We start from the raw sequence: 288,358 nt of genomic DNA, 5'->3' as shown, positions 1-288,358 counted from the left end.
AGAGGAATGTGCCCAATGCAAGAGCTTCCTTCTGAGAGCCGGTTTGACAAGACTTTTCCCGGGTGGAGGCATAGAGTCGATTCTTACTGCAGAGAATGCCACTGGATCAAAAATATAATGCTTTTTAGTAGACTCAGACTCATTTTCTTGCTCCCAGGAGTGGGAAAGGGCATCAGCCTTGTGATTCTGTGACCCAGGACAAAACTGAAGTTTAAAGTCGAACCTAGAGAAGAAAAGTGCCCACCTGGCTTGGCGAGGATTGAGACATTGTGCACCTTTTAGATACAGGAGATTCTTGTGGTCCGTCAGAATGGTGATGGTATGAGAAGCTCCCTCTAACAAATATCTCCATTCTTCCAGAGCGAGTTTGATAGCCAAGAGTTCTTGATCGCCAATGGCATAATTGCACTCGGCAGGAGAGAACTTCCGTGAGAAGAAGCCACAAGGATGTAGATGAAAGTCATCGGCTCGTTGAGCCAGGACTGCACCCACTCCAACGGAAGAGGCATCCACCTCGAGGGTGAAAGGCGAGCTGGTATCTGGCTGTTTCAAAACCGGAGCAGAGACGAACCTTTGTTTTAGCAGATGGAAAGCTTGGGTAGCTTCTTTTGACCACTTGGAAGGATTGGCACCCTTTTTGGTAAGGGCAGTAACAGGTGCCACAATAGTAGAAAAGTCTTGAATAAATTTCCTGTAGTAATTGGCGAATCCTAGGAATCTCTGGATACCCTTGAGGGTTGTAGGTATCGGCCAATCTCGGATAGCTTGCAGTTTCTCAGGGTCCATCTCTAGTCCGGAACCGGACACAATTTAGCCTAGAAACAGAATGGACTTGACTTCAAAAACGCATTTTTCCAACTTACAATAAAGATGGTTGGCACTGAGATGGGACAGAACCTCTTTTACCCAGAAACGATGTTCCTCCAGAACGTTAGCAAAGATGAGGATATCATCGAGGTAGACCATGACGTGTCAATAGAGGATGTCTCTGAAGATCTCATTCACGAAGTGTTGAAAAACGTCTGGAGCGTTACTGAGTCCGAAAGGCATGACGAGGTACTCGTAATGTCTGTCACGGGTGTTAAATGCAGTCTTCCACTCGCAACCGTTCCGGATCCGAATGAGGTTGTAGGCACCCCTCAAATCTAACTTTGTGAACAACTAACACGGTCGAAAAGCTCGGTAATCAGAGGCAGAGGGTACCGATTTTTCACAGTGATGTCATTCAAACCTTTGTAATCAATACAAGGGCCGCAGTCCGCCGTCTTTCTTCTTTACGAAGAAGAAGCCTGCGCCAGCTGGAGAAGAAGGAGGCCAGATAAACCCTTTAGCCAGGTTTTCTTTAATATATTCCTCAATGGAATGAGTCTCTGGTAATGACAATGGATACGTTCGGCCTCGAGGTGGAACCTTCCCCGGAATTAGGTCGATAGGGCGATCCCATTCCCTATGAGGGGAAAGAATATCTGCAGAGGATTTGCTGAATACGTCTGTGTAGTCTTGGTATGGAGGAGGCGGAACATCAGAGGACTTTGAGGAGGCTGAACAGACTGGAAGCACTTTGGAAAGACAGGTCTCAGAACAGGAGGAACCCCATGCCAGGATGTGAGTAGTTCTCCAGTCAATTTGGGGATTATGTAAACGAAGCCATGGAAGGCCTAGAACCACGGAATGAGTGGCCTTTGGAATCACCAGAAAGGAAATCAGTTCTGAATGAAGAGCTCCTACCTTCAGACAGATAGGCAGGGTCTTGGGGGAAATTACTGCATCGGAAATCCTACTGCCGTCCACGGCAGTCAAGGATATGGAAGACGAAAGTCTCTTGGTGGGTAGGGACCACCGCTTGACATATTCCTCAGTCATAAAGTTCCCAGCTGCTCCAGAGTCTTAACAGGGCAATAAGGTTCCTAGTGCGCTGAGCCACTTGAAGCGAGACTGGGAGGATACAATCACTTGAAGATGGAGAGGAGTGCATTACTCCTAGCCGACCCTCTCCTTGGCGGGCTAGGACTTGGAGTTTCCCGGACGCTTAGGGCAAGCGTTGATAACGTGAGAAGATGCAGCACAATACAGACAGAGACGCTCGGATAGCCGTCTTCTACGCTCTGCCGGAGATAGACGAGACTGACCTATCTGCATGGGTTCGTCCTTGGGCGGAGATGGTTGACGAGGAGGAGGAGCAGTAGAAGACTTAGGAAACGTTGACCTTCCTCGCTCAATTGCCCTTTCACGGAACCGCAGGTCGACTTTAGTACAGAGATATGAGTTCGTTTAACTTTGGAGGCAAGTCTCTGGTAGCGAGCTCGTCCTTGATACGTTCGGATAGGGCATGCCAAAAGGCTACATAAAGAGCGTCATCATTCCAAGAAAGTTCAGATGCCAGAATCTGGAACTGTATCAAATATTGCCCGACAGTTCGTGTCCCCTGATGTAACCGGAGAATTTCTGAAGAGGCTGAGGTTACACGACCTGGCTCGTCGAAGATGCGCCTGAATGTTGCCACAAAGTCTGTATAGGCGGACAACAGAGTATCCGATCTCTCCCATAGGAGTGATGCCCAGTCAAGGGCGGAGCCACTGAGGAGGGAGATGATGTAGGCAACCTTGGTGCGGTCATTTGGGAAGCTGCCAGGTTGTAACTCGAAATGAATCTCGCACTGGTTGAGGAATCCCCTACAGGCTTTTGGGGACCCGTCAAATTTAGCAGGAGTCGGCAAGTGGAGACGTGTAACAGAAAGGGGTATGGTGGGTGGGGTTACCACCGTAGGTACTGCAGTCGGCACACTGGACGCCCCTGAACCACGGAGGGTCGTTTGAATTCCATCCAGCCGAGAGGAGAGGTCCTGGAGGCAGCGGATATCATGGCCTTGTGCAGCCTCCTGATCGGCCTGGTCGCTTGGACCTGGTCTCCGGCTGGATCCATTAGGTCAGTGCTTACTGTCACAACTGAGGGCTGGTGATGACTGGAGGAAGCCTCAGTTGTAGGGGCTGAGGTTTAATTTAACCTGGGAGGTAGTATGGGACTTTTAGACATGCAGTACCCAAGCCTGAAGGCGTGACCACGACAACTGGAATATGTTTTACGGGTTTTATTCAAGCACAGTTCAGATGGTACATCGGCAGCAGTATCAGATATGGTAAATGAAATAGTTCCTGTTAAATACAGCAGTGATGGAGATGCCTCCGGGTGCGGTAGTATTGGAAACGGTCTTGGCAGACCAGGAGATGGTATGTCCTTAACCAGCACCCATCCGCTGATTAATTAAATAGAGACAAGAACTGACCAGCAGGTGTTCACTGGAAGCTGGTTGTATTGGTTTGGATACAAGTGCTGCTGGGTAGGCCGGATGGAACCGGACCAAACGGTGAACTGTGTGGAGAGCTTGATGCACCAATGTAGCTGGAGAATAGCAAGTGACACTGGTGATGCTGGAGATCGCTGGTGTTAGAAGGTCGATGGCGGAGCACCGATGATATCTGGTATTCGATGGCGGAGCACCGATGGTATGTGGAAACAGAACACCGCTGGAAGCCGGTGTTAGACACTGCCAGTTGCAGGGAGCAATGTGAGAACACTGCAGAGTCAGGCTGCACCGCTGGGTAGTAAACTGGTGCGGGTCTCTAGTGGAGTTGAAGACAGGAGCTGGAATACCTGAGTAAGCAAACAACCGAAAAGCAGGGAGACTGGTATCACTGGGTTTAACAACCAAAGCACTGACGATTTCCTGGTTTAGGATATTTATACCTGCAGAGGAGCAGGCATTGGCTAATCAATTAAGCAGAGTCCAGCAGCACAGCGGATTGGTGGATGTAATGTCATGTGACTGAAACCAACATGGCTGCGCCCATACTAGCATTTGGAGGGAAAGTCAGTGTTGTGAAACTATGTGAGGAATCACAGTAATGCTGGCGGAGGGCAGGAGACACCATGCAGAATAATTGTACATTGGAAGCGCAGGAATGGCGGCAGAGGCCGCGGGGGCTGGAGACACCATTCTTAATTTTATGAGACCACTGTAACAGTGCCTGCGGAATGACAGGGAGGAGATGTGGAGTGCGGACATCAGCAACACGACTGAGACCCGGCCCTGGAATGCTGATCCAGCCTCAGGAGACACCTGAAAGGTAGATAATGGCATCCAGTTACCCGGATCGTGACAGCACCCCCCCCCCCCCCCCTCCCCTTTAGGAGTGGCCCCAGGAGATCCCGGACTAACTTAGGAGCATGGACATCTGAGGCATTGGTCCAGGAGCGTTCCTCAGGGCCATAGCCCTTCCAATCAATCAATCAATCAATCAATCAATCAATCAATCAGGTACTGAAGATGACTCAGAAGACACCTGAAAGGTAGATAATGGCGTCCAGTTACCCGAATCGTGACCTTTAGTTACGAAAAGTGTTACAAAGATTATTAAGAATACTTAAAAAAATACACACAGAGTATGGTACAATCTCAAACAAAAATAAAAGGAGATAATAATTCAGAAGCCTAGACTTACACACAGGTTTAGGATTGCTGTGGGGATGACACAGATGAGTTGATCAGTCCACTTCTAGCAATAGCTACATCCCGTGAAGAATGAACTGCATATATCTATATATATATATATTATATGCAGCACAGCGGTAAGTGTGCTGGGGTACCCGCTTATATGCAGCACAGTGGTAAGTGTGCTGGGGGTACCCGCTTATATGCAGCACAGTGGTTAGTGTGCCAGGGTACCCGCTTATATGCAGCACAGTGGTTAGTGTGTCGGGGTTCCCGCTTATATGCAGCACAGTGGTTAGTGTGTCGGGTTACCCGCTTATATGCAGCACAGTGGTAAGTGTGATGGGGTACTCGCTTATATGCTGCACAGTGGTAAGTGTGCTGGGGTACTCGCTTACATGCAGCATCGCGGTAAGTGTGCTGGGATATGCGCTTATATGCAGCATAGCGGTAAGTGTGCTGGGTACCCGCTTATATGCAGTATAGCGGTAAGTGTGCTGGGGTACCCGCTTATATGCAGCACAGTGGTAAGTGTGCTGGGGGTACCCGCTTATATGCAGCACAGCGGTAAGTGTGCTGGGGTACCCGCTTATATGCAGCACAGTGGTAAGTGTGCTGGGGTACCCGCTTATATGCAGCACAGCGGTAAGTGTGCTGGGGCACCCGCTTATATGCAGCAAAGCGGTAAGTGTGCTGGGTACCCGCTTATATGCAGCATAGCAGTAAGTGTGCTGGGGTACGTGCTTATATGCAGCACAGTGGTAAGTGTACTGGGGGTACCCGCTTATATGCAACACAGCGGTAAGTGTGCTGGGGTACGTGCTTATATGCAGCACAGTGGTAAGTGTGCTGGGGTATGCGCTTATATGCAGCATAGCGGTAAGTGTGCTGGGGGTACCCACTTATATGCAGCATAGCGGTAAGTGTGCTGGGGTACCCGCTTATATATAGTGCAGCGGTAATTGTGCTGGGGGTACCCGCTTATATGCAGCACAGTGGTAGGTGTGTTGGGCTACCCACTTATATGCAGCACAGTGGTAAGTGTGCTGGGGGCACCCGCTTATATGCAGCACAGCGGTGAGTGTGCTGGGGGCACCCGCTTATATGTAGCATAGCGGTAAGTGTGCTGGGATATGCGCTTATATGCAGCACAGCGGTAAGTGTGCTAGGGGCACCCGCTTATATGGAGCACAGCGGTAAGTGAGCTGGGGGCATCGGCTTATATGCAGCATAGCGGTAAGTGTGCTGGGGTACCTGCTTATATGCAGCATAGCGGTAAGTGTGCTGGGGTACCTGCTTATATGCAGCATAGCGGTAAGTGTGCTGGGGGCACCCGCTTATATGCAGCACAGCGGTAAGTGTGCTGGGGGCACCCGCTTATATGCAGCATAGTGGTAAGTGTGCTGGGGGTACCTGCTTATATGCAGCACAGCAATAAGTGTGCTGGGGTACCCGCTTATATGTAGCATAGCGGTAAGTGTGCTGGGATATGCGCTTATATGCAGCACAGCGGTAAGTGTGCTAGGGGCTCCCGCTTATATGCAGCACAGCGGTAAGTGAGCTGGGGGCATTGGCTTAAATGCAGCATAGCGGTAAGTGTGCTGGGGTACCTGCTTATATGCAGCATAGCGGTAAGTGTGCTGGGGGCACCCGCTTATATGCAGCACAGCGGTAAGTGTGCTAGGGGCTCCCGCTTATATGCAGCACAGCGGTAAGTGAGCTGGGGGCATTGGCTTAAATGCAGCATAGCGGTAAGTGTGCTGGGGGTACCCGCTTATATGCAGCACAGTGGTAAGTGTGCTGGGGTACGTGCTTATATGCAGCACAGTGGTAAGTGTGCTGGGGGTACCCGCTTATATGCAGCACAGCGGTAAGTGTGCTGGGGTATGCGCTTATATGCAGCATAGCGGTAAGTGTGCTGGCGGTACCCACTTAAATACAGCATAGCAGTAAGTGTGCTGGGGGCACCCGCTTATATGTAGCATAGCGGTAAGTGTGCTGGGATATGCGCTTATATGCAGCACAGCGGTAAGTGTGCTAGGGGCTCCCGCTTATATGCAGCATAGCGGTAAGTGTGCTGGGGTACCCGCTTATATACAGTGCAGCGGTAATTGTGCTGGGGGTACCCGCTTATATGCAGCACAGTGGTAGGTGTGCTGAGGTACCCGCTTATATGCAGCACAGTGGTAAGTGTGCTGGGGCACCCGCTTATATGCAGCACAGCGGTGAGTGTGCTGGGGACACCCGCTTATATGCAGCACAGCGGTGAGTGTGCTGGGATATGCGCTTATATGCAGCATAGCGGTAAGTGTGCTGGGTACCCGCTTATATGCAGTATAGCGGTAAGTGTGCTGGGGTACCCGCTTATATGCAGCACAGTGGTAAGTGTGCTGGGGGTACCCGCTTATATGCAGCACAGCGGTAAGTGTGCTGGGGTACCCGCTTATATGCAGCACAGTGGTAAGTGTGCTGGGGTACCCGCTTATATGCAGCACAGCGGTAAGTGTGCTGGGGCACCCGCTTATATGCAGCAAAGCGGTAAGTGTGCTGGGTACCCGCTTATATGCATCATAGCAGTAAGTGTGCTGGGGTACGTGCTTATATGCAGCACAGTGGTAAGTGTACTGGGGGTGTACCCGCTTATATGCAACACAGCGGTAAGTGTGCTGGGGTACGTGCTTATATGCAGCACAGTGGTAAGTGTGCTGGGGTACCCGCTTATATGCAGCACAGCGGTGAGTGTGCTGGGGGCACCCGCTTATATGTAGCATAGCGGTAAGTGTGCTGGGATATGCGCTTATATGCAGCACAGCGGTAAGTGTGCTAGGGGCACCCGCTTATATGGAGCACAGCGGTAAGTGAGCTGGGGGAATCGGCTTATATGCAGCATAGCGGTAAGTGTGCTGGGGTACCTGCTTATATGCAGCATAGCGGTAAGTGTGCTGGGGTACCTGCTTATATGCAGCATAGCGGTAAGTGTGCTGGGGGCACCCGCTTATATGCAGCACAGCGGTAAGTGTGCTGGGGGCACCCGCTTATATGCAGCATAGTGGTAAGTGTGCTGGGGGTACCTGCTTATATGCAGCACAGCAATAAGTGTGCTGGGGTACCCGCTTATATGTAGCATAGCGGTAAGTGTGCTGGGATATGCGCTTATATGCAGCACAGCGGTAAGTGTGCTAGGGGCTCCCGCTTATATGCAGCACAGCGGTAAGTGAGCTGGGGGTATTGGCTTAAATGCAGCATAGCGGTAAGTGTGCTGGGGTACCTGCTTATATGCAGCATAGCGGTAAGTGTGCTGGGGGCACCCGCTTATATGCAGCACAGCGGTAAGTGTGCTAGGGGCTCCCGCTTATATGCAGCACAGCGGTAAGTGAGCTGGGGGCATTGGCTTAAATGCAGCATAGCGGTAAGTGTGCTGGGGGTACCCGCTTATATGCAGCACAGTGGTAAGTGTGCTGGGGTACGTGCTTATATGCAGCACAGTGGTAAGTGTGCTGGGGGTACCCGCTTATATGCAGCACAGCGGTAAGTGTGCTGGGGTATGCGCTTATATGCAGCATAGCGGTAAGTGTGCTGGCGGTACCTACTTAAATACAGCATAGCAGTAAGTGTGCTGGGGGCACCCGCTTATATGTAGCATAGCGGTAAGTGTGCTGGGATATGCGCTTATATGCAGCACAGCGGTAAGTGTGCTAGGGGCTCCCGCTTATATGCAGCATAGCGGTAAGTGTGCTGGGGTACCCGCTTATATACAGTGCAGCGGTAATTGTGCTGGGGGTACCCGCTTATATGCAGCACAGTGGTAGGTGTGCTGAGGTACCCGCTTATATGCAGCACAGTGGTAAGTGTGCTGGGGCACCCGCTTATATGCAGCACAGCGGTGAGTGTGCTGGGGGCACCCGCTTATATGCAGCACAGCGGTGAGTGTGCTGGGGTACGTGCTTATATGCAGCACAGTGGTTTGTGTGCTGGGGGTACCCGCTTATATGCAGCACAGCGGTAAGTGAGCTGGGGTATGCGCTTATATGCAGCACAGCGGTAAGTGAGCTGGGGTACCTGCTTATATGCAGCACACTGGTAAGTGTGCTGGGGTATGCGCTTATATGCAGCATAGCGATAAGTGTGCTGGGGGTACCCACTTATATGCAGCATAGCGGTAAGTGTGCTGGGGTACCCGCTTATATACAGCGCAGCGGTAAGTGTTCTGGGGGTACCCACTTATATGCAGCATAGCGGTAAGTGTGCTGGGGTACCCGCTTATATACAGTGCAGCGGTAATTGTGCTGGGGGTACCCGCTTATATGCAGCACAGTGGTAGGTGTGCTGGGGTACCCGCTTATATACAGCACAATGGTAAGTGTGCTGGGGGCACCCGCTTATATGCAGCACAGCGGTGAGTGTGCTGGGGGCACCCGCTTATATGCAGCACAGTGGTAAGTGTGCTGGGGTACCCGCTTATATGCAGCACAGTGGTAAGTGTGCTGGGGCACCCGCTTATATGCAGCACAGTGGTAAGTGTGCTGGGGACACCCGCTTATATGCAGCACAGCGGTGAGTGTGCTGGGGGCACCCGCTTATATGTAGCATAGCTGTAAGTGTGCTGGGATATGCGCTTATATGCAGCACAGCGGTAAGTGTGCTAGGGGCACCCGCTTATATGCAGCACATCGGTAAGTGAGCTGGGGGCATCGGCTTATATGCAGCATAGCGGTAAGTGTGCTGGGGTACCTGCTTATATGCAGCATAGCGGTAAGTGTGCTGGGGGCACCCGCTTATATGCAGCACAGCGGTAAGTGTGCTGGGGGCACCCGCTTATATGCAGCATAGCGGTAAGTGTGCTGGGGTACCTGCTTATATGCAGCATAGCGATAAGTGTGCTGGGGGCACCCGCTTATATGCAGCACAGCGGTAAGTGAGCTGGGGGCATCGGCTTATATGCAGCATAGCGGTAAGTGTGCTGGGGTACCTGCTTATATGCAGCATAGCGGTAAGTGTGCTGGGGGCACCCGCTTATATGCAGCACAGCGGTAAGTGTGCTGGGGGTACCTGCTTATATGCAGCACAGCAATAAGTGTTCTGGGGTTGCCGCTTATATGCAGCACCAGAGGCGGAGCTACCGCCAGTGCAACCAGTGCGTTGCACTGCGGCCCGCCACTGACTAGGGGCCCAAAGCAGCGCGGCATGTAATGAGTCAAACTGACTCATTACATGCCGCTGTGTGCTGCAGGCAACCGTCGCCCGCAGCACACAGCCGCCGCCGAGGACAGGAGAGGAGCAGCGGTTACGGGGGAGAAGGAGGAGGAGGGAGGTGGAGGAGGGAGCCGCAGCAGCGCACTGTAATTGGTAGAGGCGCTGCTGCTGGCCCTTTCCTTCCCCATAGGCTGTCCTCCGCCGCTGTGAATGCTGGGAAGCGCATCCCAGCATTCACAGCGGCGGAGGACAGCCAATGGGGAAGGAAAGGGACAGCAGTAGCTGCGCCTCCACCAATAAGAGCGCTGCTGCGGCTTCCTCCTCCACCTCCCTCCTCCTCCTTCTCTCCTGCCTGGGATCATCATCTGCCAGAAGCTGCACGAGGAGCCAGAGCCAGCGGAGACTGTAAGTATAATTCTTTCTTTCTTTCTTTCTTTCTTTCTTTCTTTCTTTCTTTCTTTCTTTCTTTCTTTCTTTCTTTCTTTCTTTCTTTCTTTCTTTCTTTCTTTCTTTCTTTCTTTCTTGTCTGCCTCAATGTGTTAAAAGGGGGTCACTGTCTGCCGTAATGTGTAAAAAGGGGGTCACTGTCTGCCGTAATGTGTAAAACGAGGGTCACTGTCTGCCGTAATGTGTTAAAAGGGGGTCACTGTCTGCCGTAATGTGTAAAAAGGGGGTCACTGTCTGCCGTAATGTGTTAAAAGGGGGTCACTGTCTGCCGTAATGTGTAAAAAGGGGGTCACTGTCTGCCGTAATGTGTAAAACGAGGGTCACTGTCTGCCGTAATGTGTAAAAAAGGGGACGCTGTCTGCCGTAATGTGTAAAAAGGGGACGCTGTCTGCCGTAATGTGTAAAAAGGGGGTCACTGTCTGCCGTAATGTGTAAAACGAGGGTCACTGTCTGCCGTAATGTGTAAAAAGGGGGTCACTGTCTGCCGTAATGTGTAAAACGGGGGTCACTGTCTGCCGTAATGTGTAAAAAGGGGGTCACTGTCTGCCGTAATGTGTAAAACGGGGGTCACTGTCTGCCGTAATGTGTAAAAAGGGGTCACTGTTTGCCTCAATGTGTAAAAAGAGGGTCACTGTCTGCCGTAATGTGTAAAACGGGGGTCACTGACGTTATGTGTAAAAAGGGCGACGCTTTCTGCCGTATTGTGTAAAAAGGGGGTCGCTGTCTGCCGTACTGTGTAAAAAGGGGGTCGCTGTCTGCCGTAATGTGTAAAACGAGGGTCACTGTCTTCCGTAATGTGTAAAACGAGGGTCACTGTCTGCCGTAATGTGTAAAAAGGGGGTCACTGTCTGCCGTATTGTGTAAAAAGGGGGTCACTGTCTGCCGTAATGTGTAAAACGGGGGTCACTGTCTGCCGTAATGTGTAAAAAGGGGGTCACTGTCTGCCGTAATGTGTAAAAAGGGGGTCACTGTCTGCCGTAATGTGTAAAACGAGGGTCACTGTCTGCCGTAATGTGTAAAAAGGGGGTCACTGTCTGCCGTAATGTGTAAAAAGGGGGACGCTTTCTGCCGTAATGTGTAAAAAGGGGGACGCTTTCTGCCATAATGTGTAAAAAAGGGGACGCTGTCTGCCGTAATGTGTAAAAAGGGACGCTGTCTGCCGTAATGTGTAAAAAGGGGGTCACTGTCTGCCGTAATGTGTAAAACGAGGGTCACTGTCTGCCGTAATGTGTAAAACGAGGGTCACTGTCTGCCGTAATGTGTAAAAAGGGGGTCACTGTCTGCCGTAATGTGTAAAACGGGGGTCACTGTCTGCCGTAATGTGTAAAAAGGGGGTCACTGTCTGCCGTAATGTGTAAAACGGGGGTCACTGTCTGCCGTAATGTGTAAAAAGAGGTCACTGTTTGCCTCAATGTGTAAAAAGGGGGTCACTGTCTGCCGTAATGTGTAAAACGGGGGTCACTGACGTTATGTGTAAAAAGGGCGACGCTTTCTGCCGTATTGTGTAAAAAGGGGGTCACTGTCTGCCGTACTGTGTAAAAAGGGGGTCGCTGTCTGCCGTAATGTGTAAAACGAGGGTCACTGTCTGCCGTAATGTGTAAAACGAGGGTCACTGTCTGCCGTAATGTGTAAAAAGGGGGTCACTGTCTGCCGTATTGTGTAAAAAGGGGGTCACTGTCTGCCGTAATGTGTAAAACGGGGGTCACTGTCTGCCGTAATGTGTAAAAGGGGGGTCACTGTCTGCCGTAATGTGTAAAAAGGGGGTCACTGTCTGCCGTAATGTGTAAAACGAGGGTCACTGTCTGCCGTAATGTGTAAAAAGGGGGTCACTGTCTGTGGTACTATTTTGTGGCCACACCCCTTCCCCACAAAGCCATGCCTCTAAATTTTTGGACGCGCCTACGGCGCGCACTGCTCGTTTTACATAGAGGAGGGGGCTCCGATGCTGTTTCTTGCACACAGTGCTAAAATGTCTAGTTACGTCACTGTCTGCTATAATGTGTAAAAAGGGGGTCACTGTCTGCCGTAATGTGTAAAAAGGGGGTCACTGTCTGCCGTAATGTGTAAAACGAGGGTCACTGTCTGCCGTAATGTGTAAAAAGGGGGTCACTGTCTGCCGTATTGTGTAAAAAGGGTGTCACTGTCTGCCGTAATGTGTAAAAAGGAGGTCACTGTCTGCCGTAATGTGTAAAAAGGGGTCACTGTCTGCCGTAATGTGTAAAAAGGGGTCACTGTCTGCCGTAATGTGTAAAAAGGGGGTCACTGTCTGCCGTAATGTGTAAAACGAGGGTCACTGTCTGCCGTAATGTGTAAAAAGGGGGTCACTGTCTGCCGTAATGTGTAAAAAGGGGGTCACTGTCTGCCGTAATGTGTAAAAAGGGGGACGCTTTCTGCCGTTATGTGTAAAAAGGGGACGCTGTCTGCCGTAATGTGTAAAAAAGGGGACGCTGTCTGCCGTAATGTGTAAAAAGGGGACGCTGTCTGCCGTAATGTGTAAAAAGGGGGTCGCTGTCTGCCATAATGTGTAAAACGAGGGTCGCTGTCTGCCGTAATGTGTAAAAAGGGGTCACTGTCTGCCGTAATGTGTAAAAAGGGGGTCACTGTCTGCCGTAATGTGTAAAAAGGGGGACGCTTTCTGCCGTTATGTGTAAAAAGGGGACGCTGTCTGCCGTAATGTGTAAAAAAGGGGACGCTGTCTGCCGTAATGTGTAAAAAGGGGACGCTGTCTGCCGTAATGTGTAAAACGAGGGTCGCTGTCTGCCGTAATGTGTAAAAAGGGGGTCACTGTCTGCCGTAATGTGTAAAAAGGGGGTCACTGTCTGCCGTAATGTGTAAAAAGGGGGACGCTTTCTGCCGTAATGTGTAAAAAAGGGGACGCTATCTGCCTTAATGTGTAAAAAGGGGACGCTGTCTGCTGTAATGTGTAAAAAGGGGACACTGTGGTACTATTTTGTGGCCACACCCCTTCCCCACAAAGCCATGCCTCTAAATTTTTTGGCACGCCTACGGCGCGCACTGCTCGTTTTACATAGTTGAGGGGGCTCCGATGCTGTTTCTTGCACACAGTGCTAAAATGTCTAGTTACGTCACTGTCTGCTATAATGTGTAAAAAGGGGGTCACTGTCTGCCGTAATGTGTAAAAAGGGGGTCACTGTCTGCCGTAATGTGTAAAAAGGGGGTCACTGTCTGCCGTAATGTGTAAAACGAGGGTCACTGTCTGCCGTAATGTGTAAAAAGGGGGTCACTGTCTGCCGTAATGCGTAAAAAGGGGGACGCTTTCTGCCGTTATGTGTAAAAAGGGGACGCTGTCTGCCGTAATGTGTAAAAAAGGGACGCTGTCTGCCGTAATGTGTAAAAAGAGGGTCACTGTCTGCCGTAATGTGTAAAAAGGGGGTCACTGTCTGCCGTAATGTGTAAAAAGGGGACGCTTTCTGCCGTTATGTGTAAAAAGGGGACGCTGTCTGCCGTAATGTGTAAAAAAGGGGACGCTGTCTGCCGTAATGTGTAAAAAGGGGACGCTGTCTGCCGTAATGTGTAAAAAGGGGGTCACTGTCTGCCGTAATGTGTAAAACGAGGGTCACTGTCTGCCGTAATGTGTAAAAAGGGGGTCACTGTCTGCCGTAATGTGTAAAACGGGGGTCACTGTCTGCCGTAATGTGTAAAAAGGGGGTCACTGTCTGCCGTAATGTGTAAAAAAGGGGACGCTTTCTGCCGTAATGTGTAAAAAAGGGGACGCTGTCTGCCTTAATGTGTAAAAAGGGGACGCTGTCTGCTGTAATGTGTAAAAAGGGGACACTGTGGTACTATTTTGTGGCCACACCCCTTCCCCACAAAGCCATGCCTCTAAATTTTTTGGCACGCCTACGGCGCGCACTGCTCATTTTACATAGTGGAGGGGGCTCCGATGCTGTTTCTTGCACACAGTGCTAAAATGTCTAGTTACGTCACTGTCTGCTATAATGTGTAAAAAGGGGGTCACTGTCTGCCGTAATGTGTAAAAAGGGGGTCACTGTCTGCCGTAATGTGTAAAAAGGGGGTCACTGTCTGCCGTAATGTGTAAAACGAGGGTCACTGTCTGCCGTAATGTGTAAAAAGGGGGTCACTGTCTGCCGTAATGTGTAAAAAGGGGGACGCTTTCTGCCGTTGTGTAAAAAGGGGACGCTGTCTGCCGTAATGTGTAAAAAAGGGGACGCTGTCTGCCGTAATGTGTAAAAAAGGGGACGCTGTCTACCGTAATGTGTAAAAAGGGGACACTGTGGTACTATTTTGTGGCCACACCCCTTCCCCACAAAGCCATACCTCTAAATTTTTTGGCGCGCCTACGGCGCGCACTGCTCGTTTTTCATAGAGGAGGGGGCTCCGATGCCGTTTCTTGCACACAGTGCTAAAATGTCTAGTTACGGCACTGTTGCTAGGTATCCATTTCTCTGGCCCTGAGCAGGATCCCCTCACCAGATCATCTCCAGGGGTGAGGGGGTGGACTTGGATGGGATGTGTGGGGGGCCCAAAGCATTTTGTCGCACCTGGGCCCACCGCTCGCTAGTTCCGCCACTGTGCAGCACAGCGGTAAGTGTGCTAGGGGCACCCGCTTATATGCAGCACAGCGGTAAGTGGGCTGGGGGCATCGGCTTATATGCAGCATAGCGGTAAGTGTGCTGGGGTTCCTGCTTATATGCAGCATAGCGGTAAGTGTGCTGGGGTTCATGCTTATATGCAGCATAGAGGTAAGTGTGCTGGGGGCACCCGCTTATATGCAGCACAGTGGTAAGTGTGCTGGGGTACCCGCTTATATGCAGCACAGCGGTAAGTGGGCTGGGGGCATCGGCTTATATGCAGCATAGCGGTAAGTGTGCTGGGGTTCCTGCTTATATGCAGCATAGCGGTAAGTGTGCTGGGGTTCATGCTTATATGCAGCATAGCGGTAAGTGTGCTGGGGGCACCCGCTTATATGCAGCACAGCGGTAAGTGTGCTGGGGGTACCCGCTTATATGCAGCACAGCGGTAAGTGTGCTGGGGGCACCCGCTTATATGCAGCATAGCGGTAAGTGTGCTGGGGGCCCCCGCTTATATGCAGCATAGCGGTAAGTGTGCTGGGGGCACCCGCTTATATGCAGCATAGCGGTAAGTGTGCTGGGGGTACCCACTTATATGCAGCACAGCGGTAAGTGTGCTGGGGTTCCCGCATTTATGCAGCCTTGTGCAGGGAAATATGCTGGTGCTATATAAGTGAACGTAATACATTTTCAAATGACTTTTGATGTCTCATTGGGATCATGACTCAGTGGTTCCTGTGGAACATGAAGGAACCGATGTCTCTTATAAACAGGACGTAAGAAGTTCTGTTCTCGGTTGTAGTGAAACTGGAGTCCGCTGCTTTCAGTTATCAGTACGTTGTATATAGCTGCAGTTTTCCATTTATAAGAAGTTCCTGTTCCAATGCAGAACGCACCCGTCTAATCCACCTCCCGCCACCGCTCTCGTCTTTCTGTTGTGCTGCGACTCTGTGCTGGGGACTAAATGAGCTCAAACAAATTGGATAAAAACAAGTTTTCTGGTAATTGATGCTATCACGTTGCAGTGTTATTAATATGGCGGCTCTGCTGTGATCATAATACGATAACGCAGCGAAGCCTCGTTCCTGGCAGAGACAATTGCACGCTTAGCTTGCTCCCCGGCCCCTGGGGACATTCTATTTGAAAGCGGCAATTATGAGGCGGCATTTCTCACATATATTGAATTGTGCAATATGCAATTGCAATAATTTCTGTAATTGGAATTGTTGCCAAAGTAAAGACAGTCTGCACAGCACTCAGAGGATGAACGGTCTCCTGCGCCAGCTTATCAGGCTAGAGGAGCTGCAGGCGGCTGGTAATCCAGGCGTGCAGGGTGTTTGGGGGGGTGTCCTGGGGGAGAGATGATTGGGGTAAATGTGTGGTTCTAGGTCAGGCCAGTCACACCTGACACACAGTGTCGCACGCCTGCTGTCACGGGGCACTACTGCTGGTGCATTGTGTACAGTACATTTATATTACAGCGCTCACTAATCACAGCGCCTGACTGAGAGGACAGGTCTATAGCAATAACAATCCCGCACTTAGAGGTAATTCAGAGCCCTTCAGTGGGTAAACTAATATCCCGGCACCATGCAGAGAATGGTAATTAGTCTGGGTACTAACGCTCCTTTATAGGCCCATTTGTTAGGTACCAATGTTCTTCATCATATATTAAATAGCATTTCTGCAGAGCGGCCCCAGCCGCCTTCGTTCCAGACACCATCAATTTCCTAATTGGATGAAGAGCAGCAGCCATTAGTGGTACAGTCAGGGAAGGGTTAATATCTGGTTTACACAGCAGACCCTCACAGCGCTGTTTAATGAAACGGGGGAAGATTGCATAGGACGGGCATACTCATTCAGGGGAGTACCACAGCTTCCTAATACCCCCCTAACACAGGACACTGTCATTCAGGGGAGTACCACAGCTTCCTAATACCCCCCCTAACACAGGACACTGTCATTCAGGGGAGTACCACAGATTCCCTAATACCCCCCCTAACACAGGACTCTCTCATTCAGGGGAGTACCACAGATTCTCCAATACCCCCCTAACACAGGACTCTCTCATTCAGGGGAGTACCACAGATTCCCTAATACTTCCCCTAACACAGTATACTCTCGTTCAGGGGAGTACCACAGATTCCCTAATACCCCCCCTAACTCGGGATACTCTCATTCAGGGGAGTAACACAGATTCCCTAATAACCCCCCCTAACACAGTATACTCTCATTCAGGGGAGCACCACAGATTCCCGAATACCCCCCTAACACAGGATAATCTCATTCAGGGGAGTACCACAGATTCCCCAATACCCCCCTTCCCCCCCCCCGAAACAGGATACTCTCATTCAGGGGAGTTCCACATATTCCCTAATATCCCCTCTAACACAGGATACTCTCATTCAGGGGAGTACCACATATTCCCTAATACCCCCTCTAACACAGGATACTCTCATTCAGGGGAGTACCACAGATTCCCCAATACCCCCCTTACACAGGATACTCTCATTCAGGGTAGTACTACAGATTCCTTAATACCCCTCTTTCCCCTAACACAGGACACTCTCATTCAGGGGAGAACCACAAATTCCCTAATACCCCCCTAACACAGGATACTCTCATTCAGGGGAGTACCACAGTTTCCTAATATTCCCCTAACACAGGGGACACTCATTCAGGGGAGTACCACAGATTCCCTAATACCCCCCTAACACAGGACTCTCTCATTCAGGGGATTACCACAGCTTCCTAATACCCCCCTAACACAGGGGACAATCTTTCAGGGGAGTACCACAGATTCCCTAATACCCCCCCTAACACAGGACTCTCTCATTCAGGGGAGTACCACAGCTTCCTAATACCCCCCTAACACAGGGGACACTCATTCAGGGGAGTACCACAGATTCCCTAATACCCCCCTAACACAGGATACTCTCATTCAGGGGAGTACCACAGATTCCCTAATACCCCCCCCCCCCCCCCCCCTAACACAGGATACTCCCTTTCAGGGGAGTACCACAGATTCCCTAATACCCCCCCCCCCCCCCAACATAGGATACTCTCATTCAGGGGAGTACCACAGAGTCCCTAATATCCCCCCCCCCTTAACACGGGATACTCTCATTCAGGGGAGTACCACATAATTCCTAATACCCCCCCCAACACAGGATACTCTCATTCAGGGGAGTACCACAGATTCCCCAATACCCCCCCTAACACAGGATACTCTCATTCAGGGGAGTACCACAGATTCCCTAATACTTCCCCTAACAGAGGATACTCTCATTCAGGGGAGTACCACAGATAGTCCCTAATAACCCCCCCCTAACACAGTATACTCTCATTCAAGGGAGTACCACAGATTCCCTAATACCCCCCTAACACAGGATACTCTCATTCAGGGGAGTACCACAGATTCTCCAATACCCCCCTTTCCCCTAACACAGGACACTCTCATTCAGGGGCGAACCACAAATTCCTAATACCCCCCCTAACACAGGAAACTCTCATACAGGGAAATACCGCAGCTTTCCTAATACCCCCCCTAACACAGGATACTCTCATTCAGGGGAGTACCACAGATTCCCTAATATCCCCCCTAACACAGGACACTCTCATTCAGGGAAGTACCGAATCTTCCCTAATACTCCCCCAAACACAGGACGCTCTCATTCAGGGGAGTATCGCAGCTTCCCTAATACTCTTCCTAACACAGGACACTCTCATTCAGGGGTGTACCGAATCTTCCCTAATACTCCCCCTAACACAGGACACTCTCATTCAGGGGTGCACCGAATCTTCCCTAATACTCCCCCTAACACAGGACGCTCTCATTCAGGGGAGTACCGAATCTTCCCTAATACTCCCCCAAACACAGGACGCTCTCATTCAGGGGAGTATCGCAGCTTCCCTTATACTCTTCCTAACACAGGACACTCTCATTCAGGGGTGTACCGAATCTTCCCTAATACTCCCCCTAACACAGGACACTCTCATTCAGGGGTGTACCGAATCTTCCCTAATACTCCCCCTAACACAGGACACACTCATTCAGGGGAGTACCGAATCTTTCCTAATACTCCCCCTAACACAGGACGCTCTCATTCAGGGGAGTACCAAATCTTCCCTAATACTCCCCCTAACACAGGACACTCTCATTCAGGGTGTACCGAATCTTCCCTAATACTCCCCCTAACACAGGACACACTCATTCAGGGGAGTACCGAATCTTTCCTAATACTCCCCCTAAAACAGGACGCTCTCATTCAGGGGAGTATCGCAGCTTCCCTAATACTCCCCCCTAACACAGGACACTCTCATTCAGGGGAGTACCGAATCTTCCCTAATACTCCCCCAAACACAGGACGCTCTCATTCAGGGGAGTATCGCAGCTTCCCTAATACTCTTCCTAACACAGGACACTCTCATTCAGGGGTGTACCGAATCTTCCCTAATACTCCCCCTAACACAGGACACTCTCATTCAGGGGTGTACCGAATCTTCCCTAATACTCACCCTAACACAGGACGCTCTCATTCAGGGGAGTACCGAATCTTTCCTAATACTCCCCCTAACACAGGACGCTCTCATTCAGGGGAGTACCGAATCTTCCCTAATACTCCCCCAAACACAGGACGCTCTCATTCAGGGGAGTATCGCAGCTTCCCTAATACTCTTCCTAACACAGGACACTCTCATTCAGGGGTGTACCGAATCTTCCCTAATACTCCCCCTAACACATGACACTCTCATTCAGGGGTGTACCGAATCTTCCCTAATACTCCCCCAAACACAGGACACTCTCATTCAGGGGAGTACCGAATCTTTCCTAATACTCCCCCTAACACAGGACGCTCTCATTCAGGGGAGTACCGAATCTTCCCTAATACTCCCCCTAACACAGGACGCTCTCATTCAGGGGAGTATCGCAGTTTCCCTAATACTCTTCCTAACACAGGACACTCTCATTCAGGGGTGTACCGAATCTTCCCTAATACTCCCCCAAACACAGGACACTCTCATTCAGGGGAGTATCGCAGCTTCCCTAATACTCTTCCTAACACAGGACACTCTCATTCAGGGGTGTACCGAATCTTCCCTAATACTCCCCCTAACACAGGACACTCTCATTCAGGGGTGTACCGAATCTTCCCTAATACTCCCCCTAACACAGGACACACTCATTCAGGGGAGTACCGAATCTTTCCTAATACTCCCCCTAACACAAGACGCTCTCATTCAGGGGAGTACCGAATCTTTCCTAATACTCCTCCTAACACAGGACGCTCTCATTCAGGGGAGTATCGCAGCTTCCCTAATACTCTTCCTAACACAGGACACTCTCATTCAGGGGTGTACCGAATCTTCCCTAATACTCCCCCTAACACAGGACACACTCATTCAGGGGAGTACCGAATCTTTCCTAATACTCCCCCTAACACAGGATGCTCTCATTCAGGGGAGTACCGAATCTTCCCTAATACTCCCCCTAACACAGGACACTCTCATTCAGGGGAGTACCGAATCTTTCCTAATACTCCTCCTAACACAGGACGCTCTCATTCAGGGGAGTATCGCAGCTTCCCTAATACTCCTCCTAACACAGGACACTCTCATTCAGGAGAGTACCAAATCTTTCCTAATACTCCCCCTAACACAGGACACTCTCATTCAAGGGAGTACCGAATCTTTCCTAATACTCCCCCTAACACAGGACACTCTCATTCAGGGGAGTATCGCAGCTTCCCTAATACTCTTCCTAACACAGGACACTCTCATTCAGGGGTGTACCGAATCTTCCCTAATACTCCCCCTAACACAGGACACACTCATTCAGGGGAGTACAGAATCTTTCCTAATACTCCCCCTAACACAGGATGCTCTCATTCAGGGGAGTACCGAATCTTCCCTAATACTCCCCCTAACACAGGACACTCTCATTCAGGGGAGTACCGAATCTTTCCTAATACTCCTCCTAACACAGGACGCTCTCATTCAGGGGAGTATCGCAGCTTCCCTAATACTCCTCCTAACACAGGACACTCTCATTCAGGGGAGTACCAAATCTTTCCTAATACTCCCCCTAACACAGGACACTCTCATTCAAGGGAGTACTGAATCTTTCCTAATACTCCCCCTAACACAGGACACTCTCATTCAGGGGAGTACCGCAGCTTCCCTAATACTCCTCCTAACACAGGACACTCTCATTCAGGGGAGTACCGAATCTTCCCTAATACTCCCCATAACACAGGACACTCTCATTCAGGGGAGTATCGAATCTTCCCTAATACTCCCCCTAACACAGGACACTCTCATTCAGGGGAGTACCGAATCTTTCCTAATACTCCCCCTAACACAGGACACTCTCATTCAGGGGAGTATCGTAGCTTCCCTAATACTCCTCCTAACACAGGACACACTCATTCAGGGGAGTACCGATTCTTTCCTAATACTCCCCCTAACACAGGACACACTCATTCAAGGGAGTACCGAATCTTCCCTAATACTCTTCCTAACACACGACGCTCTTATTCAGGGGAGTACCGAATCTTTCCTAATACTCCCCCAAACACAGGACACACTCATTCAAGGGAGTACCACAGATTACCTAATACTTCCCCTAACACAGGACACTCTCATTCAGGGGAGTATCGTAGCTTCCCTAATACTCCCCCTAACACAGGACACTCTCATTCAGGGAAGTACCGCAGCTTCCCTAATACTCCTCCTAACACAGTATACTCTCATTCAGGGGAGTATCGTAGCTTCCCTAATACTCCCCCTAACACATGACACTCTCATTCAGGGGAGTATCGCAGCTTCCCTAATACTCCCCCTAACACAGTATACTCTCATTCAGGGGAGTATCGTAGCTTCCCTAATACTCCCCCTAACACAGGACACTCTCATTCAGGGGAGTACCAAATCTTTCCTAATACTCCCCCTAACACAGGACACTCTCATTCAAGGGAGTACCGAATCTTTCCTAATACTCCCCCTAACACAGGACACTCTCATTCAGGGGAGTACCGCAGCTTCCCTAATACTCCTCCTAACACAGGACACTCTCATTCAGGGGAGTACCGAATCTTCCCTAATACTCCCCATAACACAGGACACTCTCATTCAGGGGAGTATCGTAGCTTCCCTAATACTCCTCCTAACACAGGACACACATTCAGGGGAGTACCGAATCTTTCCTAATACTCCCCCTAGCACAGGACGCTCTCATTCAGGGGAGTACCGAATCTTCCCTAATACTCCCCCTAACACAGGACACTCTCATTCAGGGGAGTACCGAATCTTTCCTAATACTCCCCCTAACACAGGACACTCTCATTCAGGGGAGTACCGAATCTTTCCTAATACTCCCCCTAACACAGGACACACTCATTCAAGGGAGTACCAAATCTTCCCTAATACTCTTCCTAACACAGGACGCTCTCATTCAGGGGAGTACCAAATCTTCCCTAATACTCCCCCTAACACAGGACGCTCTCATTCAGGGGAGTACCGATTCTTTCCTAATACTCCCCCTAACACAGGACACACTCATTCAAGGGAGTACCACAGATTCCCTAATACTTCCCCTAACACAGGACACTCTCATTCAGGGGAGTATCGTAGCTTCCCTAATACTCCCCCTAACACAGGACACTCTCATTCAGGGGAGTACCGCAGCTTCCCTAATACTCCTCCTAACACATGACACTCTCATTCAGGGAAGTACTGCAGCTTCCCTAATACTCCTCCTAACACAGTATACTCTCATTCAGGGGAGTATCGTAGCTTCCCTAATACTCCCCCTAACACAGGACACTCTCATTCAGGGGAGTACCGATTCTTTCCTAATACTCCCCCTAACACAGGACACACTCATTCAAGGGAGTACCGAATCTTCCCTAATACTCTTCCTAACACAGGACGCTCTCATTCAGGGGAGTACCAAATCTTCCCTAATACTCCCCCTAACACAGGACGCTCTCATTCAGGGGAGTACCGATTCTTTCCTAATACTCCCCCTAACACAGGACACACTCATTCAAGGGAGTACCACAGATTCCCTAATACTTCCCCTAACACAGGACACTCTCATTCAGGGGAGTATCGTAGCTTCCCTAATACTCCCCCTAACACAGGACACTCTCATTCAGGGGAGTACCGCAGCTTCCCTAATACTCCTCCTAACACATGACACTCTCATTCAGGGAAGTACCGCAGCTTCCCTAATACTCCTCCTAACACAGTATACTCTCATTCAGGGGAGTATCGTAGCTTCCCTAATACTCCCCCTAATACAGGACACACTCATTCAGGGGAGTACCGCAGCATCCCTAATACTCCTCCTAACACAGGACACTCTCATTCAGGGAAGTACCGCAGCTTCCCTAATACTTCCCCTAACACAGGACGCTCTCATTTAGGGGAGTACAGAATCTTTCCTAATACTCCCCCTAACACAGGATGCTCTCATTCAGGGGAGTACCGCAGCTTCCCTAATACTCAGAGGCGTAACAAGGGTATTTGGGGCAAGATCATGAATGGTGCCCCTCCCCCCCCCCCCCCCAAAAAATAAAAAAAAAATAAAAAATAAAATAACAAATAAAATAAGCAAATAAATAAAAAGATTGATAAACTAAACAATACGCCGGGAAAAATGGGCGTGGTCACGCTCCAGAGGGGGCGTGGCCACTGAAAATGGTGCGTGCTGACATGACACGCCACCTGTTTCGCGTCACAAATGGAAACATTCTTTTCAATTCAATTGCACCTTACCTGTATGATGGTTTCTCACAATGTGGAACCTCTGAAGAAATGTATCCTCTGAGGCAGACGGCGTCTTCAGTCGGTATTCACTATTCATGTAGGAGATCCCATCGTCCAGAAGATGCCTGTTTGTGTAGGAATATTAACAAGGTCACCATCATACAACAACGGTTCAACAAGACTCACATCCTCACCCTGCATCTCTTAGCCACACCATCATCTCCCCCAGTGTCGTCACTCAGCACACCATCACCAATACCCTGTGTCATCATTCAGCACATCATCACCTACCCCCTGTGTCGTCAGTCAGCACACCATCACCTACCCCCTGTGTCGTCACTCAGCACACCATCACCTATCCCGTGTCGTCACTCAGCACACCATCACCTATCCCGTGTCGTCACTCAGCACAACATCACCTCCCCCTGTTTTGTCACTCAGCACACCATCCCCTTACCCCATTGTCGTCACTCAGCACACCATCACCTATCCCGTGTCGTCACTCAGCACAACATCACCTCCCCCTGCGTCGTCACTCAGCACACCATCCCCTTACCCCATTGTCGTCACTCAGCACACCATCACCTATCCCGTGTCGTCACTCAGCACAACATCACCTCCCCCTGCGTCGTCACTCAGCACACCGGATTTAAACGGGACAATAAAGATATATATATATATATAATATAAAAATAAACAAATAAAAATAAATAAATAAAATACAGTGCATATGGTGGGGGTTGGGGGCGGCACAGTAAATAACTTATTGAAGGACGCTGGAGCACACTCGGGAACATACAAGATGGGGGCCCCCCACACTGCCCCAAACATTGGCCCCCGGTGTTTTATCACGACTGCTTCTGGGAGGAGGATCAGCATTGCGGACGTGATGTTCTACGCTGCAACGCTTCTGGTAAGGGGTGTGGTAGCAGGGTGCTGGTGGCAGCAGGTATGTGGTTGGTGGGTCATTTTTAATGGTTTAAGGAAAATACAGATTTGGGGAACATTAAAAAGCATATAAAAAAGGATTAGCACAATATAGAAGATGGGAGGGGAGACAGCACAATAAAGGAAATATAGATGAGGGAGCACTATACAGGACATTGGTGGAGTACATACAGTTATAGAAACATATAGACATAGAGGGGCGCAAACAGACATAACGTGCTACATACGGACATACAGGAGCACAAACAAACAGACACATACGGACATACAGGAGCGCATACAGACATAAGCACATAGAGACATAGAGGAGCACATACAGACATAGCGTGCCATATACAGACATAGAACAGCACAAACATAGACACATACGGACATACAGGAGCACATACAGACATAGCGTTCCATATACAGACATAGAGGAGCACATACAGACATAGAGGAGCACATACAGACATAGCGTTCCATATACAGACATAGAGGAGCACATACAGACATAGCGTTCCATATACAGACATAGAGGAGCACATACAGACATAGCGTTCCACATACAGACATAGAGGAGCACATACAGACATAGCGTTCCATATACAGACATAGAGGAGCACATACAGACATAGCGTTCCACATACAGACATAGAGGAGCACATACAGACATAGCGTTCCATATACAGACATAGAGGAGCACATACAGACATAGCGTTCCACATACAGACATAGAGGAGCACATACAGACATAGCGTTCCACATACAGACATAGAGGAGCACATACAGACATAGCGTTCCATATACAGACATAGAGGAGCACATACAGACATAGCGTTCCATATACAGACATAGAGGAGCACATACAGACATAGCGTTCCATATACAGACATAGAGGAGCACATACAGACATAGAGGAGCACATACAGACATAGAGGAGCACATACAGACATAGCGTTCCATATACAGACATAGAGGAGCACATACAGACATAGAGGAGCACATACAGACATAGAGGAGCACATACAGACAGCGTTCCATATACAGACATAGAGGAGCACATACAGACATAGAGGAGCACATACAGACATAGCGTTCCACATACGGACATACAGGAGCGCATACAGACATAGCGTTCCATATACGGACATAGAGGAGCACATACAGACATAGCGTTCCATATACGGACATAGAGGAGCACATACAGACATAGCGTTCCACATACAGACATAGAGGAGCACATACAGACATAGCGTTCCATGGCCCTCATTCCGAGTTGTTCGCTCGGTATTTTTCATCGCATCGCAATGAAAATCCGCTTAGTACGCATGCGCAATGTTCGCACTGCGACTGCGCCAAGTAACTTTGCTATGTAGAAAGTAATTTTACTCACGGCTTTTTCATCGCTCCGGCGATCGTAATGTGATTGACAGGAAATGGGTGTTACTGGGCGGAAACACGGCGTTTCAGGGGCGTGTGGCTGAAAACGCTACCGTTTCCGGAAAAAACGCAGGAGTGGCCGGAGAAACGGTGGGAGTGCCTGGGCGAACGCTGGGTGTGTTTGTGACGTCAACCAGGAACGACAAGCACTGAACTGATCGCACAGGCAGAGTAAGTCTGAAGCTACTCTGAAACTGCTAAGTAGTTAGTAATCGCAATATTGCGAATACATCGGTCGCAATTTTAAGAAGCTAAGATTCACTCCCAGTAGGCGGCGGCTTAGCGTGTGTAACTCTGCTAAATTCGCCTTGCGACCGATCAACTCGGAATGAGGGCCCATATACGGACATAGAGGAGCACATACAGACATAGCGTGCCACATATGGACATAGAGGAGCACATACAGACATAGCGTTCCACATACGGACATAGAGGAGCACATACAGACATAGCGTGCCACATACGGACATAGACACATATGGGCATAGGCACATATAGACATAGTGTGTCACATACGAACATAGAAGAGCACAAACAGACACATACGGACATAGAGGAGCACATACAGACATAGTGTGCCACATAAGGACTTAAAGGAGCACAAACATAGACACATACGGACATACAGGAGCACATATGGATATAGGCACATACGGACATACAGGAGCGCATACAGACATAGCGTTCCACATACGGACATAGAGGAGCACATACAGACATAGCGTGCCACATACGGACATAGAGGAGCACATACAGACATAGCGTGCCACATACGGACATAGAGGAGCACAAACAGACACATACGGACATAGAGGAGCACATACAGACATAGTGTGCCACATAAGGACTTAAAGGAGCACAAACATAGACACATACGGACATACAGGAGCACATATGGATATAGGCACATACGGACATACAGGAGCACATACAGACAGCGTGCCACATATGGACATAGAGGAGCACATACAGACATATCATTCCACATAGGGACATAGAGGAGCACATACAGACATATCATTCCACATACAGACATATCATTCCACACAGGGACATAGAGGAGCACATACAGACATAGGCACATACAGACATATCATTCCACATACGGACATACAGGAGCACATACGGACATAGGCATATACGGACATACAGGAGCACATATGGATATAGGCATATATGGACATACAGGAGCACATATGGATATAGGCACATACGGACATACAGGAGCACATATGGATATAGGCACATACAAACATAGCATGCCACCCTCTCCCTGGCGTCACGCTCTTCCTGCCACCCTCTCCCTGGCGTCACGCTCTTCCTGTCACCCTCTCCCTGGCGTCACGCTCTTCCTGTCACCCTCTCCCTGGCGTCACGCTCTTCCTGTTACCCTCTCCCTGGCGTCACGCTCTTTCTGTTACCCTCTCCCTGGCGTCACCCACTCCCTGTCACCCACTGCTGTCACCCTCTCTCTGGCATCACGCTCTCCCTGTCACCCACTGCTGGCTATTTTGTTGTCCAGAACTTCCATTAACTTAATAGTGCCACACCCACGGTGCTATTAAGTTAGTGGAAACCCTGGACAACAAAATTGCATTCATGTTCTCCTCCCACTCTCTCCCCAGTCCCAAACACTATTTTTTTCTTCTATAAAAATGTACAATATATTAGCCGCCTGCTCATCACATGTTTGATAAGCAGGCAGGCTGCGGGCATTGGTGGCGGCATCGGACTGAGATGCGAATTAGTGGTGGAGGGTCGGGGCAGATGATGGTTGGTGAGTTTGTAAGCCATTGGCGGTGGTAGGGGTAGCGGGCATCGGCTCAGGGGCAGTAGCGGGCTTTGGCTCAGCAGCGGTAGGGGTCATCGGCGGGATTCGGCGGACATTATGGCTGCAGTGCCTCACCAGCCACTGACCTCACCGCACGCCACTGCTGTATTGTATGGCAGTCACTAGGATGCTTTCTGTCCTTATGTCAGTCACTAGGGCATTAGTGTTTTGTGGCGGTCAGTGTGCCGTAATGAAAGTGTGAAATGTATGGGACAGAAAGGGAAATGATAAATCAGAGCGTTGTGAGAGGGTTTTCTCTTACACAATGCAGGAGGAATGAGGAGCTGGAAGCTGCATTTATATCTATAGAGCGGTGACATTTATTCATGTATTCTGGTCTCCTTACCATCCTCATGGCCGACCTGACCCTCCAGAACAGAGCCAGATATAGACCTCATGGGGCTCTAGGCAAGATACTGGTTTGGGGCCCCCATTATGCCACACACAGTAATGCCCATTATGCCACCCACGGGTGTGATTCATAGGGTCGACCACACTTAGGTCAACAGTGTCTAAGTCGACCACTATTGGTCGACAGTGACTAAGTCGACACACAAAATAGGTCAACACAAGCATTAGGTCGACAAGACAAAAGGATGACATAAGTTTTTTATTTATTTTTTGGGCGTAGTTTTCTTCGTAAAGTGACGGGGAACCCCAATTAGTGCACCGTGTCTCCTCGCATGGCTCGCGTTCGGGCAAGGTGCCTCGCTCCGCTACCGCTGCGCTCGACACAGGTTACCGTTCCCAATTGTAGTCCACGTGGATTGTAAAGTATGAAAAAGTTCAAAAAATGTAAAAAATTGTGAAAAACTCATGTTGACCTTTTGTCATGTCGACCTAGAACATGTCGACCTACTGACCATACGACCTAGAAACCCTGTCGACCTAAGTGTATTCAACCTAGAGGCCGTATACCGACAGACATCACTATGCCCATTATGCCACACACAGTAATGCCCATGTCTTTCAGAAACCCTGCCCGCCGCTCTACGACCAGACAAGACTGGCCCATCTGGCCATCAGCCCTTTTGGCATTTGCCAGATGGCCAGTATGGCCTTACATTGGAATGTTCAATAAAAGAAATATAAGAAATGCATGACATCCGTGACACAGAGGTCTGTTCCAGGCTCCTCACTGTGCTGCTGGGCGGTGCTGCAGTAGTGGCACGCTGGCACTGGCGGCTGCAATGCTGGGGGCTCGGGCTGTCTGGGACTGTCTGTGGCTAGCTGGGCGGCGCTGGCCAATGCTCAGCGTGGAGATGCAGCTTGGGAGTGTGGGCGGGTCTGACGCGTGACATCATGGCACAACGTGACATTCACCGCACCAGTGCTCCTCTGGGAATGCTGCACACTATGGGGAGGGGCTCCCTGAAAAGCTGAGGCTCTGGTGGCCATATGAGCAGAGGGAAGAGAAGGCCATGGGTGAACTTACAGCCGTGGCGATTGGGAGCGGGATTGGATTTCATGGGGCCTGTGACCCATCTATTGGACGGGAGTCGGGCCTCAGGCACTAGGAGCCAGTGACATGATTAAGAGTGCAGCCTACCCAGTCACTAGGAACCAGTGACATCACTGAGAGCGCAGCCTATCCAGTCACTAGGAGCAAGTGACATCACTGAGAGTGCAGCCTATCCAGTCACTAGGAGCCAGTGACATCACTGAGAGTGCAGGCTATCCAGTCACTAGGAACCAGTAACATCACTGAGAGTGCAGGCTATCCAGTCACTATGAACCAGTAACATCACTGAGAGTGCAGGCTATCCAGTCACTATGAACCAGTAACATCACTGAGAGTGCAGCCAATCCAGTCACTAGGAGCCAGTGACATCACCGAGCACTGCCTACTCAGTCACTATGAGCCAGTGACATCACTGAGAGTGCAGCCTATCCAGTCACTAGGAACCAGTAACATCACTGAGAGTGCAGCCTATCCAGTCACTAGGAGCCAGTGACATCACTGAGAGTGCAGGCTATCCAGTCACTAGGAACCAGTAACATCACTGAGAGTGCAGCCTATCCAGTCACTAGGAATCAGTGACATCACTGAGAGTGCAGGCTATCCAGTCACTAGGAACCAGTAACATCACTGAGAGTGCAGCCGATCCAGTCACTAGGAATCAGTGACATCACTGAGAGTGCAGACAATCCAGTCACTAGGAGCCAGTGACATCACCGAGAGTGCAGCCTATCCATTCACTAGGAACCAGTGACATCACTGCGAGCACTGCCTACTCAGTCACTGGGAACCAGTGACATCACTGAGAGTGCAGCCTCTCCAGTCACTAGGAACCAGTAACATCACTGAGAATGCAGCCGATCCAGTCACTAGGAACCAGTGACATCACTGCGAGCACTGCCTACTCAGTCACTAGGAACCAGTGACATCACTGAGAGTGCAGCCTATACAGTCACTAGGAACCAGTAACATCACTGAGAGCGCAGCCTATCCAGTCACTAGGAGCAAGTGACATCACTGAGAGTGCAGCCTATCCAGTCACTAGGAGCCAGTGACGTCACTGAGAGTGCAGGCTATCCAGTCACTAGGAACCAGTAACATCACTGAGAGTGCAGCCAATCCAGTCACTAGGAGCCAGTGACATCACCGAGCACTGCCTACTCAGTCACTATGAGCCAGTGACATCACTGAGAGTGCAGCCTATCCAATCACTAGGAACCAGTAACATCACTGAGAGTGCAGCCGATCCAGTCTCTAGGAACCAGTGACATCACTGAGAATGCAGCCTATCCAGTCACTAGGAGCCAGTGACATCACTGAGAGTGCAGCCTATCCAGTCACTAGGAGCCAGTAACATCACTGAGAATGCAGCCTATCCAGTCACTAGGAGCCAGTGACATCACTGAGAGTGCAGCCTATCTTGTCACTAGGAGCCAGTAACATCACTGAGAATGCAGCCTATCCAGTCACTAGGAGCCAGTGTCATCACTGAGAGTGCAGCCTATCCAGTCCCTAGGAACCAGTGACATCACAGAGACTGTAGCCTATCCAGTCACTAGGATCCAGTGACATCACCGAGACTGTAGCCTATTCAGTCACTATGAGCCAGTGACATCACTGAGGATGCGGCCTATCCAGTCACTCGGAACTAGTGACATCACTGAGAGGGCAGCCTATCCAGTCACTAGGAACCAGTGACATCACTGAGAGTGCAGGCTATCCAGTCACTAGGAACCAGTAACATCACTGAGAGTGCAGCCAATCCAGTCACTAGGAGCCAGTGACATCACCGAGCACTGCCTACTCAGTCACTATGAGCCAGTGACATCACTGAGAGTGCAGCCTATACAGTCACTAGGAACCAGTAACATCACTGAGAGTGCAACCGATCCAGTCACTAAGAACCAGTAACATCACTGAGAGTGCAGCCGATCCAGTCTCTAGGAACCAGTGACATCACTGAGAGTGCAGCCTATCCAGTCACTAGGAACCAGTGACATCACTGAAACTGCAGCCTATCCATTCACTAGGAACCAGTGACATCACTGAGAGTGCAGCCTATCCAGTCACTGGGAACCAGTGACATTACTGAGAATGCAGCCTATCCAGTCACTAGGAGCCAGTGACATCACCGAGAGCGCAGCCTATCCATTCACTAGGAGCCAGTGACATCACTGAGAATGCAGCCTATCCAGTCACTAGGAGCCAGTGGTGTTTTGTTCATATGTTTGTAAATCCAGTCATCAGGATACAGAGACATGTGAGTTCACTGCTGTGCTGTTTATTCCCTCACCAACTCCAGGCACACTGCACACTGGACCACCCACTTCCCAGCATCCCCCTGGTCCCAGGGACCATCACTGAAGATTCAGGCTTACACAGATTAGTAAGGGAGTGTCTACAAATATTAAGCATTCTAATACACTAACATCACATCCTCTTTTCTTTAAAGATAAGCCCTGTCTGCTTCAATGCAACAATTAACAACGTCATATTAAGAACATCATCTAACACGTTTCAATTAGTCTCTCAGGTCTGCGTATTTCCCTTTTGGGTCTTTCATACACAGTCTGTGTTTCATCGACCATGTTGGACCTTTCTAGAATCGTGGTTTGTTCACCATTATCAGGATCATCATACATGTCAGATGAAGGGTATTCTTCAGTCATGTTGTCTTCATTATGGTTAGGTTGAGATCTTAAATCCACCCGATTTCTTCTTCCGTTCCACGCTATGTACATATAGTATAAGATCTTGGTGCTACTTGTGCTTGCACAATACCTTTCTGCACCCAAATGCCTTTCTCGTGATCTCTGAGACGGACTTGGTCACCCGATTTTAGATCAGATAGGCTTTTTGCTCGCCTGTCATGGAACCGTTTCTGTTTCGCCTGTTGACGTTCCTTACTCAGTCTGACCATTGCTGAGTTATGTGTATTAAGCAGTTCACCATGTATAGGGAGATTTGCTCTAATCCTCCTTCCCATCAGCATTTGTGCAGGAGAAAGTCCATTCTGTAAAGGTGTACTGCGGTAGATTAAAAGACTTTTGTAGAAATCTTCTTTACCTTCTTGAGCTTTTTTCATGAGACTCTTTACAGTTTTCACTGAACTTTCCACCAACCCATTTGAGCGTGGATAGTGGGGACTTGACGTAGTATGGACAAATTCCCACTCATCAGCAAATTGTCTAAATTCAGCACTGGAAAACTGAGGACCATTGTCAGTGAACACTTCCATAGGAACACCATGCCTTGCAAAGATTGACTTCATGCAATTGATTACGGCTTTACTAGTAGTTGTATGTAGTGTCTTCACCTCAGGGTAGTTAGAGTAATAATCAGTCACGACAATGTATGTTTTCCCATTACAATCAAACAAATCTGCGCCAACTTTCTGGTACGGTCTCCCTGGCACTGCGTGAGGACTCAGTGGCTCGACATGTTGTTTCGGTCTATACGTAAGACATAATTCACATGTAGCTGTAGTCTGTGCTATGTCTTGGTTCATTCTTGGCCAGTACATAACTTCACGCGCTCTCCGCTTACATTTTTCTTCTCCTAAGTGGCCTTCATGTATCTTGCACAGCATAGTTTTTCTTAGTCGTGCAGGTATGACAAACCTATAGCCTTTGTAAATAATACCATCGACAACTGTAAGGTCACTGCGGTACATCCAATAATCATGGATAGACAGCGGGCACGCATGTTTTTCTGCTGGCCAACCTTTCAGAATGATATCTTTCTCTGGCTGGGTCCACAGGATTATCCACAGGATAACATTGGGATATTGTCGAGCGACAGCGAAAATGGCACCAACGCGGTCGCAAGCTTTCTGGCCTCCCAGGATGCATTGGGGCCTCCACTATATAGTCCCGCCCACTGACTCAGTCAGATCAGTTTTTTGCTTGGTGCGGCAGGAAGCCGCATGGTCAGTTACCAAGAGCGGCAGTGTACACCAGTAGCGTCTGAATCCACTCAGCGTCTTACGAGCGTATTTGCTTGGAAGAAAGGATAAGCACATGAGGGAAGAGGGCCCTGCTCGTGAGAGCTTACATTCTAAAGGGGAGGGGTAGACAGACAGGGGTGACACAGATGGGGTACATAGAGAGCGTAGAACAGAGGGTTAGGATGAGATTTGGCTGGGTTTGGTGAAGAAGTGGGTCTTGTGAGATCGTTTGAAGTTTTGTAGAGAGGTGGAGAGTCTGAGGGGGAGAGGTAGGGAATTCCAAAGAAGTGGTGCAGCACGTGAAAAATCTTGGAGGTAGGAGTGGGAGGAAGTAATCCGTAGGCAGGAGAGTCGGCGTGCATTAGCAGAGCGAAGAGGACGGGTGGGAGTGTAAAGGGAGATAAGGTCAGAGATGTAGATGGGAGAGGAGTGGGTGAGGGCTTTGTAAGCGAGTGTGAGAAGCTTGAAATGGATTCTGAAAGGGAAGGGGAGCCAGTGAAGGTCTAGTAAGAGAGGAGAGGTGGACGTAGTGCGTTTGGTGAGGAAGATGAGCCGGGCAGCAGCATTGAGGATAGATTGGAGTGGAGAGAGGTATTTGTCAGGAATGCCAGTCAGGAGCAGATTACAGTAGTCCAGTCTGGAGATGACCAGTGAGTGGATAAGAGTCTTAGTAGCATCCTGGGTCAGAAAGGGTCTGATCCTGGAAATATTTTTTAGATGAAAATGGCAGGTTTGTGAGAGGTGCTGAATGTGTGGTTTGAAGGAGAGGGAGGAGTCAAGGATTACTCCAAGACAGCGCACTTGGAGGCTAGAGGAGATAGTAGTGCCATCAATAGATAATGAGATTGTAGGAGGTGAGGTTATGCGGGAGGGAGGAAAGATGATCAGCTCTGTCTTAGACATGTTAAGTTTAAGAAAGCGCTGGGACATCCAGGAAGAGGTAGCAGAGAGACAGTTGGAGATACGAGTGAGGAGAGCAGGGGAGAGGTCTGGAGAGGAAAGATAGATTTGGGTGTCATCAGCATAGAGATGATATTGGAAACCAAAAGAACTAATGAGCTTACCTAGTGAGGACGTATAGAGAGAGAAGAGAAGAGGACCAAGGACAGAACCTTGGGGTACCCCTACAGTTAGTGGAAGTGAGGGGGAGGTAGAGTCATAAGAGGAGACAGAGAATGAACGGTCAGAAAGGTAGGAGGACAGCCAAGAAAGGGCAGTGTCACGCAGACCAATGGAGTGAAGAATTTGCAGTAGGAGAGGATGGTCCACAGTGTCAAAAGCAGCAGAGAGATCAAGTAGAATAAGTATAGAGTAGTGTCCCTTAGATTTAGCAGCATGGAGGTCATTGCATACTTTTGTAAGGGTAGTTTCAGTGGAGTGGAGAGGACGGAAGCCAGACTGGAATGGGTCAAGCAGTGAGTGTGAGGAAAGAAAGGAAGTAAGGCGGTTGTAGACAATACGCTCAAGGAGTTTGGAGGCAAAAGGGAGGAGAGCGATGGGTCGGTAGTTGGAGAGAGTGTTTGGATCAAGTGTAGGTTTTTTAAGAATAGGAGAGATGAGTGCATGCTTGAAGGCAGAGGGGACAGTGCCTGATGAGAGGGACAGATTGAGAAGGTGGGAAAGATGGGAACAAGCAGAAGGAGAGAGGTAGCGGTGGAGGCGGGAGGGGATAGGGTCAAGTGGGGAGGTGGTGAGAGGACAGGAACGAATGAGGGCCATGACTTCCTCTCCAGATGCATGGGAGAAAGATGTCAAAGTAGGTGCGAGGGATGGGGAGGGTTGGTAAGGGATGGGAGAAAGCTGGTTACTGATGGTCTGGTGTGATGTGATGTCCTGACGTATGGAGTCAATTTTGGATGTGAAGTAAGTGGCAAAGTCAAGAGCAAAGAGTGAGGAAGGGAGACGAGGTGGAGGTGGGCAGAGGAGTGAGTTGAGAGTGGCAAAGAGGCGCCGGGGGTTGGAAGACTGGGAGGAGATGAGGTTCTTGAAGTATGACTGTTTAGCAAGAGAAAGGGTAGCACTGAAGGATGAGAGCATAAGTTTGAAATGGAGGAAGTCTGCCTTAGAGCGTGATTTCCTCCAGTGTCGCTCAGCAGTACGTGAGCATTTTTGCAGATATCTGGTGCATCTGGTGTGCCAGGTTTGAGGTGTTAATTTGCGAGGGTGAATAGTGGTTGGTGGAGCAACAGAGTCAAGAGCAGAAGTAAGGGATGCATTGTATGTGGAAGTGGCTTGTTCAGGGCATGAGAGAGAATAGGAGAGAGAAGTGAATCAAACAGGGAGGAAAGGAATGTGGTATCAATAGCTTCAATGTTACGCTTAGTGATGGTAGTCTTAGGAGGTAGAGATGGGGAAGTCGAGAGAGATAGGTTAAAGGAGAGCAGGTGGTGGTCAGAGAGGGGAAATGGGGAGTTGGAAAAATCAGAAATATCACAGCGGTGAGTGAAGACCAGATCCAGTGAGCTCCCATTCACATGGGAGGGTGAGGAGGTCCACTGGGAGAGACCAAGTGAAGAGGTGAGGGTAAGGAGTTTAGAGGCAGGGGATTGTGTGGGGATGTCAATAGGGATGTTGAAATCGCCTAGGATAATGGAGGGAATGTCAGAAGAGAGGAAGTCAGGAAGCAAAGTTGTCGATGAATTTGGAGGCATTGCCAGGGGGGCGGTAAATGACAGCTACTCTAAGATGGACTGGTTGGAAGAGGCGTATGGCATGGACCTCAAATGTAGAGAATGTAAGGGATGGTTCTGGTGGTAGGAGTTTGTAGGAGTAACTAGAAGGTAAAAGGACCCCAACACCACCCCCATGGCGACCCCCAGGTCGGGGTGTGTGTGTGAATGTGAGGCCCCCAGCAGAGAGAGCAGCAGGAGAAGTAGTGTCAGAGGGCGTAATCCAAGTTTCAGTAATGGCTAGTAGGTGTAGGGAGTTGGAAATGAAAAGGTCATGAGTGGGGACTAGTTTGTTACAAACAGATCTGGCATTCCAGAGGGCACAGGATAGGGGGTATGAGTTTGTGGGAGAGATGTGAATGAGATTATCAGGGTTGCTGTAGCGATGAGGTGAGATTAACTTTGAGGGCAGGGATGATGAGAGAGTAGTGATGGTGCGGGTGCCTGAGCTGGGAGGGGAAACTGCAGGAGTTGGGCAGGGAGGGAGGTCAGTGTGATGTGGATGGGGGTATGGGGAGGTGACAGGGAATGGAGAAAGGGAGCAGGGCTGAGTTGTTGGGTAGCAGGACCATGGGGCAGAGGTAAATGAAAGTGGGGTAACAGGAAAGGAGGGGGAAGGAAACAGAGGGATGGAGGGGAGACAGAGGAGGAGGTGTAGGAGACTAGGGTGGAAGGATAAAGATACATTATTAGGTAGACACTGAGTGATGTGGGGAGTATAAGAAAGCCTTGACATAGTGTTAAGTAGGTAAATAGGTTGAGGGAAAGTGGAAGTAGGAGAGGAGACTGTAAGGGAATCAGAGCAGAAGAAATGCAGGTGAGAAAAGCAGTGTAGGCTCAATGGGTGTAGATTTAGTATGAAATGAGTCAAAAGCGTAGATAAAGTGGGTGCAGAAATGTATTTGGGCTGTAAGAAATGAAAGGATTGTGAGAGAGGGTTAAGAAGCAATGGTAACAATGTCTGTGAGCGGCAAAAGTGATGAGGAGAATTTATCAAGCACTCCTATAGCCCTAACATGCTTATCTTGTAAGTCAGGGGTAATTGATATGAATCAATTGGTCACTTATGAGGGTTTGTGTGCAAACTGTTTCGCTTTTCAGCGAAGTAAAATACAGGAGTTGGTTCAACCACCAACAGAGCCACCATGGAATATGTTCGCAAAGACTCTATCTTCTATAGCGGACAAGTTAACTACAGTAGCACCACCTCAGGGGTTAGGTTACACTATGAACCCATACATGCAGCTCCCTTCCTACGGCTTGGTTCCAGTAGCCTCTACAAGCAACCAAGAGACAGTTAAGACTAAGACAGATACGTCTAAGTGGCAGACTACACAAGATGATACATCGGACGATGAGACAATAGATTCGACTCCGTATGATGATCAGTCGCAGAGTTTTAGTTCAGATGATGTAGCTGAACTTATTAATGCTGTGAAAGCTGTTCTCTCATTGGAAGAGCCAGCCAAGACAGTGTTAAAATCTAAAGCACCTGTATTTAAATGAACAAAATCAGTGAAAGCTGAATTCCCAGCGTCAGATGAGCTGACGGAAATGATGGATGAGTCTTGGGCAGCGCCCAGTAAAAAGTATAAGATTTCTAAGAGATGGGATTCTTATTATCTATTTCCAGCTGTGGATTGTTCGAAAAGAGAAGTTCCTCCAAAAGTAGATGCACATGTTCTGCGACTCGTGCATAAATCTGCTTTACCACTGTCATCTAACTCACTAAATGATGTCACAGACAGAAGGGTAGATAGCCTTTTGAAAAATATTTTTTCTCTAGTAGGAGCAGTGGTAAGACCTGCTATGGCTTCGGCCTGGGTAGCAAAGGCAATGGGCGAATGGATAGAGGAACTAGAGAATAGCATCCCTTCTCCTACTAGGGAGCAAGAGGATCATTTTTGCCGTTTAAGACAATCTGCCCAGTATGTGGAAGAAGCAGCAATTGATATAGGTACAGTTGCTTCTAAAGCTTCAGCCTTGACAGTAGTCGCTCGTCGAGCAATTTGGCTACGTACCTGGAAGGCAGATGCGGAATCCAAGAAAGAATTGGAAGCATTGCCTTTTGTGGGTAATATATTATTTGGAAAACCTTTATCGGTTATCCTAGAATCAGAGGCTGAATCGAAAAAGGTCAGATTTCCGGCTACCTACAACCCTAAGTCCAAGGGTTTAAAATTTCGCTCATTTCGCTGGCAAAGCAAAGCAAAAGCTAAAGAGGAGCCTAAACAACCCCAGTTTAAATCCAGGGGTAGGAAGCAGTGGGCTAGCAAAAAGCCAGCTTCCAAACCTGAACAGAAACCCTCAGCCTGAAGAGACGGGCCTCCGCCTGGAGGATTCCAGGGTTGGGGGCCGACTCCTTCAATTTGCACACATATAGCAACAGTCAACAGCAGATACAAAAAAAGAGAAGGAAGGCTGCGCTGTTTTGATGAACTGGACAATATAATCTCTGTATGTAGTTAATACAATTTATTATAAAATATATAGTATCACTGTACTTTTGTGATCATTAGATCATAAAATGCATGCAACATAAAACAAAATATATAAAACCATACAATATGGATATTATTATTGAAAAAGGGTTACCCAATGGTCAGAGCTGTAAATATGATTAGTGGAAGTGTCCGTTCCAAATTGTTCCCCCAAATGGTTCTGTATCCGGTGTGGATATTTAGTAGGAGATAAGCAGTGTCCCGTAGGTGGAAATGTCCGCTAGAGGGATTGGTGCTCCTAGATCTTAAATGGCGAGCTCCTCATGCGATGCGGATGATCAGATCAATCGGTCCAATCTGCTATTTGTATCCTCCGACTTTATATAGTATTCCGGATTTTAGGTGGGGGATGGTTCGGTCTTCCAGTAGATAGTCTTCAGCTCTGGGTCCCTTGTAAACCTGACGCGTTTCGCTGCGTTCAACCAGCAGCTTTTTCAAAGGTGTCAGTTGTTTGGGTATGTGGGGTTTATATACCCCTTCCAATATGGTGGCTGATTAGCACCTGGTAACATTGTTGCATGGTAATCAAAGAAGAAATCAAACAAAATATCGTAATATAAGTAGAAGACGAACCTACTTCTTATGATATATAAATTATGAAGTTGTATTTACATTTTTATTAATATTCCCATTTCAGGGTGGAATCAATTTTGTTTATTCTGTAGTTGGAGGGAGGAGGCAGGAAGTGTGTATGTGATGACTAGCCAATCATTTTATTTGTTTTTTCTGTGTTGTTACTATAGTTATTCGATTGTAGGATGGTTATTGGGAGGGAGCAGATATAGAGGTAGCACACTGACCGCCCCCCAAGGCTGTCAGTCATATAATTCTTACGTAGCCAAAGTAGTAAAAGTAAGGAGGAAGAGGGAGGAGGCCTTGCTGGTCCGATCACGTGACTGTCTTGCGTCACGTGATCGGAGCTCTATTCGGCGCTGATGAGGGCAGAACGTATGTGGCAGGAGTATCGTCACGGTCGCATGGTCATGTGATAAAACCATGTGACCGCTGACGATACACTCACTCAAGCAGAGGTTTTTTCTGAACGGAAGCGCCGGCAATAGAGCTTCCGCCAACCAATGGTTTATTATAAGTAGTATAGTCCCAGCACTTCCGCCAACCACTGGAAACCTTAAATACAATATCTAGACTCGGAATCTTCTCATTTATCCTGCGTCTTTCTTTAAATAAGAAGTCTAGTATACACTTAATTAGATAGTCAGAAGTGAAATGTGGATATTGGAAGTTTTCTGTTATTTTAAAAAATTAATATGGGATAACATCAATAATATTAAATATAAATCCTAACTTAGAGTATAGAGAGAGAGGTACCAAATAATATTAATAGTGATAAATTAAACAGATCTATATAATCCATGAATATAGATCGATATACATATATGGAAAGTTGGTGTATTCCTTAGGTGAGATCATGTAATAATGTAACAATATAGCTAGAATTCTTTAGTGATATTAATAGATTATAGCGCTTAGTATCTATTTTTAGCATATCCACAGCAATTTAGAAAGCGTTGGTATTTCAGTCATTCTTTTGACTGTTAGTTGACTCTTGATGTATAGTCTAAAAGAGGGAAAATTATGTTATAAATATGCAGTCTAGCGCAATATATACCATCTCCATCTTTATCATTGTTTTTTATTATTTTTTATTTTTTATTATTTATTTTTTATTTTTTATTTTTTATTATTTTTTATTTTTTATTTTTTATTTTTTATTATTTTTTGTTATTTTTTATTATTATTATTATTATTATTTTCTGTTGTATTGTATGCAAATCGAGTTGAATAATCATGTCTATAAATTTAGCTCATGATATAATAAGGAAAAAAATGTGTATATATTACGCTAGATTATAGTATTAAGTTCTATGGCTTCGTTTAGACCACTCGGATAGATTGTTCCCATCCGGAACATCCAATAGGCTTCTTGTTGGCATAATCTTTTATATCTATCCCCTCCTCTATTGGTCAGGGGGATGTGTTCCACGCCAATTAGTCTAATATTTTTGGGGTTTCCATTGTGGACCATATGGAAATGCTGGGAGACACTGTGGGACTCCAACTTCTTAATGATGTTTCTGCGGTGTTCAAGGAATCTGACTTTTAGTCTCCTAGTTGTTCGTCCCACATATTTGAGACCACACTCGCATATTAAGATGTATATGACATACGTGGAGTTGCAATTAATAAGATGTTTAATTTCATATGATTCATCATTATTCTCTGTTTTGATGTATTTGGTTTTGTCTACATAGTTGCACGTAATACATCTACTAGCTCCACATTTAAAAAACCCCTTGGTTTCCATTTTGAGCCAAGAATTGGTATGATTCTGTTCCTTTGGTTCTGATTTCAAAAAACTTGGTGCAAGTGTATTTTTAAGGGATCTATTTTTCTAAAAATAAAAATGGGATCGGGGGGTAATATTGGTGCTAGTAAATAATCCTGTTTAAGTATATTATAATTCTTCTTTATGATTTGTTTAATTTGGGGACAATGGTTATTGTACGTAGAGATGAAAGCTATCTGTTTGTTATTGGAAATATCTGACTCTTCTTTGTTTTCTTTTATCCTTTTGGATAGTAGTGTTTTTCTTTCCATCTTTTTGGTGTCTTCGAATGCCTTCTCCAGGAGGGCTTCTGGATAGCCCCTCTGTTTAAGAGACTCAATCATCCCTTGTGCTTGTAGCTCAAAGGACTCTAGATCGGAACAATTCCGTCTTAGGCGTATAAGTTGTCCCCGGGGGATGCTTTTCTTCCAGGGGGGGTAGTGTGCACTGGAATAGTGTAGATATGCACTAGTATCAACTTCCTTGGTATAATTCATGGTATATATTTTGTTGTTTTTAACCTGTAAGGTTATATCTAAGAAGTTGATACAGTGAGGGTGATGTTGGTGAGTGAAGGTTAAATCATATGTGTTAGAATTAAGGCTATCAACAAATCTTTGTGCAGAGAGTGAATCCCCATCCCAAACAATAAATAGGTCATCAATGTACCTGCCATAGAGGACCAGGCTCGCGCCCCAGCCGCCCCCCCAAATAAGATGGTCCTCCAACTCCCCCATATATAGGTTGGCATAACTGGGCGCGAACCTGGTCCCCATGGCAGTCCCATTGATTTGTAGGTAATAGTCATCCAAAAATAAAAAGTAGTTGTGTCGTAGGATATAGGTGATAGAGTTTATAAGGAATTTTCTGTGTGCCACACTCAGGTCTCCATCCAGGTCTAGTCTATTTGATATAGTTTGTATACCCTTTTTGTGGGGTATATTGGAGTACAAACTTTGTACATCTAGAGTGAGGAATATATGGGAATCCCTCCATTCTAGATCCTTAATGAGAGACAAAAAATGGGTAGTATCCCTGATGTGGGACCTGAGTGTGGATACCCGTGGTTGTAAGTGAGAGTCTACATAAAATGATAAATTAGATGTGAGGGAGTGAATATCTGAAATTATAGGGCGTCCAGGGGGTGAAGTGAGGGATTTGTGTATTTTAGGTAAGTGATAATATACAGGTGTGACGGGGTGTGGTGAATATAGAAATGAATATTCCTCCTTAGAAATGACACCTGTGTCTATCCCTTCTCCTAGTAGAATCGCAAGTTCCCCCAGGAATTTTTGTGTGGGATCACCTGATAGTTTAGTGTAAAATTTAGAGTTGCCCAGCTGTCTCATAGCCTCAGAAATATACTCATTTTTATCTTGTATCACTAATCCCCCTCCCTTATCTGCCTCCTTGATTATAATGGAGGTATCCTTTGTTAAGTTCTTTATAGCTCTTTTCTCATATTTGGAAAGATTAGATTTTTTGTTCTGTGAAATAATATCAATGTTTAAACACATTCTTTTAAGATCTTCTAGGGTTACCTTATAGAATGTCTCTATACTGGCACCCTTAGACTTAATGGGGAAAAATTCAGATTTTTGTTTAAACTTTTTTCTAGAAACATCATATATTTTTTCAGTCTGTGTATTGGATGGATTGTCTTTACTCAATTCCTCCAATATATTGAGGGCCAGTTGGTCACTCTGATCGAGTACTATTGGAATTGCTTCCTCATCATTATGTTTAATGCTCTGTTTAGCAAAAAATCTCTTGCGACAGAGTGTTCTAATGTATCTATTGAGCTCAACAAATAATGTAAAAATATTGGGGGGTGCGGAGGGTGAAAATTTGAGACCCTTATTTAAGATTGTGACCTCTGCATCTGTCAAAACTTTAGAGGACAGATTGAATATGGCCATATTGTTTTTTCTTGATCTAGTTCTATTTCTGCTTAATTTCTTAAGTTTTTCCTTCTTGCCCCCTCTTCCCCCTCTGAATCTGTACTTCTTCTCCCTCTTTTTGATGTCCCCTGATGGTCGTTTGGATTGTGAAATGGCTCTTGGTGGGATTTGTTTATGCGTTTGTCTAAAAAAACCTCTGAGGTGTTCTCTTGTTTCTGGTTTCTTATATCTCTCTCTTTTGGTCTTGCTCCCCTGTGCTGGTTTTCCTGGGGGCTAGTTGCTGTATTTCTTTCCTGTATCTTAGATCTTGGTGATTGATGTTGGTTCAAGTAGAACCGAGTGTTATCCCCATCATCTTTGGATTTTCTAGATGGGGGTGGACTGGTACGCTGATCATGTCTAGTAGTAGACCTCCCTCCATTCCTAGTGGTGGTATAATCCTTCTGGGGGGAGAACTGAGTTGTTCTATATGAGGTGTTTCTGCGTCTTTGAGAGATTGATTGGGTCTTAGAAAATAAACGACCTCTGTTTCTATCATGGGGTCTACCTCTTGGGTCTCTAGATTCTTCTTTGTTTTTTATACGATATGTTCTTACAGTCCCTCTTCTATAGTCTTCAAAGTCACGTTTGAATTTTTTACATTTCATATCTAAAATTGTCTGTTCAAATTTATCTACTTTTTCAGTGGTTATTCTGTCTCTCTCCTTAAACTCCAATGTATTTGTAAATGATTCTAGTCTTTTTTTGATTCCCTCAATTTCTACCTCTAATTCTTTGGCTTTTTCTATTCGATATGAAATTACCAACTCCATAAGGGAGAAGGAACATTTATCCAATGTATTCTCCCACTGCTCTTGGAAAATTTTATTTTCCTGGAAGATAGAGGGTTTGAATAGTCTGAGACCTCTCGGGATCATTTTTTTATCAATATATTTTTGTAGGTTTACACCATCTAACCATTGTTTCATTTCAGATTTTAACAAATTCTCTAGTTTAAAGAATTCTTCTGTCAATCTACAATCAGGTTCAGACTTTTCACCCCTATCTTCATTGCCTGTATCCCATCTAGAGAAGTAGGTTTGTCTTCTATTGATTCGTTCATCAAATTTGGTGAAACAACTCATATCCCAGCAGCCCAAAAGAGACTATGTGTAAATGTGAAGAATGGTTACCCAAGGGTATTCGGGCGCTTAGGGGACAAGGTGTTTCACCAAGCTGCTGCCTTAAATACGGGGAGTCACCCCCACAAGAAAATACAAAAAAAGAGAAGGAAGGCTGCGCTGTTTTGATGAACTGGACAATATAATCTCTGTATGTAGTTAATACAATTTATTATAAAATATATAGTATCACTGTACTTTTGTGATCATTAGATCATAAAATGCATGCAACATAAAACAAAATATATAAAACCATACAATATGGATATTATTATTGAAAAAGGGTTACCCAATGGTCAGAGCTGTAAATATGATTAGTGGAAGTGTCCGTTCCAAATTGTTCCCCCAAATGGTTCTGTATCCGGTGTGGATATTTAGTAGGAGATAAGCAGTGTCCCGTAGGTGGAAATGTCCGCTAGAGGGATTGGTGCTCCTAGATCTTAAATGGCGAGCTCCTCATGCGATGCGGATGATCAGATCAATCGGTCCAATCTGCTATTTGTATCCTCCGACTTTATATAGTATTCCGGATTTTAGGTGGGGGATGGTTCGGTCTTCCAGTAGATAGTCTTCAGCTCTGGGTCCCTTGTAAACCTGACGCGTTTCGCTGCGTTCAACCAGCAGCTTTTTCAAAGGTGTCAGTTGTTTGGGTATGTGGGGTTTATATACCCCTTCCAATATGGTGGCTGATTAGCACCTGGTAACATTGTTGCATGGTAATCAAAGAAGAAATCAAACAAAATATCGTAATATAAGTAGAAGACGAACCTACTTCTTATGATATATAAATTATGAAGTTGTATTTACATTTTTATTAATATTCCCATTTCAGGGTGGAATCAATTTTGTTTATTCTGTAGTTGGAGGGAGGAGGCAGGAAGTGTGTATGTGATGACTAGCCAATTGATTACCTATTTATTGTTTGGGATGGGGATTCACTCTCTGCACAAAGATTTGTTGATAGCCTTAATTCTAACACATATGATTTAACCTTCACTCACCAACATCACCCTCACTGTATCAACTTCTTAGATATAACCTTACAGGTTAAAAACAACAAAATATATACCATGAATTATACCAAGGAAGTTGATACTAGTGCATATCTACACTATTCCAGTGCACACTACCCCCCCTGGAAGAAAAGCATCCCCCGGGGACAACTTATACGCCTAAGACGGAATTGTTCCGATCTAGAGTCCTTTGAGCTACAAGCACAAGGGATGATTGAGTCTCTTAAACAGAGGGGCTATCCAGAAGCCCTCCTGGAGAAGGCATTCGAAGACACCAAAAAGATGGAAAGAAAAACACTACTATCCAAAAGGATAAAAGAAAACAAAGAAGAGTCAGATATTTCCAATAACAAACAGATAGCTTTCATCTCTACGTACAATAACCATTGTCCCCAAATTAAACAAATCATAAAGAAGAATTATAATATACTTAAACAGGATTATTTACTAGCACCAATATTACCCCCCGATCCCATTTTTATTTTTAGAAAAAATAGATCCCTTAAAAATACACTTGCACCAAGTTTTTTGAAATCAGAACCAAAGGAACAGAATCATACCAATTCTTGGCTCAAAATGGAAACCAAGGGGTTTTTTAAATGTGGAGCTAGTAGATGTATTACGTGCAACTATGTAGACAAAACCAAATACATCAAAACAGAGAATAATGATGAATCATATGAAATTAAACATCTTATTAATTGCAACTCCACGTATGTCATATACATCTTAATATGCGAGTGTGGTCTCAAATATGTGGGACGAACAACTAGGAGACTAAAAGTCAGATTCCTTGAACACCGCAGAAACATCATTAAGAAGTTGGAGTCCCACAGTGTCTCCCAGCATTTCCATATGGTCCACAATGGAAACCCCAAAAATATTAGACTAATTGGCGTGGAACACATCCCCCTGACCAATAGAGGAGGGGATAGATATAAAAGATTATGCCAACAAGAAGCCTATTGGATGTTCCGGATGGGAACAATCTATCCGAGTGGTCTAAACGAAGCCATAGAACTTAATACTATAATCTAGCGTAATATATACACATTTTTTTCCTTATTATATCATGAGCTAAATTTATAGACATGATTATTCAACTCAATTTGCATACAATACAACAGAAAATAATAATAATAAGAATAAAAAATAACAAAAAATAATAAAAAATAAAAAATAAAAAATAAAAAATAAAAAATAATAAAAAATAAAAAATAAATAATAAAAAATAATAAAAAACAATGATAAAGATGGAGATGGTATATATTGCGCTAGACTGCATATTTATAACATAATTTTCCCTCTTTTAGACTATACATCAAGAGTCAACTAACAGTCAAAAGAATGACTGAAATACCAACGCTTTCTAAATTGCTGTGGATATGCTAAAAATAGATACTAAGCGCTATAATCTATTAATATCACTAAAGAATTCTAGCTATATTGTTACATTATTACATGATCTCACCTAAGGAATACACCAACTTTCCATATATGTATATCGATCTATATTCATGGATTATATAGATCTGTTTAATTTATCACTATTAATATTATTTGGTACCTCTCTCTCTATACTCTAAGTTAGGATTTATATTTAATATTATTGATGTTATCCCATATTAATTTTTTAAAATAACAGAAAACTTCCAATATCCACATTTCACTTCTGACTATCTAATTAAGTGTATACTAGACTTCTTATTTAAAGAAAGACGCAGGATAAATGAGAAGATTCCGAGTCTAGATATTGTATTTAAGGTTTCCAGTGGTTGGCGGAAGTGCTGGGACTATACTACTTATAATAAACCATTGGTTGGCGGAAGCTCTATTGCCGGCGCTTCCGTTCAGAAAAAACCTCTGCTTGAGTGAGTGTATCGTCAGCGGTCACATGGTTTTATCACATGACCATGCGACCGTGACGATACTCCTGCCACATACGTTCTGCCCTCATCAGCGCCGAATAGAGCTCCGATCACGTGACGCAAGACAGTCACGTGATCGGACCAGCAAGGCCTCCTCCCTCTTCCTCCTTACTTTTACTACTTTGGCTACGTAAGAATTATATGACTGACAGCCTTGGGGGGCGGTCAGTGTGCTACCTCTATATCTGCTCCCTCCCAATAACCATCCTACAATCGAATAACTATAGTAACAACACAGAAAAAACAAATAAAATGATTGGCTAGTCATCACATACACACTTCCTGCCTCCTCCCTCCAACTACAGAATAAACAAAATTGATTCCACCCTGAAATGGGAATATTAATAAAAATGTAAATACAACTTCATAATTTATATATCATAAGAAGTAGGTTCGTCTTCTACTTATATTACGATATTTTGTTTGATTTCTTCTTTGATTACCATGCAACAATGTTACCAGGTGCTAATCAGCCACCATATTGGAAGGGGTATATAAACCCCACATACCCAAACAACTGACACCTTTGAAAAAGCTGCTGGTTGAACGCAGCGAAACGCGTCAGGTTTACAAGGGTCCCAGAGCTGAAGACTATCTACTGGAAGACCGAACCATCCCCCACCTAAAATCCGGAATACTATATAAAGTCGGAGGATACAAATAGCAGATTGGACCGATTGATCTGATCATCCGCATCGCATGAGGAGCTCGCCATTTAAGATCTAGGAGCACCAATCCCTCTAGCGGACATTTCCACCTACGGGACACTGCTTATCTCCTACTAAATATCCACACCGGATACAGAACCATTTGGGGGAACAATTTGGAACGGACACTTCCACTAATCATATTTACAGCTCTGACCATTGGGTAACCCTTTTTCAATAATAATATCCATATTGTATGGTTTTATATATTTTGTTTTATGTTGCATGCATTTTATGATCTAATGATCACAAAAGTACAGTGATACTATATATTTTATAATAAATTGTATTAACTACATACAGAGATTATATTGTCCAGTTCATCAAAACAGCGCAGCCTTCCTTCTCTTTTTTTGTATTTTCTTGTGGGGGTGACTCCCCGTATTTAAGGCAGCAGCTTGGTGAAACACCTTGTCCCCTAAGCGCCCGAATACCCTTGGGTAACCATTCTTCACAGTCAACAGCAGATGCCTGGGTGCAGAAGGTAGTATCTCAGGGGTATGGGTTCCCATTCAGGAGGCAGCCTCCTCAAAGATTTTTTTGCACCAGCCCGTCTTGTATAGAGTCGAAGGCCAATGCCCTGCAAGAAGCAGTCCAAAAATGACTGCAGTCAGGTGTGATTGTCCCAGTACCTCCATCACAAAAGGGACGGGTATTACTCCAATCTATTTCTAATCCAGAAACCAAATGGGTCATATCGACCAAATCTAAATCTGAAATCTGTTGGAGATAAGGGCCGTTTACTTGGCTCTAGTTCAGGCAAAGGACAATCTACAAGGAAGACCAGTCCAGAACTGCTCAGACAATGCGACGGCAGCAGCATACATCAATCATCAAGGAGGAACTCACAGCAAGAGTCTGATGGAGGAAGTAACTCCCATTCTAAAATGGGCGGAACTCCATCTCCCGGCATTGTCAGCAGTATTTGTCCTGGGTGTACTAAATTGGGAAGCGGATTCTCTCAGTCGGCACACCATTCAGGAAACCGAATGGGCACTACACCCAGAAGTGTTTCAGACACTGGTGAACAGATGGGGTCTACCGGAGATGGACCTTATGGCGTCTCATCTAAACAACAAAGTTCCGAGGTACGGATCAAGAACAAGGGACCCTGGAGCGGTCCTGGTAGACGCACTGTCAGTAGAATGGAGGTTTCAGCTGGCATATCTGTTCCCTCCAATATCTCTGTTACCCAGAGTAGTGAGAAAGATAAAACCGGCAAAAGGAGCAATTATTCTAATAGGTCCAGCTTGGCCAAGAAGGCATTGGTACACAGATCTGTTGAGAATGTCAGTGGAAGCACGGATACTGCTCCCTCAACGTCCAGATCTGTTAATGCAGGGTCCTTGTTTTCACAGTCATCTGGATCGCCTATCTTTGACGGCGTGGCTGTTGAAACCTCTATCTTAGAGGCTAAAGGATTTTCGAAACAAGTAATCCAAACCATGCTTAGAGCAAGAAAGCCTTCTTCAGCCCGTGTGTATCATAGAATATATATTCACTGGTGTACTGGAAAAAATTACAATCCGAGATCTTTTAAAGTAGCTAGGATTTTGGATTTCCTTCAGGCAGGATTGGATAAAGGGTTGAAAGTTGTTTCCTTGAGGGTGCAAGTCTTGGCGTTGACTGTATGGTTTCAGCAGAAGATTGCTGATTTACAGGATGTACGTACATTTTTCCAAGGAGTAGTACATATTCAACGTCCTTTTGTTCCTCCTGCAGCTCCCTGGGATTTGAATTTAGTTCTTAACTTTCTCCAGGGTCCTTTGTTTGAACCACTTGAGTGAGCAGATCTTAAGTGGTTAACGGTTAAAGTTCTTTTTTTACTGGCAATGGCGTCAGCCATAGGACTGTCAGATTTGGGAGCATTATCATGTAAGTCTCCTTTCCTATGTTTTTTTCCAGACAGAGCAGTTCTCAGAACGAGATCTAGCTATCTTCCAAAGGTGGTATCAAAGTTTCACCTGAATGAAGAGATTGTAGTCCCAGCTTTTCAGATATCGGGACTATCTGCGGGAGAAGCGTCGCTGGACGTAGTCCGGGCTTTAAGAATCTACATACAAAACAGATTCTCTCTTCATCCTCTACGGATTCTATAGAAGAGGATGGCCTGCTAGTAAACAGATGGCTCCGAATGGTAATATCAGAAGCTTATTCTCATGCAGATCTCCTTATTCCGGCTAATGTCTCTGCACACTCTATACGTAAGGTAGGTCCTTCTTGGGCAGCACAACAGGGTGCTTCAGCAGAACAGATATGTAGGGCAGCCACATGGTCTTCCATAAACACATTCATCAGACATTATGCCTTGGATACTTTTGCCTCTCATGACGCAGACTTCGGGCGAAAGGTCCTCCTGTGCAATCAGGAGCGTCCCCACCACTAAAATTGCTTTGGGAATCCCAATGTTATCCTGTGGATAATCCTGTGGACCCACCTAGAGAAATATACATTATGGTAAGAATTTATCGTTGATAACGTGATTTCTCTTATGTCCACAGGTATCCACAGGGATCCCACCCTGACGCATCTGATTTGAGGATCTAGACAATCACTAAACTTCTTCCTTCTTGTATGGTTCTTCTTACTGGTTGCCATGGATTCTCATGTTCTTGTAACAGCACTGAGCCTAGGCCAAATTGTGAAGCATCTGCTGAAATTCTTATTCTTTTCGCAGGATCAAAGAATTTTAGCACTGGTTGCTCTGTAATGATCTGTTTCAAGTTTTGCCAACTTTCTTCTTGTTCATATGACCACATCCACTCGTTATCTATGACCAACAACCATCTAAGAGAGGCTGTTCGTTCAGAGAGTTGAGAAATAAACTTTCCTAAGTAAGTAATCATTCCTAGGAATCTTCTGACGTCGTCTTTGTTAGGACGTTCCATGTTCACTATGGCTGATATTTTCCTTGGGTCTGGTTTTACGCCTTGATCCATAAAGGTAAGTGTATTCACGCCAAATTCACATTTGTCCTTGTTTAGCTTTAGATTCACTTTCTTGACAAGTTCCATTACTTGTCTCAATCTAGAATCATGTTCTTCCTTTGTAGATCTCCAGACAATGTCATCCATCATTGTTTCAACACCTGGAATATGTTCAAAAACCATGTGTATCTTTTTGTGATATACTTCTGGAGCAGACAATATTCCATATGGTAGTCGAATAAATCTGTATCGACCTTCTGGTGTATTAAATGTACAAAGCTTTGAGCAAGCCTCATCTAGCTTCATTTGCCAGAATCCTGAAGATGCGTCCAATTTACTGAACCATTTTGCTCCCGCAAATTGCGACATGATTTCATCTCTGGTTGGTAGTTTGAAATGTTCTCGTTTTATAGCTTTGTTTAAATCTCTGGGGTCTAGACATATTCGGAGTTGTCCATTTTTCTTTTCAACAATTACTAAGGAGCTTACCCATTCAGTAGGCTCATCAACTTTCTGTATCACACCCAAGGCTTCCATGCGATTTAACTCTTGTTTCAGTTTTTCTCTCAGCGCAAACGGCACTTTTCTACAGGGGTGTATCACTGAAGAAACTTGCGTATCTATATTTATTTTATGCTCTCCAGGCAAACAACCTAGACCTTCAAACAAGTCTCTGTATTCTGTAAACATCGATTTGCAGTCATCTTCTACTTGTGATGTCACCATAAAAACTTTCTTTAGCAAGCTTAGTTTCTCACAGGAACTTAATCCTAGAATCGGTTGCACATTTTTATCCACAATCAGTAGAGATGTTTTAAACTGTTGTCCCTTATATTTCAGTGTCACTAAGCATGTACCTTTCACAGGAATTTCCTCCCCAGTGTACCCTGTAACTTTCACTTTGGCTGGGTGAATTTTAGGTTTTACTCTACAAGTCTTATAGTCTTGAAATTATATTAAATTCACCTGCGCACCAGTATCAAGCTTAAAGGGAATGACAATCTTGTTCACAGTTAAAGGGACAATCCATTCTTTCTTATCTGCACAGCAAAGTTCAATGCAATCCACAAAGAATTCATCTGTTTGTTTAACAGCATGCACTTTGGTTGTGTCAAAGTCAGAAAAATGTCTCAATGCACGTTGCCATATTTGCACCGCACACTGGTCCGCGCTGCGCGTGCATGCGCTCTCCCGTGGATTCGCATACCCGCAATAACGTGCACTCGCAGGCGCGGTATGCGTGTTTACGGTAGAGTTTATGTAGTCGTAGCGTGCGACTCATTCGTTACAAATGTTCACAATTAATGTAGTTTATAGATCATGGTCCCTTTGATAGATTCTGAAAGTTTGGTTAAAATACAATGTCCCAGAGCTGAGGAATCCCTCTTTATATCGTACAAAGGGTCTAACAGGAATCATACAGCAGTGTTTGGTACCCATCGGAAGAGTATTTAATTAGCAATATTCCGGTGTTGGTTTGGAGCGTATTAATCGCTCGTGCGAATAGTTATGGACATAAGAAGTTTATGTCCATTTCTATTATTTACACATACTCAGGTATGCGGCGGGAAACCCAGTTTCCCACCCACCTGAGCTGTTGGAAATCGTCACAGCCCACCTGTATGAATCACCCTATGACCTTTTGTTATGATGCAGGGCCGAATTCCTTCGGCCAATGGACAATGGGATTGTAGGACCAGGAGATTGCATTGTGTGTGGGGCATAAATAGGCAGGCCGACCACATCCAGCTCTCACTCTCTCATCAACGGTTATCTGCTGATAGCCGGGAGCTGGATATCGAGGCGCAGGCGATCATACCCTTTGTGCGTAAGTTTCTCTCCGTAATCATTGTCTTTCTGTGAGCCAATTTCTCTCATCTCTCTATCTCTCTCTCTCTCTCTCTCTGTTCTGTTCTCTCATATCTCCCCTAGACTAGGCTAGTATTGTATTGTATTAGATAGTATTGTATTGTATTGCATTTAGGTCAGTGTAGTATTGTCTTTTTGTATTCATTGTTTAGTTCTGTGGTTAGGAAGTCTCTGTTATATTGTAGTGTATCATTTGTACTGTTATCCCCTTTTACAAGTATATTAGATATAATACAGTTAATAGGCCTTGGAACCTAAACCAGTATCTGTGTATTTTCTATAGTGTTAAGTGTTCACTTGAGCGTCGGTGACGCTCAAGCAGCTTTGTAGTTAGTCAGGTTACACAAGGTTGAACTTACACCCTGTACTCACATTAAGGTATTCAGTGTATTACATTGGTATAAGGTTTTATCATAAAGGTATAGTGTTGTGAGCGTCTGCATCGCTGGTGACCTCCTCGTGGTCTCGAGCGTAAGCTACGCCATAGCGAATCATTCCCCTAGACATAACCAATAACGTGTCCTGTGATCACTGGGCCGTGAGCGAACGTGACGCTTGAGCGTCTCGCCTACGGCTGAGCGATCGCTACGCAGATAGCGTACCATTACGGTACTTCTTAAGTAAACAGCGTACAGTGTTCTTAGCTTCATAAAGGGTTGTTTATACGACAAAGGAATTTAGCATTGTCAATTGCGGGCTCGTCCTATACTTCTCACATCTGCACTAGGTAGATCAGCAGACATTATCCCTCCAGCAAAGGGTGGGAGGTTGTCTCACAAGTGCTGACGGGATAAGCGTCTGCTTCGCTTAGATAAAGAGTGCTGAAGGAATCCGGGAACCGGAAGTAAGAACAAAACGCTTGTGTCTTTTTAAAACTGTTTATTTTTCTTTTGTCTTGCGTACGCATACATACCTGCATTTCTTTTCACTTGTGTATTTCATTTTTCGTATATCACTATTCCTGTTTGCCAAATTTTATAGTTGATAGAAAGTGCTAAAAATAGATTTGCTGTTATTTAATAGTAGAGGTGATAGTTAAAGTATAGAACAAACACACGGTTTGTCTGAGATACAAGGCAGTCAGTGTGGATTGCGGTAGATGATCAGGGATCATTTACATTGATAAAAATATATTGTGTTACGGTGGATCCTTTGCATTGCGTACACGTGTCGCTAACAAAGACTAGCGTACGCAATCCAAAAGGCAGACGCACGCAGCGTACATTACGCAACGTAGCGTCCGGTTACGCTCACGTAGCTCAAGTCACGAAAAAGTTGAATTAGCGCAAAGCGATAATTAACGCAAAGGCGATAATTAACGCACAGCGGTAGATAACGCAAAGGCGATAAATAACGCGAAGCGGTAAATAACGCAAATCTATTTTTGGAAAATCTGAAATTTAGTTTAACAGATCCTGCTCCTAATTGGTAACACTTTTGGCCTAAAGACAATTTCTGCGCAGAAATAGACATAGAAACAAAGTGTACATGTGTTGAGTGAGTGTGTTTTGTATACAAAAGTTTATATAACTTTAAGGTGGAACCAAAAGGAAAGCCGGGTACTCGTCAAGGGACATACGTGTAAGTGACATATACGGTGGCTAGGGAGGCATCCCTGGTTAAATAATATTTGAGCATTAGAGTATAGCGGACCATAAGGTAACAAGACCAGGAGGTCATAAGGTAACAAGACCAGGAGGTCATAAGGTAACAAGACCAGGAGGTCGTAAGGTAAAAGGTCCGCTATAAAAGTCCAGTGGCACAACGCCTGGGGTGTTGGTGCAGAACCCATATAGGCCATACAAGCTCTGGCTGAAGGAATCGCAGCCGGAAACATAGATTCCATTGATCTTTCAGTACATGACAAGTAGTGCTCGTATACTGAACGATTGGACCGCACGTTATTGTGTGCAGTAGTTAGTAATCTGACCTAATACCATTAGAGTAAAGTGGTCACAAACGCTATCTGTACATTCTGACGTGATTTGTGTAATTTTTTATTTTTGGAAGGGAAGTTCGCTGGTCACTCAGGAACTATCTAACAACCCCAACTTTACTGGAAAGAGTAAGTGTCCTGCGGGTAACCCTCATATGTTCCAGTAAACTAAAGGTTCACAGGGGCCCTAGGTTGGGTCCAGCAGCTCTGGCTACAGTGATTGCAGCACAGGCCAACGTGGGCGAGAAGTAAGTGGGGTACTTGATAAACCACCACCGCCGGCCTGCCCAAGGACATCTTGGTTTGTTTGTAAGGGTTCGCTGAAAGCCTTGATATTCAAGGAGGAATAAGCAACGCCTGCAGATTATGGGGGCCATTTGTTCAGGTAGGGGGCGATCAACCCTGGTTCAGGTTGATTCTGTGAACCGACCAGTTGGGTCGGCACGATATGTAATGTGTGAAAAATATGGAATTCACACCGAATCTTTATGTGATGAATGGGAGAGAATGACTGTACAAGACAGGGACAAGTTCCCAAGAATAGGTAGCTTTAGTCCAGAAGTGTTACAAAATTTAAGGAGGAGGATATGTCTCGTAAAATCAACAAAGAGACGAATTCAACATCATGATTGTTTACAGTTATGGCACCAGGAAGGTGAGATACAGAGAGGTTTGGCTCTGGCGGCAGGATCTGGGGCAGTCAGGAAGTTGATTGCCACAGCTCCTCCTCCACCATACATTGCAGGAGAGAAGTTGATTGCGGAGAGAAACGCACTGGGTTGTAAAACACAAACTCTTAGTAACCCTGTAAATGTTAATGATGTTAACCAAATAACTCATGCAAGTATTAACCCGTGCAAGATGTACCCTGTTTTGAACCTTCCTCAGGAGTGTGATCAAGAAGACGATTCAGCAACAATTTCAGCTCTCTCTCTTGCAGCCACCATAGCAGAGACCACAGTAGGCACAGCGACACCCACGAGATTAGTGAAAGCCCCTAGCGGAGGGATAGGTGAGGTCGTGTCAACGGGTAAGTACGGCACCATGCACTACACTGAAACAATTGTACCACAACAAGCTGTAGAATCTACACAGGAAGAGGCTGTTAGAATTGCTCCTGTAAGGGTAATAGCAGTTCCCAATGGAAAAACAGATGTGTCTGGAGCCACTCCCATAAGGAACATTGCCATGTACACTCCATTTTCCAGAATGGAATTAAGAACAATAGTGTCCGAATTTCCTGACCCCAGGAAGGATTTAGTTGCTAGCCAAAAATACATCAGGGATCTAGGTAACACTGTAGAACCCAACAACAAGGATTGGCAGATACTGCTAAGAGCTTGTTTACCTTCCAATGTTGATGCAACTCAGTTTTTAGCTGATTGTGCATTTGATAAAGATGTACAGCTTACAGACGTGTACAACAAGGATAATGTAAAGAGGATAAATTTACAGCTAAAAGAGTATTTCCCAGCCGTTGTTAAATGGAATAAAATATTTTCCATTAAGCAAAAGGAGTCCGAAACGGCAACAGAATATTTTCACCGGGCACTATTAGAAATGGCAAAGTACACTGGTATAGAAGACATTAAGACCAACCCAAACCATCGGGAAGTAGCAGTATCTGTACTGATGGATGGTTTAAAGGAAACATTAAAGACTAGGGTTCAGACCACGCAACCGTGCTGGCGAGGTCTGTCAGTGTCCGGCTTGAGAGAGGCTGCTATTGATCACGACAGAAACATCACTAGGCACAGGGAATCGCAAAGTGATAAGTTGATGTCCGTAAGTATACAGGCGCTGACCACAAGGCAGCCTGCGTATGTACCACCGAATCCTGTGGGTAAGGCAAGTATAATAACATGTTTTTCTTGTAACAGACCGGGACACTTTGCACGAGAATGTAGAACAAAGAATGTACAAAGATCTTTTCAACCCCCTAGACAACAACACAACACACGACATTGGGAGCAGGGTCCACAGAGGCGGAGTTTTGAGCCACATACAGGGGAAACAAAAAGATATCCCCCAAACAGAGACTGGCATGCCTCTGGTAGTTCCCAGCTAACTCCCTCACAAGTAGTTGCTGCCAGCGGGATTCAGGGAGGTCAGCATACCCAATAGGGGTGTGGCCATACCTGTAATCTGCACCCAGTTAAGTTGATTGCTAGTCTTGGAAACGAACCAGAAATTGCAATCAATGTGGCTGGTAAAACTTTAAACTTTCTTGTAGACACAGGGGCGGCCAAGTCAGTGATAAATTCGACAGTGGGCATGAGAACCACTGGTAGGACAATTCCAGCCATGGGAGTAACAGGAGTAGTCCAGCACTACCCTGTTAGCAAACCAGCCGAGATTACAATAGGGCCTTTGCATACCAAGCATTCCTTTTTGCTGGCTGCATCGGCACCAACCAATCTCCTGGGAAGAGACTTACTATGTAAAATGGGTTGCGTCATTTATTGTACTCCTGAAGGTGTATTCTTGGACATTCCTGAGAATCACGCTCAGGAAGTACGAGACATGTTAGACTCCCCATCAAAATTAATGTCACATTCCATTATGACAAATAGGAATCCATCCCAAGTAGAAGAGATGATATCTCAGATACCAGAGTCACTTTGGACAAAAGATGGACAGGACACTGGATTAATGGCAAACGTAGCTCCAGTAGTTGTACAAGTAAAAGATGGTAGGATAGCTCCAAAAATCCCACAGTATCCTCTGAAGCCAGAGGTGGAGTTAGGAGTTTTTCCCGTAATAGAGCGCTTGCTACAACAGGGCATTCTAGTAAGAACGTCCAGCACCGCAAATAGTCCCATCTTCCCTGTTAAAAAGAGTGGGGGGAGGGGTTACAGGCTAGTGCAGGATCTAAGGGGGATTAACAAAATAGTTGAGAGTCAGTTCCCCGTAGTGCCTAATCCAGCTGTCATCCTAATGCAAATTCCTCCCACTGCCAAATTTTTCACTGTTATTGACCTCTGCTCCGCTTTCTTTTCGGTACCTCTGCACCCTGACAGCCAATATTTGTTTGCATTCACATACAGAGGAGTCCAATACACGTGGACTCGGTTACCCCAAGGTTTCATAGATAGTCCAAGTATATTTTCTCAGGCTTTGCATGATTGTTTACAGTCTTTCCAACCAGACAGTGGATCAGTATTGATACAGTATGTGGACGATTTATTACTGTGTTCAGATTCACTGGAAGCATCTCTGAAGGATACGAAACAGCTCCTGTTTCATCTTTCAGACACAGGTCACAAGGTTTCCAAAGACAAGTTACAATTATGCCAAACTAAGGTAAAATATTTGGGACACTGTCTAACACAAGGACTGAGACACCTGACCGCTGATAGAATCCAAGCCATTAGAGACATGACACTGCCACAAACCCAGCAACAGATCAGGACGTTTTTAGGAATGTGTGGGTATTGCCGTAATTGGATCCCAGGGTTTTCCATATTGGCGCTACCTTTGCAGGAAATGGTCTCTTCAAACAAACCTGATCGGATTTCGCATACAGACGAATCTGAAACAGCATTTGAGAGACTCAAACAGTGCCTAACGCAGGCACCAGCACTAGGTATGCCAGACTATGGGAAACCCTTTGAACTATACGGAACAGAAAGTGCTGGGTGCGCAGCAGGTGTACTAACACAAAAACACGGTGATGCCAGCAGGCCAATTGCATACTACAGCGCCCAGCTAGATACGGTAGCGCGATCCCTCCCCACATGCTTGCGTAGCGTTGCGGCGATAGCATTGCTAGTAACGAAAAGCGAAGATGTTGTGCTAGGCCACAACCTCACAATCCATACACCGCATGCGGTATCTGCCTTATTGAATTCTGCCCAAACCAGACACGTCTCATCTGCAAGGTTTACAAGATGGGAATTGGCATTAATGGCCCCCGTAAACATCACCATAAGGAGATGCAGTGCATTAAACCCTGCAACATTTCTCCCAGGTGTGCCTGGTCAGACACAAAGGGTGGAAGGTGAGAGTGATGGGGAAGGAGGATTTAATGCAAAGGAAGATACACATGATTGTATGGAATATTTGACCCAAAATTTTACCGCAAGGCCTGACATCAGTGACAATCCACTGGAAGATGCAGAACTCACGTTCTACACGGACGGTAGTTGTCACAGACAGTCAGACTCGGGAGACTTGTGTACTGGATACGCAGTCGTAGATGACCAAGACACCATAGAAGCGGAACCGCTAGGCCCACCTCACTCAGCCCAGGTTGCTGAACTGGTCGCCCTAACCAGAGCATGTGAATTGGCTAAGGGTAAGTCAGCCAATATCTACACCGATTCCAGATACGCGTTCGGGGTAGTCCATGATTTCGGAGCCCTATGGCGGCTCAGAAATTTCATGACGGCAGCTGGTACACCGATAGCGCATGCAGCTCACATAAAAAGGCTTCTAACAGCGATACAGGAACCCGACAGAGTGGCTGTTATCAAATGTAAAGCACATACATATAGCCAAGACCCAGTATCCCTTGGTAACAGCCGAGCAGACGAAGCCGCAAAGCTTGCAGCTGCTACCCCCACACGGACAGACACCACACAGTTGATGGTATTTAATACCATCAACACACAGAAGTTGTGTGAGATGCAGAATCTGTGTTCCACACAGGAAAGAGCAGTCTGGAAGGCAAAGGGATATGGCCAGGAGTCCTCAGGGCTCTGGACGGATAGACATGGTAAACCAGTGGCCCCCAGGGCATACCTTCCATGTCTGGCTGAAGCAGCTCACGGGCTGACTCATCTAGGCAAGGAGGGGATGTGCAAATTGGTAAGAGCATACTGGTGCGCCCCAGGATTCTCCTCTCATGCGAGTAAAAGAGCAATGTCATGCCTTACCTGTCTGAGAAAGAATATTGGAAAAGCAATACCTACAGAACCATCCCATATCCCACCTGCCGGCGGCCCTTTCCAGGTAATACAAATTGACTTCATTCAATTACCCCCATGTCGAAATTTGAAATATGTACTTGTCTGTATAGATGTTTTCTCGAATTGGGTCGAGGCTTTTCCAGCAGCTACAAATACCGCTATGTTTACAGCTAAGAAAATTGTGCAGGAATTTGTATGTAGATATGGTATCCCTAGAATCATTGAAAGTGATAGGGGTACCCATTTTACAGGTGATGTCTTTCAAGGAATGTGTAAGTTGATGGGAATTGATAGTAAGCTGCACACTCCGTACCGTCCACAGGCGAGTGCGAAGGTCGAAAGAGTGAACAGCACTATTAAAAATAAATTGAGTAAAGTAATGGCAGAGACAGGATTGACGTGGCCAGAAGCTTTACCCATTGTTTTGTATAGCATCAGAACCACTCCCAGGTCCCCTCTTAATCTGTCTCCTTTTGAAATCTTGTTTGGTCGACAACCGCATGTCATGATTAACCCTCAGGATGATTTGAAATGTAACAATGAAGTAACTGTAAAGTACTTGATTAACATGAGTAAACAGTTGAGGAATCAAAATGATAATCTGAAGTTGGTGATTCCTGATTTACCAGATAGTAATTGTCATGACATTGAACCTGGGGATTATGTAATGATACGAAATTTTCTACGCTCAGGTTGTCTTATTGATAGATGGGAAGGACCATACCAGGTCTTATTGACTAGCACCACAGCATTGAAGGTTGCTGAGAGAGAGACTTGGGTCCATTCATCCCACTGCAAAAAGGTTGCTGATCCAGAGAAGTCCCGCGATAAGGAACAGACGGTAGAGGTTGTATCACTGGAGTGTCTGTTCCAGGAGGATTGAGGCGGCACCTGAGCCTTGAAAATCGAAAGCAGCTGTCGACTCCCTTCTCCCTTTTATTGTTTTTCTCCACTTCCCAGCCCCTCTCCCTTAAAATTTCTTTTTCCCCCTCCTCATTCTTCTCTATTTCCTCCTCAAAGATGGACTTGCCCCAAGAGACTGTGATCCGGATTTTGATGTTAACCATGATGTTGACCAGAGCAGTCTGTTCCGGCGAGAGTACCATAGAGGTCGAAAGAGGTTCTGGAATGGGTTCCGATTATGATGATGGAGGCGTAGTTTTCCAAGATCAACCAAACCAACAAGCAAAGGCGAGTATCAGAAAACGATCCGATAGAAGAAATTGTGATGGATTGTTAGCTGAAGAAAATTGTATCTGTAGGCTCTGTGATAATCTGGTTGAAGATGGATGCATAAAGAAATGCCAATCTAGTTTTAATATCCATATAGACCGGCATCCATTGAGTGACTATCACTCCTTAGTGGGTAACGTGTTAAACCAAACAGATTGTTGGGTATGCTCTCAAGTACCTCAGGGTCACAGCAAATCAGGGCTAGTACCATTTCCTTTAACGTTAGGGGAGGTACTTGAGCTAAGTGGTGGGAGACCGGTGGACCGGAGGTTTAACACCTCCAGCCCTCCTAGTTTGAAGCTCCACCAATACCATGTGGATAGGTCCCTCTTATGTTTTAACATCTCCAATCCTAGAAAACCGGGAAATTGGGAAGTGTCATGGAGCAACCTTACCATGACCTTTTCACACAGAGCAGATAGAATGCCTACAGATACAGAGCTCGTACGCCATATAGCCAGTAGAGGAAAATCTTTCCGGTATCGATATACCTTAGGAAATAGGATTACTAGAGTTGGAGAGGTATCACCAGGATACTGTGCACATATCGTACAAACCGATACGTGCATTAAGCAGTTGGAAGAATTAGGGTCAGGAGATTTCACCTGGAAGGTTTGTAACATGGTCATGTCCTTCTCCGTCCCTTATGTTCTCCCCGATGATGCATATTTCATATGCGGGAGAAAGGCGTACAAATGGCTTGCCCCAAACTCTGAAGGATTGTGTTATATTGGAAAGGTATTGCCTGAAGTGATGACTGTTACACATGACAAAATGAAGGACATACACCGTGGTGCCCAAGCTCCTTATACTCACACTCACTACGAGCACCGGGTTAAAAGACAACTGTCAGAAAGGTTAGAGCATCCGGCCTCTGATCTTATCCATGAATCCACCGGGATTCAGGTTCTGGTAGCGTTAGATTTCACTCGTACCGCTCGGGGAGTGATGAATTATAGATACATTTCCGCACTCGCCAATTTGTTAGATAATATCACTGAAATGTATGATGACACGTTTAGATACACTGGAAGAGAACTTCAAGCTTATAAAACAGAACTAGTTCAGCATAGGATGGTTCTTAATTATCTTACAGCAGTAACAGGCGGATATTGTGTTACATTGGCAACACAGTACGGCATAAAGTGTTGCACGTATATCACAAATAGCACCGAGGATCCGGTAGAGGTCATAGACCAAAAGATGGACGATATTCTCCAATTGAAGTGGGAATTCCGTCGAAAACACAATCTCACCCTTGCTGCTGTAGGTAATGAGCTGACTGGTTGGGTGTCATGGTTGAACCCGCGAAATTGGTTCTCCGGTTTAGGAGATTGGGCTCAAGGAGTCATAATGGATGTTGGAAAGTTTCTACTATGTATCTTGGGTGTCGTTATATCGATTGGATTGATATTTAGATGCGGGCAGGCTTTAATGAGGTGCAAACAAAGTACAAAAGTGATGAGCTTGAGGAGTGAGGAAACTGTAATTAACCTGGATTTGATTTATGACCCAATGATAGAAACCAGAATGTGATGAAAATGCGATTATACGGTCCGTTTCTTTCACCTGTTTTTCTGCTTTTCTCCAAGATACAAAGACCCCCTTGGACGAGGAAGCTGACGAGACGAGATGTATACAGACAACAGACAAGCACCGAAGAAGAAGATTTGACAACTTTAAATATGGACACTTGATGAACTTTGCCATGGATCCCCAGTTTCCCTAGTATCTTTAAACTCACGCTAGCCCAACATTTTTTTTGTAAATCTGATGGCACTGACAAAGCTTGTTGCTCATGCCTAAGGAGCAAAACAGCGCAAAGAAGACGACTCTCAACAGATACCGAACACAACTTCGACGACAGATGTACATTTCCCTGACATAGAATATCATTGCATTTTTCGTAAGTGTTCTTTATCTTCATCTCTACAACCCTCAGGTAACGACACACATAGACGATAGGGAATACAGGCACCGATATCAGCAACCACATACCTCCCCCATTCATGTATCATCAACTAAAATGTGCATCCCCATTTTGTTACAACCACAGCCGAAAAGAGCTCGGTAAAGTTTGACAGCCCATCCACAGACCTGTACCTCAGGATAAGAAGGAATTCAAATGTATACTTCGCAATACCTCGAAGCTTGATTTACAACACGTACGGCACGATGATACATGACCCCCCCAAACATGGATTCATACACACATGCTTCTGCTATCTCACTAGGTCATACCCTCTTCACACCTTCTCCTCTCTCCTCCCCTACCCAACCATGGAAATCAATTAACCCCTGACTTACATTTTTCTCCTTAAATGTTTTGTGGCAGTTATTATTGACTGCCAAAGGGTGGACTGTCAAAGTCAGAAAAATGTCTCAATGCACGTTGCCATATTTGCACCGCACACTGGTCCGCGCTGCGCGTGCATGCGCTCTCCCGTGGATTCGCATACCCGCAATAACGTGCACTCGCAGGCGCGGTATGCGTGTTTACGGTAGAGTTTATGTAGTCGTAGCGTGCGACTCATTCGTTACAAATGTTCACAATTAATGTAGTTTATAGATCATGGTCCCTTTGATAGATTCTGAAAGTTTGGTTAAAATACAATGTCCCAGAGCTGAGGAATCCCTCTTTATATCGTACAAAGGGTCTAACAGGAATCATACAGCAGTGTTTGGTACCCATCGGAAGAGTATTTAATTAGCAATATTCCGGTGTTGGTTTGGAGCGTATTAATCGCTCGTGCGAATAGTTATGGACATAAGAAGTTTATGTCCATTTCTATTATTTACACATACTCAGGTATGCGGCGGGAAACCCAGTTTCCCACCCACCTGAGCTGTTGGAAATCGTCACAGCCCACCTGTATGAATCACCCTATGACCTTTTGTTATGATGCAGGGCCGAATTCCTTCGGCCAATGGACAATGGGATTGTAGGACCAGGAGATTGCATTGTGTGTGGGGCATAAATAGGCAGGCCGACCACATCCAGCTCTCACTCTCTCATCAACGGTTATCTGCTGATAGCCGGGAGCTGGATATCGAGGCGCAGGCGATCATACCCTTTGTGCGTAAGTTTCTCTCCGTAATCATTGTCTTTCTGTGAGCCAATTTCTCTCATCTCTCTATCTCTCTCTCTCTCTCTCTCTGTTCTGTTCTCTCATATCTCCCCTAGACTAGGCTAGTATTGTATTGTATTAGATAGTATTGTATTGTATTGCATTTAGGTCAGTGTAGTATTGTCTTTTTGTATTCATTGTTTAGTTCTGTGGTTAGGAAGTCTCTGTTATATTGTAGTGTATCATTTGTACTGTTATCCCCTTTTACAAGTATATTAGATATAATACAGTTAATAGGCCTTGGAACCTAAACCAGTATCTGTGTATTTTCTATAGTGTTAAGTGTTCACTTGAGCGTCGGTGACGCTCAAGCAGCTTTGTAGTTAGTCAGGTTACACAAGGTTGAACTTACACCCTGTACTCACATTAAGGTATTCAGTGTATTACATTGGTATAAGGTTTTATCATAAAGGTATAGTGTTGTGAGCGTCTGCATCGCTGGTGACCTCCTCGTGGTCTCGAGCGTAAGCTACGCCATAGCGAATCATTCCCCTAGACATAACCAATAACGTGTCCTGTGATCACTGGGCCGTGAGCGAACGTGACGCTTGAGCGTCTCGCCTACGGCTGAGCGATCGCTACGCAGATAGCGTACCATTACGGTACTTCTTAAGTAAACAGCGTACAGTGTTCTTAGCTTCATAAAGGGTTGTTTATACGACAAAGGAATTTAGCATTGTCAGTTGTTTTACTTTTAATTTTACAGCATTTGGCAAAGTGATTAAGTCTACCACATTTCATGCAGGTTTTACCATAAGCAGGGCACATTTTAGGATTGTGAGCATTTCCACATCTACTACACATTTCCTTATTAGACTGTGGCTTAGACTGCTTCATTCTTGAGAATGGAGGTTAGCATTGCTCTGTTTTCTGCACTACATGCACATCAGCTTCCTTGTGTAACTTTTTGGCTTGAAATCTAGTTATTTCTGCAGATCTACACATAGTCACTGCCTTTTCTAGTGTTAGGTCTTGCTCTCTCAGCAATCTCTCTCTGAGTCCATTCTCAGGTATTCCACAGACAATACGATCTCTAATCAGTGAATCATTTAAATCACCAAACTCCGGTTTTACTGAGTGATTGCAGCTCTGTAACATACTGATCAAATCCATCTACAGACTTCTGATCAAATGTGAAAAACTTGTATCTTTCATAGGTCACATTTTTCCTTGGCACAAAGTAATCTTCAAACTTTTGCATTATAGAAGATAGCACCATATTCTGCCCCTCATCAAACTGAAAACTATTATAAATGTCCAGCACATCCTCTCCTATCACATGGAGGAAAATGGATGCCTTCGTTTTGTCAGCCTCTGAATCAGCTCCACATGCAGCAAGATATATATTAAACCTTTGCTTAAATCTTTTCCAGTTTTCAGACAAGTTACCAGACATCAGCATGCCGGTTGGAGGAGCTAGTTTATCCATGGATACTCACTGTTTGAAGATAGGAGCACACGGCAGGCTTTGCAGACACAGAGTATCACAGCCTTACAGACTGCTGCAGGATTCTGTCACACTCTGAGAGCACTAGCAGTCCAAGTTAAACTTCTTCTGACACCATGTTTTGTTCATATGTTTGTAAATCCAGTCATCAGGATACAGAGACATGTGAGTTAACTGCTGTGCTGTTTATTCCCTCACCAACTCCAGGCACACTGCACACTGGACCAACCACTTCCCAGCATCCCCCTGGTCCCAGGGACCATCACTGAAGATTCAGGTTTACACAGATTAGTAAGGGAGTGTCTACAAATATTAAGCATTCTAATACACTAACATCACAAGTAGCATCACTGAGAGTGCAGCCTATCCAGTCACTAGGAGCGAGTGACATCACTGAGAGTGCAGCCTATCCAGTCACTAGGAACCAGTGGCATCACTGAGAGCGCAGCCTATCCAGTCACTAGGAGCGAGTGACCTCTCTGAGATTGCAGCCTATCGAGTCACTAGGAACCAGTGACATCACTGAGAGTGCAGCCTATCCAGTCATAGTGTAATACAGGGGTGGCCTACCAGTCAGTGGCAAAGAGCCAGAAAATATCCGTAGTCAAGGGATAAGAGCCACTAGTCATGTTGTACTGTGCCACATACATATAATTCCCCAGTACAGTGCCACATACATATAAAAATGCCCAAAAATGGATGCCTCCACAGTGCCAGATATGCCCCCACAGTGCCAGATACGCACATGTCCCTACAGTACCAGATACATATATGTCCCACAGTGCCAGATACATATATGCCCCACAGTGCCAGATACACATGTCCCCACAGTGCCAGATACATATATGCCCCACAGTGCCAAATACATGTATGCCGCCACAGTGCCAAATACATATATGCCACCAGTGCCAGATACACATGCCCCCACAGTGCTAGATATGCCCCCAGTGCCAGATACACATGCCCCCCACAGTGCCAGATATGCCCCCAGTGCAGATACACATGCCCTCACAGTGTGCCAGATATGCCCCAGTACAGATACACATGCCCCCACAGTGTGCCAGATATGCCCCCCGTGCAGATACACATGCCCCCACAGTGTGCCAGATATGCCCCCCGTGCAGATACACATGCCCCCACAGTGTGCCAGATATGCCCCCAGTGCAGATACACATGCCCCCACAGTGTGCCAGATATGCCCCCAGTGCAGATACACATGCCCCCATACAGTGTGCCAGATATGCCCCTAGGGCAGATACACATTCCCCCACACAGTGTGCCAGATATTCCCCCATGCAGATACACATGTCCCCATAGTGTGCCAGATATGCCCCCAGTGCAGATACACATGCCCACACATTGTGCACCCCCTCCCCCCAAGTGCTGCTCACCTGCTGCTGTGATGGGAAGAGAGCGCAGCGTGCACCACTTCTACCTCTCCATCTCTGGTGGCGGTGTCTATCTTCAATTCGGCGCCGGCCCGCGAGCCAATCAGAGCCCGTGGTCCGGCAGCCAATCAGGAGCCTCAGATGCCAGTCCGCAAGCTCTGATTGGCTCACGGCCGGCGCTGAATTTGAGATAGACACCGCCACCGGAGACCTTAGAAGTCTGTGCTCCCTGGCCCGGCTGTGTGAGTGTGTGTGCACTGTGTCGGGCAGCTGTGGCCAGGAGCGGATCGACTCGAGCCGCATGCAGTGGGTGAAAGAGCCGCATGCGGCTCGAGAGCCGCGGGTTGGCCACCGCTGGTGTAATACTACCCTGCACTGTGCTACAGGCGCCATCTGCATAGTGTCATAGTACCCTGTACTATGTTACAGGTGCCATCTGCACAGCAGAGGCGTATCTAGGGTAGGGCACAGTGGGGCATGTATCTGGCACCAAGTGGGGCCTGGCACTGTGGGGCATGTAACTGGCACTGTGGGGCAATGTATCTGGCACTGTGGGGCAATGTATCTGGCACTGTGGGGCAATGTAACTGGCACTGTGGGGCAATGTAACTGGCACTGTGGGGCATGTAACTGGCACTGTGGGGCATGTAACTGGCACTGTGGGGCAATGTATCTGGCACTGTGGGGCATGTAACTGGCACTGTGGGGCATGTAACTGGCACTGTGGGGCATTGTATCCGGCACTGTGGGGCAATGTAACTGGCACTGTGGGGCAATGTAACTGGCACTGTGGGGCAATGTATCTGGCACTGTGGGGCAATGTATCTGGCACTGTGGGGCAATGTAACTGGCACTGTGGGGCAATGTAACTGGCACTGTGGGGCATGCATCTGGCACTGAGTGGGGCATGTATCTGGCACTGTGGGGCAATGTATCTGGCACTGTGGGGCAATGTAACTGGCACTGTGGGGCAATGTAACTGGCACTGTGGGGCAATGTAACTGGCACTGTGGGGCAATGTATCTGGCACTGTGGGGCAATGTAACTGGCACTGTGGGGCAATGTAACTGGCACTGTGGGGCATGTAACTGGCACTGTGGGGCATGTAACTGGCACTGTGGGGCAATGTATCTGGCACTGTGGGGCATGTAACTGGCACTGTGGGGCATGTAACTGGCACTGTGGGGCATTGTATCCGGCACTGTGGGGCATTGTATCCGGCACTGTGGGGCAATGTAACTGGCACTGTGGGGCAATGTAACTGGCACTGTGGGGCAATGTATCTGGTACTGTGGGGCAATGTAACTGGCACTGTGGGGCAATGTAACTGGCACTGTGGGGCATGCATCTGGCACTGAGTGGGGCATGTATCTGGCACTGTGGGGCAATGTATCTGGCACTGTGGGGCAATGTATCTGGCACTGTGGGGCAATGTAACTGGCACTGTGGGGCAATGTAACTGGCACTGTGGGGCAATGTAACTGGCACTGTGGGGCAATGTAACTGGCACTGAGTGGGGCAATGTATCTGGCACTGTGGGGCAATGTATCTGGCACTGTGGGGCAATGTAACTGGCACTGTGGGCCATTTTCAGTGGCCACACCCCTTCTGGAGCGTGGCCACACCCCTTCTGGAACGTGGCCACACCCCTTCTGGAGCGTGGCCACACCCCTTCTGGAGTGTGGCCAATCCCATTTTTAAGCGCACATGCTTCTTTTTGTACGTTTTTTTGTTTTTTTTGGGGGGCGGGAGGGGCGCCATTTTCCATCATGCCCCGGGCTCCAAAAACCCTAGTTATGCCTCTGCTGCACAGTGTAATACTACCCTGTACTGTGCTACAGGCACCATCTGCGCAGTGTAATACTACCATGTACTGTGCTACAGGCGCCATCTGCACAGTGTAATACTACCCTGTACTGTGCTACAGGCGCCATCTGCGCAGTGTAATACTACCCTGTGCTGTGCTACAGGCACCATCCACGCGCTCCAGGGAAAGTGGGTGTGACCTTGCAACTTTATATTATCAAACTATAAATATATTTTCACCCCCCCTCTACACATACACAATTAACAGCCTTACACATAATGCCCACAGTAGTGTTCCTTACATATAATGTCCCCAGTATAGTGTCAGATACACATAACGTTCCAGTATAGTGTCAGATACACATGACCCCAGTATAGTGTCAGATACACATGACCCCAGTATAGTGTCAGATACACATGACTCCAGTATAGTGCCAGATACACATATGACCCCAGTAGAGTCAGATACATATTTGCCCCAGTAGAGCCAGATACACATTATTTGCCCCAGTAGTGCAGTGCTAGATACACATTATTTGCCCCAGTAGAGCCAGATACACATTATTTGCCCCAGTAGTGCAGTGCCAGATACACATTATTTGCCCCCCCACAGTGCCAGATACACATTATATGCCCCCCACAGTGCCAGATGCACATTATATGCCCCCCACAGTGCCAGATACACATTATATGCCCCCCCACAGTACCAGATACACATTATATGTCCCCCACAGTGCCAGATACACATTATATGCCCCCCACAGTACCAGATACACATTATATGTCCCCCACAGTGCCAGATACACATTATATGTCCCCACAGTACCAGATACACATTATATGTCCCCCACAGTGCCAGATACACATTATATGTCCCCACAGTACCAGATACACATTATATGTCCCCCACAGTGCCAGATGCACATTATATGCCCCCCACAGTACCAGATACACATTATATGCCCCCCACAGTACCAGATACACATTATATGTCCCCCACAGTGCAAGATACACATTATATGCCCCCCACAGTGACAGATACACATTATATGCCCCCCACAGTGACAGATACACATATGCCCCAGAAATGCTGCTGACTTTGATGTGCCGCGGCCACGGACCTCTCCAGCAGCCACGGCGATGAATATTACCCACCGGTGCTGCTCTGAGGGAGAGGGGATGTGAGGAGCCTCTGCAGGCGGGAGAACCATCCCAGTGCTGACCGCTGGGGTTCAGAAGCTCTGGTCCTGGTGCCCCAGCAGCACAAGACAGCGGCAGTGATGTTAACCCTAGGTGCACCGGGGGAGGAGGAAACCGCTACTCATCTGATCTCCAAGCGCCGCCCCCCCGCACGTGTTACCGCTGACGTCACCAACCTGGCAGTATGCCGGGCTGGAGACGCCAGTGTAAAGGGGCCTGAGGCGGGTCGCACCTGGGAAGCACCGTGCACGGCTCCCGGTGCGACCTGTCTATTGTGGTGTGAAAGGGGTATAAGTCTTAATTAGTAAATACAGTTCCATTTAGTCACTCTCCCGAGGTCCTCCTACAGTCTATCAGGAACAGGTGACGTGACCCCAGCCCTTCCTCTGTCTCACACTGCATTTAGATAAACGGAGCAGGTCTCTGGGTAGAAGCGGTTCTCTAGTTTTGTAGGCTACACCGTCTCAGGACGCACTGTCTATTACTGCTGGTGTAAGGGGGTGCAGCAGACTCATGTGGTAAAGGCTGTGAACGGAGGGGCTGAGGAATAGGTGATGCTGCCCCCTCCTATGATGTCCCCTCATCTACAGACTGGTTACTGACTAACACCCGACACTGGTGCAGGCACTTAATTAGTGAATAGTAGAGTGACCAGACCACGCTTTTCCCCGGGTTCCGTACATGTATCAGCTCTCTATGGGGCCCGTCCCACCGCCACTCTCTCCCTCCTGCCGCCAGCGGCTGCGAGTTTTCACGGCTCCGGCAGGGAATCGGCTCCTCGATCTCTGTGACTCCCTCAGGGGATCCGCTCCTCTTTCCCGGTGGTCTTCCTGGCAAGTGCGCACCACTCCCTTACACCATCCGTGCTGGGGAATCTAAAGTGTCTTTCTCATACGTCCTAGAGGATGCTGGGGACGACATCAAGACCATGGGGTATAGACGGGATCCGCAGGAGACATGGGCACTCTAAAGACTTTTCATTTCATTTTAGAAATGTGCCCAGGTCGACTGGATGCACTCTGAGGAGCTCTACTGAGTTTCTCTGGAAAGACTTATGTTAGGTTTTTTATTTTCAGGGAGATCTGCTGGCATGAGACTCCCTGCTTCGTGGGACAGAAGCAGAACCAACTTCCTCAGAGTTTCATGGCTCTGCTTCTGGCTGACAGGACACCATTAGCTCCTGAAGGGAACTGAACGCTAGCCGTGTCTAGATGCTCACTCCCACAGCACGCCGTCACCCCCCTCACAGAGCCAGAAGTCAGAAGACAGGTGAGTATAAGAAGAATGTTCTTCTATCAAGTAAGTGACGGCTAAGGTGCGGTGCGGCTGGCGGGAGCGCAGCGCGCCATTACTGCCCACACACACAGGCACTACAGGGTGCAGGGCGCGGGGGGGAGGCGCCCTGGGCAGCAAGAAAAATACCTCAAAACTGGCTAAAAGGGGGCATAAGTTGCCGCTGGCACAGCCCTACCCCCGCCAGTATAAATATTACAGTGTTTATATGAGTGTAAGGACGCGTTATTGCGGGGGCGGAGCTTCTTCCTCAGGCAGCCAGCACACTACTCAGCACCATTTTCTATCCTCAGGCTGCAGAGAACACGGTGGTCCTCTCCTCCACTTCTGACAAGTACAAGGGTGCTATTAAGGGGGGGCACAAAGCGATTGTGGTGCATTTAATAGTGTGAATTACTGTTTAAAGGCGCTATTTGGCTGTGGACATTCTGTGTTCACAGGGAATACTGGCGCTGGGGTTGTGAACTGGCTGCTCCTATCCTGTGTCCCTCTGACAAATTTTACTGTGGGTCTGTCCCCAAAATAAGTCCCAGTTTGGCTGTTGGTGTGCTGTACACGTGTGAGGCATGTCTGAAGCAGGGAGTTCCTCCCCGGAGGAAGCCATTTTAGGGACACAGAGTTGTAATGTGGTGGCGCTACCGGCACACCAAGAGCCTGCATGGGAGAAAGAGATACGTGACAGGATGCATCTGATTAACCGTAGATTAGATAAGTCTGAATCTAAAGCTGCATGCTGGAGAAAATCTGTGGAAGATGTGATTTTTCAGGATGCTGTTATTCCTTATGCGGCGGCCCCTCTGGGTCACATAAGAGACCATTTGCAAATGTTGAAAACACTGATACCGACACGGATTCTGACTCTTGTGTTGACGATCGTGAATCCAGAGAGATAGATCATAAATTGGCAAAAAATTTACAATATATGATTGTGGCTATAAGGGACGTGTTGGAGGTTACAGAAAGCACTCCTGTACCTCAGGAGAAGGCGTATTTATGTAAGGAAAAGAAGTCCAAAGTCACGTTCCCGCCTTCACACGAACTAAATGCTCTGTTTGAAGGGATGTGGGTGAATCCTGATAAAAGATTTCGTATTCCCAAAAGGATTCATATAGCTTACCCTTTCCCGGCTGAGGACAGGAAAAAGTGGGAGTCACCCCCTGTGTTAGACAGTGCACTTTCCAGGTTGACAAAGAAGGTAATTCTCCCTGCACCTGGCACGGCTTCTCTTAAAGAGCCGGCAGACCGCAAAATGGAAATGACATTGAAATCCATTTATGTTACCAATGGTACACTGCTCAGGCCCACTATTGCCTGCGCATGGGTGAGTCGCGCTATTGAAAAGTGGTCAGAAAGCGTGTCATCAGAAATTTACACGATTGATAAAGATGAGATACTACTTAAGTTAGGGAATATCAAGGACGCTGCCGCCTGCATGCTGGAAGCAATGAAGGATATTGGACTCTTGAGTTCACAGGCCGCTACCATGGCAGTATTGGCTAGGCGGGCGTTGTGGATTCGCCAGTGGAACGCGGATGCAGATTCCAAAAGAAACATGAAGGCTCTCCCATATAAAGGTGAGGCCTTATTTGGCGATGGCCTGGATGCGTTAGTCTCGGCGGCTACCGCAGGTAAGTAGGCATTTTTGCCCTCTGCGCCTGCACCGGCAAAAAAGACCTATCACCCGCAAATGCAATCCTTTCGGCCCAATAAATACAAAAAGATGAGAGGTTCCCCCTTCTTTGCAGGTAGGGGAAGGGGAAAGAAGCCCACAGCGGCTCCAGGTTCCCAAGAGCAGAAGTCTACCCCTACTTCTGCCAAATCCTCAGCATGATGCTGGAGCTCCCTTGCGGGAGGCCGCTCGGGTGGGGGCACGTCTCAGACTCTTCAGCCAGGATTTGATTCTGTCTGGCCTGGATCCCTGGGTGTTGCAAATAGTATCCCAGGGGTACAAGCTGGAGTTTCAAGACGTTCCCCCATGCCGATTTTTCAAATCGACCTTACCAGTTTCTCTTCCAGAAAGAGAAGCAGCAACAGCGACGATCCAAAAATGATGTCAAGACCAGGTCATAGTCCTGGTACCGTTGTCACAACAAGGGCGGGGTTTTTATTTAAGCCTCTTTGTAGTTCCAAAGCCGGACGGCTTGGTCAGACTGGTCCTAAATCTAAAGGATCTGAATTGTTACCTAAAAAGGTTCAGGTTCAAGATGGAATCACTTGGGGCAGTGATTGCCAGTCTGGAGGAGGTGGACTACTTGGTGTCGGTGGACATAATGGATGCTTACCTGCATGTTCCCATTTATCCTCCTCACCAGGCTTATCTAAGATTCGCGGTTCAGGATTGCCATTACCAATTTCAGACGTTACCTTTCGGTCTCTCCACGCCGCCGAGAGTATTCACCAAGGTGATGGCGGAGATGATGGTCCTCCTTCGTCAGAAAGGAGTGAATATAATCCCTTATCTGGACGACCTCCTGATAAAGGCGAGATCCAGGGAGCAGTTGTTACAAAACATATCACTCTCTCTGTTAATACTCCAACAACACGGGTGGATCATAAATTACCCAAAGTCACAGTTAGAACCGACGACAAGGTTGTCTTTCCTCGGGATGATTCTGGACACAGAAGTTCAGAGAGTATTTCTTCCGCTGGAAAAGGCTCTGCAAATCCAGAAAATGGTAAAACAGATATTGAAACCATCAAGTGTGTCGATCCATCAGTGCATTCGGTTGTTGGGGAAGATGGTGGCGGCCTACGAGGCCATACAGTTTGGCAGTTCCATGCCAGAGTATTCCAGTGGGACCTGTTGGACAAGAGGTTGGGGTCACACCTACACATGCACAGAAAGATAATCCTGTCGTCAAAAACCAGGATTTCGCTCCTGTGGTGGTTACACGGCTCTCACCTACTAGAGGGACGCAGGTTCAGGATTCAGGACTGGGTCCTGGTAACCACGGATGCAAGTCTCCGAGGCTGGGGAGCTGTCTCTCAGGGAGAAAACTTCCAGGGACGTGGGTCACAACAGGAATCCTGCCTTCACATAAACGTTCTGGAGCTAAGAGCCATTTATAACGGCCTTCAACAAGCGGTACATCTTCTTCAAGACCGTACCGTGCAGATCCAGGCGGACAATGTAACAGCAGTCGCATACATAAACAGGTAGGGCGGAACGAAAAGCAGAGCAGCACTGGCAGAGGCGACAAAAATCCTCCGCTGGGCAGAAAAACATCTACAAGCTCTGCTGGCAATATTCATTCCGGGAGTAGACAACTGGGAAGCAGACTTCCTCAGCAGACATGATCTCCATCCAGGAGAGTGGGACCTCCACCAAGAAGTCTTTGCAGAGGTGACAAGTCTTTGGAGAGTTCCTCAAATAAACATGATGGGGTCTCGTCTCAGTAAGAAGCTTCGGAGATACTGTTCCAGGTTGAGAGACCCTCAAGCAGTAGCAGTGGATGCACTGGTGACCCAATGGGTGTTTCCGTCAGTGTATGTCTTCCCTCCACTTCCGCTGATCCCAGAAGTACTCAGGATCATAAGAAAAACAAGTGTTCGAGCAATCTTCATTGCCCCAGACTGGCCAAGAAGGGCTTGGTACCCAGATCTTCAGCAGTTACTGATAGTGGATCCACTGCCTCTTCCTCCTCGAGAGGACCTGCTGCAGCAGGGGCCGTGTGTGTACCAAGACTTACCGCGACTACGTTTGTCGGCATGGCTGTTGAGCGCCGTATTCTAGCCAGGAAGGGTATTCCCGAGGAGGTCATCCCCACCCTTATTCAGGCCAGAAAGGGAGTAACGTCGAAACATTACCACCGTATTTGGAGAAAATATGTATCTTGGTGTGAATCCAAGAAAGCTCCTACGGAAGAGTTTCACTTAGGACGTTTTCTCAATTTTTTTCAGGATGGTGTGGAGGCGGTCCTCCGATTGGCATCAATCAAGGTCCAGATTTCGGCCTTGTCAGTGTTCTTCCAGAAACAATTGGCCTCTCTTCCAGAGGTTCAGACCTTTGTGAAAGGGGTTCTGCACATCCAGCCTCCATTCGTGCCTCTAGTGGCACCATGGGACCTTAACGTGGTATTGCGGTTCCTTCAATCGGATTGGTTTGAGCCTCTACAAAAGATAGAGCTGAAATTTCTCACTTGGAAAGTGGTAATGCTCTTGGCTTTGGCATCCGCAAGGCGGGTGTCTGAATTGGGGGCCTTGTCTCACAAGAGCCCTTACCTGATCTTCCATGAAGATAGGGCAGAGTTGAGGGCTCGTCAACATTTTCTTCCGAATGTGGTTTCATCTTTCCACATAAACCAACCTATTGTAGTGCCAGTAGTTACTGACACATTTACTGATTCAAAATCTCTAGATGTGGTTAGAGCTTTGAAAATCTATGTTGCTAGAACGGCTCGTATACGGAAAACAGAGGCTCTATTTGTCCTGTATGATCACAACAAGATTGGCTGTCCTGCTTCCAAGCAGACTATTGCACGTTGGATTAGAAATACGATTCAGCAAGCTCATTCTATGGCTGGATTGCCGTTACCGACGTCAGTAAAGGCCCACTCCACTAGGAAGGTGGGCTCATCCTGGACGGCTGCCCGGGGGGCCTCGGCATTACAACTTTGACGAGCAGATACTTGGTCAGGGTCAAACACATTTGCTAAGTTCTACAAGTTTGACACCTTGGCCGATGAGGACCTCAAGTTCTGTCAATCGGTGCTGCAGGGTCATCCGCACTCTCCCGCCCGTACTGGAGCTTTGGTATAGACCCCATGGTCTTGATGTCGTCCCCAGCATCCTCTAGGACGTATGAGAAAATCGGATTTTGATAACCTACCGGTAAATCCTTTTCTCCTAGTCCGTAGAGGATGCTGGGCGCCCGTCCCAGTGCGTACTTTACCTGCAGTTTAGTTATTAGAATTACACAAGTTGTGTTATCTTGGTTTCAGCATGTTGCTGCATTTGGTTCATGCCTGTTGGCGTGTGTTATGTTGAATGCCATGTGTGCGGCATGGTTGAGGGTGTGAGTTGGTAGATATCTCACCACTAGTTAAGTAATTCCTTTCCTCGAAATGTCAGTCTCCCTGGGCACAGTTCCTACAACTAAAGTCTGGAGGAGGGGCATAGAGGGAGGAGCCAGTTCACACCCAATGAAAAGTCTTTAGAGTGCCCATGTCTCCTGCAGATCCCGTCTATACCCCACGGTCTTGATGTCGCCCCCAGCATCCTCTACGGACTAGGAGAAAATGATTTACCTGTAGGTTATCAAAATCCTACTGTCTGATGATCTCCCGTGTGTCTCCAGCGCTGGGCATCTCAAATTTGGCGCTGGTCCATTAGCCAATCAAAGCTCGCGGCTCTGCGACTCCTGATGGACTGCCGAACCGCAAGCTTTGATTGGTTGATGGCCGCCACCACATTAGAAATGGCCGGCCGCCCTTACAGACCCAGCGCCCTGCGCGGCCGCTCCAGTCAAATGTGCCTGGAGCCGGCCCCGTGTGAGAGAGACTAGAGGAGAGTCTTATTGTGCATGGGAGGACATTCCACAGAGTGGATGCAGCCTGAAGAAAGTCCTGTAATTTTGAGTGTGAACAAGTAATGCGTGTGGATTAGAGATGCAGAGCGGAGAGGTCGGGTTGGGAGATATTATGAGATCAGTGAAGAGATGTACGTTGGTGTAGTTTGGTTAATGGCCTTGTGTGTAAGTAAAAGTATTTTATATTGAATACGGTAGAATACAGGTAACCAATGGAGGGACTGACAGAGCGGATCTGCAGACGATGAACGTCTAGCGAGGAAGATTACCCTTGCTGCTGCATTCAGAATGGATTGTAGTGGTGAGAGCCTATGTTTGGGAAGACCGGTCAGGAGACTATTACAATAATCAATGCGGGAGATGATGAGAGCATGGATTAGAGGGGGTCATTCAAATCTGATCATAGATGTGCTATATGCATATGAGGACAAACAGAAGTGCATAATATAGGATTCAAGTAAACTTCTATATACAGGATTTTGAACACGTTTTGCAAAAGTTATGTAAATTTGAGAGTTATTCACTTATCTATGTGCCCCCTATATTGTCCTCCTCCATATTTCTTCTGCACCCTACCAAAATATCTTGGACACAAAATCAATGAAAACTTAGTTTGAAAATGACATCTAATACGTGTATAGGGCCTGATTCAGCGTTGTAATGCAGAGCTGCAGGGAAGCGGCTGTACAATACCGTACAGATCATATGCTAATGCGGTGGGATGCGTCTGGTATGAATAGACGCCTCCTGCCAGCTCCCGTGATCCGCTGTTCCATTGGATCACTCTGCAGGACCGTCGGTCATCTGGGTAAACCTGGTTACTTAGACTTCCATCTCAGGTCCGCAGCCGAGGACCGTAAATCTGCGTCACCAGGCAAAGACACTGACCTTGGCGCTCTCACAAAACGGATGCGACACGCCTCTGCTTTGAGGAATGGACCCAGTCTCTGCCTCATCCCCTCCCCCAAACAACCCTCAGCCTGAACGCGCCACTATAAACAAACCGCGCATGCGTCGCAGGATGTATGCACATCTTTAAGTACTTATGAGCAACTCTGACCTGCGCACATCTCTGCGTCCACATCAGAATACAGGCGTACAGTAGCCTCAGCATTCTCGTCTCAGTCCGGTCGCCAAACAGCAGCCATTTTGAATGATTTCAGAATGAAGGGAAAACCACAGTTTAGTCAATATTACGCACACAGAGTCTGCATATGGCAGTACAGGTGGCGTTTGTTATACAGAGTTATAAATGTGTACAATGACAGATACATGGACATGAAATAATTAAGTAGGAGAGGAAACAACATTGATATAAAAAAAAAACAAATAGACAAAAAAAAAGTAGACAAGTACCATAAGTAAAACAATCTATATTTTAGTAAAGAGTAAATAAATCATCAAACGGTGATGGGGAAGGGGTCTGGTTTTTTTATAGATATCATTCCAACGCGTTTCGTCACTAGTTTGTGACCTCCTCAGTGGGATCTTTTGCAAGAAATTAATTTTGATGGCATTTCAGTGGTAAAACGTGTCTGGACACATCCCTGCAGCAATGAGCACTGGTTATGAATCATTTTTTATGCAAATCAATCGTATTTTCCACTTAACGTTTTCCCTTACACCACATTGTGTTTCCCAGATTAGCAAAAGCACCACGTTATATAGGTATACATACAATATCCCATAAGAAGGGATGCCGATTGTGTCACTGTACTGGGTGCCACTATACCGACAGTGCATCCCGTCTGCCAGATCCCCAGCAGCAAGGCAACGCGTTCCCTCGTATCGGGCCTGGGGGCCCATAGTCTGCTCGCACCGTAGACCAAGGATAGGTGGACTTTGTGGAGGAGTTACAGTGTGAACAGAAGGAGGACATTGCAGCTTCTGCCTCTGCTACAGACATTTCAGATGAGAAAACAAAAACGTTCCCTCTGTAGGTTATAAAAAAAGGTCTAAAGTAATACATTTAGTAATGGGGGGTTTGTTAGTGCTTTCAGCAATGTGGAATTTCTCTGTATAGTTAGTTACTCATCTGCAGTTTTCTGCAAACCACCATAAACCTGCCACAACACCACACCAGGTATGAAGGCAATCATTATGTATTGATAAAGAAGGAAAATTACATTATTAATATTCTTATGGGGACAAGAAAGCAATATAAAGTCATTGTTAATTGGTGTTAAACAAAATGTATTTATGAGGGGGGCACAATTTGTCATTGTATGATGCGGGCACCATACATAGAGCCATAAAATAAGAAATGTTGCCCCCTATATAAATGTATATGTATGTTTGTAACATAAATTAACGATTCATTAATATTGCCCCTTTAATATTTATAAATTAATATTAATAGCAGAAGGATGACTTTTTTGAGTGACGTATTTCTATGATGCGGTTGTCTTAGCTGGGCACATCATATACCAAATTAAAGGTCTTGGTCTGTAGCTTCTGGCGTTGTAATTGGCTTTGTGGCAAAACGTCCGCCTGACATTTGCAATGCATCACCATTGTGCTCTGGAAAATGTGACAGTTGGTGAACTCTCCCTGTGCTCCTGTCAGGTGACCTGGATTTTGAGACCTGCTGGGTGGTCTTGAAACTGTGACCGTTATTTGCAGCCACCCACTAAGCAGGGATTTTCAAATATCACTTCTAGTGGGTGAGAAGGGGTAAAATGTTCCGCCCAGCAAACCTTTGCCGCGTTGAAACCAGGAACATCAGCTAGTAATTATTAATGCTCTCAATCAGTGTATCAGTATTTATGCATGCATCCAGTTATATAAATTTAATTATATTGCCCTCAAAAGAGGATTATTCATGTTATTTTCCTCCATCAATACTAAGACTTGGAGAGAGATAAAGTATCAACTAATCAGCTCCCAACTGTCAGTTTTATTTTTCAAACACGGAATGTCTCATGGCAGGTAGAGGCTGATTGGTACTTTATCTCTCTCCCAGGCTTACTATATAGACCCCTTTATCTCCCTCCATGTTTTGATACATATGCCCCCAAACGTGTACTGGGATTCCTCACCTTCTGATTGGCCACACAGCTCAAACAGCATATTGCCTACGTTACAGTATATCGCTAGTCACAACCACTTCTACTGTTTGTCCGGTTATTCCGCTGTTTTATCTGCGTATTTAAAAACCACCGCTTGATAAATCAGAAAGTTCCTAATCTATACTAATGAAAAATCGGGATGGCGATGTATGTGCCTGACGGCGTGTCTAACAAGTTTCTGTTGGTTTTACCTTTAGTAAATACAGCGGTTTCAAAACCGTCCATTTTATAAAACCGCCCTTTAGTAAATTTCCCCCAATGTGTATCACCTGCAAACAGTGAGGCATCAATTTTAGATGATGAATCCAATATTCAGTTTATCAGTTCTCTATTGAGCAGTGCCTCATGCCACCAGCTGCTGGTGAGCTGATAGCAGAGCTGCCAACAGGGGGGGGGGGGACTGCTGGGACTCCAGTCCTGGGCCCCGACAGAGAGGGGGCCGGCAAATTTCTCTGCACTACGGAGATTGTTAATTTAATTGTAACTGGCCACCAACCTCCTCAGGTTCCTCTCCTGCTCTTTATTACTAATAAATCTAAGCCTTCTTATAAGCCACTTTATATCATAAGCCTGTTTATAATACTTACTATATGCTAGTCTTTATTCATTAAATACTGTATGGCAGCTATGTAGGTAAAATATAATGACACCATTTACTATCATAATGGGTAAAAGGCACAATAATTGGCCCTTAGGAGGCCATGCCTATTCCATCAGTCCTGGGCCCCGCAATGTTTGGTGGCAGCCCTGGTTGATAGGATATGTTGTTATGGATATTGGTTTCACGTCGGGGAAATAACTTCCACCTGTGACTCATTAGGAGACTTCGGAGAGAATATCATCAGGGCTGACCACAGAGGAAGTATAACCGGGCACCTGGAGCACTAATGGGATCTATTTGTGTTCTGTTTCCTGTAGAGATAGTGGTAGAGGTTAGTGGCTGATGACCGTAATATGCAACTTCCAGAGCCTGTGTTCTGTGCAATGATACCTAGAATATGTGGTGGTATGCGGGTGGGGTGGGGGGAATGATGGATGGATGGTTTATTTAGTGAATATTACTATCTCAGAACTTTAAATGGAGTAGTGCTCCATTTAAGATGTGCAGACTCCACATTATAAGATGTGCAGGCACTGGATGCACCGCCGCTAGTGCCGCCTCTGTCGACAGCAGGTTTCTATGGGGGACGTGAAGTTATCAGATTTACCAAGCTCTGGAATGCGAAGCGTTCACCATGCGTTACTACGTTAAGTAACACCATCTCCAGGAGGCGGAAGCCTATTGGCTACTTTTCAACAAATTCTTCTGGAGAGGGATCTGAAGGATTCCTCTCTGTCAGCCCCAAGAGAAACATGCTCCGGTTGATGGCCGCACATGCGCACTGGCTGTGGGGAACCGAACCAGGAAGCGGTGTGATTGCATTATGCCAAGATGGGCTCTTATTGGACCAATGCTGGCACGTATCACGCACTATGCGTCAGCTGCCCCAGGCTGCCGGAGCTGTGATAACACATAGGATGGGGGACTTATCCCCGATCCCTTGTGTTTTAGTGCATTCGAGGGTCCATTTTCGTCCTGTAATAGGATACCGCAATAATGACCATCGGTCATTAATCGTGGTATCTGCTGTTTCCATCGGCCGAAAATTGATCGACTCTAATTGGATACCTCCCAAAGACAGCTATACCTAACTACAATTGGCTAGGCAATATTTTTAATTGCAGAGCTCTCCATCGGCACCATATACCAAATAATACTGATGTTCTTCAAATCACCCAAACAGACTTTGGCGATATGCAATATATATTATACATTATATATATGTAGTGTGTGAATTAGGGGGTGCACTTGATGCCTCTAATTGCAGAGCAGGAGCATTAGACAGTTTGCAGCGGACCAACTCCCTTGGTTCCTGATGGTCTCCTGGTGCACTGAGCAGTAAAGAGGATGCCCGGGTCCACTTCATGGAATTCAGCTGAGTAGGCTGTGTTGCTCTCCGTCTCTGTGGGCAGCGTGCCTTTTCCTTTGCGCAACCAGGTGACGTCGCCCGGGGAGGAGGCGCCGAGACCCTATGCACTGCGCAGTGAGGGGTTGGGAAGCTTTCTGCTCTGCATCCTCCTCCACCATCTGGCTGGACCACAGCAGCAGCTGAGCTCATCTCATAAGCTCATTCTGCTACCGGGACTGGCTACCGGGACTGGCGGCTTACAGCATGCAGGCGGGCGGCATGTAATGAGTCAGTGTGCCCTTCAGTACGGCGGGTCCCTGGTGCATTTCACCGGCTGCACAGGCACTAGTTCCGCCACTGTGGTAGAGGCGAAGACAGTAGAGCAATATAAACATGCATGGGATAGACATGAGGATCTCCTTGCAAAGAAATAAGGATCAAATAAGGTTTGAGGTAACAATATGGTTTAAAAGAGGCAAACTAGAAGTGGTTCTTATCTGCCGTCACAGTCAGAATAGAGGATTGGAGATATCCCTCTGTGCCGTGTCCTGTAAGTAGTGTTATGGACAGGTGTCTGTCTCTAGTCTGTGGCGTGAGCGCGGTTACCGCGTTCTCCACCCTTTGCCTCAGATTTGCAGCATCTTTTGTCACTTGTGTCACCTACAGAAAAACAGTCTCTGCTTTTATCAGCTAACAGGCGGTACAGAAATTCAGGTTGTGGTGTTACGTGTTCTACTTCTCCCCCACCGCCTTGTGCTTGAGGTTAGTAGTTTCCTTTACTCTGTGCACTGGACAGAACATCAGTTAATTCCCCTTTCACAGTCGCTACTGCTTCTGAGCTGTAACTTGTAGGATGCAGTAGCTGAGGACCCCTCGTGTGATGCCCCCCCACAGTGCGTCGCTATGTCTGTACACGGTCCTGACCTTAGCCTGCTGCTGTTCTGCTACGTCCTCCACATAACCGGTAAGACAAGTTCCATTGTGTGTGTGTGTGTGTGTGTGTGTGTGTGTGTGTGTGTGTGTGTGTATCTATCTATATATACACACATACACACAAAACATAATAGAGCGTCTCTATATTTCTGCTGCTAGGAAATTCTTAGCTCATACAGTAGTCAACTACAGCAGCACTCATCAGTGAATAAACTCTAGTGCAGGGGCGCCATAACTTTTTTAGGTTGGGGGGAGGAGATATAATGTAACCTTGTTACCCCTAAATCACTGGACTTACCCAGCACACCACCTTTCTGAGGACAGATGATACAGTGTGTATATATATATATATATACGTCTGTCTATCTATCTATATAGATATCACTATATATATATATATATATATATATATATATATGCTAAAAACAAATAAGGAGAGCGCACTGGTAAACGTAAAATCATTCACTTTATATAGAAAAAGTAATATCCACATACATTGCAGTAAAAACTTCCAAACTCCGTAAAGTCCACACGACCAACAGGATTGTGCTCAACCGAGCTGGAACTGTCTCGTCGGCTCCGGACCCGGCGGGTGACGTCACAACGTCCTCAGCAAGTAGCCACGCCCAACGCGTTTCGACCTATCACAGTCTTCGTCAGGGGATGTGGTTAATGTGCATAGGCACGATGTTATATACCCATTCCGATTCATAACAGCTGTTACTAATTAATTGTACTTCATAGTAATGCACTCACATTTCACGATTGGATCAAAACGGCCGATTATCCATACAGGCTTTTCAGCAAAAATTGTCTATCCCATTTATTGCATATCCTTTGACTTAAATTTTATTAAATTGCAAATCTCCAGAGTAGTTTAATTATATCTATAAATAATTCAAAACCTTTTGGAGCAGTATTAGGGGCAAAGGATAAACCCTTTGACAACAGGGAAATTTCATTTTTACTTAACACATGATCAGATAAATTAAAGACATCTGTTTTTACTGGGAGTTCTGTTTCCTCATTTTTACCCCTCTGTCCTCCTCTCTTCCCTCTCTTTGTTCGTCTTTCTTTCTTTTTGTCCCAAATGTTGGACTGGGGTTTGGTTCCCTGTTGTGTAAATTTCTCCGTTCCCTCCAATTGCGATCTCTCTGAAAAAAAATGTGTATTCTGTTTTCTATAATCAGGTGTTTTTAATGTTTCAAATCTGTTTGTCAATGGAATCCTATCACCTTCTCTCTCATTACCTTTAGGAAACCTCTTATTTGTATACTGAGTCTTATGCTGATAATTTGTTTTCACATTTGTATTCCAATCCCTCCTTTGTTTAGGCCAGTTTCTAATTGTTCCCTCTCTATAATCAATCGTATCCCGTTTGAACTTACTAACCTTCGTTTCTAAAATCTCGCTCTCTAATTTTTTAATACGTATATCCCCCTCACTTTTGAGATCATTTAGCTCTTTTAGATCTTTAATGGGATCTAGTTGTTTCTCTAGTTCACTCATTTCTTTATCTATCTCAACCAATTCCTTTTTTCTTTCTAAAATGATAAGCCTCATTAAATCCATTGAACTATTTTCTAATATCTGGTTCCATTCCTGCATAAAAATCTGCCTCTCATTACCAAAGGTAGGTTTTTTAAAAACTGTTAATGTGAAAGTCAGGACCCTTCTGATGATCCAAACGTGGCAGCGGCTAAATCCCGACGAGTGGATCTATGGGGGGGTTCATGACTGACACATTTTTTGTTACAGCCTAATAATAAGAAATAATTCCTCCTTTTCAGCTAGCAATCTAAGATTCGAGTTACGAGTTGATTCATCTTTTAAAAATCCCTTCTAAAAATCCATGCTAGTAGGGTATTTTGGAAACAGACAAATAAACAGCAGTAGCGTGATTTATCAAAATATAGTTTACAATATGATTAGATATATAAGCCTCTGTAACCATTGTGATATCTTTGGTAATATTTTTAAATTATGGTTCATGTGTATATGCTAGTAGTGTTTTTAAAATATATGTAGTATTAAAATGAATTGTTAGTGGTAGCGACTATTCTAAACTTTGTGAAGTGAGAAGTGTCAATCCCATTTTCTGCTTTATAATGAACAGCTGGGACTAATTGTGATTGCTAGCAGACAGCTAGACTACGGGATAACTGCCTTTAGCAATTAAACTACTCTGGAGATTTGCAATTTAATAAAATTTAAGTCAAAGGATATGCAATAAATGGGATAGACAATTTTTGCTGAAAAGCCTGTATGGATAATCGGCCGTTTTGATCCAATCGTGAAATGTGAGTGCATTACTATGAAGTACAATTAATTAGTAACAGCTGTTATGAATCGGAATGGGTATATAACATCGTGCCTATGCACATTAACCACATCCCCTGACGAAGACTGTGGTAGGTCGAAATGCGTTGGGCGTGGCTACTTGCTGAGGACGTTGTGACGTCACCCGCCGGGTCCGGAGCCGACGAGACAGTTCCAGCTCGGTTGAGCACAATCCTGTTGGTCGTGTGGACTTTACGGAGTTTGGAAGTTTTTACTGCAATGTATGTGGATATTACTTTTTCTATATAAAGTGAATGATTTTACGTTTACCAGTGCGCTCTCCTTATTTGTTTTTAGCACCAATACCATTTACTCCCTGGCTGGGAGTTGGATTGAGCAGCACTGGAATAACAATCTCTAAGAGACTCTGGAAACACGGACATGCAGCGCAGGGATTGAATCTTGTCGTTTTAGATATATATATATATATATATATATATATATATGTGTGTGTGTGTGTGTGTGTGTGTGTGTGTGTGTGTATATATATAAATACACACACATATATATATATATATATATATATATATATAGTGATATGTGTGTATATATATATATATATATATATATATATATATATACACACACATACATACATACATACATACATACATACATACCACACATACGCACACATGTATGTTAAAAACAGCATATAGGACACTATGGGGAATGCAGATCATACTGTATTAGAATAAAAATACAACATTTATTTATTGAGTTATTAGCCATGATCACCCAGATGTATTAAAAATTACATCTAGGGACAGATGCTCTGAAAGGCGTGGTGGGGGGTGTTTGAGTCCAAGGGGGATGGGGTAGAGAAAAGACAAAGTGGGAGCTGAGGCGGACGAGGGGAGAAACATATGGAGCGGCAGGTGAGCGGGGCGCAGGGCTGGTTCCAGAGGAGGTGCCAGCCCACAGTAATTAGCCACATACTGTAAGGCTGGAGATGGGTGCAGGGGGGAGGCGTGTCCTAGGGGCGGGTGGCAAAGGGCTGTGAGGAGGGAGAAGGTGGAGCACCCGCAATAGGGTATTATCTCCACCCTGACACTGCCCATGGTAACTCTAGATGGCGCCCCACTGTGGCCCATGACCCCATGGGGGTGGTGTTGGGGTCTTCCTACCCTCTAGCTACTCCTACCAACTCATACTCTCTTTGCTTCTCCATCTCTACCGCCTAAGGCTACCATCACTAAGCGTAACATTGAGGCTATTGACACCTCTTCCCTATCCTCCCTGCTCGACTCGTTTCTCTCCTATCCTCTCTCTCTCCTGCCCTGAACAAGACACATCGCTATACAATGCTTCCCTTACTTCTGCTCTTGACTCTGTTGTTCCACCAACCACAATTCACCCTCAGAAATGGACACCTCAACCCTGGCACACCAAATGCACCAGATACTGTATCTGCAAAAATGCTCACGTACTGCTGAGCGACACTGGAGGAAATCACGCTCTAAGGCAGACTTCCTCCATTTTAAACTTATGCTCTCATCAGACAGAGGTATCCTGGCCGCCAGGATGCTGGAAGTGGGTCAAGTGCAAAGTGTCCCCTTGCGGGCTCGCTGGGCGTTCGGTGGCTCGCTGCGCTTGCCGCAGGTTCTATTCCCACTCTATGGGTGTTGCGTACGCCCATGAGTGGGAATAGCCCTGTGGTGTCGGTGTTCCATCTGCCAGCATTGCCAGCTGTCGGGATTCCAGCGTCGGTATCCTGAACGCCGGGATCCCGACAGCTGCCAAATTGAACATATACACTTCAGTGCTGCCCTTTCCATCTTTAAACAATCATACTTCATGAACCTCATCTCCTCCCAGTCCTCAAACACCCTGGCGCCTCTTTGCCACTGTCAACTCGCACCTCTGCCCACCCCCGACTAATCTCCCCTCCTCATTCTCTGCTCTTGACTTTGCCACCTACCTCACATCCAAAAATGACTCCATATGACAGGACATCACTTCCTACCAGACCCTGAGCAACCCCCTTCCTCCATTCCCTGACACCCCCCCCCCCTCCTTCCCTCCTACCAACTCTGACATCTTTCTTCCCTGTATCTGGTGAAGAAGTTATGGTCATCATCCGTTTCTTTGACACTATGGACCACCCTCTCCTCCTGAAAATCCTTTACTCCCTTGATCTGCATGATACTACCCTATCCTGGCTGTCCTCCTATCTTTCTGACCATTCCTTCTCGTGACTCCGCCCCCCCCCCCCCCCCACACTTCCTCTACCAGAAGGTGTTCCCCAAGACTCTGTTCTTGGGCCTCTCCTTTTCTCTCTCTACACATTCTCTTCAGGTAAGCTCATTAGCTATTTTGACTTACAATATCATCTCTATGCTGAAGATACTCAAATCTACCTTTCCTCCCCAGACCTCTCCAACACTCTCCCCACTCGTATCTCCAACTGTCTCTCTGCTATCTCTTCTTGGATGCCCCAGTGCTCTCTTAAAGTTAACATGTTTAAGACCGAGCTGATCATCTTCCCTCCCTCCCAATTAACCTCACCTCCCACAATTTCATTATCTATTGATGGCACTACTATCTCCTCTAGCTCCCAAGTGTGATGTCTTGGAGTAATCCTTGACTCCTCCCTCTCCTTCACACCAAACATTCAGCACCTTTCACAAACCTACCGCTTCCATCTCAAAAACATTTCCAGGATGAGACCCTTTCTCACCCAGAATCCTATTAAGACCCTCATCCACTCGTCATCTCCAGATTGAATTACTTTAATTTCCTCCTTTCTGGCCTCCCTGACATACGCCTCTCTCCACTCTAATGTATCCTCAATGCTGCTGCCCGTCTCATCTTCCTCACCAAGCGTACTACATCCACCTCCCCTCTCATACAAGCCCTTCACTGGCTCCCAGGGCCGGCGCGACCATTAGGCAGCTTTAGGCAGCTGCCTATGGGCGCTGGCCACTGGAGGGCGGTGCCGCACGCTGCCGATGAATGTTTCCTTCATTACTTTACCAGTGCTCCTCTTCCTTAATAGACGAGGAGCAAGAATACTGCAGCCGCCCATCACTTATTTCACTACCCCCCCGCGTCTCCCCCCCCCCCCACGTCACCCACCGATCCCCCTCCCGCCGCGAATGCACCCTGCAAATCACATACCCCGCACCCACCCCCACTACCATTCATGATGGCACATCTGAGTGTGCCACCCGCGACCCGCCACAGGTCGGATCTGATCTCTATTACTGATCAGATCCGCGGTACGGAGCTCCTGGCTCCCCACTGATAACGGCCGAACACGGACAGCTGCCGGCATTGCAGAGCAGCGATAGGCTCCTGCTGCCTAGCTATGTCCCAGCTGTCCAATAGGGAGTTACTCTGTCTGCAGCCTGCGGGTTCGTGACTGGCTGGGCGCGCAGGCTGCAGGGAAGGAGGCGGGATCCCTGTCAGTGTTCAGAGGCAGTCAGACTCAGAGAGGAAAGTGCAGTCTCTCTCCTGCTGTGTTTAATTGTCATCACAGCCTATCTTTGCAGTCAACAAAGCAAAAGTAAGAAAGGCTGTATTATTATTATTATTATTATTATTTTTTTTTTTTCTGTTACCAATTAAATTTGAATTGTACACTCTGGGTTTTATGTAGTTATATATATATATATAGATATATATATAGATATATATTATATAATATATATATATATATATATATATATATGTGTGTGTGTGTGTGTGTGTGTATATATATATATATATGCAGTGTATATGTGTGTATATATATATATATATATATATATATATATATATACACACGTGTTTATGTGTGTATATATATATATATATATATATATATGTGTGTGTGTGTGTGATATCATAACATCTCAGCCCCCAAGAAGCAACAGGATTCTGAATCAGCCTGACGGTGCTGGGACCCGCAAGTCAACTCTGAGGTCAGTGAGGGGGAGAAAAATGTATGTATATATATATATATATATATACACACACACACACACACACACACGAGTATGGAGGCGGCACTCACCGGGCTTTTTATAGAAAATGAAAGACACTGTACTGACCACCATACAGTACTAACCTTTCGTATCTTTAATCCTTCATCAGAGTACTGTTTATTCAATTTCTTGCGGAAGGCACTGTGGCCACTGTATACAGTATTGTGAGTGACGTCAGTGTTCGCAAATACGTGCTATAGGGATCATGACTTGGGAAGATGCCAGCGGTAGGTGGCGGGACAGCAGGTGGCTGGGGTCACTGGCGCACGCAGGGGAAGTGGGGTGTGTGTGCTCTGAGTACCTACCCCCCGCCAGGCCGATCTATGCTGCTGCTGCGCCGATGGTTTATTTCTTCAGATGCAGCCGCAGTGCTGCACTCGGGGCTTCAGTCAGGGATCGCGGCATGGGGTAGCCATGGAGGTTTCATGAAGCTGCTGCAGTGAAAACTGTAGCTCCTTACAGCGCAGCAGCTGACTGACTGCACTCCTCTCCTCAGCTCTGCTCCGGACACATGGTGAGAGTGCGGGGCCAGTGAGTGAAGTTGGTGGTGGCTATGCCTGCTGTGGGTGGTTACCGCGGCATCTGCGGAGGGGTGGCGACTGGGGGTCTGAGGTGGTGGCTGCAATGTGTAAGTGCTCTACCTGACGCAAATTGTATAACGTGCTCTACCTAGTGCAATCTGTATAATGTGCTCTACCTGGTGCAATCTGTATAATGTGCTCTACCTGGTGCAATCTGTATAATGTGCTCTACCTGGTGCAATCTGTATAATGTGCTCTACCTAGTGCAATCTGTATAATGTGCTCTACCTGGTGCAATCTGTATAATGTGCTCTACCTGACGCAAATTGTATAACGTGCTCTACCTAGTGCAATCTGTATAATGTGCTCTACCTGGTGCAATCTGTATAATGTGCTCTACCTGGTGCAATCTGTATAATGTGCTCTACCTGGTGCAATCTGTATAATGTGCTCTACCTAGTGCAATCTGTATAATGTGCTCTACCTAGTGCAATCTGTATAATGTGCTCTACCTGGTGCAATCTGTATAATGTGCTCTACCTGACGCAAATTGTATAACGTGCTCTACCTAGTGCAATCTGTATAATGTGCTCTACCTGGTGCAATCTGTATAATGTGCTCTACCTGGTGCAATCTGTATAATGTGCTCTACCTGGTGCAATCTGTATAATGTGCTCTACCTGGTGCAATCTGTATAATGTGCTCTACCTAGTGCAATCTGTATAATGTGCTCTACCTGGTGCAATCTGTATAATGTGCTCTACCTGGTGCAATCTGTATAATGTGCTCTACCTGGTGCAATCTGTATAATGTGCTCTACCTGGTGCAATCTGTATAATGTGCTCTACCTAGTGCAATCTGTATAATGTGCTCTACCTGGTGCAATCTGTATAATGTGCTCTACCTGGTGCAATCTGTATAATGTGCTCTACCTGGTGCAATCTGTATAATGTGCTCTACCTGGTGCAATCTGTATAATGTGCTCTACCTGGTGCAATCTGTATAATGTGCTCTACCTGGTGCAATCTGTATAATGTGCTCTACCTGGTGCAATCTGTATAATGTGCTCTACCTGGTGCAATCTGTATAATGTGCTCTACCTGGTGCAATCTGTATAATGTGCTCTACCTAGTGCAATCTGTATAATGTGCTCTACCTGGTGCAATCTGTATAATGTGCTCTACCTGGTGCAATCTGTATAATGTGCTCTACCTGGTGCAATCTGTATAATGTGCTCTACCTGGTGCAATCTGTATAATGTGCTTTACCTGGTGCAATCTGTATAATGTGCTCTACCTGGTGCAATCTGTATAATGTGCTCTACCTGGTGCAATCTGTATAATGTGCTCTACCTGGTGCAATCTGTATAATGTGCTCTACCTGGTGCAATCTGTATAATGTGCTCTACCTGGTGCAATCTGTATAATGTGCTCTACCTAGTGCAATCTGTATAATGTGCTCTACCTGGTGCAATCTGTATAATGTGCTCTACCTGGTGCAATCTGTATAATGTGCTCTACCTGGTGCAATCTGTATAATGTGCTCTACCTGGTGCAATCTGTATAATGTGCTTTACCTGGTGCAATCTGTATAATGTGCTCTACCTGGTGCAATCTGTATAATGTGCTCTACCTGGTGCAATCTGTATAATGTGCTCTACCTGGTGCAATCTGTATAATGTGCTCTACCTGGTGCAATCTGTATAATGTGCTCTACCTGGTGCAATCTGTATAATGTGCTCTACCTGGTGCAATCTGTATAATGTGCTCTACCTGGTGCAATCTGTATAATGTGCTCTACCTGGTGCAATCTGTATAATGTGCTTTACCTGGTGCAATCTGTATAATGTGCTCTACCTGGTGCAATCTGTATAATGTGCTCTACCTGGTGCAATCTGTATAATGTGCTTTACCTGGTGCAATCTGTATAATGTGCTCTACCTGGTGCAATCTGTATAATGTGCTTTACCTGGTGCGGTGTATATAATGTGCTTTACCTGGTGCGGTGTATATAATGTGCTTTACCTGGTGCGGTGTATATAATGTGCTTTACCTGGTGCGGTGTATATAATGTGCTTTACCTGGTGCGGTGTATATAATGTGCTTTACCTGGTGCGGTGTATATAATGTGCTTTACCTGGTGCAGTGTATATAATGTGCTTTACCTGGTGCAATGTGTATAACGTGCTCTGCCTGGCGCAATGTGTATAACGTGCTCTGCCTGGCGCAATGTGTATAACGTGCTTTACCTGGTGCAATGTGTATAACGTGCTCTACCTGGTGCAGTGTGTATAACGTGCTTTACCTGGTGCAATGTGTATAACGTGCTCTGCCTGGCGCAATGTGTATAACGTGCTTTACCTGGTGCAATGTGTATAACGTGCTCTGCCTGGCGCAATGTGTATAACGTGCTTTACCTGGTGCAATGTGTATAACGTGCTCTGCCTGGCGCAATGTGTATAACGTGCTCTGCCTGGCGCAATGTGTATAACGTGCTTTACCTGGTGCAATGTGTATAACGTGCTCTGCCTGGCGCAATGTGTATAACGTGCTCTACCTGGTGCAATGTGTATAATGTACTCTGCCTGGTGCAATGTGTATAAGTGTTCTACTTGGCGCAATGTGTATAACGTGCTCTACCTGGTGCAATGTGTATAACGTGCTCTACCTGGTGTAATGTGTATAACGTGCTCTACCTGGCGCAATGTGTATAACGTGCTCTGCCTAGCGCACTGTGTATAATGTGCTCTGCCTGGCGCAGTGTGTATAATGTGCTCTGCCTGGCGCAATGTGTATAACGTGCTCTACCTGGTGCAATGTATATAATGTACTCTGCCTGGTGCAATGTGTATAACGTGCTCTGCCTAGCGCACTGTGTATAATGTGCTCTGCCTGGCGCAGTGTGTATAATGTGCTCTGCCTGGCGCAGTGTGTATAATGTGCTCTGCCTGGCGCAATGTGTATAACGTGCTCTACCTGGTGCAATGTGTATAATGTACTCTGCCTGGTGCAATGTGTATAACGTGCTCTGCCTAGCGCACTGTGTATAATGTGCTCTGCCTGGCGCAGTGTGTATAATGTGCTCTGCCTGGCGCAGTGTGTATAATGTGCTCTGCCTGGCGCAATGTGTATAACGTGCTCTACCTGGTGCAATGTGTATAATGTACTCTGCCTGGTGCAATGTGTATAAGTGTTCTACCTGGCGCAGTGTGTATAACGTGCTCTATCTGGTGCAATGTGTATAATGTACTCTGCCTGGCGCAATGTGTATAAGTGTTCTACCTGGCGCAAAGTGTAGAACGTGCTCTATCTGGCACAATATGTATAACGTGCTCTACCTGGCGCAGTGTGTATAAGAGGTTCTACCTGGTACAATGTGTATAAGCGGCACTACTGTGTGGTGTAATGTGAATTGGCAATATTATGTGGCCACGCCCGTTCCCCATGAAGCCATGCCCCAAATTTTTGGCTGCGCGCCTTCGCCGCGCACTGAGGGGGAGCACCGATTCACTTTGTGCCGAAGGGCGCCAAAATGTCTAGTTACAGCTCTGGTGCAGAGTGTCCTGTTTGGTACACAGCCCAGCAGCGTTTCCAGCCCCCTCCTCCCCCTTGCAACACTTTTGTAGTGTCCAAATCAAGTCTGTGTTTGCATATTTGAATAATTAATAAGATTATTAAGAACCTTCATTACGATGGGACCCAGAAAAGGACAGGTTGGACCCCAATTTTTAAAAGTGAGGGGACTCTGGGACCCACTTCTTTTTCGGCTCAGCGTGATCACTGGACTTGCTTTATTGCGCACACACACACACACACACACACACACACACACACACACACACACATATATATTTTTTTATATATATATATATATATATATATATATATACACCTACACAGGGGGTTGGAGACACAGCAGCCACAGCCAGCGATGTGGTGCTGACATGAGGGAGAGGGTCCACCCATCTTAAGTGCCCAAGCCCCCCCAAAGTCCAGCTCTGGCCTAGCGGTTCTTGTGTACCCCAGGTAGCGCGCACTATCTTTTGTGAGATTAATTATTGCAAGCGAGATTAGTGTTCATGAGGCCAAAGCAGTAGTAACCAGTGGCCAACTAATCCATGTCATCACCATGTTATATATTTAGGATCACTAATGGCATATAGGGCATTACCCCTACTGTCACAATCCAGGGATGTTTTATTGATTGCACCTCACTCTGAGAATTCTGTCCATTTTCGTATATATTCAGTATTGTGGGGCAGTCACTAAAATGATATCAATATTGTATGGCGGTCACAGTAATGCTCTCAGTTTTGTCTGGTGTTTACTTAACAGCTTTCTTTATTGTCTGGCAGTCACTAAAATGCTCTCCGTATTGTCTAGCGGTCACTAATTGTTCTCCGTATTGTCTGGCGGTCACTAAAATGCTTTCCGTATAGTTTGGAGGTTACTAAAATGCTCTCCATATTGTCTGGCGGTCACTAAAATGCGAGTGGCTGTGTGGAGGGTATTGGGGGGAGCGGGGGCGGTATTGTTTAGATTTGCCTAGGGTGTCTAAGAACCTTGCACCGGCCCTGCTGGCTCCCCTTCCCATTCAGAATCCATTTCAAGTTTCTCACACTCACCTACAAAGCCCTCACCCACTCCTCTCCCAGTTACATCTCTGACCTCATCTCTCTCTACACTCCCACCCGTCCTCTTTGCTCTGCTAATGCACGCCGACTCTCCTGACGACTGACTACCTCCTCCCACTCCTACCTACAAGATCATGCTGCTCCTTATCTCTGGAATTCTCTACCTCTCCCCATCCAACTCTCCACCTCTCTACTAAACTTCAAACGGGCTCTCAAGACCCACTTCTTCACCAAGCCCCGGTCTGTTAGTCCTTCACCTTTTAGATTGTAAACTAGCAAGAGCAGGGACTTCTTTCCTCATGTGCCTTTCCTTCTCTTACTTACACTATCTTATACGCCATACTCCGGTTGATGGCACCTACCCCTAGTTTTCTGTATATACCTTGTACTTTTCTTACATTTTCTCAAACTGTAAGTGCTTTATTTCTTGTTTTGCTCATTTGTTTATGTACTCTGTAATGGGCGCTGCAGATCCATTGTGGCACCATATAAATGAAAGATAATAATAATGACCCAGTACATTGACTGGTTCCCACTTGATCTATATATCTGTAAAGGGCATTGATCCACTGCACTCGCTATTCCCAGATTTGGAGTGCATGTGGTTTGCTCTAAACATTTAAGCTTGCAGACCTCATCAAGGGAGACCATTTTTCTGCAAGTCCTTCTGTATTACTCAATTGCTATCACATTAGAAATAAACTTATGATATGCTTACCGGTTTGGAATATTCAGTACTGTGCAAAAGTTGGGTCTGGGACTCAGGGTCGACAGCACAAAGGTCGACACACCTTAGGTCGACACGCCTTAGGTCGACATGGACAAAAGGTTGACATGGACAAAAGGTCGACAGGAACATGGTCGACATGGAAAAAGGTCGACATGAGTTTTTTATGTTTTTTTTGTGTCGTTTTCTTCGTAGAGTGACCGGGAACCCCAATTAGTGCACCGCGTCCCCTCGCATGGCTCGCTTCGCTCGCCATGCTTCGGGCATGGTGCCTTCGCTTCGCTCGGCACACTTTACCGTTCCAATCGTAGTCCACGTGGATCGTTAAGTATGAAAAGGTTAAAAAAAAGAAAAAAAATCGTGAAAAACTCATGTCGACCTTTTTCCATGTCGACCTTGTTCCTGTCGACCTTTTGTCCATGTCGACCTTTTGTCCATGTCGACCTAAGGTGTGTCGACCAATTGACGTCGACATAAGGTGTGTCGACCTTTGTGCTGTCGACTTGGAGTCCGGATACCGCAAAAGTTTTAGGCAGGTGTGGAAAAACGTATTTAAAAAATGGAAGTGGTATTAGTTTATTATTATCAAGTAAGAAAATGCAAAGTGATTGAACAGAAGAGAAATCTAAATCAAATCAATATTTGGTGTAATCACCCTTTGCCTTCAAAACATAATCAATTCTTCTAGGTACACTTGCACACAGTTTTTGAGGGAACTCAACAGGAAGGTTGTTCCAAACATCTTAGAGAACTAACCACAGATCTTCTGTAGGCTTGCTCAAATCCTTCTGTCTCTTCATGTAATCCCAGACAGACTCGATGAGGTTCAGATCAGAGCTCTGTGGGGGCCATTACCATATCATCACTTTCAGGACTCCTTGTTCTTTTTTACACTGAAGATAGTTCTAAATGACATTGGCTGTATGTTTGGAGTGGTTGTCCTGCTGCAGAATAAATTTGGCGCCAATAAGATGCCTCCCTGATGGTATTGCATGATGGATAAGTACCTGCCTTGATTTCTCTGCATTGAAGCACAAAGAAAGGGGCAACGTTGAGGACAGTAGACGCAGTGGTTGGACAAAGAAACTTAGTGCATCAGATGAATGACACATCATGCTTACCTCCCTTCAAAATAGGAAGATGTCTGGCAGTGCCATCAGCTCAGTACTGGCAGAACCAGTGGGACCCAGGAACACCCATCTACTGTTCGGAGAAGTCTGGCCAGAAGTGGTCTCCATGGAAGAATTGTGGCCGAAAAGCCATACCTTCCACCCAGTGGCGTAACTAGAAATTTTTCTCCCCCAAGCCAAAAAATTCTTCGACCCCATCCCCCATAATTGGCACTATTAAAGGCACAAACATGCGCGTCACAAAAAAGGGGCGTGGCTTCATTGGAATGGGCGTGGCATTGCAGGAAAGGACTACCTTATACCCCAGTTTTGCAACCTGCACGCCCAGACGTTGGCCACCACAGGAAAGAAAAATAATCCTGATTCATGCCCTTTACATTATTTGTCATTTTTCCTCCTTATAGTAATGCCCAGTATACATTATGCCACATACTGCAATGGCCCTTAGACATTATTCCACACACAATAATGCACATGACACAATATGCACACTCCATAATGCCCCTGACACATTATGCCACACACCGTAATGCCCCCGACACATTATGACAGGAATCGCAATGCCCATTATACATTATGCTACACACTGCAATGCCCCTGATACATTATAGCACATACAATGTCTGTGACACATTATGACACACACCGCAATGTCCGTGATACATTATGCTACACACTGCAATGCCCCTGATACATTATAGCACATACAATGCCTGTGACACATTATGACACACACTGCAATGACCCTGAGACATTATACCACAATGCCCGTGATATAGTATACAACACACCGTAATGCCTGACACATTATGACACATACCGCAATGTCCGTGATACATTATGCCACACACTGCAATGACCCTGAGACATTATACCACATATCACAATGCCCGTGATATAGTATACCATACACCGTAATGCCTGTGACACATACCGCAATGCCCGTTATACCCCATGCCACACACCGTAATGCCCGTTATACATTATGCCACACTGCAATGCCCCTGAGACATTATACCACATACCACAATGCCCGTGATATAGTATGCCACACACCGTAATGCCTGTGACACATTATGACACACACCGAAATGTCCGTGATACATTATGCCACACACCGTAATGCCCATTATACATTAAGTCCTACAGTAAGGCTTCTAATTACTTTTAAATTAGCTGCTCGTTGCCAGGGGTTTCATGCTCTTGGTTCCATGCACGGTGCCAGGGGTTTTCATGCTCAGGGTGTCATGCTCGTTGCCAGGGGTTTCATGCTCAGGGTGGCATGCTCATTGCCAGGGGTTTCATGCTCAGGGTGTCATGCTCGTTGCCAGGGGTTTCATGCACTGGGTGTCATGCTCGTTGCCAGGGGTTTCATGCACTGGGTGTACCCCCCCCCCCAGTGCCACATATGACCCCAGTGCCAGATATTCCCCCACAGTGCCAGGTACTCACGTGCCCCCAATGCAAATATACCCCCCCAGTGCCACATATGCCCCCTCAGTGCCACATTATATGCCCCCCTCCCCCTGTGCCGCATCTGCTCCACCAGTGCCCCCCCCCCCTGTTTTGTGTTGGAGGGACACGGAGGGCACAGTGCGCGCCTCTCCTATGTCCCTCCTGGGTCTCCGGCGGGTCTGTTAAAGGAAGTGCCGGTTTGTGAGCCAATCAGAGCTCACGAACGGCACTTCCTTTATTAAACCCGCCGGAGACCCAGGAGGGACACAGGAGAAGCGCGCGCTGTGCCCTCCGTGTCCCTCCAACACAGCAGGCAGCAGCAGAGGGAAGGAGGGAGAGGAGACCGCAGATTGACATGCGGACGCTCGTCCGCATGTCAATCTGCGCTAAATCAGTGGCGCCCCCACAGCCCTTCGCCCCCAAGCCACCGCGAGGGCGGTGGGGGCGGTAGTTACGCCACTGCTTCCACCTGGCTACAAGGCCAAGTGGCTCAACTATGCACGAAACATAGGAACTGGGTGCAGAAAAATGGCAGCAGGTGCTTTGGACTGATGAGTCAAAATTTTAAATAAAAGCAGTTTGTTCGCCGAAGGGCAGGAGAGTGGTACAATAATGAGTGTCTGCAGGTGACAGTGACGCATGGTGAAGGTTCCTTGCAAGTTTGGGGCTGAATTTCAGCAAATGCAGCTGGGGATTTGCCCAGGATTATTGGTGTCCTCAATGCTGAGAGATACAGGCAGGTAATAATCCATCATGCAGTACCATCAGGGAGGCGCCAAATTTATTCTGCAGCAGGACAACATACACTCCAAACATACAGCCAATGTAATTTAGATTTATCTTCAGCATAAAGAAGAACAAGGAGTCCTGGAAGTGATGAGATGGTCCCACAGAGCCCTGATCTCAGCATCATCGAGTCTGTCTGGGATCACATGAAGAGACAGAAGGATTTGAGCAGAGCCTACATCCACAGAAGATCTGTGGTTAGTTCTGCAAGATGTTTGGAACAACCTCCCTGCCGAGTTCCTTCAAAAACTGTGTGCAAGTGTACCTAGACGAATTGATACTGTTTTGAAGGCAAAGGGTGGTCACATCGAATATTCATTTGATTTACATTTCTCTTCTGTTCATTCACTTTGAATTTTAATTGATAAAAATAAACTTTTAACGCCTCTGTTTTTGAAAGCATTCTTATGTGCAGCATTTTTTCCACACCTACCTAAAACGTTTGCACAATACTATATATATATATATAGATAGATAGATAGATAGATAGATAGATAGATGCACGCTGATTTTTGCTGATGGTGCCCCATGGAATAGTTATTAATGCTGAACTAGTTTCAGAAGCAGGCAGAAATCTGTGTGTGCCAAGTATGGAAGTTACTATAAATCTTGTAACACTTGGTTTTTTACATACAGTTGTGTTTGAAAGTTTGTGAACCCTTCAGAATATTCAATATTTATGCTGAAACTAAAACTACCTCAGATTTTTACACAAATCCTAAAAGTAGATAAAGAGACCAAATCACGCAAATGAGACAAAAAAAAAACAACCAAATCAGACGTGCTCATGCTTTTTATTGAGGAAAATGATCCAATATCACTTATCTCATACCTCCCAACTTTGTCCTCATTGGAAGAGGGACACACGCGCGGCTTCACAAAAAGGGGGTGTGACCTATGAAAAGGGGGCATGGCTTCACGGAGGACCCACGATCGCGAGCCACGCCCCATTTTCGTCACTGAGGGGGCATGCCCAGCGCTCTGTGAGTCGCTGGCATGCCCCCTCTGAATCCAGTGAATAAACGCTGTGCGCATGCGCACAGCGTCTATTCACCGCTGCTTTGGTAAGCAGGGCAGCGAGAGACAGAGCCTCCCAACTGCCTCCCCCCCCACCCCCACCGTGGGACACTACTGCCCGCGAGTGGGACAGCGGGACAGTCCCAAAAAAATGGGACTGTCCCGTGAAAATCGGGAGAGTTGGGAGGTATGCTTACCTGTCAGTAGGAAAAGTATGTGATCCTTTGCTTGTAGTACCTGGGAGTGGAGTCACAACAGAGGGGGAGAGGGTGGCGGCCCGCAGCCAGGTTTAATATTCTGGTATAATTCAGAATTCATTGTCCCATCAATGGTGGCAAGTCATCCTCAGCCAGATTTAGCAAAGCAGGTCCAAACCATGATACCACCATCATCACCACCACCGTGTATCACAGATGATATGAGTTTTTTACCATCTACTATGTGGAATGCAGTGTTCTCCTTTCTCCAAATATAACACTTCTCATTTAAACCAAAAAGATCTATTTTGGGCTCATCTGTCCACAAAACATTGTTCCAGTAGCCAGTGCCGTAACTAGACATTTTAGCGATGTGTGCAAGATACAGCACCGGCGCCCCCCTTCCTAAAACCTAATATGGGGCCAGTGCGCGCTAACCGCGTGTACTAAAAATATAGGGTCGTGGCTTCATGGGGAAGGGGCGTGACCATAAAATAATACCAATTCATATTACGCTGTACAGTAGTCTCCTTTATTCAAATTAGGCTGCACAGTAGCACCACTTACACACATTACACCAGGTAGAGCCCCTGTCACACATTACACCAGGTAGAGCCCCTGTCACACATTACACCAGGTAGAGCTCCTGTCACACATTACACCAGGTAGAGCCCCTGTCACACATTACACCAGGTAGAGCTCCTGTCACACATTACGCCAGGTAGAGCCCCTGTCACACATTACACCAGGTAGAGCCCCTGTCACACATTACGCCATGTAGAGCCCCTGTCACACATTACGCCAGGTAAAGCCCCTGTCACACATTACGCCATGTAGAGCCCCTGTCACACATTACACCAGGTAGAGCCCCTGTCACACATTACGCCAGGTAGAGCCCCTGTCACACATTACGCCAGGTAGAGCCCCATTTTACACATTATGCCAGGTAGAGCCCCTATCACACATTACGCCAGGTAGAGTCCCCTTTTACACATTACGCTAGGTAGAGCCCCCATGTACACATTACAGCGGGCAGAGCTCCCTTTTACACATTACGGCATATAGAGTCCCCTGTTACACAGTATCCCAGGCAGAGCTCCCTTTTACACATTACAGCAGGCAGAGCACTACACACACACACACACACACACACACACACACACACACACACTTTGGGGTGTAGTGTACTGTAGTATTTTATAGTGTAATATAGTGTAGAGCAGTGTAGTGGCCTTGTCTGTATTTTCTTACCATGCGTGCCCCTGTCTGGAACGGTATTTTGTACAGTGCCGCATCTGTTTTATTTTTATAGAGCCTTATGTTTGTTTGTTTTTTCAAAGTGGTGCTCCTCCTCTGTATTTTTTTTTATAGTGCTTTACACAGCTCTTCAATCCACCCACCCCCTGTATGTTTTATTTTATTTATGTGTACTTTATGCTACACACTTCTGTATTTGCCTGCTATAATGTGTTTTTCTCCTCCATCTGTATTATTATTATTATTATTATTATTATCCTTTATTTATATGGCGCCACAAGGGATCCGTAGCGCCCAATTACAGAGTACATAAACAAACAATCAAACAGGAAAACAGCGACTTACAGTTGACGACAATATAGGACAAGTACAGGGTAAATAAACATAGTTACATCAGCAGATGACACTGGAATAAGTATCAGGTGGCAGAAGACTGATGGATTTGGTGCAGTTGAAGATTATTAAAGTAAGAAAGGATAAGCACATGAGGGAAGAGGGCCCTGCTTGTGAGAGCTTACATTCTAAAGGGGAGGGGTAGACAGACAGGGGTGACACAGATGGGGTACATAGAGAGCGTAGAACAGAGGGTTAGGATGAGATTTGGCTGGGTTTGGTGAAGAAGTGGGTCTTGAGAGCCCGTTTGAAGTTTTGTAGAGAGGTGGAGAGTCTGAGGGGGAGAGGTAGGGAATTCCAGAGAAGTGGTGCAACACGTGAAAAATCTTGGAGGTAGGAGTGGGAGGAAGTAATCAGTAGGCAGGAGAGTCAGCTTGCATTAGCAGAGCGAAGAGGACGGGTGGGAGTGTAAAAGGAGATAAGATCAGAGATGTAGATGGGAGAGGAGTGGGTGAGGGCTTTGTAAGCAAGTGTGAGAAGCTTGAAATGGATTCTGAAAGGGAAGGGGAGCCAGTGAAGGTCTAGTAAGAGAGGAGAGGTGGACGTAGTACGTTTGGTGAGGAAGATGAGCAGCAGCATTGAGGATATGTACTGTATGTTCCTGAGAGTGATTTGATGTTCTTACCCCACCCATGCTCCCCAAATACTGTACTTCTTCTGTCTGCATTACATTAAGAGCGCCACACTGTTGCTGCTTGCTGGGACTCTGCATCTGCTAACTGGTCACTGCAGAGAGGTCATCGGTGCAGCCCTTTCTCCACAGGATCGGTGTGAAGCTGCCCGGAGTAAACATGAGCTGCTGCTTCGGCTGCCTGTTATCTCTCAGCAGTCCCAGGCTGAGACGATGTGTCCCTGGCTCCGTGCACTTAAGAAGGTCTGCGCTTGCAGAGGAGCACTGCCGCTCCCACTGCACACCAACGGACGGAAGAGGTGGGCAGGCAGGGTGACAGGTTGGCCAGCGCTGTCGCTGACTACAGCAGCGACCAGCGGTATGGAGCTTGCGGTGCGGGTGCCTGGCACAGGGGAGCGGGAGGAGCGGCCGTTAGGGGGGGAATATGCGGCCACTCAGGGTGTATGTAGAAGGTGCGCCCACAGTGTAAATGCGCTGTGGGCAATGTACCTTCTGCACACACCTAGTTACGGCTCTGCCAATAGCCTTCTGGCATGTCCAGGGGATCTATAGCAAACTGCAGATAGGCAGCAATGTTCTCTTTGGAGAGCAGCAGCTTTCTCTTTGCAATCCTGAAATGCACACCATTGTTGTTCAGTGTCCTCCTGATGGTGGACTCATGAACATTAACATTAGCTGATGTGAGAAAGGCCTTCAATTGCTTAGAGGTTACCTTGGGAAATGGATCCTTTGTGACCTTGCAAACTATTAGACGCTTTGCTCCTGGTGTGATCTTTGTTGGTCGACCACTCCTAGGGAGGGTAATAATGGTCTGTAATTTCCTCCATTTGTACACAATCTGTCTGACTGTAGATTGGTGGAGTCCAAACTCTTTAGAGATGGTTTTGTAACTTTTTCCAGCCTGATGAGCATCAACAACTCTTCTTCTGAGGTCCTCAGAAATCCCTTATGTATGTGGCATGATACACTTCCACAAACATGTGTTGTGAACATCAGACTTTGATAGATCCCCTGATTGTCATCCAATAGATTGAAAATACTTGACCCTAATTCACCGTCAAAACATCTGCGAAGTCTAAGGCTCACATACTGTACTTCTACCACTCACAGATATGTGATATTGGATCATTTTCCTCAATAAAAAAATGAGCACATCTAATTTATTTGTCTCATTGGTCTGATTTGGTATTTTTATCTACTTTGAGGACTTGTGTGAAAATCTGAGGTAGTTTTAGGCCAAATTTTAGCAGAAATATAGAAAATTCTGAAGGATTCACAAACTTTCAAGCATCACTGTATGATCCTATGTCACTGTATATTATTTATTACCAGTTATTTATATAGCGCACACATATTCTGCAGCGCTTTACAGAGAGTGTGTGGCCGGTATGCCCTGTATCTGGTAGAAGGCACAAAGTGCTTCTCATGCTGGTGGTTATGAGTGTTCACTGTTGTGCCACGCAGGAACCACGGCTGGTGCCTCCGTTAGGTCTGACAATATTACCGCCACGGCCGGAAGCGATGTTACCCTGAGATGTGAGCTCCTCCTGGGGGACACCAAAGTCACGCAGGTGAACTGGAACTTCTGCAACGACGTCCACATTGCGTTTCATGTGAATAACTATAAAGTTGAAGGTAAAGTGCTCGAGGAATTCTCAGACCGGATGTCCCTGGCAAAGGATTATGGGATTACAATATCTAACGTGAATGGCAACGACACTAGACTGTACTGCTGCATCTACAACACCTTCCCACGTGGCAAGTTCACTGGGAAGATTTATCTTCAGGTTCTAGGTAAGTACAGAGATATATCTCAGTGTAATATGTAGTTCTTCATCTACAACCTAAGGAGAGGCTGCATTTCCATGTATACTCCAAGAGGGAGAGTGCATACTGATTTACATGCAGTATCCCAGGGATGTGAAGAAATGTTCTCATTACTGTCATCATAATGCACAGTTCCACTACCAGGTGCAAACGCAGGATTTCTAGAAGGGGATTTCCAAATGCAGTTCACAATCTCCCACTCTGCAGAACATTGGAAGACGTGCAGGAGTCTGGGGGAGCCCTAGAACCTGGGCATATATATGTACATATTGGTCTTTTTAGGCACTGAATAGAGCATGGAGTACTGTTTAATAATAACAATATAAATAGTGTATAGTTTAGGCTGTATCAAACATATTAAACTAATATAAATAACTTAAGAAACTAATATAAATAACATAAGTGGTCAGCAAAACGTTAAACATCCCATAAATAAATACACATACATAATAGAACCAGTAGGGGACAGAACTGCATTTTCTAAGCATACATCCTCCCACCTCATGGTAAGGCTCCTGTCTCTTCTACCTGGAAGCTACTCTTTGGTCCAGTGCACTGATTGAGGACTCAGATCTACCAAGCACACTTGGTAGAAGAGGCTGCTACACTGGGCATGTGCATCAGCTCTGCTCTGTCCCTATACTGCATGTTGTTGCAGCTCTAGTAATTGTCTTATATATTATTGCTGTTGTGGTCATAATTTGAGCTTCTGGCCAAGAAGAGGGCGGTTTCCGGGCAACCTATGAGGTTTTTTTCTTGTCCTGGATGTGATTCTCAGTATCTGTAGTCTGAAGGTCTGTGGTCGTCATCCAATAGCATCCATTGCCACTGAGGGTTCTTAATTTTCCCACAGTGCTCGCACACAGAGTGCTGCCCGCTGGCATAGAGGGGCATCAGCTGGCAACAGACCTGTGAAGCGGCCTCTTGATGCTACTCTGTGTTCATGATTAGGTTGGGAGTGTAGAACTGGGTTATGGCATCACTGGCCAGCAGTGGTAGTGGTGGTGGTGGGGGGTTGTTTAAAGCCTGATGGAGGAAGTGTCAGTTCTGGCAGGGTACAGCGCAGAGGGTGCCAACCGAGCTTCGGCTGGCCCTCAGAACAGCCCTACTACCACTCTACTTAAAAGTAAAGTTTTTCCTGCCCTTATATCCCAACTCTACAGTTGTTCAGTATGTCCGACAATATTTGGCTTCCAGTGCCAGTGGAACTGCGTCTTCTGACACGAGCCACCCCGTCTGTCACCAGCCAGAAACCCCTGCCTGAACTATAGGGATCTCGTGCAGTTCCTATATGCGTCTCCCAGCAGTAAGCATCAGCACATGTGCACAGTGCATCTCGGATGCATACGCACAAGTGAAACATCAGACGCTCCCGATCTTTTAATTGCATCCTCTTATAAATCAGGCCTCTACTCCGGCAAATTGTGCCTGTGACCAGGTGCGGATCCAGAACAAAATGACAGGGGAGGCACCATGATAGGGGAAGGCGGGTGGGGGGGGGGGCTTTTGCGCACACTCCTGGGAAGGTGAGTGTGGTCTCATAACAAGGGTTGTGGCGTCACAGTGCCATACCAACGAGCCACAACCTCATTTTTATCACGCTGTGGGCATGGAGTACAGGTCTGGTAGGTGACAGGGTGAGTATACAAGGACAGGTCTGGTAGGGGACAGGCTGAGTGTACAGGACAGGACTGGTAGGGGACAGGGTGAGTGTGTGGGGACAGGTCTGGTAGGGGACAGGGTGAGTGTGCAGGGACAGGACTGGTAGGGGACAGGGTGAGTGTGCGGAGACAGGTCTGGTAGGGGACAGGGTGAGTGTGAAGGGAAAAGTCTGGTAGGGGACAGGGTGTGTGTGCGGGGACAGGTCTGGTAGGGGACAGGGTGAGTGTGAGGGGACAGGTCTGGTAGGGGACAGGATGAGTGTGCGGGGACAGGTCTGGTAGGGGACAGGGCGAGTGTGCGGGGACAGACCAGGTAGGGGACAGGGTGAGTGTGCGGGGACAGGTCTGGTAGGGGACAGGGTGTGTGTGTGGGGACAGGTCTGGTACGGGACAGGGTGTGTGTGCGGGGACAGGTCTGGTAGGGGACAGGGTGAGTGTGCGGGGACAGGTCTGGTAGGGGACAGGGTGAGTGTGCGGAGACAGGTCTGGTAGGGGACAGGGTGTGTGTGCGAGGACAGATCTGGTAGGGGACAGGGTGAGTGTGCGGGGACAGGTCTGGTAGGGGACAGGGTGTGTGTGCGGAGACAGGTCTGGTAGGGGACAGGGTGAGTGTGCGGAGACAGGTCTGGTAGGGGACAGGATGAGTGTGAGGGGACAGGTCTGGTAGGGGACAGGGTGAGTGTGCGGGGACAGGTCTGGTAGGGGACAGGGTGAGTGTGCGGGGACAGGTCTGGTAGGGGACAGGGTGTGTGTGCGGGGACAGGTCTGGTAGGGGACAGGATGAGTGTGCGGGGACAGGTCTGGTAGGGGACAGGGCGAGTGTGCGGGGACAGACCTGGTAGGGGACAGGGTGAGTGTGCGGGGACAGGTCTGGTAGGGGACAGGGTGTGTGTGCGGGGACAGGTCTGGTAGGGGACAGGGTGTGTGTGCGGGGACAGGTCTGGTAGGGGACAGGGTGAGTGTGCGGGGACAGGTCTGGTAGGGGACAGGGTGAGTGTGCGGGGACAGGTCTGGTAGAGGACAGGGTGAGTGTGCGGAGACAGGTCTGGTAGGGGACAGGGTGTGTGTGCGGGGACAGGTCTGGTAGGGGACAGGGTGAGTGTGCGGGGACAGGTCTGGTAGGGGACAGGGTGAGTGTGCGGGGACAGGTCTGGTAGGGGACAGGGTGAGTGTGCGGGGACAGGTCTGGTAGGGGACAGGGTGTGTGTGCGGGGACAGGTCTGGTAGGGGACAGGGTGAGTGTGCGGGGACAGGTCTGGTAGGGGATGGAGTGAGTGTGTACATAGGGGGCATCACCTCATACAGGGCACCTCATACAGGGCACACGATATATAGGAATAGTATGGACAGGTATACAGGGGGAGTGACCTCAGTACACATGGCACAGTTTATAGGCTATAGGGGGTATGACATACAGCACATATGGGCAATGACACTATAGGTATATAAGGGGAGTCTTACCCTGGCATTGGAGTTGGTCATATCATCCTCTTGGTCGTCATGACCCGTTGCGGTGGACACTGGCGCCTTGGATGCCAGAGTGGGGCTGGTGTGGAGCTTCTGTACACGGGGAGAGAGTAGGAGCCGGGCGGCCCCGGAGAGGCGCAGCGCCCGCACACACAAAGGCATCACCATGATCAGGTTGCCCTGACTGACAGCAACCACAGCGGGAACAGGTAGCGTCGGGACCCGGCCACAGTAGCCCGGGCTGAGGGGAAGTAGAAGCAGTGCCCCCAAATCACGGCCGCTGCCACGCTACTCTGCTCCGGCCAGCCCTGCTTCATGGTGACACGTATAGTGAAATAAATTATATTATACCCACACAAAAGCTTAAGAGCATGAAGTGAAATATAAATAAAACTAAACTGGTACATGCTTTATTAAAGAGGGCACCATATTGTATAATATTAATGTTAAACGTATCTCCACTGGCTGGCTTATAATACAGTGGGCACAGTATTAAATAATATTAATTTTAAATGTATCCCTGCTGGCTGGTTTAAAAATCCAAGAAATGACTCCTGAGTCCTGACTGTCTGCCAGGCCCAGGCAACAGAAATAAATACCTAAATAAGAACAAACTCATGAATAACTAACTGAAAAGAACGTTTCTCTTCTGGGAGCTTGAGCGTGGCAGCTGAAAGGCGGGCTGAGGGTCACCCGCTCAAACATTTCTCCCCCGCTTGAGGCTCCACGCGAAAGTAGCGGTCATCCTGCCCCAGCCCAGTTTGTGCATATGTAATGAGCGGCGTGACATCATGCCGCTCCGCCGCTCATTACATATGCATGATGAGGCACTACACGGAGGGGGAAAGCAGCGTCTGCAGCAGCTCAGTGAATACGTGAGACAGGCTGCCAGCTCTCTATAGCAGTTCAGGGCCGTGTAGTTTGCCTATCTATACGGCCGGCACTGCAGTCAGGGCAGCCTGATCATGACGACAGGGGGGGCACGTGCCTGTGTGCCCCCCCCCCCCTGAATCCGCCACTGGGCTGAGGGAAGGGAAGGTTAGGGAATAGGCTGAGGGGAGGGTTAGGGAGTAGGCTGTGGAAGGGGGGGGTAGGGAATAGGCTGAGGGGAGGGAGGGTTAGGGAGTAGGCTGTGGGGGGGGTTAGGGAATAGGCAGAGGGGAGGGAGGGTTAGGGAATAGGCTGTGGGGGGGGGGGGGGTTAGGGAATAGGCTGAGGGGAGGGATGGTTAGGGAATAGGCTGAGGGGAGGGATGGTTAGGGAATAGGCTGAGGGGAGGATTAGGAAATAGGCTGAGGAGAGGGAGGGTTAGGGAATATGCTGAGGGGAGGGTTAGGCTGAGGGGAGGGTTAGGGAATAGGCTGAGGAGAGGGAGGGTTAGGGAATAGGCTGAGGGGAGGGAGGGTTAGGGAATAGGCTGAGGGGAGGGAGGGTTAGGGTTAGGCTGAGGGGAGGGCGGGTTAGGGAATAGGCTGAGGGGAGGGAGGGTTAGGGAATAGACTGAGGGGTTAGGGAATAGACTGAGGGGTGGGTTAGTGTTAGGGAATAGGCTGAGGGGAGGGAGGGTTAGGGAATAGATTGAGGGGTGGGTTAGGGTTAGGGAATAGGCTGAGGGGAGGGAGGGTTAGGGAATAGACTGAGGGGAGGGTTAGGGTTAGGGAATAGGCTGAGGGGAGGGTTAGGGAATAGGTTGAGGGGAGGGAGGGTTAGGGAATAGGCTTAGGGGAGGGAGGGTTAGGGAATAGGCTGAGGGGAGGGTTGGGTTAGGGAATAGGCTGAGGGAAGAGAGGGTTATGGTTAGGAAATAGGCTGAGGGGAGGGTTGGGTTAGGGAATAGGCTGAGGGAAGGGAGGGTTAGGGAATAGGCTTAGGGGAGGGAGGGTTAGGGCTAGGCTGAGGGGAGGGCGGGTAAGGGAATAGGCTGAGGGGAGGGCTAGGGAATAGGCTGAGGGGAGCCCTTAGGGTTTGGGAATAGGCTGAGGGGAGGGAGGGTTAGGGAATAGGTTGAGGGGAGGGAGGGTTAGGGAATAGGCTGAGGGGAGGGAGGGTTAGGGGTAGGGAACAGGTGAGGGGAGGGAGGGTTAGGGAATAAGCTGAGGGGAGGGGTTAGGGTTTGGGAATAAACTGAGGGGAGGGAGGGTTAGGGAATAGACTGAGGGGTTGGTTAGGGTTAGGGAATAGGCTGAGGGGAGGGAGAGTTAAGGAATAGGCTGAGGGGAGCTTTAGGGTTAGGGAATAGGATGAGGGGAGGGAGGGTTAGGGAGTAGGCTGAGGGGAGGGAGGGTTAGGGTTAGGGAATAGGCTGAGGGGAGGGAGGGTTAGGGAATAGGCTGTTGGGAGGGAGGGTTAGGGAATAGGCTGAGGGGAGGGAGGGTTAGGGTTAGGGAATAGGCTGAGGGGAGGGAGGGTTAGGGAATAGGCTGAGAGGAGGGTTGGGTTAAGGAATAGGCTGAGGGGAGGGAGGGTTAGGGAGTAGGCTGTGGGGAGGGAGGGTTAGGGAATAGGCTGAGGGGAGGGAGGGTTAGGGTTAGGGAATAGGCTGAGGGGAGGGAGGGTTAGGGAATAGATCTGAGTGGAGGGAGGGTTAGGGAATAGGCTGAGGGGAGGGTTAGGAAATAGGCTGAGGGGAGGGAGGGTTAGGGAATAGGCTGAGGGGAGGGAGGGTTAGGGAATAGGCTGAGGGGAGGGTTAGGGTTAGGGAATAGGCAGAGGGGAGGGAAGGGTAGGGTTAGGGATTAGGCTGAGGGGAGGGTTAGGGTTAGGGAATAGGCTGAGGGGAGGGAGGGTTAGGGAATAGGCTGAGGGGAGGGAGGGTTAGGGAATATGCTGAGGGGAGGGAGGGTTAGGCTGAGGGGAGGGTTAGGGAATAGGCTGAGGGGAGGGAGGGTTAGGGAATAGGCTGAGGGGAGGGAGGGTTAGGGAATAGGCTGAGGGGAGGGAGGGTTAGGGAATAGGCTGAGGGAAGGGTTAGGGAATAGGCTGAGGGGAGGGAAGGTTAGGGTTAAGGATTAGGCTGAAGGGAGGGAAGGTTAGGGTTAGGGAATAGGCTGAGGGGAGGGAGGGTTAGGGAATAGACTGAGGGGTGGGTTAGGGTATAGGCTGAGGGGAGGGAGGGTTAGGGAATAGGCTGAGGGGAGCTTTAGGGTTAGGGAATAGGCTGAGGGGAGGGAGGGTTAGGGTTAGGGAGTAGGCTGAGGGGAGGGAGGGTTAGGGAATAGTTTAATGGGAAGGGAGGGAGGGTTAGGGAATAGGCTGAGGGGAGGGAGGGTTAGGGTATAGACTGAGGGGAGGGTTAGGGTTAGGGAATAGGCTGAGGGGAGGGTTAGGGAATAGGCTGAGGGGAGGGAGGGTTATGGTTAGGGCATAGGCTGAGGGGAGGGTTGGGTTAGGGAATAGGCTGAGGGGAGGGAGGGTTAGGCTGAGGGGAGGGCGGGTTAGGGAATAGGCTGAGGGGAGGTTTAGGGTTAGGGAATAGGCTGAGGGGAGGGAGGGTTAGGGAATAGGTTGAGGGGAGGGAGGGTTATGGAATAGGCTGAGGGGAGGGAGGGTTAGAGAGTAGGCTGAGGGGAGGGAGGGTTAGGGAACAGGGTGAGGGGAGGGTTAGGGTTAGGCTGGGGGGAGGGAGGGTTAGGCTGAGGGGAGGGAGGGTTAGGAGATAAACTGAGGGGAGGGGTTAGGGAATAAACTGAGGGGAGGAAGGGTTAGGGAATAGGCTGAAGGGAGGGAAGGTTAGGGATAGGGATTAGGCTGAGAGGAGGGAGGGTTAGAGAATAGGCTGAGGAGAGGGATGGTTAGGGTTAGGCTGCGGGGTGGGAGGGTTAGGGAATAGACTGAGGGGTGGGTTAGGGTTAGGGAATAGGCTGAGGGGAGGGAGAGTTAGGGAATAGGCTGAGGGGAGGGAGGGTTAGGGTTAGGCTGCGGGGAGGGAGGGTTAGGGAATAGGCTGAGGGGAGGGAGGGTTAGGGAATAGGCTGAGGGGAGGTTTAGGGATAGGGAATAGGCTGAGGGGAGGGAGGGTTAGGGAGTAGGCTGAGGGGAGGGAGGGTTAGGGAGTAGGCTGAGGGGAGGGAGGGTTAGGGAATAGGCTATGGGGAGGGAGGGTTAGGGAATAGGCTGAGGGGAGGGAGGGTTAGGTTTAGGGAATAGGCTGAGGGGAGGGAGGGTTAGGGAATAGGCTGAGGGGAGCTTTAGGGATAGGGAATAGGCTGAGGGGAGGGAGGGTTAGGGTTAGGGAGTAGGCTGAGGGGAGGGAGGGTTAGGGAATAGGCTGAGGGGAGGGAGGGTTAGGGAATCGGCTGTGGGGAGGGAGGGTTAGGGAATAGGCTGAGGGGAGGGAGGGTTAGGGAATAGGCTGAGGGGAGGGAGGGTTAGGGAATAGGCTGAGGGGAGGGAGGGTTAGGGAATAGGCTGAGGGGAGGGAGGGTTAGGGTTAGGGAATAGGCTGAGGGGAGGGAGGGTTAGGGAATAGGCTGAGGGGAGGGAAGTTAGGGTTAGGGAATAGGCTGAGGGGAGGGAGGGTTAGGGAATAGGCTGAGTGGAGGGAGGGTTAGGGAATAGGTTGAGGGGAGGGAGGGTTTGGGAATAGGCTGAGGGGAGGGAGGGTTAGGGAATAGGCTGAGGGGAGGGAGGGTTAGGGAATAGGCTGAGGGGAGGGAAGTTAGGGTTAGGGAATAGGCCGAGGGGAGGGAGGGTTAGGGAATAGGCTGAGGGGAGGGAGGGTTAGGGAATAGGCTGAGGGGAGGGAGGGTTAGGGAATAGGCTGAGGGGAGCTTTAGGGTTAGGGAATAGGCTGAGGGGAGGGAAGGTTAGGGTTAGGGATTAGGCTGAAGGGAGGGAAGGTTAGGGAATAGGCTGAGGGGAGGGAGGGTTAGGGAATAGGCTGTGGGGAGGAAGGGTTAGGGAATAGGCTGTGGGGAGGAAGGGTTAGGGAATAGGCTGAGGGGAGGGAGGGTTAGGCTGCGGGGAGGGAGGGTTAGGGAATAGACTGAGGGGTGGGTTAGGGTTAGGGGATAGGCTGAGGGGAGGGAGAGTTAGGGAATAGGCTGAGGGGAGGGAGGGTTAGGGAATAGGCTGAGGGGAGGGAGGGTTAGGGAATAGGCTGAGGGGAGGGAGGGTTAGGGAATAGGCTGAGGGGAGGGTTAGGGTTAGGGAATAGGCTGAGGGGAGGGAAGGTTAGGGTTAAGGATTAGGCTGAAGGGAGGGAAGGTTAGGGTTAGGGAATAGGCTGAGGGGAGGGAGGGTTAGGGAATAGACTGAGGGGTGGGTTAGGGTAAGGGAATAGGCTGAGGGGAGGGAGGGTTAGGGAATAGGCTGAGGGGAGCTTTAGGGTTAGGGAATAGGCTGAGGGGAGGGAGGGTTAGGGTTAGGGAGTAGGCTGAGGGGAGGGAGGGTTAGGGAATAGTTTGAGGGGAGGGAGGGAGGGTTAGGGAATAGGCTGAGGGGAGGGAGGGTTAGGGCATAGACTGAGGCGAAGGTTAGGGTTAGGGAATAGGCTGAGGGGAGGGAGGGTTATGGTTAGGGCATAGGCTGAGGGGAGGGTTGGTTTAGGGAATAGGCTGAGGGGAGGGAGGGTTAGGCTGAGGGGAGGGCGGGTTAGGGAATAGGCTGAGGGGAGGGTTAGGGTTAGGGAATAGGCTGAGGGGAGGGAGGGTTAGGGAATAGGTTGAGGGGAGGGAGGGTTATGGAATAGGCTGAGGGGAGGGAGGGTTAGAGAATAGGCTGAGGGGAGGGAGGGTTAGGGTTAGGGAGTAGGCTGAGGGGAGGGAGGGTTAGGGAATAGGCTGAGGGGAGGGAGGGTTAGGGAATAGACTGTGGGGAGGGAGGGTTAGGGAATAGGCTGAGGGGAGGGAGGGTTAGGGAATAGGCTGAGGGGAGGAAGGGTTAGGGAATAGGCTGAGGGGAGGGAGGGTTTGGGAATAGGCTGAGGGGAGGGAGGGTTAGGGAATAGGCTGAGGGGAGGGAGGGTTAGGGAATAGGCTGAGGGGAGGGAAGTTAGGGTTAGGTAATAAGCTGAGGGGAGGGAGGGTTAGGGAATAGGCTGAGTGGAGGGAGGGTTAGGGAATAGGCTGAGTGGAGGGAGGGTTAGGGAATAGGCTGAGGGGAGGGAGGGTTTGGGAATAGGCTGAGGGGAGGGAGGGTTAGGGAATAGGCTGAGGGGAGGGAGGGTTAGGGAATAGGCTGAGGGGAGGGAGGGTTAGGGAATAGATCTGAGTGGAGGGAGGGTTAGGGAATAGGCTGAGGGGAGGGTTAGGAAATAGGCTGAGGGGAGGGAGGGTTAGGGAATAGGCTGAGGGGAGCTTTAGGGTTAGGGAATAGGCTGAGGGGAGGGAAGGTTAGGGTTAGGGATTAGACTGAAGGGAGGGAAGGTTAGGGAATAGGCTGAGGGGAGGGAGGGTTAGGGAATAGGCTGTGGGGAGGAAGGGTTAGGGAATAGGCTGCGGGGAGGAAGGGTTAGGGAATAGGCTGAGGGGAGGGAGGGTTAGGCTGCGGGGAGGGAGGGTTAGGGAATAGACTGAGGGGTGGGTTAGGGTTAGGGGATAGGCTGAGGGGAGGGAGAGTTAGGGAATAGGCTGAGGGGAGGGAGGGTTAGGGAATAGGCTGAGGGGAGGGAGGGTTAGGGAATAGGCTGAGGGGAGCTTTAGCGTTAGGGAATAGTCTGAGGGGAGAGAGGGTTAGGGTTAGGGAGTAGGCTGAGGGGAGGGAGGGTTAGGGAATAGGCTGAGGGGAGGGAGGGTTAGGGAATAGGCTGTGGGGAGGAAGGGTTAGGGAATAGGCTGAGGGGAGGGAGGGTTAGGGAATAGGCTGAGGGGAGGGAGGGTTAGGGAATAGGCTGAGGGGAGGGAGGGTTAGGGAATAGGCTGAGGGGAGGGAGGGTTAGGGTTAGGGAATAGGCTGAGGGGAGGGAGGGTTAGGGAATAGGCTGAGGGGTGGGAAGTTAGGGTTAGGGAATAGGCCGAGGGGAGGGAGGGTTAGGGAATAGGCTGAGGGGAGGGAGGGTTAGGGAATAGGCTGAGGGGAGGGAGGGTTAGGGAATAGGCTGAGGGGAGGGAGGGTTAGTGAATAGGCTGAGGGGGAGGGAAGTTATGGTTAGGGAATAGACTGAGGGGTGGGTTAGGGTTAGGGAATAGGCTGAGGGGAGGGTTAGGGAATAGACTGAGGGGTGGGTTAGACTGAGGGGTGGGTTAGGATTAGGGAATAGGGTGAGGGGAGGGAGGGTTAGGGAATAGACTGAGGGGAGGGTTAGGGAATAGGCTGAGGGAAGGGAGGGTTAGGGAATATACAAATAGAAGGGGATGGTGGTACTGCGCTAAAAGTAAGGCAGGTTAACCCTGGAAATGCTGCTTGAGGAGTCACTACCTAGCCCCACTAAATGAAAAATACAAATAACAAACAAGATTTCCCCCAGCGCAAAGCACAGGATAATGAATTCCATAAACTGCAAATATCAGGACATACGTATGTTCTTTATTATGAAGTGTAATAGTAATTAATATATCATAACATAAAATATTCAGTCTAAAACACCTAAATGGTATGCAGGTGAAGACAACCTATTACCGGTAAACGTGGACAAAAGACAGACTACATGTAACATACAGTATATAGTAAAATAAGTGTATTACCACCAACTCGCACTGCTCAGTCCTTTCAAATTTATATACAGTCTCTGTGGTATTTGCTAAGCAGAGGATGCGCTTATTACGACTTACTACTTCTACCTATAGATAATCAGTCACAGATAGTGTTAATTAGAATGTTTTACATCTGGCAATCTTAATAGGCACTGGAAAGTGCAGTCTGAGCCGCGCTGCTGACGTATTGTACTATGTTAGCCCGGTCTCAGATGGTATGTAGTATGAGCTCATATGGCTGTAGAGTACTGTACCTCGTGACAGCTTCCCAAAAGTTCTTTCAGTATGTGGGATCCGAGGGATCCAGACTGCACATTCCAGTGATGTTTATAATTGTCCAAAAAATCAACAATTTTTTTTTTCATTGAATGCAAATTAGCTGGATTATCTCATAGTTTAGATACTTTCCTCATAACCCCACATTGTTGGTCCCTCTAGGTAACTGATGTGGGGACACGGTCTATGTATTAAGCGGAGCCATTGTCCTATGATGTACTCCCAATCTTTATAGTTCAATAGTCCTAAAACGGCAAGTATTCTTCAGCATGTTATCTATGTGCTTTTACAGGGGTTAATATGAAAATTGTTATTATGTTGGTTGTTGGTGCTGTGTATTAAGTTACATCGCGTTAACCCGATTACCTGATGTCATGCATATTTGTATTTTAGGACCCATATGAAATTATGCGAAGATCGTACTGTGATTTCATGGATGGGATTATAGTAGGATTATAGTGATTGGGTTTTGTGATGATGAATTCAGTGAATGATTATGTTATTTTGGAGTATGGCAATTGGGTTTTATCTGTAAAGGATAGTGTTAATATGTTTTATTAGTGTTATTTTATTAATCTAGAATGCAGAATTAGATCTTTTTATCTTAGTCCCCATATAGCTGTATTTTTAATGTGCTGAAAGGTAAGTGACCTGTATGGTGTAAGAAGCATACTGTGAAATTGTTACGTTATATTGGGTTATTTATATGGCTACAATATATGATGGAAATATAGTTGTGGTATTGTTGTGAGTCTTGTGAGACGTGATTGTTATTTTTTGTGCATGATTATTTTAAAGTTGATGTTATGCAAATTAAGTGAAACATTTAATCAGAACTAGTGAACAAAACTATAATTAAACAATTTTATCTTAATGAGGGTATTTGTGATGGAATGCAGGTGATTAAAATTATATATTGGGGCATTATTTGTTCTTATACTGCAGTGTAGTGGTCTATTTTGATGGTTAAGCTGATTACTTGAAGAATAAACATTTTCCTATCTATGACCAACTGTTCCATTGGGATAATGTTAATGTGTAATGAGTTTAATTTTTGATGGAAGTTTTAGTTGTCCGGGATCAAATATACAATGTTGTATTGAGTGGATAGGAGGAAAGTGCTATCATTGCTATTTTCATTAAGGCCTTTAGGTGTAATGGCTCCTAATTTAAATATCATGTCTTACAAGCAAAAACACCTGTTTTCAGAGGTTTATTGTTTTGGTGGTGTGCTATAATGGCTTTGCACTAATTAATCTTTTAGGTTGGGGGACCTTCTCCAACTCATTGATACTGTCTTCTTGAGTTTTTCAGAAACGTCTGTGTTTAATAACAGAATATGCCAGTGTCCTTGTATAATCTCCTTTATTTTACTCCACTCATTTTATCTCTTGGGGTGCTTTGTCCTTGTTCTTCTCTCTAAAGATTAGGGTTTCACCTTATCTTATTACATTAATTTCTGTCACGCTTGATGGATCTGCCACTATTTCAGGCGTTGTGTGAGTTCTTTGCTTCTCTCTTTGTATACTTTATCTTCTGAACAATTTCTTCTTAACTTGAGAAATTCTTAATTTGGTATGTTGTAATTTGTTGGGGAAAATGTGAATGGTGTAATAGGTTGTTTGTAGATGTTGCCTTCCTATATAATTCAGTAGCAATCATATTGGAATAATCTCTGTAAATGGAATTGTCAAGGAATGATAATCTTTCTTTACTGGCCTCATAGGTGAATTTCAAGTTTAAGGGGTATATTCAATTAGCAGCGATAACGGACTTTTCGCGCGAAAAACCGGACTTTTCCTGCGAAACGCAATTACAGCCTATTAAATTTTCTGGGAAAATTTATCGGTGATCATTTTTTCACTCATTTCACTTCACCTACTCTGAAGCAGGTGAAAAGTTGGGAAAAGTCACTATTTTTTTTTTTTGTGTAAAACTGTTTTTATTTTCTCATTTTTATCATATCAAATTTTACATACAGTGGTGAGTCAAAATGAAAAAAGATAGGAATGGCCAAGATACATACATACATTTCAGCATTAAACGTACTGTGAGTGTCCCTGTGCCTTGCAACTCGTACCACTTAATTTCGCATATCCTATACTTATACACTGTAAACTGTCATCACCCACTTATAAACATCATAAAATAATAAGTGAGAACACAAGAAGGGAAAAGGGAAGGGGAGGGGGGGGGAGACAAGACAAGACAAGACAGTTCACTCCTTAGTCGCGTGGCATACATACATACATTACCCCATTCCATGTGCCCATCAACCTCAATATAGCAAGGTATTAACTCATATCAATTAGCATCTACATGTTTGTGAAGAGCCCAGGAGGTATTTTCAAAGAGCTATTCAATGTGGCCCTGTGTATCAATGTCTAGACTGTCAATGTAAGGCTCCCATTTTGAGTAAAAGCGAGCGACTCCCCTCTCAATGTCTGGCAAGGTGGCTTGGCGCTCGAAATAGAGAACCCGTAAAAGAACATTTTTTAATTCCCCCAAAGAGGGAGATGACTTCTTCGTCCAATGGTTCAAAATAACCTTATTAGCCACCGTGAGGATGACCGTGAGAATGGGCGTAACTCGCTTCCTATCCGGGCCAAGAGGCCAACCCTCAAAATAGTTGCATAAACAAGCTATGGGGTCTCTGGCGACCCTCAATGAGAGAGTTCTATTAATAAATACAATAACTTTGTTCCAAAACGTGGCAATCTTCCTACATGTCCAAAATCAATGAAAAAAGGAGGCCCTTGACATGTGGCACTTTAAACATTCACTATTCCCATCCGGGATCATATGCACTCTTTGGGCCGGGGCTATGTAAGCCCTGTGTAATAACTTAAAGTACGCTTCCTGAAGCTGAGCCGAGTGTAGATATTTAAATGTATACTGACAGGATTTCAGTAGAATTGGTTGCACCGGGAAGTCCGGTACATCCCCCTCCCAATTACAAACCGTACGTTTCCATAGCTTTTCCGTCTGTATCACCCGTAAATGGTCATAATAATAAGATAAACGATAAGCCGAGGCATTCGTGAGAGTGAGGAGAGTGGCTATCGGATCCTGTTTGTCTGGCGAGGTCATAGGGACAGCCATAGTAATGACAAAATGTCGGGCTTGCAGGTACATATAAAAATTTGAGTTTGCTATACCATACTTGGACTTTAATTCCTCAAAGGAGAGCATATGCCTTCCCCCAGGGTCAAATACATCTCTAATAGACGAAATTCCCCGCTCCCGCCACTGCGTAAAGTTAGCATTTTCCAGCCCAGGACTGAAGCAGGGGTTCCCCCAGAAAGTTGTGTAACGGGAGTAGGCCGGGTGTCTATTTAATTTAGAATTGGAATAGTGCTAGGCTCCATGAGTATCAGAAAGGATAATATTCGTCTTAAGTGATGCCGGCAGCTTGTTCCTTGGGGGGTGTGAAGGAGGGCGCTGGGAGAGAAGGGGGCAAACAGTTCCTCCTCCAAAGTATAATTGGTAAAACAAGAACGCTGCCATAACCAGTCTGTGACATAAGGGAACATCACTGCTCTGCTAAACACTTCCAAGTCTGGAATCTCCAGCCCCCCCTCCGCCCTTGGCATCTGAAGTTTAGCATAAGAAATCCTTGGTTTCCTCCCCCCCCATAAGAATTTAGAGAACATGGAATTTACAGACCTACAGTCTTTTTTTGTAAGGCGTTATGGCAGCATCTGCAAAATATATGAGAGTTTCGGGAACACTACACTTTTAAGGACCGTGGCCCTTCCCAGCAAGGACAAGGGCAAATTAACCCACCCGTCTAGGAGAGCCCGGACAGCCGTCAGGACCGGGGCAATGTTAACTGTATACAACATTTCCAGTGATGTGGGTATCATTATCCCCAAATACTTAAGAGCCCTCTGGGTCCTAGGGAACTGGGACAATATCGGGTGCCTATTAAAGAAGGACGCATCTCCCGATAGAGGCATGAGTTCTGATTTGGAAAGATTAACCTTGTAACCCGCAAAGGATCCAAAGCTATCAATGATGGAGACTATAGGTTCTATCGACCTGCTGGGGTCAGCAATAAATAGCAACATATCGTCAGCAAACAACGCTATCTTAACCTCCAGCCTGCCCACCAAAATGCCTCTAAAGGAAGTCGCGCCACGGAGGGATATCGTCAGTGGCTCCAGGGCCAGGGCGAATAGTAGAGGGGATAGAGGACAGCCCTGACGGGTGCCTCTCTGGATGTAGAAGGGGGAAGAAATATAGCCATTGCCTAATACTTGCGTGGCCGGGTCTGTGTATAGGCGGACCAACATTTCTACAAAGGCTGACGGGGCCCCGAACCTATGTAGGGTATCAAATAAATGGTCCCAAGTCACCATATCAAATGCCTTTTCGGCATCAAGTGATAAAATTACATTGGTGCCCGTATCTGAGGAAGACTGTAACCTCTGCATTACTGTTAAGACTTTTCTTATATTAACCACCGCCTGGTGGCCCCAAATGAATCCCGACTAATCTGGGTGGACAATGGAGGGCAATACGAGTTTTAACCTGTCAGCTAATATCTTGGTAAACAACTTATAGTCCGTATTAAGCAGGGAAATAGGCCTATAAGATTCCGGGAGTTCCAAATCCCTGCCAGGATTCGGCAACACCCTGAGGAACGCTGAGTTAAAGAAACCAGGCAGGGCCCGACCGGAGAGTAATTCATTAAAAGATACCTGTAATGTGTCCCGGATATGGGGCATTAGGATTTTATAATAATCATTGGAGAGGCCGTCCGGTCCCGGTGCCTTTCCAGTCTTCAGTGCCTTAATCACCCTCTCCACCTCCTCCCCCGAGATGGGTGTCATAAGGGATGAGGCCTGGCTGTCAGACATCTGAGGTAAACTCATATTAGCCCAAAAGGCCTCTTTATTGGGCAGATTACTAGGAGGCTGAGAATACAGTTGGGCATAAAAAGAACTCAGCACCTCCGTTATTTTGGCATTAGACCTGACCCTAGTACCGTCACTAGTGCGGAGGGATTTAATTACTGAGGAAGAATGGCGCCCTTTCAATAAGAAGGACATTAATTTCCCCGGTTTATTACCATATCTGTGAAAAGAAGCAGACCTATAGAAAGTGTGCTTGGCTTCTAAGTGATTCAGAATCTTATCAAAAACGGCCTTTTTGTTATTATAATCAGCCCTATTAGTTGGAGTAGGTGAATGCTTAAACCTCTGAAAGGAAGTTGTTAAGTTTGCCTGGGCTTCCAAGTATGAGCCGTCTAATTGCCTATCCCTGTGTGCGCAGTAAGACATAATTACCCCTCTCATGACGGGTTTAGATGCCTGCCAGAATGTCAGAGGCTTCTCGGACTCATAACTTGCGTTATTACTCTTATAATCTAGCCACGCCGCCTCCAACATGTTACGAAATTTCAATGAATTAGCCAGATGTGCCGGGAACCGCCACTGCCGCACCGGACCCTTATCCACCTGCACCGCCAGCTTAATCCAACATAAGGCACGATCCGAGATACTTATAGCTTCGATCCCAGCATCCATAACCTTAGGGAACATATGTTCTGACAACAGCAAGTAATCAATGCGGGAAAGCGTACCATATGCAGCTGACAGGCAAGTATAATCCCGTTCTAGCGGATAGCACGCCCTCCACACATCCACCACCCGCAGCCGGCGGGTTATATTGTAAACACCCACTTTAGGGTCACTAAGCCCTCGACTGTAAGCCACATTCCTATCCATAACATGAGACGAAACCACATTGAAATCCCCCTCCTAACACAATGTTGGAATCTATAGGACCATACAGTTTGTTCAGCATTTATAGAAAAAACCCTTTGGGGCGATTATTCGGAGCATATATGATACATAGCAATAGGCGTGTGCAGTCTACTGTGACGTCTGCAATAATATACCGACCCTGTGGGTCCACCTTTACTGAATGAACAGTATAAGAAAGAGACTGTCTAATCAATATGGCTACCCCCCCATGCCTTAGAGGAGTATGGGGCCGAGGCCAACACTGACCACCGAAGTGTGTTAAGTTTGGCCATCTCTAGAGGAAGGAGATGCGTTTCCTGCAGGAAAGCTATATCCATACGGAGTTTGTTCATATACATAAGAATTTTTTTCCTCTTAGCCGGGGAGTTAATACCCCCCACGTTCCATGTGCTAATCGTTAAAGACGACATACAGCTAATCTAAATAGACCCAGTGAAGTAATGACGAGCACATAAAGGCAATGGCGGTCCAGCCACCGCTGTTCCACCCACCACGCTACTTGAGCAAACATACAGGGGGGACTAGACAAGACACAGAGAGGGTAACAACATATAGAAACAAAAAGCAGAACAGGACAGGAGGCTGCAACTCGCCTCCATAATCCAAAAAATAAGGACTTCCAGCCATTTAGAAGTCCGTAATGTTTACTTCAAACATGGCGTGCTTACCCCTAGCACACCCCGGTCAATAGCAACCTTCAATGAAAAAATGAAACTCCCAGCTTCCCCCCAGCCCAACTGAGCAAACTAAACTGAGATTAAGGAAAAGAGGGTGTTTAGTACTTGTAAACTGGATGAGTATCACTTAAGCAATTTTTCCCCCGCATATGGATACCATACAAATAGCAGGCATGCAAGCAGTCCCATCCGGAACCTCCAGGCCTTTCATCAAGTGACGCGTGAATCTCTCAGCACAGGGCCTATGATGCGGAACGTGGAGAAGCAGGAGAGGATGAGTGTCCCGACTTTCTTCCTTCAGACAGATAACCAGCTGCATCAGCCGCATTAGAAAAGTCACAAAATGATTCCCCTTCAAAGAGCCGTAATTATGCAGGGTACAGCAGTGCAAATTTCTTGCCCTCCTGGACCAGGCGGGAACAAATCTGAGAGAAATCCTTGCGGGCTCGGGAGACTACTGCGGAGTAATCCTGAAAAAGACGAATGTCCCTACCATCCCATGCCAGAGCTCTGTGTCTCCTGGAAGCATACCAAATAGCTTCTTTATGCAGAAAGTTTAAACAACGAAAAATTACCACACGTGGCCTCGCGTTCTGACCCGTCCTGGGCGGTCCGAGACGATGGGCCCTCTCCACTACCATGTCTGCACATGTATCCTTAATGTCCAGCAACTCCGGAAGAGACTCCTGTAGAAACCGGTATAGGTCTGGCCCTTTAAGAGATTCTACTAGGCCCATGACCCTGAGGTTATTTCTCCTCGATCTGTTCTCCAGGTCGTCTAATTTATTCATAACTTGGTAATAAGATTTCTGCGTAGTGTCAGCGTTCGTTTTCAATTCTGCTACATCTTGGAACACTTCCCCCCAATCTCTGCTCTGTGACTAATACCCTCTGGGACAGCTGTTTCATCTGAGACTTAATGTCCTGTGCCACCTGCGTTAAGTTAGCAGCGTGTGTGTCCATGAGGGGCCCCATCGTTACCTTGATAGCTTTCACGACATCCTCATATGAGACTGGGGCTGCAGGGTCAGGAGAGGCAGGCCGAGACTCATCATCCAGCTGCGGACCATCCTGTGTGTCCGGTGCGGCGTCCATATTGGATTCTGCCCGGCGCCGCTCAGAGCGGGATCTTTGCTGCTTTGCCGGCATGGAAGAGGTGAGAAACTTCTCCATATGGTGGAGGAGACCTTCCCCTCACTGAGGCTGCGGGAACCGCCAGGTTTGTGTCCGCGAGCGCGGCTCTGCTTGCTGTGCTGGCCGGGGTAGCAACGGAGCTCTCACGCCAGGCTCCCGATCACATGGGAGCCGGAACCGGAAGTCCAAAAAGTCACTATTTTAAGGTAAAAATGTTTGGATATGGTACAGAACTCCTGGGACAACCCCCTTAATGACTAATTAGGCACGTTGAGGTTTTTAATTATTTTTAATTGGCCAATAATGACATGTCATTTTTGGGGTGAAAAAGTACAAAGTGATGGAAATTGGGGTTCAAGGTCTGGCATAGGTATATTGGGGTGTTTTATGAGTGGGACAGGTGTTTTTAGGCTTGCAGATGGGAGTAATCGGTCTGTTTCCACTTTTTTTAAAAGTACCCTAAAATGACCCAAATATATACTTATACCAATTTTCATGTACCCCAAATTTAATGAGAGCATTTATTTTGCTCAAACAAACTTGATTACTATCATTTTTTTGCATTTATTAAAAATGCATATAACAGCCATTTCACACAATTTAAGTCCCCAAAAACTCTCTAATGTGATCTCTAATACACTTCTCTTCTGTTTTCCTATGTTAGTTTAGCATTTTTTGGGGTACAGGCTGATTTGCCCATTTTCGCCTGCACTTTTCACTGCAAGAATTTTCAGGTGAAACCCGTTTGGAATTAAATAAGTCGAAAAACTGAGCATTTCTGCGGCAACTTTCGCCCGATTGGCGCGAAAAATTTTCGGGCTAAAAATTGCAGCGAAATTGCGGATAATTGAATATTCTAGTAAGTCGTTCTAATGGAGTTCTTCAATGAACGGATGAGTACCAGTTGGCTGCGACTGAACCCGGATAAAACAGAGGTCCTTATGATACGACCGCAACATCAAAGGACAAGATCGCAGCATAGCCAACTGACTGGACTTACACTCGGGGATTCAGAATTACAGACCAGTGATCGTGTGCGGAATCTTGGTGTTGTCCTGGATGGTGGCTTGACACTTAAACATCAGATATCAGCCACAATCAAATCCTCATTCTTTCACCTGAGGAACATAGCCAGAATTAAGCACTTAATTCCCTCAGATGATATGCCAAAAGTCATACATGCATTTGTATCATCTCGATTAGACTACTGTAATGCCCTCTACCTTGGCATCCCAACAAAAGAATTGCATCGCTTACAGTTGGTGCAAAACACAGCTGCCAGGCTGTTAACCAACCAGCCCCGTTCTAGCCACATAACACCCATCCTCTACTCCCTTCACTGGCTGTCTGTAAGATGGCGAAACATCTTCAAAATTGGCTTACTGAGTTTCAAAGCACTACATGACCAGGGCCCAAGGTACCTGAAGCAGCTTCTGACCCCATACTGCCCCACCCGATTACTGCGATCGGTAGATGAAGGACTTTTAGCTGTACCTAGAATCTCCCGTAATTCATCTGGCGGTCGAGCTTTTAGTCATGCGGCTCCGACTCTATGGAACTCACTTCCCCGCACAGTGCGAGAGGCCCCAACTATAGAATCCTTCAAAAGTAGACTCAAGACTTTCCTGTTTACTCAGCATTTCCATAGTGTCCCTTTTAGTATCTTCATGCTTCTGTATTTTATGAAAATGTACTTCATTATTTTTTGTACTATATTATGCTATGTATCTGTTAAGCGCCTTGGGTCCTATTGGAGAAAGAGCGCTATATAAATAAAATTATTATTATTATTATTTGATAAAGCTGATTATTTATCAATTAACATTCACTATATATTGGTAAGCGACTCAGTACGCAATGGGCGTACTGGGTACCGTAAGGGTACGCACTTAGCGTAGCAGACGCTAGGCCGTGGTCGAGACGCACGAGCGGCACGTTCGCTCACGGCTTGCGCTGGGTATCGAGCACGCTATAGGCGGTCCAAGTACCGTAATGCTACGCTACTAGCGTAGCGGACGCTGTGCCCACAAGAGGAACACAAGCGGCGCAGACGCTCACAGGATGACACACAGTAAACCTTGTATGCAACACAATGAAGGGATATGCTTATACTGTAAACCTTAATACTGAAATACTGTAATGATATAACGCTTCTTAACCTTGTTAATATAAAAGCTGCTTGAGCGATTGAGACGCTCCGAATACCCTCAGCAATGTAATAAACACACAATACCTTACTAAGGTTCCAAAACCTTTACTAACAAGATTTAGTTATGCAAAAAGAGAAAATACAGTGATAATGCCGATTTATTACCTTATAACATTCACTATATGTGGGTAAGAGACTCAGTACGCAATTGGCGTATGGGGTACCGTAAGGGTACGCACTTGGCGTAGCAGGCGCTTAGCCTTGGTCGAGACGCACATGCGGCACGCTCGCTCACAGCTTAACGCTTGGTGTCGAGCACGCTATAGGCGGCCGACTACCGTAATGCTACGCAACCAGCGTAGCGGACGCTCGTGATCACGAGGGGAACACGAGCGGCGCAGTCGCTCACGGGATGACACTCAGTAAACCTTGTATGCAACACACTGAAAGATTGAGTTTGTACTGTAAACCTTACTACTGAAATACTGTAGCGATATAACGCTGCTTAACCTTGTTAATATAAAAGCTGCTTGAGCGATTGAGACGCTCCGATTACCCTCAGCAATGTAATAAACACACAATACCTTGCTAAGGTTCCAACACCTTTACTAACAATATTTAGCTATGTAAAAAAGGGGAAAACAGTTAACAGTTCATACACTACAGGCTAACATAAATATCTAACAGAATAACTACACGTGAATATACAATAGCGGCACAATCGCAAACACAAATACATAGACTAAGAATGAACGGCTAACATTACACGGGTAACAAAGTGGCCACAGAGAAACATACCATACGGGGAACACTCGCTAGCGCAACCGGATCCAGTCCTCCAATTATCAGAGATAAATGTTGATGAGAGAGAGTACTGGCCGGTCTGGGGACAGTGACCCTTATATACACAATATACAGTGCACTACAAAGGGTCCTATAATCTCATTGTTCATTGGACACAGGAATGTCTCCCCGCATTATAACAAAAGGTCATAGGTTGGTTTGAACAGGTGGGCTGTGACTATATCGAACTGCTCAGGTGGGAGGGAATCTCAAGATTCCCGCCGCATGGATAATGAACCGCAAATATAGTAAATGTCCAGAAACTACTAATAGACATAACTATACGCAGGAGCGATTAATCTTTACCTAACCAGCACCGGATTGTTCCTAATAAAATGTTCTTTAGTTAGGTACCAAACACCACTGCTCAAACCCTGTCTGACCCTTCGTATCATGCAAAGAGGAATTCCTCTGTCCAGCGATCAGTTACAATAAACAAACTTACAGTTATTATTAAGGGGAACATTATCTATAAAACAAACTATTTGGATTTACTATGTAACGATTGAGTCGCCCGCTAGATGCACACAAACTCTACCGTAAATGCACATACCACGCGCTCAAGCGCATGGCCGTGGAGGCACCGTCACGCAACTGCGAATATGTGCACGCACGGGAGAGAATGTGCACGTGCAGCGGGTAAGCGCATGGGGTGAATATATGGCAACGTGTAGCATGATATTTTTCCGACTTTGACAGTCCACCCTTTGGCAGTCATCAATAACTGCCACTTCCTAAAACAGTTCAAAAAAAGAAAAATATATGTCATCATGTAAATACCTTTTTATGATTGGGTAAAGGGAGGAGAGGAGAAGGTGGGAAAAAGGTATGACCTAGTGAGATAGTAGAAGCATGTGTGTATGAATCCATGTTTGAGGGGTCATGTATCATCGTGCCGTACGTGTTTTAAATCAAGCTTCGAGGTATTGCGAAGTATACATTTGAATCCTTCTTATCCCGTATTAAGGGTCTGTGGATGGGCTGTCAAACTTTACCGAGCTCTTTTCGGCTTTTGGTTGCAACAAATGGGGGAGCACATTTAGTTGATGATACATGAATGGGGGGATATGTGAGTGCTGATATCTGTGTCTATATTCCCTATCGACTATGTGTGTCATTACCTGAAGGTTGTAGAGGTGAAGATAAGAAGCAATTATTATAAATGCAGTCATAAACTATGTGAGTTTAAATAAACAGTCGCCGGTTGAGGTCTTGTCTGATGTCTTGTCTTAATGTACATGTTGTCTGATGTCTCTCGATGCTTTTGCTATAAATGGCGACAAAAGCTTTTCCATTGTCCAGAAAATTACAGTCACTAAAATATTGGGCTATCGTAAAAGTTAAAGTCACTAGGGATATTGGGGGTCTGTGGTATTAGTCCATCAATGGTCTGTGTAAAAGAGGTTGTCAAATTCTTCTTCCAAGCGGATGTCTTTGTACCTTGGAGGAAAACAAAGGAGAAACGGGTGAAAGAAACGGACCGTGGAATCACATTTTCATCACAACATTGTCTCTATCGTTGGGTCATAAATCAAATTTGTTGTTGTTATTACAGTGTCCTCCCTCCTCAGACTCATCACTCTAGTACTACCTTTACACTTCGTTAAAGCCCGAACGCATCTAAATATCAGGCCAACAAATATGACGACTCCCAGAATACACAAAAGAAATTTCCCTACATCCATAATAATACCTTGGGCCCATTCTCCTAAGCCCGAGAACCAATTTAGTGGGTTCAACCATGATACCCAACCGGTCAGCTCATTGCCCACAGCGGCGAGAGTGAGATTATGTCTCCTTCGGAACTCCCACTTTAATTGTAGAATGTCATCCATCTTTTGGTCTATGACCTCGGCCGGGTCCTCAGTGCTGTTTGTAATGTACGTGCAGCACTTTATTCCATATTGAGCTGCTAGGGTAACACAATACCCGCCTGTCACAGTTGTGAGGTAATTGAGAATCCTATGCTGAACCAGTTCTGTTTTGTAGGCTTGTAACTCTTTCCCAGTGTACCTGAACGTGTCGTCATACATTTCGGTGATATTGTCTAACAAATTTGCTAGCGCAGATATATATCTATAATTTATCACTCCTCTGGCGGTACGAGTGATATCTAACGCGAGTAGGAATTGAATCCCGGTGGATTCATGGATCAGATCAGAGGCCAGATGCTCTGTCCTCTCTATCAGGTGCCGTTTAACGATGTGCTCATAATGAGTGTGAGTATAAGGAGCTTGGGCACTGCGGTGAATGTCTTTCATTTTGTTATGGGTTACAGTCATTACTTCAGGCAGTACTTTTCCAATATAACACAATCCCTCTGAGTTTGGGGCAAGCCACTTATACGCCTTCCTCCCGCATATGAAATATGCATCATCGGGGAGAACATATGGGACTGAGTATGACATTACCATGTTACAAATTTTCCATGTGAAACCTCCTAACCCTAATTCTCCCATCTGTTTAGTACACGTATCTGTTTGTACGATATGTGCACAGTATCCTGGTGATACTTCTCCAACTCGCATGGTCCTACTTCCTAAAGTGTACCTATACCGGAAAAATCTTCCATGGTCGGCTATCTGGCGTATAAGTTCTGTGTCTATGGGCATTCTGTCAGCTCTGTATGAAAAGGTCATGGTTTGATTACTCCATCACACTTCCCAATTTCCCGGCTTTCGGGGATTGGAAATGTTAAAGCATACTAAGGACCTATCCACATGATATTGGTGGAGCTTCAAACTAGGAGGACTAGAGATATTAAACCTCTTGTCCACCGGCATCCCACCACTTAGCTCAAGTACCTCTCCTACAGTTAAAGGGAATGGTACTAGTCCTGATTTGCTATGGCCTTGAGGTACTTGAGAGCATACCCAACAGTCTGTCTGATTTAACACTTTACCCACTAAGGAGTGATAGTCACTCAATGGATGCCGGTCCATGTGGATATTAAAACTGGACTGACATTTCTTGATGCACCCATCCTCAACTATGCTGTCACAATGCCTACAGATGCAGTTCTCTTCAGCTAACAATCCTTCACAATTCCTTCTATTGTCAATGCTACCAGATCGTTTTCTGATACTCGCCTTTACTCGGTGATTGTGCTGCTCTTGGAAATCTACACCTCCATCCTGGTCATCAGAACCCATTCCAGATCCTTCTTCGACCTCCATGGTACTCTCACCGAAACAGACTGCTCTGGTCAACATCATGGTCAACAGGAAAATCCAGATCACAGTCTCTTGGGGCAAGTCCATCTTAGAGGAGTAAAAAAAGGAGAAAAATAAGAAGGGGGAAGGGAAATAGGAGGGATGTGGGAACTGGAGAAAATAACATAAGGGAAACAGAAATCCGGCTCGACAAACGCCTCTGGACTTATTATTCTCAGCGCTCAGGTGTCGTCTCAATCCTCCCTGAACAGACACTCTAGTGATACAACCTCTACCGTCTGTTCTTTATCACGGGACCTCTCTGGGTCAGCAACCTTTTTACAATGAGACGAATGGACCCAAGTCTCCCTCTCGGCAACCTTCAATGCAGTTGTGCTGGTCAATAAGACTTGATATGGTCCTTCCCATCTGTCAATAAGGCAACCTGAGCGTAGAAAATTCTGTATCATTACATAATCCCCAGGTTCAATGTCATGACAATTACTGTCTGGCAAATCAGGAATCACCAACTTTAGATTATCATTCTGATTCCTCAATTGCTTACTCATTTTAACCAAGTACTTTACGGTTACTTCATTGTTACATTTCAAATCATCCTGGGGGTTAATCATAACATGGGGTTGTCGACCAAACAGAATTTCAAAAGGAGACAGATTAAGAGGGGACCTGGGAGTGGTTCTGTTGCTGTATAATACAATTGGCAAAGCTTCAGGCCATAACAGTCCTGTTTCAGTCATTACCTTGCTCAATTTATTTTTAATAGTGCTGTTTACTCTTTCCACCTTCGCACTCGCCTGGGGGCGGTACGGAGTGTGCAGCTTACTATTAATTCCCATCAACTTACACATTGTTTGAAAGACTTCACCTGTAAAATGGGTACCCCTATCACTCTCAATGATTCTAGGGATACCATACCTGCACACAAATTCCTGCACAATTTTCTTTGCAGTAAACACAGCGGTATTTGTGGCCACGGGAAATGCTTCAACCCAATTTGAGAACACGTCAATACAGACCAATACATACTTTAAATTTCTACAAGGTGGCAATTGTATGAAATCAATTTGTATTACCTGAAAAGGGCCATCTGTCGGAGGGATATGGGATGGCTCTGTCGGTATTGCCTTTCCGATATTCTTCCTCAACAGGTGAGACATGTCATTGCTCTTTTACCCGCATGGGAAGAAAATCCTGGGGCACACCAATAAGCTCTTACCAACTTACACATTCCTTCTTTGCCTAGATGAGTCAGCCCATGTGCCGCTTCCGCTAGACTTGGAAGGTATGCTCTGGGTGCCACTGGCTTACCCTGTCCATCTGTCCAGAGTCCTGATGACTCCTGGCCATATCCTTTTGACCTCCAAACTGCCTTTTCCTGTGGGGAACACAAGTTTTGCATTTCACACAATTTCTGTGTGTTTACAGTATTAAATACCATTAGTTGTGTGATGTCTGTTTGTATGGGGGTACTGGCTGCTGATTTAGCAGCTTCGTCTGCTCGGCTGTTACCAAGTGATACCGGGTCTTGGCTATATGTGTGAGCTTTACACTTGATAACAGCCACTCTGTCGGGTTCCTGTATCGCTGTTAGAAGTCTTTTGATGTGGGCTGCATGCGCTACGGGTGTGCCAGCTGCCGTCATGAAATTTCTGAGGCGCCATAGGGCCCCGAAATCATGGACTACTCCGAAGGCGTACCTAGAATCTGTGTAAATATTGGCTGACTTGCCCTTAGCCAATTCGCATGCTCTGGTTAGGGCAACCAATTCAGCAATTTGTGCTGAGTGTGGTGGGCCTAGCAGTTCTGCTTCTATGGTACTTTGGTCATCTACGACTGCGTATCCAGTACACAAGTCTCCCGAGTCCGTCTGTCTGTGACAACTACCGTCAGTGTAGAAAGTAAAATCTACATCTTCCAGTGGGTTGTCACTGATGTCAGGCCTTGCCGTGAAATTTTGGGTCAAATATTCCATACAATCATGTGTGTTGCTGTCCTTACTAAATCCTCCTTCACCATCACTCTCATCCTCCACCCTTTGTGGCTGTCCAGGCACACCTGGGAGATATGTTGCAGGATTTAGTGCACTGCATCTCTTTATAGTAATGTTTACCGGGGCCATCAATGCCAATTCCCATCTTGTAAACCGTGCTGATGAGACGTGCCTGGTTTGGGCAGAATTCAGTAAAGCTGACACTGCATGTGGTGTATGAATTGTGAGGTTGTGTCCTAGCACTACATCTTCGCTTTTACTTACTAGCAATGCTATCGCTGCAACACTTCGCAAGCATGTGGGGAGGGATCGCGCTACCATATCTAGCTGAGCGCTATAGTAGGCTACCGGCCTGCTGGCATCACCATGCTTCTGGGTTAAGACACCTGCTGCGCACCCAGCACTCTCTGTTCCGTACAGCTCAAAGGGTTTCCCATAGTCTGGCATACCTAATGCCGGTGCCTGCGTTAGGCACTGTTTAAGTCTCTCAAATGCCATCTCAGATTCGTCTGTGTGCGAAATCCGATCAGGTTTGCTTGATGAGACCATCTCCTGCAAAGGTAGGGCCAGTATGGAAAAACTTGGGATCCAGTTACGGCAATACCCACACATTCCTAAAAACGTTCTAATCTGTTGCTGGGTTTGTGGCAGGGTCATGTCACGAATTGCTTGAATTCTATCAGCGGTGAGGTGTCTCAGTCCTTGTGTCAGACAGTGTCCCAAATACTTCACCCTGGTCTGGCATAATTGTAACTTATCTTTGGAAACCTTGTGTCCAGTGTCTGAAAGATGAAACAGGAGTTGTTTCGTATCTCTCAGGCAGAGCCGGCCTTAGGCATAGGCAAACTAGGCAAATGCCTAAGGCATTTGGTATGCTTGGGGGCACCAGCAGCTTCTGCTGATTAAAATGATATGCAGCATGCCTATATTCTGTGTGTGACTGCGGCTGTATCTGCATACGAAATGCTACGTTGCAGTGTATTCCTGGAAATCACTGTAATGTAGCATTTTGTATGCAGATACAGCCGCAGTTGCACACAGAATATAGGCATGCTGCATATCATTTTAATCAGCAGAAGCTGCTTGTGCATCCTAGCCACATAGTAATGCAAATAATGTGATGCATTTTCATAAACAAAAGGCAGCTGACATTAGCAGAGCTGCCAGCTGACTCATGCCAGGCATCTCCTGCAGAACTAGCGGCGGTGCTAGGGGGCACCAGCCAAAATCTTGCCTAGGGCATCATATTGGTTAGGGACGGCTCTGCTCTCAGGGACGCTTCTAGTGAATCAGAACACAGCAGTAAATCATCCACGTACTGTATTAATACTGATCCACTCTCAGGTTGGAAAGACTGTAAACAATCATGCAAGGCCTGAGAGAAAATACTTGGGCTGTCAATGAAACCTTGTGGTAAGCGAGTCCAGGTGTACTGAACTCCTCTGTATGTAAATGCGAATAAGTATTGACTGTCAGGGTGCAGAGGTACCGAGAAGAAGGCGGAGCAGAGGTCAATCACAGTGAAAAATTTGGCAGTGGGAGGGATTTGCATAAGGATGACAGCTGGATTTGGCACTACGGGGAATTGACTCTCAACTATTTTGTTGATCCCCCTTAGATCCTGCACTAATCTGTAACCCCTCCCCCCACTCTTTTTAACAGAGAAGATGGGACTATTGGCAGTGCTGGACGTCCTTACCAGAATGCCCTGTTGTAGCAAGCGCTCTATTACAGGGTAAACTCCTAACTCCACCTCTGGCTTCAGAGGGTATTGTGGGATTTTTGGAGCTATCCTACCATCTTTTACTTGCACAACTACTGGGGCTACGTTTGCCATTAATCCAGTGTCTTGTCCATCCTTGGTCCAAAGTGACTCCGGTATCTGGGAAGTCATTTCTTCTACCTTGGACGGACACCTATTTACAATAACAGAGTGTGACATTAATCTTGTTGGGGAGTCTAGCATATCCTGCGCTTCCTGAGCGTGGTTTTCGGGTATATCCAAGAACACACCTTCAGGAGTACAATATATGACGCATCCCATTTTGCACAGTAAATCTCTCCCTAGGAGATTAGTCGGAGCCGATGCAGCCAGCAGAAAAGAATGCTTGGTATGCAAAGGCCCTATCGTAATCTCTGCTGGTTTGCTTAAAGGATATTGTCGCACTACTCCTGTTACTCCCATGGCTGGAATTGTTTTACCAGTGGTTCTCATGCCCACGGTCGAATTTATCACTGACTTGGCCGCCCCCGTATCTACAAGGAAATTTAGAGATTTACCAGCTACATCAATTGTGACCTCGGGTTCACTTCCAAGGCTCGCAATTAATTTCACTGGCTGCAGATTACAGGTGTGGCCACACCCCTATGGTGCGTGGTGACCTCCCTGCATCGCACTGGCAGCTATTACCTGTGAAGGGGGTAAATGGGAACTATCAGAGACTTGCCAGTCTCTTCTTGGGGGATACCTTCTTGTTTCCCCTGCGTGTGGCTCATAACTCCGTCTCTGCGGTCCTTGATCCCAATCTCGTATGTCATGTCGTTGTCTAGGGTTTTTATATGCATTGTGTGGGTTACTGGTGCAGTTACGTGCAAAATGTCCTTCCCTGTTACAATTGTAACATTTTACCATATACGGCTTACCACCAGGGGTCTGAGATTTAGACTGAAGCGGCCTTGTTGTAAGGGCTTGGATACTTATAGCCATCAGTTTATCACCCTATGACTCCCTGCATCTTGTGATGTTCTTGTCGTGCCCAACAGCAGTCTCTCTTAAGGCGGCCACCGACATACCTCTCCAGTTAGGGTGAGTTGTTTGTACCCTATTTCTTAATACCTCCTTTAAACCGTCCATCAAGACGGACACCGCTACCTCTCTATGGTGTATATTTGCCTCAATGTCCACGATCCCAGTATATTTAGCCATTTCCTCCAGTGCCCGGTGGAAATAGTCAGAGGCAGTTCCTCCTTCCATTTGTTTGATGGAGAAAATTTTGTTCCATTTTACCACAGCTGGGAAGTATATTCCCAGCTGCAGATTGATTCTGGTTACATTATCTTGATTATACTCATCCGTAAGGGGTACTTCTTCGTCTAATTTACAGTCAGCTATAAATTTCACAGGGTCAATACTAGAGGGCAGGCATGCCCTCAGTAGTGTCCTCCAATCTTTGTTATTAGGTTCAGTGGAGTTACCCAGGTCCTTAATGAACCTCTGACATGCAGCTAAATCTTTTCTGGGATCAGGGAATTCAGACAAAATTGTTCTTAATTCTGCTCGGGACCAGGGACAGTGCATTGCAATATTCCTGATGGGTGTGACCCCATTTGTGTCGGTCTTCCCATTGGGGACCACTATCACTCTAACAGGATTAAGATTAATTACTTCATTCTGGGTTGATTCTACAGTGTGTGGTGCAACAGTTTCAGCATATTGTACAGTGCCGTACTTACCTTTAGACACAACCTCACATGTCCCTGAACTATGGGCCCTTGATACCACTCTTACTGGTTGGGCGGTGCCCACTGGAGTATCGTTTATGGTGGCCGCTAGAGAGAGAGCTGAAATCGTAGTGGGCTCATCTTCCTGGCCGTATTCCTGGGGGAAGTTTAAAATGGGATACAACTTGCATGGGTTAGCGTTAGTATCAACATTTGCATTAACTTTCATTTTATTCTTATCACTACTACATTGATTAAGTGCACCCTTATCGAACACCCGCATGCCATTCTCTGCAGCCACTTTTTGCCCTACTATATATGGTGGTGGTGCCGTTGCTATCAGACTTCTATCAGGATTTGAATTTGCTTTCTGAGCTAATTCCTGTTGTATTTCACTTTCCTGTTGCCATACCTGTAAACAATCGTAATGTCTAATCCTCTGCTTTGCAGATTTTATTAGACATATCCTTCTTCTTAGATTTTGCAATACCTCAGGGTTCAAACTGCCCACCCTGGGGAACTGTTCACCATCATCCTCTGTCATTCGTTCCCATTCTTTGCATAATACCTGTGTGTGTGATCCGTATTTTTCACACATTATATACCGTGCTGACCCTTTGGGCCAACAAATACCAACGTGAACCCTTGTTGGACGTCCCTTCTTTGAGCAATTGGCCCCCATTGTTTGCAGATATTGCTGTATCAGCGAATTCTTACAAAACAAACCAAGTTGCCCGCGGTAAGGCGACGGTGAAAGTTCAATGAGTGCCTTCACTCACTTTACGCCCCAATTGGCCAATACGAGTTCCAGCAATGTGCCCACCACTGGTCGCACCCAATTCGCGGGATCTTTTTGTAACCTCTATTTACTGGGGCGTGTGGGAGTATGCTACCCTCCCCAGTAAGTATTGGTTGTTGGAGATTTCCTGAGTGAACAGCGAAACTCCCTTAAAATAACAAAAACCTACACAAATCACGTTAGAATGTACAAATAGCGTTTATGATCCCACAGTAAATTTTAATGGGTATCAAGGTAACAAACTAATGCACACAATTACGTGCGGTCCAGTCGCACTGCGCATAAGTAACTTAATATTTATACGCTGTACGACCAACGGAATCGGTTGTTTAGGCTGCGAAACCTGCAGCCGGAGCTCACCTTGTCTATATGGGTACTACGCAAAACCCCCCGGGCTGCACTTAAACCTTCGCAGTCCTTTTGTCTGCGGATACTACTTGCTCCTTTTACCTTGTATAATGTTAACGTGGGCAAGCCAGTCCCATGCCACCAAGTGTCCACTCACCTGATGTGGTCTCCGACGGGATCCCGATTTCTGGGTTCACAAAATAATACCTTTATTTCCACACTCACTCCTATTCACTCATATGCACACTGATCTTTCTGTACAGAAATTCCTTTCGTACAGGCAGTAGTCCAATCCCTGAGTATTGCAAATAGAAAAAGGTTCTCTTTTAACTAAGCTTTTTGGAAACTGAACAAACCTGTGCTATTATCAGGTAACTATACTATACCGCCCACACCAAAACAATGCTATTGTGTAATTTGAGTTTCGGTGGGCGTATCCGTACGCTCCGTTGCGTAATATACGCTCCGTGCGTCGACCCTCGCGTCACGTACGCTAGTCCCACCCTTTGTTAGGGACACGTGTACGCAGGCCAGATATGTCCACAGAAACACAACTAACACGTTTCTATAAATGTAAACGATGTTCAACTGTAATCGATTACCGTACACCACACAGTATCTGCTATGCTGTGTGTGTGTCCTTTACAATTATTCCCTTAAAAATTATCCTTTATAATCTCAACTAAATAGCACCAGATTTCCTCAGCACGTGTCTAATAATCGATTCTAATGGCAACAAGAGAGTGAGATGTAACAATGTACAAATGAAAAGAAATGCAGGTATGTGCGTGCGTGCGTGTGTATGCAAAACAGAAATAAACAGTTTTAAAAGATAATAGCGTATTGTTCTTACCTTCCTACCTTCCGGTTCCGGATTCCACCCCAGCACTCCTACAGCGTAGCGTAACAGACGCTTATCTAGTCAGCACCACTGTATCCCTCACCACCAATACGGATACGAAAGGATACTGCTTTCCCGCCCTTTGCTGACAGATAAAGTCTGTGTGCCCTAGTGTGGATATGTGGAGGACGGACGAGGCCCCAATTGATAATGCCGATTTATTACCTTATAACATTCACTATATGTGGGTAAGAGACTCAGTACGCAATTGACGTATGGGGTACCGTAAGGGTACGCACTTGGCGTAGCAGATGCTTAGCCTTGGTCGAGACGCACATGCGGCACGCTCGCTCACAGCTTAACGCTTGGTGTCGAGCACGCTATAGGCGGCCGACTACCGTAATGCTACGCAACCAGCGTAGCGGACGCTCGTGACCACGAGGGGAACACGAGCGGCGCAGACGCTCACGGGATGACACTCAGTAAACCTTGTATGCAACACACTGAAAGATTGAGTTTGTACTGTAAACCTTACTACTGAAATACTGTAGCGATATAACGCTGCTTAACCTTGTTAATGTAAAAGCTGCTTGAGCGATTGAGACGCTCCGAGTACCTCAGCAATGTAATAAACACACAATACCTTGCTAAGGTTCCAACACCTTTACTAACAATATTTAGCTATGTAAAAAAGGGGAAAACAGTTAACAGTTCATACACTACAGGCTAACATAAATATCTAACAGAATAACTACACGTGAATATACAATAGCGGCACAATCGCAAACACAAATACATAGACTAAGAATGAACGGCTAACATTACACGGGTAACAAAGTGGCCACAGAGAAACATACCATACGGGGAACACTCGCTAGCGCAACCGGATCCAGTCCTCCAATTATCAGAGATAAATGTTGATGAGAGAGAGTACTGGCCGGTCTGGGGACAGTGACCCTTATATACACAATATACAGTGCACTACAAAGGATCCTATAATCTCATTGTTCATTGGACACAGGAATGTCTCCCCGCATTATAACAAAAGGTCATAGGTTGGTTTGAACAGGTGGGCTGTGACTATATCGAACTGTAATGGGTTGGGGTTTTGGAATCCGCACTGGTTCAGATTGTAATTAAGTGATAGCAGTTTATAAGCAAATTTTTATCTGCCGTAGGAGGCAGAGATCATACTAGTAACCAACATAAAACTACCAGTTCGCCTGACTGGCTTTTGTGGGTAGTATAGGGTTGGCGGTGCTCCCGGACATAAGTTCAGAACAAACTTTGTAGGGGTTTTTTTTGCAAAGAAGCAAAAAAGGGGACTGTTTAGATGTCTTTCTGGGGCACACTTTTGATAAATTAGTTTGTAATGAAGATGGAATGATGTGAAATGTAATTATAAAGATAAAACATAACTTTTATTTCATATCAGACGATAAAAAAGGGGGGAGAGACAAACAAATTAGATAAATGATGCTGTATATATCAGCAAGGTGAATAAAAAAAGTATTAAATCACAATGTGACGATATGTGACTCTCTTAATGTAAAGTAGGTGGCAGAAGGTTTGTCCGCACACCCACTGAAAATAAGCGAGTATTGATGTTTGAATTGAATCAGAGCGAAAATTTTAGGTAAATCCTGTATTCTCTATGGATTTATGAATTTTTATACTTGAGTATATTCATATGAGAGAAACAGGAAGAACCGGCTTTAACGACTCCGTACTCCTTTCTGTTAGGTAACACAGATATTAGTGCTGCAAAGACCAACAGCAGTAGGAATACTGGTGAATGAAAAATATATACACGGAAGGTGTGTTCCTTGATACTACAGTACCCAGTATTCCCAGAGGGTCACCCTTTCTGGTACTGACCAGGCCCAATGCTGCTTAGCTTCCAAGATCAGACGAGATCGGGCATATCCAGCATGGTATGACTGTAGATAGTCAAGTATATACCTATCTGCGTATGGAGAAACCAATTGCTTAATAGGTTTGGGCTGGTCTGGAAAGGTATAAAGAAAATTGAACCCAGTTACTAAAAAGTATCTAGGCACTGTGTCCCAATAATTTGGGTGAAAGAAGATGTGACCGAGTGCAAGTGGAATATTCACATATGTATAGTATCAAAATGAAGCATAGGGCAGCCGGTATCCTGATGTTGACACTGGTGCCGAGTGTATTAATGTTGTCAGATATCAAATTATTTGCCCAAAATGTAGCATTCAAAATACAACCATATTGGTAGTGGGATTTTGTAAGAAACCATGAAAAAAACACACACATGAAGCAAGAGTCCTCAAGGAGGGCAAAACAAATTCTGCATGCTCACTGTTTCCCACAATTTAGTTATGGTGATATCTGTTGAATATGTGAATGTTTCCCTACTAATAGAGCAAAAAGGTATACATATAAATATATGCACATACAAATATATCAGTCTAAAAATAACAAGGTAGATATAAATATCTGCATAATCCAAATAGAAATGCTAGGTAAATTGTTGTTCTAGTAATTGAAAAGATCCTTCAGTCTGAATTTAGACAGATTCAAAATAAATCAATTGCTAAATGCTTCGCAGAAATACTATGTGTTACCACATGAAAAACATAATGATACCCATAAAGTCCAGCACACAAGCACAAAACCACAGTATAATCATTAATCAATTTGCAAGGAAAAATTATTTTACATACATAAGACCATATTTGTCATAATTTATACAGTGCAGATTATGTGTATAGACCTTCTGTGGATTTGTTCAGATTCTCCAAAGCACTGTCCTGACTTGGCTATTTGAAGAGAGGGTTAAAAGGATGATACACGCATTACCATCTGATTGATGGTCTCTCTAAATGGTTAAATACCTGGTCTGTATAGGGGAAATCTGGAGAGACAGCCAACAATTGCTGTTTAGGTCAGGGCTTGTTGCTATGGCAACCTATCCTGTCCGTGCCATGTGCACGGAGCGGAGAATGCTCATCCCCTGTGAGTTAGAAAAACATAGAGGGATGAGGTGCCTGTAGGAGAGCCTGCCACAAACTAATGGGGGTGGTGTGTGGTACTTGCGGTGTGCTGTGGAGGAGTCCGCCCGCGCGGAGCTCCGTGACGGAGATCCCGGAAGTCGAGCGCCGGACCGGAAGTGACGCGCATTTCGCTTGGAGGAGCTTGTTCACCTGAACAAGCTCCTCCCAGCGAAACACGCGTCACTTCCGGTCCGGCGCTCCACTTCCGGGATCTCCGTCACGGAGCTCCGGCGGGCGGACTCCTCCACAGCACACCGCAAGTACCACACACCACCCCCATTAGTTTGTGGCAGGCTCTCCTACAGGCACCTCATCCCTCTATGTTTTTCTAACTCACAGGGGATGAGCATTCTCCGCTCCGTGCACATGGCACGGACAGGATAGGTTGCCATAGCAACAAGCCCTGACCTAAACAGCAATTGTTGGCTGTCTCTCCAGATTTCCCCTATACAGACCAGGTATTTAACCATTTAGAGAGACCATCAATCAGATGGTAATGCGTGTATCATCCTTTTAACCCTCTCTTCAAATAGCCAAGTCAGGACAGTGCTTTGGAGAATCTGAACAAATCCACAGAAGGTCTATACACATAATCTGCACTGTATAAATTATGACAAATATGGTCTTATGTATGTAAAATAATTTTTCCTTGCAAATTGATTAATGATTATACTGTGGTTTTGTGCTTGTGTGCTGGACTTTATGGGTATCATTATGTTTTTCATGTGGTAACACATAGTATTTCTGCGAAGCATTTAGCAATTGATTTATTTTGAATCTGTCTAAATTCAGACTGACGGATCTTTTAATTACTAGAACAACAATTTACCTAGCATTTCTATTTGGATTATGCAGATATTTATATCTACCTTGTTATTTTTAGACTGATATATTTGGATGTGCATGTATTTATATGTATACCTTTTTGCTCTATTAGTAGGGAAACATTCACATATTCAACAGATATCACCATAACTAAATTGTGGGAAACAGTGAGCATGCAGAATTTGTTTTGCCCTCCTTGAGGACTCTTGCTTCATGTGTGTTTTTTTCATGGTTTCTTACAAAATCCCACTACCAATATGGTTGTATTTTGAATGCTACATTTTGGGCAAATAATTTGATATCTGACAACATTAATACACTCGGCACCAGTGTCAACATCAGGATACCAGCTGCCCTATGCTTCATTTTGATACTATACATATGTGAATATTCCCCTTGCACTCGGTCACATCTTCTTTCACCCAAATTATTGGGACACAGTGCCTAGATACTTTTTAGTAACTGGGTTCAATTTTCTTTATACCTTTCCAGACCAGCCCAAACCTATTAAGCAATTGGTTTCTCCATACGCAGATAGGTATATACTTGACTATCTACAGTCATACCATGCTGGATATGCCCGATCTCGTCTGATCTTGGAAGCTAAGCAGCATTGGGCCTGGTCAGTACCAGAAAGGGTGACCCTCTGGGAATACTGGGTACTGTAGTATCAAGGAACACACCTTCCGTGTATATATTTTTCTTTCACCAGTATTCCTACTGCTGTTGGTCTTTGCAGCACTAATATCTGTGTTACCTACTAGAAGGAGTCCGGAGTCGTTAAAGCCGGTTCTTCCTGTTTCTCTCATATGAATATACTCAAGTATAAAAATTCATAAATCCATAGAGAATACAGGATTTACCTAAAATTTTCGCTCTGATTCAATTGAAACATCAATACTCGCTTATTTTCAGTGGGTGTGCGGACAAACCTTCTGCCACCTACTTTACATTAAGAGAGTCACATATCGTCACATTGTGATTTAATACTTTTTTTTATTCACCTTGCTGATATATACAGCATCATTTATCTAATTTGTTTGTCTCTCCCCCCTTTTTTTATCGTCTGATATGAAATAAAAGTTATGTTTTATCTTTATAATTACATTTCACATCATTCCATCTTCATTACAAACTAATTTATCAAAAGTGTGCCCCAGAAAGACATCTAAACAGTCCCCTTTTTTGCTTCTTTGCAAAAAAAAACCCTACAAACTATATCGAACTGCTCAGGTGGGAGGGAATCTCAAGATTCCCGCCGCATGGATAATGAGCCGCAAATATAGTAAATGTCCAGAAACTACTAATAGACATAACTATACGCAGGAGCGATTAATCTTTACCCAACCAGCACCGGATTGTTCCTAATAAAATGTTCTTTAGTTAGGTACCAAACACCACTGCTCAAACCCTGTCTGACCCTTCGTATCATGCAAAGAGGAATTCCTCTGTCCAGCGACCAGTTACAATAAACAAACTTACAGTTATTATTAAGGGGAACATTATCTATAAAATATACTATTTGGATTTACTATGTAACGATTGAGTCGCCCGCTAGATGCACACAAACTCTACCGTAAATGCACATACCACGCGCTCAAGCGCATGGCCGTGGAGGCGCCGTCACGCAACTGCGAATATGTGCACGCACGGGAGAGAATGTGCACGTGCAGCGGGCAAGCGCATGTGGTGAATATATGGCAACGTGTAGCATGATATTTTTCCGACTTTGACAACAGTTAACATCTTATACACTACAGGCTAACATCAATATCTACACAGAATAACTGAAATTATACAATATACAACAGTTTCTTAATCCTAAACAATAACAGAGAGAGAGAGAGTATGGCAAATACAAACAGAGAATAAGTTGGTTACAGAGAAACTTACACACGTGGAAATGACTTCGCCGGCGCAACCTGGACCAGGGCTCTAGCCTTCAGTGTGAAAACCTTGCAGAGTCTTGTGTCACCAAGCCTATTGCAAGCTATATTTATTTACTAACTCAAGACATACTACAATAGATACTGTGTGCTCTCTTTCCATTGGTTAGGGGGTGGGACATGTACTGCACCTGGGATCATTGGTTAGTTCAAGAAGTGGGTGATGGCAAGGACTTGTTAGTATTCTAAATTCCTCTTTGTCTGATTATATTGAGGAAAGCTATTGTTTTGGATCTTCCAAACAAACTCTGTCTCTGGGCTTTGTTTACCCCACCTTCAGTTGAGACAATTGACTACTCAGCACTCATTATTCTGGAGAGAAACCTGGTTCTATTCATAAACAAAGGTGTAAGCCCTCTTCATAGAATCTCAAAGCTTAGTGTAAATAAGGCTATTGTATTCAGTCTGTGGGAAATAAATGACTGAATTCTATTCACCTACCCTGCACTTGTGTAATTTATTCGGAATGCAATTAATCTTATTTTCTACTTCTGTGCATAACCATGAGCAGGAACTATGCGAATCCCTCCCAATTATCATAGGCACAACACCCCTTCAATACCCCACAGCTGGACACCATTCACTACCCTCCAACCTTTGTCTGAGCCCTCCCAGCATGCAAAGAGGAATCTCTCTGTCCCTGAACCAGTTACACTAATCATACTTACAGATATTATTAAAGGGAATATTACCTACAAAATACATTATTTGGATTAACTATGTAACGATCGAGTCGCCCGCCAGACGCACACAAACTCTACCGTAAATGCACATACCACGCGCCTGAGCGCACGACCGTGGAGGCGCCGTCACGCAACTGCGACTATGCGCACGCACGGGAGAGAATGTGCACGTGCAGCGGGCAAGTGCATGGGGTTAGTACAAGGCATCATAGGTCGCTATATTTTTCGACTTTGACAGTCCACCCTTTGGCAGTCACCAATAACTGCCACTTCCTAAACAAAACAGAAACATATATGTCATCATGTAAACACCTTTTTATGATTGGGTAAGGGAGGAGAGGAGAAGGTTGGAAAGATATGACCTAGTGAGATAGTAAAAGCGTGTGTGTATGAATCCATGTCTGAGGGGTCATGTATCATCGTGCCGTACGTGTTCTAAATCAAGCTTCGAGGTATTGCGAAGTATACATTTGAATCCTTCTTATCCCATATCAAGGGTCTGTGGATGGGCTGTCAAACTCTACCGAGCTCTTTTCGGCTTTTGGTTGCAACAAATGGCGGAGCACATTTAGTTGATGATACATGAAGGGGGGAACATGTGAGTGCTAATATGTGAGAATCACCTGTCGACTATGTGAGATACTAACTGGAGGTTGTAGAGATGAAGGTAAGAGACACTCGTTATAAATGCAGTCGTAAACTATGTGAGTTTAAATAAACAGTCGCCGATTGAGGTCTTGTCTGATGTCTTGTCTTGATGTACATGTTGTCTGATGTCTCTCTGTGCTTTTGTTGTAAATAGCGAGCAAAAGCTGTTCCATTGTCCATAAAATTACAGTCTCTAAAGTATTGGGCTTTCGGAAAAGTTAAAGTCACTAGGGATATTGGGGGTCTGTGGCATAGTTCATCAATGGTCTGTATAAAAGAGGTTGTCAAATTCTTCTTCCAAGCGGATGTCTTTGTACCTTGGAGGAAAACAAAGGAGAAACGGGTGAAAGAAACGGACTGTGGAATCACATTTTCATCACAACATTGTCTCTATCGTTGGGTCATAAATTAAACCAATTGGGATTACAGTGTCCTCGCTCCTCAGACTCATCACTCTAGTACTCAGTTTACACTTAATTAAAGTCCGAACGCATCTAAATATCAAACTGACCAATATGACGACTCCCAGAATACACAAGAGAAATTTCCCTACATCCATAATAATTCCTTGGGCCCATTCTCCTAAACCAGAGAACCAATTTCGTGGGTTCAACCATGACACCCAACTGGTCAGCTCATTACCCACAGCAGCGAGTGTGAGATTGTGTTTCCTTCGAAACTCCCACTTCAATTGCAAAATGTCATCCATCTTTTGGTCTATGACCTCGGCTGGGTCCTCCGTGCTGTTTGTAATGTACGTGCAGCACTTGATTCCATATTGAGTTGCTAGGGTAACACAATACCCGCCTGTCACTGCTGTGAGGTAATTGAGAATCATCCTATGCTGAACCAGCTCTGTTTTGTAGGCTTGTAACTCTTTCCTAGTGTACCTGAACGTGTCGTCATACATTTCGGTGATATTGTCTAACAAGTTCGCTAGCGCAGATATATATCTATAGTTTATCACTCCTCTGGCGGTACGAGTGATATCTAACGCGAGTAGGAATTGAATCCCGGTGGATTCATGGATCAGATCAGAGACCGAATGCTCTGTCCTCTCTATCAGGTGCCTTTTAACGACGTGCTCGTAATGAGTGTGAGTATAAGGAGCTTGGGCACCGCGGTGAATGTCTTTCATTTTGATATGGGATACAGTCATTACTTCAGGCAGTACCTTTCCAATGTAACACAATCCCTATGAGTTTGGGGCAAGCCACTTATACGCCTTTCTCCCGCATATGAAATATGCATCATCGGGGAGAACATATGGGACGGAGTATGACATAACCATGTTACAAATTTTCCAAGTGAAATCTCCTAACCCTAACTCTCCCATCTGTCTAGTACACGTATCAGGTTGTACGATATGTGCACAGTATCCTGGTGATACTTCTCCAACTCGCATGGTCCTACTTCCTAGAGTGTACCTATACCGGAAATATTTTCCACTGTTGGCTATCTGGCGTATAAGTTCTGTGTCTATGGGCATTCTATCGGCTCTATATGAAAATGTCATGGTTTGATTACTCCATGACACTTCCCAATTTCCCGGCTTTCGGGGATTGGAAATGTTAAAGCATACTAAGGACCTATCCACATGATACTGGTGGAGCTTCAAACTAGGAGGACTAGAGATATTAAACCTCTTGTCCACCGTCCTCCCACCACTTAGCTCAAGTACCTCTTCTACAGTTAAAGGGAATGGTACTAGTCCTGATTTGCTATGACCTTGAGGTACTTGAGAGCATACCCAACAGTCTGTCTGGTTTAACACTTTACCCACTAAGGAGTGATAGTCACTCAATGGATGCCGGTCCATGTGGACATTAAAACTGGACTGACATTTCTTGATACACCCATCCTCAACTATATTGTCACAATGCCTACAGATGCAGTTCTCTTCAGCTAACAATCCTTCACAATTCCTTCTATTGTCAATGCTACCAGATCGTTTTCTGATACTCGCCTTTACTCAGTGATTATGTTGCTCTTGGAAAACTACGCCTCCATCCTGGTCATCAGAACCCATTCCAGATCCTTTCTCGACCTCCATGGTACTCTCGCCGAAACAGACTGCTCTGGTCAACATCATGGTCAACAGGAAAATCCGGATCACAGTCTCTTGAGGCAAGTCCATCTTATAGGAGGGAAAGGAGAAATTTGTAATGGGGGTACAAAAAATAATTTGAGGGGAAAGAAAAATGTTACGATGCTTTTGTCCTCTAGTCTTGTTGTTCTTCTTGCTCTGTTGTCATCTTAAAGGTGCTGTCTCTCAATCTTCCAAACGAACATTCCGGTGATGCAATATTCCTTCCAAATCAGTGATCTCTCTGTAAGGAGCAAAATCTTGCATTACCATTTGTCTAACTGATGTGTGACATACCATCTGTAAAGCATGAGAACATGAGAGAGAAGAGGAAAAAAAACAAACGAGAGAGAGAACAATTCATATATATGTTACATAAAACAACAAACACAAAAAAAAAAAAACATTGTCAGATCTTCCGTTCACCATCAGGCTGTCACACCATCACATCCATTGCTATCTTTGCGCAGTCTCCCCCACCAGTATTTCCACACTCCACCCTTTTGTGCCTGGCCAGGACACACCGATGTTGGTAGGTCACACTGGGGTTAGGTAGACTTCTGCAAAGACCAAGTAGCTATGTGATGTTTGAGTTCTGTCGATGAACGTCAGAGATGGGGAAAAGAAACATTTACAGATAAATTACAAAGTTTTACCCGGCCGTTCCTGTGTCTACAAGGAACTGACCTCCCAATATCATTAGCGTAACCTCAGGCTTACTATCAAGGCTACTGATTTACTGGCTGCAAATTACAGGTGCGGCCCAAAATTCCTCTTATATGATCCCTGATTACAATTTTGTGTGTCATAACTCTGCTCGTGTTTTTGTCTAGGGGGTTGATATACCTTCTGTGGATCTTTAAACCTACAACTACGTGCAAAATGACCTTCCTTCTGGCAATTATAACACCTTATCACCTTTGACTTACCCACAGGGATCTGAGGCTTCTTACCTCCCTGTGCTTCCCTGTGCTTGCTGATGTTTTGCTCATGCCCAACAGCGGACTTTCTTAATGCAGCCACCGAGATATTTCTCCAGTTCGGGTTGGTGGTCTGTACCCTTGCTCTCAATACTACCTTTAAACCATTCATTAATACTTTAACTGCTACTTCTCTATGATTTACATTTGTTTTGATGTTTTCTATCCCTGTATACTTAGCCATTTCCTGCAGCGCCCGATGAAAATAATTAGAAGTACTTTCCCCTTCTTTTTGTCTTATGGAGAAGATTTGGATCCACTCGACAACGGCTGGGAAATATACTCCTAACTGTCGGTTGATCTGCTTAATACATTCCTGATTGTGTTCCTCCGTGTGAGGTACTTCTGTGTCTAATTTACAATCAGCAATAAATTTCGCAGGGTCAACACTGGAAGGCAAACATGCCCTCAGCACTGTCCGCCAACCTTTGTTGGTGGGTTCTGTGGAGTTTCCTAGTTCTTTAATAAACTTCTGACATGCAACTAGATCTTTCCTAGGATCAGGGAATTCAGACATAATTGTCCTCAATTCTGTCCGGGACCAGGGATGGCGCATTGCACTGTCCCTGGCGGGAATGATTCCCTGAGCGTCAGTCTTCCCATTGGGACTGCGATCACCCCGACAGGGTTAAGTTCAACTACATCATCTTGTGTTGGCTCTACAATATGAGGTACATTTGTTTGTGCGTGATATATAACACCGTACGTACCTGTGGACACGACCTCACCTGACCCTCCGTTAGGGGGTTCGACTACTGCCTTTACCGATTGGGTCGCGTCCACCTGGATGTCTTGTATGATGGCTGCTGGAAAAGGTGCCGACCTCGTGCTGGGCTCACTTTCTTGCTTGTAATCCTGAGGGAAGTTTAACATGGGGTGCAACTTGCACAGGTTAACAGTTGTACATTTAACAGTTTTACTTTTATCATTGTTACATTTACTACTACCATAATTATTAATACAGTTGCTAAGTGCATTTTTATCATACACCAGTGTGCCATTCTCTGTAACCACTTTCTCTCCCGTTGCCATATTTTTCTTACCAAAGTGAGAGTCAGCTGTATAAGCTAATTCTCCTTGTATTTCACTTTCCTGTTGCCATAACTGTAAACAATCATAATATTTGATCCGTCTCTTTGCAGATTTAATGAGACATATCCTTCTCCTTAGATTTTGTAACACCTTGGGGCTAAAACTGCCTACCCGTGGGAACTTTTCCCCGTCATGTCCAGTCATTCTTTCCCATTCATTGAATAATACCTCTGTGTGTGATCCATCTCGGACCTCCTGGTCTGTATCACACGTTATAGACCTTGCCGACCTTATGGGCCGGTTTACTAAATCAACCTGAACCAGGGTTGATTGCCCCCTACCTGAACAACTGGCCCCCATCTTTGCAGGTGTTGCTTTCACTACCTCTGACCTTCAAATCAGGGTCTTCAGCGAACCCTAACAAAAACCAAGATGTCCGGGGTAGGCCGACGGTGAAAGTTTACAGAGTACCTTCACTCATTCGCCCACGTCGACCAATACGCCCACACACTGCCTTAGCGCTGGCGTACTCAACCTAGGGCCCCTGCGACCTGAACCTCTATTTACTGGAACATGTGGGTGTGATCCGAAGAGCACTTACCCTTCCCAGTAACTATTGGTTGTTAGAGAATTCCCGAGTGACCAGCGAACCTCCCTTAAAATAAAAAAATTACACAAATCACGTTAAAATGTACAAATAGCGTTGATGACCCCTCTAGCGTACGCAAACGGTACTGGGTCAAATTACAAACTAATGCACACAATTACATGCGGTACAATCGTTCTGCACATAAGCAACTAATCTTATGTGCGGAACGACCAACGGAATCGAAAATTGTGGCTGCGAATTCCTTCAGCCAGAGCTTAATGGCCTATATGGGTATTGCACCAACCCTCCTGGTGTTGTGCTTCTTGACTCTATCTATAGCGGACTTCCTAGTCCGCTGTACCTAGACCTCCTGGTCTGTCTCTGGACCTCCTGGTCCGTGACCTCCTGGTCTGCTATACTCTAATGCTCTTATTTTAATATGTTTAACAAGGGATGCCTCCCAAGCCACCGCGCTGTCACTTTCACGAATGTACCTCACGAGAACTCGATTTCCTGTGGTTCCACCCAAAAATGAGAAACTTATATATCTGTATACACACTCTTTCACCTCATATACTCTTTACTTTCGTTTCTGTACAGAAATCCCTTTCATTCAGTATCGCAGTCTAGTCCCGAAAGGAGTTACAACTAGAGAAGGATATTTACGCTAAAATTTAGGACACTGAGATTGACTTGCGCTATTATCGCGTTGCTTCCGTATCGCCTACTAAAACAATACTATCGTGTGATTTGTATCATGTGGGCGTACTCATACGCTCCGTTGCGTAATATACGCTACGTGTATAAGCCCTTGCGTCGCGTACGCTTGTCCCGCCCTTTGTTAGGGACACGTGTACACAGGCCAGACACGTCCACAGTAACACAAGTAACACGTTTCTATCAATGCAAATGATATTTAACTGTAATCATTTACTGAACACCACACAGATTTCCCTTGTATCTTAGGCAAAGCCGTGTGCTTGTTTTACAAATTATTTCCTTACGTATTAATTTTACTTTTAACTACCAATAGCAACAAATCTTTCTCAGCACGTTATCAATGGTAAATGGCAAACAGGAAGGCGAGATGTGAAATTACACAAATGAAAAATGCAGGTGTATGCGTGTGTTGCATACGCAATGTGTATCAAACAGAAATAAAACAGTTTTAAAAGACAATAGCGTACTGTTCGGACCTTCCGGTTCCGGATTCCACCAGCACTCCTACAGCGTAGCGATGCAGACGCTTATCTAGCCAGCACTACCGTATCCCTCACCACCAACACGGATACGAAGGGATACGCCTTCCCGCCCTTTGCTGACAGATAAAGTCTGCTTGTGTTCGCTAGAGCGGATATGTGGAGGACAGATGAGCTGCCAATTGATAAAGCTGATTATTTATCAATTAACATTCACTATATATTGGTAAGAGACTCAGTACGCAATGGGCGTACTGGGTACCGTAAGGGTACGCACTTAGCGTAGCAGACGCTAGGCCGTGGTCGAGACGCACGAGCGGCACGTTCGCTCACGGCTTATGCTGGGTATCGAGCACGCTATAGGCGGTCCGAGTACCGTAATGCTACGCTACTAGCGTAGCGGACGCTGTGCCCACAAGAGGAACACAAGCGGCGCAGACGCTCACAGGATGACACACAGTAAACCTTGTATGCAACACAATGAAGGGATATGCTTATACTGTAAACCTTAATACTGAAATACTGTAATGATATAACGCTTCTTAACCTTGTTAATATAAAAGCTGCTTGAGCGATTGAGACGCTCCGAATACCCTCAGCAATGTAATAAACACCCAATACCTTGCTAAGGTTCCAAAACCTTTACTAACGAGATTTAGTTATGCAAAAAGGGAAAATACAGTTAACATCTTATACACTACAGGCTAACATCAATATCTACACAGAATAACTGAAATTATACAATATACAACAGTTTCTTAATCCTAAACAATAACAGAGAGAGAGAGAGAGAGAGAGTATGGCAAATACAAACAGAGAATAAGTTGGTCACAGAGAAACTTACACACGTGGGAATAACTTCGCCGGCGCAACCTGGACCAGGGCTCTAGCCTTCAGTGTGAAAACCTTGCAGAGTCTTGTGTCACCAAGCCTATTGCAAGCTATATTTATTTACTAACTCAAGACATATTACAATAGATACTGTGTGCTCTCTTTCCATTGGTTAGGGGGTGGGACATGTACTGCACCTGGGATCATTGGTTAGTTCAAGAAGTGGGTGATGGCAAGGACTTGTTAGTATTCTAAATTCCTCTTTGTCTGATTATATTGAGGAAAGCTATTGTTTTGGATCTTCCAAACAAACTCTGTCTCTGGGCTTTGTTTACCCCACCTTCAGTTGAGACAATTGACTACTCAGCACTCATTATTCTGGAGAGAAACCTGGTTCTATTCATAAACAAAGGTGTAAGCCCTCTTCATAGAATCTCAAAGCTTAGTGTAAATAAGGCTATTGTATTCAGTCTGTGGGAAATAAATGACTGAATTCTATTCACCTACCCTGCACTTGTGTAATTTATTCGGAATGCAATTAATCTTATTTTCTACTTCTGTGCATAACCATGAGCAGGAACTATGCAAATCCCTCCCAATTATCATAGGCACAACACCCCTTCAATACCCCACAGCTGGACACCATTCACTACCCTCCAACCTTTGTCTGAGCCCTCCCAGCATGCAAAGAGGAATCTCTCTGTCCCTGAACCAGTTACACTAATCATACTTACAGATATTATTAAAGGGAATATTACCTACAAAATACATTATTTGGATTAACTATGTAACGATCGAGTCGCCCGCCAGACGCACACAAACTCTACCGTAAATGCACATACCACGCGCCTGAGCGCATGACCGTGGAGGTGCCGTCATGCAACTGCGAATATGCGCACGCACGGGAGAGAATGTGCACGTGCAGCGGGCAAGCGCATGGGGTTAGTACAAGGCATCATAGGTCGCTATATTTTTCAACTTTGACATATTATTATTATTATATACCCTTTTCCACCATCCCAGAAAAAGATTCACACATGTGGGTGTGCAAGCTGCACCCATTACTGTCCCCCGATTTGGGTATAATATTTACTGTTGAAAAGGAAATAGCTACTGTGGAGTACATACTGTAATAATTCCAAGAGAAAATCATGAAAATCTTATTGTCCTTCTATCCTAATGAAGTATTGAAATGCTTTGATACCTAGCAGATGGTCAATCGAGGTATGCAGTGCTGTTTGTTCTCCAACTTCACTTATGTAATTTTCTAAGAACATTTGCTGTATCCTGGGTGTAAGATGTAAGAATTACTACATGATGTCTAAGATTTATATCTATGAAGGTCCTGGCTTTTTCTAGTAACCCATCATTCCCAGATACAGTCAGCCTTCATGGAGGTTCTGAATGATTTTTGTGTACTTTCGGTAGAAGATAAAAAGTCGGTACTTTTGGACTAGTTACAGTAAGATGTTTTTTTCTTCTTTATTAATAATGCCGTTTCTGAAAGCTCTTTCTATGATGGCCATGTATTATGTTTTGAAATTTTCTGTGGGGGCACATAGAGATTTCTTATAACAATCTCTATTGTTAAATTGTTTATAGGCTTCTTTGTCTTATAACTCCTGTGGCCACAGGACTATGTTCCCTCTTTAATCGGATTGTTTAATGATTACATCTCCCCATGTTATGATCTTTGGAATTGCTTCCCTTTCTTTGAACTCAAATTTTTGTTCAGACGTTTTCTATCCCTCTAGACACGAGTTTCATGAAGATTCCAACTTCGGGACAGATATTCTCTTGGGGGCTAAAGGTTGATCTTTTTTTACATTGTGACCTATTTTCTCAGTGATAATGTAGCTTTCATTCTGTAATTCTTCTGTTGTTAAAATTTACAGCCTTTCTTCCTATGTGATATTGGTGGACATACAGTATTTGGGATCATTTTGCTTGTAAATTCTAGGGCCTGTTTCATTTTTTTTCTTCTTATTAGCATGGAATTTAGCAAATAGTAATTCCCTTGATTACTGATAATTCATTAATATTTGTTAATTCATCATTAATTTTATTTTCAAGTATACCTTATGCATTTTTTTTACGTAATGGCTGCAAAAATTACTAACACCATGGTATACTAACAGACCGTTAAATAAGGAATTACCTGACAGCCCTCTCAAATGTGTAATGAATGAATGGAGAATTACACAAATGCACTTAAATTACTGTCTCTATCAGGTGCTAGAAAATAGCGTGTGATCAACGTCTTAAAGATTAGCCAGCACTCACGTCCATCAAAAGGATCACACATGATGATTGGATGATTGATGTCTTAACTATACTAGCCTAGTATATTCAGAGTAGGCTATGTGCCATTATCGGGTGAAACGTCCGTTGCGTCACTTCCAAGATCTATGCTACACATACAGAACCGCTGTAGAGGCGGTTCAGAGAGACTGGTAGAATTTCCCTATTTTCAAGTATCACTATAATCTGTCTCAACATTCTCTCATCACATAGCACCAGAATAACTTCTACCCGCAATGCCCTTGTGTGTCCGTTTACCAAGGCATGTGAAGGCAGATGCGCTCTTCTCTTTCTTCATATCGGACCAGCTAGCATGCACTCTCACTAGGCTATCCAATACTTGGAGAAGCAAATAGCTCAGAAGCAGAAGCTGCCAGAGCACTGTGTCCGATTCTCCTTATTTTCCTCCTTGTACCAACTGGTCTTTTATCTCACATGGCAATATGAGATAAATGCCTTTATATAATATGCTATTTGTTCCTCAGTTCCTGGGGGTTATTTTGTTTCCTTTACAGTATGAAGAACAAAACACTATCACTGTACTGGGAAATGGGTTGTTAATCCCTATATTTTGGAGCATACAGGTCGAAGCCTGCAGTTATTCAGATTAAGAGATGGTAATTATTTTCCACATAAAGGGTAATACTCATCTGGGACCATTGTTAGAAATATTTACTGAGAAAGCTAATATACAGTAACTGACAACTTGCCAAATATTGTTTATTTCTGAATTTTGTTAATGCTCAGCCAACTATTTGTGCTTCTATAACAATTTATTTCTCAGTGGTGTTTATTGATGAATATATAATTGATGGTTAAATAGCTATTTTTGCGGAAAAGAGCAATATTACAGTATAATTTCCAGTAACCACATTGGTTTTCACATCTACCCACTCTAACTTTTCATATAGGTTGATAAACTGTAATCTTAACAGAGATGTTAATATTAAAGGTTAACCTTTTATGATTTTGCATGAATTGTTATTCACTGGGCTGTGTATTTCCATTCAGACTGAGAAACTGCTACACCAGTGGAGGGATAATGTTATAGTGTAACTTTACTGATTGTCTTTACACGAATTGTTGCTTGTGTCAATTTTATGATAACTAATTCTGTAACGCCTGCCAAAAGCACCTAGATCTGATTAACTTGGGTCTGAAAAACCACATAAGATAATAGAAGATTTTAGGACTTGAATATGCTTATTTTCATCTTGTAAATACAAATACTTGCAGGACTAATGGTACAATAATCCACAGACTAGACTGAATGGTACCAAATAAACTTCTATAAATTATTTAGGCAGTGTAAAATAATAAGGGCTAACTATATAAAAGAATATCAAACATCGCCTGTCTGAAAATATAATATACAAATTGTGGTAGTCAGGTTTTAAGACTCTGTGATAGTGTAGGACCTGTATGAAGGTGGGGTACCTTGAACCGGTATACAGGCTTCCGTGCATTGGCCAATCCACCAACTAAACCCCCATCATTTATTTATTGAATTGTTGAGGATAAGTTAGTTTACTTTGGTGAGTGCTGGGTTCTCTGTTTATATATATATATATATATATATATATATATAGCTACAAATTAATACCAGTGAAACATATTAGCTAGAATCTAAGGGATTGAAGCTTTAGAGCAGACATTTTCTTCTGCCTGCTATATTTTTATTATAATCACCTTACTGATAATTATAATTGCAACATACAGTACTAAAAGTTACATAAGTGCCCTCAAACAGAGGTTCTACTTTTTTACTTTTGTCTCCAAGTTCTCTTACAAGGAGACACAACTGTTAATTTAATAATAAATAAACAACAATGGGATCATATCCTATTATATAATTTATATTGTTGGTCTAATATAAATTATCTGAATTTTTTATAGAACCCAGTGTGTTCTCACAACCCCATTCCCCACCTCACCAATAAATAGTCTACAGATAAATGTGTGGTGGAACCAGTAAGATCAGTTATATATAAACAGGAAATGTCCAACAAGGTTAAAAATGGGCAGATGGGCAAAGTGGTTCTTCTCTGCAGTCAAATTCTATGTTTCTCTTTCCCTATAGCAATTTATGTTTAATAATAAATGAATATTTGTAATACAGTGCATTTAGAAAGATATATAATCATGATGTCATGGGGGACAGATTATAAGGACTAAAACTTTTCTATTATTGACATGGAAATGCATATAAAATATGATAAAAAAATAATATGGTAGTGTTAGAAGAACTGAGTATATCTGAAAAATATGACTTGCTGTTCGCCTTTTACCTATACCATAATGTGCTCAGCAATGTTTCATATATAGAGAAGTACAAACCATGGAAAAAGAGGGTCAGTCAGAATATGTTTATGCTTCTAATGGTTGATGATAATATTAGCAGTTTAGAGGGCCAGATTTGACCCCATTGCGCTGCCCTGTAACTGCAAATAAAATGTAATAGTAAAATAAATAAAACAATTCTTATATAGAATAACATCAATTTACAAAAGCAAATAGTCAGCAGGTGGACCACAATGGCATGCAATGGAGATAACTGTCCAAATGCATCAGTACCATCTGTATTGCCAGTGTACACCAGGAAGCAACAAAATCTATACACTGAGACAAAGCTTGACAAAAAGATCAATGGGCACATATGATTGGTCTGTTAACAGTCACTTCCTGTATCTGACACATTGATGAAATCTATGTGAATAATAATAGCAATCTCTTTCTTTATAATGTTTGTAGGCTCAAACCTAGGGGGATAACTCAAAAAGCTTTCTCTTAATATAAATGAAATAATCCAGAGCAGCTAAATTCTTTGTGTCTTTCATATGAGTTACAACATGAGAAATTATTTTTAATGGTCATTAAATAATCATTTTCACATGGTGTAAGGCTATTAAAAGAAATAAACTTTATTAATAATATATTTTATTTACATGGCACCACCAAGTATTCATAGCGGTATTCAGGAATATTATAAAAATACACATAATTGATACAATACAACAGGTTTCAAACAGACAGTAAAAGAGGAAATATCAAACAGAGTATAACATCAGCAATGAATGATTTAGTGCCCTGGGAGAGATGGACGTAGGGATCAGTCACTGGCTGTGAGTGGGAGCATACTGGAGAATACTGTAGTGTCCTGCTTTATCAATCTAATACAAGTATCACTAAATGAATTCTGAGGTGTGTCAGAAGTCCTGCAAAAGGGATGAGATTTGAGCATAGTGCCTCTGTATAATAACAAATCTCTCAACCTATGAAAATGATCTCCCAATCAAAAACACTCTTCCAATAGGTTTGCACAAAAGAACCCTTTACTTATCTCAGTGTGTGGGAGTAAGGCTCAATAACTTGTAGATAACTATTTTCTTTTCAGTATCTGCACAGCGTTTTGTAGACTGGTAGAACCCACCCTCCCCCCATCCTTCAAGATAGTGTTATTTTCATTCTTTTAGTTTTGCTTGATATGAGTCACAACCTATAATATATGGGATAGTGCACTACCTAATGTACATTTTTAGTCAGCCCCTTTGTCTCCTGCATGTTATTAGTGTAGTGTTGTAACTTGGGGTTGATGAATCTCCTAATAGCTTTAATGAGGCATTGAAGCTTGCTTTGTTGAGTATTCCCAATTACAACTAAACTGACTAGTTAGTCCATATAATTTATTCATTTCAAACATCCATAGTTATGTGCAAACCTGGTCCCCATGGCTGTCCCCAGGATCTGTAAAATAATGAATCATACTTTTGTATTAACCTGTATCATATCCATTAAAGATAAAGCAGGAAGCAACACAAGCTAGAGAGTGAATAATAGAAGTTTATAGCAATGGCACAAATCAGTCCTAGAATTGCACCATTATCAGATAAACTTTCAAACTTTCGTCACTTGTGTAGGCTCTTTAAAGTAGTTAGCCTGTATTCTGAGAGAAATAATCAACATTACTTAGAAGTTCTGTGTTAAAGAATTGATCGCCAAGATAATAGGTTTCCCTTGAAAATGAAAACAATTTGAACAAGAAAAAAAAAGTATCCTTATATGAGATACAGAACTGACACAAGATTTCACACTGAAAAAAAATGCTCATGATTAGTACATTATTGTGTATATGACATTTCTTTACCCTGTGTTATCAATGAGGGTAATGCAATAGCAACAGTATGTACTATAAGTTTTACAGTAGCTCTATTCGCGCTATCATCATAATCTCCCACCATGACAATTGCAACTTCCTCATTGATTTAAATATTGACTCTTCATCAGAATTTGTAAGTTTATTGCACATATGAAACAGCGATATTATGTTACCATTTGGCAGTTATGTACCGTTCATGTCCTTCTGAATATCAAAACTTTTTGGAATAGGACTGTTTTGTGCCTAAACATTTTTTTATGTGTATTTTAGTGTTCAATGTTACTGGAGTGTTTTTTTTCCCAAAAGTTTTTATTGACAGGAGGAAACAGTAACATACAGTTCATGTATACAGTACAGATAAACATGAGGAAAAGAGAAAGTACCAACATTACATTACATAAATCAAGAAAGAGATAGAAACCACAAAATATCAAAATATACACAGAATGTCACGTCAAAGAAAGGCTGATCTAGATATACAGGTGCAATACAGTGGTATATCCCTGATTATAAATCATTCAGAAGGGAGCACCTGAGTCGAGAACTTCTAAATTATACCATCTAGTACCCTGAAAGCACTTTCACAAAGCTTCCTTAATCAATGGTGAGAGAGTGTAAACATCATATATTAAAATGCTTCTCCGTTCATTTTTCTTTTTGTAACGTGGTGTTAGTCCAGTCTAAGTGAAAAAGATATGAAATCCTAGGGCGAAGTAATAAAATAGAGATTGGGTCAGTAGAAATAATTGGGAGAGAATTGTTTTTTTTAGCGGCGGCCAGTTTTATTAGTAAGATATGGTTCCCTTTAGATAAGTTAGTGGGGGGAGATGGAGGGTAAATACCCCAAAAGGCCCAGGTTTTATCAATGAGAAATGGTATTCTCAAATCATTTGTGATATATGATTGAAGTGCACTCCACAGGATTTGCACTTTGGGGCAGGACCACAAACAATGAACAAGGTCGGCATCCCGGAAATTACATTTAAAACATTTAAGACGTAGGGGCAGCCCCAATGAGGAATCTCAGTTTAGGTGTAACATATGCTCTGTGCAGTATTTTCTGATGCATTCTCTGTGTATGTGGTGGAACCTAATGTCTTGTCCAAAAATACAGTAGCGTCGAGAATGGTTTTCAATGTGAGATCTGGAAACTCCAGTTCCATCGTAACAAACCCACAGTGCCAGAGTCTAGATTAAGTAAAGACCGTGAGTGAGTATGTATAAAAGCGGTAGAGAAGTGACCATTCGGGTTATGGCGTAATGTTCCATCTAATGTGTTAGTTTTATCAGTCATATTTAAAGTCGACAAAATCTTTTGTACATAGCTACTCGCCTGTAGAAAGGGGAATAAGGGGATCAATAAAGACGGGAAGTACTCCATGATTTGAGAGTGAGTGAGCAGGACCAAGTTCTCTTTATTCAAAAATTGGTAAATATACTTTAGGCCCTCTTCATACCATGTATGAAAAATTTGTGATGTGAGGTAAGAATAAAGATGCCCGTTGTGATAACTTCAGGTTAAAGCGTATCGTCCTCCATGCTATACACATGGAGGACAATAAAGCATTGTCTTTTATAAAGTCAGGCATTGAGTGCGGAGATGCATGTAATACAGATACCAGTTTCCAGGTAGGGACAAAGGTTTGTTCCAAGTATGAATCAGCATATACATTGGGTCCGGTGATCCAATCCAAAGCAACCCTGTAGTTAGCTGTCATTGCATAGGTACGTATGCATGGTAGATTAAGGCCACCAAGAGATCTTGGTTGGCGCAGTTTGAATAATGAAAATCGTGGACGTTTACCCGTCCAGATAAATTTGGACAGTGCCCTGTCCATTTGGGCAAATGTACTCTTGGGTGGGATCCGCGGAAGCATTTGCAATACATATAGAAAACATGGGAAGCTGATCATTTTAAATAAATGACAGCGTCCTGTGTATGTCAAAGGAAGATGAGCCCATCTAGAGAAGTCCGTGTAAGTCCTAGCAAATAGTGGGGAGAAATTGAGGGAGTATAAGTTGGAAGCGTGGCTGGGAATTTTGATAACTAAATAGGTGATACAGTCATCAGTAGCCCAGTGAAATGGAAAGGTGGCGCCCCATCCCGTTTTGGCAGAGGAAAAGAAGGCTATAGCTTCCGTCTTAGAATAATTAATTTTGAAACCAGACACTAATTCAAAAGAATTCAAAATGGTGAGTAAATGTGGTAATGCCGCGTGAGCATTACTAAAATAGAGCAGAATATCATCAGCGAATGCTGAAAATTTAAGCTCCAAGTGGGACAACTTAATACCATGCCATCTATCTTCCTTTAGAAAATGTCAAAAAAGAGGGTCCAAAGCTAGGTTAAATAAAAGTGGGGATAAGGGACAGCCCTGCCTAATACTGTACCTCTATGCAGTGTAAAGTAGCGAGAGTTTTGGGCATTAATCATTAAGAAGGCCAGTGAGTTCTGATAAAGAGAGTGGAAGACATGTAAAAATTCAGAGCCAAATTGCTTGTGTTGAAGGATCCTACCAAGATGAGCCCATGAGACCCTATCAAAGGCCTTATCGGCATCACAACTTAAAACTATGTTTCTCGTCTCCAGTGAGTTGTGAGTTTTGATCATGGCCGCCAATAAGGAGCGGACGTTATGAACTGAATGTTTGTGGCATAAGAAACCTGTCTGAGCAGGATGCAACAATGTGGGTAGAACCAACTGGTGACGGGATGCAATAAGCTTTGTAAAAATCTTAAAATCCTGGTTCAAAAGAGAAATAGGCCTGTAGGAGGAAACTAAAGTGGGGTCCTTATTCGGTTTGGGTAAGACTATAACCCTGGCCATATTAAAGTCAGGTGGTGCCGATTGGCCTGTAAGGATAAAAATATAAAGTTTGCATAAGTGTTCTCGTAAATGTGGGGACAGAAGTTTATAATATGCGGCAGATAGGCCATCCGGACCCGGGGATTTCCCGTTGGGGAGGGATTTAATTATAGTCTACAACTCCACATCAGTAATAGGAGCAGTGAGTTCTCTATTGTTGACTAGGAAGGTCCGCCTGAAGTAAAAAGTCCATGCCTTTAGTGGGTTGGTCAGGGGGTGCAGTGTATAGGTTCTCAAAAAATTCAAGAAAAGTATCATTAATTCTATCTTGGGTTAGGGATAGAGTACCCTGAGTATTTCGGACTGAGGAGACGTATTTAGGGGCAGTGGAGGCTTTCACTAGGTTTACCAACAATTTCCCGGGGCGATTACCCCAACGAAAGTACTGAAACAACAGAAATAACTTAGCCTGCTCGTCACAAAGAGTATCATGGACCGACTTAGCATCTCTATATAACAATCTGTTAGATTCAGAAGGGTCAGCCAATAGTTGAGAGTAGGAGGAAGCAACTGTGTGGGTCGCATGAGTCAATCTCTCCTGAAATCGTCTTTTCCAAGAGGCGACATATGAGATTATGTGACCTCGGAGAACTGGTTTCGAAGCCTGCCAAAAAAGAATTATGTCATCTAAATGTACGTCATTGTCATGGACATAGGTAGAGAAAGAATGTGCCAAATAAAGTTTAAAATCCTCAGAGGTAGCTAGGTAGTCTGGAAAGCGCCAGTTATGGGAGTATGTTCGAGACGTTGTCAGGGTGAGTGTCAGGGTGATAGTAGCATGATCAGATAAAAGAATGTTAGCTATATATAGCAGAGTCTTCGACTCGATGGATTAATGAGTCAGATATTAACCAATAGTCTAAGCTGGAAAATATCTTATGTGGGTGAGAGAAAAAGGAATATTCTCTAGAATCAGGATATAAGAATCGCCAGGGATCCAAAAATCGTTAAGAATCTAGCAGTAGCGATAATGTGGATGGAATAGATCTACTTAAACCCAACTGTCTGGGGCCACCCGATACATCTAGCAAAGGGTCAAAAACAACATTTAAGTCACCTCCCAATATTAAGGAGTCCTCTAGCCAGCCTTGCAGATTAACAAAAATATCTGAAAAGAAAGAAACATTTGGCCCTGTGGGGGTATAAATGCATGCTAAGGTGAACGTCTCCCCCCTCAATATCCACCTTAAAAAACAAAAACCTCCCCTCCGGATCAACCCATTCATCCTTGATCTCATAGTGTAGTGATTTACTAAATAAAAGCAGGACTCCCCTGGTCTTTGTGGTGTAAGAGGCACTTCGGAAGTCACTAATCCAAGCATATATATTTCCCTTTCTACAGGTACTATAAACACATACGAACAGGTAAAATTTCTTTTTATATTAAAAATAATTTTTATCTATGTCCGCTTGTGCATATACTCTCAGGCGGAATAGTAAGACTAATTAGTCTGATACAACTTCAAAAAGTATTTCTTAAAAATAACTGGTCACTCTAAAAAGTTATAAACATATAAGCTGCTCCCACCTAGTATTCTGAAGTTATACTAAAATGAATTAAACTAAATCTTTTTTGAGCATATATACATATATATCTCTCAGAGAGCGCATTAGTTTTATAACATTTATTAAACAATAAAATACAAAGAACTCTGCTTTGATTAATTTAACACACACTTGTATAAAACACCAAAGGGTTACTTTGAAACACTGCAGTAAAGATTGTAATCATATAGCTACAAATAGTATCCTTTTATATGCACTTAGCAGTCTTTAATTTCCATCTATGGCCAGCTGATACCTAGATGGAAAAGATGTTTTGACTCCTTTTTATTATTTCCACTGTTGTAACTTAAATGGTTGTAATCCAAACGGGAACAAATCAGAAGTCTCTTGTGTATATTACTTAGGTAGATGTAGTTAAAGCATATATTGAGAGATCTGTTCGTTGTTATTAAGCTCCGTTTTTTATATATAAGTGCAGATTATAGATCAATATTTGTACTTGACTATATCAATTTGTAACACCTGGAATATTGTTCCTTAGTAGGCACAATTGTTGAAATTATTGCTGCCAAACAACAGGTGATTGGTATATGTAAGATCTCACCTCCCCACAGTCACTTGCAGGTGTACGGTTCCGAGTAAAGAAGCAGTGCCCGGCTGCGGCAGCAAGCCGCTGGATGTACCTTTCACTGGAGTCGCTTGATTACCAGAACCTGTCACCTTATCCCCGGCCGGGGTCAGCGTTGTGTTTGTATAGGTCGCGGTATCCGGCTGCAGCTGCACGCTACCTTGCCTCTCCTCATCAAATGCCGCTCGACCTTCTTCCTCGCTGGACATAGTATTCAGTGATTAGGCTGTGGTTAGGAGGTAGAAACAATACCCCAGGTGCATATATGTTTCAAAGTCCAGGTGATGGATTGTCCTTAACGCGTTTCTCCGTTATATCCTTTTAACGGTTTCCTCAGAAGGTATCCAGCATTGCTTAACCCCCTCCTATTTAAACCAATCTCCACCAATTGGTTTCATTCATTAATTAGAGGGAACAGGTGTATTTCTGGTGTCTTTATACATTACTTAGTGACCAGCTAAATATTCTTTACATCAGTAAATCAAAAGAAACAAACCTCTCATAGTAATGATCGCTTATACATATAAATGTTTCCTCTGACATCATATATACCTTTTATAGAGTTTAATATCACAAATTAAAAACATCATTAAAAGTGCATATATATATATACACATAAATAATTATATACAATGGCAACACATGAGTAGAAATAGTATCATTAGAACAGGGAGATAAGTAGGTGTAATCGGCCATCTATCCTGTTACAACGAGCATAGCCCAGTGAACAACATCACCGGCTACCATCTCACCAGCCTGGGTTCAAATCACACTCAATAATATTTTTATATCAGTACCTTATATTATTATATTATTAATTAATCTCCCAATCATTCATAGCAGGATATATTCCTTAACCAACCGACGAGACTTTCTTTTACTTAGTTTCTACTATATAGCCCGTTTATAGTTATTGGCTATTTTTAGTATTAGATATCAATCCTATTACAGCGAGCATAGCCCAGTGGACAGCATCGCCGGCTGCCATCCCGCCAACCCCGGTTCAAATCCCACTCAATAACACTTTTTTTTTTTAAATATATCAGTGCATTATATAATTATATCATTAATGTATATTAATCTCCCAATCACACATAGCAGGATATATTCCCCAACCAACCATCGAACCTCTCTTTTCCTTAGTTTTTACTATATATCCAGATTATAATTTTGGCTATTATTATTACCAGGACACAGATCCTACATAGCCTCTATGCTATTCATATGGGACCTTTACAAGGAGAACAAAAATCAGGATAAAGCAAACTACTTTCAAAAAGCTCTTTTTAGACGTTTATCAGATGTATCACGTTTTTTCCTATATATTTAAGTCTCATATATTATTGATTTCTATAGTATCATTAAGTCCCAAAGGTGATAATGAACCAAGAGAAAAGATCCAAAAAGCCTCCCTTTTACAGAGACGATTGAACCTGTCTCCACCTCTTGCGGTGACTGGTATAAACTCAATACCCTGCACCACAAGACCGTCCATATTTCCCTGATGTTTACATTTAATATGTGTAGACAAACTATGTGTTCTTATACCTTTCATAATGTTTTGTCTATGTTCTAGAAACCTTACGTTTAGTTTTCGTGTGGTTCGACCTACATATTGGATGCCACACATACATGTTATCAAATAGATCACATAGGTGGCATTACAATCAATATGTCCCTTGATTTCAAAATCTGTGCCATAGGTGGTAGAGTGAAAATGTGTACTCCTGTGTTCTATAAATTTACATGTTATACATCCTAAACGGCCACATTTAAAACATCCATTTTTTAAAAGGAATAGAACTGAGCTAAGTTTTACTTGCTTTCGTAGCTGGATCTGAACCTATATAATGACTAGGTGTTAGAAAGCTCTGCAGATTCCTAGCTTTCTTAAAAACTATCTGGGGGTCTATTTCCAAAAGAGGTGCTAATATTTTATCAGCCCTTAGAATCGCTATATTGTTTTTAAACAATTGTTTTATTTCCCTAGAACTAGAGTTTTATATTTAGTTATGAACCTAAGTTCAGTATTTTGTTTGGGATTAGTCAAACTATTAGATTTGCTTTTACTCGTCAGTAGCAAGGCCTCTCTATCTATTATTCTCACTTGCTCTTCTGCTTTTGTCAAAATATCATCTGAATAATCTTGTTCTAGAAGTGCAATTGTGAGATTATGAGCTTGTTGGTTATAGTCCATAATTTCTGAACAATTTCGTCTGTGTCTCATATACTGGCGTCTAGGTATATTCCTGAGCCATGGTAGATAGTGACAACTTGAGTAATTTAAGAACTTATTGCAATCCACTTCCTTCTTATATGTGGATGTAATTATATTACTATTTTTTACATCTAGAGCAATGTCCAGAAAGGAAATCCTAGATTCGTGAATTGTGCTGGTAAATTTAAGACCAAATGAATTCTGGTTCAGACGTTCCACATAGCTCCTGGCCGAATTCATATCACCCTCCCATATAAAAACATGTCATCTATGTATCTGCCATAGAGCACCAAGCCCGGCCATATAAGTGTGTCTTAAAACAGGCCCATATATAAATTAGCAAAACTAGGGGTAAACTTGGTGCCCATGGCGGTACCCTGAATCTGCAAATAAAAGTGTGCATTAAAAGTAAAATAATTGTGAGTTAAAGTAAATGTGATGGCATCTAAAACAAATCGTTTTCTGGCCTCGCTCAGATCACCATCTATAGATAGAAAGTACTCAACCGCTTTTACTCCAGCTGAGTGTGGGATATTGTGTATAGTGACTCTATGTCTCACGTGATAAAGATATAATTATCTTGCCATATTACAGTGGACAATAAATTCAAAAAATGTGTAGAGTCTCTGATGTATGATCTAAGCGAGACCACATGTGGTTGCAAAAAAGAATCAATAAAGGATGATAAATTAGTCATGAGGGATCCAATACCAGATATAATGGGATGCCCGGGAGGTGAGGTGAGGGATTTGTGAATTTTGGGCAAATGATAATACGTGGGTGTTACAGGGTATGGGTTAAATAAAAAATTATATTCCTGTCTGGATATTGCTCCATCTCTATACGCTCTCTCCAGAAACATCTTGAATTCACAAACAAAACCAGATGTTGGGTTATGAAGTAGTTTTGAGTAAAATCTAGTGTTATTCAGCTGTCTATATGCTTCCTCTTCATAAGCTGTTTTGTCCTGAACTACTGTACCGCCCCCTTTATCTGCATTTTTAATAATAATGGACTCATCCTTCATTAGATTCCTCAATGCTTTCCTTTCTTCTTTGTGTAAATTATCCCTATGTTTTCTTTTTTCCCACATATACCTCTCAAGCCATCTAAGGTTAAAGTATAGAACGTCTCAATCATTCCACTTTTGTATTGCAACCATTTAAGTTACAACAGTGGAAATAATAAAAAGGAGTCAAAACATCTTTTCCATCTAGGTATCAGCTGGCCATAGATGGAAATTAAAGACTGCTAAGTGCATATAAAAGGATACTATTTGTAGCTATATGATTACAATCTTTACTGCAGTGTTTCAAAGTAACCCTTTGGTGTTTTATACAAGTGTGTGTTAAATTAATCAAAGCAGAGTTCTTTGTATTTTATTGTTTAATAAATGTTATAAAACTAATGCGCTCTCTGAGAGATATATATGTATATATGCTCAAAAAAGATTTAGACTAATCCAAGCATCCCTAACCGTGTTAGGGTCAGAAATTCGCCAGTGTGTCTCCTGTAAGTATACAATATCTGGCCGAAACTTTTTAAGATGACTCAAAATTTTCTTCCTCTTAATCGGTGAATTCAAACCTTCGACCTTCCAAGAGACCAGCTTAAGAGACGTCTTTGACCCATCTATGGGGACGTTATTAGCAACAGATCCCGACATCATCCATTACCTAGTCTGACGGAACATGGAAGGAGAAGCCACAATAAAGCGTCCAGCCACCTGTCCCAGCAAGCAGGGGGAGGACTAAAGGTATGTATCAAAGGAAGGTACCGTTTATAATGAAGAAAAAGAAATTGTACCATAACACATATAAAAACCACAACAAAATAAAACATTTGCCACCTGTCAAAGGATTTTGAAAATTTCTGAACCCAGTGGGACGGTCTCAAAGACCATTGAAATATAACAGAAACATTAATACGATTAGAAAAGGAGGAAACATAAAGAACAGGCAGAGAAAATGGAAAAACAACATCACACTATCCCTGTGTTCTCAAGAGGGAAGGAAAATCCCTCGCAATAGTAACAACAGTACAGTCAAAGAATATAAATCAAACAGTATGTCACTCATTAGAGAATGAAAAATGGAGACATGTTAGAATGATACTTAACAGACTACTGACAGTCAATTCTCATCATCCATGCGTGAGTCAGACGAAAGTGAGGATAACGATTTGAGAAAGTTCTGAGCAACATCAGGGGTGTAGAAATAATGCGGTTTTCCAGCATGGAAGAGTCTCAGTTTTGCAGGGTATAGGAGTGCAAATTGGATGTATTTAGAGAAGAGTTCCTTGCAGACCGGTGAGAATTCCCGTTGTCGTGAAGAAACTTGAAATGAGAAGTCCTGAAAAAGGAGGAGTTTGGAGTCCTCATAACTGAAGTTGGAGGTTTTACGATAAGCCTCCATAATTTTCACGTTGTCCAGGTAATTCAGTCATTTGAAGATCACTGGTCGAGGGCGATTTTGGGAGGTCTGTCTGTTGGGACCAATACGGTGGGCCCTTTCCACCATATAAGTTGTGGGCGAGGAAGGGAGACCCAAAGTGGTAGGGAGCCAGTGAGAGACCAAGTCCAATAGATCTTTGGGTCAAACCGATTCCGGAAGGCCAATGAGGCATAAATTATTGAACCGATTACGATTTTCCAAATCTTCAATTTTATCGGTTAAGGCTGCAATAGTGGTGTCATGTGTTTGCAATTGAGACTTGACCTCCAGCTGGTCATCCTCCAGAGTGGAAAGATGGTCCCCAGCTTCCACTAAACGTTGGGTATGTTGTTATTTGAGCAGTAGCCGAGTTAATGGCCTTCAACAATGGTGCTAGTTTCGCGTCTAATAAGGGCGAGATGATGTCCGAGATTTCTTTGGCCCTCTGAATGGAAGACGGACTGAATTGGTCTGTTGTGGACGACGAATCTACAGAGCCTCCCCTACCAGGTGAGGTGGGAGACAGTGAATGAGCAGGACTAAGATCTTTATCCTTAGATGTCGTTTTATTTTTATTCTGGGAGCCTTTGGTAGTCCGTGGCGTTTTAGCCACATACTTCTCAATGGCAGGTGTTGTAATTTAAATATAGCTCAATAAGAAAGAAAGGAGGAGCTGGCCTGGTAGGAATGTGGAGATGTTATATAGACAGTTGGTAAGTAGCGGACCCAAGGAGGGGAAAGTCTTCCACCTCCAAATAGTATGTTTGGAGTGAGTCAGGGAAGTACAGACAGAATGCAGCACGGCTTCTCTACGTAGTGGTGGCAACAAACCAGTGAGGGATGGAGGGGAAAAGAGTCCAGTGCCCCCAGATGCAGCTTTCAGTGTGACTCTGTCCCCTGATGCAGCCTTCTGTGTAACACTGCCAGTGTCAGTGCAGGAGCAGGAACAAGGGGGCTTAGGAGCTGGGGAGGCCGGTATATAGCAAAAAGGGAAGGGGGGAGAGCCCTCCACCCCCAGTCACAGCCCTTAGTGTGGCATGCAGCATCCAGCGCAGTACCTGAGAGGACTGTGGATCCCTGTCACGGAGCTCCGGATACGGCCGGAAGCGGGGGTGTTAGCTGCCATGCGCTGCACTAAGCGCGGATCACCGCCGGACAGTCACTGGAGCTGGGTCTGCGGGAGGAGTGGGAGGGAGGTGATGAAGCCGCCAGAGAGCCTGCAGTCACAGCGGTGGGCAGGAGACGGCCAGTGCTCCTTCAGGCAGCCGAAGCCCAGACACGGCCAGGATCCAAAATGGCAGCCATCATGCGGCGCACACAGCGTTTGCAGGCTCCGGTGGTAAACACAGGGTAGGGGTGAGCCGGGAAATGGGGCCACTTTGCCCCTCATTATCTCCGGGTCCCGTAGGTGTAGAATCGGGGCCCCAGTCCAGGTGCAGCCGGTGGTATAAGGCAACAAAGGCAGCCTGGATGGAGGGCTCTAAATAAGATGCGGCCATTCAGTTCAGCCCGCCCACCGGAAGTGTTACTGGAGTGTTTGTGGTGAATGAGTGGGAGGTCTGGGTGCTGCTGGGGTGTTAGTAACCTAACACTGCCCATTCCTCAGCAAACAAAAAAAATAGGTGAATGTTCTACAATGGCCATAGCAAAGTCTAGATCTGAGGCCCTCATTCCGAGTTGTTCGCTCGCTAGCCGCTTTTCGCAGCAGTACACACGCTAAGCCGCCGCCCTCTGGGAGTGTATCTTAGCTTAGCAGAATTGCGAACGAAGTATTCGCAATATTGTGAAAAGATTTTTCTGTGCAGTTTCTGAGTAGCTCGAGACTTACTCTTCCAGTGTGATCAGTTCAGTGCTTGTCGTTCCTGGTTTGACGTCACAAACACACCCAGCGTTCGCCCAGACACTCCCCCGTTTCTTCAGCCACTCCCGCGTTTTTCCCAGAAACAGCAGCGTTTTTTCACACACTCCCATAAAACGGCCAGTTTCCGCCCAGAAACACCCACTTCCTGTCAATCACACTCCAATCACCAGAACGAAGAAAAAACCTCATAATGCCGTGAGTAAAATACCAAACTTCTTAGCAAATTTACTTGGCGCAGTCGCAGTGCGAACATTGCGCATGTGCAATTAGCGGAAAATCGCTGCGATGCGAAGAAAATTACCGAGCGAACAACTCGGAATGAGGGCCTGAGTCAGAGAGAATCTGGGACACTATTTGACAACTGCAGCAAACAAGCATCAGCAATCAACCTGAGCAACCTGGTGCAGATCTGCAAGGAAGAATGGGCAAAACTCTCTTCTACGCAGTGTGCAAACCTTGTTGGAACTTACCCAAAAAGACACACATCTATTATTACAACAAAAATGGTTCTACTGTGTAGTAGTCTGCAGGGTTTGAATACATATGCAAGCAGCATTTGAATTTTATTATAAAAAAAAATAATCTGCAGACAATAGTAAATAGTTTTTGAAAATTTACTTTATAGCCTACTGGTTTACATTAAATACTGTATACTGGGGGGCGTGGCCTGACTGGAGAGACGGTTGGAAGCAGGAAATCAGAGCTCCTGCTAAAAATCCACAAAACTCCAGCTGCCGTTGGATTTACTGGCCCCTTCATACCCCTACAGTTCCCCCTGTGGCTCTGGTTGCCTGAGTGCCTGGTCGCGGAGCCGAGAGACCGTTTTTACGGTCTTTGCAGGTTGGGGCCTGCGCCGGGTACCGGAGCCGCGGGCTAAATTTCCATCTATGGCTCGACGGGAGGCTCCGTGAACAGTGTGAGAACCGGAACTACCCGCGACCGCCGGAGCACCTGGACTCACCTCACCATCTGCTGAGAAGCCTCTGAGACCCCCCTGCAACAAGGTTGGTGCCCCGTGAAGCGTCTACTGACACCCGGCGCTCGCGGACGGAGAGACTCGCGGGACGGCACTGTCCCTACCCGACGCGGACTCCCTACGAGGCGGCTGTGCCCTCCCTGCATCCCTCTCCCCCTGAAAATATAAGCTGCTGGCGCTGAGTGAGGCGGAGGGGGGCCTTGGAATTGAGGAGGCCTATAAGCTCCACAGTTAAATAAGAAGACTGGGGGAGACCACCTGACACTCTGGGTCTATTACATTACATTAATTACAGAGGCACCACAGACCTACCAAGCCTTGCTTCCCTTCATCCTCAGTTGATCAAATCTTTCCTCTAAGCTGGTTATCTCCTAGATCACATTATAGTGGGACGGAATTACCCCTATACCATCACTGTTGATTCTCAGAAGCAGTGCTGTTTCTCCAGTCTGTTGCCACAAAGTGAATTACAACTTCTACCCCCTCCTCTTGTCGCCACGTGTGTGGGAGGTGAGTGCGATTATCTCATTACTTACTCATTAATCTTCAGTTGGCGTGCTCATACGGTGATGCCGCTGGCCGGATTGCCGTTGTAATTGAAATATTACACCATTGAATATATTTACCACGCTCTCTAAACCTAGCTGCTCATCCTCCCACATAAACTGGCGATATCACATTTATACCCGGTTAACACAATTGCATTCCGCTGACAACTTGGTGGACTACGCCCGCCCTCAGTTTCCCCTAAGTTGACACATTTCGCAACGATATATGAACTCACCCCACCCGCAGCTGTGATGTAAAATTCTTCATGCTTCCATAGCCAAAGGCATACCATTCCATCTATCCGACCCTCATGAGCTCATAATTATTATTATGGACAAATTCTTAAGTTCTTCTGCACCAAAACCACAAACATATAGGAGTGGAGGCAAACGCGGGGAACCGAGCCCCACCTCTCCGCCACTGTCCTCTAATCCTGTCGGCTTAGACAGCGAAGTTGAATCATCGCCTACCATGGCCCCAAAAAAACCCCCCCCCCGCTCCTCCTTCCTATTCGGAAATAGTGAAAGCAATTAAGGAAACCGTGGAACCTTTATTACAAACACAGGCGGATAAATTTATGACCGCAGTATCAGACCTGAAATCAGAGCTTGGGTCTATGACTCGCAGAATCTCGGTGAATGAGAATAGGATTGGAGTTAACTTCAAGGAAATAGAAGATCTTAAGGAACAGGTCGTATCTTTAACATCTTCACGCCAACATATGGACGACCTAGAAAATCGTTCAAGACGTAACAACCTGAGAATTGTAGGCCTTAAAGAATCACTGAAAGGCCCTGATCTTCTAAAATTTCTCCTCTCCGACCTGCCAGACCTCCTAGGTATCCCGGAAGAACTCTTTTCGATGGAAATTGAACGAGCTCATAGACTGGGTCCGCCACGTGACTCTAACCAATCTAGACCCCGCCCGGTTATCTTTAAATGCTTAAACTTCAGGCATAAAGAACTGATGTGGTCTGCGGCGTGGAGCAAAGGCCCACTTCACTGGGATGGCCAATGGCTGTTTCTCTTCCAGGATTATTCCGCAGAAGTCTCTAGAGCCAGAAGGGAAATGTCTCCAATATGCTCTCAGCTGGTGAAAAGTGGTATCCGATTTGCCCTCCTTTATCCTGCGCGACTGCGCATTTTCACTCCACAAGGTCCGAAAGATTTCACTTCAGTGGACTCAGCTAAGGACTTTGTAACGGAGCTCGGAGGACCCATGCGGTCGCCCTCGGCCTCACACCCATCTTCTCCGAGCAGAACAGACGATAACGATTGAAACCTGATTTCAGGACTTAGTCCATATTATTATGCTGGTTGATATAGTTGATGTTTCTCATCTATTGCGGGGTGGATTTGGTATAACTCCTACCGTGTTAATTTAGTAGTCACTCCATTCTCTTTATATAAGGGTCATAGTGATGTTTCTTGAAGTTCATTATCTTGGTATTGCCTGTTGGTTATGTTGTTATTCCTTTACTTTTTTGTTCTACATTGCAGCGAGCCCATGCAGACAGTCTATACTGATGTATGCTGGTGTGGACGCTCCCATATATTGTTTTTGTCTTAACCTTTATCTTTACTTTTCTTTCAACTTTCTGACTTTTTCTGTCTTCTTCTCTATTCCTTCTTACCTGAAGATGCCTAGCCGGTGGGGGTGGGGATTGTCTATGTTCACGATACTCTGGATTGTTTATATAAGGAGGCTTCTCGTCTCAAGACCTGGTACGGTCCTTCTGTATTCTCCTACCGATGGTATAAATGTCACAACTTAATATAATATCGTGGAATGTTAGGGGTATTAATTCTCCTATCAAACGGAGATGTATCCTTACCTACTTAAATAAGATAAAAGCGGATGTCTCTATGCTCCAGGAGACACATCTGACCCCTGCTGAACATGCTAAACTTACCATGCTTAGACAAGAAGTTGTAGCTTTTCTTCATTCTCCTCTAAGGCGAGGGGGGTTGCGATCCTTATCCGTAAGGGGGTGGTGTTTGACATCCATCATCAGATTATTGACCCCCTAGGTAGATACATTGTCCTAGATATAACTTTGGAGGGCACCAGATTGACCTTATGCAACGTCTATGCCCCGGCTGTCTATGATAAATAATTTTATCTAGAAATAACGAATATTCTCCGCCCATATTCGCATACCTCTCTTATTGTTGGAGGGGATATGAATATGGTATCCTCTTTGGTCTTGGACAGGAAGGGTGCCTTGTCTCAGAGGACCCGACTTCCCGGGATCAATCTGGATTACATGTCTGCACAGCTGGGACTGATTGATGTATGGCGTCTTCATAACCCTGTGGAATTGGAATATACTTACTACTCTTCAACCCATAATTCCTTCTCACGTATTGATTATTTTTTTGTTTCCACTGATCTGTCCCCCAGGATCATTGAGGCAGCTATTAAGCCCATAACCATTTCAGACCATGCCCCTATATCGATTGTGCTACAGGGTAGAATCACTTTCGGTACCAATTCACATTGGAGATTTCCCTGCCAAGATGGCGGCTTCTCCAGACTTTAAAACTATGTTGATGACTTCCTGGGACTCTTACGCTCTTAATAACTCTGCCCACACGTCTGACCCTGCCTTGTTTTGGCAGACGGCTAAAGCCGTTTTACGAGGGGATATAATTGCATACATGGCGAAATATAGACGAGACCAGGACGCCGCATATAGGGCGGCACAATCTATACTCACTTCCTCATTTCAAAAATTTAAATACTCACCCACGTTAGCTAACAAACAGAAATATAGGGACGCTAAGACCCAGTTTGATCATACTTTGACACAAATGGACAATAGATTCCTTATTGCAGGAAAGTATACATTTTTTCAATACGGAGATAAGCCTAGCCGAATGCTTTCCAATCTGCTTAAATCCGATAAGGGGCCCCAACATGTAACAGCTCTGAAAGACCCATCCTCTGTTATACAATCTGAAGGGAAGGCGATCACTGATATTTTTCACTCCTTTTATACCGACCTCTACTCACATAGCGACATTGATCAACCTACTAAAAACTCCTTCTGGGAAACATTACAGTTGCCTCAGATCTCCCCAGATCAGTCAGATTCCCTTACGGCTCCTGTTACTGAAGTGACAGAAGCTATTAAAGCCCTTAAACCACTGAAGACCCCGGGCCCCGATGGCTTATCCGGGGAATTCTTTAAATTGCTCTCCCCTAAAATAGTGGACTCTCTAACGGCCTTTTTTAATTCTATTTTCTCCAGCCTTACTATCCCACACTATTTCAACTCGGCCCTGATTCGAGTTATACCCAAACCTGGTAAAGACCCGCTCCTCCCGTCTTCCTACCGCCCTATCTCCTTACTTAATGTGGACTACAAATTGTTTACTAAACTGTTGGCGGATCGGCTAAAATCTATCTTGCCTGAAATAATCCATGAAGATCAAACCGGTTTTATCTCAGGCAGACACTCGGTGACCAATATCCGTAAGGTTCTGACAGTTCTACAGTCCCTGGGGACGGTGGAGACAGGTGATCCCGCTTTCCTACTGTCATTAGACCCCGAAAAGGCGTTTGATTTGGTGACGTGGGACCACCTGTTTGAGACACTCCGACGTTTCGGATTTCCTGACCGATTTGTAGCCGTTATACACACTATATACCATAATGCATCTACACAAATTTTCACGAACAGATATCTGTCACGACCCTTAATGATTCATAGGGGGACTAGACAGGGATGCCCCTTATCCCCTCTGCTTTTTGCAGCTGCTTTGGAACCACTGGCTATAGCACTGAGACAATTACAGGCCTTTTCGGGGATTTCGGTAGGGGAGAGAGAAGTTAAACTTGGATTATTCGCGGATGATATGATCTTATTTGTCTCCAATCCCCGTACTTCGATACCAGCTATTTTTGACACCATACACTGTTTTAGTATCTTTGCTGGTTATCGCATAAATACCCATAAATCTGAATTACTCCCCCTGACTAACATAAAAGACCCCCTCATCTATACTGACTTCACTTCCCAATTTACGCTGACCCCTACTAAACTAAAATACTTAGGTATTTATATCCCTTCGGAACTCTCCCGGCTGTATCTATTCAATTATACACCCATTATTCAACAAATTAAAACACGCTTAGAAACCTGGAAAGACCTCAAACTTTCTCTACTAGGCAGGATAGTGATGATAAAGACCGTTATATTCCCCAAACTGGCTTATTTGCTCCAGATGCTCCCCGTTACGATTACTAAACAGGACTCCCTACTCTGCTCGCAAATATTTTCAAAATTTATCTGGAAAAATGCTAAGCCTCGCATGCCCAAAGCCCGAACTTATGTTAACAAACGAAAAGGTGGTCTGAGTATGCCCAATGTGACGATGTTTGCTAGAGCAGCATTATTTAAGTTCACCTCAGACTGGCTGCTCCGGTCAGATCTATTTACGAACCTGGAATTGGAAGAAGCATTATTTTTCCCTTACTCCCCTGCAGCTTTGCTTCACACACCATTATCTAAACTACCCCAGGAGCTTAGGACTAATATTTTGTTTTGGGATACTTATAGGACCTGGATCTCCACTCATAAACTATTCCATACTAACCCTTTTGAGTCACCGTACATACCCTTATGGGGCAACCCTAATTTCCCCTCTTCTTTAGATAATCGGCACTTTTACACATGGAAATGTAAAGGAATATATTCTATCAAGGATGTATTTGATCCTGGTGGACAGATGCTCTCCTTTAAGCAACTACGTGACAGATTTTCTTTGCCCCACACTAATTTCTTTATGTATCTCCAAGCGCGCCATTACATTAACTCCCTAGGTGACCCCCTGGGCAAAAAGGCCTCTACTCGAACAATACTCGACACTCTTACGTTTTGCAGACATAATCCATTCAAAATGCGTTACCTTTATAGTGACCTGATTGAGGTGTCAGCCCCCTCTTGGTCCCCTCTCTCTGCTTCATGGCGGCGGGAGCTCCCGGAGGCACCCGCGATGGGCGAGATTTATGCGAACACTGAATTGGTCCTAAAGGCTCTAAAATCCGCTACACTACAAGAAATACATTTAAGGACTCTGAACAGGATGTATATAGCCCCCTCTCAAAGACAACACTTCCGCCCTGGTGAGACGGGCAGTTGCCCTAAATGTGGAGTAAGTGGAGCATCCCTTGCACACAATCTCTGGGTATGTGGGAAAATTAAACTGTTCTGGCGTAAGATTCTCCAATATTTATCCCGTTTACTCAAATTAACTCTTCCCGAGGCGGTGGGCCCGTTGCTGTTCGCGGACTTCTCGCCCTGGCTGTCACGGTTTGACCTTGCTCCTGTGATCCCTTTACTGACTGTGATGGTCACGGTGGCGAAACAGATGATACTGCGACATTGGATATATAAAACTGCTCCATCGGTGGGAGAATGGGAATCTGCCTTATTAGACGTACTATTTTGTGAGAGACGAATGGCCACTTTTCAAATTGAAAATGGAGTGAGGCTTTTCCATAAAAAATGGGGAACCTATATAGAGACTTTACCCCTAGACAGGCGCGAATGTATCTGGAAGGTATTCCGAGACACAACATGGTATTGGACTAGTCGGATAGTGGGAACTATTACTTGACCACCTGTAGGCTGAAATTTAGGTTTAATTGGGATGCCTTGCTTATAGCATCGACTCTCCTTATTAGGGTACTACATAATACAGCATTCACTCCAAACCCATGATCTACTCTCCTCATCCAGAATATGGATTTGATCATTCCCCCCCCCCCCCCCCCCCCCGGCAACATATACTGCCCATCTATGGTACCTCGGTACTAATTCTTTTTCTCTGCTTTCTATGTTTATCCTCTTTTCTTTTCTTCTTTTTTTTTCTCCTTTCTCTTTCCTATCTCTACTTCCCTTCAACAGCTATGATACTTAACTCATCTGTTTGGACTGTTTCTTATTATTGGGGGAGGTGGTGCACCTAAGTAAAACACACCCCCTAGTACACTACTACTATTATTACTAGACAGCTGAGTTTGCATTATTTGTTGTGAAGTGTTTCTATTTTTCTTCTTCTCTTACAAAAAAAAACAAAAAACTGTACAGCCTTCAATTCTCTGTATTCTATTCAGTTTAGAACTTGATTATATGTCACTGCTGAATAATCTTGTACCTTAATATTTGGCAACATATGTTGTGACTTTATGGCTGTCTAATAAAGAAATGTATAAAAAAAAAAAATACTGTATACTGTCTGGAATAATATGTGTGTCATTTGTACAGAAAACTCCGTTGACATTTTAGGGGGCTGAATACATCTGCAATCAACTATGGGGGAGATGTATTATAGCGTCATTGTGCCTGCTATAGCACTTCCTGCTTCACCTTATCAACGAGGCAGCCTGGAGATCGGATGCCTCCACAGCCAGGGTCCCTGCTGTGGTGTATGTTCAACAACACTGCAGCTGTCAAAATCGATAACTGCAGGTGTTGGAACGGTCAGTGCCACTGACCGTTAGGGTGCATCAAACGCCCCATGAATTTTAAAAAGTAAGAAAAATGATTTGTCCCCATGCTAACTTTTTTTGAGTTGTTAAGGATATATTGCATACCAATTTTGAAGAATCTGAGATGATATTTATGTGGCCCACCATGCCCCTGAAGATTAAAGATTTCTATTAATTTCTATTTTTCTATTTATTTTATTTTATTTCTATTTATTTCTATAAATTTCTATTTATTTTATCTGAAAAAGAAATAATGATTTGATTAATGATTAATGATTTGGATGGGAACAGCCACGATAGGCTCATGAGGCTTCATACTTTCTTTGTTATGTTCTTATGTTCTTAAATCAATGTAAGACACGCATTCATGGCACACATACAAAAGTTGGCTTCGTTTTGCTAAAGTTAGTTGTTTTGTATAATACAATAGAGTACAGTACAATACAATACAATACAATACAATACAATACAGACAATTTTTGGGTGTGGAGGTGGACCACCTAAGTCAAATCGTACATCAAAAAAAAATTGCACAGTTGTTTCTATGCTAAAAAGGTACATTTTAAGAATAGGGACAGCAAGCATTCCGATGGCGTTTGATGCACCCTACTGACCGTTCATATATTGTCCTGCATATTGGCATTCTGTCTAAAAGACAGCAGTGCCAAAATAGACATCAGTGTCATTCAGCACACACTGCCACTTTAATACATGGGGGGGAAGCAGTATCAGAGAATATAATGTGCACGGATACCTCTTCCCCCACATAGCAACGCTTCTTAAAACTGCCCGTGTGTGTGTGTGTGGTCAACATACACAAGGCCGTCAGGGTCAAAAGACCGATATGGAAATGGCCAACACATGAAAAGGTAGACATGAGTTTTTCATTATTATTTTTTTGTGTCAAAATTTACCTTCCAGCACATGGACCCCCAATTAGTGCACCATGTCCCCTTGCATGGTGAGTGGGGCAAGGTGCCTCGCTGTGCTTGGCACAGGTTACCGTTCCCAAGTGTAGTTCACATGGATGGTAAAGTATGAAAAAGGTGGAAAAAAAACAAAAAACACATGCTGTGTCAACCATTTGAACCTGTAAACCTTTTGCCTATGACGACCATTTGGTTTCGACCTATTGAATGTCGACCAATCATCTGCATACCCTTTAGATGCCATTAGGATCTCTTCCTTGTTCATAAAAAGAACTTTATTCACCAGGGTTTATCAGAGCATCAGTCACCTAGAGAATTTGTGCCAACCTCTGGCTAAGACTCAGTTGGACCTCCTCTGGTAGCAAACTACTTTTGGCTGAAAAGAAACTCAGGAGTTAACTAATGGTTAGGAGAGAGCCCTAACTGAGTTACACTTTATTACCTGACAAATCGATGCCCAATGCTCTCTTATGGCGCTTCCTAGATTCCCTAGAGCCACTCTCTGCATGGTGCCTGCTACAGCCTGAGGACTTGAAGGAGGCTCAATGACTGCCCTCCACTATGCAGGTGACCCTTCCAAGCAGGATAATGGATATATGAGACCTTTCCCATCCAATTTACGTACTAATAACCCTTGGTTTGCAACTTATTCGACAAAGGTCTGAACGCTAACTAGGAATATGTACAAGCTATAAAATGGTAATCACACCCATGCAGTTTATAATGTAATATGCTTGGGGCACTTACAGCTGAAGTATTATTCTATAACATGATAACTCATTCTCTGCTCATCTTCCATGGTCACAAGGTCAGGATGATTCTGAAAGGGTTCCTCTAACGAAACATCCTCCTCTACAAGCACTCTCCTCCATAATGGCGATATTGTGAAACATACAGTAGCACACAGTACATACATGAGGACTCCCCAGAGGGACCAGGTCACCAAACAAGCCCTTTGATAAAGACAAAGGTTCTGTGTTGACCACTCTGGTAGAGGGATGCACTGAACTGTATGTCAATTCTTGCTTGGACTCTAAATGTAAAGTGGGGTCAGAGTCCAAGGTCACAGAGGGTTAGTGTGGTCTCCTGCAAATGGAGTAAGTATAAGTTGAGGGGTAGACCAATGTGTGGTTATGGCCTAAATTGTCAATCTGTTTAATATGCATATTTGGTAAGCCTCACATGTTGGGAGATGTACTAAGCTTTAGAGAGTGATAAAGTGGAAAGAGATTAAGTACCCACCAATCAGCTCCTTACTAATCATATTACAGGCTGTGTGGACAGGAGCTGATTGGTTGGTAGTTTATCTCTCTCTACTTTATCACTTTTCAAGGTTTGGTCCATCTGCTCCACAATATAGCCCTATTTGTACATGGCCTTTATTGCGTCCAAGATGGACAATTGCCTGAACTAAAACATGTGCCTGAAACAAATCCTCGTGGAAGTGGGCTGCAGCCACAATGCACTATGATAAGTAGTCTGTGACATAGCTGCCGCAACATCTACTGTACAATGATCCGATGCACAGGAATGAAAGTCTCAATGATCTTTTCAGCGAATTACTTTAGCTGCGTACATAACATGTGCATGAGATGGAGATTCAGTACAATAATGTTCTCAGATCCCACTCTATATTCCTCCCTTCATCGTCTTTGTGTGCTCACTTATTTATCCAATGAGATCATTGGGGTGTTCACAAAAATAAGAGTATTATTGGAAAGATAGTGGGGAAGCTGCTATAAGTGACCACTTGCTGATACTATCACTGACTGTGCAGTTTGTATGTCCAGCTTTAGTCAAACTCTTTGCCGTGACCATGAGATATCTGCGGACTCCCCGACGTCGCCCCACAGACCCTTATGCTCATCTTCTCTATTTTGACTCATGTTTTACCTATTAATTTATATTTCACCAGCAGATGGCTTCCCATGGACACATGGACTTTATCTTGGGGTTGTCATGGGATTTGGAATCCTCCTTCTGGTCAGTGGGAGCGTTGGAATTTTCTGCTACCGGGTGAGTATGAGTGTAAGCTGTGTGGACCAGCAGATGAGAAACATGATAAATGTTATATAAACTATATATAATAAACTATATATATACTACTATATATAAACTATATATAATAAAAGATAGGGGTCAGTCTTATTCCCCACAAAGACATCAAGGGTGCCAGTAAGTACAGCGCTATGCCCCACTTACGGCACTGCCGACTCATGGATTTTTCTGAGTAGGGCACTTAAAGGGGCAGAGAGGGGTGCAAGATCGGGTGCCATGCCAGGGTTTTCATGCCACGGCAATAGTATTTTGCACCGTTCACAGGAAATAGGATGGACCCCATAATATTTAATGGATGACTTATAGGATTTTAAGCCACAAACCATACCTGAATGTCTGACCTCTGTGTTCAAAAAGCTTTCATCTTCTATGGAATTACAGCAATTATTCATTAAACTGTCAATTACAGCTTCACTGTTTTCCCTGAAAATATGAATCCTGCAAATCTGTTCACTTTATTTTGGCTAAAAAAACAGAAGTTGATTTATTAGATAGAATTGATACCAAAATGACAAAATTAATCCACAATTTGTGTGAAAAATGATTAGTTCTAACCTTCAAAAGTCTCTCTTCTGATCCCTCTCTCGTTTGTATTCAAGGTATATTGATTTTAAAAATAAGAATTTACTTACCGATAATTCTATTTCTCGGAGTCCGTAGTGGATGCTGGGGTTCCTGAAAGGACCATGGGGAATAGCGGCTCCGCAGGAGACAGGGCACAAAAGTAAAGCTTTCCGATCAGGTGGTGTGCACTGGCTCCTCCCCCTATGACCCTCCTCCAAGCCAGTTAGGTACTGTGCCCGGACGAGCGTACACAATAAGGGAGGAATTTTGAATCCCGGGTAAGACTCATACCAGCCACACCAATCACACCGTACAACTTGTGATCTAAACCCAGTTAACAGTATGATAACAGCGGAGCCTCTGAAAAGATGGCTCACAACAATAATAACCCGATTTTTGTAACTATGTACAAGTATTGCAGATAATCCGCACTTGGGATGGGCGCCCAGCATCCACTACGGACTCCGAGAAATAGAATTATCGGTAAGTAAATTCTTATTTTCTCTATCGTCCTAGTGGATGCTGGGGTTCCTGAAAGGACCATGGGGATTATACCAAAGCTCCCAAACGGGCGGGAGAGTGCGGATGACTCTGCAGCACCGAATGAGAGAACTCCAGGTCCTCCTTAGCCAGGGTATCAAATTTGTAGGATTTTACAAACGTGTTTGCCCCTGACTAAATAACCGCTCGGCAAAGTTGTAAAGCCGAGACCCCTCGGGCAGCCGCCCAAGATGAGCCCACCTTCCTTGTGGAATGGGCATTTACATATTTTGGCTGTGGCAGGCCTGCCACAGAATGTGCAAGCTGAATTGTATTACACATCCAACTAGCAATAGTCTGCTTAAAAGCAAGAGCACCCAGTTTGTTGGGTGCATACAGGATAACAGCAAGTCAGTTTTCCTGACTCCAGCCGTCCTGGAACCTATATTTTCAGGGCCCTGACAACATCTAGCAACTTGGAGTCCTCCAAGTCCCTAGTAGGTGCAAGGCACCACAATAAGCTGGTTCAGGTGAAACACTGACACCACCTTAGGGAGAGAACTGGGGACGAGTCCGCAGCTCTGCCCTGTCCGAATGGACAAACAAATATGGGCTTTTTTGAGAAAAAAAACCACCAATTTGACACTCGCCTGGTCCAGGCCAGGGCCAAGAACATGGTCACTTTTCATGTGAGATGCTTCAAATCCACAGATTTGACTGGTTTTAAACCAATGTGATTTGAAGAATCCCAGAACTACGTTGAGATCCCACAGTGCCACTGGAGGCACAAAAGAGGGTTGTATATGTAATACTCCCTTGACAAAGTTCTGGACTTCAGGAACTGAAGCCAATTCTTTCTGGAAGAAAATTGACAGGGCCGAAATTTGAACCTTAATGGACCCCAATTTGAGGCCCATAGACACTCCTGTTTGCAGGAAATGCAGGAATCGACCGAGTTGAAATTTCTTTGTGGGGCCTTCCTGGCCTCACACCACGCAACATATTTTCGCCACATGTGGTGATAATGTTGTGCGGTCACCTCCTTTCTGGCTTTGACCAGGGTAGGAATGACCTCTTCCGGAATGCCTTTTTCCCTTAGGATCCGGCGTTCCACCGCCATGCCAACAAACGCAGCTGCGGTAAGTCTTGGAACAGACATGGTACTTGCTGAAGCAAGTCCCTTCTTAGCGGCAGAGGCCATAAGACCTCTGTAAACATCTCTTGAAGTTCCGGGTACCAAGTCCTTCTTGGCCAATCCGGAGCCATGAGTATAGTTCTTACTCCTCTACGTCTTATAATTCTCAGCACCTTAGGTATGAGAAGCAGAGGAGGGAACACATACACCGACTGGTACACCCACGGTGTTACCAGAACGTCCACAGCTATTGCCTGAGGGTCTCTTGACCTGGCGCAATACCTGTCCCGTTTTTTTGTTCAGACGGGACGCCATCATGTCCACCTTTGGTATTTCCCAACGGTTTACAATCATGTGGAAAAAACTTCCCGATGAAGTTTCCACTCTCCCGGGTGGAGGTCGTGCCTGCTGAGGAAGTCTGCTTCCCAGTTTCCATTCCCGGGATGAAACACTGCTGACAGTGCTATCACATGATTTTCCGCCCAGCGAAAAGTCCTTGCAGTTTTTGCCATTGCCCTCCTGCTTCTTGTGTCGCCCTGTCTGTTTACGTGGGCGACTGCCGTGATGTTTTTCCCACTGGATCAATACCGGCTGACCTTGAAGCAGAGGTCTTGCTAAGCTTAGAGCATTATAAATTTACCCTTAGCTCCAGTATATTTATGTGGAGAAAAGTCTCCAGACTTGATCACACTCCCTGGAAATTTTTTCCTTGTGTGACTGCTCCCCAGCCTCTCGGGCTGGGCTCCGTGGTCACCAGCATCCAATCCTGAATGCCGAATCTGCGGCCCTCTAGAAGATGAGCACTCTATAACCACCACAGGAGAGACACCCTTGTCCTTGGATATAGGGTTATCCGCTGATGCATCTGAAGATGCGATCCGGACCATTTGTCCAGCAGATCCCACTGAAAAGTTCTTGCGTGAAATCTGCCGAATGGAATTGCTTCGTAGGAAGCCACCATTTTCTACCAGGACCCTTGTGCAATGATGCACTGTTTTTAGGAGGTTCCTGACTAGCTCGGATAACTCCCTGGCTTTCTCTTTCGGGAGAAACACCTTTTTCTGGATTGTGTCCAGAATCATCCCTAGGCACAGCAGACGTGTCGTCGGGATCAGCTGCGATTTTGGAATATTTAGAATCCACCCGTGCTGTTGTAGCAGTATCCGAGATAGTGCTACTCCTACCTCCAACTGTTCCCTGGACTATGCCCTTATCAGGAGATCGTCCAAGTAAGGGATAATTAAGACGCCTTTTCTTCGAAGAAGAATCATCATTTCGGCCATTACCTTAGTAAAGACCCGGGGTGCCGTGGACAATCCAAACGGCAGCGTCTGAAACTGATAGTGACAGTTCTGCACCACGAACCTGAGGTACCCTTAGTGAGAAGGGCAAATTTGGGACATAGAGGTAAGCATCCCTGATGTCCCGGGACACTATATAGTCCCCTTCTTCCTGTTCGTTATCACTGCTCTGAGTGACTCCATCTTGATTTGAACCTTTGTAAGTGTTCAAAAAATTTTTAGATTTAGAATAAGTCTCACCTAGCCTTCTGGCTTCAGTACCACAATATAGTGTGGAATAATACCCCTTTTCTTGTAGTAGGAGGGGTAATTTAATTATCACCTGCTGGGAATACAGCTTGTGAATTTTTTCCCATACTGCCTCCTTGTCGGAGGGAGACCTTGGTAAAGCAGACTTCAGGAGCCTGCGAAGGGGAAACGTCTCGACATTCCAATCTGTACCCCTGGGATACTACTTGTAGGATCCAGGGGTCCTGTACGGTCTCAGCGCCATGCTGAGAACTTGTCAGAAGCGGTGGAACGCTTCTGTTCCTGGGAATGGGCTGCCTGCTGCAGTCTTCTTCCCTTTCCTCTATCCCTGGGCAGATATGATCTTATAGGGACGAAAGGACTGAGGCTGAAAAGACGGTGTCTTTTTCTGCAGAGATGTGACTTAGGGTAAAAACGGTGGATTTTCCAGCAGTTGCCGTGGCCACCAGGTCCGATGGACCGACCCCAAATAACTCCTCTTCCTTTATACGGCAATACACCTTTGTGCCGTTTGGAATCTGCATCACCTGACCACTGTCGTGTCCATAACATCTTCTGGCAGTTATGGACATCGCATTTACTCTTGATGCCAGAGTGCAAATATCCCTCTGTGCATCTCGCATATATAGAAATGCATCCTTTAAATGCTCTATAGTCAATAAAATACTGTCCCTGTCAAGGGTATCAATATTTTTAGTCAGGGAATCCGACCAAGCCACCCCAGCTCTGCACATCCAGGCTGAGGCGATCGCTGGTCGCAGTATAACACCAGTATGTGTGTATATACTTTTTATGATATTTTCCAGCCTCCTGTCAGCTGGTCCTTGAGGACGGCCCTATCTATAGACGGTACCGCCACTTGTTTTGATAAGCGTGTGAGCGCCTTATCCACCCTAAGGGGTGTTTCCCAACGCGCCCTAACTTCTGGCGGGAAAGGGTATACCGCCCATAATTTTCTATCGGGGGGAACCCACGCATCATCACACACTTTATTTAATTTATCTGATTCAGGAAAAACTATGGTAGTTTTTTCACATCCCACATAATACCCTCTTTTGTGGTACTTGTAGTATCAGAAATATGTAACACCTCCTTCATTGCCTTTAACGTGTGGCCCTAATAAGGAATACGTTTGTTTATTCACCGTCGACACTGGATTCAGTGTCCCTGTCTGTGTCTGTGTCGACCGACTAAAGTAAACGGGCGTTTTAAAAACCCCTGACGGTGTTTTTGAGACGTCTGGACCGGTACTAATTGTTTGTCGGCCGTCTCATGTCGTCAACCGACCTTGCAGCGTGTTGACATTATCACGTAATTCCCTAAATAAGCCATCCATTCCGGTGTCGACTCCCTAGAGAGTGACATCACCATTACAGGCAATTGCTCCGCCTCCTCACCAACATCGTCCTCCTACATGTCGACACACACGTACCGACACACAGCACACACACAGGGAATGCTCTGATAGAGGACAGGACCCACTAGCCCTTTGGAGAGACAGAGGGAGAGTTTGCCAGCACACACCAAAAACGCTATAATTATATAGGGACAACCTTATATAAGTGTTTTCCCTTATAGCATCTTTTTTATATATTTCTAACGCCAAATTAGTGCCCCCCCTCTCTGTTTTAACCCTGTTTCTGTAGTGCAGTGCAGGGGAGAGCCTGGGAGCCTTCCCTCCAGCCTTTCTGTGAGGGAAAATGGCGCTGTGTGCTGAGGAGATAGGCCCCGCCCCTTTTTCGGCGGCCTCGTCTCCCGCTCTTAACGGATTCTGGCAGGGGTTAAATATCTCCATATAGCCTCCGGAGGCTATATGTGAGGTATTTTTAGCCAAAATAGGTTTTCATTTGCCTCCCAGGGCGCCCCCCTCCCAGCGCCCTGCACCCTCAGTGACTGCCGTGTGAAGTGTGCTGAGAGGAAAATGGCGCACAGCTGCAGTGCTGTGCGCTACCTTTAGAAGACTGAGGAGTCTTCTGCCGCCGATTCTGGACCTCTTCTTATTTCAGCATCTGCAAGGGGGCCGGCGGCAAGGCTCCGGTGACCATCCAGGCTGTACCTGTGATCGTCCCTCTGGAGCTGATGTCCAGTAGCCAAGAAGCCAATCCATCCTGCACGCAGGTGAGTTCACTTCTTCTCCCCTAAGTCCCTCGTTGCAGTGATCCTGTTGCCAGCAGGACTCACTGTAAAATAAAAAACCTAAGCTAAACTTTTCTAAGCAGCTCTTTAGGAGAGCCACCTAGATTGCACCCTTCTCGGCCGGGCACAAAAATCTAACTGGCTTGGAGGAGGGTCATAGGGGGAGGAGCCAGTGCACACCACCTGATCGGAAAGCTTTACTTTTGTGCCCTGTCTCCTGCGGAGCCGCTATTCCCCATGGTCCTTTCAGGAACCCCAGCATCCACTAGGACGATAGAGAAAAGTAATTTTTACATTTAATTATTATACAGAATATTTCCTTTGTGCTCCCCTTGTATTTTGTTGTTGTTTTCTACCTGAGAGGATTAGGGGTGGGCAATCCCTCTTTTTTGAAACTGTTCTTCCGAAGCACCATCCGTGATGAGTGCAACAGGGGTGATCAACTCTTGGTGTATTCATGATTCCACAGATGACTGTGAATATTTTAGCTGAATTGACTGGTGCTTGAAGATACACATGTATATAAAGCAGATGGAATGGTGCTTAGCAGAACTGTCTGGTACTTGGAAGAATACAGCAAATACTCAGGAGACTGTGGATAGCACTCAACTGGACTGATTAGCGCTTAGAGAAAACACAGCTTTACACGAGTCCAGAATGGTGCACAGCAGGACTGACTGGAACTGGAAGCATACACAATGCACAGGAGACTGTGGAAAGTGCTCAGCAGGACTGGCTAGTGCTTAGAGGAAACAGCAGCTGATGGATCACACTGAACTGTGGAGTTAAACTTTGGATATTGCAGGCTTGAATTTAGCAGGCAGGATACAGCAGAAGTTGTAGTGATAATGAGCAGTGACCAGGGTAAGGCTTATTTAAGGTGTTCTGGCTGTGGATAGGACACTGAAGACATGTGCAGGAGACCTGGACTGGAATTGGTTGAGCAGTGGTCAACTGATCACAGGCAAGATGGTGACACCCATGTCTTGGTGTTGCCGACTCACATGAAGAAAACAGTCTGACTTATTATTATGATTTGGAACATGGCCTGACAGTTTAGGTGATTGATGCACTGAAATGAAGCGACAGTGCCTTGTGCAGAAACAAGCTTTATTAGTATGGTGTGTCACAGAAGTCTTTTGCAATTTTTTTTACATTTAGGTTTGGAGAGCAATAACCTATCAGTTGCTAGAGACTTAACATAAGCATTATTCACCCATTTGTCACTTCACTATTTTCTTACAGTAAAAATACAGCACACTTTATCACACTTATTCGATCAGTGCTGTGGTAATAGGGTTATTGTCACATGTAATGTTGAATCTTTTTATATTAATATTACACAGCGTATTTAGATTAGAATTCCACATATTGGAGCGATATTATTTTGTCTTCTTTTTTCTTTTATAAATTATTCTTGATTGAGTCTCAGTATATTCTTCATATTCTTAGTACCGCTATGGGCACCAGATTTGCCCCAAGTTATGCCAACCATTATATAAACAATTTTGAGGAAGTTTACTTGGAATAGCTCTTTTGTAACAAATCTAGCGCTCTATTCCTCTTCTATATCTGACTTTGTCACTTATTTCACTTGTAATTGTGTAAGAGACGATAACCTTCTCTTGCATATTGCAGAAACCGGTCAAGTTTTTTGTTGTGACTGCAATGAATGTATTATCGGTAAATATTGAAAAATATTTTCAAACATTTATGACAAGAGAGACCTTTCTAATGAAAAATGTTTTAATTTTATTTAATATGCTATTCACTGTAATATAGTGTTGCATATATAGGTCAGACATCTAGGGCACTAAATATAAGGTTTCTTGAGCATGTCAGGAACATCTTAAATGTAACTAAAACAGATTCTTTATCTCAGCATATTTTAAACTTCGTAAAGAGAAATGTTAGCAGTATTTGATACAGGATCATGAATTAATAAAAAGTATGCATTTAATAAGCAGAGATATATATTTGAGGCTTTCTTCTGGATGTTCATTGTTTTAAGCTCTGAATTGCTGCTCAGTTTTCTGCTTACAGAAACAACTTGCAACTATTACAAGTGGATAATTATTTTACTCCCCTCCAGGTGTAACTTTTCTTTCCGCTTTATGGAGGGTATTACTTTCAATTATATAGGCTGTATTCTGCAGAGTAGGAGTGTATGGATTCTAAAACATTTGCCACTTTAAATCCCATGACTAAACTGCAATAAAATGGCAAAAAATATTTGATAAAAAACATTTAGTAAATAAACCCCATAGTGTCATCAGGTAGACTATTCCTCCCTATGGGCAGATGTGAAATCACATATTGGATATGTTCGCAGTCACATACAAGGTCTTACATACAGATCCATAATGATGTATTAATACTGCACATTTAGGAAGCATTTCAGCCACAGAGAGACCTCAGACAATGTCGGTGCATAGGATAAGCAGTAATCTAGCTGAACTGGCCAAAATGTATTTAAGCATCTCTTACTGATGTACAGGGATTTCTATAGGTATATTTTAAATTTACTACATTATTTGTATCTAACTCTGTACAGTGGATAAATATGATATAATACATAAAACCTAAAGAGCCAAAACTAAAGCAAAATATAAAACAAGCAATGGCAAAATGAAAAGCCTAAAAGTAGCATAAATGCAATAAAGCTAAGCAATAAAGCATAATAATACAGGACAAGTATAAAGCATACTGTAATATATAAAATACAAGCACACATGGAGGGTGACATTGGCACAAGATAGGATGAGAGGGGCCTAGTGTTGGTTTGATGGTAAACTAGTAGGTGTTGATGAATAGGTGAGTTTTATAGGGGTGCTTAATACTTTGTAGGCTGATGGAGAGTCTTATTGGGTATGGAAGTGTATTCTGCAGTTGGGGAGCAGCATAGAAGAAGTTCTAGAGTTTACCTTCCACCCAGTGGGATTTACAGTATCTTGCAAAAATGACTAAAATTACTTTAATTAAAAGTTATATTCAATAATGATTTATTCAAGTTAAACTTAATTTACCTTTATCAACTTAAAGGTTTACGTGAATGTTTTATTGGTCATTGGGGTATAGAGATGGAACACAATTATCTTGGAGTACAGTTCAAGTTTTAAAAAAAAGTTGTTAAAAGTAAATCTTTATATTATAAAACAATATATATTGTATTAAACAGCGTTTTTGTAATATTTATATTTTCCCTCTCTCATCTAAAAACAAGTTTTATTTTTTTTGCTAAAACACAGCCTATAGTAATTGCAATATCATTTTAGAGAATCTATCAGCCATGACATAAAATTAGTCTACCAACAAAAAATGTAAAAAAATAAATAAAAAAAATTGAAAGAAAAATCACTTAGACTTTTGTTTTGAATCAAACATATAATGATCTGAACAATTTTTCTTTACACGATTTCAATTTTTTACTCAAAGCCACAACTCAATGCCTACAAGCAATTACTTTTTGAAAACTTGTATATTCAATTCATTGTTCTTGCATAATTTTATACGTGATTTATATATTTATATAGTGATTTATAAAGCACCAAAGTATCTCAGATACTAAGCAGCAGCTCATATGAGTATCTGAATATTTGTATTTTTGTTTTTCTAGCGGAAATCAAGAGGAATCCAGTCTAGTGCAAGACCAATGTCAACACCAGCTGCAGGCTCAGCAATGCCAAGCTCAATACTAACCATACGAACAGCTGAGGAGGACGTGGATGACAGTCATTCACAAGATTACTTTAATGTCATTCTCTATAAAGACATCTACACTATATAAAAGTCTGGAAATGTGGGATGGTTTCTGTACAAACATTGTAGGACTATTCAATGTTGTTTTTAAAGTCCAAATTCAAATTATATTCCTATTGCTTTATAGATTGGCCAGTTTCAAAAACTAATAAATTATAATTTATAATGAATATACAGTATGTCTTTGTAAAGAAAAAAAAACAAGAACATTTGCAAGGCAGCAACATATTTATGTAGTTTTTGGATTTGTTTTTCTTATTTGTATCCCAACTGTACAGAACAAATTTAGACTATAAGCTTGTTGTTAATAGAAATATTAAATGCTGACCTTGAGTAGTAATACAATAATTTGCAGCCTGTACAGAGCATTCATGTTACATAGGAGACTGCAAGGTAAACATACATCTGCTTTCTTCTCGCCTTCACATGGATGAAAGATTGAGAATATCCAGTCTCCTAAGTAATATCTATTTAATGAAAGGACAAGAAGTATGCTGGAAATATGTAGTAAAGAATAAAGGTGTCAGGTATTTAAGGTATATTGTTTAGCTCCTTTAGGTATATATTCCGGCAGTATAAATTTTCCATTGCAGACAATTTTATACCCTTTTGCAATTGCAGTGCCAGGTTGCACCTGGGATTTTGTAAACGGGTCTTTCCCCAGTGTGACCCGGCTTGAGACCCCTTTCAGACTAGCGACTCGATCTGGCTTTTTGCTGGGTTGGTCACGTCACCGCAAGTGCATCCAGAGCCGGAGCTTGGAGATGACCTGGCTTACCCATTCACACAGCACCACAAGCTGGGTTAAACCTGTGTATAACCCTGGTCACTGCCTGGGTTGAAATACTTGGTCGCATGACCAGAGTAATTGTAACAGGGTACTTTCGCATTGCACAATATTCAGTGTGAAAGGGGTATTTGTGGATGAACGAGGCATGGCCATCCAGAAATTAGGTGAAGTCTTGATTTAAAATACATGGTTTGAGTAGATCTGTATGGTCTGGGCAAATCGTGTGTGTGTGTGTGTGTGTGCGTGGTCTATTTTTGACCTTATTTTCCAGAAGTGTTGGCCAGTTTGATCTATGGTTATTCTAAAATATATTTAGCATTATCTGAACTCTTGTCAACCAACTCTGGGAGAAGTCACAAAGCTAGATATAATATATTTTCTGCAGACCTCTCCATTGAAGCGTTTTAGCATTTTCCTTTAATTATATAATGTACAAAAATAACTTAATAAATGCCACACCAAATAAACATAACCACAGTAAAGTTTTTTCATTTTTTTTCTTTTATTATTCCTTCATATTCAAACTTCACAAACAGTGTGAATTTTACAATACCTCAGAAAGTGAAACTTACAAAAAAAGTGCTGGTAACATTTAAAAAAAAAATAAACAAAAAACATCATCCTTTAGCAACATCGATAACTCTTCCACACAGAACAGAAAAACTTGTAAAAGTTTTTTTTTCGTATTTAAGGCGTAATACTTCTGTATAAAGTATATGCAAGAGATAAACTTTCACAGTATTCAAAAAATGTCACAATAGTAATATAATAGAATATTGAAGCGCTACAATTATGATCTTTTTTTGTTTTTTTATTTTTTTGTCCTGTTTAAATAACAAATACAAATCACAGGTAAATATAGGTGTCAAAGATAAGAGGCTATTTAGTAGATGGCCTTAAGGGTTCTGCCACTGCTTGAAAAAAAAGCTGTCAAGATGTGTGTAGTATTTCTATATTTTAAAGCACTTGATGAAAAAAGGCGGATGCATTTTTGAAAACTCTAAGTCTTATATTTTTCTGTTCATTTACTTTTCCATAATTGACAAATGTTACTGTAAAAACATAAGAAACATTAAAAACAATGAATACGTGACAATTAATGTTTCACCCAAACTCTAGACTGTTGGCCTGCCTTCCAACAAAGACACGATACATTGGGGTGCTGAGTTGAGGAGGTACCAAGCCCACAGACAAGCAAACAGATAGTAATGATACGTTAGTGACTGATTTAATCTCGGTAATGGACATTACTTTGTGGGGAAAGGTGGACAAATATCACTGTACTGTTTCTTGTATTTAGTGCTTTTGTGTGTTACGTGAAATAAGCTTTCCATAATCATGATCTATAAGCTGGAACTAGTTATACCATTATACCTTATGCTAATTATATCTTTTACAGACCCATGTAGACCCTGTCATGACAAATACATATTATTCTCCTCTTAGCATTATAGAGAATTAGACGTTCTTCCATACTTAATGGGGGTTTTTTTTTGGTTAGCATTTTACTGTATGTGGGTTATGGGCCAGTTGGGATGGAAACAAGATGGGCATTAAACTCAATTTAAAAAAAAATGCTCCAGTCACATAATTAATGAGCGTAAAAAGAAAAAGCAGACAAGAGACTCATTCTACAGAACGTGAGTGCGGCCGCTCCGGCACTCCTACGTGTATAAGGTGCTCAGTGTAAAAACAATGGCACATAATATGCCAGATTAAGGTGCTTTGCGAAGATTTTTTTTAAATTTACGATCATGCTCACACATTCTCCACCAAACCCTGATTAAAAAACCAAGGACATAATCAATGTATGAAAGGCAGGCCAAGAGCAACTGGCTTTCCTTGTACACAAGGGATACCGTTCTGTTACCAGTAGGTTCATTATCTTCAATTTGCTGTGTATTTTTACCAAATTGTGTTTTTCTCTGTTAAATACAAATATATACATTTCTAATCACACATACAGAATACATGAATGTATAAAGACATACAAACAGTATATACGTATATACATATGTATATATACATATATGCTGCAGAAACACACTTGAAAAGCGGAAGAAAATTGAACAGTACCAAAAACAATTAATGAAAAGATGCGACTGTCTTGATTTGCAATGTCTTGCCCACTTTATTTTATTTTTGCTCCTTAAAAATACAGTTTCTTATTTTACTCCTCAAATCTTCTTTGAACTGAAATATTAAAACAACGTCTGGAAATGGCAGCTGTTAACTGCGTGCGGATGACTAGTTAAAATCTGCTTGTTGCTCAGTTATGGTGCAATTGTTTTACCGATTGCATGATGCGGTCCTGGAAGTCGTAACCTCTGCCTGGACTATCTGTGAGGGATAGTATAGGTTTATTTCAATAGTTTTTTTTATAAAGGAGCTGAGAAAGCGGAGTTTGCGTCATGGTCTGCTTGTCCTTCACTACACACCTGATCATTTTCTCCAGCTTACTATGGTTTAACGATTTTTAATCCTATTCCCACTTACTAAACAGGTGCTTAGTTTAATGGGGCACTGGTTGTTTTGATTAGTGTATTAAGTTTAATCAACAGTCCAAAACATATTAGAAAGTCAATCAGCTCTAGGTCACTTGATCACTACTGTAATATGCTAAAAGGGTTTGTGCGTACAGCTTTGGATATTGGACCACTTTTGGGTTATGAAATGACCTAACTTGGGTGAGGCTTATACATCTACAGACCAGAGCGTCACAAACGTGCCCAGCTTACCATGCTTTTTGCATCCTGAATTTGGTTTTCAGTCATAAAAAAAGTCATTTGGGAGGAAACCAAAGGTGGGTAGAAATAAAAAGATAATTAAAGTAAAAGAAATAATATATTCAAGTCTTTAAGGAGGCAGTTTTCACAGTGAAATATACACATCAATCTGGCAGTGATGAAGTCTCTTAATCCTTAAGAACTGAGGAACATTTTAGAGTACAGCAATGGGTTCACCAGCACCCCCGAGGGCATTTGGAGGCCACACCTGTGACAGGAAGCACTAAACAGGTCTATGGATCTATCTTTAGCTTTAACAACCTAATACAAAATCTTTTACACCCTGGGTCCGATATCGATGGATGAGAATTAAAATATACATAAGTGACGGTAGGGTCAATAGGTATGAACTGGGAAAGTGAACAAATGAGTTTAAGGCCACAATCTATGTTTCTAATAAAAATATCATGACTAACGGATTTTCAAGGTAGTGACAAGATTCCTTATTTCTAGCTAATAAATGAAAGGATATTCAAGCCAAAACTGTAATAATGCACCAAAACTTGTGCCGCCCATTTCTGAGCTTGATTATGATAGCTTTGTGCTAATTTCAAGGAGAAGACAGAGAGACGGCACGAGGTGGAGGGTGGTGGATGGTGGGGGGGGGGGGGGCAGTGGTTTCCAGCTGGAATACTTTAAAAGCAGAAACAAAGGCACATACTAGAAACTGTATGATTACAAGTTACAAGGAAAGAAAGAACTGAACCCAGATTCAATATGCACTTAAAGCGCTTTCTTGTGCTCTATCTAATCTCAAACTGGATGGGTGGGGGGGGGGGGGGGGGGGGCTCTTGGTTTCACTCCCAATTGACTGTGGATTTGGTTGAGTTTAATGCTCAGGATGGAAAAAGTATCGGGATGGTGTATGGATTTCCGCAAGTCAGCCCCTTTAGTATAATTGCCATCTTTGTGTTTGAATGTATCGGTGCCCCCAACCTCATCTCCTTTCCCCATGAGAGATTTTATAACAAATAGTGTATCATTAGTTATAATGAGGAAATATATAAATAACTATGTAGGTTATTTATTTATTTTTTTGTTCAATAATCTCCTATTCCAAATGGACCATTTAATGCCAACTTTAAGCAAAGGCAAATAATACATTTCAGAATCAAGGTAAAAAAACACAGAAAAGCTGATTGCGACTCAATTATATATTAGGTTGTAAAGAGAAATGGAGTGGGGGCACCATTTGTCAATATATTGTATGATTGGAAAATTATTTTTATATTTTTATTTTTACACTAAAACTCCAAGTCCAGTGTTTGACATCTCATAAATAATATTCTTCTTAATAAAAAAAAATTAAACTTGAAAATACAACAATCCCTTTTCTACGTCCTTTTCAACACAAAATTAACAGCAGTGGATACAAATATTATCTTAACAAGTACAAAAAAATGTTATCCCATCTTTAACGCTCATTGACAAATCAGCTTTAATATCTCCGTACTGCAGCATATCCATAAGGGCAAACATAGATTGTTTCAAATTGTCTTTCCATTTATTTGTATTTCTTTTATTATTATTTTTTATTAATGCCTTCACCAAAGAGAATTAAAACAAAAAACAAACAGTCTTATACCAATAAAATGCATTCAAAAATATAAAATATTACACAACAAAAATAGGTTTCCTTCATTTAAAAAAAAAATCTGACATTTCTCATTTCTATACAATTTCAGTCAAGGGCACAGAATTTAGGAACATTTTAGTGTGGTTAGTGACCACCCTCCCCATTTTTTCGCATTGCAGGCCCCCACCCAGGATAAAATTTTCTTTGTAGAGTTTACATGGAAGATGTTAAATGGAACGCACAGCTGAAACCTTAACTATAGATAGCAACTTACAGGCAATGAAAAATATTGATTACACAATAAATTATAGATTTTTTTTCAAATTTAAGTACTTTTCTTGAGAATTATTAAAAGTAGTATAAAGGGCTAACCTAGACTGGTTTGGCATTGAAGTATTTTTAGTGTATAGTACTGCAGCCCATTTTTCTCTACAAAAATATATATCTGTTTTAAAAAAAAAAAACATTTTGGCCACTACAAAACATTCAATGTGTTTTAAATAAATTATGCTGACTGGTCAGTAGCACTTCAAGAGACTGGGCATAGTAAATAATCTTAGATACACTTTGAACGATTTAGCACCATTGAATGAGTAACTTTTAATACTGAACTGCTATATAAAAAATTATATTTGGGTAAATAATATTTTTAGCTGCGGATATGGTTTAACAGGTTAGCAATAAGGGTGACTTTGTCAGTCTCTTTGTAAAACGCAAGTCAGCAATGGAATTTTCCAACTGGATCAATGACTTTAGAATATATACTATTTTTAGACTGTGGGGATGAAATACAAATATTTCTATAATCAGTGTTCTCCCTGGACCTCTTACAAATTAGTACTAGGCACTTGTACAGTATCTTTAGTGCCATTTGTCTATTTTATAATTTAAAAAAAATGATGACTGTACACCTCAAATAGTGAAATACATTGGATGAGGGGAACATTGGGTGAGTAATCATATTATATATATATATATATATATATTTATATTTATTTTTTTTATTTTTTTTAAGCCTCGCCTCAACTCCAGGGCATTTGGTGCTTGCGGTCTACAAGCTGTTCTAGAATTGGGAAATATAGATTTAGGATCTTGGGACTTTTTGGGAATCATTGTACTCACACTTTGAAACATTTTGACTGTGTAATACAGTTTATTTTTCATAGCCTGGAGCTCTTTTCCACCATCTATAGTTTAAACGTAGTAAAACAGTGAAGGGGTTAAAGGTGTAACCACTGCAAGGTACCAGACTCACCCCCTAGACATAACCACGTCATGGTACCAATTACAACCTCTAGATGTAAGCACACACTCTACACATAAATACAGTATGGTACCAGGCACAGCCTCTAGACGTAAACCATGGTATGGTACCGGACACTTCCTCCAGACCTAGACATGGTATGGTGCCAGACACTTCCTCTAGACCTAGACATGGCATGGGGCCAGACACTTCCTCTACATGTAGCCATGGAAAAGTGCCAGGCACGACCTGTAGTGCATTCTTATTACAAAGAGCTTCTGACATAACAATTTCTTCCTTCCTACTAGAATTATATAAAAAGCTAGAATATATACTGTAGTAATATATACAATAAAAGAAAAGAACAAACTCAATGCATTGTCTAAACACAAAGGCCCCACAATATGTTCAACCCTTTAATTCACCGCAACCCGCAATGCGCTTCTGTCTTGGTACTGAAGGAATATACAATAACATAATAAAATGGTTATATGAGTAAAAACAAAACATAATTTATAGTGTTGTATTGAAAAAGCTCCCTATAACTGGTAAGCGCTGTCTCTTTGGCTGCCAGATGGGCGAGTGATACATATGTCCCCTGACAGCTCAGAGCGAAACTAATTAATAAGGCGTCTTACGATACATTAAGCATATAAATGCTCTCCGCGTTTGCTCACTGCACCTTACCAAGCTCTCTGCCTTTGCCTGAACTGAAGCCTCCACTCTAATATTTGGTCTACAGTAGACTTACAATATCAACGACGTGAAAAAAAAAACAACAAGAAAATTGAATATCTAATAAACAATTGAATTTTTTAAAGTCATTGCTTTTCACATGAACGGTCGATACTGCTTGCAAAGATTAAATACAAGGAACGGTGTTAGTAATTTAAAAAAATGTTAATTAAAAAATAATCTGCTCTATAGATAACTAACGTCTTAGTGAAATAAGTGCTGCTGTGTGGACAGTAACTGACAGGGATATGGGGGGAGGGGGGGTGCCCTAGTCACGTTTCAGATGTATTCAAAATATATTACTGAAAATGTACAATATAGAAAGAAAAACGTTAAATGAGACCAATAAGTGTTTCGGTCTTTCTGGTTGAGCCAAACTCACTGGTCGGTGTGGATAAACCAATGGACTTAACAAAGTTTGACGACCGATACAAGGCAGTATGGTGTTTTCTTTCTCAGTAAACTTGTACTAAGTTGGTGCAAGCAGATTCCCATTTCTAATGCAATAAATACATCTGCTAATTTGCCCAAATTAAGGACTGCCTGGGGTAAATAGCTAGTAACACAACCCCCCCTCTTTACCAACACCAGACTTTAGTTGCCAAAGTACTTTACGTAGGATCACAATTTGGTCAACTTCCAAAACTCATTTATTTTATTTTATTTACGACTCTTGATATTCCTTTAAGGAAACAAACAATTATATATTATTCCCCATATTTTACAAGGGGAAAAAGTGCAATACTTCATTATTAGCACACAAACAAACCTCTCAAATACAAGCAGATGCCAACAAGCCAATGACTCAAGAAAAACATCCCTGCGCTCAACGGCGAGACGAGGGTGAATGTAAACGCGGCAAGCAGTGGACTGGAGCCGAATGGGTATGTTTATTGTCATGATCCGAGTTCTAATCAGATACTGGCCAGTCGTATCAGGACACGACGCTGGGTGTGAAATGAAACATGATTGGTGGGCACGTGGCAGAAGTGGGGCCCGGTATATACAGAGTGTGCGTGCTTAGATGACAAGTGAAGAACGTGACGCCTGTCTCTTCCTCCTAGCCACGTCTGAGTGTGCGTGTAATCTCTAGTTCCGCAGCTCCAGCTGTTAGTACTTGTCTAGTGCAAATATCATCTAATCACAGCATTGCGGGCGAAGGATCCCACCTCTCCAGGCCAGCGACTCTGCGCCTGACTTCAGTAGGATAATGCAGCAAGCAGCCATTAAATACAAGAGCTTAACGTTCCCAAGGAAACCATAAGGCTGAGATCTAAACACGATTTGCTAACACTTGCAGTACAAGTATGGATTTCTGTCTTTGTCTGATCTGGTAGTCTAGTTTTATGGCTGTTTAGTATTATAGAGAGTCCCCTTTCCAGGATAAGCGGAACTCCTGGACTTCTGTAGAACAATGTCTGTCTCCTTTACAGTAAAAGTATCATAGACCAACAAAACATTTGTTATCATCCATTAATACGTCACACAGTGCACAATCTGCCCCAGGGCATTTCCTCCAATCAGCATTAATACTGGCTGTGAGCCCCTAATAGCCCCACCTGCAGCGACGCTCTCTAGATATGGACCGTTGTCTCCTACCGAGCTCTGTTTTCACATCTCTGTCAGGAAGCACAAATGCAGCTCAGTATCACAAAATACTACATTTGAAAATTCAATGACATATAAAGAATTTATTGTAGTCTCATCTTGCGCCAGAAGTTGGCAGAGGGTGTCCAAACTCCGACATCAGTAAATGCCCCTAAGCAAAGCTTCCTTCTGAAGGACCTGCTTCCATTACTAACGGGTGTTAATTGGGACGACTGCCCTCACATATAAGATTAGGGAGAGGGAAGGAAGGCGATCAGTCGTGGTTACTCATTTATTAATAGGAAGATCAGCTGCTTTTTTTTACATTTTTTGATTTTAATTTTTTTTTTTAAAGTGGGTTAAACCCATTCCAGCTTAGTAGCTAGTGTCACATCACCAAACCTCTCTCTCTCTGTGCTCTCGTCTGTGCAATGACTTGTCAGTAGTGCAATGCAGTGCAGTCAAACTTAGTGCAATAATAATAATAATAAAAAAAAAAAAACCACGAAACGACAAAAGGCAAAAAGAGCAAACTCACAAACCAGAGAGAACTGACGGAAGAAGACTGTCTGATCACCAACGTGAGCATAAAGAACGGGCGCCCTGTAACCTCTCAACACTGATTCCTGCTAAGGGAGATCCTTTCCTTTGCACAGAACCTTAAACAAACAACGCACGGTGCAATGACCACTACAACGGTGCTGAGCCCCCTGTTTGAGTGCAATGAGGCCGAATTGTACGGGAAGCAATATCATTATAACTGCAGGCGTGACGACCCTATAAGACTAGATCTGCATGCCCTTCTCTTGAAATAATATTGCTAAGAAGAGAAGGTTCCATCAGGAAGGGGGAGCAGTCTCTTGGAGGCATGTGCCGCCCCCCTGCGGTGAACTGTGTCCAATAACCGCTCTAACAAGATGGGAGTACAGCATTTACATCATGAAATACACAATATTGACGGACGTCAGCGTCACGTTTGGTGCGGAGGTGCTAATCGCTAGCTATCTGCCATCGTCTAAATTAGTGCAAAATATTTCATAAGGAGACATCACAAGTAAGTGTCAGTACGGTGCGTATTGCTATCTAGAAGACGGGGGTACACACGGAAATGTCAGAGATGGCTGTGTACAGGCGGATTGCTAACACGGTGGGGTTTCTTCACGCCATGAAATTATACTGCACTCTTCACGTTGATATAATGAGAAATAAAAATAAGTCTGAAGCTAATCTGCCGCCTTTATAAAAAGGACAGCCTTCAGTTAGTGTATACGGCCCCACAATGGAAGACAGGCACGTGGTAAAGGATTGCTCTCCACTCTGGAAAGATCTGTATTGGACGTTTGCTGATTGGGGTCTAGCATACTGGAGATTTAACTGCGTGTTTTTAGTGTTAGGAACCTACACAGTATGCGGTTTGTGCAATGTCACACAAGCTCACCGCGTCATGTTGTAACAATGGGGATGATTCAGATCAGATCGTTTATCTGCGAATTTGCAATCCGATAGTCGCTGCCCAGACAGAGTGAAAACCCGCCCTGTGCAAGTCTGCGTGCGCCGTGCGAAAATCCCTGCCAACGGCGGTCAGCTGCCAATCCGTTTGTAATTCTCTCACCATCTAATGATTTTTTCCAGTGTGTGTAGTGTGTGCGTAGCCCAGGACTTACTCCTACAGTGCGATATAAACAGGCTGATCGGGGCCGGAGCTGACGCTACACACACGCCCTGAAAACGCTTGGGAACGCCTGCGTTTTTCCAGACACTCCCAGAAAACGAGCAGTTACCACCCACAAATGCCGGCTTCCTATCAATCAACTTGTGTATGCCTAGCGATCAAAAAAGTCACTGGATTTTTTCGCAATTTGGCCTCGCGCCTACGCACTACGATCCGTATGCATGTGTAGCCGACCTTGCGATTTCGCACAAGTGATCAGGTCTGAATCGCGCCCAATGTCCCCATGTGTACACCCTGGAATGATGTATTTAGTTTAGTGCACCTACGTGTCAGTATGGTGTATTTCATCAGCTAAAACGGACCTCTCACTATACCCATAGGAGGCACCAGCAATCACTGGGACCTGCGGCATGAGGTGCTCAGCGATGAGTCCCCAATGATCTCATATGCTGCAGCCTCATGAATATTTGCTCTGTGCACAAGAAGGCTGCCACCCGCTGTGCGTAGGTGACAACATCACTCTAAGTCGGTGTAAATTTGTGCGAAGGTTGTTTTTTTGCAATTATAAATAGAACTAATGTTTCTCAAACCTTTTCCCAGACATTCAAAGAAATAGATAAGTTAATAATCTGACTGCAATAAATGCTTCTAGGATACAGACGGTGGGCCTCATTCAGTAAGGATTGCAATTACAAACGATGCAAAACTGAAATTATTCCTCGGGAAAACCGTAATTTCAAATTTACTTTAAGTGCATCATTCTATTTATTTCCTCATGTATTTCTATGACGTACGTTAAGTTCTTCAAATCTTTGAGTGTGCTCTGCACAAGTATATATATCTATATATACACTGAAATACGGTGTAATACTTTGCCGGAGGTATAAGCTCTGCACAAGACATTAGTGCATCATCACCATCCACAGCTGCTGTTGACGTTGATGGTGTATATTGTAATATTTATGTTACATCACACATATTATTCCTTTCATCTCCGTAGGAGACCCTGAAATATGTATCATTGTTCTAGACAGAATCATATTTCTAGGATATCAAAAATGTTTTGAAAATATTGCTGCCAGTTCTTCAAGCGCAATCTATTGACTAGTAGCGGCGACTAATGGATAATGATATTAGACTAAAGGCCAGCGGCAGATTTATCCTCTGGATTGAAATGATCAGCAATAACAAGAAGGTAAAAGGTTTGAGAAAGTCAGAGACACCTAGTGGATGAAAATGAGAATGCAGTTGACTGGAGGACATTACGAAGACACTGAAAGTATCTCTACCCCTTTCTGTAGCTTATTCTTTTCAGTCTATTTGGTATGAAGATACTTAAAGCAACTCACAGCACATGTAAATATGGTCTCCTGGTGGCTCAAGAAGAAAAAGCTGATCTGTTATGTGTGTGAATTAAGTAACGAGACTTTAACACACACTCAGTACATGACTATCAATCCGAAACACGGACTGTAGTGCAAAGCCTCATAGGACTGACACATTGTTTTATATTAAATGGCACTTCCAACGCTATCCGTGTTACCTACACATCTCGTAGACTCAAGTTATCACAGTGCAAATAAAGTTCACATACCGAATCATCCCGACTTATCACAATGTTTTTTTTTTCTCCTTTTACAAAACACACCAGCTTAGTAGTTCATTAATCCAGCAATGGTGGAATTTCTACAACCGCAAGTTGAAGTTTCTAAACTGTTTCACAAAGTCAGATTAAAAATGTCCCATTCTAATCCAAATATAAATACAAGATACGCAGCCTCCTCCAGAGCAGATGTATCAAATACATGACTCAACTGCTGCTGAGGCACTAACCAGCCAAGTATGCTGGGATCTGTAGTTCCTGGGCAGTTAAGGAGACATAGGTTGCTTACATTCTGATCTAGACACTTCGGTGGGAATCACAATGTTTCAGGGTATAACTGATACACAATCCTATATGGTGATACTAGAATGGGAGTCTCATGCACACAACCTGAAAGACAATCCATTTACTATTAGCAAAATATTGCTTCAGGATACAAGGCTGCGGACCTGCAGTTCTAGCCAGGGTTCGGGTGAGTTTTACTCCCAACAATATTGTATATTCCTATCTAGGTAAACATAACGCTATGCAAGAAATGTAAGGAAAGTCTTTCCAATGAGATTATAGAACCCATATATGGGGAGAGGTAAAGTACCAACAAATCAGCTTCTGTCATGTTACAGCTGATTGGTTTGCACTTTATCTCTGGCCACTTTATCTCTCGCCAAGATCTAAATAATCTCCCCCATAATCTAGAGATAATTTCATGGTTAAACTAATTATGGGCCGTTACCTTCAGCTGCCACGTACTTTCTACACGAACAGAAAAATGCGCATTTGTAAATATTTACATAGCAGAATTTGCTCCTTTGCTGCAATGGGTTCAAATTCCCACATTTGGTTTTACGGGCATCTACAAATGCGCCTTATTAGTTCCTGTAGATCTGGGTACAGCACATATTGCTTTCACATGAGTAGAAACCCATTTACACATTATGAGAAAACCCCAATTTAGACTGAATGCGGAGCAGGTGGTAAAGGACTTTAACTGGATTCTAAAGTCACTCGTGTGAGGAGTCAGCTGATTTTTTATTATTATTATTATTTATTTTCAAAATTTGCCATTAAAGGGTATCACATGTGTGCCACTTATATCTCTCCCTGTATATCTACTGGCTCCCATGGTTAATACAGTGCTTTGTCTAGCTCCAATTGTAAATGGCACAGAATGAATACACAGAAATGAGTTATTGAGAAGCGTAGAATTGCATATAGTAATGCAGAATTTGCATCGGAGGCATCTGTACAATGCTTGGAGCAAACTATTTGATACAATTCATATTATTCTTTCCTGTTATTTTGTTCACTTTTAATGAAAGTCAAAATCTCTTACATACAGTGCTAGTTTAAAGAAAGCAAAAAGAAAAAGTAATGAATTTTCATTAAAAAAAAAATGATCCTCTAGTTTAGGTTATATAAAACTCAGGCTGGTGTCCCCCAGCGTTATGCAAGCAGCGTTTTTTCGGTTGGCGTAAAGCAGCAGATACACTCATATTAGCACGGTTTAGGAGAGCTGCTCTCTGCGGAGACATTGGCTGTTTACAAAGCTTGTAAAGCCCAGGAGCTCGATCATGTAGTATGGATAAGTATAACTTCTGAAATATGTGTCTATGGAAATGACGAATGAATTATCAAAGCAGCTTTTTCCTAGCGGATAAGAAAAACTTTTTTTTTTAAAACCCGCTCCTATAAAGTGTCTGCAGGAATATTCTGCTTCTAAACCACCAGTGTGGCACCAGCTTGAGTATAACCGGTGTGGCACCAGCGAGCATACATAACCGGTGTGGCACCAGCTTGAGCATAACCGGTGTGGCACCAGCTTGAGCATAACCGGTGTGGCACCAGCTTGAGCATAACCGGTGTGGCACCAGTTTGAGCATAACCGGAGTTTACAATTTATTTCACTTGGATAAAAGACATCCTGCTTGCATATACTGTTTGGTGCCCCTTCCCCTTTGGCAGACTTATGCCTCTTGTTATACACAGAGAGACTCCGCTGTTACTGGTCAGTGAGTGGGTGCTCCCCACATACACAAAGAGATGGGGGCATCACAACAAAACGCTAAGATCACGAAGCAACATTTTTCTAATAAAATAAATTGTAATAGCTCAGTTACATTTCCTTCTACACATAAAAATACACTGAGTCTGCTTTTAAGAATTGTACAAGGCAGCAAGGACATATAGTATCTGTAATAAGTCAGTATTATTTACAAAAACCCCAATAACTGAATTGTGAATATGTCAGTCCTAAGAGGCCTCAGAACACCCTTATCGGACAGAGTGATAGAGTGGAACGGGTGAGCGGAGCAGCAATGGGCAGGTATAAGAACGCAGTCTTCCAGATAGCACACAATCTACAGACACCCATGGGCACCCCTCACCACTGTGACCCATAAAACAAAGGAGGGTGGGCAAGCTCATCACTCTGGACCCCCTATAGCAATCATCACGGGGGTCCGTACTGCCTCAGCTTCGCCAGTGTGCAGATGCCATAAATATCCATGAAATAAGTGTTTACAAAAAGAAACAAACAGTACAAACAGCAAGCACCCGGCACAGCCCCTCTACCACCATAGGGCAGCATTTCACCAGCATGGCAAACACTGGTAACAGTCAAGAGAAAGAGCGATTAGGAGACACAGTAGGGCTTTTGCATAAATGCCTATTTTTGCCCTTAGGCTGTCAAGTTAAAAATCTCTTTCGGATGATTTGGGAAGGGAATGTTCCCCTTTTTTGTGCCTATAAATGCCTGATTTTTTAGCTGGACAGACATTTTCCGCTTAAGGGCAAACAGAGGCAATTACGGCAGACGCCTCGGTCTGGTAGCTTGTAGCCGTCTCTTACTGTACTGTAGCTGCTATGCAGTGACCATTGGTTAAAAGGTTCTGTGAATGTGAATGTGGGGTACTGCAGTTTGAGGAACAACAATTGAAGTTATTTAATACTAATTTGCACTTGTAGGCATTGCAGGACCAATGCAAATTTCATTGAGATCTCATGAACAAGGGATCGACTGATGACGCGCCAGTAATTTCAGCAGAGCAAAATGTTCATACATGACCCCGTGGTAATGTACATTATATAACAAATTACAGGGATAAGTATGTTTGTGATGAGAAAGCGGATAAGGCTATCTAGGGTCAAACCTTCCTTTAGTTACAGCAGATCCGTCACCTGCAGAGTTGAGGCAACGTGTGTGGATGATGTTTGGAATAATGTGAGTTGTGTTGGTCTAAAACCACAGTACTTGTGGAACCCTCTTCGCCAGCTGCTAGACTGGTAAGACGCTGTACGAGGCAGATTCCGGGACACTATTTTCATTGCACAGAAAACATTTCAACCAATGGACACAAGTGAGAAACCGCCCCCGCGCCTCCTGTGCAGACCTCTGTGCAGTTTTCTTCATTGCCGGGAAATACAGTTGCTTTAGGTGCACTATTAGGGGTAGATCTTTCGAACCTTCTAAAGAGGACATGTGGAGGTATGGCCCATAAGAACCAATCAGATTCTAGTTACCATTTTATAAAATGTACTAGATAAATGACAGTTCAAATCTGATTGGATGCTACAGGCTACACCTCCAACAGTTCTTGACGCCATAATTTCACTGCATTCCACCTCGCCACCCTTCCGGCAGACAAATACTACGGCCACAAAAACAGAAAGCAGCATAAGATTTGGATATATGTTTAGTCTGGTTCTCAGTCACTCGCTTACTAGTGTCTTCTTGAGGGAAGCACAAGACTAATGATTTCCCCTACCCAGTTTGTGCTGGTAAACATTCAGTGTATGTCCTGCTCCGCCAGGAGAAAAACATTTCACCAACTCACTTTTTTCCAGTAAATCAGCCTAGTAGGACCCCCTCCCCACCCACACACACCTTTTGAAGAAGACAGGGTAATATAGAGGAAAGTATCAATGGCTTTCTCTGTGCTTCATTTCCCAACTGCTAATGACCCCGCTTAGGAACGTCTATCAGAGTTATCAAACGTATTAATGAGATAGATGGTGGGTTTAACCCACCGTTTCCCAACCATTGGATGGGGGACCAGGGAAAACTATGTCCTCCCTGGCAGGTAAGTGCTCTTAAAATAACTAAGACGAAGTTCTTGGTATCAATCTACAGAAAACATAATCTACACAGTTGGGGCAATTAGAGCGTCTAAGCTGTATATTTGTTCTTTTATACACTCTATAGAGTATTTAGCCAAAGAAGTGCATGTCCCCATAGTATCCTGCTGATACCTCTAACCCCCAACCCTGGGGCAGCTGAAGGTCTCTCAGGATGGGGATGCTAGAAACACCTGCAGAGATAGTTGGGAACAATCATTACACACCACACTTTACAACCTTTCGAGTGAATGTAAGCAGCCCCTTCCTCTACCTGTTCGGTGGGACCCCAACGTCATGCTGGGACAATGACCATTAAAAATAATTTTGCTTGGAGATTCAATCAAAGAAAAGACAAACTGGCGACCCCAAGAGAGTTGGAGCAGTTACTCCAAAGAAAACAGAGAAACTCGGCGTTACAATTATCCAATGACTGATAAGAGGAAACGGTCCTGCTGTGAATGACGAAACACAACCACCACCACCCTTTTCCCATTGGTAATCCCATAGAACAGACACTGACACTAGAAAAGCTTCATAGTAAACCTCCAATCTGTGAGTGAAGGTACAAAAATAATAGGAATACGTTTTCTATACCTCAGCTGTGAGTCTGTGACCATGGTTCCGCAGTCACATTATTCTGTGTGTCCTTGTCCTGTACTGCATCAGGAACTCAGATAATGACGTGAACAGATGGGAATTTTCAACATATTTCGCTTCTGTCACTGCAAATTATTCGCTTTTTTTTTAAAAAACAAAAACAAAAAAACCCACAAAACAAAAAAATAACAGCCATATATTTTGCCCTTATGTGTTTGATGTTACTCTCAGTTCCTTATTGTCTTCAGCTGCAAATGAAATTCATGGACGGGTAGGAGGGTGAAGAGAAGGGGATTATGGGTATTCCGATTGACAAGGCAGCACGAAGCACCAGACTGGAACCAAAGGGTAGAGCCCCACTCCGGTCCTAGGTGCTAACTTACTCATTCCAGTCTCTTAAAACTGACCATTCCACCTACCCACTCCCCTCCCCCCCAAGAAAAAATAATAATAATAAAAGACATTTAATGCCACAGAAGCAAATGGGGAAAAATAAGTGCGCAGTTTGTATCCATCAGATAGTGTGAAGTCTGAGCAGGTAAATGCAGAAAAATGTCCACCAGAATGAAAGTAAAAAGCAATGGAAAAAACCCAAAAAACACTGTAGGCGGCACGTTGAGACAGTAGGCCTTTTTAATATTTTGTTATATTATTTGTTTTTTTGTTTTTTTTTTGTAGTGCTCTACACAAGTGGAAAAATGGTTCAGTTTTTGTTTTTTAAACTTTTTCATGATTTTTTTTTCATGTGTCTTTTTGTATTTTTTTGTTAAACTTTTTTTTTAAGAAGGGTTGTATTTAGAGGCCAGTAGTGTGAATTCCAACCAGTGGAATTCAGGTAAATCTACCAGGCCTTAAGGCCACCATCTGAGGGAGACTGGATAAAATATATATGCAGGTTATATATCTTGATATATATAGATATATATATTCACCCACTCTCCGGAAATGTAATGTACCAGCAGGCAAATTCAGTTCTTCATGTAGTACAAAATGTCAAAATAAAAATAAAATAAAAATAAAAACCTAAAAATAAAAACAAAACTCTTTAAATTCTAGTGCCATAGCTTTTGTTTTTTGTTCGTAACAATGGATGGTGTCTTATCCGTCCGAAACATGCATTCTCATGTGGTCGTTAAACTGCTCGATTTGGTCAAACTTAGCTGGACAGACTGAGCAAACGTACGTTGTGCCCTCAGAGCAGCCTGTGGCCCCGCTGTTTGGAGGGCCAGGACGAGGGAGCAGAGGCGGTCCAGGAGTCAGAGCAGCGGTGGGGGTTGGAGCCAGTGACGGTGTCGGTACTAAGGCAGAGACCAAAAGTGGAGCAGGAACTAAGGCTGGAGTTGGAGCCAAAACTGGACCAGGTGCCAAAACCGGAGTCGTAGGCAGCACCGGAGTCGTAGGTAGCACCGGAGTCGTAGGCAGCACCGGTGCTGGTGCCAAGCTGGGAGCTGGGGGCAACACTTGTCCTGGAGTGGAGACAGGAGCCTGAACCAATCCTGGAGCTGAGCTTGTTGGTGGAATGGGGACTGGGATGCTGGCAGTGCCGTTGGAAGCGCTGTGGAGGGCCACGTGCCTTTCCAGCAGCGTTTTGTGAGAAAACTTCTTTTTGCAAATGTAGCACTCGTAAGATTTCTCGCCCCGATGCAAGCGCATGTGCACGTTCAGTGAGCTCTTCTGGGTGAAACGCTTGTTGCAGATGCTACACTGGTAGGCCCTCACGCCTGTGTGCGTTACCATGTGTTTGATTAGGTAATCCTTTAAAGAGAACGACCTCCAGCAGATGCTGCACTGGTGAGGCTTCTCACCTTTTGTACATTGCCAATAAAGAAGGAAGAAAGAAAACAAATTAAGTCAGTAAAAATCTTAACAATAAACAGATCACTTTATGTATGTGCTGTAAGCACAGATGTTAAAATATTTAGCATTGTGAATGTATACCACTCCTTAATAATAGCACAACAGGGAAAGGGGAAAAAACTGCTTTAAGGAGTGTTGCTTCCGAAAATAGAGGTTGTTTTTTTCTTACCAAAAAGCAAACAAAAACAAGAGATTGTTATGACAGAATTCTGCTGCATCCTGTCTCATTAAACGTTTACGGCTGAGATGGGAGACAGGACACTGCTAGAATGTCACAAATTACACCAGATCAAGCAATTAGAGAAGCTGTTACAATACATGGCCGAGTGATACAGACAGTTACATACATCACGGCTGACGTGGTAACGAAGAGATCAATCCATTTATTGAAGATGCAATTTACAAACGTTTTTGTTAAGAGTAATTAACAAACCTCCCCCTCTCCCCACTGTGAGGCTCCCATACAAGATCTATATGGAAAAAAAAATATCACTGATAGACCTACAATGTATGTGTTGCACTTCCATTGTAATTTTGTCATACTGCATACTGTGGTGTTTGTTGTAATGGCTTCGTCGCTGGGAAAGGAGGACCTCAATGGCAAAGTGAGGATGACTATGATGGCACAGTAGGGTGGGCAAGGTGGACTAAGTGAGGTTGTGTGAAATATACTTCGATGGAAAAGAGTGGATAAGATGGGTCTTGATGATGATGGTGGGCGACGTGTCCTCAATGGTAAAGTATGGAAGGGTGAGGAGGAACTCGATTGTGAAGTGAGGAAGGGTGTGTTGGAGCTCAGTGATAATGTAAGATAAGGTGAGCTCGGGTTTGACAATGAAGTGGGGAGGATGGATGGGTGATTTTATGACGAAGTGATGGAGGGTCAGGTGGACCTATATGAGGAAGGAATGGTGAGGTTGGCCTAGATAAGGAAGTAAGAGAAGATGAGGTGGGCCTAGATGAGGAAGTTGGGGAGTGCGAGGTGGGCCTAGATGAGGAAGTTATGGATGGTCAGATGGGCCTAGATGAGGAAGTAAGGGAAGGTTATGTGGGCTTAGATGAAAAAGTGATAGAGCATGGGTGGGCATAGATGAAGAAGGGTCAGTTAGGCCTAGATGAGATTGTAAGGGAGGGTCATGTGGGCCTAAATGAGAACGTAATGGAGGGTGAGGCGGGCCTAGATGATGAAGTGATGGAGGGTGAGGTGGGCTTAGATGAGGAAGTTGGGGAGTGCAAAGTGGGCCTAGATGATGAAGTGATGGATGATCAAATGAGCCTAGATAAGGAAGTAAGGGAGGGTTAGGTGGGCTTAGATGAAGTGATGGAGCGTAGGTGGGCATAGATGATGAAGTGATGGATGGTCAGATGGGCCTAGATGAGGAAGTAAGGGAGGGTGAAGTGGGCCTACATGGCAAAGTGACAGAGGGTCAGGTAGGCCTACATAAGGACGTAAGGGAGGGGGATGTGGGCCTAGATGAGGAAGTAAGGGAGGGTGAGATAGGCCTAGATGATGAAGTGATGGAAGGTCAGGTGGGCTTATACATAAGGGAGGGTGATGTGGGCCTAGATGAGGAAGTAAGGGCGGGTGAGGTGGGCCCAGATGAGGAAGTTGGTGAGTTCGAGGTGGGCCTAGATGATGACGTCACGGATTGTCAGATGGGCCTAGATGAGGAAGTAAGGGAGGGTTAGGTGGGCTTAAATGAAGAAGTGATGGAGCGTGGGTAGGCATAGATGATGAAGTGATGGAGGGTCAGATGGGCCTAGATGAGGAAGTAAGGGAGGGTGAGGTGGGCCTACATGGCAAAGTGATAGAGGGTCAGGTGGGCCTAGATAAGGACGTAAGGGAGGGGGATGTGGGCTTAGATGAGGAAGTAAGGGAGGGTGAGGAGGGCATAGATGATGAAGTGGGAGGGTCAGGTGGGCTTATATGAGTACGTAAGGGAGGGTCATGTGGGCCCAGATGAGGAAGTAAGGGAGGGTCATGTGGGCCTAGATGAGGAAGTAAGGGAGGGTGGGGGAGTTCGAGGTGGGCCTAGATGATGACGTGATGGATGCTCAGATGGGCCTAGATGAGGAAGTAAGGGAGGGTTAGGTGGGCTTAGATGAAGAAATGATGGAGCGTGGGTAGGCATAGATGAGGAAGTGATGGAGGGTCAGTTGGGCCTAGATGAGGATGTAAGGGAGGATCAGTTGGGCCTAGATGGTAAAGTGATGGAGGGTCATGTGGGCCTAGATGAGGATGCACCCTCACAGCACCACAAAGCCACCATCAAAATATACTGTATGTATTTATTAGAGGATAACTGTACTAAAAAGACCACTTAGGAAGAAGCTATTTGCACTTACCCGTGTGTACAAACATGTGCTTCACATAATTCTGTTTGGCGGTGAAAGTTTTGTTGCAGAGGGTGCACTCATAAGGCTTCTTCTCTCCCTGTCCGCTGGCTGTGCTGTGTCCTCCTTGGGATTGTTGGTTTTGCATTTGGGAAGAATATCCGGGTTGGGGAACCGTCACAAACTGAGCTTGCTGGCCGGCCAAAGGCTGAGGCAGACTGAAGAGGAATGGCTTGGGACCACCCGCTGCCGCCTGCGCTGTAAAGAGGGTCGGAAGGTAAGTATTGCCAGCCGTGCCAATGACCTGGGTATTACTGGTCAGAGTTAGCGGCATTCTCAGATTGCTGGTGAGTGTTTCCGTCTGACGCAAGTACAACTGAGTGGTTGGCAAAGTCTGCGCAATCGACTGGGCGACGGAGTTCTGCAGAACCTCTTTATCGGTGCTATTGCTAACACTAAGCACTGTGCTGTCTACGTCAATGTTATTCCTCTTCTCAGGGTAGCAAGAGCTGGTATCTACGTGCTGTGGATTCTGGTTTTCTAGGCATTCCGTGGGCAAATTGTTTGACTCTGCTTGGGGAGGATCCTGTTGCCCCTCTCGTACAAGACTAGGCATATACTGTGGCTCCGCCGTGTCAGGTTCTGTGCCAATTGATGAGCTTACTCCGGAGTCAAAGCTCTCCCCTTTGGGCTCGCTCTCTGTGCCTTCGGCTTGGTCGGTGTCTTCAGTGCACTCTTCTGACTCGTTGCGCTCCAGGCCCTGTGGCCTCTGCTGCCCATAGTAGTCATAGTCGTCGTCCACCTCTTGTTTTATGTGTATGTTTCCCATCAATGTCTGAATACGGACCGGACGAGGCTGCTTACGGCAGTGGGTGGTTTCAGGAGTGGTGGTGAGGTACCTCTCCATCCGCTGTGAGCGTTGATGTATGCGCGTGATCCAGCTGGGCTCCTCTATGTGATGCTGTCTAGGCAACCCTAATGCAGTCTCGTGGTGGCTCACCAGGGCGCCACTGTAAAAGGAACGCTCGCCACTGCCATTCTGCATGGAGCACGTGTATAAGGCGGAGTAGATCCTGTCCACACTGTGCTGGCGGTGGCTCTGCAGGAAGCCAGATTCCGTGTCACTGCTCTGCGCAGAGGTACCTGATTCCGGCGTTCCCCTGGGTGTCTCTTGGCCAGAGTCCTGTATCAGGGGGTATACCCCACCTACATTTTGCGAAACAATTCGTGTGCATTCGTCAATGACCGCTTTTATCTGCAGGATGCTGGCCGCTGTCAGAATCTGGAGGGCCTCTGACTGGGAGACCCGTAGCACCCCACTATACATGAAGTCAATGAGCTTCTGCACTGCGTGGACAGACACCACTGAAGGGATTTCAATGTCGCTGTATCCTAGCAGCAGCTTGTCCTGGAAGAATGGGCTGCCAGCGGCCAGCACGCAGCGGTGGGCCCGCAGCATGCTTCCGTGGATTCGCACCGTCACGTCACAGAAGTGGCCACGGTTGCGCTGCTCGTTGAGTGTCTCGAGCACGGAATTGCTGAAGTTGTGAAGGTTGATGCTGTGAATGCGCTCTGTCATCCCCTTGCAACTGATGTCACCTGCGGTGAAAAACAAAGGGACACAATTAGTCCAAGTCACAAAGTTATACAATAACATCAAGTAGAAGATACAAGACTCCCCCCCGCAACCCCTGCCAAATGCATTTCTCTCACTCGTCATCTGTGCTTTCCACCAATGATTATCATCTATGCCATGCGATGTATTTAGTTGTCCCTTGGAATTTTACAGGACTCTATGTCATTCTTGCTATGACTGTATCATAGTGGTCTACAGTATATTACAGGAGACTCAGGAACAGACCTTTAAAAAGCAGGACTTCAGCTGCAAAGTATGGCCAGTTTGGCAGTAACTTCATATTGATGCAAAAGGGCATTTTCTATGGACCAGGACAGGCCATAACATTAGACTCCTTAGTAAAGCAGCCACAAAAAGCAGAGATTGTAATAGACCTGTAATCTCAGCCCATGGTGTCCTAAGAAGACAAGTGACTTCAATCTAAACCTTATCTATTCCTAAAATGTCCAAGCTTTACCATTTTTCCAGCTGCACCCACTCTGTGCAATGCCCTCCCACCACAATAAGACTTTCCTCTAGTCTCCAAACTGTCAAGTGTTCCCTGAAAACTTATCATATTGTAGAGCCACCCACATACACTCCATAACTATTCCTACCCAATTACCTCCTCTCTATACAATCCACACATAACTTTACATGTTCTCTTTCTTCACTTTCCCATCCTCCTGACCCTCCTCCAACACTCCTGAGTGACTACACCAGAACCAAAGTACATTCCTGCAATGCTTTAATTCGTCACATGGTGGCAGCAGAGCTCCTTCTGTGCTGGATCCAATATTTTACATTTTAGGACAAGCATAACCTGGAAGTGACAAGTTTCCAGTGAATGGGGGGAAAAAAGACACAAATAACTTCCTAAACACATTAACAGGAACAGATCCAGAGCAACGTTCCTCTTCCAAAAGAGGGGGTTCAGCGATAAAATATGCACCTATTCTTATTTACATAACTATGATGCATTAAATTATCACCACATTAGCACCCATTCAACACCAGAGGAGTTTACAGCTGAAGTTTTAGATCTCACAAGCAGTTCAATGACGTCCAGCATATTCAGTCTATGCGGGAATAACAAAATCTTTACTTTTCGTAGCCTTAAGCACTGAGAACTCGCCCCACACACTCACTGATTGGTCCTCCAACACATCAAAGCAATTTGCCATTCGATCAAATGCCCCCAGGTGGGAGGACACGGACACGCCAGTGGCGCAATTCCGCGAGTTTGTCATTTACAGCTTACGTTCACAACTGAGGTTTGCTGTTCACCGATCAGTCTTCTAAGTTTGTTGCTCGCATGTGCCTTGTTTTATTGATGTTTTCAAATATTTTTCTGTTTAAATAATATTTTTAAACAATTAAAATAAGCATATTACAACTTTTTTTCATTTTAACTCAAATATTTGTGATGCATTCTGTATTACTGGTATCCCATGTTTATCTTCTTCCCAACAGCTGACTGTAATATCAGGGAGGCTGTTGGAGAATGTGATTAGTAAATAGGGGGAGTAGCTATATATCTATTATTCTTCTGAGCTCCCTCTTCTTGTTGTTCTCGATATATATATATTCATGCTTAGTCGTTTCGGAGATGGTTCTTGTTGTTCCCGATGTTCAAGTGCTAAAACACAGTTTTTATATATATATATATATATATACACACACACACACACACACACACACACACACACACACACACACATGCAGTGCATCCGGAAAGTATTCACAGCACTTCACTTTTTCCTCATTTTGCTATGTTACAGCCTTATTCCAAAATGAAATAAATTAATTTTTTCCCCCTCAAAATTCTACACACAATGTGCTTATTGGGACCTTCAAAGCAGCAGATATTTTTCTGTACCCTTCCCCAGATTTGTGCCTCGAATCATGTCTCGGAGGTCTACAGACAATTCTTTTGACTTCATGCTTGGTTTGTGCTGAGAGATGCACTGTCAAGTGTGGGACCTTATATAGACAGGTGTGTGCCTTTCCAAATCATGTCCAATCAACTGAATTTACCACAGGTGGACTCCAATTAAGCTGTAGGAACATCTCAAGGATGATCAGTGGAAACAGGATGCACCTGAGCTCAATTTCTAGCTTCATGGCAAAGGCTGTGAATACTTATGTACATGTGATTTCTTAGTTTTTTATTTTTAATAAATTTGCAAAATTCTCCCAAAAACTTTTTTTTCACGTTGTCATTATGGGGTATTGGGCCTAATTCAGACCTGATCGTAGCCGTGCAAAATTTTGCACGGCTACAAGCAGTTACTCAGACATGCAGGGGGGATGCATCACTGCAAGTCGAAAACGCACAGCAGCGATCAGGTCTGAATCAAGCCCATTGTGTGCGCTGTGAATACTTTCCAGATGCACTGTATATAAATATATATATATATATATATATATAAGCACAATATTCGGGCAGCACACCTTTCAGGTAGTAATGATGCCGGTGCCAGCTTCAGATCCACCCGGCAAGGAGTTCAATACAATAGCAATTCACAAGCGGCACCCGGACCAATAAACTCACGATAATGCAGGCATATGTAGCAGCAACGTTTCGATGTGTTTTATTTTCACATCGTCATCAGGCGATAAGGTGATAAGTTTTTAGCTAGGGGATATTCTCTGTCCACCCTATTGTTAGCTAAAGAAAAAGCATGATCTAAGTCTAGGAACACCTTGCTGCAATCTGCCAAGAAAAATAGTCAAGAAAATCGTATGGCCTGGGTGAAACATTTTAATACGTCCAGTGGTGCGATTACATCTGTTTCTAGACATCTTTGGCCGATTGTAAGCACTGATGGAGATCTAAATTTGGACACTTATGCCTTGTTACACTAGAGGGCGGAACATCCGTGATTGGGTATTTAAAACTGATATCACGAATATGTCAAGTGTTCCTTCTACTCAACATTTTCTCGGTCGACGCAATGGATGCTACAAATGTATCAATTGCGTTACATGTAGATACCTTGTTGCTGGTGACAGTTTCTGTCATCCATACAGTGGCAAAAGGTTCTACATTAGACACAAAGTTACATGTACTACCAAGTTTATTATTTATTTTATTAGATGTCCTTGCGGACTTTATTATGTCGGCAAGACCGATAATACCCTACGTGAACGAATGGCTGGGCATCGTTCCACCATTCGGGCCGCGTTGGAAGCTGGTAATAGTAATCATCCAGTTGCACGGCACTTTGTAGAAGCAGGACATAGTATGGCTAACTTACAATACATGATTATTGATCATGTGACTGCATCTTTAAGAGGCGGTAATCGCTCACTTAAATGACTGAAGTGCGAGTCGGGCTGGATTCATAGATTAGGTACTCTTGTACCTCGTGGTTTAAACGACACTTTGGGTCTTCATGCATTTATTTAAAGATTATTTTAAATATTATTATATTTATATAATACTTAATGTTGACAGTATTTTCCTTATGCTGCATTTCTGCTGCTTCTGCATTATCTGTGTTAAACTTAGATTGTTATCCTGTTTGCTTTTCAGTTTACCCTTAGCCATTTTTTCACTTTGTTTTTAATAGCGCCGGTTACCAGGGCTACGGACTGGGCGTGATGACGTCATTGGTGGGCGCCATGCTTCCTGGTGCCGGACGCTGCTGGCGGCGCATGTCACTCGGTGGGGATATAAGGTGAGCTTGGTTTCATGGTTGTTATATGCCTGATGACGTTGTGAAAATAAAATACATCGAAACGTTGCTGCTACATATGCCTGCATTATCGTGAGTTTATTGGTCCGGGTGGCGCTTGTGAATTTCTATTATATATATATATATATATATATTCATGCTTAGTAGTTTCTTCTTGTATTGCAGGACATGGTAGCAATGGCTGCCTTTATTTAGCTGATAACTGGTTTACCAACTCCCAGATCTGACTCCTGCCTTGCCCTCTGATACTGTGGTCTCTCCAACATCTAGCAATACTGCACTGCATTTAGACTGTAAGCTCTTCTCGACAAGGCCCTCATTACTAATGTGCCTCTGTGTTTGTGTAATGTATCTGCCCTATTCGCAGTAATCTGGGGCCCCATGGTTATCACGCCTATAGATTACATCTGCTGATATATTATTTACGTTATATATATCTGGTTATCTCCGCCCACATTCACGTACATTGCGCCAACTCCTACTGCTAAGTGAAGCTAGAAGAAAACATTACATTGTATAACCCAAGCATGAGGGCACCTTCATAACATCACTGGTCTATGTCTCCCTAGCTTTGAATTCGAAGGGAACAATCCGTCCTGTAAACAGGTAAAATGTTCCATACTATAGCACTACATAGGCTATTACGTCTGCTTCCATACACTGTGACACAGTAACTTTTCTTTGCACCCCGCACTTCCTGGGCTATGATAATGGCACGATCTAGTACTTGTACCTGGATTGCTAACTGTTGGCAGCTCCTGGATCTTGTATCTTGTATTTCCCAGCATTCAAATATTTCATAGTTTTAGTGATGATAAAATGCAAACATAACAAAAGCTGGAGTGTTATTACAGGATATCACACTCGGAGGAACGGAGAGCCAGGGAATGAAAGCAGATGAATGCTATAGCAGGACAGTCAGTGATATCTGTATGAAGGGTGAGGCTGGGGAGAGAATAGACACTTGCTGTAAGGGTGAAACTAGGTATATGCCATTAGGGTGAGACTAGGTGCAGCTTAACACCTAGATGGAGTAAAAGACCAGGCACGCAGCAAAACATATAACTTGGCTCCGGAGAGGCTGGAAATCTAGCTGGAGGCATGTGAGAAGGTGACACTGGATAAATGGAATACGATAGGGAGAGAGAGTGGTTGAGGGGTGGCAGGGGGTGAGATTCAGAAAAAGGATACTCCACTCCAGGAATAGGGTGAGGATAGCACCTGTAGTAAGTGAGTCTCATACACACCTGGACACCAGGAGGAAGGATGGCTGGACACCTGCAGTTAGTGAAACGGAATACTTGGAATATAATGATGTTTGGGCAGTTCCAGTGAGTGATATTGGAAGCCGTAAGTCAGAGTGTCTGGGCACCTAGTGAGGGGCAAGCAGAACACCTGAGTTTGCGGAGGGAGATGTTACACCTGGAATGAATGAGGCAGAACACCTGGGCAGGTAGAGGGAAATGGTTCACCTGGAGTGACTGAGGTAGTACACCTGGGCAGGTAGAGGGAAATGGTTCACCTGGAGTGACTGAGGTAGTACACCTGGGCAGGGAGAGGGAAATGGTTCACCTGGAGTGACTGAGGTAGTACACCTGGGCAGGTAGAGGGAAATGGTTCACCTGGAGTGACTGAGGAAGGACACCTGGGCAGGTGGGGGGAGATGGTACACCTGGAGTGACTGAGGTAGGACACCTGGGCAGGTAGAGGGAAATGGTTCACCTGGAGTGACTGAGGTAGTACACCTGAGCAGGAGGAGGGAGATGGTACATCTGGAGTGAATGAGGCAGGACACCTGGGCAGGAGGAGGGAGATGGTACATATGGAGTGAATGAGGCAGGACACCTGGGCAGGAGGAGGCAGATGGTACATCTGGAGTGAATGAGGCAGGACACCGGGGCAGGCGGTGGGAGATGGTACACCAAGAGTGACTAAGGTAGGACACCTGGGCAGGATGAGGGAGATGGTACATCTGGAGTGAATGAGGCAGGACACCTGGGCAGGCGGTGGGAGATGGTACACCAGGAGTGAATGAGTCAGGACACCTGGGCAGGAGGAGGGAGATGGTACATCTGGAGTGAATAAGGCAGGACGCCTGGGCAGGCAGTGGGAGATGGTACACCAGGAGTGAATGAGGCAGGACATCTGGACAGGCGGAGGGAGAAGGTACATCTGGAGTGAATGAGGCAGGACACCTGGGCAGGAGGAGGGAGATGGTACATATGGAGTGAATGAGGCAGGACATCTGGACAGGAGGAGGGAGATGGTACACCTGGAGTGAAGGAGGCAGGACACCTGGGCAGGAGGAGGGAGATGGTACACCAGGAGTGACTGAGGTAGGACACCTGGGCAGGAGGAGGGAAATTGTACATATGAAGTGAATGAGGTAGGACACCTGGGCAGGTGGGGGGAGCTGGTACACCTGGAGTGACTGAGGTAGGACACCTGGGCAGGGAGAGGGAAATGGTTCACCTGGAGTGACTGAGGAAGTACACCTGGGCAGGAGGAGGGAGATGGTACATCTGGAGTGAATGAGACAGGACACCTAGGCAGGAGGAGGGAGATGGTACATATGGAGTGAATGAGGCAGGACACCTTGGCAGGAGGAGGCAGATGGTACATCTTGAGTGAATGAGGCAGGACACCTGGGCAGGCGGTGGGAGATGGTACACCAGGAGTGACTAAGGTAGGACACCTGGGCAAGAGGAGGGAGATGGTACATCTTGAGTGAATGAGGCAGGACACCTGGGCAGGCGGTGGGAGATTGTACACCAGGAGTGACTAAGGTAGGACACCTGGGCAGGAGGAGGGAGATTGTACATATGGAGTGAATGAGGCAGGACACGTGGGCAGGAGGAGGGAGATGGTACATCTGGAGTGAATGAGGCAGGACGCCTGGGCAGGCAGTGGGAGATGGTACACCAGGAGTGAATGAGGCAGGACATCTGGGCAGGAGGAGGGAGATGGTACATCTGGAGTGAATGAGGCAGGACGCCCGGGCAGGCAGTGGGAGATGGTACACCAGGAGTGAATGAGGCAGGACACCTGGGCAGGAGGAGGGAGATGGTACATCTGGAGTGAATGAGGCAGGACGCCTGGGCAGGCAGTGGGAGATGGTACACCAGGAGTGAATGAGGCAGGACATCTGGGCAGGAGGAGGGAGATGGTACATCTGGAGTGAATGAGGCAGGACGCCCGGGCAGGCAGTGGGAGATGGTACACCAGGAGTGAATGAGGCAGGACACCTGGGCAGGAGGAGGGAGATGGTACATCTGGAGTGAAGGAGGCAGGACGCCTGGGCAGGCAGTGGGAGATGGTACACCTGGAGTAAATGAGGCAGGACATCTGGACAGGCGGAGGGAGAAGGTACATCTGGAGTGAATGAGGCAGGACACCTGGGCAGGAGGAGGGAGATGGTACATATGGAGTGAATGAGGCAGGACAGCTGGACAGGCGGAGGGAGATGGTACACCTGGAGTAAATGAGGCAGGACATCTGGACAGGCGGAGGGAGATGGTACACCTGGAGTGAATGAGGCAGGACACCTGGGCAGGAGGAGGGAGATGGTACATATGGAGTGAATGAGGCAGGACATCTGGACAGGTGGAGGGAGATGGTACACCTGGAGTGAAGGAGGCAGGACACCTGGGCAGGAGGAGGGAGATGGTACACCTGGAGTGAATGAGGCAGGACATCATTCTGGACAGGCGGAGGGAGATGGTACATCTGGTGTGAAGGAGGCAGGACACCTGGACAGGAGGAGGGAGATGGTACATCTGGAGTGAATGAGGCAGGACATCTGGACAGGCGGAGGGAGATGGTACATCTGGAGTGAATGAGGTAGGACACCTAGACAGGAGGAGGGAAATTGTACATATGAAGTGAATGAGGCAGGACATCTGGGCAGGCAGTGGGAGATGGTACATCTGGAGTGAATGAGGCAGGATGCCTGGGCAGGCGGGGGGAGATAGTACACGTGGAGTGAAGGGGGCATGACATCTGGGCAGGAGGAGGGAGACAGTACATCTGGAGTGAAGGAGGTAGGGCACCTGGGCAGGCGTGGGGAGATAGTACACTTGGAGTGAAGGGGGCAGGACTCCTGTAAGGTGGAAGGTTGGGTAGTGGAGTGAGGGAAGCTGAACATCTGGAGTGTTAGGGAAGCTGGAGTGAAGGAGATGGGAAACCTGCTAATAAGGAGACTGTACATTATGTCTGCCATAAGGGTAAGCGGGAGTGAGTGAGAGCGAGAGTGCACCAATGGCAGGACAGGGTGAGGGTGAGAGTGCACCAATCACAGGAGAGGGTGAGAGTGCACCAATAGCAGGAGAGGGTGAGAGTCCACCAATAGCAGGAGAGGGTGAGAGTGCACCAATAGCAGGAGAGGGTGAGAGTGCACCAATAGCAGGAGAGGGTGAGTGTGAGAGTGCACCAATAGCAGGAGAGGGTGAGTGTGCACCAATAGCAGGAGAGGGTGAGAGTGCACCAATAGCAGGAGAGGGTGAGAGTGCACCAATAGCAGGAGAGGATGAGAGTGCACCAATAGCAGGAGAGGGTGAGGGTGAGAGTGCACCATTAGCAGGAGAGGGTGAGAGTGCACCAATAGAAGGAGAGGGTGAGAGTGCACCAATAGAAGGATACATTGGAATTGCTTGCATGGTCAGTGACGTTCCATACTGTGAATCATCATTAATCACAGTTAGTGGACGGTGCCATATTGGTGGTGGGGGAGGGGATTTGTCCCTCAGTACTTGGCAGAATATCGGTGTGCGTTCTCTCCATTATTGTGTATTAGATTATTACCTCTAATCAGTGTATTTCGATGAATGTGAAATTGCTGAACACTACGGTGTACAGTTGCCACAATATCACGAGTACAACGCCAGTGACGGGGGGCTGTACTGTAGGTGTCCAAGCTCAGAAATAGCCCATAGCGCACAACCATACCAGTCACAGCTATGATTGGCCAAGGCTTAGGAGTGATGACAACTGCAGTGCCAAAAGTGTGCCTATAGCAGTGCCAGCCACTGTGCAGAGTCATGTGTGCCTGCTGTGTACCAGGACATGACCAGTGGCAATCCATTGCCTGGCGTGACCTAGACAGAAAGCAAGGCGACGGCTCATTATATAAGGGACGCTGGCTGGTTGCCGCAGTGTCATGTTAGTAAGTACTCACAATCAGGCGACTCTGTGTGTGTGTGCACACCTTCTGATTGGCTGCTTGATGTCTGTATGTGTTGAGTGGATATGGCTGGGCACCGCAACAGAACAGCTACAAAGTTCTGGCAGGGGTGGCCCGGCTTGGCGCTGCCTTCTCTCGGCTGAGTAATCTCATTCTCCACAGACGCCTTCTGGTTTTCAGCTGTCCTGCGTTTCTTCCTGTGAAGAGACAAAGGACCCTTTGAGGGGAAAGGACTCACTGTTTGGGAAAAGGAATTTTTAGAATATGTTAAAGATAACCTCCGCTTCTTCTGCCATTAGACAGAGAAAATCCCTATTGTGCCCTGGGGTGAGAGTGGTCTCACCGAGATGGACTGTACCCACTTCATCACAGGGCGCAGCACCTTCCGGCCCACTGTTCTAGTAATTAGCCTTATTACCAGGTGCTCAGTTACCCAGCATGGGGTGAGGAGCCACATAGAATGTTGTCAATTAGATAACTGATAAGAGACAGAGGCGCAGAAGCAGTTTATATAGGTGACCATGGAAGGCCTCTCTGCTTCCGATCCGTTCATCGCTGCCTCTGAAAATATATTCATATGTGATAATGTACTGGACTGCTAATGATAGGGCCACAACCAGGTCACCTTGTAGTACCGAAACCGTATAATGGCCCTCATTCCGAGTTGATCGCTAGCTGCCGTTGTTCGCAGCGCGGCGGTCAGGCAAAAATTCGGCACTTCTGCGCATGCGTATGGTGCGCACTGCGCACGCGCGAAGTACTTTCACAAAAGCCGATGCAGTTTCACACAAGGTCTAGCGACGCTTTTCAGTCGCACTGCTGATCGGTGAGTGATGGACAGGAATGGGGCGTTTCTGGGAGGTAACTGACCGTTTTCCGGGAGTGTGCTGAAAAACGCAGGCGTGTCATATACAAACGCAGGCGTGCCTGGGGAAACGGGGGAGTGGCTGGCCGAACGCAGGGCGTGTTTGTGACGTCAAAACAGGAACTAAATAGTCTGAAGTGATCGCAAGGTAGGAGTAAGTCTGGAGCTGCTCAGAAACTGCTTGAAAAAATGTAGCCGCCGTTCTGCGATCCTTTCGTTCGCACTTCTGCTAAGCTAAAATACACTCCCAGAGGGCGGTGGCGGCTTAGCGTTTGCACGGATGCTAAAAGCAGCTAGCGAGCGATCAACTCGGAATGAGGGCCAATGTGCACTGCAGGGGGGGGGGGGGGCAGATATAACATGTGCAGAGAGTTAGATTTGGGTGTGGTGAGTTCAACATGAAATCTAAATTGCAGTGTAGAAATAAAGCAGCCAGTATTTACCCTGCACAGAAACAATATAACCCACCCAAATCTAACTCTCTCTGCACATGTTACATCTGCCCCACCTGCAGTGCACATAGGGGGTCATTCCGAGTTGTTCGCTCGTTATTATTTTTTCAAAACGGAGCGATTAGTCGCGAATGCGCATGCGCAATGTCCGCAGTGCAACTGCGCCAAGTAAATTTGCTATGCAGTTAGGAATTTTACTCACGGTTTTTTCTTCGGTCTGGTGATCGTAATGTGATTGACAGGAAGTGGGTGTTTCTGGGCGGAAACTGGCCGTTTTATGGGTGTGTGCGAAAAAACGCTACCGTTTCTGGGAAAAACGCGGGAGTGGCTGAAGAAACGGAGGAGTGTCTGGGCGAACGCTGGGTGTGTTTGTGACATCAAACCAGGAACGACAAGCACTGAACTGATCGCAGATGCCGAGTAAGTCTGGAGCTACTCAGAAACTGCTAAGAGGTGTGTGGTCGCAATTTTGAGAATCTTTCGTTCGCAATTTTAAGAAGCTAAGATTCACTCCCAGTAGGTGGCGGCTTAGCGTGTGTAAAGCTGCTAAAAGCAGCTTGCGAGCGAACAACTCGGAATGAGGGCCATGGTTTTGCCCAACTGCTAACAAATTTGCTGCTGCGATCAACTCTGAATTACCCCCAATGGCACAGGTTCGTAGGCAACTACCCGAGTCAGCGCTCTGTGTACCTCTATCGGGGGGCATTAACCCTTTTACTATGGGAGCTCCGTGGCAGTTTGGAACCTACAATTTACATGTTAATGGAACGCATCACTTGTATGTGTTTGATTACGAAAACAGAGGAATTTCCCATTGGGTTACAATACAGAAGAACAAAGAAAGGTGCATGAGGGTTTAGGGAGTGTTAAATTCAAATTACATTTATTTGAAAATTGCGTGTGTGTTTATCTGGTGCTCTATATAAGTTACTAAATTACTGTTAATAATTCATAATAGACAAGATACTTTATTCAGTGTGGCCGGGAAGAGTATCAGTGCTTTATAACGCAGGGAAGATCCGGAAGAGTATCAGTGCTTTATAACGCAGGGAAGATCCGGAAGAGTATCAGTGCTTTATAACGCAGGGGAGATCGGGAAGAGTATCAGTGCTTTATAACGCAGGGGAGACCGGGAAGAGTATCAGTGCTTTATAACGCAGGGGAGACCGGGAAGAGTATCAGTGCTTTATAAAGCAGGGGAGACCGGGAAGAGTATCAGTGCTTTATAGTGCAGGGGGAGACCGGGAAGAGTATCAGTGCTTTATAGTGCAGGGGGAGACCGGGAAGTGTATCAGTGCTTTATAACGCAGGGAAGACCGGGAAGAGTATCAGTGCTTTATAACGCAGGGGAGACCGGGAAGAGTATCAGTGCTTTATAATGCAGGGGAGACCGGGAAGAGTATCAGTGCTTTATAACGCAGGGGAGACCGGGAAGAGTATCAGTGCTTTATAACGCAGGGGAGACCGGGAAGAGTATCAGTGCTTTATAACGCAGGGGAGACTGGGAAGAGTATCAGTGCTTTATAGTGCAGGGGGAGACCGGGAAGAGTATCAGTGCTTTATAACGCAGGGAAGACCGGGAAGAGTATCAGTGCTTTATAACGCAGGGGAGACCAGGAAGAGTATCAGTGCTTTATAACGCAGGGAAGATCCGGAAGAGTATAAGTGCTTTATAACGCAGGGGAGACCGGGAAGAGTATCAGTGCTTTATAACGCAGGGAAGACCGGGAAGAGTATCAGTGCTTTATAACGCAGGGAAGATCCGGAAGAGTATCAGTGCTTTATAACGCAGGGGAGACCGGGAAGAGTATCAGTGCTTTATAACGCAGGGAAGACCGGGAAGAGTATCAGTGCTTTATAACGCAGGGAAGACCCGGAAGAGTATCAGTGCTTTATAACGCAGGGGAGACCGGGAAGAGTATCAGTGCTTTATAACGCAGGGAAGACCGGGAAGAGTATCAGTGCTTTATAACGCAGGGGAGACCAGGAAGAGTATCAGTGCTTTATAACGCAGGGGAGACCGGTAAGAGTATCAGTGCTTTATAACGCAGGGGAGACCGGGAAGAGTATCAGTGCTTTATAACGCAGGGGAGACCGGGAAGAGTATCAGTGCTTTATAGTGCAGGGGGAGACCGGGAAGAGTATCAGTGCTTTATAACGCAGGGGAGACCGGGAAGAGTATCAGTGCTTTATAACGCAGGGGAGACCGGGAAGAGTATCAGTGCTTTATAACGCAGGAGAGACCGGGAAGAGTATCAGTGCTTTATAACGCAGGGGAGACCGGGAAGAGTATCAGTGCTTTATAACGCAGGGGAGACCGGGAAGAGTATCAGTGCTTTATAGCGCAGGGGGTGGCTGGGAAGAGTATCAGTGCTTTATAGTGCAGGGGGAGGCCAGGAAGAGTATCAGTGCTTTATAGTGCAGGGGGGAGACCGGGAAGAGTATCAGTGCTTTATAGTGCAGGGGGGAGACCGGGAAGAGTATCAGTGCTTTATAGTGCAGGGGAGACCGGGAAGAGTATCAGTGCTTTATAGCGCAGGGGGAGGCCGGGAAGAGTATCAGTGCTTTATAGCGCAGGGGGAGGCTGGGAATAGTATCAGTGCTTTATAGCGCAGAGGAAGGCTGGGAAGAGTATCAGTGCTTTATAGTGCAGGGGGTGGACGGGAAGAGTATCAGTGCTTTATAGCGCAAGGGGAGTCCGGGAAGAGGATCAGTTCTTCATAGCGCAGGGGGAGGCCGGGAAGAGTATCAGTGCTTTATAGCGCAGGGGAGACCGGGAAGAGTGTCAGTGCTTTATAGCGCAGGGGGTTGACCGGGAAGAGTATCAGTGCTTTATAGCACAGGGGGAGGCCGGGAAGAGTATCAGTGCTTTGTAGCGCAGGGGAGACCAGGAAGAGTATCAGTGCTTTATAGCACAGGGGGAGGCTGGGAAGAGTATCAGTGCTTTATAGCACAGGGGGAGGCCGGGAAGAGTATCAGTGCTTTATAGCGCAGGGGGGGCTGGGAAGAGTATTAGTGCTTTATAGTGCAGGGGAGACCAGGAAGAGTATCAGTGCTTTATAGCACAGGGGGAGGCCGGGAAGAGTATCAGTGCTTTGTAGCGCAGGGGAGACCAGGAAGAGTATCAGTGCTTTATAGCACAGGGGGAGGCCGGGAAGAGTATCAGTGCTTTGTAGCGCAGGGGAGACCAGGAAGAATATCAGTGCTTTATAGCACAGGGGGAGGCTGGGAAGAGTATCAGTGCTTTATAGCACAGGGGGAGGCCGGGAAGAGTATCAGTGCTTTATAGCGCAGGGGGGGCTGGGAAGAGTATTAGTGCTTTATAGCGCAGGGGAGACCAGGAAGAGTATCAGTGCTTTATAGTGCAGGGGGAGGCCGGGAAGAGTATCAGTGCTTTATAGTGCAGGGGGAGACCGGGAAGAGTATCAGTGCTTTATAACGCAGGGAAGATCCGGAAGAGTATCAGTGCTTTATAACGCAGGGGAGACCGGGAAGAGTATCAGTGCTTTATAACGCAGGGAAGACCGGGAAGAGTATCAGTGCTTTATAACGCAGGGAAGATCCGGAAGAGTATCAGTGCTTTATAACGCAGGGGAGACCGGGAAGAGTATCAGTGCTTTATAACGCAGGGAAGACCGGGAAGAGTATCAGTGCTTTATAACGCAGGGAAGACCCGGAAGAGTATCAGTGCTTTATAACGCAGGGGAGACTGGGAAGAGTATCAGTGCTTTATAACGCAGGGAAGACCGGGAAGAGTATCAGTGCTTTATAACGCAGGGGAGACCAGGAAGAGTATCAGTGCTTTATAACGCAGGGGAGACCGGTAAGAATATCAGTGCTTTATAACGCAGGGGAGACCGGGAAGAGTATCAGTGCTTTATAACGCAGGGGAGACCGGGAAGAGTATCAGTGCTTTATAGTGCAGGGGGAGACCGGGAAGAGTATCAGTGCTTTATAACGCAGGGGAGACCGGGAAGAGTATCAGTGCTTTATAACGCAGGGGAGACCGGGAAGAGTATCAGTGCTTTATAACGCAGGGGAGACCGGGAAGAGTATCAGTGCTTTATAACGCAGGGGAGACCGGGAAGAGTATCAGTGCTTTATAACGCAGGGGAGACCGGGAAGAGTATCAGTGCTTTATAGCGCAGGGGGTGGCTGGGAAGAGTATCAGTGCTTTATAGTGCAGGGGGAGGCCAGGAAGAGTATCAGTGCTTTATAGTGCAGGGGGGAGACCGGGAAGAGTATCAGTGCTTTATAGTGCAGGGGGGAGACCGGGAAGAGTATCAGTGCTTTATAGTGCAGGGGAGACCGGGAAGAGTATCAGTGCTTTATAGCGCAGGGGGAGGCCGGGAAGAGTATCAGTGCTTTATAGCGCAGGGGGAGGCTGGGAATAGTATCAGTGCTTTATAGCGCAGAGGAAGGCTGGGAAGAGTATCAGTGCTTTATAGTGCAGGGGGTGGACGGGAAGAGTATCAGTGCTTTATAGCGCAAGGGGAGTCCGGGAAGAGGATCAGTTCTTCATAGCGCAGGGGGAGGCCGGGAAGAGTATCAGTGCTTTATAGCGCAGGGGAGACCGGGAAGAGTGTCAGTGCTTTATAGCGCAGGGGGTTGACCGGGAAGAGTATCAGTGCTTTATAGCACAGGGGGAGGCCGGGAAGAGTATCAGTGCTTTGTAGCGCAGGGGAGACCAGGAAGAGTATCAGTGCTTTATAGCACAGGGGGAGGCTGGGAAGAGTATCAGTGCTTTATAGCACAGGGGGAGTCCGGGAAGAGTATCAGTGCTTTATAGCGCAGGAGGGGCTGGGAAGAGTATTAGTGCTTTATAGTGCAGGGGAGACCAGGAAGAGTATCAGTGCTTTATAGCACAGGGGGAGGCCGGGAAGAGTATCAGTGCTTTGTAGCGCAGGGGAGACCAGGAAGAGTATCAGTGCTTTATAGCACAGGGGGAGGCCGGGAAGAGTATCAGTGCTTTGTAGCGCAGGGGAGACCAGGAAGAGTATCAGTGCTTTATAGCACAGGGGGAGGCTGGGAAGAGTATCAGTGCTTTATAGCACAGGGGGAGGCCGGGAAGAGTATCAGTGCTTTATAGCGCAGGGGGGGCTGGGAAGAGTATTAGTGCTTTATAGCGCAGGGGAGACCAAGAAGAGTATCAGTGCTTTATAGTGCAGGGGGAGGCCGGGAAGAGTATCAGTGCTTTATAGTGCAGGAGGAGACCGGGAAGAGTATCAGTGCTTTATAGCGCAGGGGAGACCGGGAAGAGTATCAGTGCTTTATAGCGCAGGGGAGACCGGGAAGAGTATCAGTGCTTTATAGGGCAGGGGGAGGCTGGGAAGAGTATCAGTGCTTTATAGGGCAGGGGGAGGCTGGGAAGAGTATCAGTGCTTTATAGGGCAGAGGGAGGCTGGGAAGAGTATCAGTGCTTTATAGCGCAGGGGGTGGCTGGGAAGAGTATCAGTGCTTTATAGCGCAGAGGGAGACTGGGAAGAGTATCACTGCTTTAAAGTGCAGAGGGAGGCTGGGAAGAGTATCAGTGCTTTATAGTGCAGAGGGAGGCTGGGAAGAGTATCAGTGCTTTATAGTGCAGGGGGTGGCCGGGAAGAGTATCAGTGCTTTATAGTGCAAGGGGAGTCCGGGAAGAGTATCAGTGCTTTATAGCGCAGGGGGAGGCTGGGAAGAGTATCAGTGCTTTATAGCGCAGGGGAGACCGGGAAGAGTATCAGTGCTTTATAGCGCAGGGGGGAGACCGGGAAGAGTATCAGTGCTTTATAGCGCAGGGGGAGGCCGGGAAGAGTATCAGTGTTTTATAGCGCAGGGGGGAGACCGGAAGAGTATCAGTGCTTTATAGCGCAGGGGGAGGATGGGAAGAGTATCAGTGCTTTATAGCGCAGGGGAAGGCCGGTAAGTGTATCAGTGCTTTATAGCGCAGGGGAGACCAAGAAGAGTATCAGTGCTTTATAGCACAGGGGGAGGATGGGAAGAGTATCAGTGCTTTATAGCGCCGGGGAGACCAGGAAGAGTATCAGTGCTTTATAGCGCAGGGGAGACCAGGAAGAGTATCAGTGTTTTATAGCGCAGAAGGTGGCTGGGAAGAGTATCACTGCTTTATAGCGTAGGGGAGATTGGGAAGAGTACCAGTGCTTTATAGCGCATGGGGAGGCCGGGAAAAGTATCAGTGCTTTATATTGCAGGCGAAACCGGAAAGAGTATCAGTGCTTTATAGCGCAGGGGGGAGACCGGGAAGAGAATCAGTGCTTTATAGCGCAGGGGGGAGCCGGGAAGAGTATCAATGCTTTATATCGCAGGTGGATGGTCGGGAAGAGTATCAGTGCTTTAAAGTGCAAGGGGGTGGTCTGGAAGAGTATCAGTGTTTTATAGCGCAGGGGGGAGGCTGGGAAGAGTATCAGTGCTTTATAGTGCATGGGGGAGGCTGGGAAGAGTATCAGTGCTTTATAGCGCAGGGGGAGGCTGGGAAGAGTATCAGTGCTTTATAACGCAGGGGAGACCGGGAAGAGTATCAGTGCTTTATAGGGCAGGGGAGACCAGGAAGAGTATCAGTGCTTTATAGGGCAGGGGAGACCGGGAAGAGTATCAGTGCTTTATAGGGCAGGGGAGACCGGGAAGAGTATCAGTGCTTTATAGGGCAGGGGAGACCGGGAAGAGTATCAGTACTTTATAGGGCAGGGGAGACCGGGAAGAGTATCAGTGCTTTATAGGGCAGGGGAGACCGGGAAGAGTATCAGTGCTTCATAGTGCATGGGTTGGCTGGGAAGAGTATTAGTGCTTTATAGTGCAGGTGGAGACTGGGAAGAGTATTAGTGATTTATAGTGCAGGGGGGGGGGGGGGCTGGGAAGAGTATCTGTGTTTTTAGTGCAGGGTTTAGCAGGGAAAAGTATCAGTGCTTTATAGTGCAGGGAGGTGGCCAGGAAGAGTATCAGTGCTTTATAGTGCAGGACAGAGGCTGGGAAGAGTATCAGTGCTTTATAGTGCATGGGGGAGGCTGGGAAGAGTATTAGTGCTTTATAGCGCAGGGGGGAGGCTGGGAAGAGTATCAGTGCTTTATAGTGCATGGGGGAGGCTGGGAAGAGTATCAGTGCTTTATAGCGCAGGGGGAGGCTGAGAAGAGTATCAGTGCTTTATAGGGCAGGGGGAGGCTGGGAAGAGTATCAGTGCTTTATAGGGCAGGGGGAGGCTGGGAAGAGTATCAGTGCTTTATAGGGCAGGGGGAGGCTGGGAAGAGTATCAGTGCTTTATAGCGCAGGGGGAGGCTGGGAAGAGTATCAGTGCTTTATAGGGCAGGGGGAGGCTGGGAAGAGTATCAGTGCTTTATAGTGCAGGGGGGAGGTTGGGAAGAGTATCAGTGCTTTATAGCGCAGGGGGGGCTGGGAAGAGTATTAGTGCTTTATAGTGCAGGTGGAGACTGGGAAGAGTATTAGTGCTTTATAGTGCAGGGGGGGGGGGGGGGCTGGGAAGAGTATCTGTGTTTTTAGTGCAGGGTTTAGCAGGGAAAAGTATCAGTGCTTTATAGTGCAGGGAGGTGGCCAGGAAGAGTATCAGTGCTTTATAGTGCAGGACAGAGGCTGGGAAGAGTATCAGTGCTTTATAGTGCATGGGGGAGGCTGGGAAGAGTATTAGTGCTTTATAGCGCAGGGGGGAGGCTGGGAAGAGTATCAGTGCTTTATAGTGCATGGGGGAGGCTGGGAAGAGTATCAGTGCTTTATAGCGCAGGGGGAGGCTGAGAAGAGTATCAGTGCTTTATAGGGCAGGGGGAGGCTGGGAAGAGTATCAGTGCTTTATAGGGCAGGGGGAGGCTGGGAAGAGTATCAGTGCTTTATAGGGCAGGGGGAGGCTGAGAAGAGTATCAGTGCTTTATAGGGCAGGGGGAGGCTGGGAAGAGTATCAGTGCTTTATAGGGCAGGGGGAGGCTGGGAAGAGTATCAGTGCTTTATAGGGCAGGGGGAGGCTGGGAAGAGTATCAGTGCTTTATAGCGCAGGGGGAGGCTGGGAAGAGTATCAGTGCTTTATAGGGCAGGGGGAGGCTGGGAAGAGTATCAGTGCTTTATAGTGCAGGGGGGAGGTTGGGAAGAGTATCAGTGCTTTATAGCGCAGGGGGAAGCTGGGAAGAGTATCAGTGCTTTATAGGGCAGGGGGAGGCTGGGAAGAGTATCAGGGGCAGATGTATTAACCTGGAGAAGGCATAAGGAAGTGATAAACCAGAGATAAATGCAAGGTGATAAACACACCAGCCAATCAGCTCCCATATGTAAATTAACAGTTAGGGAGTTATTGGCTGGTGCATTATCACCTTGCACTTAACACTGCTGTATCACTGGTTTATATCACTTCCTTATGCCTTCTACATGTTAATACATCTACCCCTCAGTGCTTTATAGTGCAGGGGGAGGCTGGGAAGAGTATCAGTGCTTTATAGTGCAGGGGGAGGCTGGGAAGAGTATCAGTGCTTTATAGCGCAGGGGGAGGATGGGAAGAGTATTAGTGCTTTATAGTGCAGGGGGAGGCTGGGAAGAGTATCAGTGCTTTATAGCGCAGGGGGAGGCTGGGAAGAGTATTAGTGCTTTATAGTGCAGGGGGAGGCTGGGAAGAGTATTAGTGCTTTATAGCTTTATAGCGCAGGGGGAGGCTGGGAAGAGTATTAGTGCTTTATATCGCAGGGGGAGGCTGGGAAGAGTATCAGTGCTTTATAGGGCAGGGGGAGGCTGGGATGAGTCCAACCCATAAACCCAGCTCACACTCAAATACTACTCTCTCATCTAGCACCATATCTACCTGTGGAAATGTATAGGAAATAATAACTGCGATGACCTGTTCTACTATCTAATATACAGTTGTGTACTTTTGTTATTTCACACATCAGGACAGGTATAAATGTAGTCTCATGTAACAGAGAACCCATCACATATGCAGAAGCCACATGTGCAACGGAATGGGATCATTGGGTCAACCCTATTTAGGTCGACACTCATTAGGTCGACCACTATTGATTCACAGTTACAAAGCCGACACCTGGAAAAGGTCGACATGGTCATCAGGTCGACATGAGGGTTTTTTTGGTGTTGTTTCCGTCATAAAGTGACCGGGAACCCCAATTAGTGCACCGCGTCCCCTCACATTACTATTTCCAATCGTAGTCCACGTGGATCGTAAAGTATGAAAAAGTAATGCAGCGTCACTTCCTCCTACATCCAGCGTCTCTTCCTCCTGCATGCAGCGTCTCTTCCTCCTGCATGCAGCGTCTCTTCCTCCTGCATGCAGCGTCTCTTCCTCCTGCATGCACCTCTTCCTCCTGCATACAGCGCCTCTTCCTCCTGCATACAGCGCCACTTCCTCCAGCATGCAGCACCTCTTTTTCCTGCATGCAGCGCCTCTTCCTCCTGCATGCAGTGCCTCTTCCTCCTGCATGCAGCGTCTCTTCCTCCTGCATGCAGCACCTCTTCCTCCTGCATGCAGCGTCACTTCCTCCTGCATGCAGCGTCTCTTCCTCCTGCATGCAGCGCCTCTTCCTCCTGCATGGTGATGGCAGACAGTAATGATGACAATTGCAGCGACCGGCGTATACCGTAATCATTTGGCGGCACAGGTTTTTGCTTGCACGTGCATTAAGCTGCCCGCAGCTCCAGCCACTCAGAATAATCCCCGGAGAGTGCTCAGCTACTCCGCTTGTTGAGGTTGCGACCTCCGCAATGAGGGTGATTCTGGCAGTGCAGAACACGCGGTTTCTAGGCTCATGTACTGCTGCGACAATAGTGGAGTATGGCGGACAGCACATATTCTGTACCCAGTCACTGCCGACACCGGACTTACAATTGTATAAAGCTGTGAAAAACAATAAGGAGCATTTGTACTAAGCCTTGGAGAGAGAGATAAAGTGGAGAAAGAAAAAGGGACAGGTTTAACGAGTGACATTCTTTTAATCACTCGTTAAGAATGTTAAATGGTGCTCCAACCAATCAGCTCCTGTCGTGTGTTTGAAAAATGACAGTGATGAGCTGATTGGTTAAGAGCACCATTTATCACTCACAGAAAAGTACCAACCAACCAATTTTAAAACACAGGCGTTACACGGCAGTTAGGAGCTGGCTGGTACTTTACCTCTCTCTCTGCCGTCTCTCTTTTCAAGCCTTAGCACATAGACCCGTTAGGAAGGTATTTATCAAGGAATGGTGAGTGGAGAGAGAAAGTACCAATCAATCAGCTTCTGCCATTTTTCAAACACAGCCTGTAAAATGAGAGCAAGCAGCTGATTGGTTAGTGCTGAATGTCTCTCCACATTATCTGTCTCCATGCTTTGATATATACCACTTTAATGAATATACTCAGTGCATTTTGACCTCAGAAAGCTCTGACGCTAATAATGATATTATATCCTTAGCATTCTGCAATGCAATTATTATCACCGTCTCATATGATTATAGTAATATTTCTGGTGGAAAGGACGCAGGACGGGCCAGGTTACAAAGCTTATCTCGGGGACGGACAGCAAATCCCAGTAGGGAATGGATACGATCTGATGAGTCTACACTGGAGGATGTCGCTCTCGGCAGCCAAGGTTTTCTAATCTATTAAATCAATGAATAAGCGCAGCTGGTAAGCCCACCGCCCTCAGAGGACCCTCAGACATCTGACAATCTGCACTGACCTTTCGGCAAAAAGAAAATCATTGACTTCATATGGAGATGTCTGAGCGGTAGAGAGTATTGTCTTCTACTCACTGGTAACAGTTTAGCATTAGAAGCCGCCAGCATGGCGTCCAGGGTCAGAGGGCTGGACATACTGCGCAGAGGGTTTATAGCGCCGGGCCGCTGCTTTTTATCGGCTGGTTTGCTGTTTAGGGGGAAGATCCTGGGCGGGTGACGAGTACATCACGCAGGTGTAGGTCTGCTGTACATTAGCCATGCGGTCTGGAGACCTACTAAGTGGCCCATCCGTGACCCTATGGGGCTGATCCGGATTCGGACGCAGAGTGTCTGTGTTTGCATGATGCCGTGGAAGCCAGATTTACTACCTTGTGCTAATGATAGTATCCGCAGAGCTAATGCGGGGGATCCAAGTGCTTCAAACGGGAATCCAGTCCATCCACTATTTCTCCGTCCACCGCCGTAAACGCCATCATTAGCACCGGCCTCATGCTGGGTGCAAGAGATCCGTCAGCAACAGGTGTCCCTTCCCCGTACACAGGACTCAGAATGGCACGGGCCCTGCGGCTACACGCCCGCGGCACTTTCTGCGATCGCACTGTCGCCGGCCAGTTCCCGATATTTAACGACCATTTCACGCAGTGACAGATCTGTCCAAATTTCCAAAATTACGCAGGAAGGTGTAACTCGCACCTGCGCAATGCGCAGTACGCTAATGCTCGCTATTTGTGTCCGTGCCGATGTGTGACCTTGACAGGAGCCCGTATTTACGAACATCCCGCCAGTGCCGCCACTGTCCTCATAACGGGCCTGAGTCATAGTTGTGCGCTAACGCTGCCGCAGATGTGACTTGTGAGTCAGAGGATGGGGATATGTGCTGATGTAACAGCCGCCGGGATTTGTATATAGACGTCACTGGAGCTCCTGCAGCTGCCCCTTACTGTGTACGCATTCGCAGCAATGACGCAGAACCGGAAAAGAACGATTCCCTAAGTAAGTCTATCGGTCACTGAGAATGGCCGCCGCCAACGGAGATGCTGAAGACGTGTTTCCTGCGCGCATGACTGCAACTGGCGGCTGATACATGCCCTGAAAATGACCAGACGCACCTGCGTTTCTGCCGCCACTCCACGTGGTACCCGGGGGCAGCAATGTGTAAGCGTGCACGAGAACCGTTCTGTGGGCGTGTCGGGCTGTGCTGCGGGCGTGTATTCAGAGTGACTATCCTGAGCGATGCATACACATTCCGGATGGATCTCCTGCCCGCAGCATTGGGTACAGTAGGTGTAAGCGCCAATGATGACAGCGGCTCTAGAACACGGAACACGCGGAGAGGTGCAGTCACATAGAAGTGTAGGCATGAGGACACACGTATAGTCGCGTCAGCATTCCATCCTCATTCAGCATCAGGCTGACAATGGGCCTAATTCAGACCGGATCGCTCACTAGGGGTTTTTTGCAGCCCAGATAGTCGCCGCACACCGGGGAGTGGATTTTAGCTGTGCACCGGGGAGTGGATTTTAGCTGTGCAAGGGTGCGATCACATGTGTAGCCGCCCTGTACAAACATACTTTGTGCAGTTTCTCAGTAGCCCAGAACTTACTCAGCCGCTGCGATCACTTCAGCCTGTCCGGTCCCGGAACTGACGGCAGACACCCGCCCTGCAAACACTTGGACACGCCTGCGTTTTCCCAAACACTCCCAGAGAACGGTCAGTTGCCACCCACAAATGCCTTCTGATTGTCAATCTCACTGCGAACGGCCGTGCGAATGGATTCTTCTTAAAACCCATCGCACAGCAACGATCCGCTTTGTACCTGTGCGCATTGCAGTGCATACGCATGCGCAGTTCTGACCTGATCACAGCGCTGCAAAAAAAGCTAGCGTGCGATCAGGTCTGAATGACCCCCAATGTGCCTCGTTTCATTACTTTACGTCAAGAGGTTGCGGGTGAGGTGGGGCTGGGTGGCGGTGGTGCACTTGGCGGGTTAGGTGGGACTGGGTGGTGGTGCACTTGACAAACTCCTCGGCCAGGGTTACTATAAAATAAAGCTTCTTAGTAACCCCGATGGTTATGACATAACAGAGCGGAGTATATAGAGGCACTTACAGTAGTTACAGAACAGCGTCACTCCTCTGGTAGCTCACTCCAGGTCTCCAGTTTAGTGCAGATAATCATTTGGAACTGGAAGGGAGAGAGGCAGCATGGAGGCTGAAATGACAAGATAAAGGAGGAATTAGATGTGGATCACTGATGCGTCCTGTATCTAGGTGCATAGAACAGCAGTGATCATCAGAACAATACAGACAGCTTGGCTTACTCCTTGTTACTAAACCGCATGGAAATACTTCCTTACTTGCAATAAGGGGTGGTCTTCAGTATGCCGACTGACGTGATCCCGGCGCACAGTATACCGGCGCTGGGATCCCGACAGCCGGCATACCGACAGCTGGCATACCGACACTTATTCTCCCTCGTGGGGGTCCACCGTGCCCGTAGCGTGGCGAGCGCAGCGAGCCCGCAAGGGGCTCATTTGCGCTCGCCACACTGTCGGTAAGCCGGCGGTCGGGCTCCCGGCGCCGGTAGGGCTAAAACACACTACCCGGCTTTTGCCGGCCGGGAAAAAGCCGGACGGCTTTTTCCCGTGCCGGCATTGTAATGAACAGTGTGAGGACTAGTGTCCTTACACACTGCACGGCCCCGGCAGCCGAGTCTCACCACTGGAAGGTCCGGCTGTCGGGCGGGCGCCTGGCCGTCTTTGCAGCCAGTGAACCGTGTGTGTGAAGGGGAGCTTTCACTCATAACGGTTTTTTCTGCAGCCGTGTCTGATGCTGCGCATGCGCACAGCATCACACACGGCTCAAAGCCGTCCTGTGTGACAGACTCTGCCGGTTTCTCCCGGATGGCAAAAAGCCGGACAAAGTTTGTCCGGCTTTTTGCCATCCGGGAGAAACCGGCCAGTGTGTTACAGCCCGTATGCTGGTCGCCGGGAGCCCGACCGCCGGCATATCGTAGTGAACCCGCAATAAGAACAGAGTATGTAGGATTGGAGGTGTGGGGGGATGGGGGGGGGGGTGACGGGGGGGTAGTGGTGCAGAGAGGAGACTGGAAAATATTACTATACAACGGTAAAATGTATCATACAGAGGTAGCTACATACACCTATAAAAGTAACTTTTATCATAGTTATTTATTTATTACTTTATTTAGCTATTTGTGAGTTATATTATAGAGAGCGTCTCTATTGTATAAAACCATATGTTTATATTGTAACAACACTGTAGCACAAATGTCCTCTATTTACCCCATTCTCACCCCTGTGCTGAGCCTATTCCGGTCACATTGCAGCATCGATGTCAGTAATCGATGCGCCCAGCAGCCAGGCGTGTTGGACCTTTTATTTGTATCTTTTAGAAGAATTATTAGATAATACCATTAGCGTGTTTATATCTCCTCACAAGACACCGGCAATCTGACCAGAAATGGCCAAAAGGGGGAGTTTTACACAAAATACAATTTAAATCACGAGAAAGCAAACGTGAAATACTTTGTGGTTCTTGCGTCGGCGTTCATCCACCTTTCCCAAACAGCAGAACGCGGATTCTGTACGTACTGCCGGATTTCACAATACAATCTGCACGTAAAAATGATAATGCATATTTCCCTGACTAGTCTGAATGAAATGTATACAGGAATAATATCACGGCCCAACAACGCAAAGCATTTTGAAAGGCAGACAACCTGCTGCATCATGTGAGGCTACCGCCATGTTTACCGATGCTAGAATGGGGGGGAGGGGGGGGGTCACCCCACATCTTTTGACTTTTTAATGCCCTCTGTAGTATCTGATGTAATTGGGTCTGATTCATGTTTGTAAGTAAAGAAGAAAAAAACAACAACTGGGCATAACCAGGTTGCACTGCAGGTGGGGCAGATGTAACTAGTGCAGAGAGACTAGATTTGGGTGGGGTGTATTTAAACTAAACTCTAAATTGTAGTATTAAAACAAATCTGTCTGACATTAGTGGGCTACATGCAAAAGCAGCCAGTATTTACTTTCAGTGCTGTGGTAACCAGTCATCGAATGAAAAGAATTGGACGGGAAAAGCATTGTGATGGCTCATGTCATGTGTGCCGTGTGTAATAGTGACCCGCTGCTGTTCTCCATGTTAAACAGCTGAATTCAGCCGTATTTTAACATTGAACGGCCATCGCTTCCACAGCATTCGATGGCGGCTGCCTTAGGAAAGCAGCCATCAAATGGTAAAAAAACAATACCATCGCATGGAAAACATCGATAGTTATAAAAATCCATCACTACGCCCCAGTCAGAGACATAACTTCCGCTGAGGGGCTGCTCCACATACACACAATACAGATAAATCCAATCAGGTGCAATGTACGTATAAGCTGCGGCATTATAATGCAGAGTGACTGCAGGCTGCCTGTGCAATGGATGACACTGACACTCTGCACGCACAAGGCTTAGAAAAGAATTTAATTAGAGCCGGTGCACCAATTATTATTAATCATCTAGCTCTCCCCAGACCAGATACCTGGGCTCATGATCAGGAGAAAACCTGGAGTGGATTTACTGTATAGCTGGTTACCTGGAACAAAGCAAACATTCCCCTCTCTTTGTATGTAATCCTGCTAAAAATAGTGCCAATCATACTGATCCTTACACATGAATCTCTTGTCATTGGGGTTCATTTCGACCCGTTTGCACGCAGCGGTTTGTCGCTGCGGTGCGAATGGGTCTGGAATGCACCTGCGCGGCGGCCGCACTGCACATGCGCAACGTTGCCCGGTGACAGGGGTCGCCGGGTTATGCCCAGGACAACGAAGTACGCGGACGCAGAGCCGGCAGGAGGAAGACTGACAGAAAGAAGGCGTAGCTGGGAGTCACCGGACCGTTGCCAGACGTTTTCGGGGAGTGGAGAAGAAAACGCAGGCGTGTCCAGGAGAACGGAGGGCGGATGTCTGACGTCAAAGCCGGCCCCAGCATCGCAGAGATCGTCGCACAGGGTAAGTATGTCCAGGGCTAGTCTTGTTTTACTTGAATTTTTTTTAGCGTAGCATGGCTGCACAAGCGATCGCAGCCCTGCTAAGCTAAAATAGTTGATCGCAGCAGCATCAAAAAGTTGCTGGCTGCGATCAACTCTGAATGACCACCATTGTCATACCTCCCAACGTGACCCTCTCCAGGAGGGACACAATGCTCTGCTTCTGGACTTTTTCTCTTAATTTATTATTGGCGGCACCTGTATTGAACAGGTTAATGAATAAGAAAGGTGTTTCATCACAGGTGATGGCAATCATACAGTAAGAGGGCAGAGCATTGTGTCCTCCTGGAGAGGTCATGTTGGGAGGTATGACACAGGTATGAGCACTGGGTCAGTATTAGGGTACAGCACAGGTGATGGCACTCATACAGTAAGAGGGATGTCCAGGAGCAGAGCATTGTGTCCTCCTGGAGAGGTCATGTCGGGAGGTATGACATAGGTATGAGCACTGGGTCAGTATTAGGGTACAGCACAGGTGATGGAAATCATACAGTAAGAGGGATGTCCAGGAGCAGAGCATCGTGTCCTCCTGGAGAGGTCATGTTGTGGGGTATGACATAGGTATGAGCACTGGGTCAGTATTACGGTACAGCACAGGTGATGGTAATCATACAGTAAGAGGGAAGAGCAGGAGCAGAGCATTGTGTCCTCCTGGAGAGGTCATGTTGGGAGGTATGACATAGGTATGAGCACTGGGTCAGTATTACGGTACAGCACAGGTGATGGTAATCATACAGTAAGAGGGAAGAGCAGGAGCAGAGCATTGTGTCCTCCTGGAGAGGTCATGTTGGGAGGTATGACATAGGTATGAGCACTGGGTCAGTATTACGGTACAGCACAGGTGATGGTAATCATACAGTAAGAGGGAAGAGCAGGAGCAGAGCATTGTGTCCTCCTGGAGAGGTCATGTTGGGAGGTATGACATAGGTATGAGCACTGGGTCAGTATTAGGGTACAGCACAGGTGATGGTAATCATACAGTAAGAGGGAAGAGCAGGAGCAGAGCATTGTGTCCTCCTGGAGAGGTCATGTTGGGAGGTATGACATAGGTATGAGCACTGGGTCAGTATTAGGGTACAGCACAGGTGATGGTAATCATACAGTAAGAGGGAAGAGCAGGAGCAGAGCATTGTGTCCTACTGGAGAGGTTATGTTGGGAGGTGTGACATAGGTATGAGCACTGGGTTAGTATTAGGGTACAGCACAGGTGATGGTAATCATACAGTAAGAGGGAAGTCCAGGAGCAGAGCATTGTGTCCTCCTGGAAAGGTCATGTTGTGGGGTATGACATAGGTATGAGCACTGGGTCAGTATTACGGTACAGCACAGGTGATGGTAATCATACAGTACGAGGGATGTCCAGGAGCAGAGCATTGTGTCCTCCTGGAGAGGGTCATGTTGTGGGGTATGACATAGGTATGAGCACTGGGTCAGTATTACGGTACAGCACAGGTGATGGTAATCATACAGTAAGAGGGCAGAGCATTGTGTCCTCCTGGAGAGGGTCATGTTGGGAGGTATGACATAGGTATGAGCACTGGGTCAGTATTAGGGTACAGCACAGGTGATGGTAATCATACAGTAAGAGGGAAGAGCAGGAGCAGAGCATTGTGTCCCTCCTGGAGAGGTCATGTCGGGAGGTATGACATAGGTATGAGCACTGGGTCAGTATTAGGGTACAGCACAGGTGATGGTAATCATACAGTAAGAGGGAAGAGCAGGAGCAAAGCATTGTGTGCTCCTGGAGAGGTCATGTTGGGAGGTATGACATAGGTATGAGCACTGGGTCAGTATTAGGGCACAGCACAGGTGATGGTCATCAGGTGATGGTAATCATACAGTAAGACGGAAGAGCAGGAGCAGAGCATTGTGTCCTCCTGGAGAGGTCATGTTGGGAGGTATGACATAGGTATGAGCACTGGGTCAGTATTAGGGTACAGCACAGGTGATGGAAATCATACGGGAAGTGCAGGAGCAGAGCATTGTGTCCTCCTGGAGAGTTCATGTTGGGAGGTATGACATAGGTATGGACACTGGGTCAGTATTAGGGTACAGCACAGGTGATGGTAATCATCCAGTAAGAGGGAAGTCCAGGAGCAGAGCATTCTGTCCCTCCTGGAGAGGGTCATGTTGGGAGGTATGACAAAGGTATGAGCACTGGGTCAGTATTAGGGTACAGCACAGGTGATGGTAATCATACAGTACGAGGGAAGAGCAGGAGCAGAGCATTGTGTCCTCCTGGAGAGGTCATGTTGGGAGGTATGACATAGGTATGAGCACTGGGTCAGTATTAGGGTACAGCACAGGTGATGGTAATCATACAGTAAGAGGGAAGTCCAGGAGCAGAGCATTGTGTCCTCCTGGAGAGGTCATGTTGTGGGGTATGACATAGGTATGAGCACTGGGTCAGTATTACGGTACAGCACAGGTGATGGTAATCATACAGTACGAGGGATGTCCAGGAGCAGAGCATTGTGTCCTCCTGGAGAGGGTCATGTTGTGGGGTATGACATAGGTATGAGAATTGGGTCAGTATTACGGTACAGCACAGGTGATGGTAATCATACAGTAAGAGGGCAGAGCATTGTGTTCTCCTGGAGAGGGTCATGTTGGGAGGTATGACATAGGTATGAGCATTGGGTCAGTATTAGGGTACAGCACAGGTGATGGTAATCATACAGTAAGAGGGAAGAGCAGAGCATTGTGTCCCTCCTGGAGAGGTCATGTCGGGAGGTATGACATAGGTATGAGCACTGGGTCAGTATTAGGGTACAGCACAGGTGATGGTAATCATACAGTAAGAGGGAAGAGCAGGAGCAGAGCATTGTGTGCTCCTGGAGAGGTCATGTTGGGAGGTATGACATAGGTATGAGCACTGGGTCAGTATTAGGGCACAGCACAGGTGATGGTCATCAGGTGATGGTAATCATACAGTAAGACGGAAGAGCAGGAGCAGAGCATTGTGTCCTCCTGGAGAGGTCATGTTGGGAGGTATGACATAGGTATGAGCACTGCGTCAGTATTAGGGTACAGCACAGGTGATGGAAATCATACGGGAAGAGCAGGAGCAGAGCATTGTGTCCTCCTGGAGAGTTCATGTTGGGAGGTATGACATAGGTGTGGACACTGGGTCAGTATTAGGGTACAGCACAGGTGATGGTAATCATCCAGTAAGAGGGAAGTCCAGGAGCAGAGCATTCTGTCCCTCCTGGAGAGGGTCATGTTGGGAGGTATGACAAAGGTATGAGCACTGGGTCAGTATTAGGGTACAGCACAGGTGATGGTAATCATACAGTAAGAGGGAAGAGCAGGAGCAGAGCATTGTGTCCTCCTGGAGAGGGTCATGTTGGGAGGTATGACATAGGTATGAGCACTGGGTCAGTATTAGGGTACAGCACAGGTGATGGTAATCATACAGTAAGAGGGAGGAGCAGGAGCAGAGCATTGTGTCCTCCTGGAGAGGTCATGTTGGGAGGTATGACATAGGTATGGACTCTGGGTCAGTATTAGGGTACAGCACAGGTGATGGTAATCATCCAGTAAGAGGGAAGTCCAGGAGCAGAGCATTCTGTCCCTCCTGGAGAGGGTCATGTTGGGAGGTATGACAAAGGTATGAGCACTGGGTCAGTATTAGGGTACAGCATAGGTGATGGTAATCATACAGTAAGAGGGAAAAGCAGGAGCAGAGCATTGTGTCCTCCTGGAGAGGGTCATGTTGGGAGGTATGACATAGGTATGAGCACTGGGTCAGTATTGGGGTACAGCACAGGTGATGGTAATCATACAGTAAGAGGGAGGAGCAGGAGCAGAGCAGTCTGTCCTTCCTGGAGAGGTCATGTTGGGAGGTATGACATAGGTATGAACACTGGGTCAGTATTAGGGTACAGCACAGGTGATGGTAATCATACAGTAAGAGGGAGGAGCAGGAGCAGAGCATTGTGTCCTCCTGGAAAGGTCATGTTAGGAGGTATGACATAGGTATGAGCACTGGGTCAGTATTAGGGTACAGCACAGGTGATGGTAATCATACAGTAAGAGAGAAGAGCAGGAGCAGAGCATTGTGTCCTCCTGGAGAGGTCATGTTGGGAGGTATGACATAGGTATGAGCACTGGGTCAGTACTAGGGTACAGCACAGGTGATGGTAATCATACAGTAAGAGGGAAGAGCAGGAGCAGAGCATTGTGTCCTCCTGGAGAGGTCATGTTGGGAGGTATGACATAGGTATGAGCACTGGGTCAGTATTAGGGTACAGCACAGGTGATGGTAATCATACAGTAAGAGGGAAGAGCAGGTGCAGAGCATTGTGTCCTCCTGGAGAGGGTCATGTTGGCAGGTATGCATTGTGGATCAGCCCCCACTGCCGGCAGTCTGGGAATTTGATGTTCCTCTCCTATGCAAGCCTGATGACATACCCTCCAACATGAGCCGCCCCACTAGGTACAAAATGCTCTGTTTCTGGACTTCCCTCTTAATTTATTATTGCAATCACCTGTGAAGAAACAGCTTTCTTATTATTTAACTAGTTCAACACAGGTGATAAGGATTTCCGATAAGGATTTCTACAGTGACTGGTTCAGCTCTCATGTCTCCACCTCCCACCGTCTCTTCTCATTCCAACCTGCCCAGTAATGCCAGTCCCTGCCTTCTTAATGGCACCAAGGTCCTTCCCAATTTATTCTTTTTGTCTTCTGGTCCTGGAGAAACCCTTCGCCTTAGTCCCGCATGGGCACTCCTGTGTCTGTGTGCCAGTTGGGTATTCTGGTCCTGGAGAAACCCTTCGCCTTGGTCCTGCATGGGCACTCCTGTGTCTGTGTGCCAGTTGGGTATTCTGGTCCTGGAGAAACCCTTCACATTGGTCCCGCATGGCCACGCCTGTGTCTGTGTGCCAGTTGGGTATTCTGGTCCTGGAGAAACCCTTCGCCTCGTTACCGCATGACCACTCCTGTGTCTGTATGCCAGTTGGGTATTCTGGTCCTGGAGAAACCCTTCGCCTTGGTCCCGCATGGCCACGCCTGTGTCTGTATGCCAGTTGGGTATTCTGGTCCTGGAGAAACCATTCGCCTTGGTCCCGCATGGGCACTCCTGTGTCTGTGTGCCAGTTGGGTATTCTGGTCCTGGAGAAACCCTTCGCCTTGGTCCCGCATGGCCACGCCTGTGTCTGTATGCCAGTTGGGTATTCTGGTCCTGGAGAAACCCTTCGCCTTGGTCCCGCATGGGCACTCCTGTGTCTGTGTGCCAGTTGGGTATTCTGGTCCTGGAGAAACCCTTTGCCTTGGTCCCGCATGGCCACGCCTGTGTCTGTATGCCAGTTGGGTATTCTGGTCCTGGAGAAACCCTTCGCCTTGGTCCCGCATGGCCACGCCTGTGTCTGTATGCCAGTTGGGTATTCTGGTCCTGGAGAAACCCTTCGCCTTGGTCCCGCATGGGCACTCCTGTGTCTGTGTGCCAGTTGGGTATTCTGGTCCTGGAGAAATCCTTCGCCTTGGTCCCGCATGGGCACTCCTGTGTCTGTGTGCCACCTGGGTATATTTGTCTGGCACTGTGCTCTCTGCTGGATGCAGAGGTAGCTGTAGCAATGACCATTAAACTCACTGGGGCTGACAGATTATTCCAGTAGATCTTCAAAACACGGGTTTAACATGTTTACATGGCAGCTCTGTCTGGATTTCCTCTCCCATCCCTATAAGGACAATAGCGGTTTTCTACGTGTATGTATTTCATAGTAGTACCTGCAACAAGCTCCCTGTCTCTGGGATGAAATATGAGGATTCTAGGATTCCCACTGTAAGCGTCTCTCTCCGTCTCCTGGGCCTCTGCCATATGGTCACATACAGTAGCACAATGCCTTCAGCTCCACCCTGTGTCTGGGTTATATGATCTATGCGTTCTGAGACGCTCCAGCTTGTTACATGTTAATAAATCACCTGATTCTAAGTCAGACGCACATGCTTCTCGTGATTTCCAGCAGACAGCGCATGCACCGCAAAGGCAATTACAGACTGCGCTGCACCACGCACATGCACCTTGTTGGAGGCTGTTTTACTCCATGCGTGGTCGGACCTCTCCGTCTGTGAAACGCCCATTTCTGGGCGGCAAGTGATCGACATTCTCGCGAAGGCGTACGTTCGGAGATGTAGTAAGCATGGCCACCACAGCTGCGTCTAGCTCAGAATCAGGACTACAGGTTGTTCCTCAGGGATCATTCCTACCAGACACAAGGCCGTCTGTCCGGGATGATACAAATCTCCTGGTTATATTTATAGCAGTTTGAACAGTTCTCTTGTGACTCGGAGCATAAAAGTTGACTCCGGGTGCAGCTAGGACGCACCAGGAGACTTTGCTAATTAATTTGGTATACGACACTTACATACCTGTGTGCGACTGAGTCTCCGATAGCGTATACAGTATGTAGGGCTACAATGTAACAGCCGCAGCTTGTTTCCACGGCAAGTTCCGTATATAGACGCAGTTGCACACAATACACAGGCGTCACATATCACAGTACTCAGCACAGTCTCCTGGTGCGCCCTAGCCACGGTGCATTGCGGCTAAGACGCATTTTGGGCAGCAGAGATGGGGCTCACTCGTCTCGCGGTGCGTGGAGTATCGAGGCTAGATGCATAAGGACACAAATAACTGCAATAAACAACTGAGGACTTAGCCGAAGACTTGTACAAATCAACCAGGAAACATGAATATATTCAACATGATATCCTCATTATTTACCTCTGCGTTATCCCTCTGCAAAGGGCAATGGTCAGAGCCCTCTCCTACAGCAGTAGGAACCCATAGTAGTAGGTAGGGCAGATATGGGAAAGGGGTGGGGGGGGAGGATTAAGGGAACAAGTGGGCATATAACAAGGAAAGAATGGGGCATATATGAGAATTGGGGCAGGGATGGCCATTAATAACTGATGGTTAGCAACCATTGATGTCTTGCCATAGATTGTCAATGGTTTTGCAATTATCATTGTTCTTCCACTATTGATGGTAGTGGACCACTGGTGACATGGCAGTGTGTTTTTTTCCCTCCGTTGCGCTGCTCTTTGCCACGCCCTCCCACTGTGCACCACTTAGTCCTATTCTCCTTCTCTGATTGGCCCATCACATTCACATGTCCCCAACTAGTGATGCTAATTGATGATTCCAACCATTGGTGGTTTTCCAGTAAAGTGTCGATAATGAACCATTCGATGTCCATCCCTAAATTGGAAAGTGGAATGTATATCTGAGAGGGGAGGAAATCACTGCAACCAATCAGCAATTCGCTACGATAAAAATGTGTAAGTTAGACAATGAAAGCAAATGTCTTATTGCATTACTCGTTGCCATGGTTTAGTGCACAGTAGTGACAGTCTAGGTCAGGCCTGGCCAACCTGTGGCTCTCCAGCTGTTGTGAAACTACATGTCCCAGCATGCCCTGTCCCAGTTTTGCTATTAGGGAATGCAAGAACTGTGGCAGGGCATGCTGGGATGTGTAGTTTTACAACAGCTGGAGAGCCACAGGTTGGCCAGGCCTGGTCTAGGTGCTGCTCCGCGAGGAGGGCTACTGTAGTTGTAGTGATACGTCACACAGAACATTTTCAAAATTTTCCCCCTGTCAAAATTAAATTCTGCCCCCCCCCCTCCCCCGCTGATCAGCATTCTGCACCGAGAGGGAAGACTACACAGTTTACACCTGAAAGTACTGACAGCAGATTAGTGCGATGGTGCCAAGGGCTGTGAGATAGCAGGACCTGTCCATCCTACAGTATCGCCGGACTGCAGAGCTCAGCCAGCATTGATTTCCCCAGCCTTTGTCTGCGCCTCGCTTAGAGGTGCTCACTGTTACTACAAGTATCATGAATCGCTGCTCTGTTGAGGAACAGAGCTTCAATTGTCTTACATAACATAACCCCTGGTAACTGCGCGGCTAATAATAGCAAGTCATTTCCAGGTAGGGAATCTTGTCTCGCTCCCAGACTGATGAACGCACAAAGCCAGGCTGGGATGCCTTCATGTCAGGAGCCAGGCATCCGTCCCCAGACTGGAACAGGAGATACGTTACCTGTAGCTTGTACCTTCCTTCCTGTGCGTCCTCCGCAATCAGCACAAGTAATATCACACATACACAACAAAGTGACCAGGCCCTGGCGCAATCAGCCACCATGCCGCCTATATGGGGGCAGCTGCAAGGACACAGCAGCTACCAGGCCCATTGTAAAGGAAATTTTGATCATTTTACCGCTAGAACAGATTTCTAAGCAGATAATTGGTTCTAATTACATCGGAGCACCAACTGTCCCTGTTTCATAGGAGCTGGCATTGTGTGTTCAGAACAAATGACTTATTTAGATGTTCTAGAACATGATGAAAATATGATATGAAAAAGCAGGACAGCAGCGATCGCTGATTAACATGGAGAGTGCGACCGCGGTGTAAAAGGCGGCACTGGGACCTGGGATTACTCCGGGTGCCCAGTGACCCAGTGGGCAATAGGTGGTGGTTGTGGTCTGTACAGGGTATTGTTGGTGGGCAGTCCCAGCGTCTCCTGCAGCTGGCGTTGGCACCTCTACATCCCATTTCCATCACTGGCTTTTCGGAGAAAACAAAATCTTTTCTCCAGATGAAATGCTGAAACGCTGGAGTAAGGAGGTTTTGGTGCTGACTACATAGAGCCCTTTATCTCTCCAAGATTTGATACATCTCCACCAATATATACTGTATGCTAAGAAAAGAAAAGTAACATTTAAATGTAGCAAAGCGACAGTCCGTCGGTTCCTGTACAGAACCTGTAATGGAGGCAGGACGGGAGACATGACAAGAGATGTATCCTATCACTTCCATATGGGATTGGGAGGCAGATTATCCAATCACTGGATGTAGAACAGTCTTTCTTTAGAAGACACGCCGCACTCAGAGCTCCCCAGTCCCTCTAATCCGCCGTCCCTGTCTTTTACACCAATCGCACCAATTTCACACCAATATTGTTCTTGTGTGTTTTTAACTGTATAACTTATAATACACCTTAAATAAAAGTAAACCAAAATGATTGACAGTCCGCTGCCATTTGGAGGTCGGTGACGGCCTCATTTGTGAAAATGGAGGCATGTCGCCGCTGTTTAGGGGGTGGTAAGAGTTCAGGGGTCTCCGTGGTTGCAATAGGCGGCTTGCATGGCGCCATGTGTGCTGTAAGCCACCCGAGGGTCACTGAGTGATCTGATTCAGTAAACGCAGCCAACAACAATCACAGTACCTTTAGCTGAAGTCATATCTTTTGGATAATGTACATAATAGATCTAAAATGACACAAAAAGCTCAAACGACAAAGCACACCATGCCAGTTAACTTGTAATAACACAAGACAAGCATGTTACTATCACAAACAGCTCAAATAAAATACTACTACAGTACTAACACCTGCCGAATCAACCTTGCAATATAAAGTACAGCAAGTAGACCTGTATACTCCACTCTGGAAGGACTGCACGTCCTGTCCATCTATGTATGTAGTATCACCTTATGGGGGTCATTCCGACCCGTTCGCATGCAGCGGTTTGTCGCTGCGGTGCGAACGGGTCCGGAATGCGCACTGCGCACGCACGTCATTGCCTGGCAACAGGGGTCACCGGGTTACGTCGCAGACAACAAAGAAAGCAGTCGCAGAGACGACCGCAAGAAGATTGACAGAAAGAAGGCGTTCCTGGGCGTCACCGGGCCGTTGCCTGCCGTTTTCGGGGAGTGGAGAAGAAAACGCAGGCGTGTCCAGGAGAACGGAGGGCGGATGTCTGACGTGAAAGCCGGCCCCAGCATCGCTGAGATCGTCGCACAGGGTAAGTATGTCCAGGGCTACTCTTGTTCTGCTTGAAATTATTTTAGCTTAGCATGGCTGCACAAGCGATCGCATTCCTACTAAGCTAAAATACACTCCCGCATAGGCGTGGACTAGTTGATCGCACAAGCAGCTAAAAGTTGCTGGCTGCGATCAATTCGGAATGACCACCCATGTTCCCTGCTGAGGAGCCTGAAACCTGATTAGCCTTACGCAGCCTAGACCTGAAAAATACCTTAAATACCCAAAATACATCCAAAGCATCTACGAATGCAGAGATCAATGCTGATTGGCTAATTACCTGTTAATTAGCAAAGTCCCCAAACTATGTCATTCTGATAGAGAGAAAGCATTCCTGCTAATTGCCCTGGGCCTCCCGGCTGCCCGTCCTCCACTATTCCACAATTACTTCTTTTCGGAACATTCTCGGAGACGGAGCAGCTGTTCAGCAGAAGCAATCTTTGCTCACCCCACAGACGCAGAGGGTCCTCCCCAGCCCCAGCCTGACTGTCATCTCTTCAGGACATAGGGGACTGGTCCTCCTATAACATGCATATGGCGTTCATCCATTTCCTACTGGCGCTACTCGCAGTCCCTGCAGATGTCAGCACATTTGTGTCTGGCGCTGAGATACCACAAAACTGCGCTGCCTTTGGGAATTCTAGGGGGTATCTGTATATAAGAACTGTAAGACATCACATGTGCTGCTGCCAGGAGATTGCACGGTGCTGGGAGGGTCATTCCGAGTTGTTCGCAGAGCAGCAATCAGGCTAAAAATCGGCATTTCTGTGCATGCGTATGCACCGAATTGCGCAGGCGCGTCGTACGGGTACTATGAGCATCGTGAGTTTGCACAGAGTCTAACGAACATTCCAGTCGCACGGCCGAACGCAGGAAGATTGACAGGAAGTGGGCGTTTCTGGGTGTCAACTGACCGTTTTCAGGGAGTGCTTAGAGAAATGCAAGCGTGACCGGGCGTTCGCTGGGCGGATGTGTGACATCAAAAGCCGTCCCTCCATCGTTAGAATCAACGCACGCGAAGAGTAAGTCCAGGGCTGGTCTTGTTTTGCACAAAACGATTTTGCAGGCGCTCTGCTGCACAGGCGTTCGCACTTCTGCAAAGCGAAAATACACTCCCCGGTGGACGGCGACATAGCGTTTGCACGGCTGCTAAAAACTGCTAGCGAGCGATCAACTCAGAATGACCCCCCTGGTCTGCTCTGGGTGCAGAGAATTTGGTATACATATTAATATGTGATGACAGTGACTGTTTCCTGTCCAGAGAGACATTTTATAGCAAAATATAACACTAGGCCTAACAAAACATCACTTATGGTTGTCTCCAAAATCTGGCGGCACAAGAATTTTCCACTTGGAGAAACACGCTCCCAAAAAAGCCCTGACCTAGCTTTTAGATTGCATTAAAAAATATAAAAATAAATTAAAAAAATAGTGCCTGGCCACGCACGCCACTCCAAGCGACAGGAACGATATGGCGGTGGCGCAGACGTGCCAACATGTCACTGGACCTTATTCAGTAAGATGAAACCAATCATAATCTATTATTTTTTTACATTTTATTTGAAGGGGAAAAAAACCTACTGCCCATTTTACAGCGTTATGGAGAATTGAGAAGTCTGGGATCCGCAAGGCGGCTACGGGTATAGGTCATAGGGTCGAGATGCATTAGGTAGACAGTCATTAGGTCGACCACTATCGGTCGACAGTGACTAGGTCGACACCTGAAATAGGTTGACACAAACAAGGTCGACATGGAAGAAGGTCAACATGAGTTTTTATTACTTTTTTGGGTGTCGTTTTCGTCGTAAAGTGACGGGGAACCCCAATTGGTGCACCGTGTCCCCTCGCATTGGCGAGCGAGGTGCCTCGCTACACTACCTCTGCACTCGGCACAGGTTACTATTCCCAATCGTAGTCCACGTGGATCGTAAAGTATCAAAAAGTAAAAAAAAGTATTAAAAAAATTTTTAAAAAACGCATGTTAACCTTTTTCCATGTTGACCAATAGTGGTCGGCCTAATGACCGTATCCCGCGGCTACACAGACAAATCTGTAGCCATTTGTTTGTATATAATGTTACGTCTCTAGATGACGGACAAATGATGTAGCCACTGCCGGTCAGACAGTATGGAGTAGAGGCGGAGTCCTATCTCGGATCTGGTCCTGGAGATGGCAGTGACAGCAGGCCAGGACAGTCAGGTGCATCTTTGTGTGAATAAATACAACCCTGGGGTCTTGAAAAAAAAAAACCTGCTTGCTCCCCCCCACAAAAATCCAGGAAACAACAAAACTCAATATTCCCAGGATGGGCGGCAAACCTCCAGACATTAAGACAAATGTACTGAGAGCATATTAAGAATCATCCTCATCCCATATGACGCCAGAGTACTGCTGAACAGCATCAGCCGATGAGCTACTTAACCCTTCTGTGTCTTCCAGCCCACGGCCCAGAGAGAGTAATCAGCGCACAAGTCACTGACCAGCCTGATTCACATGGTAAAGTCAGGTCTGTGTGATTATCTCTGTATCTGTAAATAGTGACAGTAAGGGGGGGATTCAGACCTGATCGCTGCAGCAAATTTGTTAGCAGTTGGGCAAAACTATGGGGGTCATTCTGACCCGTTTTCTCGCTGTGTTTTAACGCAGCAGAGCGAACGGGTCCCTACTGCGCATGTACCGGCGCCCTAGTGCGCCAGCGCAAGCCAGACGGCCGAAGGCCGTAGCAGCGATGCAATCGCCTCTGCCTGATTGACCGCTGGGCGGGAGGGGGGCGGTCTGGGTATGGTCCGGCCAACGCAGGCGTGGCCGGACCAAACAGGGGGCGGGCCGCAGCGGCTGTGGGCTGGGGAACAAGGAGTAGCTCCCGGCCAGCATGCTAAAGCTGCGCTGGCCGGTAGCTACTCTTGAAGTGCAAAGGCCTCGCCGCTGTGTGATGGCATTGCAATTCTGCGGGGAGGGCGGCACTGACATGCGGGGCGGGCTAGCCCCCGTGTTGGGCGTCCCCCCGCATGTCAGGGAAGAAGATCGTAGCTGTGCTAAATTTAGCACAGCTACGATCAACTCGGAATGACCCCCCCATGTGCACTGCAGGAGGGTCAGATGTAACATGTGCAGAGAGAGCTAGATTTGGGTTGGTTATTTTGTTTCTGTGCAGGCTAAATACTGGCTGCTTTATTTTTACAAAGTAATTTAGGCCCTCATTCCGAGTTGTTCGCTCGCAAGGCGATTTTAGCAGTATTGCACACGCTAAGCCGCCGCCTACTGGGAGTGAATCTTAGCTTCTTAAAATTGCGAACGATGTATTCGCAATATTGCGATTACACACCTCGTAGCAGTTTCAGAGTAGCTTCAGACTTACTCGGCATCTGCGATCAGTTCAGTGCTTGTCGTTCCTGGTTTGACGTCACAAACACACCCAGCGTTCGCCCAGACACTCCTCCGTTCCTCCGGCCACTCCTGCGTTTTTTCCGGAAACGGTAGCGTTTTTTCCCACACGCCCATAAAACGGCCTGTTTCCGCCCAGTAACACTCATTTCCTGTCAATCACACTACGATCGCCGGAGCGAAGAAAAAGCCGTGAGTAAAAATCCTATCTTCATAGCAAATTTACTTGGCGCAGTCGCAGTGCGGACATTGCGCATGCGCACTAAGCGGAAAATCGCTGCGATGCGATGAAATTTACCGAGCGAACAACTCGGAATGAGGGCCTTAGATTTCAGTTTGAACACACCTCACCCAAATCTAACTCTCTGCACATGTTACATCTGCCCCCCCCCCCCCCCCCCCCCCCCTGCAATACAGCATGGTTTTGCCAAACTGCTAACAAATTTGCTGCTACGATCAGGTCTGAATTACCCCCTAAGTGCGAGCTCTGCGGTTAGTGCACGGATGACGTGAGATCATTAGGGCAGCGGATATTGGGAGTAATTCTGAGTTGATCGCAGCAGGAACTTTTTTAGCAGTTGGGCAAAACCATGTGCAGTGCAGGGGAGGCAGATGTAACATGTGCAGAGAGAGATTGATTTGGGTGTGGTGAGTTCAATCTGCAATCTAAATTGCAGTGTAAAAATAAAACAGCCAGTATTTACCCTGTACGGAAACAAAATAACCCACCCAAATCTAACTCTCTCTGCACATGTTATATCTGCCTCCCCCTGCACTGCACATGTTATATCTGCCCCCCCCCCTCCTTGCAGGGCACATGGCCTTGCCCAACTGCTAAAAAATTTCCTGCTGCGATCAACTTGGAATTGCTCCCATTGGCCCTCATTCCAAGTTGTTCGCTCGCTAGCTGCGTTTAGCAGCATTGCACACGCTAGGCCGCCGCCCTCCGGGAGTGTATCTTAGCTTAGCAGAATAGCGAACGAAAGATTAGCAGAATTGTTACTAAATAATTCTTTGCAGTTTCTGAGTAGCTCCAGACCTACTCACAGATTGCGATCAGCTCAGTCCATTTAGTTCCTGGTTTGACATCACAAACACGCCCTGCGCTCGGCCAGCCACTCCCCCGTTTCTCCAGCCACTCCTGCGTTTTTACCTGGCACGCCTGCGGTTTTTAGAACACTCCCTGAAAACGCCATGTTGCCGCCCAGAAACACCCACTTCCTGTCAATCACATTACGATCACTCGAGCGTTGAAAAAACGTAGCTCGAGCTTGTGTAAATCTCCAAAGTTTCATGTTAAATTACTTAACCACGCGCGTGCGCATTTTCTACCTAATCGCTCCGTTGCGAAAAGACGGCAACGAGCGAACAACTCGGAATGACCACCATTGCTCACAGCAGTGAGATTATGCGTCACAGAATTCTGAGCTAACTTTACAATGGGAGGAATCCCTAAATGTTAGAAATTCAGCTAATAAATTTGGGACGTGCACAGTCAGGCCCGGGAGCAGAGCCAGCAGCCACCTTGGCGACGCTAACTGAGGGCCTGATTCAGGTTTGGAATTAACTTTATACCTGGAACAAACCATGTTGCAATAAAAATACATTTAGATTGTTTCTATGCAGGGTAAATACTGGCTGCCTTTGCATGTAGCTCACAGGTGCTGGGCTGCTATATTCTTACACTGCAATTCAGATCACATCTAAATCTCTCTGCACATGTTACATCCGCCCCACCTGCAGTGCTACATGGTTTTGCCCAGGTGTACAGTTGATTGCTTTTTTTCTGCTTCGCTTTCAAAGCCGAATCAGGTCCTATAGAATCACTGATTACCTCGCCTCCATGTTAGATTATACCTCAATAGAGTGTGTTGGGGGGCGTCTGAGAGCATATAAAATGCATGCGCACAACGTCTATTCACAGGAGACAGAGGGAGAGGGGGCATGCCAGCTGCTCACAGAGCGCTGGGCATGCCACCTCAGTGATGAAAAACCGGAGGCGTGGCTCGCGATCGCAGCACTCCGGCGAAGTCATGCCCCTTTCCCATAGACCACACCCCTTTTCAAAATCCGCGCAAATGTCCCTCATCAACTGTCCCAAACGTTGGGAGGTATGCAATTAGTGTATGTAATAGAGGGGGTTATTCAGGCTTGTTAGCAAACCAACAAAGCACACTAACGGGCAACACCAGGGGGGTAACTCGGATCTAAATGTAGCGCATCTACCATCATATACTCTGACATGCGGGGGGACGCCCAGCGCAGGGCTAGTACGTCCCACATGTCAGTGCCGCCCCCCCCCCCCCCACACACAAATACAAAAGCATCGCACAGCGGCTGACCGGGAGTTTGCGTCGCTGCCGCCGCGGCACGTCCCCCAGTGGTCCGGCCACGCCTGCGTTGGCCGGACCGTACCTACTAAACGTTAAGCCGCCGTTAGATCTGGGTGGGTTATTGTTTCTGTGCAGGGTAAATACTGGCTGCTTTATTTTTACACTGCAATTTAGATTTCAGTTTGAACACACCCCACCCAAATCTAACTCTCTCTGCACATGTTACATCTGCCTATTAGTGTGCTTTTTTGGTTTGCTAACAAACCTGAATAAGGCCCAGAGATACTAACACTAGGCTTACCATACTACTCTTTAAACCAGGACGCACGTGGCTTACACATACCCCCATCCTCTACATCTAACACAACCAGAAGATTAGAAGTGGATCACTGCCACCAGGGTGAACGGTAGAATCCGCTCTGAAGTTTTGTCCTTTTATACCTGGACCCGCGGGGCCTTTATAACGCAATCCCGACCTGGCAATCACGGCAGGTGCCAACGCTGTGCCAGCTTTCTGCCAGCTACAAGACATGCCATATGCGGATGACGCCAGCCACCGTGGAGACTGTATACCTGCAGATAGGAAGTCCCTGGCGCTGAGATGTGGGGAAAGGTTGCGGTGAGGGTGACAGGGGTCGGCACGGTGCCGGCTCTCGGGTTGCTGACCTTTGCACGGCTCAGCTTTCCAGACACACCATGTTTTCCCAAGTGAACGCTCCACCATTGATTCCCTTTTCTCACATCTTAGCGTCCGCTCTCACAGACTGCTCCCATCGATTAGTGTCTCATCAGCAGATGAATCCTTTGTTGGTTACTGATCGATGGTATAGACCAAGTCTGCCCCTGAATTCTCCGCTCTTTGTGTGTGAGAGGAGAGAGCCACTGGAATAATTCCTCCTTTTAATATCAGCGTTTGATGATCGCTTGTCGCTTTCAATGCAATTAAAAAGGGCCACATCTTCCAGGTCTCTCCAGCACACATCTAATTGAGAGACTTGTAAGTGATGAGAAGCTGTTTGATGGGATTTCGCTGGTTTGTTGCTGAGCTCTGATCAGATGTATCGCCGGCTTTGTGCGACAGCGGCTTTAACACTTCACGTGGCCAACACCTGCCAAACGCTGATCATGTGTGTTAGGGGGATCATAACATATCGATCAAAGTATTGCAGAGTGCGCGCTGATAAACACGTTATCGCTGATTAATATCATATAACAAGTGAGGAGAAAGAAAGTCCATCAGCTAATGACAAGGGTGTAACGTCGTGCAATCTGTCTCACACTGTGTTACACCATGTCCGTCACAGCCGGGAAACCAGAATTTTTCCTGCTTCTTCCCTAAGGTACTTTTCCCTCTGCAGACACGGGGCCTGATTCAGAGAATGCATCTAAGGGGGTCATTCAGACCTGATCGCACGCTAGTTTTTTTTGCAGCGCAGCGATCAGGTCAGGACTGCGCATCTGTATGCATCGCAATGCGCAGGCACGTTACACGGGTACAAAGCGGATCGTTGCTGTGCGATGGGTTTTATGAAGAATCGATTCGCACAGGCGATCGCAAGGAGATTGACAGGAAGAAGGCGTTTGTGGGTGGGCAACTGATCGTTTTCTGGGAGTGGTTGGAGAAACGCAGGCGTGTCCAAGCGTTTTCAGGGCGGGTGTCTGACGTCAATTCCGGGACCGGACAGGCTGAAGTGATCCCAGTGGCTGAGTAAGTTCTGGGCAACTCAGAAACTGCACAAAACTTTTTAGTACCGCTCGGCTGCACATGCGATCGCACACTTGCACAGGAAATATACACTCCCCGGTGGGCGGCGACTATGATAACGCAGGACTGCAAAAAACAGCTAGCAAGTGATCAGGTCTAAATGACCCCCTAAGTTGCACCACGCACGTGTCCCGATGGTGAATGTGCAGAGACAGTGGGCGTCTTAGTCCTTGCATATCTGGACGCGTGCATGTACGCAAGGGAAGGGCTTTGTAGTGGCATGTGAATAAAGATAACATATAGGTCTATTTACTAACACAGAGTTACTATAGCAGCTCATACAGTTATCGGCGCAATGTACTAAGAAAATGTCATGGGCCGGCTGATTAATAATGAGCCCCTGGTGATACTGAGGGCTGGCTGAATGCACCCATTCGCTGGCCCGGCCGGACCTCTGGGGCAGACATTCCCAACCACAGTCCTCAAGGCACACTAAAGGGCCCTACACATTTAACGATCCACCGCCGAGCTGCCCGACGGCGGATACGGCCGACGGGCGACCCGGCGGCAGTGACGGGGGGAGTGAAGTTCCTTCACTGCCCCTGTCACCCGGCTCCATAGAAGTGCAGGCAAATATGGACGAGATCGTCCATATTGGCCTGCATGCACAGGCGACGGGGCACCAGCGACGAACGAGCGCGGGATCGCGCATCGTTCATCGCTGGTGCCTCCACACTCAAAGATATGAATGGTATCTCGTTCATATCTTTCAGCCACATCGACCAGTGTGTAGGGCCTATAACAGTGCAGGTTTTAGTGATATCCAGGCTTTAGCACAGGTGACTTAATTAGTAGCTCAGTTATTTTGATTTAACCATCTGTGTTGAAGCCTGGATATCACTAAAACCTGCCCTGTTGGTGTGCCTTGAGGACCGCGGCTGGGAATGTCTGCTCTAGGGGCATCAGTGAGCCGGATCTGCTTGCGCTTCCAGTTATACATTCGTTATGGAAAAGAAAAGTGTAATTAGTTTCAGAGTAAATAAACCTTTTTCCTTTCCGCTGGCTGCCCCTGCTATGGACGTCCTGAGATAGTGACAGCGGACAGAGGATTACGGCAGTTTGTATGCAGACGCGTTGCACCGACAACGATAGTCGTAGCACTTTATGTAACTATAAATGGGCTAAATTGGTGCAAAATGCTGAAAAGGCACCGGGGGATGTGACATGCCCAATATGTGATATAGAAGTACTCCCACATCTATCATGTCCCTGTTCCCTTCTCATGCACTCTGTCCCAAATCATAAGTATTGGAGGTACGAGTGGCGTAACAAGGGTAGGGCGAGTGGGGCACGTGCCCTGGGCGCCTTGGCAGGCCCAGGAGAGGGTGGAGCCGCCGGCGGCCAGGGTATCATGCCCCACTCGCCCCTGTCACGCCGAAATGTGAGGGGAGGAGAGCGCAGCGTCTCTCCCTCCCCTCACCGCCGCTACCAGAACTAGCAGCGCTGCTGTGTCCGGTCTCCGGCGGCGTTAGCCAATCAGAGCTTGCGAACCGGCTCCTGATTGGCTGCCGGTCCGCAAGCTCTGATTGGCTTGCGAACCGGCGCCAGACAGCCGCTGGAGACCTGGAGCGGTGAGGGGATGGAGAGGCGCTGCGCTGCGCTTTTCTCCCATCACAATGTTAACAAGCCTATCAACAAGCGGTGAGTGACCCGGGAGGGGGGGGGGGGGGGGCGGCACAGTGGGGCATGTATCTGGCACTGAGTGGGGCAATGTATCTGGCACTGAGTGGGGCAATGTAACTGGCACTGTGGGGCAATGTAACTGGCACTGTGGGGCATGTATCTGGCACTGTGGGGCATGTAACTGGCATGTGGTGTGTGGCCACGCCCATTTTTTCACCGCATGGGGGGGGGGGCACCATTATCCATCTTGCCCTGGGCTCCGAAATCCCTAGCTACGCCTCTGGAGTTATCACAGGTGGTCAGAGATAAAGGGGTCTTATTTATAAAGCAGTGATAATAACCCCTTTTTCCTGCATTTGTGCTGGAGAAAGGGGTCTCGCCACTTCCTCCTATTTAAGAGGATACAGCGGAGAGATCACGGTCTCCTCTGGCTGGTCTGCTACAGGGACTCCGGTATCTGTGCAATTTATTAAGCGGCGGTAAGTGAAGGTGATGCTATCTTGAGATGGCCTTACACCAATACCTACAGTAGTGGGGGACAAGCGTTCCTGGAGAGGCATCACAGTATGCACTCCCGGTCATGTCTCACTGCGCATATTGGTGGTCATTCCGAGTTGTTCGCTCGCTAGCTGTTTTTAGCAGCCGCGCAAACTCTATGCCGCCGCCCACTGGGAGTGTATTTTAGATTAGCAGAAGTGTGAACGAAAGGATCGCAGAGCGGCTACAAAGTTTTTTTGTGCAGTTTTAGAGTAGCTCAATACCTACTCAGCGCCTGCGATCACTTCAGACTGTTTAGTTCCTGTTTTGACATCACAAACACGCCCTGCGTTCGCCCAGCCACGCCTGCGTTTTTCCTGGCACACCTGCGTTTTTCCGAACACTCCCTGAAAACAGTCAGTTGCCACCCAGAAACGCCCTCTTCCTGTCAATCACTCTGCGGTCAGCAGTGCGACTGAAAAGCTTCGCTAGAACCCTGTGTGAAACGACATAGTTTGTTGTAATAGTACGTTGCGCGAGCGCATTGCGCCGCATACGCATGTACAAAAGTGCCTTTTTTTTGCCTCATCGCTGCACAGCGAATGAATGCAGCTAGCGATCAACTCGGAATGACCACCACTGCCTGGACTCCTCGGCCGGCAGAGTTAGGCCGCCAGTGGCGGGGGGTAAAGGGCCGCTTAGTAGTAATGTTTTTGCCAGGGACCAGAGGATTTCTGGATTAAGGACTTACTTAAAACTCAATATCGGTGTGATATGTGGTGATATGGAATAATCATTTGAAAGGGGAACTCACGATTATTAATATCCAGCACAACGTCTCTGTCTGCCTGCTATCCAGCGCTTTCAAGAGTTAACTATCGTCAGGGTAAATATTAGCGAGCGCAGTGAGTCACGGCACACACTGGAACCCACAGCTCAGAATTAGAAGTGGCAGTAATAAGACAAACAAGATGGAAGGTGTTTTGTAGAACAGTCTTTCTGTGTTGATGAGCCAGACAGGAACCGACTCAGAACATTCCTCCACATAATAGCAAATGCAGATGTCAATAGCTGAGCCAGGCCCTTCCTAATGCTGCTGGGTACAGAGAACTTACCCCCGGCCCGGGCCGCGCTCGCCATCTACACACACGCCAGCAATTCCAAACAAGACTTTGATGCTTCAGAAAAGTATATTTATATTGTTACTTTTATTTTAGGTCCGTTACACAGGAAAATAATCTTAGGGAAAAATAAACTTATACCAAGATTCTGCTTGTGGAAATGTTTATACGGTTAGTGCGACGCGTTACTTTACCTACAGTGTAACCAGCTGGCTCCGCAGAGCTCTGCAGGTCCTAACAGCCACAGTCTAGGATTTAATAAGTGAATGTAAATTGATGCTTCATGTTGGATTTATTTTTTGTATTATTTTAAATATATTCTTAGTTTCACTTTGGGAGACCATGGTTGTTTGGTGGTTCTCCTTTAGCCAGCACTAAAGGATTAACCAATAATTGTATCCAAGGCTTCTTCTGTAAGATCCAATTTACGTTGATTTAAAAGTGCTGGCACTACATACTGCATTGCCCTCATCTGGGGGTGACATCACACTCCCCTATACAGCATGGGGCCATGGGTCCTGCCTTCTTCTGAGGAAAGTCTTTGTGACATCACATGTACTCTACTACACAGTGTGGGCATTCCCCTCTTCTGGGGCAAAGCCCTTACGATGTTACTGCAGTGACATCACACTCCCCTACACAGTATGGTCCCTGCCTTCTTCTGGGGGTAAAACCTTATGATGTCACTGCAGTGACATCACACTCCCCTACACAGCATGGGCCCTGCCTGCTTCTGAGGAAAGTCCTTGTGACTTCACTCATACTCTACTACACAGCTTGGGCACTCCCCTCTTCTGGGGAGAGCACTTATGATGTAATTGCAGTGACATCCCACTGCCATACACAGTATGGTCCCTGCCTTCTTCTGGGGGAAGTCCTTGTGACATTACACATACTCTACTACACAGCGTGGGCACTCCCCTTATGATGTCACTGCAGTGACAGTGGAACCTGTACAGCACTACAAGATATGCTGGTGCTTTATAAATCTAAGGCAGGGATGCGGAACCTTGACACTCCAGCTGTTGTTGAACTACACATACCAACATGCCCTGCTACAGTTGTGCTATTTGGCCATGCTAAAACTGTTGCATGGTATGCTGGGATGTGTAGTTCAAAAATAGCTGAAGGGCCGAAGGTTCCCCACCCCTGAGTAAGGTAATATCCTATACAACTGAGAGCAAGCAACTGTAATCTGCTATCACCCTACTTAGATATGCAATTTATATAGACTTACTGATATGAAGACTAAAATGGATAGGGTAAAAATCCTCCCTCTACGATCACATAACAGCTTCATAATTTGCACATCACTAACAGCTCTGTTACATAGGTGCAGATTGCATGCTGACACTTGTGGTTCCACAACAGCTGGCGAGCCATGGGTTGCATATCCTAGGCTAAAGACTAGTTATCCGTTGTATATAAAGTACAAATCTATTTTTAAAGCAAAACAAAGGGAGAGTTCAGGAATGTAACACGTGGCAGTTGGAGAAGTGATGAAGAAAGTATTTCGGGTCAGTTTCACATTTATTCTGGAATTTATTATTTAAAAAGAAGAAAGTATTTAGGCTACAAATAAAGGAAAATTACCAGCCTAAGAAACGCCAAAGTAACTCCGGCACACATAATGCTCAGGTATTGTACGGGCACACTCCGCACAGTCACAGTGGGTCGCCTATGACTATGCAGGTACTGTGACCATCCAGGTACTGTGATCTACAGATATGTTCTCTTCATTTTACAGCTGGCAGTGGCTATTCGTGTCACGTCTGCTGCAAATAGTGTGGCCGTGTGCGTACCTGTTTCCATAGGAATGCATGTTGTGTATGCATGCTGCAACTAGTCACGGCAGGGTGCGGGAAATCGCTGCCGCAATGCGTACACACGCAGCAAAGTGATTTCATGGAAGATGATAAAAGACACGTGTCTACACACACACACACACACACACACACACACACACACGTGCAACTATAGAAATGTGCTGTAATCCATATCCACCACCAAAAAGATGCTGTAACTCATAGTAACCACGCAAATAGGTGCTGTAACTCCTAGCAGCAACATATAAATGTGCTCTGACTCAAAGCAATCACATAGGTGATACTCAGTGTTACCTACCCTCCCGAATTCCCCGGGAGGCTCCCGCATTCACCCTGACCCTCCCGCTGCCCCGCTTAACCTCCGGGTCCTCCAGGTTTTTCTGCGCAGTCCGCCAAAAATGTGGACTGCGCATGCGCGATCCAGACTGACAAGAGGCGGGGCCATGCATCGCGACGTCATGAAGAGGATGTCACTTTTATATAAATGCCGGCCTCTGTTCCCCACATTCCCGCCCGCTGTGGCTCATTTAAATAACATGCCGCCCATATAATTACATTGTCCGTGCAGGCCACGCCTCCAACATTCAGGACTCGCGCAGATTGCATTTTCGGCGAGTCCTGAATACTGGGGGTGTGGCTTGCACGGAGGATGTCATGATATGGCCAGCATATTATTTAAATGAGCTACAGCAGGCGGGAATGTGGGGAACAGAGACAGTCATTTAAATAAAATCCACTTCATGACGTCGTTGTAAAGGCCCCGCCCCCGTCATTCCGGACTCGCGCATGCGCAGGTTGTATTTTTTGCGAGTCCTGAATGCTGGAGGTGGGGCCTGCATGAGTCACTTCATGACGTAGACGTCATGTTATTAAAATACCGGCCACCGCGGGGTTCTCTGGGTTGGTAGCGCCGTAGAGGTGGCCGCATAGGGATAAAAGACGTCTCGTGTCACTAGCAGGCTGCAGCAGGTAGCAGCACAGGCAGGAGCAGTGGTGGTCTCTCCCTCACCCCCAAGGTAGTATATTACAATTAAAATGTAATTCATTAATTTAAACAGTATCATGGAGCTGCGTGATGTCTGTGAAGGGAAGAGTGATCATTGAACTGTGGCAATGAGGCCTTTTTTTCTTTCAACTCTCTCTTATACAGAAGTCTGATGTCACTTTTACTTACTACTTGTGTTATGGCAGGGTTGCCTATCGCGGGAGGCTCCCGTTTTTCGAGTGACCCTCCCGCTGCCCCGTAAAAACCACTGAGTTCTCCCGGTTTTTAGGTACGGCTCAGCGAAAATATGTACTGCGCATGCGCGAGTACGCCAGAATGCTGGTGGGCGGGCCAGCCCACATCATGACATCGCCCGTGCAGTCCCCGGCATTCTGTACTCACACATGCGCAGTTCGCATTTTCCGCAAGCTCAGAATGCCGGGTGCGAGGCTTCCCGGGTGATGTCATGAAGTGGGTGTTATTTTATGTAAATGTTGGCCACCGCGGGGTTCTGTGCGCGGGGCAGCAGTGGACGCTTGGAAGAGGGTTTTTTATATATTTATATATAAGTTCCATAGGCGGCACTCCGATCATATCATAAAGAACAACATGAACACTGCTTATTTGGCAACATTTCTGGCACTGGGGGCATATCTATCTGGCACTGGGAACATATCTGACACTGGGGGCATATATGTATCTGGCACTGGGGGCATATCTGGCACTGTGGAGACATGTGTATCTGACACTGGGGGCATATATGTATCTGGCACTGGGGGCATATCTGGCACTGTGGAGACGTGTATCTGGCACTGGGGGCATTTCTGTATCTGGCACTGGGGGCATATCTGGCACTGTGGAGACATGTGTATCTGGTACTGGGGGCATTTCTGTATCTGGCACTGGGGGCATATCTGGCACTGTGGAGACATGTGTATTTGGCACTTGGGGCATATCTGGCACTGTGGAGACATGTGTATCTGGCACTGGGGGCATATCTGGCACTGTGGAGACATGTGTATCTGGCACTGGGGGCATTTCTGTATCTGGCATTGGAGGCATATATGTATCTGGCACTGTGGGGCATGTGTATCTGGCACTATGGGGCATATATGTATCTGGCACTGTGGTTACATGTGTATCTGGCACTGTGGAAACGTATGTATCTGGCACTGTGGGGGCAAATATGTATTTGGCACTGTTGAGGCTCTCATGTTTTGGTGTTTTTATATGTATGTGGTACTGTACTGGGGCATTATATGTATGTGGTACTGTACTGGGGCATTATATGTATGTAGTACTGTACTGGGGCATTATATGTATGTGGTACTGTACTGGGGCATTATATGTATGTGGTACTGTACTGGGGCATTATATGTATGTGGCACTGTACTGGGGCATTATATGTATGTGGTACTGTACTGGGGCATTATATGTATGTGGTACTGTACTGGGGCATTATATGTATGTGGTACTGTACTGGGGCATTATATGTATGTGGCACTGTACAACATGACTAAAAACGGGGTTATGGCACAAGGTCATACTCCTGCAAACGTCATACCGAAAGGTGCGTGCACAAAAATGGGGTGTGGCTTTGTGACAATTAGACCACGCCCCCAATTTTTTTGCACGCGCCTGTGGCGCACGCATGACAGTTGCTCTTACCCTTAACTACAGATCTTTTCTGGCTCTTTGCCTGTGACTGGTTGGCCACTCCTGTACTAGATCATAACACACCAATCAATTGGACTCCAAGCCAGTGGCTCTTCAAATGAATACTTGCATACCCAATGTTGAAATAGATACGCCCATAGGTGGAGCTAGACACGCCCCTTGGGTGGAACATGACACGCCCACTCAATGGCGTGCCACACATTCTGCTAACATCTACAATCTCCCTGAAACTACTTTTCAAAAGTAGGCAAGTAGGGTGATAGTGGAGAGTGACCCCAAACTATCACAGCACAACCATCTGTAACTCAGAGCAACCCTACTGAATTGTTGTAATCATAGTAACTACAGAAATACGTTGTAACCCATAGCAACAGAGACACATGTGCTGCAACCTACAGGAGACACTCTACAATGTGCTGTAGCCCAGAGTTACCAGACATCAGATACTGGCTTACATCTGTCTGATGTAGGATAATACATGTTTGGATGGGGTTCCTGTCTATAGACAGATAGTTAAAAGATAGACAGTCATAAGTTAGACACTATATGGTCGACAGTCAAAAGTCAGACAGGGTCAAAAGTCAGACAAGGTCAAAAGTCAGACAGTAAAAAGTCAGACAGGGTCAAAAGTCAGACAGTCAAAAGTCAGACAGGGTCAAAAGTCAGACAGTCAAAAGTCAGACAGGGTCAAAAGTCAGACAGTCAAAAGTAAGACACAAAAAAAATGTTTGATTTTTCTGTTTTTTACAACTTTTGCCTCATTTACTATCCATGTCACACAAACTATTACCTTTTAGTAAAGTTGTGGTGAGCGAAGCGGAGCAGAATGAGACACCGAGCCCGAAGTGTGGCGAGCGGACAAATTTCACCAATTTTGGGTTAAAAATGTTTAAAAACACAAAAAAAAATATTTTTTGTCTGTCTGACTTATGACCCTGTCTGACTTTTGACTGTCTGACTTTTGACTGTCTGACTTTTGACCCTGTCTGACTTTTGACCCTGTCTGACTTTTGACTGTCTGACTTTTGACCCTGTCTGACTTTTGACCCTGTCTGACATTTGACTGTCTGACTTTTGACCCTGTCTGACTTTTGACCCTGTCTGACTTTTGACTGTCTGACTTTTGACCCTGTCTGACTTTTGACTGTCGACCATATAGTGTCTAACTAATGACTGTCTATCTTTTAACTGTCTATGAGCTATACCACACCCGTTTGGATGCACCAGGTTACAGCGTTACACTGTACTCTGCAATAAATATGCTGATTGGACCACACTAGAAAACCAGGTCAGCTGATCTCCAACCAACCGTGTATGAGGAAAGTATGTGCCCCCCCTATAAATTAGTCTGAGGCCGGCATAACAGGATCAGTCCAATTTGGTCTTCCAAGGTGTCCAAAGATCTGTTGTCCATGAATGCCAGGAAGCGGATGGCGCCACTTATTCACAGCACAATGGCGCCAGATTCTACACGCTAGTCCTCGGATGCGGTGGATGTTTCCACGGCTCCACTTTCCACCTCTCTGATCTCATGGAAAGTTTAATAAACACAGACTGTTTTATTTTTTATTAGAAACACTTGAAGGATTTTGGTGCTGTTTCGTGATGTCTTCATTTCCACCCCGGAGAGCGGTAAATAAACTCCAGCGATGGAAGAGACAATGACGAAGCCCAGGATAAATCACAGCTCCCTCCTCTCGCGCAGCTCCGTGACATTAAAAGCCAGAGAAGAGGCAAACTGTCAGGAATTGCATTTCTGCAGAGGACATTGAGATACATTTGCAGCGCTCCTCTGGGGATATTTCATCAGTTATATACCTATCTCTAATGGACAATAATTGATTTGAACTTTCTGCTTAATACGAAGCTGCAAACAGCTTCACGGCTGCCTGCAGCAATAAGCGAATGTTTAGTAAAATGGAGACTCGGTCTGTAAGCTATCATTTTAACTCCATCTGTTATTTTATCCCTCCTTACAGATCCTCTTTCAGTTGATCTGTCTTTTCTGAAAAGCGAGTGAATTATCTGTAACATGAATCATTAAAGTGACTGAAGTCTTCATCTTCTGCATTAAGACACAGGCCCGCCATACAATGAGGGTTTACAGTGGAAGCCCACACAGCTCCGTTGCCAAGCGTGCCCAGGGATGGCACGGTTACCCGCATGTGATAGCCCTCGCCGTGACACTGCTACGTGGGGTCAGCTCAATTGGGGCTGATTTCTGTGCGGTGAATTAAAATGGTGCAAATTGTGACTAATTTACATGAAGCGCGGTAACCGGTACTAGCACAAATAAACTGTAAGCTGACTTTCGCAGGCATTGTGGTGCCATTGTGTTACCTGGGTGAAGTGCATGGCAAACTGGGGAAATCACCCTGACCCCTTAAAGAGGGGCAAGTAAGATGGCAGGACCGGTATAAGGCTGTGAGTGGCCACTAGCAAAGTACTGGAGGCTTCTAAAAGGTGCCAAATGGTTGATTCCTACCATTGTTATTAATACTCCCCTGGACTGGGAGGATGTCACGAGACCGCCTGTTGGGATTCTGGCCGCGGGTAATAGATATGTATTCCCATGGACTGCATCTCAAAGAAACTGCTTGTCCATTGCTTTGCTGGTGTCTGGATCATTAACATATCAATCTACAGTATGTGAGAATGTCCCAGGGCAATTTGTTCCCAAATGTCAATGCATTTTAAAACCACATCAACGTACACATTCCTCCTAAGTGCTTCACCCATGCATTTTAAATGTGCAATTCTACAACCATGCACAGAGCACTAATATAACATGTTAAAACACATTATTACCTATATATTTACTGTACATGGTGCCTAGCGCCAATTTGTCCCTCTAGATAATGACGAGCGCCATGAGTTTATCATGTGCGACGGGTGTCCGGCCACAGTTATTATTTAAATGCTGCCATAATCATTCATTGCGGTGGGTGTATCTGGGGTTTTGCAGCACATATGAAACTTTTTAGCTTTTACTATTTTGCCGCAAATCGTTGCTATTTGAAATGCACCCATAGTATATAGTATGTCATTCTGAACAGGGCTTAGCGTACACCGCTAACAGCACTGAGCTACATTAAGGGATGACGCCACTAAAACAAAGTGGTTAAATCACTGCATTTAAATCCAGCTAAGCAACGAAACCGGCCGCTGACTCGTCTCAGGCTACACACAGTTAATATTCCACAACCAGGTAACCTAACTGAATCATCAGCAACCAGCCTGAGATTAGGAAGTTAAGTGAGTCCTCTCACCCAATTTCCTTACGGTTCTTATACCAGGCTGACCTGCTGGCAGAAAATAACAGCACACGGTGCAGAGATATAGGGACGGGAGACCTCAGCCGGCTCTCATCTCAGCACCTCTTTCAGCTCTCCACTTACTTGTCAAAGATCCTGAACCATGTAACATTACAGCCGGCCAGGAACTGGAGTGCCTAATGCTTAGCGCTTAAATAGTTTATACTAGATATTTTAAATAAATAAATACAATAATCCATAATATTAAATATTCATCTATATTTAAAGGTGTAAAATATGTTGTGTTCTAAATATTTAAAGAATTTCAGTTGCATAGAGAAAGTGCAAAAAGGGTCGGCACAAAGTAAGCGCGCTCTATGCGAGCCCACAGTCAGCCCCCACGCTCTGTACCAGTCGCTGCCACCTCTGAAGGTTCAACTGAGGTGACAACACATTACATCCAGCACTGCCCAGCATTTAATGCCCAGCATATTACATCTAGCATTGCCCAGCACGTAATGCCCAGCATATTACATCCAGCACTGCCCAGCATATAATGCTCAGCATATTACATCTAGCACTGCCCAGTGCATAACACCCAGCATATTACATCCAGCACTGCCCAGCATATAATGCTCAGCATATTACATCCAGCACTGCCCAGTGCATAACACCCAGCATATTACATCCAGCACTGCCCAGCATATAATGCTCAGCATATTACATCCAGCACTGCCCAGCATATAATGCTCAGCATATTACATCCAGCACTGCCCAGCATATAATGCTCAGCATATTACATCCAGCACGTAATGCCCAGCATATTACATCTAGCACTGCCCAGCACGTAATGCCCAGCATATTACATCCAGTACTGCCCAGTGCATAACACCCAGCATATTACATCCAGCACTGCCCAGCATATAATGCCCAGCATATTACATCTAGCACTGCCCAGCACGTAATGCCCAGCATATTACATCCAGCACTGCCCAGCATATAATGCTCAGCATATTACATCCAGCACTGCCCAGCATATAATGCTCAGCATATTACATCCAGCACTGCCCAGTGCATAACACCCAGCATATTACATCCAGCACTGCACAGCACATAATGCTCAGCATATTACATCCAGCACTGCCCAGCATATAATGCCCAGCATATTACATCTAGCACTGCCCAGCACATAATGCCCAGCATATTACATCCAGCACTGCCCAGCATATAATGCCCAGCATATTACATCCAGCACTGCCCAGCATATAATGCCCAGCATATTACATCCAGTACTGCCCAGTGCATAACACCCAGCATATCAAATCTAGCACTGCACAGCACATAATGCTCAGCATATTACATCCAGCACTGCCCAGCACATAATACCCAGCATATTACATCCAGCACTGCCCAGCACATAATGCCCAGCATATTACATCTAGCACTGCCCAGCATATAATGCTCATCATATTACATCCAGCACTGCCCAGCACATAACACCCAGCATATTACATCTAGCACTGCCCAGCACGTAATGCTCAGCATATTACATCCAGCACTGCCCAGTGCATAACACCCAGAATATTAAATCTAGCACTGCACAGCACATAATGCTCAGCATATTACATCCAGCACTGCCCAGCACATAATGCCCAGCATATTACATCTAGCACTGCCCAGCATATAATGCCCAGCATATTACATCCAGCACTGCCCAGCATATAATGCCCAGCATATTACATCCAGTACTGCCCAGTGCATAACACCCAGCATATTAAATCTAGCACTGCACAGCACATAATGCTCAGCATATTACATCCAGCACTGCCCAGCACATAATGCCCAGCATATTACATCTAGCACTGCCCAGCACGTAATGCCCAGCATATTACATCTAGCACTGCCCAGTGCATAACACCTAGCATATTACATCCAGCACTGTCCAGCGCATAATGCTCAGCATATTACATCCAGCACTGCCCAGCACATAATGCCCAGCATATTACATCTAGCACTGCCCAGCACGTAATGCCCAGCATATTACATCTAGCACTGCCCAGTGCATAACACCCAGCATATTACATCCAGCACTGTCCAGCATATAATGCTCAGCATATTACATCCAGCACTGCCCAGCACATAACACCCAGCATATTACATCCAGCACTGCCCAGCATATTACATCCAGCACTGCCCAGCATATAATGCTCAGCATATTACATCCAGCACTGCCCAGTGCATAACACCCAGCATATTACATCTAGCACTGCACAGCACATAATGCTCAGCATATTACATCCAGCACTGTCCAGCACATAATGCCCAGCATATTACATCTAGCACTGCCCAGCACGTAATGCCCAGCATATTACATCTAGCACTGCCCAGCACATAATGCCCAGCATGTTACATCTAGCACTGCCCAGCACGTAATGCCCAGCATATTACATCTAGCACTGCCCAGTGCATAACACCCAGCATATTACATCCAGCACTGCCCAGCACATAATGCCCAGCACATTACATCTAGCACTGCCCAGCACGTAATGCCCAGCATATTACATCCAGCACTGCCCAGCACATAATGCCCAGCATATTACATCTAGCACTGCCCAGCACGTAATGCCCAGCATATTACATCTAGCACTGCCCAGCACGTAATGCCCAGCATATTACATCTAGCACTGCCCAGTGCATAACACCCAGCATATTACATCTAGCACTGCCCAGCACGTAATGCCCAGCATATTACATCCAGCACTGCCCAGCATATAATGCTCAGCATATTACATCCAGCACTGCCCAGCACGTAATGCCCAGCATATTACATCCAGCACTGCCCAGCACGTAATGCCCAGCATATTACATCCAGCACTGCCCAGCATATAATGCTCAGCATATTACATCCAGCACTGCCCAGTGCATAACACCCAGCATATTACATCTAGCACTGCCCAGCACGTAATGCCCAGCATATTACATCCAGCACTGCCCAGTGCATAACACCCAGCATATTACATCCAGCACTGTCCAGCACATAATGCCCAGCATATTACATCCAGCACTGCCCAGTGCATAACACCCAGCATATTACATCCAGCACTGCCCAGTGCATAACACCCAGCATATTACATCTAGCACTGCACAGCACATAATGCTCAGCATATTACATCCAGCACTGCCCAGCACATAATGCCCAGCATATTACATCTAGCACTGCCCAGCACGTAATGCCCAGCATATTACATCCAGCACTGCCCAGTGCATAACACCCAGCATATTACATCCAGCACTGCCCAGTGCATAACACCCAGCATATTACACCCAGCACTGCCCAGTGCATAACACCCAGCATATTACATCCCGCACTGTCCAGCACATAACACCCAGCATATTACATCCAGCACTGCCCAGCACATAACACCCAGCATATTACATCTAGCACTGCCCAGCACATAATAGCCAGCATATTACATCTAGCACTGCCCAGCACATAATGCCCAGCACATTACATCTAGCACTGCACAGCACGTAATGCCCAGCATATTACATCCAGCACTGTCCAGCACATAATGCCCAGCATATTACATCTAGCACTGCCCAGCACATAATGCCCAGCATATTACATCTAGCACTGCCCAGCACGTAATGCCCAGCATATTACATCCAGCACTGTCCAGCACATAACACCCAGCATATTACATCTAGCACTGCCCAGCACATAATGCCCAGCATATTACATCTAGCACTGCCCAGCACATAATGCCCAGCATATTACATCCAGCACTGCCCAGTGCATAACACCCAGCATATTACATCTAGCACTGCCCAGCACATAATGCCCAGCATATTACATCTAGCACTGCCCAGCACGTAATGCCCAGCATATTACATCCAGCACTGCCCAGTGCATAACACCCAGTATATTACATCCAGCACATAACACCCAGCATATTACATCTAGCACTGCCCAGCACTTAATGCCCAGCATATTACATCCAGCACTGCACAGCATATAATGCCCAGCATATTACACCCAGCACTGCCCATTGCATAATGCCCAGCATATTACATCCAGCACTGCTCAGCGCATAATACCCAGCATATTACATCCAGCACTGCACGGCGCATAATGCCCAGCATATTACATTCAGCACTGCCCAGCATATTACATTCAGCACTGCCCAGCATATAATGCCCAGCATATTACATCCAGCACTGTCCAATGCATACTGCCCATTGCCCAGCATATTACATCCAGCACTGTTCAGCACATAACACTCAGCATATTACATCCAGCACATAACACCCAGCATATTACATTCAGCACTGCCCAGCACATAATGCCCAGCATATTACATCCAGCACTGCCCAACATATGATGCTCAGTATATTACAGTATATCCAGCACTGCCCAAAACATGATGCCCAGTATATTACATCCAACACTGCCCATCACATAATACCCTGCATACAACATCCAGCACTGCCCAGCATATTTCTTCAGAACTGTCCAGCACATAATGCTCAGCATATTACATCAAGCACTGCCCAGCAAACAATGCCCAGCATATTATATCAAGCATTACTCTGCACATAATGATCAGTATATTACACCCAGCACTGCTCAACATATTACATCCAGCACTGCCCAACACACAGCACTGCCCCAGTATAGTATATCCATCACTACCCAGCACATAGTGATCAGCATATTATATCCAGCACATAATGATCAGCATATTACATCCATATATGCCCAGCATATTATATCCAGCACTGCATGTTCCAGTATTCAGTTTATTAAGTTCAGCTAAAAATATATTCACCAGATATATCCAGCAGACTGTACCCAAATGTATACAGACAGCGGAGCATCTGTCGATCTAGTATACCCCACAAAGACCCACACACTATAGCCCCCAGTGCTCTGTATAATAAATGTATTACATCTGGCAGGCACATTTGTATCACACTAGTGTGTTATTTACACATAATTTATAAGTATATTATATCTAACAGTGTGAACCCCGGGGAGAGTATTTACAAAGTGACAAGTGGCAGTTTTGTAGCACAATTGCCGCATGGCCCCGCTGGGTATCTCAGTTTGCGCACCGTGCCTGCAGATATGCAAGTGCAGATATGTTTGTGGAGTGAGATGTCCCGAATTTCAGAGAAGAATCAGAGGGAAGGAAGTCAGTGGAGGAGAAACGTTCCTCTCACAGTACAGAGTAGAAACAAGATATATAATGTAATACTGCAGTATGATGAAGGGGCGGCCTGCCTTATACAGACTACCCATTCTGCACCAGCTTAGTTGTGCTGGAGATCGCAACTACTCCTATACCCCCAAACCCTCAACCAGCTATAAATACCCAGCTCAAGCCGGTCAGGCCCGGTGCCTATAGAGCGACAGGTGTGACACACAGGAGGGCAGTGTGTCCCTCTGCCAGAGGCTCCTTCTGTGTGGTTGTGGGACAGCTTAATGGACGAGACTGGGAATTCTGAAATTTGTAGCATAGCCCCTCATTGGTCCCAGTGTCGTTATATCAAAGAGAGTTAAAAAAATAAGAATTTACTTACCGATAATTCTATTTCTCGGAGTCCGTAGTGGATGCTGGGGTTCCTGAAAGGACCATGGGGAATAGCGGCTCCGCAGGAGACAGGGCACAAAAAGTAAAGCTTTTCCAGATCAGGTGGTGTGCACTGGCTCCTCCCCCTATGACCCTCCTCCAGACTCCAGTTAGGTACTGTGCCCGGACGAGCGTACACAATAAGGGAGGATTTTGAATCCCGGGTAAGACTCATACCAGCCACACCAATCACACCGTACAACTTGTGATCTAAACCCAGTTAACAGTATGATAACAGAGGAGCCTCTGAAAGATGGCTCCCTAAACAATAACCCGAATTAGTTAACAATAACTATGTACAAGTATTGCAGATAATCCGCACTTGGGATGGGCGCCCAGCATCCACTACGGACTCCGAGAAATAGAATTATCGGTAAGTAAATTCTTATTTTCTCTATCGTCCTAGTGGATGCTGGGGTTCCTGAAAGGACCATGGGGATTATACCAAAGCTCCCAAACGGGCGGGAGAGTGCGGATGACTCTGCAGCACCGAATGAGAGAACTTCAGGTCCTCTTTTGCCAGGGTATCAAATTTGTAGAATTTTACAAACGTGTTCTCCCCTGACCACGTAGCTGCTCGGCAGAGTTGTAATGCCGAGACCCCTCGGGCAGCCGCCCAAGATGAGCCCACCTTCCTTGTGGAATGGGCCTTAACAGATTTAGGCTGTGGCAGGCCTGCCACAGAATGTGCAAGTTGAATTGTGTTACAAATCCAACGAGCAATCGACTGCTTAGAAGCAGGCGCACCCAACTTGTTGGGTGCATACAGTATAAACAGCGAGTCAGATTTTCTGACTCCAGCCGTCCTTGAAATGTATATTTTTAAAGCTCTGACAACGTCCAACAACTTGGAGTCCTCCAAGTCGCTTGTAGCCGCAGGCACTACAATAGGCTGGTTCAGGTGAAACGCTGATACCACCTTAGGGAGAAAATGCGGACGCGTCCGCAGCTCTGCCCTATCCGAATGGAAAATTAAATAAGGGCTTTTATAAGATAAAGCCGCCAGTTCAGATACTCTCCTGGCGGAAGCCAGGGCCAGTAACATAGTCACTTTCCATGTGAGATATTTCAAATCCACATTTTTTAGTGGTTCAAACCAATGGGATTTGAGGAAATCTAAAACTACATTTAGATCCCACGGTGCCACCGGAGGCACCACAGGAGGCTGTATATGCAGTACTCCTTTGACAAAAGTCTGGACCTCAGGGACTGAGGCCAATTCTTTTTGGAAGAATATTGACAGGGCCGAAATTTGAACCTTAATAGATCCCAATTTGAGACCCATAGACAATCCTGATTGCAGGAAATGTAGGAAACGACCCAGTTGAAATTTCTCCGTCGGAGCACTCCGATCCTCGCACCACGCAACATATTTCCGCCAAATGCGGTGATAATGCTTCGCGGTGACTTCCTTTCTTGCCTTAATCAAGGTAGGAATGACTTCTTCTGGAATGCCTTTTCCTTTTAGGATCTGGCGTTCAACCGCCATGCCGTCAAACGCAGCCGCGGTAAGTCTTGAAAGAGGCAGGGACCCTGTTGAAGCAGGTCCCTTCTCAGAGGTAGAGGCCACGGATCGTCCGTGACCATCTCTTGAAGTTCCGGGTACCAAGACCTTCTTGGCCAATCCGGAGCCACTAGTATCGTTCTTACTCCGCTTTGCCGTATGATTCTCAATACCTTTGGTATGAGAGGCAGAGGAGGAAACACATACACCGACTGGTACACCCAAGGTGTTACCAGCGCGTCCACAGCTATTGCCTGCGGATCTCTTGACCTGGCGCAATACCTGTCCAGTTTTTTGTTGAGGCGAGACGCCATCATGTCCACCATTGGTCTTTCCCAACGGTTTATTAGCATGTGGAAAACTTCTGGATGAAGTCCCCACTCTCCCGGGTGAAGATCGTGTCTGCTGAGGAAGTCTGCTTCCCAGTTGTCCACGCCCGGGATGAACACTGCTGACAGTGCTATCACGTGATTCTCCGCCCAGCGAAGGATCCTGGCAGCTTCTGCCATTGCACTCCTGCTTCTTGTGCCGCCCTGTCTGTTTACATGGGCGACTGCCGTGATGTTGTCCGACTGGATCAACACCGGTCTTCCTTGAAGCAGAGGTTCCGCCTGGCTTAGAGCATTGTAGATTGCTCTTAGTTCCAGAATGTTTATGTGAAGAGACTTTTCCAGGCTCGACCACACTCCCTGGAAGTTTCTTCCTTGTGTGACTGCTCCCCAGCCTCTCAGGCTGGCGTCCGTGGTCACCAGGATCCAATCCTGTATGCCGAATCTGCGGCCCTCCAATAGATGAGCCCTCTGCAACCACCACAGAAGAGATACCCTTGTCCTTGGAGACAGGGTTATCCGCAGGTGCATCTGAAGATGCGACCCTGACCATTTGTCCAACAGATCCCTTTGGAAAATTCTTGCATGGAATCTGCCGAATGGAATTGCTTCGTAAGAAGCCACCATTTTTCCCAGGACTCTTGTGTCCAGAATCATCCCTAGGAACAGCAGACGAGTTGTCGGCATTAATTGGGATTTTGGAATATTCAGAATCCATCCGTGCTGCTTTAGCACCTCTTGAGATAGTGCTAATCCCATCTCTAGCTGTTCTCTGGACCTTGCCCTTATTATGAGATCGTCCAAGTATGGGATAATTAATACGCCTTTTCTTCGAAGAAGAATCATCATCTCGGCCATTACCTTTGTAAAGACCCGAGGTGCCGTGGACAAACCAAACGGCAGCGTCTGAAACTGATAGTGACAGTTTTGTACAACGAACCTGAGGTACCCCTGGTGTGAGGGGTAAATTGGAACGTGGAGATACGCATCCTTGATGTCCAAGGATACCATAAAGTCCCCTTCTTCCAGGTTCGCTATCACTGCTCTGAGTGACTCCATCTTGAACTTGAACTTCTTTATGTACAGGTTCAAGGACTTCAGATTTAGAATAGGCCTTACCGAGCCATCCGGCTTCGGTACCACAAATAGAGTGGAATAATACCCCTTCCCTTGTTGTAGAAGAGGTACCTTGACTATCACCTGCTGAGAGTACAGCTTGTGAATGGCTTCCAAAACCGTCTCCCTTTCGGAGGGGGACGTTGGTAAAGCAGACTTCAGGAAACGGCGAGGTGGATCTGTCTCTAATTCCAACCTGTACCCCTGAGATATTATCTGCAGGATCCAGGGATCTACCTGCGAGTGAGCCCACTGCGCGCTGTAATTTTTGAGACGACCGCCCACCGTCCCCGAGTCCGCTTGAGAAGCCCCAGCGTCATGCTGAGGCTTTTGTAGAAGCCGGGGAGGGCTTCTGTTCCTGGGAAGGAGCTGCCTGTTGCTGTCTCTTCCCTCGACCTCTGCCTCGTGGCAGATATGAATAGCCCTTTGCTCTCTTATTTTTAAAGGAACGAAAGGGCTGCGGTTGAAAAGTCGGTGCCTTTTTCTGTTGGGGAGTGACTTGAGGTAGAAAGGTGGATTTCCCGGCTGTAGCCGTGGCCACCAAATCTGATAGACCGACTCCAAATAACTCCTCCCCTTTATACGGCAAAACTTCCATATGCCGTTTTGAATCCGCATCGCCTGTCCACTGTCGCGTCCATAAAGCTCTTCTAGCCGAAATGGACATAGCACTTACCCGTGATGCCAGTGTGCAGATATCCCTCTGTGCATCACGCATATAAAGAAATGCATCCTTTATTTGTTCTAACGACAGTAAAATATTGTCCCTGTCCAGGGTATCAATATTTTCAATCAGAGACTCTGACCAAACTACCCCAGCACTGCACATCCAGGCAGTCGCTATAGCTGGTCGTAGTATAACACCTGCATGTGTGTATATACTTTTTTGGATATTTTCCATCCTCCTATCTGATGGATCTTTAAGTGCGGCCGTCTCAGGAGAGGGTAACGCCACTTGTTTAGATAAGCGTGTTAGCGCCTTGTCCACCCTAGGAGGTGTTTCCCAGCGCTCCCTAACCTCTGGCGGGAAAGGGTATAATGCCAATAATTTCTTTGAAATTATCAGCTTTTTATCAGGGGCAACCCACGCTTCATCACACACGTCATTTAATTCTTCTGATTCAGGAAAAACTATAGGTAGTTTTTTCACACCCCACATAATACCCTGTTTAGTGGTACCTGTAGTATCAGCTAAATGTAACGCCTCCTTCATTGCCAAAATCATATAACGTGTGGCCCTACTGGAAAATACGGTTGATTCGTCACCGTCACCACTGGAATCAGTGCCTGTGTCTGGGTCTGTGTCGACCGACTGAGGCAAAGGGCGTTTCACAGCCCCTGACGGTGTTTGAGGCGCCTGGACAGGCACTAATTGATTGTCCGGCCGCCTCATGTCGTCAAACGACTGCTTAAGCGAGTTGACGCTATCCCGTAATTCCACAAATAAAGGCATCCATTCTGGTGTCGACCCCCTAGGAGGTGACATCCCCATATTTGGCAATTGCTCCGCCTCCACACCAATATCGTCCTCATACATGTCGACACACACGTACCGACACACAGCAGACACACAGGGAATGCTCTACACGAAGACAGGACCCACTAGCCCTTTGGGGAGACAGAGGGAGAGTCTGCCAGCACACACCAAAAAAGCGCTATATATGACAGGGATAGCCTTATAATAAGTGCTCCCTTATAGCTGCTTTATATATATCAAAATATTGCCATTAAATTTGCCCCCCCTCTCTGTTTTACCCTGTTTCTGTAGTGCAGTGCAGGGGAGAGACCTGGGAGCCGTCCTGACCAGCGGAGCTGTGAGAGGAAATGGCGCCGTGTGCTGAGGAGATAGGCCCCGCCCCTTTTCCGGCGGGCTCGTCTCCCGCTATTTTGTGAATCCAGGCAGGGGTTAAATATCTCCATATAGCCTCTGGGGGCTATATGTGAGGTATTTTTAGCCTTTTAATAGGTTTTCATTTGCCTCCCAGGGCGCCCCCCCCCCAGCGCCCTGCACCCTCAGTGACTGCGTGTGAAGTGTGCTGAGAGGAAAATGGCGCACAGCTGCAGTGCTGTGCGCTACCTTTAGAAGACTGCAGGAGTCTTCAGCCGCCGATTCTGGACCTCTTCTTACTTCAGCATCTGCAAGGGGGCCGGCGGCGCGGCTCCGGTGACCATCCAGGCTGTACCTGTGATCGTCCCTCTGGAGCTGATGTCCAGTAGCCAAGAAGCCAATCCATCCTGCACGCAGGTGAGTTCACTTCTTCTCCCCTCTGTCCCTCGTTGCAGTGATCCTGTTGCCAGCAGGAATCACTGTAAAATAAAAAACCTAAGCTAAACTTTCTCTAAGCAGCTCTTTATGAGAGCCACCTAGAATTGCACCTTTCTCGGCCGGGCACAAAAATCTAACTGGAGTCTGGAGGAGGGTCATAGGGGGAGGAGCCAGTGCACACCACCTGATCTGGAAAAGCTTTACTTTTTGTGCCCTGTCTCCTGCGGAGCCGCTATTCCCCATGGTCCTTTCAGGAACCCCAGCATCCACTAGGACGATAGAGAAATAATAATAATGGGTAAACAAATACACAATCTTCAAATACGTAGTCACTGCATAAAGGTCGCGCAAAACCATTATTAAATGTAAACAAAAATGTTCTTCTTTTTTGGTTTGTCGTATTCCGAACGGCAGAGCTCAACTTCCCACCACGCACTCACACAATGATCAAAGGTGGGGATTGGTACAACTGGCCTTCAGCTGGCAGTGCGGCTGCTGGGGGCGCAGTGTTTGCTTTTCTCCTACACAGAGTGCGGGTGGCTGATCTTTACAATGGAGAGGTTTCAGTTTTTTTAATCTGTTTTAACTACAATGAAGCAGATGGTATCTGGTCCCTAAGTCGACACTCATTAGGTTGACCACTATTGGTTGACATGGCTTAGGTCGACGTGAGTTTTTAAAAAATAATTTTTTTTTTTGAGTTTTTTCATACTTTACAATCCACATGGACTACAACAGTGCACTAATTGGGGTTCTCGGTCACTTTACGAAGAAAACGATACCAATTTTTTTAAAAAAAATCATGTTTACCTTTTTCCATGTCGACCTTGTTCAAGTCGACCTAGTGACCATGTTGACCTATTTCAGGTGTCGACCTAGTCACTGTCGACCAATAGTGGTCGACGTAGTTACTGTCTATGCAATGATCCACACTCTGGGCAGATTTAGCAACAAGTGATCTTCTTGTTATATCTTTATGTACTGTTATAATCTTACAGCGGTGCTCCAACCACCCAGCACCTAACTGTCACGTGTTGGAAAAACGGCAGCAGCTGATTGGCTGGAGCACCATTTAATGTTGGGAACGAGTGATAACAAGAATATCACCAGTTGTTAAATCTACTCCTATATTTTGTTATTTCATACGCAGGTGATTGAGAAGCCATTAGTGTCTCTTGAGTAATGATTTGATCCTGAAGCGGGAGGCAGAGAGACAAAGTTACTGTCGTGAATCTGTCGCTGGGGACCCACAGGTCCCATCGCTCCCTAATAAGTCCTGTTATTATTCTAATGCCAGTCCTACAGCACAGATAGAAACTGATGGGAGGTGAGTGGTAAGTAATCAGGTAGGGGAAACAAGCATGAGAACGAGACATGGAAGCTGTAGAGACCCCCCTGCAATACAGCGTGATGTCAGCTGCAGCTAAAGCCAATGATTAGGGCCTAATAACCTAATCCACAGGTTCTCAAACTCGGTCCTCAGGACCCCACACAGTGCATGTTTTGCAGGTCTCACAGAATTGCAAGTGACATAATTAACTCCACCTGTGGACCTTTTAAAATGTGTCCGTGATTAATTAATACACCTGTGCACCTACTGGGTTACCTGCAAAACATGCACTGTGTGGGGTCCTGAGGACCGAGTTTGAGAACCACTGACCTAATCTAACAGACACCACACACTGGGAGCTACACAGGATAATAATGCTACTTGCAAAAAAACCCCATAAAATAAAATGACTATTTCATATATGATCATTTCATGATTTTTACAAAGCTTTACTCAGCGCTGTACCCACATTGTATCATCAGACTCCGCTTCCCCGGGACTCTGAGCTTCTAGTATTGTTGCAGTACAGGAGACACGGGGGCACAAAGGGCCTGGATCTGAGTTGCATGTAATTTCGTCTGCATTTGGGTCCCGTGATTTATTTATTTTTTTGCAAACTGCGCATGCCTCAGGGCCTGAATATGCGACTTAGCGCCATTACGGGCAAATCGGAGTTGTGCAGATCCCAGGCTCATTGCCACCTGTGACTGAGATGTTCACACATAGAGGTACATTTACTAAGATGGGAGTTCTACTTAAGATGGGATGTTGCCCAGATTCCAGGTATTATCTTCTAGAAGGTGCTAGATAAATGAGAAGCAGAATATGATTGGTTGCTATAGGCAACATCCCATCTTAGATAGAACTCCAAATGTAGAATGAGAGCACTGCCCGTTTAATCGAGAGGGGGGTTGACATCTAGTGGGGGAAGGTGGAACTGACGTCACACACACAAACTGCACTTGGCTTGAAGCTGTTGTCACGCGCCCATGAATGGATCACATTTAAAAAAGTCCATTAAATGTTAACAATAATTTGGCCTTGTCAACTTCATGGCTTCTCGCTTACTGACGATCAGATATTCATTTTTGGAACACCCCCTGGGCGAAGCAGACATGGCACAGAAATTGATAACTGGAGAGTTAAATCTCTCAGGGATTATTTGTTCTATCAAGATGGCAGAACTTTGCAGATGCTCCTGTCCCTCTAAAGGAGTGCTTTAATATTCTCAGCAGCTGGCCCCCATTAAATGCCACTGGGATGATTCAGACACTAACTGGTTCCAGCCGCATAATGTACAGTCTCACGCCTGACTATAAAACCTGCTGGAAAGTCCCCATAGCTTAGTTTCCCCTGGAGAACATAGGCAGCTCTCCCTGCAGATGCAGGAGCGGGCGCTAGGGTGAGAGCCACATCAGCCAGGACTGAAATACACTGCGTGAACCGTACAGTAATGTGGATGGATTCTAATCACTGTTTAGTACATTTATAATGTGCAGCAAAGTGTATCCTGCAGAATACAGCAGGAGGCGTGTCTACAATGACGAGATTCAGTGCAAATTACGTCATCAGCCGCCTGGACCGCCCACTTCACTCCAAGTGGGTGGCCCAGATGCGACGTGCAGCTGGTATTGGGAGACCTGCCAATTCCCCTGGAGTACCGGGAGTGGCGCTCAATTTTTGGGAGCCTCCCGGCCACTCTGGAAGAGTTGACTAGCATAACCTAAACAAAGAATATACAGGTTAGTGATGTACTGAAGGGGTCTATTTACTAAGCCTTAGAGAGAGGTAAAGTGGACGGAGATAAACTACAAGCCAACCTGCTCCTGTCATTTTTCAACATGCCAGTTAGAAGCTGATTGGCTGGCTCTTTATCTGCGTTGGGTATGGGATGCCGTGGCCAGGATCCCGGTGGTTAGCATACCGGAAAGCTCGGTGGCTCGCCACAGGTTCTTTCTCCGCGCTATGGGTGGGAATAGCCCCTGTTGGCGGCATTGTCGGTGGGCGGTATTCTGACATCAGCAATGTAACTACAACCTCCATATCTCTTCCACATCATTACACGCATTGCACAACAATACTACACCTCAGCACGCATGTTCCATTTCATTAAAACATATATATAGGAGACAGACATCTAAGATAGATACATGGAAATTATATATTGTTAGGTCCATATATATTTGGACACTGACACAACTGTTGCCATTTTTGCTGTTTACCAAAACTTATTAAAGTTACAGCTATATATCAGTAAAGTGCAGACACAAATTGGAGGAAGGGGTTAGGAATTACAGCCGTGTAACATGATGTAGCCCCCTAAAAGCTGCGTCATGGACAGGTCTGGGCTATTCCTGTCTTATTTCTTATTTATTTATTACCAGTTATTTATATAGCGCACACATATTCCGCAGCGCTGTACAGAGAATATTTGTCCATTCACATCGGTCCCTGCCCCAGTGGAGCTTACACTCTATATTCCCTACCACATGTACACACACACACAGTCACACTAGGGTTAATTTTGTTGAGAGCCAATACCAGTATACCAGTATATATATTTTTTTGGATTGGATTGTGGGAGGAAACCGGAGTACCCGGAGGAAACCCACGCAAGTACGGGGAGAATATACAAACTCCACACAGTTAGGGCCATGGTGGGAATTGAACCCATGACCTCAGTGCTGTGAGGCAGTAATGCTAACCATTACACCATCCGTACTGTCCGTTCATTCTTCAACAATGAAGCAGGTAAAAGGTCTGGAGTTGATTCCAAGTGTGACATTTGCATTTGGAATCTGTTGCTGTGAGCCCACCACAACGGGTGTAGTATGGTAGGCCGGCGGTCGGGCTCCCGGCGACCAGCATACCGGCGCCGGGAGCCCGACCGCCGGCTTACCGACAGTGTGGTGAGCGCAAATGATTCTCCCTCCAGGGGGATCGTGGACCCCCACGAGGGAGAATAAGTGTCGGTATGCCGGCTGTCGGGATTCCGGCGCCAGTATACTGAGCGCCGGGATCCCGACAGCCGGCATACTGAAGACCACCCCACCACAACTTGTTGTCACAGTGTTGGATGATCGCAGGATCCATTGTAAAGAAAAAACACGCCACACCATCCGGCCAGACTAGACCGCATCTTCTGTAACACACGGTGGAGGCCGTGTGATGGCGTGTTCCTGCAGGACTTCCAATGGCACGGGGTTACTAAGGTTTATTGAAGGTGTGACAGAAGCCGCCGGATGAATTCTGCAGTGCACAGGGATATACCGTCCACTCAGGTTCAGCCACATTCAGCAAAATTGATTGGACGCTTCACAGTACAGATAGACAATGGGCCTAATTCAGACCTGATCGTAGGTGTGCAGGATCTACGATCAGTCACACAGACATGCGGGGGGACGCCCAGCATGTCAGGCCCGACCCCCCCCCCCCCACACACACACACACACACACACACAGGTACAAAAGCATTGCACATCGGCGATGCTTTTGCAGTGTAGGAGTAGCTCCCTACCAGCGCAGCTCCTGCGTGCTGTCCGGAGCTACTCGTCGATGTGAGTGTCACAGCGGCTGCATGTGATGTCACGCAGCCGCCGCGGCCCGCCCCCCAAAACGCCGGCCCGCCCCCTCCCGCCCAGCAACTGGCTCTGCCTGTCAATTATGTAGAGGCGATCGCAGTGCTAAGACAGCCGTCGGCTGTCTGGCAGGTGCCGGTGCATGAGCAGTTCAGACCTGATCGCCTGCTGTGCGAAAACGCACACCACCGATCATGTCTGAATTAGGTCCAATGACCCAAAACATACTGAGAAAGCAACACAGGAGATTTTGAAGGCAAAGAAGTGGAATATCTGCAATGGCTAAGTCAGTCACCTGGGGGTAAATTTACTAAGGTGGGAGATTTTTAGAACTGGTGATGTTGCCCATGGCAACCAATCAGATTCTACTTACCATTTATCTAGCTGCTTCTAGCAGATAATAGATGTAATCTGATTGGTTGCTATGGGCAACATCACCAGTTCTAAAAATCTCCCATCTTAGTAAATTTACCCCCTGATCTCAACCTAATCGATCATTCACTCGCTGAAGACAAAATCAAGTCATGACGGATAATACAGATCAATCAGGTCCTATTTCTACAGATAAATGTGACAAAGATATACACTAAATGATAGCACTTGTACCACCGTACACATACATATCCACATACATGCATACACGGAGAAAGTCACGTGAAGAAAGCCTTTGCATCCTACCAGAAAATCTGCAAAGTATTCACAGCGCTTCACTTTTTCCACATTTTGTTATGTTACAGGTTTATTCCAAAATGGAATAAATTCATTTTTTCCCTCAAAATTCTACACACAATACCCCATAATGACAACGTGTAAAAAGTGTTGAGATTTTTGCAAATTTATTAAAGATAAAAAACTAAGAAATCGCATATACATAAGTATTCACAACTTTTGCCATGAAGCTCAAAATTAAGCTCAGGTGCATCCTGTTTCCACTGATCATCCTTGAGATGTTCCTACAGCTTAATTGGAGTCCACCTGTGGTAAATTCAGTTGATTGGACATGATTTGGAAAGGCACACACCTGTCTATACAAGGTCCCACACTTGACAGTGCATGTCTGAGCACAAACCAAGCATGAAGTCAAAGAAATTGTGTGCGGACCTCCGAGACAGGATTGTCTCGAGGCACAAATCTGGGGAATGGTACAGAAAAATATCTGCTGCTTTGAAAGTCCCAATGAGCACTGTGGTCTCCATCATCCGTAAATGGAAGAAGTTCGGAACCACCAGGACTCTTCCTAGAGCTGGCCAGATGTCTAAACTAAGTGATCGGGGAAGAATGGCCCTAGTCAGGGAGGTGTCCAAGAAGAAATGGTCACTCTGTCAGAGCTACAGCATTCCTCTGTGGAGAGAGGAGAACCTTCCAGAAGGACAACCATCTCTGCAGCAATCTACCTATCAGGCCTGTATGGTAGAGTGGCCAGACGGAAGCCACTCCTTAGTAAAAAGCACATGGCAGCCCGCCTAGAGTTTGCCAAAATGTACCTGAAGGACTCTCAGACCATGAGAAACAAAATTCTCTGGTCTGATGAGACAAAGATTGAACTCTTTGGTGTGAATGCCAGGCGTCATGTTTGGAGGAGACCAGGCACCGCTCATCACCAGGCCAGTACCATCCCTACAGTAAAGCATGAAGGTGGCAGCATCATGCTGTGGGGATGTTTTCAGCGGCAGGAACTGCAAGACTAGTATCGATAGAGGGAAAGATGAATGCAGCAATGTACAGAGACATCCTGGATGAAATCCTGCTCCAGAGCGCTCTTGACCTCAGACTGGGGTGATGGTTCATCTTTCAGCAGGACAATGACCCTAAGCATACAGCCAAGATATCAAAGGAGTGGCTTCAGGACAACTCTGTGAATGTCCTTGAGTGGCCCAGCCAGAGCCCAGACTGCCCAAAGATAGGTGTGCCAAGCTTGTTGCATCATATTCAAAAAGACTTGAGGCTGTAATTGCTGCCAAAGGTGCATCAACAAAGTATTGAGCAAAAGCTGTGAATACTTATGTACATGTGATTTTTTTATTTATAGTAAATTAGCAAAAATCTAAAAAAAAACTTTTTTCACGTTGTCATTATGCGGTATTGTGTGTATAATTTTGAGGGAAAAATGAATTTATTCCATTACGGAATAAGGCTGCAACATAACAAAATGTGGAAAAAGTGAAGCGCTGTGAATACTTTTACGGATGCACTGTACATGTGAATGAATGGCCATCTGCACAGACAAACCCTATGTGTGTAACTAATGACAGCGCTGATCCCTGCCACGTGCCTCTATCAGAGCAGAGTTATTGGGTGTCCTGCGTGGGCTTCTGAGTGTTTAGTTAGGGGGATGAAGTGTTATTATCACATTTCAGGTTGTGTTGTGTATTACAAGGTGCGCTCCTGCTGGAAACCCAATACAGTCACATACAACCACCTGTACAGGGACAGTCTGTGCGCTAAATACTTAACCACAGCAAAAGGTGACTGACAGGCACTAACGCAGCTCTGTGCAGGAAAAGGTGACTGACAGGCACTAACGCAGCTCTGTGCAGGAAAAGGTGACTGACAGGCACTAACGCAGCTCTGTGCAGGAAAAGGTGACTGACAGGCACTAACGCAGCTCTGTGCAGGAAAAGGTGACTGACAGGCACTAACGCAGCTCTGTGCAGGAAAAGGTGACTGACAGGCACTAACGCAGCTCTGTGCAGGAAAAGGTGACTGACAGGCACTAACGCAGCTCTGTGCAGGAGAAGGTGACTGACAAGCACTAACGCAGCTCTGTGCAGGAAAAGGTGACTGACAGGCACTAACGCAGCTCTGTGCAGGAAAAGGTGACTGACAGGCACTAACGCAGCTCTGTGCAGGAGAAGGTGACTGACAGGCACTAACGCAGCAATGTGCAGGAAAAGGTGACTGACAGGCACTAACGCAGCTCTGTGCAGGAAAAGGTGACTGACAGGCACTAACGCAGCTCTGTGCAGCAAAAGGTGACTGACAGGCACTAACGCAGCTCTGTGCAGGAGAAGGTGACTGACAGGCACTAACGCAGCTCTGTGCAGGAGAAGGTGACTGACAGGCACTAACGCAGCTCTGTGCAGGAGACGGTGACTGACAGGCACTAACGCAGCAATGTGCAGGAAAAGGTGACTCACAGGCACTAACACAGCTCTGTGCAGGAAAAGGTGACTGACAGGCACTAACACAGCTCTGTGCAGGAGACGGTGACTGACAGGCACTAACGCAGCTCTGTGCAGGAAAAGGTGACTGACAGGCACTAACACAGCAATGTGCAGGAAAAGGTGACTGACAGGCACTAACACAGCTCTGTGTAGGAGAAGGTGACTGACAGGCACTAACGCAGCTCTGTGCAGGAAAAGGTGACTGACAGGCACTAACGCAGCTCTGTGCAGGAAAAGGTGACTGACAGGCACTAACGCAGCTCTGTGCAGGAAAAGGTGACTGACAGGCACTAACACAGCTCTGTGCAGGAAAAGGTGACTGACAGGCACTAACGCAGCTCTGTGCAGGAGAAGGTGACTGAAAGGCACTAACGCAGCTCTGTGCAGGAGAAGGTGACTGACAGGCACTAACGCAGCAATGTGCAGGAAAAGGTGACTGACAGGCACTAACACAGCTCTGTGTAGGAGAAGGTGACTGACAGGCACTAACGCAGCTCTGTGCAGGAGAAGGTGACTGACAGGCACTAACACAGCTCTGTGCAGGAGAAGGTGACTGACAGGCACTAACGCAGCTCTGTGCAGGAAAAGGTGACTGACAGGCACTAACACAGCTCTGTGCAGGAGAAGGTGACTGACAGGCACTAACGCAGCTCTGTGCAGGAAAAGTTGTGTGTCTTTTAATGGCAGCCAATAAAATTGGGCACTTTAGTAAATTCAGTGGTTTAGAGTTGATACCCGCCCATCGCTCTGAGGGCCTGGTTCAGAGATAAATGCAGTACACAAGGATGCAGCGGCTGTGTGTAAATATGCTAATGCTGCAGGAGGAGGTTTCTGTAACTACACGCCTCCTGCCGTCTTCTGTTGATGCTTCCTCAGAAGGACTGTGCCCAAATACTTTACTGCACATGTGCGGCCTTACCAACTCACGCCTGTGCAGATCCACTAGCACGCATTATTTATTGTGCATGTGCGGCCTTATCAACTCACGCCTGTGCAGATCCACTAGCACGCATTATTTATTGTGCATGTGCGGCCTTACCAACTCACGCCTGTGCAGATCCAATAACACACGTTATTTACTGCGCATGTGCAGCCTTCCCAACTCACGCCTGTGCAGATCCACTAGCACGCATTTTTTACTGCGCATGTGCGGCCTTCCCAACCCACACCTGTGCAGATCCACTAGCACGCATTTTTTACTGCACATGTGCGGCCTTCCCAACTCACGCCTGTGCAGATCCACTAGCACGCATTATTTATTGTGCATGTGCGGCCTTATCAACTCACGCCTGTGCAGATCCACTAGCACGCATTATTTATTGTGCATGTGCGGCCTTACCAACTCACGCCTGTGCAGATCCAATAACACACGTTATTTACTGCGCATGTGCAGCCTTCCCAACTCACGCCTGTGCAGATCCACTAGCACGCATTTTTTACTGCGCATGTGCGGCCTTCCCAACCCACACCTGTGCAGATCCACTAGCACGCATTTTTTACTGCACATGTGCGGCCTTCCCAACTCACACCTGTGCAGATCCACTAGCACGCATTTTTTACTGCGCATGTGCGGCCTTCCCAACTCACGCCTGTGCAGATCCATTAACACGCATTATTTACTGCGCATGTGCAGCCTTATCAAATCACGCCTGTGCAGATCCACTAGCACGCATTATTTACTGCGCATGTGCGGCCTTCCCAACTCACGCCTGTGCAGATCCACTAACACGCATTATTTACTGTGCATGTGCGGCCTTCCCAACCCACACCTGTGCAGATCCACTAGCACGCATTTTTTACTGCGCATGTGCGGCCTTCCCAACTCACGCCTGTGCAGATCCATTAACACGCATTATTTACTGCGCATGTGCGGCCATACCAACTCACGCCTGTGCAGATCCACTAACACACATTATTTATTGTGCATGTGCGGCCTTACCAACTCACGCCTGTGCAGATCCACTAACACACATTATTTATTGTGCATGTGCGGCCTTACCAACTCACGCCTGTGCAGATCCACTAGCACGCATTTTTTACTGCGCATGTGCGGCCTTCCTAACTCACGCCTGTGCAGATCCACTAACACGCATTATTTACTGCGCATGTGCAGCCTTACCAAATCACGCCTGTGCAGATCCACTAACACGCATTATTTACTGCGCATGTGCGGCCTTACCAAATCACGCCTGTGCAGATGCGCTAACCCGCATTATTTGCTGCGCATGTGCAGCCTTACCAAATCACGCCTGTGCAGATCCGATAACACACGTTATTTAGTGCGCATGTGCGGCCTTACCAACTCACGCCTGTGCAGATCCACTAACACACAGTATTTAATGCGCATGTGTGGCCTTACCAACTCACGTCTATGCAGACCCACTAACACGTGTTATTTGCTGCGCATGTGCGGCCTTACCAAATTACGCCTGTGCAGATCCGATAACACGCGTTATTTGCTGCGCATGTGCAGCCTTACCAACTCACGCCTGTGCAGACCCACTAACACATGTTATTTACTGCGCATGTGCGGTCTTACCAACTCACATCTGTCCAGATCTAATAACACGCGTTATTTACTGCGCATATGCGGCTTTATAAACTCACGCCCGTGCAGATCCACTAGCATACGTTATTTATTGCGCATTTGTGGCCTTACCAACTCACGCCTGTGCAGATCCACTAACACACGTTATTTACTGCGCATGTGCAGCCTTACCAACTCATGCCTGTGCAGATCCACTAACACACGGGTAACACTTAGAAATACTGCAGAAATGCAGATGCAAACATTTGAGAAAAAAAAGATTGTTTTGTTTTAATCCCGAGACCCCTTGGTCTGTCTTAAAGACAGAATAAAATAACTTTTTCGTTCTTGGCAACAAATGACAATGGGGGTCATTCCGAGTTGATCGCTCGCTGCCGATTTTCGCTGCGCAGCGATCAGGGCAAAAAACTGCATTTCTGCGCATGCGTATGCCACGAACTATGTGATTTTGCACAGGTTCTAGCGAAGAATTAAGTCGCACTGACGGCCGCAGAGTGATTGACATGAAGTGGGCATTTCTGGGTGTAAACAGACCGTTTTCAGGGAGGGTTTGGAAAAACGCAGGCGTGCATGGAAAACGCAGGCATGGCTTGTCGAACGCTGGGCGGGTGTGTGACGTCAAAACCGGACATGAATAGGCTGAAGTGATCGCAAGCGCTGAGTAAGTTCTGAGCTACTCTGAAACTGCACAGACTGTTTTTGCAGAGCGCGGCTGCACATGCGTTCGCACTTCTGCTAAGCTAAAATACACTCCCAGTGGGCGGTGGCATAGCGTTTGCACAGCTGCTAAAAACTGCTAGCGAGCAATCAACTCGGAATGACCCCCCATATTTCAAATTAAATTTAATTAACGGTTATGTACAATAATAGTCAGGGCTGAATTTATTATTTTTTACAACAAGTGATTTATGCTTTGCGTCCCGATCAATAAATACAGACTGAGACTAGCAACAGTAGACAATATTACCGTTATGCAACCTAAGGGTGAGATGCGTCAGGCAGTAATAAGCTGTATACTGTACATTATCTTACAAGTATCTTTAGGACATTCTAAATGATGTGGCAGAAAGTCCTGTTATGTACAAGAGTGACTGTAAATAAAATATGGGGGATGTATAAAATTGCACCCACAGAGAAGGAAAAACATACAAACTGCAAATAATACTGGGCCTGATTCATTGGTGCTTGCCTGGTGCAGAGTCTTCCTTGCAAAAGTAGGTGGTCACAATCACTCTATGGGGGTCATTCCGAGTTGTTCGCTCGTTATTTTTTTCCACTACGGAGCGATTAGTCGCAAACTGCGCATGCACAATGTTCACAGTGCGCCTGCGCCAAGTAAATTAGCACAAAAGTTTGGTATTTTACTCACGGCCTAACGAAGACTTTTCATCGTTCTGGTGATCGTAGTGTGATTGACAGGAAGTGGGTGTTTCTGGACGGAAACTGACCGTTTTATGGGAGTGTACGGAAAAACGTTGGCGTTTCTGGGAAAAACGCGAAAGTGTCTGAAGAAACGGGGGAGTGTCTGGGCGAACGCTGGGTGTGTTTGTGACGTCAAACCAGGAACGAAATGGCTGAGTACGTCTGGAGCTACTCAGAAACTGCTAAGAAATTTCTATTCGCAATTGTGCTAATCTTTCGTTCGCAATTCTGCTAAGCTAAGATACACTCCCAGAGGACGGCGGCTTAGCGTGTGCAATGCTGCTAAAAGCAGCTAGCGAGCGAACAACTCGGAATGAGGGCCTATGTTCTGTACAGTAGGTGGTCACAGTCACTCTATGTTCTGTACAGTAGGTGGTCACTATCACTCTATGTTATGTACAGTAGGTGGTCCCTATCACTCTAGGTTCTGTACAGTAGGTGGTCACTATCACTATGTTCTGTACAGTAGGTGGTCACTAGCACTCTAGGATCTGTGCAGTAGGTGGTCACTATCACTATGTTCTGTACAGTAGGTGGTCACTATCACTCTATGTTCTGTACAGTAGATGACCACTATCATTCTAGGTTCTGTACAGTAGGTGATCACTATCACTCTAGGTTCTGTACAGTAGGTGGTCACTGACACTCTAGGTTCTGTACAGTAGGTGGTCATTGTCACTCTAGGTTATGTACAGTTGGTGGTCACTGTCACTCTATGTTCTGTACAGTAGGTGGTCACAATCACTCTAGGTTCTGTACAGTAGGTGGTCACAATCACTCTAGGTTCTGTACAGTAGGTGGTCACTATCACTCTAGGTTCTGTACAGTAGGTGATCACTATCACTCTAGGTTCTGTACAGTAGGTGGTCACTGACACTCTAGGTTCTGTACAGTAGGTGGTCATTGTCACTCAAGGTTCTGTACAGTTGGTGGTCACTGTCACTCTAGGTTCTGTACAGTTGGTGGTCACAATCACTCTAGGTTCTGTACAGTAGCTGGTCACAATCACTCTAGGTTCTGTACAGTGGGTGGTCACAATCACTCTAGGTTCTGTACAGTAGGTGGTTACTATCACTCTAGGTTCTGTACAGTAGGTGGTTACTATCACTCTATGTTCTGTACAGTAGGTGGACACTATCACTCTATGTTCTGTACAGTAGGTGGTTACTATCACTCTAGGTTCTGTACAGTTGGTGGTCACTGTCACTCTATGTTCTGTACAGTAGGTGGTCAGGTCACTAGTACTCTAGGTTCTGTACAGTAGGTGATCACTATCACTCTAGGTTCTGTACAGTAGGTGGTCACAATCACTCTAGGTTCTGTACAGT

At 45.9% G+C, this 288,358-nt stretch overlaps 2 protein-coding genes and 2 pseudogenes across 3 annotated transcripts; 2 read left to right on the top strand and 2 right to left on the bottom strand.

Moving 5' to 3' along the window:
* Window positions 1–81,811: 81,811 nt before the first annotated feature.
* TIGIT (T cell immunoreceptor with Ig and ITIM domains) lies at window positions 81,812–187,566 on the top strand. 2 transcript variants are annotated; one of them, XM_063950552.1, is made up of 4 exons: window positions 81,812–81,931; window positions 102,420–102,749; window positions 177,671–177,768; window positions 187,292–187,566. In XM_063950552.1, exons 1-4 carry the CDS (start codon window positions 81,871–81,873, stop codon window positions 187,460–187,462), a joined length of 660 nt encoding a protein of 219 aa, XP_063806622.1. In that variant the 5' UTR covers window positions 81,812–81,870; the 3' UTR covers window positions 187,463–187,566. The 2 variants fall into 2 exon arrangements, with proteins under 2 accessions (XP_063806622.1, XP_063806620.1); XM_063950550.1 differs by having other exon boundaries at window positions 177,668–177,768.
* On the bottom strand, window positions 136,813–136,931 carry LOC135052093 (5S ribosomal RNA; annotated as a pseudogene).
* Window positions 139,390–139,508, top strand: LOC135052081 (5S ribosomal RNA; annotated as a pseudogene).
* Window positions 187,567–189,710: 2,144 nt separating the features above from the next.
* Window positions 189,711–218,949, bottom strand: ZBTB20 (zinc finger and BTB domain containing 20). The gene is made up of 3 exons (XM_063956782.1): window positions 218,820–218,949; window positions 208,343–209,929; window positions 189,711–205,944 (listed from the first exon to the last, which is right to left on the bottom strand). Exons 2-3 carry the CDS (start codon window positions 209,907–209,909, stop codon window positions 205,238–205,240), a joined length of 2,274 nt encoding a protein of 757 aa, XP_063812852.1. The 5' UTR covers window positions 209,910–209,929; window positions 218,820–218,949; the 3' UTR covers window positions 189,711–205,237.
* Between the last annotated feature and the right edge of the window lie 69,409 nt (window positions 218,950–288,358).

Source organism: Pseudophryne corroboree, chromosome 2 (assembly GCF_028390025.1).
Source record: "Pseudophryne corroboree isolate aPseCor3 chromosome 2, aPseCor3.hap2, whole genome shotgun sequence".
Classification (NCBI taxonomy): Eukaryota; Metazoa; Chordata; class Amphibia; order Anura; family Myobatrachidae; genus Pseudophryne; species Pseudophryne corroboree.
The sequence above is the reverse complement of the archived record's forward strand: the minus strand, read 5'-3'. Positions and strand labels throughout refer to the sequence as shown.

Coding starts and splice junctions, on each gene's coding strand:
- TIGIT (XM_063950550.1), top strand. CDS start 81,871: ATGTCTGTACACGGTCCTGACCTTAGCCTGCTGCTGTTCTGCTACGTC. Junction 81,932..102,419: donor CTACGTCCTCCACATAACCG/GTAAGACAAGTT, acceptor TGTGCCACGCAG/GAACCACGGCTGGTGCCTCC. Junction 177,769..187,291: donor TTGGAATTTTCTGCTACCGG/GTGAGTATGAGT, acceptor TTGTTTTTCTAG/CGGAAATCAAGAGGAATCCA.
- ZBTB20 (XM_063956782.1), bottom strand. CDS start 209,909: ATGACAGAGCGCATTCACAGCATCAACCTTCACAACTTCAGCAATTCC. Junction 205,945..208,342: donor GCACATGTTTGTACACACGG/GTAAGTGCAAAT, acceptor AATGTACAAAAG/GTGAGAAGCCTCACCAGTGC.